The 288,358-nt window shown below is 45.4% G+C and overlaps 3 protein-coding genes across 8 annotated transcripts in view; 2 read left to right on the top strand and 1 right to left on the bottom strand.

Moving 5' to 3' along the window:
• Positions 1–112,745: 112,745 nt before the first annotated feature.
• Positions 112,746–235,758, top strand: scara5 (scavenger receptor class A member 5). Of its 2 annotated transcripts, none has more exons than XM_031901895.1 (9): positions 112,746–113,118; positions 121,153–121,282; positions 142,572–142,700; positions 177,023–177,697; positions 188,877–188,957; positions 190,686–190,784; positions 209,439–209,492; positions 229,876–230,070; positions 235,213–235,758. In XM_031901895.1, the coding sequence occupies exons 2-9, from the start codon at positions 121,171–121,173 to the stop codon at positions 235,347–235,349; spliced, it is 1,482 nt and encodes a 493-aa protein (XP_031757755.1). In that variant the 5' UTR covers positions 112,746–113,118; positions 121,153–121,170; the 3' UTR covers positions 235,350–235,758. The 2 variants fall into 2 exon arrangements, with proteins under 2 accessions (XP_031757755.1, XP_002941495.3); XM_002941449.5 differs by having other exon boundaries at positions 121,138–121,282.
• A 28,932-nt stretch (positions 235,759–264,690) lies between these two features.
• pbk (PDZ binding kinase) lies at positions 264,691–271,493 on the top strand. Of its 2 annotated transcripts, none has more exons than XM_031901676.1 (8): positions 264,691–264,825; positions 266,210–266,288; positions 267,408–267,501; positions 268,152–268,294; positions 268,858–269,027; positions 269,677–269,806; positions 270,148–270,321; positions 270,587–271,493. In XM_031901676.1, the coding sequence occupies exons 1-8, from the start codon at positions 264,706–264,708 to the stop codon at positions 270,790–270,792; spliced, it is 1,116 nt and encodes a 371-aa protein (XP_031757536.1). In that variant the 5' UTR covers positions 264,691–264,705; the 3' UTR covers positions 270,793–271,493. The 2 variants fall into 2 exon arrangements, with proteins under 2 accessions (XP_031757536.1, NP_001011346.1); NM_001011346.1 differs by having other exon boundaries at positions 264,772–264,825.
• A 7,897-nt stretch (positions 271,494–279,390) lies between these two features.
• The window catches only part of esco2 (establishment of sister chromatid cohesion N-acetyltransferase 2), a 10,648-nt gene continuing 1,680 nt past the window's right edge, over positions 279,391–288,358 (bottom strand). The window contains exons 2-11 of one of the 4 annotated variants that reach the window (XM_012964017.3): positions 286,210–286,801; positions 285,427–286,095; positions 284,898–284,970; positions 284,654–284,699; positions 284,093–284,231; positions 283,500–283,631; positions 282,839–282,928; positions 282,136–282,279; positions 281,034–281,215; positions 279,391–280,810 (exon numbers count right to left, since the gene is read on the bottom strand). In XM_012964017.3, the coding sequence (XP_012819471.1) occupies positions 280,678–280,810; positions 281,034–281,215; positions 282,136–282,279; positions 282,839–282,928; positions 283,500–283,631; positions 284,093–284,231; positions 284,654–284,699; positions 284,898–284,970; positions 285,427–286,095; positions 286,210–286,801 (2,200 nt within the window). In that variant the 3' untranslated portion in view covers positions 279,391–280,677. 4 annotated transcript variants of the gene reach the window in all.

The following is a 288,358-nucleotide window of genomic DNA, read 5'->3' as shown; positions in this document are numbered from 1 at the left end:
TGGCTATTAGATCTACCCCACATTCCACAACTGGTGTTAGCCCTTACCCAGCCATGACAGGAAGATTAGTGCAAATGCCTGGACACCTATTAATTCCCTCTGCAACACCACTCGTACAGGGTGCAGTTACCAGTTAAATACTTTGATAAGAAGGTTAGACTTTTTGAATACAATGTTGGGGATTTGGTAATGGTCTGGGACTTCAAAGCCAGTCCAGCAACATATCTACTCAAAACTGTTGGTGGCAAAGGGAAGGTTACCTTAAAGTGGTATCACATTAACCAAATGAAGAACTGTTAATAAGAACCCTATTATTCTTTCAGACATGGAGCGGCACATTTATGAAAAAAAAACATGTTTTATGTCCAAGGACAAGGCGTGTGTCTTGGAAGAAGTATCATGGCTACAGCAATGGTGTTTGTACTATGACAATTAGAGATATGTCAAATGAAGTGGTAGTAAGTGGGACCCTGTTATCGGGATCAGAGGGAGGATGGGTTATTGTTCAATGCCATATAACCGTGTCTCAACTAATATTCCCTGGTAAGCTTATTAGATGGGCTTAAGGTCCCCATACACCTTCAGATCCGCTCACTTGGAGATGTCGCCACCACGTACGGGTGGGGGATATTGGGAGAATCCAGGCTAATTCGATCGTTTGGCCCTGGGGTCAAACAATCGAATTATAACGACGGGTATAGGCAAAGTCGGTCCGACTAGATTTTTTAACCTGCCTGATCGAGATCTGGCTGATTTCAGGCCAGATATCGGTCGGGCAGGCCCATTGGTAGTGCCCATACACGGGCTAATTAACTGTCGAATCAGTCTAAGGGACCCATATCGGCAGCTAGAATCCTGTGTATGGGGACCTTTATCTTGGTGACACAAGTAGCGAACTATATTGGACCAATACAACTAAAAAGTCTACCCAGAGCATGTTTCTGCTTAAAAATATTTCTTTAACAAGTTAATGGTATAGTTACATGTTCTCCTGAGGGTGACTGGGCTGTAGGTATCTGGGGCAGGAAGATTAGAATAAATATTCTTAAAGGTGCCCATACACAGGCCAATTCTAGCAGCCGATATCAGTCCCTTAGAGCGTTTCGGCAGCTTATCGGCCCGTGTATGGGCACTACCGATGGGACTGCCCAACCGATATCTGGCCTGAAATCGGCAAATCGGGGACCGCATCGGCTCGTTGATGCTGTCCCCGAACCGACATTGCTTATACCCTTTATTAGCCTACACGTTCCCCATTATTGCCCACCCATAAGTAGGGATATCGGGTGAAGATCTGCTCGCTTGGCGACCTCGCCAAGCAAGTGAATCTTCACGTGTATGGGGATCTTTAGTCTGAAGTATGTCCAGAGCTGCAACCTATACCACTAAGTGGTTTAATCACGGAACCAATATCTGGGGTGCTCAATACATTCATATTCCAGTCATTCTAAATTTAAAAAACTGGACCCAGCCAAATGTGTGATATGAATATAATTAACATGTATGACATATGTATAAAAGATAAAATAAATTCCTTTTGGAGGCGTAACACAGGACAGGTCAACAATAAATTGAACCCCCTTATGAACACTGATAGAAGGTTCTCCAAAAGAGACATTGGAGGGATAATTGGTACCGTCTCTGGTCTTTTTGGTTCTGGGATGTCTATGTGGAACAGGGCTGATTTATCACCTTTGTGGAAAAACGAGCAGAAACTTAAGATCCTAATGGGAAATAAGATTGCTTCCTCTCAGTTGGGCTTAGAAAACGAAGAATTGGCTACTGTTTATAATATGCATCTAATAGCCAAATTGTTTTTGACAAGTTGAATGAACTCAGTTCTGTCAGTAATGAAGATGCCACTACAATAGCAAAACATTTCTTGAATGTTCTAATAGATCCCTATCTTACCTAACAGTAATAGGAATTGACAAAATGATTCCTAATCCTCCTGGAGGAGACATCACTCATGCCCTAATCAAAAAAAGAGACAAACTGGATATTTAATCTACAAACCAGACAACTAGAAGGTCTTAATTACGAATATGATGTAACCTGTTATGTTTAAACTTTTTCCTATTTGATTACTATAAGTCTTTTGACTATTGTGCCTAATGGTGAATACCACCCCTTTCTCTCCTACATAGGAGATATACATGTATTCCTACATAATCCCTTTTAATTACCCACAATTGTATATTTAGTTTACTTAATTAGATGCATATTGTGATTGGCCAATCGGAGCATTCCCATTGGCTATGATTAAGTACCCCTAAGGTACGAAACGCGCAAGGCTTCCTTTTGTTGTTTTATGTATGGATTAAATCGTAAACCGTAAAACTTTTTATTCACTATAAGCTGCTTATTTGATATTCTGCGGAAAACCATTATATGGCTCCCTAAGCTGAAGGTCTGGGGCATGAGCACCTGGACCCACCTTTTATCTTGAGCAAAATATCGGACATGATATTGGACAACGTATCTTTGATTTTATTCCAGATACAAGAATTAGGGGGTGGTATGGGAAACTGGAGACAGGTGTGACCATAAGTACCATTCGGGACTTGGCTAAAGTTACATTACATGCCATCACTCAGTACTATGATCCCATTGACAATATCTCTCCCTGTTATACCCACCAACGGAATCTACAGACTTGGCAAAAATTCATTCCCTTGGGATTCTCCAGGAAAGTGTTCTACTTGGCAAACATTCATTCCCTTGGGATTCTCCAGGAAAGTTCTACTTGGCAAAAATTCATTCCCTTGGGATTTTCCAAGAAAGTGTTCTACTTGGCAAAAATTCATTCCCTTGGGATTCTCCAGGAAAGTGTTCTAAAGGAATTTAGAAGACCTCCTACTCTTTTGGCTAAACATCCATCTGGTGACTGGCAATCCCCAGACCCCATCCTGAACAAACCATTACCACGTGTGCAGTGAAACTAACCAGATGGCACCTGGATATGGTAAGAACGGCTTATTTGGGTGATGGGAAATACTGCATAATAGCAAAAGGACATCACTTCTTCTATGGGGGAAATGAGTGCACCTTAAGTCCAAACTTCTGCTTCTGGAAACCAATGGTCACACTATCATCCCTGTCCCAGTTTATCATGACACTTCTGAAGTTCAAGTAAAGTTACGTTATCCGGAAAAAATAAATTTGGTTCGGGAATAACATGTACCAATACCATTATTATCACTTCATGTCCATAAACTAATGGAAAGAACCCCAGAACATTTATTACAAATGAAACAAAGTACAAAGTCCGTATTGCAACTAACAACTACTAAGTGATGGGATTCAATGGACAATGTTTCAGAACACCCAATTTTTCGGTTATCATTCAAAATGTTAATCTGTATCCAAGGTTTACTTGTAATATGTGGGTCACTTCTGTTACCATTAAGAACCTTGAACGTTTTACCTATTGAACTTCTATGGGCCCAAAAGTTCATCCCCATGAAATATTCAGTCAATGTTTAGAATTCCTTCAGTGTCTGTTACTTTATCAACTCTTCTGTATCAGTTCTATTGAGATTCATGTTGGATTCCAACTTTTTTTCTTCATCAGTTCTACTGGGCTGCACCCACTCATGCTGGGTGGCAATGGAGGATTTCTTCTATTTTTTTTTATTTCAATAAAGTATTTAATCTGCTCTATAGATTTTTTTATTTAGACAGTGCTCTTTTCTGTCTCCAGGAAGACAATCAGTGTTCTGGGGGACAGTAGAGGAGTGTGTCAACCAATGGCTTAGAGCAGGGGTGGGCAAACTTTTTGGCTCGGGGCCACATTGACTCACAGAAAGGCCGGGACAACATTACGCCAGGGCAGCCATCAGAAATCACGGCTACTCTCAGCTCCCACCCAGCATCCTGAAGCTCCCCACCCCAGCATCCTCCAGCTCCCACCCCCAGCATCCTCCAGCTCCCACCCCCAGCATCCTCCAGCTCCCACCCCCAGCATCCTTCAGCTCCCACCCCCATCATCCCCAGCTCCCACCCCCAGCATCCCCAGCTCCCACCCCCAGCATCCCCAGCTCCCACCCCCAGCATCCTTCAGCTCCATTCCCCAGCATCCTTCAGTTCCTACCCCCAGCATCCTCCAGCTCCCACCCCCAGCATCCTCCAGCTCCCACCCCCAGCATCCTCCAGCTCCCACCCCGAGCATCCTTCAGCTCCCACCCCCCGCATCCCCAGCTCCCACCCCCAGCATCCTTCAGCTCCCACCTCCAGCATCCCCAGCTCCCACCCCCAGCATCCTTTTATATGGCTGCGTACTGATGTCACGCACATACATGGGGTGAAACCAATCAGGGCCCATAATTCTTTAAAGCGGGCTGGAGTCGGCGGCCCGGATTAAAAAGGCCAACGGGCAAGATGTGGGCTGCAGGCCATAGTTTGCCCAACCCTGGCTTAGAGGCACCATTTCTACCTGCAATCCCCCAAAAAATGCACAATTCACTGAACTGTTTTGTCTTTGTTGAACTGATATTGATAATGAATCATATGAGTAGACGTCTAGGCAAGCAAAAATGTTCATTTTTATTTTTTAAAGAATGCTTTAATTCCAGCAGCACAGAATATTTACACATTTACAAGTAGAAGATGAGGCTTTCTGAGATTCAGCATGAATTTTTTTTTATGGAACAAAATTTATTTTTTATTTATAATTTTCTAGCAAAAATACATATAAATATTGTAGGGGAACAGATGGAGGGACAATTCTACATTTTCCTACATTTTCCTACATTTTTCTACATTTTTCCTGTTCTGTTCAGGTTTAAAAAATATAATGTAACATTTAGGAACAAATATACAGGCCAATAACCCAGCACTGGAGGATAAGATGGCAAATAGCTCAACTGCCACCATTCTACTGCCCTTACTGCTCAGGTATGCAGGGACAAATGCCCCCCACACGCTACAGAACCCCAACATACTGAAAGTGATGTTTTTAGCCTCATTAAATCGGTCAGGGAAATCCTTGGCTAGAAATGCAGCAATGAAACTGAACAGAGCCAGAGCAGTCATGTAACCAATTACACTGAAGAAAAACAATACAGATCCTTCATTGCACATTAAAAATACTGTGTTAATATCAGTCAATGTATCAGCATCCAGAAATGGGGGGTTGGAGGCCATCCACACAGCCGAGATCATCATCTCACCCAAACAACATACAATGACTAATATGGTGGCCAGTTGGGTTCCTACATACTTCTTCAGCTTGCTCCCAGGCTTTGTGGCATTGAAGGCAATAATAACTGTGAGAGTTTTAGCCAACACAGAAGAAACAGAAATAGTAAATACAATCCCAAATGTTACTTGTCGGAGGAGACAACATATCTGAGTTGGGCGCCCAATGAATAATAAAGTGCAGAGGAAACACAACATGAGAGAGATGAGGAGGAGGAAGCTGAGATGTTGGTTATTGGCTCTCACAATAGGAGTCTCCCAATATCTCACAAAGATTCCCAAAACTACAGAAGCTGCGATGAAGAGAACCAAAGCAATAGAAGTTAAACTGGCCCCCAGGGTATCTGTATAGGAGAGGTAGTTTATCTCTTTAGGGACACAGCCAGTTCTCTGCTTATTAGACTTCTCATATTCAGAGCATCTGAAGCAGTCGAGAGCATCTGAAATATACAACATCTCTATTAAGAGACAGTCTCTTTCTTGACAAAAGGTTGCACATACAGAAACATTCTTTGATACCAAGACTTTTTGGTTCCCATGACTATAATTAAAAAACAAAAAATAAGACCTTCAGGAATGACTGGAAACATCACCCACAGAGCAGTACAGGGAATGAGAGTTGCCCACAATGCATAATTTTATGTCTGTAGCTCACATGCAAACATATAAAGGGATGACCGACCATCATGAAGGAAATGTGGCTTTAGGGTGGGCCAGTGGACAAAGGAGGATTGGTTTCTGCTTTAATCAACAGCAGGTTCCACCAAATATTTAATCGATGAAGGCTTGTGCAATCACACAGCACTACAGGCTTCTTTCTTCCTTGCTATGACCTCTGTTGGGGGCAGAACAGCCCTATTGGGTTTATTTAATGGTTAAATGATTCCCTTTTCTCTGTAATAATAAAACAGTACCTGTACTTGATCCCAACTAAGATATAATTACCCCTTATTGGGGCAGAACAGCCCTATTGGGTTTATTTAATGGTTAAATGATTCCCTTTTCTCTGTAATAATAAAACAGTACCTGTACTTGATCCCAACTAAGATATAATTACCCCTTATTGGGGCAGAACAGCCCTATTGGGTTTATTTCATGGTTAAATGATTCCCTTTTCTCTGTAATAATAAAACAGTACCTGTACTTGATCCCAACTAAGATATAATTACCCCTTATTGGGGGCAGAACAGCCCTATTGGGTTTATTTCATGGTTAAATGATTCCCTTTTCTCTGTAACAATAAAACAGATTCCCCCTTAAGAGGGGCAAGTCTCACAGTGGGATTAATATGATGAGAAGCAGAGGGACTGGTCCAAGAGAGCCCCCGGGCAGTATGCTGAATCAGCGGGGTTATTGTTCATGGCATCAGTAGTAATGGTAAAAGGAGAGCAAGGTTTGGGCGGAAAGACTTTAAGCTCTGTTTAAACTAAGTTGAGTTTAGGGGGGTATTGGTTTATCCAGTAGATAACTAGGGGGCAGTAAGAGAGTTGGGTCTGAATGTCAGTGGCTATTAAAGGGGTGTCTATATATATCTGGATGTTATCTGCATATGAGTGATATTTAATAACAAATGGACAGATGTTTGCCCACATCTAGTAACCCATAGCAACCAATCAGAATACTATTCACTGATTGGTTGCTATGGGAGGGAAATGTAAAAATATTTATTTACATTGTGTGAAAAGCAGTCGGCCTATCTCTTCCCTTTAGGTGCCTGTGAGTGCCACTTACCTGTTGTATTGGACATTTCCCCATCGGCACACTTGGCACAGTCATAGCAACAAGATGGCTTCCCTTCTATTTTAGCTTTCCTGTATCCTGGGGCACAGGGTTCATTGCACAGAGATTGTGGCATCTGTATTTGTAGGGTAAAAAGATGTATGAAGTATTGAGATGTGCCCAGTATGTTTGGGGTAAATATATAACTTGCCCTTGTCTCACACACACATACACTGAAACCCACACACAGTGCATGCTGGGAAATAGCTTTGGAAGCAAATGGTGCTGTTCCTATTATTACCTCTTTATAGTAAGGGCCCCACAGATCAGCGCTGCTATTTATATGAAGGAGTTTGGTGCCGTCACTCAATACATGGAAACTTCCAATTTTTTGGCTTCCAAAATAACCTCGATACCGTTTATACTTTATAACATCAAACTGCGCCGGGGGGTCCCCTTTGTCATTGAAGAATATGGTGTCCCCGGAAGGAGTTCTGAAAGTCACATTCCTTACAAATGTATTTATCTGCATATAAACAGAGTAACACAACATTTCTCACACATTTTATGAAATGTTGAGAATATGATATAACCAATAAGATTATTACTAACAGAATTTACTCCAATCCCAGCTAAACCCTTTCCCTCCGCCCAATAGTTTCTCACTAGATTGTTTCTTCTCTCTGGATATTCCTTTACATTGTTAGGCTTCTGCCGTTCCTTCAGTCGGGTTCCGTCTCTCTGAAACAAATTCTCTTGTACATAACACCTGCATTGTTTGAGATATTTTATATATTCTACCAACCCTATCTCTCAGGGAGTGAGGAACTCTTCAGTTAGTTCATAGCAATGGGTTCTCCAGGCTGAGAACAAGTCAACAAGGCTTTGGTCCAGCTTTCTCTTTGAGTAGTGTGAAGGGGCTTAGGTTTGTCCCACTAACAGCAATGTGAGCCTAGAACCTCTCCAATAAAGATTTCCAACCGGGCCTGAGTAGGTTGGGTTAGGGTAGTAGGGTAGGTTTGGCCAGAGGAAGAGGCTTCTGAGCCAACACTTTAATATTGAACGTGTCCCACTGAAACTAACTATGGTTCTTTGTGAAACTGTTGCATCAAGTGGCCTCCTTAGTATAAAAACAATCTGGCTCATTAAACAAAAAGGCAAATTGCACAATATTTTTGCCCACAATTCACCTTGCAAGCACAGACTTGTAGTTTCCACCCTTAAGGGGTTATCAAAAACGAGTGCAAAAAAAAAAGCAGTATTATCGGAAACCTCAAGTAGTTAAGATTTATTAAAGAACAGCCATAAAAAACAAACTGGTGAGTTTCTATAGAAGTCAATTGAAATTGTCTCGACAACTTTATTTCCCCAGTTTACCAAAACATTTGAGTTTTTCAGCCTCATTGAATATATATTCAGCTGATGACTCCTTCGCTCATGTCCGACCAAGGCGAATAATATGTATTTCTGATGCAGGGCCAATATTTCCAGCTCCCCCCTTTTTAGCCATGTTTCTTGTATTTGTAACATACAGTCAATACTGGTACCAGTTTGTATCTTCTGTACATACAGCCTCTGGTCCTCCCTGTCATGAAAGATACCACCATCCAACTCTCCACCCCATTTTACTTACTTTGCCCTCTACTGTACCTCATCTAACATTCACAGTTACCCACTGCACCCTAGTGTCTAGTTGCAACCCAACCCAACCTCCCAGCCATCCTCTGACAAACAACAGTGGTGCCACCATTATTTAGGTGCAGTCCTTCCCTGGCAAAGCCTGTAGCCGATAGATGTCATATTTAAAGGCTCTTTTTTGAAAAAAACTGCCATTTTGTTTTCCACCATGCAAAATTCCAGCCTCCTGAGCTTATAATGCAAGGGGTTAGTTGGATGCTGCTGACCTACTGTAGAATGTCCCCCTAGAGCAAATATGAGCAGTAATGCTACCTAAAGCTTGAATACATCTAAACTGATGGTTGGGGATGGATTGGGTGTGTCGGTGAGTAATGGGGTGCAGCAAGCCCAGACTGGGAAAGGGGGGCTTGGCCTGTCTGACTTTTCATTTTCAAATGTTATCTAGTATAAATAAATCTATAGCAACTGGACTTGTTAAGAAATCATTGAAGACGTTTCACTTCTCATCCGAGCAGCTTCTTCAGTTCAACTGACTGGTATGGGAAGTCCTCAGCATATATACTCTTCCCACTTATCTCTGAGTTCCAAGTGTCACCCCTCTGAAGAGTTACAATGTGCCATTGTGATAATCCAAAGTGCCATTGTGATTGGATTAGTGGAAGAGTTACAAAGTGCCATTGGGATTGGATTGGTGGAAGAGTTACAAAGTGCCATTGGGATTGGATTGGTGGAAGAGTTACACAGTGCCATTGGGATTGGATTAGTGGAAGAGTTACACAGTGTCATTGTGATTGGATTGTTGGAAGAGTTACACAGTGCCATTGTGATTGGACGAGTGGAAGAGTTACACAGTGTCATTGTGATTGGATGAGTGGAAGAGTTACAAAGTGCCATTGGGATTGGATTAGTGGAAGAGTTACAAAGTGCCATTGGGATTGGATTAGTGGAAGAGTTACAAAGTGCCATTGGGATTGGATTAGTGGAAGAGTTACACAGTGCCATTGGGATTGGATGAGTGGAAGAGTTACAAAGTGCCATTGTGATTGGATTAGTGGAAGAGTTACAAAGTGCCATTGGGATTGGATGAGTGGAAGAGTTACAAAGTGCCATTGGGATTGGATTAGTGGAAGAGTTACACAGTGCCATTGGGATTGGATGAGTGGAAGAGTTACACAGTGCCATTGGGATTGGATGAGTGGAAGAGTTACACAGTGCCATTGGGATTGGATTAGTGGAAGAGTTACAAAGTGCCATTGGGATTGGATTAGTGGAAGAGTTACACAGTGCATTGGGATTGGATTAGTGGAAGAGTTACACAGTGCCATTGGGATTGGATTGGTGGAAGAGTTACAAAGTGCCATTGGGATTGGATGAGTGGAAGAGTTACAAAGTGCCATTGTGATTGGATTAGAGGAAGAGTTACAAAGTGCCATTGGGATTGGATTAGTGGAAGAGTTACAAAGTGCCATTGGGATTGGATTAGTGGAAGAGTTACATAGTGCCATTGTGATTGGATTAGTGGAAGAGTTACAAAGTGCCATTGGGATTGGATTAGTGGAAGAGTTACACAGTGCCATTGTGATTGGATTAGTGGAAGAGTTACAAAGTGCCATTGTGATTGGATTAGTGGAAGAGTTACACAGTGCCATTGTGATTGGATTAGTGGAAGAGTTACAAAGTGCCATTGGGATTGGATTAGTGGAAGAGTTACATAGTGCCATTGTGATTGGATTAGTGGAAGAGTTACACAGTGCCATTGTGATTGGATTAGTGGAAGAGTTACAAAGTGCCATTGGGATTGGATTAGTGGAAGAGTATATTTGCTGAGGGCTTCCCATACCAGTCAGTTGAACTGAAGAAGCTGCTCGGATGGGTAGTGAAACATCTTCACTATTTACTTAACAAGCCCAGTTGCTTTAGATTTATTTATACTAGATATACCATGGCCTGGGTGAAGTCATTTTCAAATGTTATTTCTATATTGCCAACACAAACTTTATATAAATATAATGAACACACAGTACCTCAGGCACTGACCTACCTGCCAGGGCTTTAGGTTCCCTCTCATATATTCCAGTTTGTCCCAGTGATTAGTTGGCGCCTGGGCAGAGTAGAGATTGTGCAGGGCACGAGCCAGGGCATAGACTGCTGTGTAAACTCTGTAACTGTCTCTGTAACTTTCACGCTGTGATAAACGTTCATCATTCACGGATTCATTTCCTTTACAGAATTTCCATGTATTGGGGTCCATACCTTTGAACCTCGAGTCAGATTTAGAAACACAGTTATAGAAGCTGAGCCATAAATTATTGATTAACTTGCTTTGGGGATATTTGTAAAGAGAAAAACTATTGAAAAAATGGTCAAAATGGGGGATTTCTTCTGCTGGGGCAGTCAAGGCAAGAGCTCCATCTAACAGAGCTGTAGCTCCTTTTCTCAAATATCTTAAAGTCATAAAATTAGTAAATAGGGAAGAAGTGATGATAAATCTCATTGGAATTCTGATTTGATCCAGCATAAATTCAAAGCCATGGACATACTTCATGCTCATAAATAGAACTGTGACATTAACAGCCGTGTTCGCAAACTTCAGATAAACTGGATTCTTTGTGGCGGTCATGTCTGAAGTATATTCAATTACAATGGAAAAAGCCAAACAGCCCCCCATACGGGCCAGTTCTGTACTTATCCTTTCCCGGGCTCTGTACCCAGTATCATCATCTGATACAATGAGTCCGACCCATTTCCAGCCAAAGTGCTTCAGTATCTGCACAATCCCATCCATTTCTGCCTCCTCATTGGGGATAGTTCTGTAGAATGATGGGAACTGGGTTCTGTCGTGGAAAACTGGATCCATGGCGCCGTAACTGATCTTAAATGAATACATAACAAATTATGACCTCATATTTATTTTATTTATAGAATTTATAAACATATAACTCAAACGAGGGAAAAGTTTCTTCTTCAACTCAATTCATGGGTTTTCATTGAAGTAGAATGAGGACTTCCTTAGGACTTTCTAATATAATCCCTAAAAACTCTTTCAGTTGTGAAGATAAACCACCCAGTGTCTTCAGCTCTACGAGGCAGCCTCAGCCAGCCCTACCCAAACTGTTCAAGAAACCTAGGTAGTTGTCAGCCATCTTTCTATCTTAGTGAAGCTAGAGCCAGTGGGAGCTGAGAATGAGCGTACTTACTTCTGATTGGCTCTTGCTGCACCATGTCCAGACACCATTTTTTGAGTGTTACATACTGCCTTTAGATGGCGCTAGAGTGCAAAGATTTGCAAGCAAAACACAATAGAAAACCCCATAGACCACGCACCTGCTGGCGAATTTTGGTATTTTCCCCCCTCCTCCCTTAACTGGAAGAGACATAACTTGGCTCAATCTGTATGAATATACTAACAGATATAAACTATATACAGTATAACAATATTTATACTAACTGTAGTATATATGTATAGTAAGTAGTACACTGTAACAATAGCCTTTGATATTCTGCTTGTTCGAGAAATCATCTGCCAACACATCATCACTCGGAAATGTCTATAATGCCCTTTAATGTACTTCCATGATAACAGTCTACCCTCACAGTGCAGAGATTGCAACTAAACCGGTAAAGGGGATGGAAGATTTCAACTCTCTCCAGCTCATTAATATCCTTCTTAAGGACTGGAGCCCAAAACTGCCCCCCATACCCAAGGTGAGGCCTCACCGGAGACCTACATCCCTCAGTCTGTTGGGATTACCCATTGAATTATGTACTAGGAGTAAGTTGTGAAGACAACGCACACTTTGAATCAAGGTTTACGACCAAAAAACCCCCCACAAAAAATACAAAGACAATAACAAATATTTGGTACAAGGAGTGGGCAGAGGCAAGTCCGTATAGCAGCAAATGGTCTACAGTAGGTAGGCAGCAAAAAAAATGTCCAAAAAACAGGCCAAGGGTCAAACTGAGACGTTGGAATATTGGGAAACAATAACAAAGAAGGATAAGATTTATAGGGATCCAGGATATAGGAACTCAGTCTTTCAGAGTGATGTATGCTATCACAAGGAAAAGTTTGGGTTCATACAAATGAAGTTCTGAAGTGAAGTTTTCCTTCGTTCCACCTATGGTCAGCGCTTGCAACGATCAGTTTAGACCTGTAGGAAAGAATGGGATGCAGGATGAAATGCTCAACTGTATGAGCCCTTGATCCTGAGTAGAGGGAGGGGCAGGATAAATAGTCCAGTGGGGCAGCAGCCAATAAACACCTGGACCCCTGTTCTAGACCAGACCGTTCCGTACACAATTCATCCATATACATAGGGGGGGCACCCTGTCCTACTAACAATCTCTCATCTCCTGTTACATGCACTATTTTGCTCTACATCTCTACTCTTCCTGGTTTCTTTTTCATCCTTCTTATCCCAAATCCCTTTTCTATTTCTCCAGTTTCTCTCTTCTATCAAAACAGACACGGCTTGTTCAGAGCAGAAGAGAAATGTGATGTTTCTCACGTGTTTCATTTGCTCCCCTTTTCTTGTGTTTTCTCTTACCCTCCATCCATTTACCCTTTATTTTTGCGTATTGCTTTTCCCTTCTGCTCTTTCCTTCCAAGATTTTTCTTCTGCTTTCCCTTCTGTTCTCCTTTCTAAACATCGATTCTTCCCTTACACTCTTCCTTTTCCCTCACTCACCTTTTCACTGTTGTTCCCCAAACTAAGTTGCCGACACACTTCTATTTTGATGGACTTGTTCCCCAACTTGACAGTTGACCAGAGGTTCAGCTCTGAACATTTCACTGCCTGCACAATTAATTTGATTGATAAGGAACACTATAAAGCCAGACTCCTGGACAAAATGGGCATTAGGAGACCACAGAAATGATTAAGGAATACTTTTGACAAAAGTGATATTTCTGGAGGTGCAGATGAAGTAAAAACAGAAAACAGTAAAGTGAATACATGCCTGGGGGTATCTAAACATTGCTAGGAACTGGGCCATGGTGTGTGATGTACTACTAGTCAAGTCTCCCAAAAACCCCACCATCTTAATTTTACTCCAACAGTCATAATTTGGGACTGTATTTTTTGTTCCAGATATTATGTCCAATACCCCACTGATGGCCTTTTTGTCACATCCGCAGGAGTCAAATATATTGTAGCCCAGGGTAATATTGGGTAAAATTTGAGAACTGTTATTTATCTCTTCAATTGCATATAGGAAGGCCATATATTGCCGTAGATAGACAATAGATGATCTGTTGGAAACCCCATAAAAACTGAGTTATCAGAGGATAAACTTCAAAATGTACAAAAATGCATTATTCAAAAAACATAAATGGTCATTTAGGTGATGAACAAACATTCTATATGGGAATGAGCAGTAATATTTAAATTCTGAGTTGCGAAGGTTTTAATTGTATTTCATGTACTTTTGTGGAACCTCCACCACCTCAACCTACCCCTCCGTGGTTCTTCAGTTTTGTTCCTCTCAGACATCCTCAAGACTGAAACAAGCTGTCTGAAATTTATAGTGGTCTCTCCGATATCAAACTAGTGGTTCTGGAAGTAGAGTTGACCACAAGAAGTAAATTGCTAATGATAAGTGTTTAACATGTGAAAACCTGTCTTAAGAAGGCCGGCTCTTCTTGTGTAAACTGTATGAACGTACCTTTTGTTTCTCGATGAAAGCTCCTCATTTTCAATTTAAACAAAGCTAGAAGTTTAGCCCTTGTGCCAGTGTACACTGCTAGCCACTGTCTAAAGTTCTAGAGCAGCCGTTCCCAACCCACTGTACGTGACTGGCCCACTTAGAGTGCAAGATTCATAAATGGATTGAGACTTGGAGGCCCATTTATCAACATTCTCATTTTATTAGTTTAAGAGGTTTTTGAAACTATGAAAAAACAAATTTTCACAAAACCACGAATGCCGAGATATTTATTAAAACAGCCTTCTCTAAAAAGCACAAACGAATAAACCCATAAACAGAATCAGAATTTTCGTGCTCCGACAAACAGGGGAAAAAAACCCCAAGAATCTTTAAAACCACAAAGCAAAGAAGAATTGTTACAATTTGCCTAGGACACCGCCCCCATTGACTTCTACATGAGCTCAACAGCTTTTAGATGGCAAAGTTGTGTGTTTTTTTCTTGGATTTTTCTTTAATAAATTGTAAAATTCACAATTTTGAGCACAAAAAGATTACGATTCGTTAAAAAGAAAAAGATTTTGAGAACACACACACATTCTGTGGTCTGCAGAAAGAATCAGCCTCTATTTTCAATTTATTCCTGGTCTTGAAATAGGTTGGAAGTATAAGAGGCCCAAGATGTAAACTCCTTGGCAGGTGTTTCTAGAATATTTGCTAAACTTGGGTTATTTAAAGAGTAGGAAAACTTGTAGATGCACATTTTGCAAGCTCTATAGTCTAAGGAAAAATCTCCTGAAGGTTTTATGTTATTCATTGACAAAAAGAAGGCTTTTATGAGAACTATAGATGATAAGGATTATAAGAAATGAGGGGTTAGGGGCAAAAGTCCATATGGAGATAACTATGATTTAGGAGTCAGACCTGATTATAACCAATTAGAATCTAACGCATATAAAGAAAATCCAACCAATCAAGTCGATATCAAACTAGTGGTTCTGGACGTAGAGTTGACTACAAGCCATAAGAAGTAAATTGCAAATGATGAGTGTTTAACATGTGAAAACCTTCTGTCTTAAGAAGGCCGGCTCTTCTATTTAGCCTTTGTTTAAGTTGAGCCTTCCCGCCAGTGTACACTGCTAGCCACTGTCTAAAGTTCTAGAGCAGCGGTTCCCAACCTACTGTATGTGACTGTCCCACTTATATTTATCAACATTCTTATTTTATTGGTTTTAGAGGTTTTTGAAATTATGAAAAAACTCATTTTCACAAAACCACGAATGCCGAGTTATTTATTAAAACAGCCTTCTCTAAAAAGCACGAACGAATAAACCCGTAAAAAGAATCTGAAAAAAAATCCAAAAACCACGTAATCCTTGTTTTCCTAAGAATTTTTGTGCGCCGACAAACGGAGAAAAAAACCCCAAGAATCTTTTAAACCACAAAGCAAAGAAGAATTGTTACAATTTGCCTAGGACACCGCCCCCATTGACTTCTACATGAGCTCAACAGCTTTTCGATGGCAAAGTTGTGTATGTTTTTTTCTTGGATTTTTCTTTATTAAATTGCAAATTTTCTATGGTTTAGAGAAAATATTAAAATCCACAATTTTGAGCACAAAAAAAATATTACAATCCGTTAAAAAAAACAAAAACAAAACAGATTTGGAGAGCACACATATTCTGTGGTCTACAGAAAGAATCAGCCTCTATTCTCAATTTATTCCTGGTCTAGATGCACATTTTGCAAGCTTTATAGTCAAAGGAAAAATCTCCTAAAGGTTTTATGTTTCTTTAAATAACCAAACTGTAGATCAACAAGGCTTTTATGAGAACTATGGATGATAAGGATTATAAGAAATGAAGGGTTAGGGGCATTGGTTTAGGAGTCAGACCTGATTATAACCAATAAGAATCTAAAGGTGCCCATACACGTGAAGATCGGCTCGCTTGGCGATTCCCCGATCCGACTATATCTTTTAACCTGCCAGATCGATATTTGGCCAATTTCAGGCCAGATATCAGTCGGGCATGCCCCTCGTTCCTGCCCCTACACGGGCCGATAAGCTGCCGAATTGGTCCAAGGGATCCATGTCAGCAGCTGCAATCAGCCCATGTATGGGGACCTTTACTCATAAAAAGAAAATCAAATCAAGTCGAGTCAAAGTAAAGATCTATGATTTAAAAAAACTCAAATATCTCAACATTTAGCTTAAAAACCTCAATCACTTGAAACAAATCTGCTAAATCTTCACTACATCTAGTAAAACTGAATCTTAAACTAGTTTGAATTTTTCAAGATACACCTCCCCTTGACTCCTGCAGAAACTGACCAGGCTTTTAGGTGCAAATTTTATTAGATTTTTAAATTTTTTATTATTTGTTTGATAATAATCATTTGCAATCTCGAATGTTGTTAAATCTTGAAATGTAAATATTATTTAAGATATAGAAGAATGTACTTGCCCGTAGCATGAAACTGTAGGTGGATATTTTGTAATATTAAAAACATAGTTGGAGTAAACGTTATTTAACTGGAGAAAAGAACCAATAACCAGGTCCCCGGCTTTAACGTTAGTCATATAACAAAACTTCCTTATAGAACATGCAGCTCTGGGTTCCAGATTAACATCCGATGTTACCGGAATAATGAGAAGAAATAGAACCAGTATTAACATGCTCCCGTTTGAGAAATGCCGTGCTACAGAGCTGGGGAATCTCTTAGAGAGGCTTCTATTTTGTAACCAGCTCAGAGCAGGGGCTATTTATCCCCCAGCACAGATTATTCACAGAAATCACATCTACGGTATAAGGTATTTTAACATTCTGGGTCAGAAATAAAGCTCCTTGTGGGCTGAGCAGCCGACAGTAACATTTACTTTAGTATTAACTCCCCCCGAGGCCATGAGAATTGCTGTAGGAATAGATACTCCAGATTGTACATCATTCTGTTTAATGCGATATATTAACTCTTGCCAGATCAATATCTTGAAATGAATGACTTTCAGTTGAATACAGAATTATATACATATTGTTATACAGTGTGAGTTAGCGATTAACAATATGTATATAATTCTGGGACTTCCGGTTATGGCGCCTAAGCTGGAGGAGGCGTGCCGAGGTGCTCCGATAATTACCCAATCAAAATCAGCCATAAAGCATCACATAGAAGCAGGAAAGCCCTTGTGAAGAGAGTCGGCAGCCAATAACAGTATGGGAATAGTACTTATCTCTATAGCTGTTCATTGTTTGTGGAGTGGAGAGTGGAGTCGGCCTGGATGAGGAATGCCGAGGGCTTGGAGTCGGCCTGGATGAGGAATGCCGAGGGCTTGGAGCCGGCCTGGATGAGAAACGCCGAGGGCTTGGAGCCGGCCTGGATGAGGAACGCCGTGGGCTTGGAGCCGGCCTGGATGAGGAACGCCGTGGGCTTGGAGCCGGCCTGGATGAGGAACGCCGAGGGCTTGGAGCCGGCCTGGATGAGGAACGCCGAGGGCTTGGAGCCGGCCTGGATGAGGAACGCCGAGGGCTTGGAGCCGGCCTGGATGAGGAACGCCGAGGGCTTGGAGTCGGCCTGGATGAGGAACGCCGAGGGCTTGGAGTCGGCCTGGATGAGGAACGCCGAGGGCTTGGAGTCGGCCTGGATGAGGAATGCCATTGGGTATAGTGCCTAAGAAGGAACCAGGCAAATATCGCCTCATTCATCACCTTTCATACCCTTACTGATCAACGATGGCTGCCATGCTGGTCAGGAAGGCAGCTAGAGGATCCCTGTCAGCAAAATCGGACATAGAGTCAGTGTTTAGACTCCTCCGGGTCCATCAAGATTGCGGCCATCTGCTGGCCTGTCATTTGTGCCTCCCAATGGGATGCTCAATTTCATGCAGATATTTTGAAGAAAAGAGCTCCTTCCCTGAGTGGAAAAAGGCCACTATTCCACAATTCATATGCCAACCTGTTTCTAGGACGGTGGGAAGTATCAGCACATCTTTAATGACGATAACATTTTTTCAAATACTATGGTCGTTTGATAGACTATATTCTAATATGGTCAGGCACATTTGACCAGTTTAATGAATTGATCACAGCTTGAAATATTACCAATTACAATTTGAAATTCACTTTTGAGATTAATGTGAATTTTATTATTTGGACATCGCACTATCCACAGAAAATGGACATATTACCGCTACAGTTATTTCTAAATCGTGTCATCCTCAACACTCCACACATAAGGAGGAAGATTTCTTACAGAAATCTAAAGATTTATTTAATAGACTTCAAAATAGAGGTTATTCTGAAAAAGTTTTAAATGAAGCCTTTTAAAGAGCAGCGGCCACAAAAAAGTCAAATATTTTCAAAAGATAGAGAACTAAAAATGCCAATACAGCCTTCTCTTGTAGAAGAACAGAAACACTGGGCAACAGATTGTCTCCAAGCCTCATCCAATCAAATAAACCAAAACAGTTATCTACAAAAGGAACGTTTGGATGCGGCTCTAGACTGTGTAAAACTAGATATGTAGTTTACCTACTTGAAGCTTTATATACGAGTATTCCACATACCAAAAGGCCTCCAAGCACTTAAACAATTTTTGATTATTAGCTAATTTTGAGACTCTTGTTCTTTACACTCACTCACAATTATGTTCTATTTGATAATAAGATCTATCATCAAATCAAGGACACGGCAATGGGCAGTGCCTGTGCGCCCAGATACGCCAATCTATTTTTGGGGTGGTGGGAACAAAAATTTGCTCTAAACCTCTGATGTAACCCTTTTCTACCTAAAATTATGTTCTGGAAACGATATGGATGATATACTGGAGATATGGAAGGGGGACATGGTAGACTTTCAGAGTATGATCACTCCGTTGAACATTAATGACCTGGGCTTAAAGTTCACAAGTGACCCCGGTGGGGACACCTTGCCATTCTTAGATCTGCTCCTATGGAGAGGTACAGAGAGATCAATGGAGGCAACTGTGTATCAAAAACCAACTGCTACCAATAGTTTACTACATTACATGAGTTTCCAGCCTACATCCCTTAAGAAAGGAATCCATGTGGGCCAATACTTAAGATTAAGAAGGAATTGCTCTGATTTAACTGATTTTAAGACTAAAGCACTGGCGCTACGTGACAGATTTTTACAAAATGGATACCCCAGACGATGCCTTAGACGGGCAAACCAAAGGGCCCTCAATGTGGACCGAGACATACTCCTTAGCGATATTTAAGATAATAACCAGAAACAATCTTCTGAGATATGATGTATTGGCACTTTTAATAACCACAAGCATAAAGTCCATTATGGGTAAGTTCTGGGATATACGTAGAGGGGGACAAGGACTTACAGAAGGTTTAACTGAACCAACCATCTTTATTGACCAGAAGAGCAGTGAGCCTAGCAGATTTGCTTGTCCATAGTCACTTTGCTGATAAACAAAACTCATCAAGTCAGTATATGTTAACAGTGAAAAAGTTCCAAAGTCCATACTCCACGTACACATATGAAATTAGACAATTCATTAATTGCTGCACGTCAGTAGTGATTTATGTGGGTCTTTGTAGTTGCCTTATGATGTACGTAGGTAAAACCTTTAGAGAATTACTCAAGAGTACTGGAACATATTGGAACCATCATACACAAAAAGGACACTCCACTGGCAAGACATGGACGTGATTTTCACAAATCGGATGTGAGAGCAATGTCCTTCTTTGGTATTGAAAGAATCAAATTGGGTGCAAGGAAGGACGACATGGATAAATTGTTACTGAAGAAAGAGTGTCAATAGATTTACAGGCTCAAGTCTAAGTCCCCTTTTGGCCCGAATGAAGGGTTTACATATACCCCTTTTATAATGAAAGGCTAGGGATGAGTATGGTGCCAAAGCACCCTGCACTGGCAAATGCCATGAAGTTATTAATTGGCAATAATACTGTAAAATTGATAATTAAAATTTCTTTACAATCTTAGCCTGAAAAGCTTCTTGAAATGATGAGAGCAGCACAGCTTCGAGACAAGGATAAGGATCCATGTTTTCCTAATGATCCATTGAGACAAACAACATCACAAACTATAAATGCTGAAGATGCTCACCCAAAACTTTGCCAACAGTGTTGCACAACATTTGCTGTCGGGAGATAAAACGTCTTAAAGTTGATGGATCCATCTGATACCTGTATTGTAGAAAACCCCCCATTAATTGAGCGTTAACTCAAAGAGGACTTTGTGTACTTCATTTTACGACTTCTAAAGAACTTGAAAACCCGTCCCAGTGATGATGACTACCATAGGAAAGTATTGCTTTCAGGGAGATTATTTACAAGCAGTACCTGAGATTTATCCGCGGACGACTAAGCTACCTGTGGGCCATCACCCTCTGGGCAGTGGTACATGGGCGGGACTTTTCCAAAATCACCTGAAGTTGCCTTTCAAGGTAACTTCTGTTGACTTTGGAAAAACAAACTGACGCGTATGACATCCCACCGGCTATTTACAATCTTGCCGGTCGGCAGGCATGTCAGGGAGAATAGTTACCCGCAATAGCAAAGATTTCTCTTGGGCGACTATTCCCCGCCGTGCCACTTGCCCTTCAACTACATTTTTGTACTTCATCACATTAGGGGGTTTCATTACATAAAAATGTATATTTTCTGTGACAGGTCATCTTCAAATATTGTTCAAGGATCCCATGTTGTAGTTCATAAGTTGCAGGGTACACATTATAGTAAAATAACACATTAACTAACCAGTGGTGCAGCTGAATTGAGCACATATGCCAATCCCCACTCACCAGCACACCCCGGACTTTCCACTCTGTTCTGCCTGGTGCACAGTATTAGGAGAGACTTCGGCACTCTCCACCACGATCCAAATAGCACAAAAATACCGGCACAACAGGACTTAATTTAAGGCCGGGGGGTGCTGGTGAGTGTGGATTGGCATATGTGTTCGGCTTCTCACGGTTATAGCACCCCATCATTTTGTGCCTTCCTCAGAATGTCCTTCGCGGATATTGCAGCCACTACAGACCAGAAAGCAGAAATTTTTAGTTTCATGGAAGCAGAAAGGAAACGAATACTAAGGGGTTGATTCCCTAAAGGGCAATAAAACGAGTGCTATTTATACCAATGCGGAAAAGATGTTATCGCTTCTTATTTTTTGCAACTTAGCACGTGTCATAATTAAGAAGCAATGCTGTTTGCGTTATTTAACTCGCGATCAGTGTTTTGGTGCGGTATTTTACACAGCGCACAGTAATTTATACGCACAGTAATTTACGCACGCGGTATTAAGAAGCAAAATTCTGCGTGCAAGCGTAACGCATCATATACCACATGACTAACGCCATTTTGTGCAGTTGCACTGTGAGTGTGGAGATGGAGAGCGCGGAAGGTGCAGGTGCGCAATTGGCCAAGCAACGCAAGGCGAGCCAAGCGATGGAGAGTGGGGTGGGAGCCGGCAGTGGGAAAAAGGTAGCAACACACAAAGAACACCAAGGTAGGCTGGGGCCTGAGTAATCTCAGAGGAGACACAGGCACACTGAAGAACACCAACAGAGGCCAAAAAGGAAAAGCCTACAGGAACCAGGCAGGTTCTACATGAGTACCCACACCCACAATGCTGCACAGGGAGGGACACTTGCCAAACCCACAACTGCAAGTAATATAACTAATGGGGATTACAGTTGATTCATTGGCTCCTGAGGAAGCGTGCCGTCAGCACGTGAAACGTGTTGAGCTGTCCAATTACGCCTGGTGAGCATTTATATTAAACATATTGAGTGACTGGAGGTACACTGTGTTTTTTACAAGCACTTTTATGCGCTTCCATCAACTTGATTTTCCACAATGTATGTGACTGCTAGTGACAGTTAATTGGTCATGGTGATACCCACCCGTTACTCCTATAGTATATAATCATGTCGGTTGTTAATAGTAACAACATTTACATCCTAATTATGTGCCAGTTTACTTACCCTTCTTTGAATAAGCATCTTGGGAATGGTCATTTTGAAAGCATTTATTTGAACTTGTCTCTTTCTAATTAATGGACCAATTAACTCCTCACACCTGAGTATGTGTAATAGGTGGGATTTCGGTGAATGGGAGGCGGCCTTGTTGCCTTGGAATCTCTCACGTGCATGTAATATGTGACTTTTGAATCAAGGGCTTCCACTGAATTATTTCCTTTGTTCCAGGAGACGCAGGATATGGGGTTCTGCCTTGGCTGATGACCCCTGTCCGGTTTCCCCACACACCTGCCCAATGTAGGTACAACAGGGCCCGTCGGAAGATGAGAAATGTGATTGGGCGCCTGTTTGGGGTGCTCAAGTCGCACTTCCTATGCCTCTTAATAATTGGGGGAGCTCTTCTTTAAGGTGTCAGAGATCATCATTGTCTGCGCCATGTTGCAATAGAGCATGGCCTACGGGCAGACATCGATGATGTTCTAGAACCTGAGACTGAAGGGTATGTTGGCAGCACCGGGATAACCAACCACAGGGGAGAAGAGTGCGTGATCAGCTCCTCGCCTCACACTTTAGTTGTAAGTTGAGCATCTCATTCACTTGATAATATGCCTCATTAATGTGTTTAACTTCCTCTTGAAATTTCGTTATCTAGAAGAAAATGAATGATGCCAACAAAAATATGAATGAAAACACCCCTCCTGATAAGAAATGACAGAAATCCTCCACTAATCAGATTGCTTTCCACTCAATCCCTCTAGACTAGTGATCCCCAACCAGTGGCTCGGGGGGAAAATGTTGCTCCCCAACCCCTGGGAAGTTCCTCTCAGTGCCCCCAAATGTTCAGATCAATTCGGAAAATATCTGCTTGCTTGATCCCCTAAATGATACAGATTTCTTCTGCTCACATTGGGTGTTTCAAAAGTTGATTAATAATATGTTGGCTGAGCACATAAAAGCTCATAACAATCATGGTCTTTCAACAGAGTCAAACTATACTCCATTCCAGCTGCATGAACTACACATCCATCTAACAGACCTGCACCTACACGGCACTTCAGAGGAAGAAAACAATATAGAAGAAGTGCACCTGACTCATCCTCAAGGTCTTCCAAAAAGTGGCGTAAAACGCGTGGCATCTACACCTGCACCGTATGAACAGGAGTCTTTGGTAACGGCACAGAAATTTGTAGCATGATTACAAAAAATTTGTATTTTTTCCAACTTGTTAAACATTTCGTGATGGCCGCGATAATGTTGGTAAAATAGTACAACTTTTTTCGTGGTTTTCGTTAAATTTTCGCAATAAAATCGTACTTTGCGCAAAAAGTATGAACATTTCGGGATTCATTAACGCTTTGGTTACGCTTTTATCAGGACTTTAATTTCGGCAGGTTTGATCTGTCAAGGGCCATTCAGTCATATGTAAGGGCTCTGGTACACGGGGAGATTAGTCGCCCGCGGCAAAACTCCCTGCTCGCGGGCGACTAATCTCCCCGAGTTGCCTTCCCCCTGCCATCCCACCGGCGAACATGTAAGTCGCCGGCGGGATGGCAGACGCGGCGGGGCGATTTCGGGAAATCGCCGAAAAAGCCTTGCGAGTCTTTTTCGGCGATTTGAACTAACACCTTACACAGTACCAGTGGGAGTTGTAGTACAACAGCATCATCCAGCCTATTCCTTCCACTTAGCGAAGGCCCATTCCTTAGAAAGAGAGTCCCAATGTGCCCCATGCGCTGTCCATAGCCGTGGTTTCCCTAATTATAGCCAAAAAGGGGTTACATTTTGGTGCCCAACGTGATTATTTTTTTTGGAACTGGAAACTACATTGCCGAGTATTGTGCCTTTAAAATTGAATGACACGCACTGCCAGACCCGAGAGGTAAAAGACTAGCCTGCTTTACAAAATACCTAATCTAATTGGCCGTGGGTTTGGTTTTCTGGAGCTCTTTAATGGCTTCCTATTGGTTTCCCTGCGCTGCCAATCACTCTGCACTGTTTGGCGGGCTTTTTTTTCGTGACGCGAGAAGCATTTGGCGCGCATTTGGCAAGTCTCGCGTGAAGGAAGAATCTAGGCGTGAGAACTCTAAAGGCGGCTCCCAAACATACATCACCACCGCCATTTTGCGGGGAACTTTTCGTTGGAGTCAGACGCATCTAAACCCGCTCCTGCGCATTGTGAGCGGCTGCTACAGCAAGGAACTGCATATTTCCCACATCAGCTACGCATTGCCAGTTTAGGGGACCCTTTCCGGATTAAACTGCGAGCAAAAGGTAAAAGTGACACTGCTCCATTAGGACCGCGGCTGTGGCCAAAGGTGCCAGAAGTTTACCACTACTGAGAGAGAGAGACACTACGGCTGCAGACCTCTACAGTAATTACCCTCAGACCCCGCGGCTGCGGGTAGGCGTAAAAAGGGACTGCTAAAAATACCACTGCGCTCAGCCAAGCCACATAGTGGGGCGGCTCTCTAAGAGCAAGTGGAAAACATTATTCAAACTTGCCAGCATATAACCCCAGATTAGCGGCTGCAACCGGAAAAGCTGTGCAGGACTTAAATACTTTCCATCACAAGATTCACTATGGCTGACAAGGGTTGGGATGGTTGGGATGGCTGGGAAGACCCGGAGGGCCCGATGAAATCAAACCCAATCCCCTCAGAAGACCCCACAGTGATAGATACGTCCCTGCGCTACATATGGGCAGGTACCAATGGGGTGAGGGTGAATGTCCATGCAGTCTGACCTCTCCGCTGAGGCAGAGCCATTTTCTCCTTTGTCACCACCAGGGGTGCAACACATCCACTCCCTGAGGAGCCCTGCCTGTTCTACTATGGCAGGGGTGAAAGATAGTCCAAAGTGGGCTAGCACTGATGAGGAGGACTTGACCCTTGAGGATCAAGGCTATTGTCCGGAGGAGGGGCCGTGTACATGATTTGGCCAATAAGGCTTCCCCTCCACCAAAGGAAAGCCCCACAGAGGAGCCAAAAGAATGGGCAACTGATAGGACCACCACAATTTGGGTGAATAGGAAAAATTCTACAACCATACCTACACCTACAGTTCCAGAACCACCTCCTGCAGAGCCTGTGTTATCATTACCCACCGTGCCACTGAATAAATCATATTGGGTCCTACCCGGACAGGGAGACCCTGCAATGATGCGGTCGGTGTCCCGGGTGCAAAGGATGATCAACACCCGTGTGAGGGACCTCTGGGGCTATTGTATGCCGTATGCCCCAGAGTGGGTATTTGATGAAGTTGAAGAAAAGGTGCAGGAATTGCTGTACGGTGAAATCATCCGACGGGCTGATATCGGCACTGAGGGAGTCTTCCACAGTGACCCTGAGAGGAGGAGCCGGGACATCGAGTTCATTGGGAATACAATGCATGAGTGGTGGTACGGGAGGACCATCCTCAAGTACTTTGTGAAAAGCCTACTACTTATTCTACGTTGAAACCCTGAAAAGGTCTACAGAGGTACCGGCTGGGCCTTGTGAGATTGCCATTGGGACTAGGTGAATTACCAGTACCCTTTTCTGCGTTAATTTGGGATCCACTCCCACAAAGATGACTCTGGACTCACGTATCTGAGATTACAGAGACCTTTCAGTCATTTTTCCCCACAGTGGTGGGTTTGTTTTAAGTTTGGAGGCACTGCTGAGTGACTGAACATATTGTACATAGTTGGCTCTAATAAATAACTGCTGAGCCCCCACCTCACTACAACTTCTAACTCAACCTGCCTCTTAAGGTGGGAACCATTGCCTTTTCCATACCCTACGGAGTGCGTGCAGGGTAGTCAAGAACGCTGGGTTAGGGTGGGAAGGAATGGACTAATAAAGTTGGCTTGGGTGGGGCCATGCAATGCTAAGAGTTTACTAATTTTGCACTAACTTTTCCCTTCTATGGGCCTGGGACATGTGAATGAAGGCAGGATTGTTTCCAAGTGTCTCCTTAAATGGGTACCTGAGCACCTGTTTTTGGTTTCGGTGGTGTATTATGGTTCCCACAAAGTATACGTGCCTGAAATACCCGTTACAAGGTCCAGGAGGTATTTCAAGAACTTTTTCTAAGCATAAGTGCCTGAGTGCTCTATTATGACACTCAAGAGGCCTTAGAGACTATCCGAAGCGGGTGTATGGAACGGTTATATATTTTGGCACTAAACAAAGTTTTGATATGTGTATATATTTTGTATCATTGCCGGGACCGAATGGGTTTTCCCCCGGGTGAATGTAGGGTCCCATAGGGTTAAATGCCCTATAGTGTGATATCCTACCTCTTGTTACTGGGCAGAAGCCTTTGTGACACTTATACAGTTATACCTCTTCCTTTATTGGCCCATATGGTTGACCACACCCCTTGCAGCCTCATATAGTGTCTAGCAAGGAGGTGTGGCTTCCTCTTTGGCTGCCTGTCTGCTTCCCAACAACGGCGCCGCTGAGCCTGGGTGCAGCAACAGTGGCGGGATACCTTTTCCTGGGGTCCAGTTGACGTAACCTCTCTATATTCCTGCATTCCTCATGAGAAAGTATTACAAGCGATTTCGTATCATCTCGATAAACATAGTGCTTATGATGAGGTTACAAAAAGTTTTCTTTTTGGATTCAATTAAATATGATCACATCATTTCTTTTTGTTTGATGGGGCTTTTTACCTCCAAAAGGTGTGTGACGTCAATGGGTGCTAAATTTGCACCCACCTACGCCAACCTATACATGGGTTGGTGGGAGGAGTCCCATATCTATGGGGGCACTTCACCCTATTTGCACAATGTTGTTTTTTACAAACGTTATGTGGATGAACTCTTATTTGTCTGGCAAGGGACTAGTAATGATTTTTCGTGTTCCGTAAGTGAACTTAATGTGAATGATTTGAATTTAATAAAACTACGATCTCATTTTTGGACTTGACACTTGATGCCATTGGCTCCTCTATTGAAACGACGACTTTTAGGAAAGCCTGTGCGGGTAATTCCCTGTTGAGGGCTGACTCTTGTCATCCAGGTCATCTATTTAGGGGTATTCCCTTAGGACAGTTTTACCGCTTGCGGAGGAATTGTAGTACGGAGTCGGCCTTCTTGGAACAAGCTATTCTATTGCGTGATAAGATTCTTAAATCGTGGCTACAATATGAGGTCATTATCTATGGCATTTGCTAAGGCTTTACGGAGAGATGAGTTTGCTTCTCAACAAAAACTCTAGTGGGGCTAGGATTAGGGATGATACTTATTTACCTACTTTTACAAAATTAGGGACATATTAAACAATCTTATTCCAGTCCTTTTTAATGATCCGGATTTGGCTATGGTCTTACAAAAAGGTTGTAGATTTGTAGCACGAAAAGCCCCTACATTGGGCAATATTGCTTTCCCCTACTTTATGGACCATTAACCATTAAAGACTACTTGGCTATCTACGAAGGGAACATATCGTGGGGCTTGTGGATGTGTGACTTGTGCCCATATAAAACAGTCTACCGCCTTTCAGAGCACAGTGACCCAAAAGTCTTAAAGTGCGATAAAACGTGCGCTATTTATAGAATGCGTTAAAAATGTTATCGCGTCTAAATTTTCACGTCTTAATGCACGATTCACTATAAGCACACTTGCGTTAATTTACGCACGATATTGCATGCGTTATTTAACTCGCGAAGACTATTTTCGATATTTGACAGTACATGCGCTAAATAAAACCCGCGTATAGTCGCCGCAAATAGATAGTAGCCGCATATGAATTGTCGCCACATATAAATGGTAGCATATAATTAGTAGCTGCTTATAAACAGTAACTGCTAGTGATGAGCGAATCTGTTCCGTTTATCTTTAGCGAAAAATTTGCAATGTCGTGCGGCCAAAAAAAATTGTTGCCCGCGACTATTTATATGCGGCTACAATTGATGAAATGTTTCGCCAGGCATGGATTCGCGGCGAATTTTTGGACGTGCGGCGAATTTTTCCGTGGCAAATTTTTTCATGCGTTTTGCCATTGGCGGATTGTTTTGCAAAACGCATGAAAAAATTTGCTGCGAATCCATGCCTGGCGAAACATTTCATCAATTGAAGCTGCAAATAAATAGTCGTGCGAATAAACGCACGCCATGTTAGCCATACACGCCAATACTTGCGGAAAATTACTGTATTAAAAATGACCATTTCGCTGCAAACTGGCGGCTGCGTCACTCTGGGGGAAACACAGACTTGAATAAATAACACTGCAAAGTCCATATTTTATTGCCAAAAGCTCATTTACTGCACTTTTCTATAATTATCGCCTGCCTGTAGTAGGAGTTATTTTTCGCATAGACTAATGCGATATTTAGCGCGCCTAAAGGTCCCCATACACGGGCCGACTATAGCTGCCGATATGGGTCCCTTGGACCGATTCGGCAGCTAATCGGCCCGTGTATGGGGGGAGCAGAGCGGCCTGGCCGACCGATATCTGGCCTGAAATTGGCCAGATCTCGATCGGCCAGGTTAGAAAATCCGGTCGGATCGGGGACCGCATCGGCTTGTTGATGCGGTCCCCGATCCGACTGCCCCATTGCCGCCCACATAATCCGATCCTTTGGCCCCAGGGCCAAACGATCAGATTATTTTTTTTTTACCTAAATGCTCCCCGATATCGCCCACCCGTAGGTGGGGATATTGGGGGAAGATCCGCTCACTTGGCGACATCGCCAAGTGAGCGGATCTGCTCGTGTATGGCCAGCTTAAGTGTTTGTGAATCATGCGTAAGTATTCCTTTCAGTGCGGAAATTAATGCATGTGTTAAACGAATGCATGCGGTTGCGCGAAAAATAACGCATGCAATATGCAACTTAACGCACGCGATAATACTGTAGTGAATTGTGTGCTAATTTTCGTGTCTATTTTAACGCAATAAAAGTGCAATAAAATTTATCACACTTTAGTGAATCAGCCCCAATATGTTATTTATCTCTTAACTTGTTGGAAATGTGGAGTCCAATATGTTGGCTGTACAACTCACTGCTTGAAAAGTAGGATGCGACATCATTGTTGCTGATAATCGCAGCAGTCCTATGGCTAGGCAGTTTTCACATTGTTGCAGATCGGATGTTTCATTTTTACAGACAGGATCTAGTCTGATCTAGGTAATAGACAGGATCTAGTCTGAAGGAAGTCGCGGACAGGGCCCCGTGAACGAGGCTTAGACAGAATAGCAGTCCTTATCATAGCATCTTCTGGGTGGAGTGAGATTAGTTAGACCTAGATAGTAAGGGCAGCTCAGCCCCAACTAGAAGACAGCTGGGAGTATTTCTTCCACTAGGCAATGTTGCTTTAGCTTAGGGCCACGGACTAGTGACAGGATACAGGTTAGTAGAAACCCTGATCTCTGCCCGGCCGTAGGACCCATAAAGAGTTAAAGGTTATCAACCTGAGGATTGGAATAACTATCCAGACTGCCTTCCAAAGTGGTGCCAAGCTGACAGGTACTTTACCAACATCCTCCAGCACTTCCACGTAGCGAAGGCCCATTCCTTTGAAAGCGAGTCCCAATGTGCCCCATGCTCTGTCCATAGCCGTGGTTAGTCTATTTCAGCCAAAAAGGGGTTACAGTAACATTTACATCCAAATTATGTGCCAGTTTACTTACCCTTGTTTGACTAAGCATCTTGGGAATGGTTGTTTTGGAAAGCATTTTTTCGAACTTGTCTCTTTCTAATTAATGGACCAATTAACTCCTCACACCTGAGTATGTGTAATAGGTGGGATTTCGGTGAATGGGAAGCGGCCTTGTTGCCTTGGAATCTCCCACATGCATGTATATGTGACTTTTGAATCAAGGGCTTCCACTGAATTATTTCCATTGTTCCAGGAGATGCAGGATATGGGGTTCTGCCTTGGCTGATGACCCCTGTCCGGTTTCCCCGCACACCTGCCCAACGTAGGTACAACGGGGCCCGTCGGAAGAGAAGTCTATTCTGCACTGTTTATATTATGTACCTTATTAATCCTTGTTGGGATTTTGATAAGACAAAACAGAGGCGCCAAAAGGATAAAATAAGCTAAAAACACTTAAAAACCCAATGGGTAATTCAGAGGAGGTAGTAGTGAACTTACCTCCTCCAGGCAGACACCAACAAAAGTGGTAATTTTCAGTAATAGTTGATTGCAACGCGTTTCGCAGGCATTTCCTGCTTCATCAGGCAATGTAGATTAGGCGCAAAAAAAACAACAGTGTCTTTGTATAAACACACCAGGAGCCTCTGAAGCAGGAAATGCCTGCGAAACGCGTTGCAATATTGTTGTGAATAAACCATTACTGAAAATTACCACTTTTGTTGGTGTCTGCCTGGAGGAGGTAAGTTCACTACTACCTCCTCTGAATTACCCATTGGGTTTTTAAGTGTTTTTAGCTAATTTAATCCTTTTGGCGCCTCTGCTTTGTCTTATCATTATACCGAGTCCACCCCGAGTGGAGGGGTGTCATCCCCATTTTTCTTCCTTCTACAGAGAGCGACTTCTTATTCCTGAGTGGGGTCAGGATAATCTCCCCACCTGCCTATACAGTGGTTGCCTATTGGTAACCCTGGCTTGTGAGTATTAATTTGTTTATTCTACCATTACTCCTTGTAAAAACATATTACACTATTGGGGCTCTTGGTGTTCCTTTTTGTCTTCTTGTTGGGATTTTGTTTGTTTTCTCAGCGTTTGTTGTAATTATAGAATAATGAATAAAAAACTGAAAAATACCCAAAAAGAAATATGGTCTATAGACTGATGGTTGCAGTTGGGAATTCAAGGCAGAAATTCACCAGCATTAGTGATGCTAGCTTGAAAGAGGAGATAATTGATATTAAAAAGTGTCATATACACACAGGGTAAGTTTGTATAAACGGTCACTCAAGAGCACGTGCAATATATGTACAAAGACATCGGCTGAGATCAATACTTCATGAAGTTGATCCCGAAGGCATCGCAGTGAGTAAAAGACCAGCCAACTCGGTGTAATATTCCCCCTGCCCCAATTACATCGGGCACTGGGATGGATAAACTGATCAGCTGGAAGCTTGTGATCCATGGAGCCATAGACGGCTTTAGTAGGCTTATTCTATATCTTGCACGTTCAGCCAATAACAAATCAGATCCAGTTTATTCTCTGTTTCAAAACTCAGTAGATGTGCATGGATGGCCCATACATGTTAGAACAGATCTTGGAGATGAAAATCATAAAGGGGCCCATTTATCAGTCCGAATCTGAATCACGAAATACGATCATTTCTGATGTTTGGAATGTCGCCAAAATTTTTTTCTTGAACGTACGAAAATTTCGTACTTACGATCCAAAAGTTATGAAGTTTTCGTATCCAAACAATCGTAAACGTAATCGTACACAATCATGCAGGTCTTTCAACAGAGTCAAACACAACACTTCAGAGGAAGAAAACAATATAGAAGAAGTACAACTGACTCAGAAGTTTTCATCCTCGAGGTCTTTTTAAAAGGACTTCCAAAAAGTCAGCCATTATGAGTAAAACGCGTGGCATCTACACCTGCACCGTATGAACAGGAATCTTTGGTAACGGCACAGAAATTTGTAGAAAAGGGATATAGTCTATCCCGGTTAATGGCCCCTAGGGAAGATGTTAAGATAATTCCAAGGGCAGATGCCCCAAAGAGAAAATCAAAATCGGCAGAGAAATCCCAAAGAATTCCTTTCGTTACCTCTTATGACACTAATGCCAGAGCGTGTAGGAACATTATTTTGAAAATTGGGGCCAATATGGAGCATGATGTATTCCCTCTTGCTGCATGGAGTAATTAGAATTTGCCAGGAAAGGGCAGAGGAGGAGCGACAGGAGCCCCCTGTTCGTTTGCCGCTTTGCTAGGATCAGACTCGGCTATTCTGGAGAGCTGTCCCTTCCCCTGACGAGCTGATGACGAGGTGGTGCGGATGTACCGCCATTCTGCAGGTTATTAATCTGGTTAGGCGGGACCTGGATCCTGTGACGGCACGGGCCCTGCCCGGGATATACAAACTGCTATAACTGGTATAAAACCCCTTCCTATAACTCACTTCAGTTTTCCTAAAGATGGAACATGATTTAATAGTTTCCATACTGCTTGCAGTAATAGAAGGCTTGCAGAGGGCAGAAGATGAGCGACAACCGGAAGCCCCCTGTTGCTTTGCCACTTGCTAGGATCAGACAACCTCGTCGATTCTGGAGAGCTGTCCCTTCCCTTAATGAGCTGTCTGATGATGAGATGGTGTGGATGTAACCCCTGAGCCATGCTGCCATTTTGCAGGTATTTAATTTGATTAGGTGGGATCTGGATCCTGTGACGGCACGGGCCCTGCCTGGGATATTCAAACTGCTTGTGGTTTTGCATTTCCTGGGCACTGGCAGTTTCCAACAGGTCTCCACACGCCTCGTCGGTATGAGCCGGCCTACCTTCAGCCGGATACTGACCCAAGTGCTCAGGGCGCTTCTGCCGCACTCTCAAAGCCTCATTTCCTTTCCCTCAACCGAGGCAGAGTGGACAAGGGGAAAGCAGGACTTTTCTTTATGTCCTACAGGCAGCACAGTACATAATGGGTTAACAGGTCCGATCCTCCCTGGTAGGACAGAAAAAAAGGGTAACACCCATAAGATTATAAAACAATGACTTTCCCCCCACTTCCCCAGTGTTTTTTTCTGTCCTTGTAGTCTGAAGAACCAGGTTCTGAGGAATCTGAGGGCCGCAGGTTTAACCACGCTAGTGTGGGTTAAACCGGAGGGGAAATATAGTAGGAAGATTCCCTCTTAGGCAAGGAGAAGTACCTGGTCCTTCTGCAGAGTGTTCTGGCAGATCGGCTGTGCAGGCAGGAGGAGATGTGCCTAGTTCGCCGGTACAGGCGCGCTGTGCGTTGCCCTGGAGGCGCGGGTCCTATGACGTCATCAACAGGGGACGTCGGCAAACCCGGAAGTCTCCTCTGCGCTTGGAACCAGCGTTTCCCTATGCTGCCAATCGATAGGGGTACCGGTAAGAGGGGTTTTAAAAAGGTTATGCGCTCAGGGTGGGAGGTCCCAGACGCTTATATGTATACCGGTTATTAAGTTTTCTGCCCCCGTTCATGCTGCAGTTCCGGACACTGTGCTGCCAGGCTGCGTGTTCATCTGGAGGCTGTGAGAGATACATAACTGGTAGCCTTTCAGCCTTTACACATTAATCCCTGGTTGTATTTTACTTGCTATATTTTGGTTTATTTCTGCTTTCCTTCCAGATGGCTGAAAGCAATAGACCCTCAGGAAAAAGGAAGAGGAAGGCTAGGCATGCCTTATGCTCTGGTTGTGACCAACCTCTGCCTGAAGATTGTGCAGAAACAATGTGTATTAACTGTTCCCAGGATTCAGTGCCTTCCAACAATCCGGAAGATTTCATTGCCTGGTTTAAAGGGATGCTGTCAAAAGCGTTTGATGAAGTAAAGACTTCTGCTTCTTCTACCTCTGTTTTCTACTTCAGCTGGAAAACAAGTGTATTTGGAGTCTGAGTCGGAGTCTGAAGGCTGTGTTTCTTCATCATCATCATCATCATCATCATCTTCACATACAAAGCCTAAGGAGGAGTTTTTTCTCTTTCCTGTGGAGAAGGTTACAAAACTCATCAAAGAGGTTAAGAGAGTGATAGGAGCAAAAAGTTCTACTCCTGCAACAGATAAAAAACAAGATTTATTATGTTTTTCCGTGAAAAAGGCTTTGGAGTTTCCATTACACCCTTCTGTTAGGCGCTTGATGGATCAGGAGTGGCAAAATCCGGGAAAAAAAAACGGATCCCTCTAAGAGGTTCAAACAAATGTTTCCAGTTGATTCTCAGGAATTGAGTCTGTGGGAAGAGCCGCCTAAGGTGGATGTGTCTATTTCTAGACTCTCAAGGCGTACTACTATTCCTGTAGAAGAATCCGCAATTAAGGATCAAATGGATGGTAGGGCAGAGTGTGCTCTTCGCAGATCATACATCACGGGTTCTAATATTTGTAAGCCTTCCTTGGCAGCGATTTCAGTATCCAGATCCTTAAAGTATTGGATCAATACCTTGGAAGAAGATATTGATGCGGGAACCTTCAGAGATGATATTCTGGATTCACTTGTTCCTATTAAGTTAGCTACAGATTTCCTTTGTGATGTAGCAGTGGATATAGTAAAACTAGCAGCTAGAACTATGGCTCTTTCTACAGCAGGGAGAAGAGCTCTCTGGTTAAAAGCCTGGTCGGCAGATCTAGCATCAAAAAACTCTCTTATCTCTATGCCATTTGAACCAGGAAGATTATTTGGTTCATCCTTAGATAAGCTAATTAAGAGTTTAGCGACAGGAAAAGATAAATCTCTTCCACTGGATAAGCCGAAATCGACAAAGAGGTCTTTTTTTCGTGGCTTTGGCAGAAGATCTTCACCTCAGTCCGGTTCATATAGGAGACCTTTTAGAGAGCGTGACAGAGGAAGAGACTTCAGGAACAGAGGCAGACCTTCGGGGCCCAGAGGCAATACTAGAGATCGTGTCCAGAAGAAAGACACATCCTTTCAAAAGCATCAAAGTTTCTGACGCCAGAAGTCAGGAAGAAGTAGGGGGAAGACTTTCCCTTTTTCTTCCAATGTGGGAAAATACCACAACCGATACATGGGTGTTAAGCATCATAAGAAACGGTTACTTCATCTCTTTTCACAGGCCTCCAGTTCCGAAATTTCTAATCAATCGTCCCAGTCGGAATCTTCTGAAGCAGGAAGCTTTGGAATCAGCGGTGCTAGATTTTCTCAACAAAAAAGTTCTAGAGCCGGTTCCCTTGTCGGAACATCAGAGAGGAATATATTCCAGAGTGTTTTTGGTGCCCAAGCCAGATGGCCGATTTCGTCTGATCATAGACTTAAAATTCTTGAATCAGTATATAAGAAAAGAAAAGTTCAGGATGGAAACAATAAAATCAGCAATCAATATCCTGCAGGAAGGAGATCTTATGGTCACGTTGGATCTAAAAGACGCATATTTGCATGTTCCCATCCATCCTCTCAGCAGGAAATTTCTCAGAATAGCCATTTATCTTGGAAATTCCCTTCATCATTTACAGTTCAGAGCCCTTCCATTTGGAATAAACTCCGCCACAAGGGTTTTTACAAAAGTTATTGTCGTTATTGCAGCCGCTTTCAGACAACGAGGAGTTTTTGTAGTTCCATATCTGGACGACTGGCTGATCAAGGTGTCCTCTCTGACTCAACTATCTCGTCATCAGGATTTGGTAATCTCAATGCTCTCTTCTCATGGGTGGATTATAAACGAAGAAAAATCGATTTTGCAGCCTTCCACCTCCGCAAGGTTCTTAGGTCTGTTACTGGACTCAGTACAGATGAAAGTTTTTCTTCCTTACGACAAGAGGATAGCCTTAGCCTCAGCAGTCAAGGAGCTAAAACGTGCTACCAAAGTTCTGATTCAGCAAGCTATGAGAGTTCTGGGTCTAATGGTAGCAGCCATAGAAGCAGTCCCTTGGGCGAAGGCCCATATGTGTCCTCTTCAGAGAGAGATTCTGCTACAATGGGACAGAGATCCACATTCTCTCAATCAAAAATTCAGAGTTCCTTCCAAACTGAAGTGGGATCTGAACTGGTGGTTGAATCCTCAAGTGCTTTCCCAAGGGAAGTCTTTCCGTTCCCCGGAATTTATGATAATAACGATGGATGCCTCTGCATGGGGATGGGGATCACATCTGGGAAACCATGTTGCTCAAGGCAAATGGTCTCCGAATTTCAGAGAACTCAGGGCTGTGCGTTTCGCTCTCCTCAGCTTCAGGCATTTGATAGACTCACAGGAAGTAATGATTCAGTCGGACAATGTAGCGACTGTGACGTATTTGAATCGTCAAGGAGGGACAAGGGAAGTTAAGAGGCATTAGGTATGGTCCCTGCCCCGTAGAGCTTACAATCTAAGTGGTTGGGTAACATACAGGCACAAATGGGAAGGTAAGCTCTACGGGGCAGGGACCATACCTAGTGCCTCTTACCTTACAGTTTGTGCCTGTATGTTACCCAACCACTTAGATTGTAAGCTCTACGGGGCAGGGAACTTCTTCCTACTGTGTCTCATACCACATGGCACTTATATATATATATATATTTATTGTATTTATTTATTATAACACATATCCTCCGCGTGTAATTGTGTATATTGAAACATACATACATAAATACTCTGCCCCTACGAGTCTATAACTATTGGCATTAAAAATGATATTTTCCTTCTTGTAGGTCTGTACGCAAGCTTCCAGCACATATAAAGTATTGTGTGGTTATAATGTACATATCCCTTCCAAATAGGAAGCCCATTCCCTCTTGTGTTGTTAGAGAAATAGGAAGAACATTCCCAGACCCCCAGGGAAATTAAGTTGGATTGTTATACCCCTCAGTCTTTATGGCCATGAGCATGGTATACGGCAGTGATTGAAAACTGACTGTTTCTCTTGTAAATAATAAAGTTACTTAAAAGTATTGTTTATGGTTGAACAATGGACATCAGCTTCGTGTTATTGTTCTTTCTTGTCAACTTTTCTTTTATGAGTAATTTAGTATTTTGTCTTCGTAGAAAGTAAATTCACGAACAAGTCAAACAGGTTGAGGAGACTGCCTCATACGTATGAAATAAGTCAAAAGGGATTCTGGGAACAAATTCCTTAAGGTTCTTAGAAAAATAGGTATAAGGTATAAGGGAGAGAGAAGCCAAAACAAAAGAGAAGGTAAAACAAACAGAGGTGCAGAAAGAGCCTGTGCAGGTGCCAGCCGAGGTGCCAGCCGAGGTGCTATTAGAAGTGCCTGAAACCGCAAGCAAAGATACGGGTGAGCAAGAGAGTGTGGTGATGACTGACTTAACTTTTGGGGATGATTTACGTCTTACAGGACTGAAGGATGAAGAAAGCCAAGAACCAGAAGAAGAAGCTGAAGACGGTTAAGGAAAAACGGTGAGGAAAAAAAGGAAAAAGGATCGGCAAAAGGTACTGTGAGAGAACAGAGTGAAGCAGGAGTGGAGGATGTAAATAGCAAAAGAAGGTTGCTGATGCCCGAGGAAAGACTAAGTTTGACACCAGATCTGGAGAAATATGAGAGCGGGAAAAAAGGTGATAAGACTTGATGGGTTTCCAGGTAATCTCCTTTAATGTAAGGAGCGTGCAAAGTGATACAAGGAGAGCCGTGGTATATGATTTTCTGTCTTCTTTAAATGTTGATTTGATTGCACTACAAGAATGTGGGTTAACTACGGATTATGAGTGTGAAAGGGCAAAAGCAGAATGGGGTAATGGGTTTTCAGTCTGGTCAGCGGAATCGGAATGCAGAAATTCCGGAGCTGGTTTTTTAAGTTGCAATGCTGATTTAAAGCTGATTTCTTTTTTTGAAATTGAACCAGGGAGAGCAATTTGTGTTAAGGTAAAATGTGATTTGTTTAATAAGGTCTGCTTATTTTTGCCAGGTATTGAACCTACTATAGTGTGTGGAGATTTCAATTGTATTCTGGAAAGGAGCGACAGAAAAGGAATTGCCGGTTTAGATAAGTCTTCTGGTATAGTCAAGATGCCATTCTCCTACGATTTTACAGCTGGGGAGACGAGGATAAAGAACACGGTCCGTATTGAAGTGGAGGAGGAACAGCGCCAGCAGAAGGACCTGAAGTTCATCGTCCGGGAGTTTCTGCTTGGAGTACTCCACGTCAAGAACGAGGAGACCCTGTGTCTGCAGGATCAAGAACACCGAGGAGCGTATACGGTCACCTTTACCTCCTTGGCATGCTGCGTAAATAATTACGCAACTCTTTCTGATAAAGAGCTGAAGGATCCCAGGCTTGACGGCCTGAGATTCTGCTTACTATATGGGCAGGAGGATGTACATCTGGTCCTCCATTTGTACAATCCTCACGTGGAGACGGCCGATATCGTGACGTTCCTAGAGCGGTACTGCACAGAAGTCCGTTTCTCACATCTTGTGAAAAACGAATTAGGCTTCTGGAACGGGAAACAAAAGTTTTTCGTTAAATTACGGTCGGATCCAGCGATTTGGGCATACTCAGGACGCGTGTCCTGAGGAAAAGATGACCCGGTGTAACAAGTGCGGGCCATCGGGTCATCTGGCGGCTGCATGCCAGAAGCAGAAGGTGTGCAATATGTGCGGAAAAGAAGGCCATGTTTACAAAGCCTGCCCCAGTAAGGCCAAGCCTGCGGAGAATTGGGCCGATAAAGCGAGAAAGCCTCCAGCCCTTTTGGAATCAGAGCAAAAGCTAGTCAGATCCATGACTAGCTTAGTGAGGACGGTTCCGAAAGAGAGCTCTGGGCAGAAGGTGCCAGCTAAAAAAGACTCTAGCTGAGCCTTTGGAAGCAGGCCTAGGTGTGCGACGTAGGTCGATTTCGGGACCAGAGTCAGGGCCTTCTGTTCAGGTAAGTACCCGTAGTTCCGGTGCAGCGAAGGTCACTGCTGGGTCGGAGCAGGTGTATATTGCACCGAAGGCAGTAAACCCTGTAAAGATGACCAGTAGTAAGGGTGGTAAGGCATTGGTAAAATGACCGGAGCAAGGACTGGAAAATCTGCTTGCGGTAAGTCCTGCAAAGATGGCCCCCTTGATGCCCAAGATGATGATGAAGGAGCTCAAGAACCGTGGCAAACGAAGGAGAAGAAAAAGGCTCGTAAGCGCCAGCCTCCTGGGTCTGCTTCGCAGCGGCCTGGAGTCTCTGGGTTGCCTAGGGCAGATGCTTCTGTCCTGGGTTTTCCTGGAGACCTGAGCGTGGAAGGCATTCAGGCTGGCGTTGAGCCTCTTCTGACGAGTGAGGTGATGGATGGCAAGCGTCCTGCGGAGAAGCGTCTGCGAAGCGATGGTGGTGACGTCCGGAGGAGAATGTCGTGCGGATCCTGTTCCAGTGAGGGAGAACCAAGGGGACGAGCGGAGGTGGCCTACATGTCTGCTTTGGACCCGATTAACATCGGCGAGTTTGGGTCCCCTGAGGAAGGGGATTTAGAGTCGTTGGAGATCTCTGACGGGAGTGGATCGGAGCCTGAGATGGACGTCGCAACGAAGTAAGCACCATTATGGACAGCCTTAAAATCGCCTCACTTAATGTGAGATCCTTAAAGAGTCCTGTTCGCAGGGCTGCTTTATTTGCTTTTCTTGAGACTCTGGACTTTGCCTCCTACAGGAATGCGGAATTGACAGTGCACTGGACTATGTGTACTTAAAAAAGGACTGGAAGCTGGGCCCCTTAGTTTGGTCGGGGTCCAATGATAACAAAGCTGCTCTGCCGTGGCTCGCATTGCTCCATTTCATCAGTGACTGAGATTATGCCCGGCAGAGCGGTCTTAACTAATTTATTTTTTAAAGGTCATTTATTGCGTGTTTTAAATGTCTATGCTCCCGCAGAAAAACAAGAGAGAGCAGACTTATTTGATATTTTACCTTTGTTTTGTGTTGGTTCTACTCCCGTTGGTGGGTGGCGATTTTAACTGCATACGACCGGGGGGAGATCCTAATAGAAAAGATAGAACCTCTTACCTGCTGCAAAATTTTATAGAAGATTTTAAATTGAAGGATGTGCGTCGAGATTTGTTTAAAGCAGATGCTGGTTTTACGTGGTCTAACGGGCGATTTTCCTCTAGGATTGATTTTATGCTTTTATCTGATTGTTTTAGCCCTTTTAAACAACATTTTTTCCGATCACTTGGTTTTATCTGCCCATATTAGTTTTTTAAAGGAAAAAAAGGTTGACAGAGGCCTATGGAGACTAAACGTTCAGCTCCTAGAGGACGAATAGCTCTGCAAAAGGTTTGTATGGACCTATCAGCGGTGGCAGTTTTCTCGTAAACCCCACGAATCTGTGCTCCGCTGGTAGGAGGGTATTATACCTAAAATCAAATCTTTTTTTATTCTAGCAGGTAAGAGGGTTGCAAAAAGCAAAAAGAAATGGTTTTATCATCTGATGTTGGAGTTGATGTTGATGATGATTTGTTGTTTTTAAAAGCGGAAATTACCAAATGTCTAGAGCAGAAGGGCAAAGAAATTATCTTCAATGCCCACGTTAAGTACCTAGAGGAAGGCGAAAAACGTTCTAGGTACTTTTTTAAGAAGGCCCGGGAAAAACGAGAGACTATTTCTGCTCTAGACGGTAAGACTGCAATATCTGAGATTTTAGACTCTGCTTTTAATTTGTACCAACTCCTTTGTTTTAAAAGTTTTTTTTATCTGGGAAGGCCCCTGGGGAAGACGGTCTTCCTATTGAATTTTATTTGAAATTTTGGGATGTTTTGAAAGATGATTTGTTTTTATTATATCAGGAGGTTTTTAAAACAGATGAATTGCCTCCATCATGGAGAAGGGGTATTGTCTCACTGCTTTTTAAAAAGGGTGAGAAAGACAATCTTAAAAATTATCGCCCTACTACCCTTCTCAATGTATGCGTCTTAAACCTTTTACCAAAATTTTAATCCATCCTGATCAGGTATGCGGGGTTCCGGGCAGGAGCATGGCGGAATCCCTTAACGTCATAAGAGACGTCATTTGGTACTCGAATGAGCGGAAGCAAAGTCTCGCTATCATGTCGTTAGACTTCGAAAAAGCTTTGGATAGCGTAGCTCACCAAGAAAAATGGGCATACCTGATCTGATTTTAAGTCGCATTACTCTTTTAACTAAAAAAGTGTTTTTAAAGTCTGGTGTTAAGCAAGGATCCCCTTTATCCCCATTTCTTTTTACCTGTGCTGTAGAACCCCTTTTAATGTCTTTGCGTAAGGACAAAGCGATCAGAGGCGTCCCAATCCCGGGCGGTAGTGGGCAGCAGGTGAAAGTGCTCAGCTACATCAATGATGTGACCATTGTTGCCACTACCTCGCATTCTCTCAAAAGGGCGTTACACCACACATCCTTCTTTTGCGGAGCCTCTGGTCTAAAGCTGAATTTGCACAAGTGCGATTGTTTACACCAGAAATTAATATCCAGCCAGACAAAATTAAGATTTTAGGAATCCTTTTTAATGCAGAAAACAAAGGCGATGAGAACTGGAATTCTGTTTTCATAAGCTGGAAAAGAAGGTACGGTTTTGGGAAGTGTGCAACCTAACTATGGAAGGGAAAATCATTAAAATGATCCTGCTTCCAATAATGTTGCATATTGCATTGATCTTCCCTCCCTCTAATTTGTACATCAAGAGACTAACACGATCGTATATGCTTCCTTTTTCTTTGGGGTTCTAAAATGGAAAAGCTAGAGAGAGATTATATGTACAAAAATAAAGTTTGTGGAGGGAAGGATGTTCCTAACCTTCTTTTATGTGAAATATGTCTGCTTTTGTTTTAAACTTTTTAACTCAAATATGCAGCGGGCATGCTTTTTAGACCCTGGTTCAAAACCTCCTTGAACACACACACCCCTGTGCTTTTATGTCCCCCAAAACACTACGTAGTCCTCGAAAAAGTTGTCAGACTCTTTCGCCTGAAAGAGATAGAGGCTGAAGTGTTGGGGGACCAGAGAAAAGTGACGAAAATCCTGCGGGCCGAGGAAATCGCCATGACAGTTTCCAATTTCTCAGAGGCAAGGTCAAAGACGGTATGGCGGAACATCTTTGGCAAATTCCTGGCGAACGTCCACAAAGACCTTGCCTGGGCCATAGTCCACCAATGCCTCCTTAAACAGGAGTTCCAACACCGAAGAGGCTTGGTGGCCAGAGCAAAGTGCCCGAGAGACTCTTACTGCGTAGATGAGTCTGTCTTACTTTTATTTTGGAACTGTCCCTTTGCACAGGAGGTGTGGAGAACTGCTGGGCCCATTTTTAAAAGAATCTGTGGTCTTAAAGATTTTAACCATATTTATGTTTTATATGGTCTTTTTATCTGCCCTTCTTTTAAGCTGCATATGGTATGTTGGATGATAATAAACGGTTTTAAAAACGCCTTATGGAAAGTGAGAAATATTTATCTGTTTAAACATGATTTTATTGATGTAAAGAACTGTATTAAAATGGCACTGAGTGAAATGTACATGTCATTGTGGGGTTTACAGTATTGGAATGACATATTTTAATCTGCCCTGTACATTTTATTTCTGTATTTTAATCCTCGTGCTTGAATGGTGTTCTTTTATTCTGTATCTTAAATAAATTATTTTTAAACCTTATCTGCAGCTGGGGCAGAGAAACACTTGATCCTCTGGCCAAAGGGCCGGGCTTTTGAAATTGAGCCTGCTATGCGCCCCAGGATTTGCACCCCTGGGGTGCCTGAGAACCACTACGGTGGAGCACTCGGCACTTTAGCGCACATGGCACTTTTTCATTTGCACTTTATGCTCTTAATGCCCCAGACCTTTTGGTAGGGGCAAGAGAATTTTTATAATCCGGCCGGAAGGCTGGGGCTTTTAAGCCACTTTTATATGTTTTTACATGTTGTCTTTGTCACTTGCACTTATTTTTGTGGCACTTATTTTGGATTCTGTGCACTGACCTCCGGGTTTTTAAGCACTTTATCCTGGCCCCTGGAGCGGGCGCAGTCTATGGCGGGACCTCTTCGGAGGTCCACTTGTACCCGGATCCCTTCTTCGTTTCGGCTGGAAGGGAGATAGATAAAGGGGTCTCCCTAGCCTTGCGGCGAAGGAGACCCGAAGACCCTTGCCTCCTGCTGGTCTTTTGGCCGGGGAGGTCGGGGATAAAGGGGTTCCCCTGAGCTTCGGCGAAGGGGTTCCTGAAGAATTCTAGGACCATGTTGTGCCTTTTGGCCGGTGGACCCGGAGTTTTTATGGACTTTGCCTCTTTGGAGGCTTAGTCACTTGCACCCTTTGTGTGGCACTTTTAGTGAGCACTTTTTGAGCACTGGGTGACTTAAGTAAATTCCGAGCCTCATGTTGGCGCAACCTGACGTTTACCTCTTTGTTATTGAAAAATCTCTCTTATTATATGTGATTGGGCTAGAATTATAAATGTTAGTGCTCTGGACTAGCGAAGAGCAAAATTTTTTGCATGAAAATTGATTTTTTTTCCCACCGTTTTACAAATCTTTTCAAAAGTTCCAAATTTTTCGGCGAAGCAAAACGGGACCTCATTTTGCGGTATTTTGCTTTGGAGTATCCTGTGGGCTGAAGGCTTTGAGGCTGGAGAACTTGGACCCAGTATACTAACTAGGGTAAATATTCCCTTTAAACTATTCCGGTTGGAATCCTTTTTCACTTTAGTTTTGCCAATGATAACTATTAAATTATATTTATCATAATATTTTATTTGAGTCCAGTAAAGGCAAATATGGAGAATAACGATGTTGTGTATCCCGAGAAACATTATATATCTCGATGGTTGTGTAACTGCAACGTTATTACAGAATCAATGCAAATGTTCTGAGAAAAAAACTAAAGTATTTTTGAAAGAAAATGTATCATTCGTTTATGTATAAAAATATATGATGTAATAAAAGGGTTTACAATTATAAAGATTTTAAAAATAACAACATAAAAACACTTGTTTTTCCATATAGTTTTTTAGGTTTAAACCTAGGTTGACCTATGAGACAAAAAACTAGCATCAATATTATTATTTGTTCTTTATTATACGGATAAACACCATCAATGTCATTATATAGGAGTCATTTCTGCTTCATTTCACTATACACATATTTAGGAACGTGAGATATAAACATGACGTGACTTTTGGGGGGACGATCTGACGTCGCTATATTTTTGCCCATTCATTTTGACTGTGATTGGCCATCGATGAGTTAGGTTAGAATGTTAATTGAATCAGACAGTATATCAGAAAGAGGATTGTCGACAACAACTTAACACCTGCTGTAGATACACGTGGATTTCTCACAACTGCTTGTCGTCTGTGTCCGTCTCTACTACACAAGAATAGGTAATGATCCTGGGCCCCAGTTCCACTAGTTAGTGAGCATCTACGTAAGGAATCCAACAAAAATAATTCACATTTACTGGTAACATTTTAAAGATTACGTCACTTCCAGACGCACGTGGCTTTAGGCGTGTCTGTCTCGAGGGTCACTGGCTCAGTCTCACACACCCAGCACACAGGTCAGACTAGCGTCACAGCACCCCAAAGACCAACCAACACCCACTAAACTTCTACAAAACTTGCTGCCACCACTCTCCCACTGGCAATCAGATGCCAATAACTTGTATTAAAAGGGTTAATGTGACTGACCCACAAACTCTTCCTAGCAGCAGTCAAATGGTTAATCAGCATACAGCATAAAGAAGACCTGTATCAGAGTCCTTCTAGTCCTGGAGCCAATGGGAAACCAATGGGATGAACCTCCAATCGAAATTGGTCCTCCAAAGTAAATCGAAATCTTAGTCCAAAGAACTGACTATTTATCATAGTTTGCAGGGGCATCAGGCAACTGGACACTCCCCCACCCTTAGGAATACAAGGGGGTGTGGCCTAGCAGGACACAGCTTAAGTTTTTTTTATAACCTCCTGGGAGGAGGGACTGGACCAAGAGTATAATGCCAGTAACTCCTTATTTAAACATATTAGAGATGATATTATATATGGTTCTGATTTCTCATTTCTGATTTTAGAGAGACCAAAACTGGATGAATGAGAATCTTCTTAGACAGATAAAGGGACAATTCTACATTCTCCTTCTGTTCTGTTCAGGTTTAAAAAATATGATGTAACATTTAGGAACAAATATACAGGCCAAAAACCCAGCACTGGAGGATAAGATGGCAAATATCTCAACTGCCACCATTCTACTGCCCTTACTGCTCAGGTATGCAGGGACAAATGCCCCCCACACGCTACAGAACCCCAACATACTGAAAGTGATGTTTTTAGCCTCATTAAATCGGTCAGGGAAATCCTTGGCTAGAAATGCAGCAATGAAACTGAACAGAGCCAGAGCAGTCATGTAACCAATTACACTGAAGAAAAACAATACAGATCCTTCATTGCACATTAAAAATACTGTGTTAATATCAGTCAATGTATCAGCATCCAGAAATGGGGGGTTGGAGGCCATCCACACAGCCGAGATCATCATCTCACCCAAACAACATACAGTGACTAATATGGTGGCCAGTTGGGTTCCTACATACTTCTTCAGCTTGCTCCCAGGCTTTGTGGCATTGAAGGCAATAATAACTGTGAGAGTTTTAGCCAACACAGAAGAAACAGAAATAGTAAATACAATCCCAAATGTTACTTGTCGGAGGAGACAACATATCTGAGTTGGGCGCCCAATGAATAATAAAGTGCAGAGGAAACACAACATGAGAGAGATGAGGAGGAGGAAGCTGAGATGTTGGTTATTGGCTCTCACAATAGGAGTCTCCCAATATCTCACAAAGATTCCCAAAACTACAGAAGCTGCGATGAAGAGAACCAAAGCAATAGAAGTTAAACTGGCCCCCAGGGTATCTGTATAGGAGAGGTAGTTTATCTCTTTAGGGACACAGCCAGTTCTCTGCTTATTAGACTTCTCATATTCAGAGCATCTGAAGCAGTCGAGAGCATCTGAAATATAAAAAATAAATATACAGAGACTTATTCCTTTGGCTAAAGTTTCTTAACCCGGGATCATCCTTTTACCTTCAACCATTTCTCCCAGTCCCCATGACTATGAACATGGCTACTCCCCACACAAAGGATAAGAATTTACTGAAATATGTTATGTTGTTCCTAAAATCACAAGCAAATGGTTATGGGTTTCGGGCAGGAGTGAGAATGGGCTGAAACACAAAAAGTGATTGGCTCATTAATCAAATAGAAATCATTCAATGCTAATTTATACAAGTTCCTTAGATGAAGGGAGATATTTTGTTGGACTTCAATACCAGCCAGTTACCAAAAGGAGGAATTTTCTGTCATATAACAATATCCCTCCCGGCCTCTCACTACATGACTTTCTTCCTACCTTTCCGCAATGACCTTTTCTTATCTACACTTCTCTTTCCCCTTTTCCTTTCCCCATAGAGTCTGCTCATTCTCTTGACTTAATGATCTCTACGACTTTATCTATTCATCTTTCTTTATTCTTTATATATTCATCTTTCTTTTCCCCATTCCCTATCTTTATATATTCCTCTTTATTTTCCCCATTCCCTATCTTTATATATTCATCTTTATTTTCCCCATTTCCTATCTTTATATATTCATCTTTCTTTTCCCCATTCCCCATCTTTATATATTCATCTTTCTTTTCCCCATTCCCTATCTTTATATATTCATCTTTCTTTTCCCCATTCCCTATCTTTATATATTCATCTTTATTTTCCCCATTTCCTATCTTTATATATTCATCTTTCTTTTCCCCATTCCCCATCTTTATATATTCATCTTTCTTTTCCCCATTCCCTATCTTTATATATTCATCTTTCTTTTCCCCATTCCCTATCTTTATATATTCCTCTTTATTTTCCCCATTCCCTATCTTTATATATTCATCTTTATTTTCCCCATTTCCTATCTTTATATATTCATCTTTCTTTTCCCCATTCCCCATCTTTATATATTCATCTTTCTTTTCCCCATTCCCTATCTTTATATATTCATCTTTATTCATTCCCTGTCTTTATCTATTCATCTTTCTTTTCCCCATTCCCTGTCTTTATATATTCCCTTTTTTTCCCTTTTATTTGCTACACAATTTATCTTTCTCTTCTATCTGCTCCAGTTTCCCATTGTCCTGCCTTCCCATCCGTCATTCAGTGTTGTAAGGAGAAAACTATACGGATCTTAGAGTTGCAGATATATTGTTACATCTCAGGTTCATTGACATTATTTAGGCTAATGGCACACAGGGCCTGACCCGCTGCCTTCCACCCTCAGTATTTGTGTTCCCTGAGAGACACAGAATCAGAATACAAAGACCAACTATAGAACAGACAGTGGCACAGAAATGTAGAGTATGGATATCAACATTTGGATTTTTTTCCACAATTTGAGTTGTGTAGCGCTAAAACTTGCACAATTCGAAATATGGTTGAAAAACTCAAATGTCTGATATTTATTAAGCGCATGTAAAACTCTCAATGGGAGCCCTAGGCAAAGTTAAGCCACATTTTCAATTCAGGATTTTTATAATCTTGAAAAGTTGAGTTATTCTTTTTTTTTTATTCAAACAAGTTTTCCATGTTATTAAAGGAGAAAAACAATCTCAAATTCGACTAATAAATAAGCCCATAAAAAAACCCAATGAAGTTGGACTCAACTACCAGGTAGTGTTTAATTATAATAGAGAACTTAGTTATATGATTGGAGATGGCTTTCCTCTAATTCCGGGTTTATTGTATAATAGGTCTTTTGATAATGGATCACTTACGTATATACATTTGTATAATATGTGCAAGAACAAAATATGGTATAGAGAAATAGAATCATCTCTATGACATAACATATACATTACTCTTTTATTTTTATTCAGATATAAAGAAAAAGAATTTCAAATGGAAATAGAATCCTACAAAATGTACAGAAACCGTCTGGAATACTGATGAAGAAGAGTGGTCTGGGGGCACCACTGGAGAAGCAGCTCCGACAAGATTGTGAAGAAGAACCCAGTTCTTATTCAAAGTTCAAATGGGGTTGTCCTGTTTATATGTATTTGGAAAGTAATTACTTTACTATTTCTTTAATTTCTTTTACTATTTCTTGTTGTGAACAATTCCCACCAACCAACACATTTACTACCCAAAAATTGTTGAAAGCAAGCTGAAGAAATAATAAGAATTTTTACCAATAAAATTGTTCTGTTAACAAAAAAATGCTGTTTAGGGTCATAAGAAACTGAAAAATGTTTTCTATAGAAAAAAATAATTCTCTGGCTTCTTCTAAAAAGAGCACAGGTACAGGAATGGGAAGCGGCTGAAATGTAAAGAGCTAGAAAAGAAAACCACAACTAAAGATTTACTGTATGGTGCCTGCCGTTAGGGCCAGTGTTTGTATCTCCAGAACCTTCTGCTGAGTGAGTGATACATAGAGCTAAGTCTCAGGGGAGTGTGGGACTCGTATTGTTATTCCTGTATCTTTAGCTCTGTATTTGCTAACAAACTGCCAACCTGCATCTCCCAAACACTAATCTATATCCCAGGCTTCTATAATGGATTGTTGGGGAATAGGTTCTTTTTGGATAAAGGTATTGATCCCATTTGGAGCTGCCATGATGAAGAGGGGCTTCAGCTACTCAGTGTAATTCAATGAGAGTCAGTGCTGAGGCTTTATGATCACCCAGGCCCAGATACTAATATTTCATTTGGTCTTTAATCTGAGGTGTTTAAACAAGTTACTGGGTTTAACTTCTGGAAGCTGTGATTATTTTTCATAACCCAAAGCTGTTGGTAATTGTTAGGGTTCCTGACCGCAAACTGTAAATGTAGTAATCCGTGGGAACCCTCCTGCCAGGACAAAGATGTATACGGGAACAAGAAGGACACAACAACAATGGAAGTTCTGATCATAGTTTTTATACCTCTTGTGTACGTGCAGATACAAAAGAATCAAAGATGGCCTAGCTCATTAGCTTCAGAGATGGCCTAGCTCATTAGCTTCAAAGATGGCCTAGCTCATTAGCTTCAAAGATGGCCTAGCTCATTAGCTTCAGAGATGGCCTAGCTCATTAGCTTCAGAGATGGCTTAGCTCATTAGCTTCAGAGATGGCCTAGCTCATTAGCTTCAGAGATGGCCTAGCTCATTAGCTTCAAAGATGGCCTAGCTCATTAGCTTCAAAGATGGCCTAGCTCATTAGCGTCAGAGATGGCCTAGCTCATTAGCTTCAGAGATGGCCTTCAAGGACGGCTAATGCGGGCCAGGAATTTTAAGGAGGACACAAGGAGTAGAAGATGCGTCAGTGCACAGATAAAATTAACTTGTTTATCAAGGCATATATTTCGCAAGGTGCAAGGGTACTATTTGGGAAAAACAACTATTATGGGATGTTCAAGCCTTGCTGGTTGCTGTTACAAAATGGAGATACATTTCCAAAATGGAGTATGATATGCTAAGCATCGAAGTTATCAAAATACACACATATATTTAAGATATTATATCAAACCTCACAGTTATTAGTATTAATTACCGGGAAAGATGGGTAATATTGGATGTGATAATAGTTTGTCTTGTTCAATGTCCATAATATTACCTACTGTTTATCATTGGCAAAAATACTTCTTTCATTGTAAACGGCATAAATTGAACGAAAAATGCATTTTTCAAATTTTTCTGACATTTTGCCTCCATGTGGTAAGTGATTTTGCATTGGAAATAAACTTGTCTCATGGGGCATAACCCCTGAGGTTCCGTGTCTGTCAATCCAACTACACATTTGGGCAACATGGAACAATGGTTCTCTGAACAGAAACATCTCTCTGCCAAATCAATTTTGGGAAAAACCCAGGAACAGTAACAGAAACAAATGTTAATAATGACTGATGATATAATGGAAGGTTTATAATATAGATAATCAAGTTATCTGTTGAGGTTTTGTGCCCTTATCAGTGTTCCTGATAGAAACAACACAGTAACACACAGAGAATTTATGATAAAAGTCTTTGGGCCTCAGTGTACTTGAAATGTGTATTTTGATTCTAACTAAAGGCACGTTTCTTACCAAACAGACCCCCAAAAGCCCAATAAAGTGCCCTCTGGCAGTTACCAGAATTTATAGATTTTATGTCTGGGCCGGGTATCAAAATGTGTTTCTCTCCATATCTAAGAATTAATACAGCCCTGTATTTGAGAGTTAATAGAAACTAAAGCCAGAAAGGCATCAGTCTTCCTATCTCTTCCCTTTAGGTGCCTGTGAGTGCCACTTACCTGTTGTATTGGACATTTCCCCATCGGCACACTTGGCACAGTCATAGCAACAAGATGGCTTCCCTTCTATTTTAGCTTTCCTGTATCCTGGGGCACAGGGTTCATTGCACAGAGATTGTGGCATCTGTATTTGTAGGGTAAAAAGATGTATGAAGTATTGAGATGTGCCCAGTATGTTTGGGGTAAATATATAACTTGCCCTTGTCTCACACACACATACACTGAAACCCACACACAGTGCATGCTGGGAAATAGCTTTGGAAGCAAATGGTGCTGTTCCTATTATTACCTCTTTATAGTAAGGGCCCCACAGATCAGCGCTGCTATTTATATGAAGGAGTTTGGTGCCGTCACTCAATACATGAAAACTTCCAACTTTTTGACTTCCAAAATAATCTCGATACCATTTATACCTTATAATATCAAACTGCGCCGGGGGGTCCCCTTTGTCATTGAAGAATATGGTGTCACCGGAAGAAGTTCTGAAAGTCACATTCCGTACAAATGTATTTATCTGCATATAAACAGACACGGCAGAGCATTTCTCACAAATTTTATGAAAAGTTTAGAATATGGTATAACCAATGAGTAGTTACCAACAGAACTTACTCCAATCCCAGCTAAACCCTTTCCCTGTCCCCGATAATTTCTCACTAGATTGTTTCTTCTCTCTGGATTTTCCTTTACATTGTTAGGCTTCTGCCGTTGATGAGTTCCTTCAGTCGGGTTCCGTGTCTCTGTACAAGTGTCCCTGAGTCTGAGCTTTCAGCCAGCGCTACACATTAGAACTGCTTTCAGCTAACCTATTGTTTCTCCTACTCCCATGTAACTGGAGGAGTCCCAAGCCGGACTTGGATTTCTTACTATTGAGTGCTATTCTGATACCTACTGGGAGCTGCTATCTTGCTCCCTTCCCATTGTTCTGCTGATTGGCTGCTGGGGGTGAGGGGGGGAATATCACTCCAACTTGCAGCGCAGCAGTAAAGTGTGCCTGAGTCTGAGCTTTCAGAAGGAGCCAGCGCTACACATTAGAACTGCTTTCAGCTAACCTATTGTTTCTCCTACTCCCATGTAACTGGAGGAGTCCCAAGCCGGACTTGGATTTCTTACTATTGAGTGCTATTCTGATACCTACTGGGAGCTGCTATCTTGCAGCTCATTTTAGGATAAAATAATCTAACTTTATATAAATATAACAACCTAACCTACCTGCCAGGGCTTTAGGTTCCCTCTCATATATTCCAGTTTGTCCCAGTGATTAGTTGGCGCCTGGGCAGAGTAGAGATTGTGCAGGGCACGAGCCAGGGCATAGACTGCTGTGTAAACTCTGTAACTGTCTCTGTAACTTTCACGCTGTGATAAACGTTCATCATTCACAGATTCATTTCCTTTACAGAATGTTTTGGGGTCCATACCTTTATAACTCGAGTCAGATTTAGAAACACAGTTATAGAAGCTGAGCCATAAATTATTGATTAACTTGCTTTGGGGATATTTGTAAAGAGAAAAACTATTTAAAAAATGGTAAAAATGGGGGATTTCTTCTGCTGGGGCAGTCAAGGCAAGAGCTCCATCTAACAGAGCTGTAGCTCCTTTAACCAAATATCTTAAAGTCATAAAATTAATAAATAGGGAAGAAGTGATGATAAATCTCATTGGATTTCTGATTTGATCCAGCATTAATTCAAAGCCACGGACATACTTCATGCTCATAACTAGAACTGTGACATTAACAGCCGTGTCCGCAAACTTCAGATAAACTGGATTCTTTGTGTCGGATATCAATAAAGTATATTCAATTACAATGGAAAAAGCCAAGCAGCCCCCCCTACTGGCCAGTTCTGTACTTATCCTTTCCCGGGCTCTGTACCCAGTATCATCATCTGATACAATGAGTCCGACCCATTTCCAGCCAAAGTGCTTCAGTATCTGCACAATCCCATCCATTTCTGCCTCCTCATTGGGGATAGTTCTGTAGAATGATGGGAACTGGGTTCTGTCGTGGAAAACCGGATCCATGGCGCCGTAACTGATCTTAAATAAATACAAAACTAATTATGACCTCATAGTTATAGAAATTATAAACATATAATTCAACAAGGGAAGAGTTTCTTCTTCAACTTAATTCATGGGTTTTTATTGAAGTAGAATGAGGACTTCTTCAGGACTTAATAGGATGACTTTATATTCCTTTTCAGTTAAGGTATCGTAATATAATCCCTAAAAACAAGCAACTTTCCAATATACAAGCTTTATTTTATTCTTTCAGTTGTGAAGATAAACCACCCAGTGTCTTCAGCTCTACGAGGCAGCCTCAGCCAGCCCTACCCAAACTGTTCAAGACACCTAGGTAGTTGTTGGCCATCCTTCTGTCTTAGTGCAGCCAGACCTGGTGGGATCAGAGAATGCACAGGTAGAAAATGAGCGTACTTGCTTCTGATTGGCTCTTGCTGCACCATGTCCAGACACCATTTTTTGAACATTACATAATAGAAAACCCCATAGACCATGCACCACCTGCTGGCGAATTTTGGTATTTTCCCCCCTCCTCCCTTAACTGGAAGAGACACAACAAAATGGGACTTGGCTCCATCTGTATCTATATACTAACATATATAAACTATATACAGTATAACAATATCTATACTAACTGTAGATATTAGTATCACAATAGCCTTTGATATTGTGCTTGTTCAAGAAATCATTCAGGCCCCTCTTATAGGCATTAATAGTACCTGCCAAAACGTCATCACACAGAAAGAGCTATTCCCCACACTATGGGGCACATTTACTAATCCACGAACGTCTGAAAAGCGTCCGAATGCGTTTTTTTCATAATGATCGGCATTTTGCGACTTTTTTGCAAATTTGCGAAAGTCGTAATGGTTATGCAAAAGTCGCGACAATTCACGAAAGTCATAATGGCTATGCAAAAGTCACGACAATTCACTAAAGTCATAATGGCTATGCAAAAGTCACGACAATTCACTAAAGTCATAATGGCTATGCAAAAGTCACGACAATTCACTTAAGTCATAATGGCTATGAAAATGTCGCGACAATTCGCGCAAGTCGTAATGGCCACGAAAAAGTCGTGCCGGTGACTAAAAAGTCGCAAAATGTTCGTTTCCAATCCGATTTTTTCCCATTCGGGATTTGGATTAGTAAATCAGCCTATAATCAGTCTATAATGCCCTTTAATGTACTTCAATAACAATCTACCCTCACAGTGCAAAGACTGCAACTAAACCGGTAAAGGGGATGGAAGATTTCAACTCTCTCCAGCTCATTAATATCCTTCGTAAGGAATGGAGCCCAAAACTGCCCCCCATACTCAAGGTGAGGCCTTACCGGAGACCTACATCCCTCAGTCTGTTGGGATTACCCATTGAATTAGTTGATAAGAGTCTATGTAATTGGAGTAAGTTGTGAAGACAACGCCCACCTAAATCAAGGTTTCCTACTAAAAAACCCCCCACCAGAAAATACAAAGAAAATAAAAAATATTTGGTACAAGGAGTGGGCAGAAGCAAGTCCATGGTCTAGGCAGGCAGCAAAATAAAGGTCCAAATAACAGGCCAAGGGTCAAATTGAGACGTTGGAATATTGGGAAACAATAACAAAGAAGGATAAGATTTATAGGGACTCAAGAACTCAGTCTTTAAGAGTACGGATATTAGGAATGTAATCACAAGGAAAAGTTTGGGTTCATACAAATGAGCATGTTGTAGAGTTCTCCTCCATTCCACCTATATTCAGTGCTTGCAACTGTCAGTTTAGACCTGTAGGAAAGAATGGGATGCATTTTGGAAAACTCCACAGCAGAGGAACGCAGGATGAAATGCTCAACTGTATGAGCCCCTAATGATCCTGCACTGAGTAGAGGGAGGGGCAGGATAAATAGCCTCTTAATTTGCCCATTGCCCCGAGCTGTAGCTATTACATATGCAGCTGAAAGCAGGCACGGGGGAGAGAAATACACTATATGTTACACAGCACAATGCCTTCTGTGGTTCAGTCAGGTGGGGCAGCAGCCAATAAACACCTAGACCCCTGTTCTAGACCAGACCGTTCCGTACACAATTCATCTAACAATCTCTCATCTCCTGTTACATGCACTATTTTGCACTTTTTTTTATCCTTCTTATCCCAAATCCCTCTTCTATTTCTCCAGTTTCTCTCTTCTATCAAAACAGACTCGGCTTGTTTAGAGCAGAGGAGAAATGTGATGTTTATCATGTGTTTCATTTGCTCCCTCTTTCTTGTGTTTTCTCTTACCCTCCATCCCTTTTTTTGTATTCTTTACACTGCATTCCTTTGCTCCATTTACCCTTTATTTTTGCGTATTGCTTTTCCCTTCTGCTCTTTCTCATCCCCTTTTGCTTTCCCTTCTGTTCTCCTTCCTGACCATCATTTTGATGGACTTGTTCTCCAACTTGACAGTTGACCAGAGGTTCAGCTCTGAACATTTCACTGCCTGCACAATTAATTTGATTGATAAGGAACACTATAAAGCCAGACTCCTGGACAAAATGGGCATTAGGAGACCACAGAAATGATTAAGGAATACTTTTGACAAAAGTGGTATTTCTTGAGGTGCAGATGAAGTAAAAACAGAAAACAGTAAAGTGAATACATGCCTGGGGGTATCTAAACATTGCTAGGAACTGGGCCATGGTGTGTGATGTACTACTAGACAAGTCTCCCAAAAATCCCACCATCTTAATTTTACTCCAACAGTCATAATTTGGGACTGTATGTTCTGTTCCAGATATTATGTCCAATACCCCACTGATGGCCTTTTTGTCACATCCACAGGAGTCAAATATATTGTAGCCCAGGGTAATATTGGGTAAAATCTGAGAACTGTTATTTATCTCTTCAATTGCATATAGGAAGGCCAAATAGTGCCGTAGATAGACAATAGATGATCTGTTGGAAACAATAAATAGATAATAAAAACTGAGTTTAAACGTCAAAATGTACAAAAATGCAATATTCAAAAAATATGAATGTTATTTAAGTGATGAACAAACATTCTATATGGGAATGAGCAGTAATATTTCACTTCTAAGTTGCTTCTTTGTACCTGAATGATCTGCTTTGCCCAACTGCTTGAGCTAAATGGTATTGTTTAGATGGTTTTAACTGCATTTCATGTACTTTGGTGGAACCTCCACCACCTCAACCTACCCCTCCGTGATTCTTCAGTTTTGCTCCTCTCAGACATCCTCAAGACTGAAACAAGCTGTCTGAAATTTATAGTGGTCTCTCCGATATCAAACTAGTGGTTCTGGAAGTAGAGTTGACCGCAAGAAGTAAATTGCTAATGACAAGTGTTTAACATGTGAAAACCTGTCTTAAGAAGGCCGGCTCTTCTTGTGTAAACTGTCTTAAGTTCTAGAGCAGCGGTTCCCAACCCACTGTACATGACTGTCCCACTTAGAGTGCAAGATTCATAAATGGATTGACACGTGGAGGCCCATTTATCAACATTCTCATTTTATTGGTTTTAGACGTTTTTGAAAATATGAAAAAACTAATTTTCCCAAAACCACGAATGCCGAGTCATTTATTAAAACAGCCTTCTCTATAAAGCACAAACGAATAAACCCATAAACAGAATCTGAAAAAACATCCAAAAACCACGTAATCCTTGTTTTCCTAAGAACTTTCGTGCGCCGACAAACGGGGAAAAAAAACAAAAAAACCCCAAGAATCTTTAAAACCACAAAGCAAAGAAAGATTGTTACAATTTGCCTAGGACACCGCTCCCATTGACTTCTACATGAGCTCAACAGCTTTTAGATGGCAAAGTTGTGTATGTCTTTTTCTTGGATTTTTCTTTAATAAATTGCAAATTTTCTATGGTTTAGAGAAAATAGTAAAATCCACAATTTTGAGCACAAAAAGATTACGATGTGTTGAACACACACATATTCTGTGGTCTACAGAAAGACTCAGCCTCTATTCTCAATGTATTCCTGGTCTAGAAACTCAGGTTTGAAGTATAGGAGGCCCAAGATGTAAACTACTCGGTAAATGTTTTTGCTAAACTTTGGTTATTTAAGCTTTATAGTCTAAGTAAAAATCTCCTGATGGTTTTATGTTTATGTCTTTTATTGACAAATAGTAGAGGCTGCCATAATAACCAAACCGTAGGTCAACAAGCCTTTTATGAGAACTATAGATAATAAGGATTATAAGAAATGAAGGGTTAGGGGCAAAAGTCCATATGGAGATAACTATGGTTTAGGAGTCAGACCTGATTATAACCAATTAGAATCTAACGCATATAAAGAAAATCAAACCAATCAAGTCGAGACAAATTAAAGATCTATGATTTTAAAAAAACTCAAATATCTCAACATTCAGCTTAAAAACCTCAATCACTTGAAAAAAATGCAAGTACAGCTATGGGATCCCTTATCTGGAAACCCATTATGGAAAGGTTGTCTCCCACAGACTCCATAATAATAATAATAATTCAGAATTTTAAAACTGATTTCCTTTTTCTCTGTAATAATAAAACAGTACCTTGTAATTGATCCCAACTTAAAAAGAAATAATCCTTACTGGATGCAAATCAATCCTATTGGGTTTTAATAATGTTTTATTGATTTTTTTAGTAGACTTAAGGTATGGAGATCCAAATTATGGATCCTTATCCGGAATACCCTTGGTCCCGAGCATTCTGCAGGTCCTATACCTGTTTATGAAATCTCAAAAAAAATGAATAATGGAAGACTTGAGGTTTTATAAGATATAGAAGAATGTACTTGCCCGTAGCATGAAACTGTAGGTGGATATTTTGTAATATTAAAAACATAGTTGGAGTAAACGTTATTTAACTGGAGAAAAGAACCAATAACCAGGTCCCCGTCTTTAACGTTAGTCATATAACAAAACTTCCTTATAGAACATGCAGCTCTGGGTTCCAGATTAACATCCGATGTTACCGGAATAATGAGAAGAAATATAACCAGTATTAACATGCTCCCGTTAGAGAAATGTCGTGCTACAGAGCTGGGGAATCTGTTAGAGAGGCTTATATTCTGTAACCAGCTCAGAGAAGGGGCTATTTATCCCCCAGCACAGATTATTCACAGAAATCACATCTAGGGTATAAGTTATTTTTACAGCCTGAGACAGACGCAAAGGTCCTTGTGGGCTGAGCAGCCAGTAGTGAAATTTACTTTAGTATAAACTCCCCCCGAGGCCATGGGAATTGCTGTAGGAATAGATACTCCAGATTGTACATCATTTTTGTGATATATTAACTCTTGCCAGATCAATATCTTGAAATGAATGACTTTCAGTTGAATACAGAATTATATACATATTGTTATACAGTGTGAGTTAGCGATAAACAAACATGTATATAATTCTGGGACTTCCGGTTATGGCGCCTAAGCTGGAGGAGGCGTGCCGAGGTGCTCCGATAATTACCCAATCAAAATCAGCCATAGAGCATCACATAGAAGCAGGAAAGCCCTTGTGAAGAGAGTCGGCAGCCAATAACAGTATGGGAATAGTACTTACCTCTATAGCTGTTCATTGTTTGTGGAGTGGGGAGTGGAGTCGGCCTGGATGAGGAATGCCGAGGGCTTAGGAGTCGGCCTGGATGAGGAATGCCGAGGGCTTAGGAGTCGGCCTGGATGAGGAATGCCGAGGGCTTAGGAGTCGGCCTGGATGAGGAATGCCGAGGGCTTAGGAGTCGGCCTGGATGAGGAATGCCGAGGGCTTGGAGTTGGCCTGGATGACGAATGCCGAGGGCTTGGAGTCGGCCTGGATGACGAATGCCGAGGGCTTGGAGTCGGCCTGGATGACGAATGCCGAGGGCTTGGAGTCGGCCTGGATGACGAATGCCGAGGGCTTGGAGTCGGCCTGGATGACGAATGCCGAGGGCTTGGAGTCGGCCTGGATGACGAATGCCGAGGGCTTTGGGTTAATGCTGCAGAGACAGCGAGGGAACAGACAGCTGACATTAACTGTTGGAATGCTGTGCTAGACTATATATTTCTCCCTTTAATGCCCGGCAGTACCAAGGTAGCCTTGTCTTCATCCCACCATTTTGTAATTGATACCTGGTACACAATAAATATGAGAATCAGAGATAAAGATTCTGCAACTGGTGCTGAAAGGCTGATACTTAGTGCCACAGTCTTACTTGTATGGCTGAGATTTATTCACTTTCTAACAAAATTAATGAGTCTTTATTAAAATATGGGGGGTCAGCGTCTCCGATTCCAATTCCTGCCCAAAAAGGATGTCTGAGACAGAATGTCTTTTGTGTTAGCAAAACTTTTTTTATATGTAAATAAAAAAACACAAACCTATGGGAGCAGGAACGCATAGGGAGGTGCTGATGTGTACCCCCTCCCCTCATAACACCCCCGTCCCGCAGCAGCCCATACCTCCAGCGCTGGGGAGAAGCACCTATCCTCCTTCTTCCTCTTGACACACAGGTAGTTGGGCGTGACGTCACTTCCCCTCTCCCCTTACTGCAGCACGGAGCACAAGAACTGCTGCCTCTTGTGCCACCCGCCGCTCCCGCCCTCCAGGTTAAGTCACAGCCCTCCAGGATCTAAGGGAAGAGCCCCTTCTGCTTCTGTGGCAGGGCCATTAACAGCATTACCCACCAGTTCAACCACCGGCGATGCTATATTTAAAATGCCCGTATCGCCCACAAGCCAACCCCCCAGTTGGCAGGGGTTAGAGCCACACATCAGGCTACTGGTGGTACAGGGGTTAGGAGCATATCACCTACGGTCATCCCCCCTTCCCAAAACAGGTCCTCAGCTGGCCCACCTCTAGCCATGGGACGACCCACAATTTCGCCTTGGCCTTCCAATTCTCTAAAGGATGAACTGGGCCGAGTGGGCAAACCTGACTTGCTTGACGCAATGATCGACCTTGTGATCCAAATTGATAGACGTCTGAGAGAGACGACAGGAGAGCCGTGTCTCCACCAACAAACTGGGTGATGCCTAAAGCTTCGTTCCCCAAGTATTCCAGTCAGCACTCCGTCCACCTCCAGAACCCAAGCAGATTGGGGTAATTCATGCTTCGTTGACCCAGGAGAAAAGACAGCGTAGACGTCGCCTCAACCTCTGCTTGTACTGTGGGGTCTCCGGTCATCTTCTACGTACCTGTCCTGTGAGACCTACAAGTACGGGACTTGTACTCAAGTGCAGAATTTTCCAAGGGTATATCTCTTATGTCCATTGATCTTATTTTACAGTGGACCGGAGGGATAATCAAGACCCCAGCTCTAATTGATTCCGGTGCCTGTGGTTGTTTCATGGATCGCGATTTTGCCTCTAAGAATTGCATCCCACTCAAGCCAGACTAATCCTTTAATGGTTAAACTTGCTGATGGATCTCCTCTATCTTCTGGTCCAGTGATGTTATGTTGAACTTTAGGCCTTTGCTATTGGTTCTTCACTGTTGACTGGCTCAATAGTCAATACATTTCAATCCGGAACGCCCCCTTCCTTGTGTCTCTGCGGTTAGCCTCATTACTAGTGACTCTCAACTCAAGCTCATTCCTACACTGTACGACTTCATTGATGATTTTGATGAGAAAGGGGCTGATAGGTTACCTCCGCATCGTATCTATGATTGTCCTATTGATGTTTTACCTGGTTCCACCGTTCCTTTCGGGAGAATTTATCCTCTGTCTGAAACCGAATTAAAGATCCTGAAGAATTATGTTGATGACAATCTGGCAAAGGGGTTCATACGGCCATCCACGTCTCCTGCAGAAACGGGTATTTTTTTCGTAGAGAAGAAAAATGGTTCTCTACGTCCATGCATTGATTACCGGGACTTAAATAAAATCACTTTTAAGAGAACAGGTACCCGCCTCCACTTGTTCCGGAACTATTTTAAAGACTCTCTGCCCAGGTCTTTTCTAAACTAGACCTTCGAGGGGCTTATAATCTAGTTCGTATCCGTGAAGGAGATGAATGGAAGACAGCATTCCGCACTCGCTACAGGCATTTTGAATATACAGTAATGCCTTTTGAACTTTGTAATGCTCCTGCCACGTTTCAACACTTTGTTAATGACATCTTTCGTGATTTTCTCGATCTTTTCGTCAGTTTATCTAGATGATATCCTTGTTTTTTCTTCATCTGTCGAAGAACATCGGGTGCACATGAGAAAGGTCTTTACCAGGCTCCATAAACTATATGCCAAACTCGAGAAGTGTGAAAAGATCCTCCATTGAGCTTCTGAGCTTTGTGATTTCTACGGGGTGTGTGGCTATGGACTCACGTAAGAACGCTGCTGTTCTGGACTGGCCTACCCCTAATAATCGTAAAGCTGTCCAACGATTTATTGGGTTTGCAAACTTTTACCATAAATTTATCAAAGATTTTTACAAGATTATCTCCCCCATCACAGATCTTACCAGTTCCTGTAAAAGGTTCCATTGGTCTTCTGAGGCGCAACTTGCCTTTGATGAGTTAAAGAGAAGATTTACCACCCTCCTACCCTCAGTGACTGTTCTGCCCTGTGGGAGGTGTAGGCGAGGCCAAACAATCTCCAGTTCCCTCTGGAAGAAACACGCCCATCCTTAAAGGTACGGTGAGCCATCAACGAATACCTATTTGAACTGGGTGGTAGAACTGGATCTGCAGAGCTGGGGATTTTTTTCCCCCGTTACTGGGTGCTCATGCGCCCTTTTGACGAGGTCACAAATATGGTTAGTCGCACGGAAGGCACCATCAGCGGCCTAATACCCTTTGCTTTCTTCCTGGAAGAGCATGATTTCTGGGCAGAATCACCAGAACGAGCACAGGCACCTGCTGCAACGCAGGGAGAGGTGTCAGAAGTGGAGTCAGAGGAGGAAGGTGGCTTTGTGGAGGAGGAAGACCAACAGGAGCAGGCTTCCCGGGGGGCTTGTGGTCACCTTTTGGGGACCCCTGGTCTTGTATGTGGCTGGGGGGAGGAGACCGTGGTGGATGACGTAGTCCTTGATAACGAGGAAAGGGAGATGGATACCTCTGCATCCAACCTTGTGAGAATGGGGTCTTTCATGCTGTCATGCCTGTTGAAGGACCCCCGTATCAAGAGGCTTAAGGAGAAGGACCTGTACTGGGTGGCAACGCTACTAGACCCTCGTTACAAGCATAAAGTGGCATGGATGAATGAGACATGGATCTCGGAGGGTTACTGCACGCCGGAAGACTTGTTCTGACTCCCCATGCAGCTGTCCTTCTCTGCACGCCGCATGACTCCACACACAGCTGTCCTTTAGCGTCCTCCTCCGCCACCGTACAAACTAGGGTGCAAATCCTACAAAAAAACCCTAATTTTTCAGGAATGTACACATGCCTGATTTTTCAGGGTTCTGCAACAGCGGCAAAATCGTATCTTTTATGGTCACCGCAGGTGATCAATAAAGTAGGCCACAACTGGGCCCACACTGCAGAATCAGTGTTTTTTGGTTCACTTCACTGTACATTGAATTACCTCTGCCTGACCGTGCACGTGCGCACAAGCACGGTGACTGCTAAACACACCACTACAGAAATATTCCCACCGACAGGACGAACATTCTGGAGGTGACAAGCAACTAGTAAAAACTAGTGATGAGCGAATCTGTTCCGTTTTGCTTCGCCGTAAAAATTTGCGAATCTTTCAAAAGATCCGCGAAACGGCGAAAATGTTGTGCGACAAAAAAAAAACTTGTCGCCCGCGGCTATTATTTTGTCGCGCGGCTCTTGTTTCGTCGCCCACGACAATTCTTGGACGTGCGGCAAATTTTTTTGCGGCAAAATTTTTCATCCGTTTCGCAAAACAATCCGCCAATGGCGGAAATTCGCCGCGAATCCATGCCTGGCGAAACTTTTGCCCATCACTAGTAAAAACTATTATTCGCTCACTTGACGGTATCATTAAAGCTTTTTGCGTTTTTTCGTTGCAGTAAACGCAGCGTTTTGTCTTTGCGTGGGAACCGGCTGTAACCTTTACACGACTTGATTGGCATGTAGACGCCGGACACTTTAAAGCAGTTTATTACACAAGTTTAGAAATGTAGTGTGATTTGTGCCCTTTACAGCACAAAACGCAACGCTGTGTCAACAACGTATTTTTCAGAGAAATTTTTGCCCTTGATCCCCCTCCGGCATGTCACTGTCCAGGGCGTGGCACCCTTTAAACAACTTTAAAATCCGTTTTCTGGCCAGAAATGGCTTTTCTAGGTTTTAAAGTTCACCTTCCCATTGAAGTCTATGGGGTTCGCAAAGTTCACAAAAGTTCGCACTTTTTGGCATAAGTTCGCGAACAGGTTCGCAAACTTTTTTTGTGAGGTTCACTACATCACTATCCAAGTGACACAGGTTATGGGGTTCTGCCTTGGCTGATGACCCCTGTCCGGTTTCCCCGCACACCTGCCCAATGTAGGTACAACAGGGCCTGTCGGAAGAGAAGTCTTTACTGCACTGTTTATATTATGTACCTTATTAATCCTTGTTGGGATTTTGCTTGTTTTCTCATTGTTTGTTGTAATAATCAAATTAATAATGGAAAATTAAAAAACAAAACAAAAAGAAATATGGTCTATAGACTGATGGATGCAAATGGAATTTCATGGCATGTGATGCTAGCTTGAAAGAGGAGATAATTGATATTAAAAAGTGTCATATACACACAGGGTAAGTTTGTATAAATGGTCACTCAAGAGCACGTGCAATATATGTACAAAGACATCGGCTGAGATCAATACTTCATGAAGTTGATCCCGAAGGCCAGCCAACTCGGTGTAATATTCCCCCTGCCCCAATTACATCTGGCACTGGGATGGATAAACTAATCAGCTGGAAGCTTGTGATCCATGGAGCCATAGACGGCTTTAGTAGGCTTATTCTATATCTTGCATGTTCAGCCAATAACAAATCAGATACAGTTTATTCTTTGTTTCAAAACTCAGTAGATGTGCATGGATGGCCCATACATGTTAGAACAGATCTTGGAGGTGAAAATCACAAAGGGGCCCATTTATCATCCGAATCATGAAATACAATAATTTCTGATGTTCATAATGTCCGGAAATTCTTTTCTTGGACGTACAAAAATTTCGTACTTACAATCCAAAAGTTACAAAATTTTCTTATCCAAACGATTGTAAAGGTGCAAGACAGTTTCTGACTTTGAACCTTCAGTGTATGTTTTTGGAAGCCTCCCATTTATGGGCCTATTCATTTATAGTGTTGATGCTGTCTATAGCACCCAATCAGATCTTTGCTCTTTTTCTCTTGACCGTTTAAATCTAATTGCTGATTTTTTGCCAGGGGCCCTGGCAAATATTTTAGTTCCTCAAGTTACAGCACTTTTATTTTATTTGGGTTTTCTATAGAATATTGTGGAAAATAATCACCATGACTTCTAATAATGATGGTCGTTCAACATCAAGAACTGCTGCAGAAAGGGTGTAAGGGTCTGCTGGGGTTTGAATCCAGGACCTTCTGGCTGTTGGCTGCTCTCCCTAACCATTGAGCCAGGAGAGCAGCCATCATGAGGTGATTTCCTTATGTTGCCTTTAACCTGTGTCCTGGGCTTGGTAACATCACCCAAGTAGCCTTATTGGTTAGGTGGGGTCAGCCAATCAGGGCTGACTCTGCCCTATTTAAACCCAGCCCTCCTCACACACGTTGCCTGAACGTTTGGTTTACATTAAGCACTGGGGCCTGCCCCTAGCTTGTTATTTCTGTTTTGGCTCCTGGTCTTGTTTTCTGTCCTGTCCTGTCTTCCTTTGCTCCTTAGACTTGTTCCTGCTCTTGTTCCTGGCTCCTTGTTTGTCAACAAATCCCAAAAAAGTAGCAATAAGAGGCTGGAAAAAGTTAATTTGAGCATAACGAAGAGCTGGAAGACCAAATAACACTAATTAGGTCAATTGGCAACATGATTGGGTATAAAAAGAGCTTCTCAGAGTGGCAGTGTCTCTCAGAAGCCAAGATGGGTAGAGGATCACCAATTCCCACAATGTTGCGCAGAAAGATAGTGGAGCAATATCAGAAAGGTGTTACCCAGCGAAAAATTGCAAAGATTTTGCATCTATCATCATCAACTGTGAATAACATCATCCGAAGATTCAGAGAATCTGGAACAATCTCTGTGCGTAAGGGTCAAGGCCGTAAAACCATACTGGATGCCCGTGATCTCCGGGCCCTTAAACGACACTGCACCACAAACAGGAATGCTACTGTAAAGGGAATCCCAGAATGGGCTCAGGAATACTTCCAGAAACCATTGTCAGTGAATCCACCGTGCCATCCGCCCTTGCCAGCTGAAACTCTACAGTGCAAAGAAGAAGCCATTTCTAAGCAAGATCCACAAGCTCAGGCATTTTCACTGGGCCAGGCATCATTTAAAATGGAGTATGGTAAAATGGAAGACTGTTCTGTGGTCAGACGAGTCACGATTCGAAGTTCTTTTTGGAAATCTGGGACGCCATGTCATCCGGACCAAGAGGACAACCCAAGTTGTTATCAACGCTCAGTTCAGAAGCCTGCATCTCTGATGGTATGGGGTTGCATGAATGCGTGTGGCATGGGCAGCTTGCATGTCTGGAAAAGCAGCATCAATGCAGAAAAATATATTCAGGTTCTAGAACAACATATGCTCCCATCCAGACGCCATCTCTTTCAGGGAAGAGCCTGCATTTTTCAACAAGATAATCCCAGACCACATTCTGCATCAATCACAACATCATGGCTGCGTAGGAGAAGGATCCGGGTACTGAAATGGCCAGTCTGCAGTCCAGATCTTTCACCTATAGAGAACATTTGGCGCATCATAAAGAGGAAGGTGCAACAAAGAAGGCCCAAGACGATGGAACAGTTAGAGGCCTGTATTAGACAAGAATGGGAGAGCATTCCTATTCCTAAACTTGAGAAACTGCTCTCCTCGGTCCCCAGACGTCTGTTGAGTGTTGTAAGAAGAAGGGGAGATGCCACACAGGGGTGAAAATGGCCTTGTCCCAACTTTTTTGGGATTTGTTGACACCATGAAATTCTGAATCAACATATTTTTCCCTTAAAATGGTACATTTTCTCAGTTTAAACTTTTGTTCCGTGATTTATGTTCTATTCTGAATAAAATATTAGAAGTTTGCACCTCCACATCATTGCGTTGTTTTTATTCACAATTTGTTTAGTGGCCCAACTTTTTTGGAATCCAGGTTGTATTATATTTAATAATATGACAATTTATATAATCAATAGTATAACATTACTATATTTACAATATGAAGAACTCTTCTTCAGAATGAGGATGAGGCCTGTGGTGCAAAATGCAGGGGAGTTTCCCTTACAATCCGCCACTTAAATCCTGACATGGTTTTGCAGTCCATAAGTTGGTCTACTTTCAACTGAAACCCAAACAGCGAATGAGAGTTGCTCTGTCATTATACACAGAAGAGCAGCTTGGAAACACTAAATGATATTTCTGTGGGAACTGTGTTCCAATACCTACCCCAACTGGGTCTATTTGTTGCAAGGAGGAGCCTGCAGTAGCATAAAAATACCTGAGGGAGGGCATTGTGTTACTGAATGCCAACGTTTTTGACATTTTGAAACCCATTTCACCAAACAGAGATCAGGCTGATTTAAATCTAAATCTTTTCCAATCTGAAAAACGCCCCCAAAGAATCTGAATACTTGAGGAATATTCTTTATAAATTCTTGTATAAATATATCTACAATATCGAATTTAATTTTTAAGGGTCTCAGAAAGCCAAGCTGCCGTTGCTTCCCTGCATGGGTTTACGGCTACCTTGGGAGCGGAGTACGGAAGCCTATTCCATCATGTGCCGTGAGAGCCATAAGTTCAGCTTTTCCTGACCCAAAGGGAAACTATGTTGGATTTAAGTGTGTGATTATACAGCGGAACATATTGTTGTGAAGTTTCTGTTTCTACCTAACTGTATATATGTCTATTAGAACTTGGGTACCCACCATTTACAAAAATCTTACTTTTAAATTCTGGTTACGTGCATCTCCCTACTGTGCCACCGGAGGCGCTTTGGGTGGCCCTGACCAATTCTCCTGTCACACTCCTGGGATTCTGTCTGCTCCACCCACCTCATTATCCTCATGTGTGAAAGAATATTAATACACATTGGGCCTATGTTCTTTGTAAATAGTTCTCTCTCTTTTTGCTATTTGTGTTGGGGGAATCCCCTGCTCAAATCCACATGAGCCTTAGTTGCCACTCACTGCTGCTGTGAGAAATAAAAGGAGCATTTCTTTTGGAAGTGGGCAACTAATTTCCCTGTAAATAAAAACATTTCTTTAGGAGAAGTTGTTTGGTGTTTCTTGTTTATGGGATTAAAGATTGTAGGTATTTACAGGAAAAGTAACGATTTGTCCCCCTCTGTCATCTGCACTTTGGGCAGGAGGTATGGGATGAATTGGGGCATCTGGGTGCTCAGCCACAAACCCAGTCAATCCCTGCCGGTCGGCTACATTGTGCTGTAGTACAGCGCCGGCTACTACTATCTGGGCAACTTTACTGGGGCTGTACGAGACTTCCTCCCAACTTATCCAGGCATCGAAAGTGGCTTTTAAGAACTCCAAAATGTTCTCTCAATCACAGACCGCGATCTGACATGCGCTTCGCTAAGCACACTCAGCCCATGTAAACGGCCTTTGAATGGGGGTGATCCATTATTGACCAGGATTGGAGTAAGGATCCAAAAGGAGATCACTATAGAAGGACTATTTAGAGGTTGGTAAAACCCTCCTACAGTTGATGCTCCAGTGGCACGTCTATCCAAAAAGACTGCCTTGCCAATTCCGGATATCTCTGCGCTCAAACATCCAATGGATAGACGGATGGAGACAGAACTAAAAAAGGCCTATATGTCAGCTGGTGCCATCAGCAAGCCTGCGGTCACAGCAGTCTCAGTTTCCAAGGCCATGGCCATTTTGGACGGAAAATAAACAGTAGACTATTTTGGAAGATTCTCCAAAGGAGATTGTCAGGAACTGCGGGGAATCGAACCCTGGACTTTGTGCTAAACTTCAGTTGCACTTGCTTGTTGAGAAACAGGAGGCTCTTTGAGCTATGTATGGTCAGTTGCCCTGAAATGTGTCCAGCAACGCTACCTGCTTCCCTCTTTGCTCCACCCATCTTGTTAAATGCATGTGTTGCTAGCCTTACAATTAGCAGCCTTTACAAACCTGCTTCTGGCAACTCCCGTTGCTCGATCATCGTTCCTGCTGAGCCTGACCTTGTGATTCCTGATTCTTTGTGTGTGGTTCTCCTGTCCCCACCTGGTACCATGTCTTCTGTGGATCTCCCTTGGTTTGACCTTCGGCCTGTTTACTTGACCTCGTTTACCTGCTGCCTGCCACTGACCTCAGCCTGCCTTTGGACCTTGCCAGTACCTCTACCAGCCCTGACCAATTTGCCTGTTGCCGGACTCTGTTAATCTCGTTTGGTATTCATTAAATAATATCTTTGCTTCACGACACTTGGCTGTCCCGCCCTTAAAGGGAGTTCTGGGGGTTACTTTGCACATAGGCTCCTACCTGCTGGTCCCTCACCAGAGGCCAGTCCTGACAGTGATGGTGTGTGAAGCCATAAATAACCTAAAGATCACAGCATTGAGTTCCATCTTGGAGCTGCAGTAGACTAGGCTAAGAAACATGTTTTATACCGTTGCAGCTCGAAGAGCTCTATGGCTCCTTTCCTTGTATGGAGATATTTACTATGTACATATCCCCGAACACCTATTTATATTTTACGAAAAATCCACAAAAATATAGAACATTCCCCTGGAAGGCCAATAGTTTCTAGTGTGGATTCAATTGTGTCCCCTATTCCTTGTAGACAAAATAATTAGACCATATGTTTTATCTAATCAGTCTTACATAAGGGATAACAGCGACTTTTTATTAAAATTGTCAGACTATTCGGGGAACATTGAGGACCTCTTGCTGGTTACACTTGATATGGAGAACCTCTACACCTCCATCCCACATGGTGGAGGCTGTCTCAGTGGAACTGGCTGAGGATGATACAATGGAGGGATCACAAAAGAAATGTATATTCTAATGCTTGACTTTCCTCCAATACAACAATTATTTTCAATTCCAGGATGAGCTTTTGTGCAGGTTTGTGGTACAACCATGGGTTCCAATGTGGCCCCTGCCTACGCAAACATTTTTATGAATCAATTTGAAAAGAGGTTTGCAATACCAATATATTGTTTTGTACATACTGTTAAAAATGGATGCGCCATATAGATGATGTGTTTGCATTGTGGGCCGGGCCACGTTGGACCCTTGAAGCATTTGTTCAGAAAATAAATGATACACTCTATGGCTCCGTTCCTGGTATGGAGATACAGCATCTAATTGTTGAAGCCGCAGATAAGGGAGGAGTCCTAGTTGTTATGAATTGAGAAGATTACATTACGGAGGTAAAGCAGTTAATGGATATAACAACTTATTGTAAAGTAGATAGAAATCCAATATAGGAGATACTTAGGGGAATAAAAATGCTGGTAGAAGAGGCAATAAAGATAAAGGTAATTGATGAAAAACTAGCAATGTACATATTCCCCGGGCCCCGTTGGACCCTTGAAGCATTTGTTCAGGAAATAAATGATGTACTTCCGTATATTAGATTTTCACTAAATGTCAACTCAACTGAAACCCCTTTTTTGGACACAAAAATATATAAAAATGATAATGGGCTTCTGACAGACCTTCATGTAAAACCAACAGATCGGAATTTGTTGCTACATTTAAACTCCTTCCATCCGCCACAATTAAAGAAAGTTCTTCCGAAATCTCAGTTGAGCAGAGCAAAGAGAATAGTAACCTCAGAGGGAAATGTGGATGTGAGGTTAACAGAAATGTGCAACAAGTTCCGATCTAAGGGGGTATCCAGAGGACTTCCTACAGACAAAGCTGAGGGATATCTAGCTACAGGATAGGAATGAGATGCTTCAAAAACAGACAAAAAAAGTGGAGAATCATGTTACTTTTGTGTCCCAATATAATACATTAAGTAAACATATTACTAAAATCTTGAGGAGACATTGGTCCCTAGTTAAGGATAATCTTCCATCTAAAGGAGTTTGAGAGACCTCCGGTGATTGCCTATAAAAAGGGTAAGAGTGTGGGCAGTCATTTGGGGAAATCTGAAATAGGATCAAAGAGAATATAGCAAAGAAAAAAGGAACGTTTCCATGCTAGAACTGTAATTGCAATTGGGGGAGGTTCTTTACCATCCCAGGAGGTTTTTCCCCTCCATTTCTCTTTCCCACTTTCAAATTTCCTTTTGTTTTATGTCATATAACTTATATAAGAGGAAGGCATGGTTTATGGGATTGTATGGGTGGAATACTGTCCCCAAGGTGCCTGTACTTTTTGGAATCGTACTTGCTTGTCACTTAGAATGCTGGTTAATTTTTCATTAACGTATATCCAGTCGATTTCACCACAATGAGTTGGCGCTCACAAAAAATTAATAAATGACCCGTGATTTTTATAAAATAGAATACTTTATTTCTATTCCACACAATAGAGATATAATCGAAAAGATAAACCTTTAGTCACTCAAACAATTCATACATTAAGGGTATACTAATACATATAATGTATATACAGTAACAATGAAAAACAGGTATCTTTTGCTGCTAGTCTCCCAATTACTTGACCAAATGGGATCTGCCAAAATCTTTTCTAAAATTGATTGAAGGGGTGCTTTATAACGTAATACACATCAAAGAGGGAGATGACGGCATTCTGAACGTGTTATGGGCAATAGGAGTATGTTTTTCACGATCTTCTAGATGTTGTTCAGAAACTCTAGAATATCACCAACATGTTATAGAGTTCCTGTCTAGGCTATGTAAGCACAAGTTATATGCCAAAAAATGTGAGTTTGTTCTATTAAGTTTCTAGGATTTGAAATTTCACCGGAAGGTCAGCAAATGGATATTTACAAAATCCAAGCAATTTTGCAACGGCCCATTCCATCCAATGTGAAAGAGACTCAACTAGGGTTTGTAAGGTACCAAGAAAAGCTCCAATGGGGTGGTTACAGCCTTTGCCTGTTCCAACTAGACCCTGGAACTCTATTTCTCTCAATTTTATTGTTGACCTCCCTCTGTCTCCTGGATTTAATACCATATTATAGATGTGGTGGATCGCTTAACCAAAGTGTCCCATTTTATCCAAAATTATGGTCTTCTTACAGCGAATACAGCAGCCACTTATTAGACATGAAGTCTTTCAACTTCATGGTTCTCCTGATAATAGTGTCTGACAGAGGCACACAATTTACATCAAAATGTTGGCGTCAGTTTTGCTTAGCCCTTGGTATTCAGACTTATTTTTCATCTGCACTCCACCCTCAGACAAACGCCCAGATAGAACAGACAAACCAAACTCTAGAACAATATCTACATTGTTTTGTAACACTCCTACAAGATGACTGGTTCAAGTTTCTCCCTATAGCAGAATTTAACATAATTATAGCAGCTGGTCAGCTCTATAGTGAGTTAGACCGAGCGCTGGCAACCTGTTTGGGTTCTGTGTACAAATTTTCACTAGGTATTGCCTCTAGCTGCTCTGTAGCCTTTAAAATAAGGAACCATTTTCAGGAGTATGTTAAAAGCACCCTGCTTTCTCACTAGAGGCTTTGTGTTAGGTAGGTGCAATGGGGTCTTACTACTCGGTCACATTGTTCTCTGGGGGACTTGAATTTAATTGTATCACCCCCTGAGGTAAGGGTAGGTTGCAATGGGGTCTTACTACTCAGTCACATTGGTCACTGGGGGACTTGAATTGAATCACCCCCTGAGGTAAGGGTAGGTGCAATGGGGTCTTACTATCAGTCACATTGGTCACTGGGGGACTTGAATTGCATCACCCCCTGAGGTAAGGGTAGGTGCAATGGGGTCTTACTATCAGTCACATTGGTCACTGGGGGACTTGAATTGCATCACCCCCTGAGGTAAGGGTAGTTGCAATGGGGTCTTAAATTTAATTGTATCACCCCGAGGTAAGGGTAGTTGCAATGGGGTCTTAAATTTAATTGTATCACCCCCTGAGGTAAGGGTAGGTGCAATGGGGTCTTACTACTCCACATTGTCTACTGGGGGACTTGATTTAATTGCACTACAGATTTATAATGCTAACAGGCAGTGTAGGATTCACGTACAATGAGGGGCCTTGACGTGGCTTATATATTTTGCCCAAAGTGTGGTACTAACGCCTCATCTTTTGTAAAATTCCCTTTTAAAGGCAAACTAAGCGCTGGCAATTTTTTTCCTATATAATAATGCTGTCCATGTGTCCACTCAATTTGCAAATTGTTATGACAGACTGCTCTTATTTCCACTAGAGAAGCTAAATGCTCGTTCTAAATCTTATGCTGGTAAGCGTGGGAAAAGTACAGACGGATGACTCTGCATGGAGGCAGGAGTCACATGACCAGTGCAGGACTTGTAGAACGCGCTAAATAAAGGATTGGGGGGTTAATCGGGCCACAGCTATAATAGTCGGTTAGAGGGGTGCTATACATACTGTTGAGCCTAACACAAGCAATTATATTTATATTATAGTTTTTCTTGTTTGTTGTCACAGCATAATTTATTTTGGCGTTCCCTGGTACTGGAATTCATTATGGAATGTGTGAAGCAGTCTTATGTCTGCATGTTGCATGTATTCATAGAGATTCATTCTAAATTGTTCTTTCAAGAGCTGGGTCTCTGGGAGGAATTTCTGGTGTTTGGTTAAACCCAGCTAATGTACTATCTTCACCGAGCTGGATTTATTAGCGGCTGGTGGAATTGGCAGTGGTTTCCTCTTGCCTTTATTCAAAGACTGACAGTATCCATTACCAGGGGACCATTATACATTTACTTATATACATTGTAACATAGCTAACTTGTGTCTATGAAGATTCTCATTCATCCAGGTCATGATATACAGTATCTAGTAGAATTAAGTCTAAAACAACTGGACTTTTCTGAGTTTTTCTTGAAAACGTTTCACCACTCATCCGAGTGGCTTCTTCAGTTCAAATGACTGGTAGGGAATTCCCCAGTTTTTAAACTCTTGATGGTAGTAGAGTCACAGACATCCAATCACAATGGTTCCATTGAACTTGTTCAGTTAGGTGTTAGCTGAAACTGACAGGTGTAAGAAGGTATGATCCAATCACAATGGTACCAAGATTCTCATGGATGAAGGTGTTAATCCTTCAAAGTACATGAATGGAAGTGTGAACTGTTGTGAAACTGCCGGGGTAAGGATGTCAACGCGCCATTGTATGTTGGTGACAAGCAGTGTCTCAGGCCCCCTCCTCTGTTCAGGGATGGTTTTTCCAGGTTGGCATAAATGGCCTCTTTCACACCTCTTTCAAACCATCTGTCCTCTCGGTCCAAAATATGCACGTTACTGTCCTCAAAAGAGTGACCTTTTTCTTTGAGGTGTAGATAGACTGCTGAGTCTTGTCCTGAGGAGTTTGCCCGCCTATGTTGGGCCATTCTCTTACAGAGAGGTTGTTTTGTCTCCCCAATGTATAAGTCTGAGCACTCTTCACTACACTGGACAGCATAGACCACATTACTTTTCATGTGCTTGGGTGTTGGGTCTTTCGGGTGCACCAGCTTTTGTCTCAGGGTGTTGCTGGGTTTGAAAAACACAGGAATGCGATGTTTGTTTAAAATTCGCCTAAGTTTTTCCGATGTTCCAGCAACATATGGGATGACTATGTTGTTTCGCCTGCTGTGTTCCTCCCTTCTGTTTGTAGGTCATTTGAACTGAAGAAGCCACTCGGATGAGTGGTGAAACGTTTTCAAGAAAAACTCAGAAAAGTCCAGTTGTTTTAGACTTAATTCTACTAGATACTGTATAGCTAACTTGTATTTATGTGATGTTTTTTGTACCTATTCCAAAGAATGTACGTTAATAAAGTTGTGGCCTATTCCATTCTGTCCTTTTCTGAAAAAAAATAAATTATATAAAATAATATAATAAACCTTGTGTTTGGGTCTGTTCATTTGGATTGGGGGGGGGTCCTACATAGTCCTTGCTACAGTAGGTCATGGGAACTCTTATTTGAGAAAGGGGACAAAGTATGGTTATCCTCTGAGAATCTCAAATTACTCATTCCCTCCGCTAATCTTGGTCCTAAATATTTGGGACCATTTGTAGTTAAGGAAAAACTCAATCCTATGACAAACCGTCTTGACTTATCTTGTTCAATCTAGATCCATCCAGTCTTCCATGTCAAGTTTATTGAAACCTTAAGTGAACGGGAGGTTTTATCATCTAGATTCAGGCCCCCCTGCTCCCCTTTTCATTGATGGAGCAGAAGAATATTTGGTCTCAGATAATCTTGATTCGCTCTTCTTTAAAGGAAAACTGCAATATCTGGTGGGAAGGTTATGGTCCAGAGGAAAGTTCATGGGAACCATTGAAAATATTCATGCTGAACTGTTTGATCAAACAATTTCATCAGTGGTATCCTGATAAGCTTAGACCTCAGGCGTCCAGTGGCTTCCCTTGGGGGGGGGTAGGGTCAGGACGGCTGTTGAATTGGGACTGCAGGAGTTAACTGTGTGTGTTTGAAGAGCTTGGGACTGCAGGGGTTAATTGTCTGTGCATGTTTGAAAAGCCTATGAGAGCCTTTTATGATTTCTATATTTGTATGTTCTGTACTATTGAACCCTTATCAGTATTATCCTTTTAGACCTCCATAAATGGAGAGAATCAAAATGATCTCTTGGAATGTAAATGGCCTAAATTCACCAATTAAAAGATCCAGAATTTTAGATGAGCTGAAGAAAAATTAAGCAGATATTGCTTTATTACAAGACACTCATTTAAACATAGAATATGAAAAACTGAAAACATCCTGGATAGAAGACTTTTATTCAGGATCAAACAAAAAGAAAGATGGTGCAGCTATCTTACTAAAAATAAATACAGAATAACACTTGGAATATATGTTCTGTTTATGCACCCAATGATTATAAATTTGAATTTTAACACAAAGAATTAGTTCACCAAGGCTTTAACGAGTCCCATTCTTGGATACTTGATGAATGTGGTCCCAATAAAACCCTGAATAACAAACATTCTCAACTCTTACAGACCTATTAAATCAGACTCATTGAAAGATCCATGGAGAATTTTTAATCCTACAAAAAGTTTTTACTGTCTTCTCCCACGCTCATGGTTCGGGTACAATGATTTATTCCATCTTTGCCTCAACGAATGTTATTAAGTTAATAGAAAACACTGAAATTGGTCAGTTTATATATTCTGATCATACCCCTATCACTAAGAATGAGGTTTATTACCAAATCATATATTCCATGGAGATCTCCTGCCTTCTTGTCCAGTAGACCTGACTTTCAAGAGTTGATACTAGAAAAGTGGAAACAATTTTTATTGGACATTGACAAAATAGGCCTGTAATGATACCTGGTGGTCTAGGGGGGCAGCGGGGATGCCCACCGCTTCCTGTGCTGGGACTCCCGCCATCTTCTTACTCTGTGCAACGCATCGGTCGCCATTTTGTCACGCGCATGCGTACTTTCTTCTTTCATTCAGTGCTCTGTGTGGCGTCATTTTGGTGCGAAATTTAAATATTTTAAGATCTCTCTGCCCTGCATTAATTGCCCATTGTAGGTCAATATTAGATTGTTCCTGGGTGCGTTCCTGTTCTCATTCTGTTTTTTGACTCCTGCCTGTTCCTGACCATTGCCTTATTGCTGCCTGAACTGACCTTTGTCTGTTTCTTGACCATTCTTCGCCTTCCGATTTTGTACTGCACGAACTGATTGTTGCTAACCATGGCCTGTCCTTCGACCACACTAACCCGTTCCCCGTTCCTCCTGTCACACAATTGGTTCCCTTGCCTGCTCAGAACTCTCACCTTGGGTCTCTCAATAAAAGTCCTGGCTGCATCAAAGTAGCGAACGGCTCCTCCCGACGTGAAAGGCGGCTGTTATAGGCAGAAGTGTTAGCCGTGACCGGACCCTTGGCGTCTTCTGGGTTTTGGGATACTGACCATGACAAGGCCAATATTAGAGGTGAAATTACTTCCTTCCAAAGCAACTTTAATAAAAAGATTAATTCCCAAATTGTTAAGTTGGGCGAAGCACAAAAAGGCACATATTTCCTTTACATCTAATCCTAAGTCAAGTCAAACAATATATGAAAATTCCATAAAAGATATAAATCTTTGGCTTGATACAAGTGATAAAATAAACATCTCATATTTCAAATCCAAATACTTCAATTAAAGCAAAGAAGTTACTGTCTAACATTACTAAAACCATCCCTAGATCTGATCCCATTTCTTTCATAGCATCCAATGAAAATAAAATAATAAGGGACCCTATTCAAATAGTGGAAACATTCAGAATTTGATGAAGAATTATGTTCCCCCACAGAACCCAATAACACAGAAATCTTTTTGTGCTCAATTAAATTTCCGTTATTACTCATGATGATTTTGATTTTCTTAAATTCACCAACCTCAGAAGAAGAAATGATTACTACAATCTCATCATTAAAAAATGAAAAAGTAGGTGGTCCTGATGGATAACTAGTCCACTTTATAAAATAATGGCTAAAGAATGTTCACCAATTCTTACCAAACATTTTAATGGTATACTATTTCATGAACAAACTCATATAAGGATTATCCACAAACAAGGAAGAGACCCTATTGCTAATGAACTCATATAGGCCAATATCATTAATGAACCAGGACATCAACATTTTAACCAAGATCCTTGCTAATAGACTTTCAAACATCATTCCAAAATGAAAATCTCCAGAACAAAGAGGTTTTATAAAGAGAAGATCAGGAGTTAAAAACATCAGAGCATTATTAAAAGTAATATTTATGGCTTCACCTAAAAAAATCCATCATTAATGGGCATCGATGCAGAAAAAGAAAACAGGGTGTAGCCAAAAAGAAGGCGTGGCCCAATTTTTTGGCTGCTTGATGTGTCCCCAGATTTCACTTTATAAATACCGTTGCCTTGTTTTAGAGAAATAAGTGATTTATTTGATACTTTTTAAAAATTAATGTATATTAAATGTTTATTAAAATCATTGATTATCACACTTTTTTGAAATTATAATTTATTATAATCTTCTTGTGTATCGAGCACTAGGGGGGTTCTGACTGCAGTGGAGATTATATACGTTGTATCTACTCCCTTTGAACAGAGAGGAATGGATGAGCGTTCTACCCAATTTAGGATTGATGTGGATAACATCAAAGAATTTGGATCTGCTTCAAGTGATGCAGATCGTATTCAATTCACTAAGTCGCCCCTCGAAGTGACTGCCAACAGACCTACAATCAATCAGTACCATTAACTGATTTGTTTGTGAAACCACATGGTGACTCTCCCTAAGCTGATCAGGAAACCCTGCGCTACACTGATGAGCCTCAAGAAGGGCGAAACCGGTCTGTAGTTGGGAATCTGATCAGCTATTTTCCCGGCTTCTGCTTTAAATACCCAATGAGCTTTAGCCTATAGGATAAACCCATGTAAATGGGATTTTCTTGGAGCCTGTTTGGAATTAACTCCCAGAATTCCTTGTGTTTACCATAAACTGTTACATTTTAAGAAGAGGGAAGTAGATCTTCAGCTTCATGGGGGGTCTACCTTTTCAAAAATTCATTCCCAAAGGTTTTGGATCATCGACATCCCCACGATTGGTAGGAACAATCCGGAATTCTGTGGCAAGTGGTGCAGCATTTTGAATCGCTGTTCCTTTGATTTGATTCTTCTGGTGGTTGAGTAGGTTGGTAAGGAATTGGTGGAACTTACGGAAGAAATAAAGAAACACAATTTAAAAGCAGACAAAACTACTGACTGGTTAGATAGACCTTCTGTAATTTTAGATAAGCATAAAAGTGACTTGACTAACTTTAAACACACAAAGTATCAAGATGACTATAAACAGAAGAGGGTGTATGGGTGGCTTTTGGGTCTAAAATGAGACAATACTCATCTGACTAATATTAGACATAAACACCAACCAAGATCCCTACAGACAGTTGACAGTTCTGACCAATCCACAGATTCTGACTCCAACCCTGACCCAAAACCACAGAGTAAAACCACAGCACCTACAAAGGTTTAATCCTTCTCATACTCTTTCCTAGATTCTTATCTTTTCTAATGTAGGGACCCATAGGGTTAAGTGCCCTATGGTTTCATATCCCTATCTTTTGCTATCTTTACTTATCTGTACTGTTATAGGACAGAGCCCTCTACACTCAGGTTACAGGTTGACCACTCCCCTTGAAGACTATATAGTGTCTTGTAAGGAGGAGTGTCTTCCTCTTTGGCTGCCGTTGTCTCAGGCATCAGTCCACTGAGCCTGGAGGCATAAGGCCCCAGTAAAGAGAATCATCCATTATCTGAAGTCGGGGACAGGGCCCCGTGAATGAGAACAAGCCAGCACAGTCAGTACTATTTCATAGCACCCTCTAGGAGTGGTGAGCATAGTTAGTTTATCTAGAAAGGGCAGTCATTAGCCCCATCAAAGGAGTTGTTAAAGGGTTTAGCCTACCCCGGCTCTGTTTGCCTTTCTTGAGGGACCAGTAGACGCAGGATTCAGGTTAGCACTTTGCCTCTGAACCACAGTCGCTGGAAGAATCCGTTACAGTGAAGGTATTCACCTCGGGTATTCAGTTATTACTCTACACCTCTCTAAGTTGGGCTATACTGATCCTAAGGGTCACAGATGCTATTCTCCACTGTGACCACGTCTATATCTGCTGTGTCTGTGAGTATAATACCCTGCTTGCACTGTTCTATCAGTGTTTGGAACAATAAAGAAGTTACTAGTTCATCAGCAAGAACCTTTCTGGCGTCCATTATTATATCTGCACTACACAGCTTATATAGTTGTAGTTCAACAACACCCTCAGCTCCATTTATCTATCTCCCACTTAGGCCCACTTTTAAGTATTAAGGTCGCATGTAACACATGCTCTACAGCACACTACTAGCCTGGGTTTGCAATATCTAAGCCAAACAAGTGTTACATTTGGCGCCCAACGTGGGGCTCGGAAACAGTGTGCACTGTGCCTTTAAAAATCCCTGAAAGGCACTGCCGGACCTGAGAGGCTGAAGGCTAGCCTGCATCGCAAAATTCTAACTGTAATTGGCCGTGGGTTTGGTTTTCTGGAGCTCTTTGACCGCTTCCCATTGGTTCCCTGCGCTGTCAATCAATCATTGCGGTCTTGGCGCCCTTTTCTAAGTGATGCGAGAGGTAATTGGCGTGAAGGGGGAGTTCTCACGGGAAGAACATTCCAGACGCGAGATCTCCAAGGGCGGCTCCGGGACCTTACGTCACCGCCGCCATTTTGTGGAGTGATTCACTAGAACAGTGCTGTCCAACTTCTACGGTGCCGAGGGCCGGAATTTCTCTAGCATACATGGTGGAGGGCCGCTAATGGAAGCCAGTTTTGACCACTCCCCTTTTTGAAACAACACCCACTTCAAACCACACCTATTTTATCACAATGGTGGTAGCACAGCAAAATCCCAAATGGTTGGTCCTTACTGTGGGGATATCAACCATCATTCATATGTTAAAGAATTATGTCATATTAAGATATACCCATAAATTCCATATGCCTCCTCCTCCCCTGTGGATAGCAGAGCAACCCCCAGTACATAATTACACACCTTTGGGACCATTTAATGGCTATTTCCAACTGCTAACAAATTCCCACAACAAACCCCTGCCAGGTTCACCTCCCACAAGCAGCATAGGGCAAGCAGAGTATGGCACACACAGGCAGCACTCTGCCTGTCCTATGCTGTCTGTGTGTGCCATACTCTGCCTGTCCTACCCTGCCTGTGTGTGCCATACTCTGCCTTCCCTATGCTGCCTGTGTGTGCCATACTTTGCCTGCCCTACCCTGCCTGTGTGTACCATACTCTGCCTAGCCTACCCTGACTGTGTGTGCCATACTCTGCTTGCCCTACCATTCCTGTGTGTGCCATACCCTCCCTGACCTATGCTGCCTGTGTGTGCCATACTCTACCTGCCCTATGCTGGCTGTATGTGCCATACTCTGCCTACAGTACCTATGTCTGAGGTGTGAAGAAGTGAACAATGGGAATGATTACAGTCTGAGCCATTGAACAATGCAGGTATTAAAAGGTGTGAAAAACACAGGGGATTACATTTTTAAACAATATAGAGGGATTACAGCCTGAATCTGAGGTGAGAACCATGCAGGGGGCCAGTTAATCTCAGTACTGATACCATTTAATGCTTACTCAAGGGTAAGCCAGTTGGACAGCACTGCACTAGAAGACAGAAGTGCTTAATACTGCTCTGATCCGGTACGCACAGAGACCTTAGCGGCTGCTATCAGGAACTTCTGGCACACTTCCACAACCTACAGGTGACTACGCGGCTGCGAGTCACCGCTCTACTGTGCTTACATACCCGGCCTACTACGCGGACGCGGGTAGGATAAACTGGTAAAGGGGACTTTTCTTATTAACCACTGCACTGCCAAGCCGCATAGCCGGGGAGGACAAAACAAAGTGGGAGGTTACCCCTGGAGCACAGTCCTGTGTTGCCCCTGGCCCAGACGCGGCTGCGTTGGGATAAACAGGGCATACCACACTAATAGCTTTGCTGCTATACTGCTCCCTACCTGATTGCCCAAACAAGGTATAGGGATACTACGGAGTAGGGGAGGCAAAGGACTTTTCAATATTTGGTGTCCATTACCTACACGTAGGGTAACACACCAGGCACCCCAGCCACACTTTCCAAGCCGCATAGCGGGGCGGAGCATACAGTGTGTGCACATTACACCAACTAGCAACACCAACCGCACCTAAGATGGCGGATGAGGGGTGGGACGGCTGGCCAGACCCTAAGGTTCCGGAAGGGGCCCAGAGATTACAGATGGATGATCTTGTGCCTGAAATCAGTGATGATAGGTACATATGAACTGGGACATTCGCCAGGAAATCCCTATCTGCACGCCGCCATGTTATGATACCTTGTTGTGGCGGGTGTGGTAAAGCTTTAGAGTGGGTTTTCCAGGAGGCCACCATTTGGCCCGGGGTGTTTGTTCCCATGCTGGGCGGGGCCCCTCACAGCGAAAGAGGAGGTTCAAGCTACGATTTCAGTCCAAGTAGGGGAGCCTGTACCTGATGATCTCCCCCGGGTGTCATCACCCATACTATTATGCCAGCACAAACCCTCTTCAGGGATCACCTCACCTGTCACCTCGGTTTCTCCTAAAGGGGTTGGGGAGGAAATGCAGGCAATGGCTAATCTACAATTATCCACAACCCCAAGCGAGGAGGAGTACAAATTTCAATCCCCAATGCCAGTTGCAAACCCCACGCCTGAAGTGAAGGGACAGAGTCTTCCGCCAGAGTGGCCATGCACACCGCCACCACCATATGCATTTAGTAAAGATACTTCCTGCTGGGTGGCTCCGGGGAGAGCTGGGTGGCTCCGGGGAGAGCTGACTCAGAAAAGTTCCGAGCAGTCTCCAGGGTGCAACGCTTCATTAATACTCAAGTATACGAGAAGTGGGGCTATTATATGCCGTACGCTCCCGAGTGGGTGTACGACGAAGTAACAAAGCATGTTGAGGAATGGCTCAACGGAGAACTCATCCGCAGAGAGAAGATTGGAGAAGGAGGGATCTTCAAGAAAGACCCTAACCGACGCAGACAGCATGCCGATTATCTTTATGATGTCTCCCAAGAGTGGTGGTTTGGACGTACCATACTCAAACACGGGGTGAAGTCTTGAGGGAAATACCAGGAGGAGTGAATGTTTGCTCTGAGCTCCGATCTCCCAGGTGGAGGCCACATTGATAAACCCCATCCAGCATAATATGTGTCCTATGAAGTGACCAAGGCTAAGTATGACCGGAATCTGCACTAATTGAGAAAACCCCATGCCGGTTCGGGTTACCCCTCACAGATGGGATTTTCCCCCGGGTGGGAGGTGGGCTGGTTTCCCTAAAAAAAAAAAAAAAAATTAAGGGTAAACAGCCACCATTTTGGGCACATCCCTGAGTGACTCCCCCTAGTTGCAGAGACATAGGGTGTGACCCCTGCTCATCTTCCATTTTTCCCACAGAGTTGGGTTGGTTTAAGTTTTACATGTTTGGACACTTTCACTATCAAAGAGAGACTGTAAAAGACTTGTATATAGTTGGGTGTTGGGTGTGAAACAAAGACTGCTGCGCCCCACCTCACTACAACTTCTACTTCAACCTGCCCGAGGGTAGGACCCATTACCTTATTCACACCTACGGAGTGCATGAAGGGTAGTCACGAACACTGGGTTAGGGTGGGAAGGCTTGAACTTAATAAAGTTGATGGGTGGGAATGTGTCACAGTTGAATGTTAACCCAATGAAACTTCTTTTACAGCCAAGTATGTGCCTGGGAACCTAAGAGCAGCAGGAGTACTTCCCATGTGTAGCCGGGGTGATCCATAGGACACTCACGGTGTAAGTAAAAGTCAGTAACAGTTGCTGTATCTGCCTTGATTTTTTCCACAGGAATCCATTGTACCGGGTATTCCTCAGGAGAGGATACCAGAAAAGGATGTCTGGTTTATTGAAACCTTATGTGAACAGGAGGTTTTATCATCTAAATTCAGGCCCCCCGGCTCCACTTTTGGTTGATGGAGCAGAAGAATATTTGGTCTCAGAGATTCTTGATTCGCACTTCTTTAAAGGAAAACTGCAATATCTGGTTCAGTGGGAAGGTTATGGTCCAGAGGAAAGATCAGGGGAACCATTGAAAATATTCATGCTGAACTGTTGATCAAACAATTTCATCAGTGGTATCCTGATAAGCTTAGACCTCAGGCATCCAGTGGCTTCCCTTGGGGGGGGGGGTGGTAGGGGGGGGTGGTAGGGTCAGGACGGCTTTTGAATTGGGACTGCAGGAGTTAACTGTGTGTGTTTGAAGAGCTTGGGACTGCAGGGGTTCACTGTCTGTGCATGTTTGAAGAGCTTGCTGTTCAGCCTATGAGAGGCTATTAGGATTTCTATATTTGTATGTTCTTTACTATGCTATCAAACCCTTATCAGTATTATCTCCTTTTAGACCTCCATTAATGGAGAGAATTAAAATTATCTCCTGGAATGTAAACGGCCTAAATTCACCAACTAAAAGACCCAGAATTTTAGATGAGCTATAGAAAAATTAAGCAGATATTGCTTTATTACAAGACACTCATTTAAACAAAGAAAATGAAAAACTGAAAACATCCTGGATAGAAGTCTTTTATTCAGGATCAAACAAAAAGAAAGGTGGTGCAGCTATCTTACTAAACAGAAATTATTTTATCCAACAGATGAAAAAGGAAGATTTATATTCAAATATTAATACAGAATAACACTTGGAATATATGTTCCGTTTATGCACCCAAAGATTATAAATTTGAATTTTAACACAAAGAATTAGTTCACCAAGGCTTTAACGAGTCCCATTCTTGGATACTTGATAAATGTGATCCCAATAAAACCCTGAATAACAAACGTTCTCAACTCTTACAGACCTATTAAATCAGACTCATTGAAAGATCCATGGAGAATTTTTAATCGTACAAGAAAAGATTTTACTTTGTTCTCCCACGCTCATGGTTCGGGTACAATGATTTATTCCATCTTTGCCTCAACGAATGTTATTCATTTAATAGAAAACACTGAAATTGGTCGGTTCACATATTCTGATCATACCCCTATCACTAAGAATGAGGTTTAAACCAAATCATATATTCCATGGAGATTTCCTGCCTTCTTGTCCAGTAGACCTGACTTTCAAGAGTTGATAAAGGAAGAGTGGGAACAATTTTTATTGAACATTGACACAATAGGCCTGTAACGATACCTGGTGGTCTAGGGGGGCGGCGGGTACACCCACTGCTTCCTGTTCTGGGACGCACGCCATCTTCCAACGTCATTTTGGCACGAAATTGGAATATGTAAAGTTCTCTCTGCCCTGCATTCATTGCCCAATGTAGGTCAATTCTACATTGTTCCTGGGTGCATGCCTGTTCTGATTCCGGTTCTGTATTTTGACTCCTGCCTGTTCCTGACCATTGCCTTACAGCTGCCTGAACCGACCTTTGTCTGTTTCTTGACCATTCTTCGCCTTCCGATTTTGTACTGCACTGATTGTTGCTAACCATGGCCTGTCCTTCGACCACACTAACCCGTTCCCCGTTACTCCTGCCAGAGGATTGGTTCCCTTGCCTGCTCAGAACTCTCTCGCCTTGAGTTTCTCATTAAAAGTCCTGGCAGCATCCAAGTAGCAAAGGGCTCCTCCCGACATGAAAGGAGGCTGTTATAGGCAGAACCGTTAGCCATGACCGTTCTGGGTTTTCGGATACCGATCGTGACAATGCCAATATTAGAGGTGAAATTACTTCCGTCCAAAGCAACTTTAATAAAAAGAATATTTCCCAAATTGTTGAGTTGAACGAAGCACAAAAAGACGCTTCTATTTCCTTTACATCTGATCCTAAGTCAAATCAAACAAAATATGAAAATTACATAAAAGATTTAAAACTCTGGCTTGATACAAGAGATAAAAAGAACATTGCATATTTCAAATCCAAATTCTTCAATTTTGGAAATAAAGCAAAGAAGTTATTGTCTAACATTACAAAAACCATGACTAGATCTGATCCCATTTCTTCCATTACATCCAATTAAAATAAACTAATAAGGGACCCTATTCAAATAGTGGAAACATTCAGAGAATTTGATGAAGAATTATATTCCCCCACAGAACCCAATAACACAGAAATCTTTTTGTGTTCAATTAAATTTCTGTTATTACTCATGATGATTTTAATTTTCTTAAATTCCCCAATCTCAGAAGAAGAAATGATTACTACAATCTCATCATTAAAAAATGAAAAAGTAGGTGGTCCTGATGGATAACTAGTCCATTTTATAAAATAATGGCTAAAGAATGTTCACCAATTCTTACCAAACATTTTTAATGGTATACTATTTCATGAACAAATACTTTCTCAAGTCTACATACTCATATAAGGATTATCCACAAACAAGGAAGAGACCCTATTGCTAATGAACCAATATCATTAATGAACCAGGACATCAACATTTTAACCAAGATCCTTGGCTAATAGACATTCAAACATCATTCCAAAATGAATCTCCAGAACAAAGAGGTTTTATAAAGGGAAGATCAAGAGTTAAAAACATCAGAGCATTATTTAAAAAAATCCCTATGTCATTAATGGGCATCGATGCAGAAAAAGAAAACAGGGTGTAGCCAAAAAGCAGGCGTGGCCCAATTTTTTGGCTGCTTGATGTGTCCCCAGATTTCACTTTATAAATACGGTTGTTTTAGAGAAATAAGTCATTTGACACTTTTTAAAAATTAATGTATATGGAACTTTTATAATGGGACGTTATTAAAATCATTGATTATATTATAACACTGAATTTTCTCACTTTTTTGAAATGATAATTTATTATAATCTTCTTGTGTATCGAGCACTAGGGGGGTTCTGACTGCAGTGGAGATTATATACGTTGTATCTACTCCCTTTCAACAGAAAGGAATGGGTGAGCGTTCTACCCAATTTACGATTGATGCGGATACCGCCAAAGAATTTGGATCTGCTTCAAGTGATGCAGATCGTATTCAATTCACTAAGTCGCCCTTCGAAGTGACTGCCAACAGACCTACAATCAATCAGTACCATTAACTGATTTGTTTGTGAAACCACATGGTGACTCTCCCTAAGCTGATCAGGAAACCCTGCGCTACACTGATGAGCCTCAAGAAGGGCGAAACCGGTCTGTAGTTGGGAATTTGATCAGCTATTATCTTGGCTTTTGCTTTAAATACCCAGTGGGTGAGCTTTAGCCTATAGGATAAACCTATGTAAATGGGATTTTTTTGGAGCCTGTCTGGAATTCACTCCCAGATCTCCTTGTGTTTACCATAAACTGTTACATTTTAAGAAGAGGGAAGTAGATCTTCAGCTTCATGGGGGTCTACCTTTTCAAAAATTAATTCCCAAAGGTTTTGGATCATCGATATCCCCACGATTGGTAGGAACAATCCGGAATTCTGTGGCAAGTGGTGCAGCATTTTGAATCGCTGTTCCTTTGATTTGATTCTTCTGGTGGTTGAGCAGGTTGGTAAGGAATTGGTGGAACTTACGGAAACAAACAGAATTTAAAAGCAGACAAAACTACTGGCTGGTTAGATAGACCTTCTGTAATTTTAGATAAGCATAAAAGTGACTTGACTAACTTTAAACACACAAAGTATCAAGATGACTATAAACAGAAGAGGGTGTATGGGTGGCTTTTGGGTCTAAAAGGAGACAATACTCATGTGACTAATATTAGACATACTACAGACAGTTGACAGCTCTGATCAATCCACAGATCAATCCTGACCCAAAACCACAGAGTAAAACCACAGCTCCTACAAAGGTTTAATCCTTCTCATACTCTTTCCTAGTTTATCTTTTCTAATATAATTTATTTTTTCATTGTGCACCACTGTGCTTGTTATTTCTATGAAAAAAATAGTTAACAGTTTCTCTGATAAATGTTTGAGAAATGTTTATAACCCCAAAACGAGGAAAAAGGTTAAAAAAAAAACCAAGTACAAGAAAACCGAGACATTTATTTCTAGATATTTTTATTAAAAAAAAATTGTAGATCATATACGAACATCCTGGAGACAGTTGAAAGTATGGATATTAAAACCGCAATGTTTAGATGGGAAAATTATTGGATGTGGGTATTTGACTCTCTTCATAAGCAAAGTATGGAACTTTAGTCTTTTATTTGCAACATGTTTTATAACTTTTGCAGGTACTGACTTGATGGTTAAAGATAAACAGATTATAAAAAATTCCAAAAAAATAATGGAAATAGTATGTGCTATCTCACAAAGGAAATGAAGTAAAATGTGATTGAGTATCAGACAAAGTTGGAGCAAACGGGGACATGAAAATAGGTTCCCCTAAAGGGTTTAATATGAACAGGAGGTTCTTGATGCTTTAGGGCATAATGTCATCTGAGATGTTCCTGAAGCTCAAAATGACACGGATGATGTTGATGATGTTGTCAAGTGCTTATTCTCTGAGGGCAGCACCGAACAATTAAGAAGATTTTTATGTGCATTTTAAACAAATGCTACAAAACTGAGCTCAGACCGGAATCTTGGTGTTTGTTCTGGGTCTTGGGAGACCATGGTGACAATGTTTATACTGAAGATCGGCAAGTGAATCCTGATGATGCGCATCATTATCTGATAAATGATTTTACACAGTCAACTCACAAGCAAATCATTAAAAAAATGCTATATCAATTTATACCAATTTATTCATGTGATGATCCAACACTTGATGACAATGACGAATTAGTATCCATTGATCCCATATTTTCTGGTGGCTTTTTTCATGTCCAGAAGAGTTAAACACAGCAAGTTCAACGACCATTACACCTGAAAACATGCATTATCTAAAACTACACACAAACCCACAGATTTATTTTTTGTCACTTCTCCAAGAGGACACCACCAAGCAGTCATAATAACAGATAGTAGACGAAAGAAAAATCTATCTTGATTGACCCTTCAATATGATTTGCTGTCAACTGTCCTTCAAGTTGTACTTCTCAAACATATCACGTTATTAAGAATGTAGAAGGAACTTTACTAAAAGTTCGAGGAGTTCGTTTTGAAGGCAACAATTTTTCACTGTGGCAAAGTCAATCGATAATCAAAACTATATCTTTTGAAAACCTGCTATTGGCTTCCACTACTGTTCCACGTTAATACACGTTTCTGAGAGCGTTTTTTAATTTCGACGACTACTTTTGCCCGTGGTCAACTTACATTAGTTAACAGAGAAGTTCAGCTTCAGTTTAGGACAGCTGCTGTCAGGCTCTGTTTGGGGAAGAGAAGTCATACTGGACCTGAACACCAGGCCGCCCTTCCAAGCTTGGGTCCAGGGGTGGTTCCCCACCAGCTCTGAACAGAATGTGGTGTATGACAATGGGAACAACCTGCTTGCTGTAATCCACCAAGGTGCCTTGCGTAGCACATGTTCTCAACCTTGTGGTGCAGCGGGGCCCGGGGTCGGATTATGTTCTGAAGAAGGCATGTAGGATATAAGGCCACTTTCACAGGTCCCCACCACCAGCGTGTCCTTGGCATGGATCCAGCATCATCATCTGCAACCCACCAACTAATCAGTAACCTTCCCACGTGTTGAAATTTGACCTTGTAGAGCAGAGCTAGGCAGCCAGCAACTATCAGCTGAAAGTGCCAGGGGTATTTTTAGTTATTTATTATGTTTTTAATTTTTTTTGCCCCAGTGGCTACCAACAAATGCATGGGAAAAAATGATGCAAAATAGGCTCCTTCTCTCCTTTACTGTTTATGAGAAGGTATTAATTACCGTATATACTCGAGTATAAGCCGAGTTTTTCAGCACACAAAATGTGCTGAAAAAAGCAACCTCGGCTTATACTCAAGTACTCGACTAATACAGACCCCCTCCAAGTGATTGTCGCTGCCCCCGCCAACAGCACAGGCTACCTGCACCACCTCAAAGCCCCCACACACACGCAGCAGGAAAGTTAAAAACAGAGCCGCATGTTCTACAGTACCAGCACTCGCGTTTGTCAGTGTTCAGTTAAATACCGGCACTTGCGTTCTCTCTGCCTTACAGTATGCCAGCTTCCACAGCAGCTCGGTGCTGTGATTGGGACCGCTGACTATCCTTCTATAACGTGCGCTCTTCTGCTATTCTGTGCTCCAGCGGTGCGTGGGGCGGAAGTGACGTCACGCGCCCCTTCACTTCAGCCCCACAGTTATACCAGCAAGGGGCTCTTAACAGTTCCTGTACTATAAGCGCTGGACGCGTCGGTTCAGTATCTTTTCCTAGTGTCTCGGTTACCATAGCAACCAGCACCTACGGCTCACAGAACTCTACATGAGGTACCTGACCCGGCACTGATATTATCCAGTACTGTGTAAACTAACAGATATTAGCCATGTCCCTGTATCTGCCTACATTGTTCTCCCTAAAAAAATTTTGATAGACTCGACGTAGTGTGTGAGTTGCATTTCAGCTATACGGGTTGGTTTCCTGCATCTTGTTTAATTTTTCTCTCTCCTTTTTTCTGTGTTCTCTTTTCCTTTTTTACATTAGTATTTAGGCTTAATTACAGTGATTTTGATTGATTTGATTTCTCTGAATTTAATATAGGTGTTTATGTATGCACGGTTGTTAGGTGATTGGCGGCTGCATATCCCTAGGCTTATACTGGAGTCAATAAGATTTTCCAGTTTTCTTAGGTAAAATTAGGTACCTCGGCTTATATTCGGATCGGCTTATACTCGCGTATATACGGTATTGCGAATTGTATATTATGAATTAGCTGACAATGGGTAACATTGAATGCTGTTAAAAGGGAATTGTTGGGGTAAGATTCTTTGTTAGCTTGAGAAAGGACCAGGAGGTCCGAAACATTGGTGTGTCTGTGCCATATGTGAAATAAAGGTGGTTTTATCAATATGAAATGGGAGCGCTGCAATTTCGATATATTGACGTGCCAGGGGTACCCACAGGGCACAAGCTCTGCTACTTTCTGAGGTTCCTCCATGCCCAGGCTGTGATAACATTCCTTTAGGGAACCGCGTATTTTAGGAACTGAAGCGGAGCACTATGGAACATCTGGGAAGGTGGCTGAGCTGAAGATTTAGCATTAACATGGAGATTTGCATCATTTAGTGTGGAGTGACTTTAAAGGAGGCACCGTGACCTGGTGCAGAAGATCCAGAAATATACTGTAAGTCAAAATGCCTTCATCACCACAAATCCAGGAACAAGTGACATATTACTGCAGTAAACAAGGAAATCAGCTACCGAAAATTATCTGCTGAAACCAACACTCTTCAGTATGTCCCCACCCCATACTTCCCATCCACAGATGTCCCCACCCCATACTTCCCATCCACAGATGTCCCCACCCCATACTTCCCATCCACAGATGTCCCCACCCCATACTTCCCATCCACAGATGTCCCCACCCCATACTTCCCATCCTCATAGATGTCCCCACCCATACTTCCCATTCTCAGATGTCCCCACCCCATACTTCCCATCCTCATAGATGATGGTTTTTGTGTAATTACATTACTCAGTCTGTATAATTTGTACCCTTCAAACGTTAACTTCTGTATTACTGATATATTATTGCGAGCTGAATGGGCCCAGGCTGATGATGAGGAAGAAGCAGCACCCCTGGCACCTCCCAGCAGGAGGATAAAGTAACTCTAATGACTCTGAAGGGAAACTTTTCCTCCTACTCAGTAAAATCTGTTTAAAATATTCAATCATTATGCACTGTTGCACTATTTATATTATTTTTTATAGTAAAGCAATGTTTTTCTTCTACGTTTGGATAATTTTCATTAACCACTCAGTCAGTACTTGAAGTTGTTTGGATTATTAACACAATAGTGAGTATTCTCAACCTGTTATGTAACATTACATTATGTAGTATTTCAGATTCAATATACTTATAGTCTGCTGTTTCCTCCAAGGCTACAGTTGAGGAAATAAGAACTTTGATGATCTGCCTGCAAAATAACTGTAACGGGTCTGGGACTGTCTGACTGTAATGGGAAGGAGAGAGGGCAGTAGGCTGCAGAACCGAGGCTACAGCTGAGCTGAACAAAACTGTAACTACTACTCTCTAGTGATATACAGGTGTATAAAAAGACAACAGAAGACATGTTGGAATATCTGAATAAGCATGCCTCTGGGGCTGTTAAAAAGGAAAGGGGAAAAATGGACTTTTATGAAGCATTTTTAGTGGCAAGGCATCAACATCTTCAGTCTGATTGTGATGGACAAGTTCCACCATAACTGTAGCTAGGAATACTGAAGGGCATCCAGATGCTGCCAATACATGATGTCTCCAATATGGACAAGGACTAATTCCTGCTGCTTGTGCTAAAACCTGTAGATTCTAATAAACCTCCGCCTGATAAACAAGAAACGAGTTCCACCATTAGTTGAATTACATAAATAGTCTTAAATCCTACATCCAAATGATGACGATGAAGTCTCCAGTATGCAGCTTGTTACGATTTCTATAATAACAAAAAGCACTGGAGATACAGAAGTACAGTATGTTGGGCAGACATCTAGGCCAGTAAGGACCATACTTATAATGATATAAGACTTGCCGAAGACACGTCGATTGCCAGACATTTCATTAAACAGGGACACAATGCGCCAGTTACGTTAGCAGATCCTACAAAAGGTGAGCATGAAAGGGATGGAGAACATCACTAAAAAACCTGCTCAAAAGAGAAATCTAATGGATTTGGAGGTTAAGGTCTTTGAAACTGAAAGGCAATCAGACGTCGGGGTTCACCCCAAAACGTTACTGTGTTTGCACTAAATAAACATGCAGGTTTTACCTGCTTATCATTGCCTTCCTGTGCCAGTAACTACGCTGTTGGAGATTGGATTGGGGGGCGCCGTAGTTTTTTGTTTTGGAGGAGCCAGGGGGTGCCAGTGAGTTTCTCTTTATTCACCTTTGAAACCGGAAGACATGAACATGAATATAACTTAGCGTGTTATCCGTTAGACTAATACTGTTACCGGAATAAGAAAGATTTGCAGCCGACTAGAGAGGAATTACCCATGATTCATCATGAGCTGCTGCAGAATAGGATGATAAGAGACTAAATTTAAATCTAGATTTCTACTGCTGGTTATTAAGAATCATTTATAGATGTGTTGGGTGAATGTAACACCTAAAAGTCTTTGGGAATTGTTGTTCAATGTAGGGACTTGTTCTTTTCACAAATGGATTCTGATACGGACAATTCTTGGGTCAATGCATTATGCAAAATGTGGGACAATTTTTGACATACGCGACACTTTGATGCGCGACAAACAGAACCGTCATTTTAGCCTTCCCCTTTCCTGCCACATCAGCCAATAGGATCTGAGCCCTCCCACTTTCTATAGAAGGAGGTGCAGAGGCGGCCATTACTCAGTCCGTTTTTGGTAGTGGTTAGACTAGGAGCTTAGGAATATTTTTCTTGTTTCATTGATATAGAATAGGAGTAGTTGTAGCTGCAAGTGGAAATAGTGGATTTCAGTTTACTGCTTTCCCTCTTCCGCTTCCTGTTCCCCCTTGAGACCCAAGAGCCCTTAGATAGTTAGTTACATAGGGTTGAAAAAAGACCAGAGTCCATCAAGTTCAATCCATCCCTTGTTATCTTGTCTGTTTGTGTTTCCCTTGTGGGTGCAACTATTGCTGAGGGATTTAGTCATTTATTTATCCTTACCTTCCCCCAAATATCCAAAACCCCCCTATTATATTTTCTTTTCTATTTTAGGTCCAATATAAAAGGCTGTGGGAAAGGGAGGAAGGGGAGGTGTGGGTAGGAGAGTCCATGGTGCTGGCCGTGGGCAAGAGACTAGCACACATGCTATGCCCAGTCTGAGCAATGTAGGGCAGCAGCAGCAGCTGCAACAGCAGGTGGCACTGGGGCAACTGGCAGTCGCAGGACTTTGCCAGATTTTTTTGCCACCACTTTGTGACCTGTCTAGGCGCAGCAGGCAGAGGCAGTTGTGAACTGGCTCACCCAGGTTACCTTGTCTGCTGCAGGCACTAGTAAGTGGCAGGAGGTGGCATCACCTGCAAGCTCAGTACTTGGGGACATTCCATCTCCCTTATTATTTGATCCTGAGGTGGACTTGAGCCCAGACACCCAGGGTCTTTTTGATGAGCAGACAGTTATGGGGGGGGGGCATTTCTGTCTGATGAGGAGGAGTAAGTGGCACAGCCCACCACATCAGCAGTAGGGGATGTTGGGCAGGGTCTGGGCTGGTGACGAGTCAAGACACCAGCAATATGAATATGGATGTGGGTGTGGATGCATATGATGGTCTGGTCTGGGGGAGGATGTTGAAGACGATGGGGGACAGACCCTGGGTGCCGGGAGGATAACAGCAGCAATTCAGAGGGGGAACTGTGTGTTGTTGATGATGATGAAGAGCCGGCCCCACAGAGGCAAAAGACCCACCAACCACTGCTAGGGGGGTAGGCAAGGGGACAACACTGCACATGAGTCCAAAAGCTCTGGGCATACAGTCAGGGACCATCAGCCTTCAGGTCCCCTGCCCTCCACAGCAGGCAAGGTGGTGGCCCACAATTCAGCAGTGTGGACATTTTTCACGTGCCAGGTTCAGGACCAGTCGGTAGCAGTGTGTCAGCTCTGCCGGCAGAAAAGTACGTAGGGGGCAGACAGGGTCACATATGGGAGCATCAGCGTTAAGTTTCCATATGAAATGTCATTACAGGATGGGGTGGGAGCAGCACCAAAGTGGCAGGGCACCAGGGGACAGTGGTGCTTGCTGTCCACCTCCTCCAATTCCCCAAGGAACAGGTGCTAGCTCCCCAATCCCTCTAGCAAGGGAAGAGGATTGTGAGGCTCACAGTTGGAGGCGGCCACTGTGCAGCTCTGCCTCTTCTGCAGCCCCGTCTCCTCCTCTTCATTGTAATCTCCTGCACAGCCCCTGTCCTGGCAGGTTTCCCTCCCCCAGTTACTTGGCCGCAAGGCACCTCTTTCCCCCAGTTCCTTGGCCACAAGGCACCTCTTTCCCCCAGCCACCCCCAAGTGCAGAGGCTCAATGCCTGCCTGGCAAAACTTCTGGCAGTGCAGCTGCTGCCCTATCAGCTGGTTGACGCAACCCCCTTCCGACAGCTGATGGCTTGCGCTCTGCACTAACTGGCAGATCCCCAGCCGCCATTATTTTGCCAGGAAGGCCGTCCCTGCCCTCCACCAGCAGGTGGTGGATAATGTGTCCGTGTCCCTGTCCCTTGACAATGCTGTCGGTGGCAGGGTGCACCACAGACATGCGACCAGCAGGCATGGGCAGGGGCGATATATATCATATACTGCACACTGGGTCACCCTGATGAGTGCTGGGGAGGGTGCAGGCAGGAGCACTCCACTCAAGCTAGAGGTGCCTCCCCGTGGGGTAAAGGGCAAACCCCACACAGCCACTTCCTCCTCTTTCACTATGGATGAGCCACCCCTGAAGCGTCCCTGCAGTTACACTTCAGTGCAGTACAAGCGCTGCCAGGCTGTGCTGCAATTCCTCTGCCTTGGAGAGAGGAGTCATACTGCAACTGAGCTCCATGCCGCCTTCCAGACTCAGGTGCAGCGGTGGTTCACTACCCGCCAGCTCCAAGCAGGGAATGTGGTATTTGACAATGGTCGCAACCTGCTGGCCGCCCTCCACCTAGGCCGTCTGACCCACGTGCCTTGCTTGGCACATGTCCTCAACCTTGTGGTTCAGCACTTCCTGAAGAGCTACTCAGGGTTGGGAGTTGTGCTGGAGAAGGCACGTAGGGTATGCGGCCACTTTCGCAGGTCCCCCACCGCCAGCGCGTCTTTGGCACGGATACGGATGCAGCGGCAGCAGCAGCATAGCCTGCCACCCCACCAGCTGCTCTGTGACCTGCCGACGCACTGGAATTCTACCCTCCACATGGTGGAGCGCCTTGTAGAGCAGCACTGGGCGGTCAGCAATTACCTGCTGGAGCACAGTGCCAGGGGTACTCAGGGGGCAAATTTGGGGTATTTTAGTACAGAGCAGTGGCAGCAGATGAGGCAGGTCTGCCGAGTACTTGCCCCTTTTGAGCAAGCCACGCGCTTTGTTAGCAGGGACAATGCGTGTGTCAGTGACATTATACCCCTGGTTTTCCTCCTCAAGCGCACATTGGATGGCCTGCTAGAGGAGGGTGACGTGCCTGAGGAGGAGAAGGAGGAGTACGTGCCTGAGGAGGAGAAGGAGGAGTACGTGCCTGAGGAGGAGAAGGAGGAGTGCAGGCCCCGTAGGCAGGTGGAAGGGGCTGCGAGGCATGATGAGGAGGACATGCCTAATGAGGAGGATGAAGGAGAGGAGGACTGGGTGCCTGCAGAGCAGGGGGAGCAGGGCCCATGACACCCTACCACCCCAGCTATTGTCCGCGGCTGGGAAAAGGCAGAGCAGGGGGAGGAGGCAGGAGATGACCTGCTGCATCTCCAGGGCAGTCAAGAAGAGGTTGGTCGGGACACCTCTTCTACATGGCTGCCCATATGCAGACATGCCTCCGGAGCGATTCCCGGATCTGATCCATTAAAGACCGGGAGGATTACTGGGTGGCTACAATGCTTGACCCACGGTACAAGGAAAAGATGGCGCAGTTCCTTGTATGCAGCCAGAGAGAGAGGAGGGTGGGTCATTTGAAAAGGGCTCTGTGCGCCAAACTGATGGAGGCCTTCCCCCAGCCTGACACTCAGGCCTCCACTACTCCACACATCCAGCAGAGACAGGAGTCTAGCAGCAGCAGCAGCGCAGGTAGAGGTGGTGGGAATCTAATGGATGTGTGGAGAAGCTTCTTTGAGCCTCAACAGGCAGCAGCAGGCCAGGTTAGCACCCAAAGTCACCACCAACAACGGCTGGAGAATATGGTGGCTGACTACATGGGGTCTGTGAGTGTGCAGGACGCCATGCACACTGATGATGACCCCATGAATTAACTGGCACAATACACTCTGGAGGTGCTGGCTTGCCCCCCTGCCAGTGTCCTGTCAGAGCGTGTCTTCAGTGCCGCAGGTGGGGTGGTCACTGAGAAGCGGACATGCCTATCCACTGGCACAGCGTGGATAGGCTATCATTTATAAAAATGAATGAGGCATGGATAAGTGGGGATATCCATGTGCCCATTGCCAACATCAGGGACTAGCCTCTTCTCCTCTTAATTGCTGCCTTCAAAGCTGTAAGTGTGGCAGCAGTTTGAAATTCCTCCCTGTCAAAGTCAATGGAAAAATTGGGGGGTTCAGAGCGGCGCCACAAAAAGACATGGGGCGGGATCACTTAGAAAAGCACAAACAACCTGCTCCGCTATAGGGTGAGGAAATGTGTGGAGTTTGGGTGTTGTACCCCTAAAACTGTAGGAGGAGTGGCATTTAGAAAATGGGGGTCGCTAAGAATAAGAAGAAAATGCGAAAGAATCAGCTGAAGTCGAAGAACAACCCAACATAATAATAAAGTTCCTGCTGCTGCCGCTGCAAAATCATCAAATTTCTTCTGGTTTTGGGTCTGTTAAGGCTCCTTATAATGTACTTGTATTGAAGGCTTGCATTTCATTATAATTAATTGAATTATTTAATGGAGGTGCAAGCCAAAAAAGCATAATGGTTCTGAGGCCTATTCAATACAATAGCAGAACAGTCAAAATTGTCACGTGTCAAACTAGAAGCCTGTGCGTAAAAATTCACACTTGCACGTCAAAATATACGCTTGCGCGACCAAATGTACATCTTCGTGACCAAATATACGCTCACGGGACCAAATATAAGCGCGTGGCAAAACCGGAGCGTGACGAATTTGACGTTAGCACCAAAATGCGGCACACGCGTCAAATGGGTGTGTCCCTAATATAAATACCTGGTGCCCTGCCCTGTGACCATTAGGACTGGAAAACTTTTAAAGACGTGGACATGGCAGGACCTGGGAATATGGATGAGGAGCAGCTGCGGTACTTTGTGTCCTTCCTGTACAAAAGCAAGTGCTGTATTTCTCAAACTGAAATTCTATCATTGCCAGACGAATGGCTCCAGGTGGATCCAGGTGCAGATGGGGCGGGGGCACCGGATGCAGCTGGTCCACCACAGGCACCACCGTCACCTGCACAGGCTCCCCAGCTGCCGGAAGATGAGGAGGCAGTGGCAGCACCCCTAGCAGCACATGATGCTGCCTCCCAAACCGGGGGTGCAAATATTTTTCTGGACCTGCAAGAGGTCTAGGAGGAGGTCGCACAGACCAGGCAGGAGATGGCCCAACTGAGGCAGGACATGGCCCTAATGAGGCAGGAGATTAGGGACATTAAGGAGGCTGTTCTCTCTGCTTCTCCTCTTCCTTTTATGTAGTTTATTATGATGAGCAGTGCACCGTTGTGCTGTTTTGTTATTTTTATATAAAATTGTTTATTTTCAATCTTCAACATTTGGATTTTATTTCATTCAACTACTGATCAGATGGTACTTGAAGTCGTGTAACATTACATAGTATTTTAGATTCATTACATTTACACAAAAATATACGATATATTCATGTTAACGTGGGATACAAAGCACCCACGGAAAATGCCGCCGCGCAACGGAAAACTATGGCACGCAACTTATTTCGCCGCGAGCACAGAAATTACTCCACGCGACAGATTAGTTTTGCGAATAATTCGGCGAAGCGAAACGGGACAAATTCGCTCATCACTATTTGATACTATTACTGATGTAAATAGATTTGTGCGGAAACTTTTACTAAGAAAACATTTCTTTGATGACAATCCTGACCCGCTCGACAGGGAGAAAGATGGGGACAACCATCCTTCTGCAGTCTAGCGTGTCCAATTTTCATGAAATGAAGATGCTCTTACAACTTGAATTACAGAGAGAGATTAACCCTAAATTAGGTAAAGTTGGAGCTAACCTCATTGAATCTAAAACCAAATTTAAATCAAAATCCAACTTTTACCCTGTACATTAAAGAGATAACATTATGAACATGTTCCAAAAAAGAAGTTGAATTAACTCTTATACATGAAAATCTGAATAAGAATCAAAAATCTCACTCTGTAAAAAAAAAGACAACCTTACATTAAACGAAAAAAGAGCATTAAGAAACTTTACTTTACGGAAGCACAGACAGCTTTCAGACACAGAATCATATAGAGTATTAGATAAAAATTCAGCAATACCCATTGCCTTAGAATTAGATACTTTATTACAAGAAGCTCTAAAATTCATTATTATCAATGAAAGACTCATTTCCTTCCTGAAAACTGATACTCCAAAAACAGCTATCTTCCATTATTTACCTAAAGTCCACAAAAAAGAAAGATCACCCTTAGGACGACCAATTATTGCCGGTATCGGTTCTCTAGGAGAGAACTTTTGCGAATACATTATTTTCTACAACCCTTAGTCTTGAGACTTTCAAGTTACCTAAGGGATAGTGGTCATTTACTTCTTGTACTCAATGATTTTCAATGGGATACAAATAATATTAAATGGGCTTCTATTGATGTCACCTCGCTATATTCTTGTATCCCTTAAGGCCACAGAGTATCACCTATCTCACTATAGAATGTATCAATCCAACTTCATCAAATTTCTTTTACAATCCATCCAGTGCCTTTTAACTCACAACTTCTTTTATTTTGATAAAAAATACAACCTACAACGCAGTGGAACAGCTATGGGTGCGAAATTCGCTCCATCATATGCAAATTTGTTCCTAGGCTGGTGGGAAGAATTGCACATTTATAACGATGATAACATGTACTCCTAACTACATTCAATTACAGCCGTTTTATGTGCTAATCTGGTCAGGCACTAAAGAACATTTCACTAATTTCATCACTTCATCAACCCATGGGTAGTCGACACAATTACAGTCGGATACCAACTAGAGTTCCATCACCTTTGTCCACCAAGATTCTTCATGTCCAGGGTTGCAAGAAATCCTCAAAAGAATACGGCATTTCTTTCCATTGTGGAAGATCTGATTCAGGCAGAGGTAATAATTCCAGTACCTTCGGATCAGCGCTTCACCAGGTTCTACTCAAACCTGTTTGTGGTACCCAAGAAGAATGGAACGTTCCGCCCGGTACTAGATCTCAAGTACCTGAACAAATGGATAATTTACCATTGTTGTTTCAAGATGGAATCAGTGCGGTTGGTAATTCGTCCCATGGAATAAGGGGAATTTCTAACATCCCTGGATATGAAGGACGCTTACCTTCATGTCCCATTTTTTCCACCTCATCAGGTCTACCTTTGTTTTGCATTTCAGAACTGCTATTTTCACAGTTCATTGCGTTGCCATTTGGACTTTCGTCAGCTCCAGGCATCTTTACAAAGATAATGTCAGTGATGCAGCTCACCCCCGAGTCCAAGGAGTCTCTATAACTCCATACTTGGACGATCTCCTGTTCAAGGCAAGATCGACTCACCAAGCAGTGACCGAGTTAGAACAATCCCTACAGACACTACAACACTTCGGGTGGACGATCAACAGACACAAGTCCTCACTAGTAGCAACCAAGAGGATGCCCTTTCTGGGCTTCATATTCAATACACAGCATGGAAAGGTTTTTCTGCCAGAGGACAAGGTGCAGAGAGACAACGTTCAGTCAGACAACACCACGGCAGTGGCATATATCAACCGGCAAGGGGGGACAAGAAGTCTGACAGCCTCAAGCGAAGTAAGCAGGATCTTTCGTTGGGCCGAGGCACATGTGTATCAAATCTCAGCGGTACACATATCAGGAATAGCAAACTGGGAAGCGGACTACTTAAGTCATCACCCAGTTGGATCCGACCATACAGGAATTTAATTCAGAGGTCTTTGAGTACATAGTGGCCAGGTGGGGGCCAACCAGACTTGGATCTCATGGCATCAAGACACAATCGAAAAACAGATTCATTGCAAGGGCAAGAGATCCACTAGCAACAGCAGTAGACCCCCTCACGGCGAAATGGGTGTCAACATTAGCGTATGTTTCCTTTAATAGCAATGCGGCCTCGCATACTCGAGAATAAAACAAGAAAGGGGTACCCTTCATTGTAATAGCACCCTGTTGGCCGAGGAGGTCATGGTTCTCGGACCTAAAGGAAATGTTGGTCAAACAACCACTGAATCTGCCAAGTCAGGAGGACCTTCTACATCAGGGTTTCGATAGTACATCCCAATCCAGGGATGTTCTGCTTGACGGCATGGCTATTGAGAAGTCCATTTTAACCCGAAAAGGGTTCTCGCCTGAGGTGGCTCAAACTATGATCCGGGCTAGAAAGAATATTTCTTCTAAAGCATACAACGGAATTTGGAAATTGTTCATTAGCTGGTGTGAGGCACAAGGGGTTGTTCTATGAAAAAGACATCCCCTTAGTCCTACAATTCCTTCAAGACGGATTGGATAAAGGATTGAGTCTGAGTTCCCTGAAAGTGCAGGTTTCTCTTTCTATTCTTCTACAGTCAAGATTGGCATTACAGGAAGATGTATGTGTATTTCTACAAGGAGTAGCTCACGTGGCGCCTCCTGTAAGATCACCAGTTCCTCCTTGTTGTTTTGTCAGCAATGACCAATCCACCCTTTGAACCCACCTCGATCATTGAGATGCAGTGGCTTACTTGGAAAGCAATTTTTCTAGTGGCCATATCTTCAGCTCGGGTTTCAGAGAGTTTCAGAGCTAGGAGCTTTATTTTGTAATTCTCCTTATCTAATCTTTCACAGGGAAAAAGGAGTCTTGAGGACGCATCTTTCTTTTCTGTCCAATGTAGTATCTCTATTTCACTTAAACGAGGAGATTGTTATTCCTTCTTTTTGCACCTCGCCCAAGAACATCAAGGAAGAAAAGTTGCACAATCTGGATGTAGCGCGTGTTTTGCACACAGCTTCATTTCGAAAATCTTATGCATTATCTGTGATTCAGTCTGGCAGTCAAAATGGATCCCCGGCTTCCAAAGGCACGATTGCCAGGTGGATCAAGGAGGCAGTCCACAGGGCATATATTTCCCTTCAGAAGCCTCCCCCATTTCGGATAAAGGCACACTCTACTCAAGTACTTGGTGCCTCTTGGGCTTGCAGAACCATGGCTTCTGCGGAGCAGTTATGCAGAGCAGCAACGTGGGCTTCTGTAGTATTGTAATAATTCTCATTTTGTGACAAAGTGTTCATCTGTTTTCTTCCCCACCCTATGCGGGGACGGCTTTGGTATGTCCCCATGGTTCCTGTGTCTCCCAGGACGTATGAGAAAAAGGGATTTCTTTACTTCCCGTAAAATCCTTTTCTTTTTAGTCCTATGGGGGACACAGGATCTCCCTCCCAGAAAACAGGGGAGGGGTTCTCCTTCTACTCAGCCAGTTATGTTAATAGTTACCAGTTGGAATAGTTTACTTGGTTCTTTGGAACAACTGGAGTGCCTGTTGGTGGAAGGATCTTAGTTTAAGAAGTGTTCCTGTGCCCCCCATAGGACTAGAGAAAAAAGGATTTTATGGTAAGTAAAGAAATCCCTTTTTAGGTAAGGGGATCATTTCTACCATCCCATGGGACCAGTAAGGGAGCTAATATGGCTCCTTCTTATGCAAATATTTATGCATTGACCTTAAAATGCTCATATACTGGCCGACTCTCATCATGGCAATAAAATCAAGCTATAGAAGAGGTTTTTTTTCATTATTTATTTATTTTTATGGTCTGGGAAGAAGGTGACTTGCAAATCTCTTGACATTTGACAAAATTTACGTATGGATGGAGTAAAAAAAAAATAAAAATGTATAAATGTCTGTCATTGAAAAAACTTTAAACTAATATCCCATTGATGGGAACAATTTATACTCTCATTTTTATCCACCAGATGTCACTGAAGCCCTTCCCAGAAGCCAATTTGTAAGACTGAAATGCATTATTAAAACTGATAACATTGTACAATCAGAAAAGCGAAGAACTATTAAAAAAATGTTTGCAAAACAGATACAGGTATGGGACCCGTTATCCGGAAACCCGTTATCCAGAAAGCTCCGAATTACGGAAAGCCTGTCTCCCATAGACTCCATTATAAGCAAATAATTCAGATTTTTAAAATGGATTTCCTTTTTCTCTGTAAAAATAAAACCGTACCTTGTAATTGATCCCAACTAAATTATAATTACCCCTTATTGGAGGCAAAACAATAATATTGGGTTTAAATAATGTTTTATTGTTTTTTTAGTAGACTTAAGGTATGAAGATCCAAATTACGGAAAGACCCCTTATCCGGAATACCCTTGGTCCCGAGCATTCTGGATAATGGGTCCTATACCTGTATCCTATGAATTCTTTAACTGAGATTAGGAAATCGATGAAGAATCTACAGCATAAAAAACACACAAAAATACCCTCAAAAACACTTCTTAGTACTTATGGTCCCACATTCTCATTTTCCAAAAACTTCAAAAAAACATTGGGGAATCCTAAATAAAAACAAGCAAGTTGGAAAGCGGTTTACAGACTTCCCTTTACTTTCCTACATGAGAGGAAAAAGTATTGGAGATTGTATTTCGAGCTGCGAAACATGTTGGTGCTTTATAAATACATGTTAATAATAATGTTCCGACACTTTCATAAATATTTTTAATTCTTTTATGTTTGAATTAAAAAGATTTATTTTAAGACAAAGCTGAATTCAGCTTGGATTGGGATTAATTATTTTTAAAGATTAAATGACTGATATTTTATTATGGCTCAACATAATAGGAATAATCTATAGTCTATTAAACTGCCATATAGAAAAAATGCTTTTAAAGATTAATATTCAGAACTATCTGTCCCTGCCAGAAGCACAGGAGGGGGAGAGCCAATCACAGCCCTGCAGTCACACAAAGACAGGATTCAGTTCCTTATCAGGTCAGCCTAGTTGCTGATTGGTTCCTATCCTACAGTGCCGCCGGCCCCCCTGCACAGCCTGAGAAATGAGGCAGCAGGAAGTGGAACAGAGGGGCGGGGCTAGTGGGGTTTTTGAAGAAAATTTCGATAAATCGGCCTGAAACACTACTTTTTTATAGCACATTCCTTCTATATGTAGATAAGTACAATTCATTTGCACAATATTGTTTTTCACACAATATGTCCCCTTTATAGCAATATATATATATATATATATATATATATATATATATATATATATATATATATAGTAATTTCTTCTTCTGTGGTCTCAAAAATATCTAGATCACCCAGATCACCCAAAATCTCACCCTGAATTGCCCTTAAGGCTGGGCTTTCATGATCTTATTCCATGCTTTTTAACTCCCAGTTTAATTGGCCCTCAGACTTCATCTAATCCCTTAACCTTTTTTAGTTCTGAGCAAAATTTAAATATAAAAACAGTTGAGGAGCAACACAAGCATTAAAAAAGTTCCTAGGGGGTACCCAGTAAGGGCTGTGATTGGTTATTTGGCAGACCAATGTGGACCAGCAGACTCACAGGAGGCTCTGTTTGGCAGGACATGGCCTTTATGCCTCCACAACTTGTCTCCAAGCCAGAAATGTAAAAATGGCCACCAACTTTGAGGCCACTGGGGCAACATCCAAGAGGTTGGTGAGCAACATGTTGCTAATGAGCCACTGGGTTGGGGACCACTGCTCTAATCTAATATGCAGCTAATGCTTGGTTAGCCTTCCAAAGGAAACTCTTTGTCCGGGGGAACCTTAGTTACCCGAGTGTGGTGAATAGGTTCTGCCCATGGGATTGTGGGAAGAGACCACTTTCTTATAGAGTGCCCAGATGCCCTTTATAGTCAGGTTCTGTCTGTCCCCGGAAGAAACAGATTCTGCATTGACACCTATGGGGGAAAGGGCTTATGGGCTGCTCAGGAGGAATTACCCGTTGGAAAGAGCTATTTTTACGGTTATAAGGTTTTTTCTGTGGTTGATGCGATGTGATAAATCTATTGGAAGGGAGGAGGGAACCATTGAACGAACTGTTGGGAAAATACTGACTATTATTATTCATTAAAGTTAAAGGTTTCTTTAAATAAAGACAATGCCAAACTGTGTAGGGGGATTGGTTTTGCTGGGTTTGGAAATGTTACCACACTTTTTGATTTCTAACATGTAATTTTTGATAATATAAGTTGTGAACTGATGTATTTTGGAATGATGAAAGTTTTATTTTATTAATGTTTTTATTCTTTAATAAAAATTATTATCCTGAAGAGCCGACCCTTGCACAGCCTGGGAAAGGAGGCAGCAGAAATTTTCTATAAATCAGCCTAAAACTACTTTTTAGAGCACATTCCTTCTATATTAAGGAGTACAATTCACTGGCACAATACTGATTTTCACACAATGTCTCCTTTCAACTATTTTGCTGCTATAGAAGCCTATAAGTGTTTTTTTTAAGGTAAAACCTAGAGAAAAATGTGCTCATCATTACACAGGAATAAAGGTCCTGACCACCAACAATAAAACAGAAAAAAATTCTATTTACCCATAAAAATAAATATCTGCGAAGTGCTCCATATAAAGCCTGAATAAGAATCTGAATCAAGGCGAAGTTACAGTTCAATGAATCCACTACACGAAGCTTAGTTTTACATGTTTTTTGGAGCAACAAACAGAAATTTAGAGACGTTACTGACAATCTCCCAAGTAGCTACAATTGGTGTTATCCTACGTACAACCAAATGCCACCAAGTGCAAATAAACCTCCTACAAGCTTTGCAGAAAGAGTGTCACTAATTAAAACGTGCATTCCTATTAGCGACCCTAGTGTTGATGCCAATGTACTTTCAATATAATATTATATTTTTATTTCAGCTCGTAAATTCCTTGACATTAGCATGGCTTAGAATATACCAATACAGTGCCATCGGGGGCTACGTACTGATTGCTATTTTAAATAACCTCTTCTAGATCTTTTGAGCAGAGCCCTCTGTACTCTATCAGTTATATTTTGAATGGTATCATCGGGGCAGATCTCTGAATTCAAGTTTGAAGAAAAAAAAAAAGGAAACAAAACTTGTGCGACTTTTCTTCTCGAATGCTAGCTTATTTATGAAAAACCATAATATTCCCACACGAGTTTTGTTTCGCACACTGGCGAGACATTGTTTCATTGATTTTCACTGAAGTTAAAAAAACTTGAATGTTTTAATAACTTGGAAGAATAAAGGTCTCAGAGACAATTCTCAGTAAGTTCTATTGAACCTCTCCAACTTGCAGTTTTTGCTGACGTTCATCAATAGATTTATCTACACATTTCTAAAACCAATAGGTTTAAGCTGTATATTTCCTTAGAACGGAGGATTTTCATTATGAACCCAGCTTACTGAGCATACAGCATATTAGCGCAAACAAGGGATATATTCTACATACTCGTGGGATGTACGTGGCTAGAATTCTGGAAATATCTAAAAATACCGACTACTTATGGTTCTTAAGAATATTCTCGAGTATAGTCACATTTACATAGTAACATAGTAAGTTGGGTTGAAAAAAGACGTACGTCCATCACGTTCAACCATAATGCCTATATATAACCTGCCTAACTACAAGTTGATCCAGAGGAAGGCAAAAAACCCCATCTGAAGCCTCTCTAATTTGCTGCAGAGGGGAAAAAATTCCTTCCTGACTCCAAGATGGCAATCGGACCAGTCCCTGGATCAACTTGTACTAAGAACTATCTCCCATAACCCTGTATTCCCTCACTTGCTAAGAAGCCATCCAGCCCCTTCTTAAAGCTATATAATGTATCAGCCAGCACGACTGATTCGGGGAGGGAATTCCAGAACTTCACAGCTCTCACTGTAAAAAATCCTTTCCGAATATTTAAATGGAACCTCCCTTCTTCTAAACGGAGTGGGTGCCCTCGTGTCCGTTGGAAGGACCTACTGGTAAATAAAACATTAGAAAGGTTATTATATGATCCCCTTATATATTTATACATAGTTATCATGTCACCTCTTAAGCGCCTCTTCTCCAGTGTAAACAGACCCAACTTGGCCAGTCTTTCTTCATAACTGAGACTTTCCATACCCTTTACCAGCTTAGTTGCCCTTCTCTGGACCCTCTCTAACTCAGTAATGTCCCGTTTGAGCACTGGAGACCAAAACTGAACAGCATATTCTAGATGGGGCCTTACCAGCGCTCTGTAAAGGGGAAGAATAACCCCCTCCTCCCGTGAATCTACACCCCTTTTAATACAGCTCAAAACCTTGTTTGCCCTTGCAGCTGCTGCCTGGCATTGCTTGCTACAGCCAAGTTTATTATCTACAAGGACTCCAAGGTCCTTCTCCATTATGGATTTGCCTAGTGCAGTCCCATTAAGGGTATACGGGGCTTGCATATTTTTACATCCCAGGTGCATGACCTTACATTTATCCACATTAAATCTCATCTGCCACTTAGCTGCCCAGATTGCCAGTTGGTCAAGATCCTGCTGCAGGGATGTCACATCCTGGATAGAATTGACTGGTCTGCAGAGTTTTGTGTCATCTGCAAACACTGATACATTACTCATAATACCCTCCCCTAAGTCATTTATGAACAAATTAAACAAAAGTGGACCCAGTACAGAACCCTGAGGGACCCCACTGAGGACCTTATTCCAAGTAGAGAATGTACCATTAACAACCCCCCTCTGTACCCGATCCTGTAGCCAGTTTTCTATCCATGTGCAAACGGCTTCACTAAGACCAATAGACCTTAGCTTAGAAAGCAGTCGTTTGTGAGGAACGGTATCAAATGCTTTGGCAAAATCCAAATAGATGATATCAACTGCATCCCCACTGTCCAGCTTCTTACTTACCTCATCATAAAAAGCAATTAAATTGGTCTGACATGACCTGTCCTTCATAAAGCCATGCTGATTCCTACCCATAATGCCATTCTCCACTACATAATTTTGAATGTGATCCCTTAACAAGCTTTCAAATAACTTGCCCACCACGGATGTCAAACTTACAGGCCTATAATTGCCAGGCTGAGACCTTACTCCCTGTATAAATATGGGAATGACATTCGCCTTCTTCCAATCCCTAGGTACCATACCTGATGAAAGAGAGTCTGAGAATATCAGAAACAAGGGCCACTGCAATTCTGCCCCTAGCTCTCTCAGTACCCGAGGGTACTGAAAAGAAATTCAAATTTTGATAAATCTGCCCCTTTCTTTTCAAAGCAAATGCCTTTCTACTGTAGAGCACCACAAAAGGTGTGTTTAAAAAAACGTGTTAATAATTAATTTAAATGTATTTGGTTTAAAGGTCTGAAAATACAGTCGAAAATAGCTAATATAAAAGAAAGCAGTATTTTAATAAGATAAATTTGTCGATGAATGGATCCCGTCCCCCCTAACACTACACTGGAGGTAACTGGCTTTATCACTGGGAGCCCTGTGGCTTCTGACTCTTCAACTTTGGACCAGCAGTGGGGGAACAAACACCTTCCCCGGGACCTGAGGGTTTCATGAGTCAGGGTTTATTTTTAATGATCCATTTTATCAATACTTATAAGGTTATAAATTTAAATGTTAGATATTGTCATCTTGTGAATTAACCTGGGTGGCTATTAGATGAAGTCAGACGTCAGTCTTACGGGTTTTCTGAACTACATTACATTAACATTTATTTATAAAGCGCCAACATATCCCGCAGCGCTGTACAATAAGTGGGTTTCATACATTGGACATACAGAGTAACATATAAAGCAATCAGTAACCGATACAGGAGGGGAAGAGAGCCCTGCCCAAAAGAGCTTACACTCTACAAGGAGTAACATATAAAGCAATCAGTAACCGATACAGGAGGGGAAGAGAGCCCTGCCCAAAAGAGCTTACACTCTACAAGGAGTAACATATAAAGCAATCAATAACCGATACAAGAGGTGAAGAGGGCCCTGCCCAAAAGAGCTTACAATCTACAAACTAGACTGAGTTACAGTATTGCTCCCCGATACATTTATTATATCACTTGTCCTCCCTGTGTGTAATTTTGTATTCTGTAAGATTGTACAGCGCTGCGTCCCCTTGTGGCACTTTATAAATAAAAAGTTATACATACAAAGAACCCCAATGAATACCCCATATCTCCCCCGAAGGCCAAATTCCGACTGACCGGTCTCGTCCTAGTTCCCTATTCACTGTATATTAACGTGCCATTACAATAGGAGCAGTTAGTATCCCAGCGCTGCTTTATGTTAGGATTTAGAAATATGTAATTGTAATGAGATATATATACACACACACACGTGTAGTTATTACGCAATAACAGGGTTCAATCATAACAATGATCATTTAAGCCTTGTATAATGCGCTAATCATTCCTTCCCATCCCATCCCCCTCACGGCCCTGTATAACAGGCAGAGTAATTACTGTGCCAATTAAACTAATCCCTAATCCCTTCCTTGGGGTTCTGTTCGACATTTCACCCCCCCCCCCAAGGCCTTCCTTGGGGTTCTGAACCCTTGTATGAAGATCTGTTCGACATTTCACCCCCCCCCAAGGCCTTCCTTGGGGTTCTGAACTCTTTTATAGAGATCTGTTGGACATTTCAGCCCCCCCCCCAAGGCCTTCCTTGGGGTTCTGAACCCTTTTATAGAGATCTGTTGGACATTTCACCCCCCCCCCCCCCCCAAGGCCTTCCTTGGGGTTCTGAACCCTTGTATGAAGATCTGTTCGACATTTCACCCCCCCCAAGGCCTTCCTTGGGGTTCTGAACCCTTGTATAGAGATCTGTTGGACATTTCAGCCCCCCCCCCCCCCGGCCTTCCTTGGGGTTCTGAACCCTTTTATAGAGATCTGTTGGACATTTCAGCCCCCCCCCCCCGGCCTTCCTTGGGGTTCTGAACCCTTTTATAGAGATCTGTTGGACATTTCACCCCCCCCCCCCAAGGCCTTCCTTGGGGTTCTGAACCCTTTTATAGAGATCTGTTGGACATTTCAGCCCCCCCCCCCCCCCCGGCCTTCCTTGGGGTTCTGAACCCTTTTATAGAGATCTGTTGGACATTTCAGCCCCCCCCCCCAAGGCCTTCCTTGGGGTTCTGAACCCTTTTATAGAGATCTGTTGGACATTTCACCCCCCCCCCCAAGGCCTTCCTTGGGGTTCTGAACCCTTTTATAGAGATCTGTTGGACATTTCACCCCCCCCCCCCCCGGCCTTCCTTGGGGTTCTGAACCCTTTTATAGAGATCTGTTGGACATTTCACCCCCCCCCCCCCCCGGCCTTCCTTGGGGTTCTGAACCCTTTTATAGAGATCTGTTGGACATTTCACCCCCCCCCCCCCAAGGCCTTCCTTGGGGTTCTGAACCCTTTTATAGAGATCTGTTGGACATTTCACCCCCCCCCCCCCAAGGCCTTCCTTGGGGTTCTGAACCCTTTTATAGAGATCTGTTGGACATTCCAGCCCCCCCCCCCATGGGGCAAATAAGCCATTAAATCCCGATTAGGAGACACCACTCCCCTCCAGTTACACTAAACACCCAAAATTAAATTCCAAACGCCTCTGTGCGGTTATTGGTACGTCTCCCCATACTCTCAGCACAGGGCCCGCCATTACTACAGGGCCCGCCATTAGTACAGGGCCCGCCATTACTACAGGGCCCGCCATTAGTACAGGGCCCGCCATTAGTACAGGGCCCGCCATTAGTACAGGGCCCGCCATTAGTACAGGGCCCGCCATTAGTACAGGGCCCGCCATTAGTACAGGGCCCGCCATTAGTACAGGGCCCGCCATTACTACAGGGCCCGCCATTAGTACAGGGCCCGCCATTACTACAGGGCCCGCCATTGCTACAAGTAACACGCTCCTGTGAGACACCCAACCCGCCTCCCCTCCGATCATTCGTCTCCCAAACTAATCTCCTTTATCTTTCCTCTCCCTATATTGTTAGTAAACTACACGAATAATCATCTCTTCCCTTCCACAAATTCATTAAACTCGCAACCCCCAAATCCACCACTTCCCTCTCCCGCGTCCCACACAAAATGAAGACTGTTCCCTGCGCGTCCCACCCCTTAAGATCAGGTGGTACATCTCCACCAATCACGCGAAGCCCTGATTACACAACCACGAAAAAGCGCATTGGCTGCTCCGGGCACATGTTCACTCAGGACCAATCACAAATAAGTCAATCACGAGGTTTGCGACTGGTCAATCGGGAGGCTTGTAACATTAAAAGCCGTTTTCTCGATCGCTTTGGAGTTTATCAACTCTGGATTGGCGTGTACTGGTCATGTGATCCCTGGGAAAGGATAAGGGATAGAGAAAATAAACATGGCTAAACATTTATTGTGTATGTTATGTTATACATCTATAATAAAGTGCTCCCCACATTATGAGTATAGGAGATACACAGCTACAGGGATTGCACTACATGAGTTTGATTGTCAGCTCTTCAGCCCCTCAGTCTTGTGAAATAGATTATCAGCCCTTCCCCATACACCATGGACACGGTCACATACCCCATAGCTCCCGCCTGTACAGTTATACCGTTTATTTAATATTATAAAGGATTAATGAGCCGCCCCAATACTTTCCATCCCGTGGCGCCTCAGCCCGAGTGTGTGGGAAAGCTAATAATGCACCATTAATGTGTATTCTGTGTAACTAGCACAGTGCTATCTGTATCTTTTATTATTGTATCATTGTAACCCTCATTTGGCTGTAAAACAGTCCCAACCACAGCTGGAATAGGTTAGAGCATGGGGAACATGCGATTCATTCCTTCAGGATGGGCCTTCGCTATATGGAAGTAACCAGGGGTGTAGTGTAACTACAACTCACTGTAGCTGTGTGCAGTGCAAATTAGCGATAATGGATGCCAGATGGTTCTTGCAGTTGAACTAATAGAACTGGCTTTATTGTCAGAGATAAATAGCAGTGCAGGGTTAGCTCAAATATACTCACATACAGATGTTATATGACAGGACAACAAGAGAGGATGCACATTGGTTTATCCCACGTGTTTGGGAGACTGGGCAGGGTAAATGCACCTGGGCAGCTTGGCACCCCTATGGAAGCAGTCTGGATTGTTACCTCAGTCCTCAGGTTGAATGCCTTTAGCCTTAAGAGTCCTACAGCTGACTGTGGATCAGGGTTTAGGTACTGCCTGTATCCTGTGTCTTAACCGTGGCCCTATGCTGAGGCAACAGTGCCTGTATGGAAGGTACTTCCAGCTACTTTCCTTGGTGGAGCCAAAACTGCTCTTGCTTCCTTCCCCCTTTATCTCACTTTCCTAGAAAGTGCTCCACAAGAGTAACTAACTGGTCTTCGTTCACGGGGTCCCTGTCCCCAATATCACTCGAGTAGATGGTGATGACTCTAGGGTAAATTATGGCTTTACTGGGGCCCTGTTGATCCCAAGGCTCGGTGGACCTTCCATCTGAGACACAGAGGCAGCCATGGAGGAAGACCCACCCCTTCGCTAAACACTATATTGGAGTACAAGGGGTGTGGTTAACCAAATAACCCAATAAGGTATAAGTGCATAACTGTAAACTGACACAAGGGTCTTTGCCCAGTAACAGTGGAAATCGGGAAGTGGTAGGGCTTAAAAACATAGGGCAGCTTAACCCTATGGGTCCCTACATAATGATATAATGCAGTGCTAAATATTTCTTGTCATCCCCTTCTCCTATACAGCTTACACTCTAAATTTCTCTAAATTTCTAAATCACCCTCAAACATGGTCAGTCACTATCTCTCCCTACTATAAATGCTATCCCACAGCCCCAGTCCCTTCCCAGAGGCTATTATCCCACTGCTACTATAGGCACCATCTCTCCCTACTATACCTGCTATCGCACAGCCCCAGTCCCTTCCCAGAGGCTATTATCCCCCCACTGCTACTATAGGCACCATCTCTCCCTACTATACCTGCTATCCCACAGCCCCAGTCCCTTCCCAGAGGCTATTATCCCCCCACTGCTACTATAGGCACCATCTCTCCCTACTATACCTGCTATCCCACAGCCCCAGTCCCTTCCCAGAGGCTATTATCCCACTGCTACTATAGGCACCATCTCTCCCTACTATACCTGCTATCCCACAGCCCCAGTCCCTTCCCAGAGGCTATTATCCCACTGCTACTATAGGCACCATCTCTCCCTACTATACCTGCTATCCCACAGCCCCAGTCCCTTCCCAGAGGCTATTATCCCACTGCTACTATAGGCACCATCTCTCCCTACTATACCTGCTATCCCACAGCCCCAGTCCCTTCCCAGAGGCTATTATCCCACTGCTACTATAGGCACCATCTCTCCCTACTATACCTGCTATCGCACAGCCCCAGTCCCTTCCCAGAGGCTATTATCCCCCCACTGCTACTATAGGCACCATCTCTCCCTACTATACCTGCTATCCCACAGCCCCAGTCCCTTCCCAGAGGCTATTATCCCACTGCTACTATAGGCACCATCTCTCCCTACTATACCTGCTATCGCACAGCCCCAGTCCCTTCCCAGAGGCTATTATCCCCCCACTGCTACTATAGGCACCATCTCTCCCTACTATACCTGCTATCCCACAGCTCCAGTCCCTTCCCAGAGGCTATTATCCCCCCACTGCTACTATAGGCACCATCTCTCCCTACTATACCTGCTATCCCACAGCCCCAGTCCCTTCCCAGAGGCTATTATCCCCCACTGCTACTATAGGCACCATCTCTCCCTACTATACCTGCTATCCCACAGCCCCAGTCCCTTCCCAGAGGCTATTATCCCCCCACTGCTACTATAGGCACCATCTCTCCCTACTATACCTGCTATCCCACAGCCCCAGTCCCTTCCCAGAGGCTATTATCCCCCCCACTGCTACTATAGGCACCATCTCTCCCTACTATACCTGCTATCCCACAGCCCCAGTCCCTTCCCAGAGGCTATTATCCCCCCACTGCTACTATAGGCACCATCTCTCCCTACTATACCTGCTATCCCACAGCCCCAGTCCCTTCCCAGAGGCTATTATCCCCCCACTGCTACTATAGGCACCATCTCTCCCTACTATACCTGCTATCCCACAGCCCCAGTCCCTTCCCAGAGGCTATTATCCCCCCCACTGCTACTATAGGCACCATCTCTCCCTACTATACCTGCTATCCCACAGCCCCAGTCCCTTCCCAGAGGCTATTATCCCCCCACTGCTACTATAGGCACCATCTCTCCCTACTATACCTGCTATCCCACAGCCCCAGTCCCTTCCCAGAGGCTATTATCCCCCCACTACTACTATAGGCATCATCTCTCCCTACTATACCTGCTATCCCACAGCCCCAGTCCCTTCCCAGAGGCTATTATCCCCCCCACTGCTACTATAGGCACCATCTCTCCCTACTATACCTGCTATCCCACAGCCCCAGTCCCTTCACAGAGGCTATTATCCCCCCACTGCTACTATAGGCACCATCTCTCCCTACTATACCTGCTATCCCACAGCCCCAGTCCCTTCCCAGAGGCTATTATCCCCCCACTGCTACTATAGACACCATCTCTCCCTACTATACCTGCTATCCCACAGCCCCAGTCCCTTCCCAGAGGCTATTATCCCCCCACTGCTAATATAGGCATCATCTCTCCCTACTATACCTGCTATCCCACAGCCCCAGTCCCTTCCCAGAGGCTATTATCCCCCACTGCTACTATAGGCACCATCTCTCCCTACTATACCTGCTATCCCACAGCCCCAGTCCCTTCCCAGAGGCTATTATCCCCCCACTGCTACTATAGGCACCATCTCTCCCTACTATACCTGCTATCCCACAGCCCCAGTCCCTTCCCAGAGGCTATTATCCCCCCACTGCTACTATAGGCACCATCTCTCCCTACTATACCTGCTATCCCACAGCCCCAGTCCCTTCCCAGGGGCTATTATCCCCCCACTGCTACTATAGGCACCATCTCTCCCTACTATACCTGCTATCCCACAGCCCCAGTCCCTTCCCAGAGGCTATTATGCCACTTTGCAATGACCACCACTTCTACCCCGTTAAAGGCAGAACAACGCTTTAGTGCAACACACACGATACAGTAAATAACCTTTGCAGCTGCAGTTACAGTTCTTAGCACTAGAGGGCCCCCATTCCCTAGCTGAGCTATAACCCCAACTTGTATCTGGAAGCAGGAGAACCCACCACTTACTAAGGACATGTGCGTGTGTGTGATGGGGCAGCACATTTTAAAGATTCATCAATACAAATTTTTTTGTAAGCAGAAGGGGTGGGTGCATGGTGTAGACTGTCAAATAAGAAATAAAGCTTTTTTTTTTTTCCAAAACAAAGTGGCTCCAAAACTCTGTTCCAAACAAGTTCCCAATAAGTACCGAGGCGCAAGCAGTGAGGGCAAGGAGCAGTCAGGGATAACGTCCTCTCCCAGGTATCCCAGGGACATCACTCATTACTGGATGGGAATGTGGAGTAGGAACCTGCAGTGCAAGGGACACAACTCCAGGCAAATCTCTACCTTATCCTCAGCCCTGTGCTGCAAAGAACCGGGAGAGAACCCCCCCAGGGGGCACGGAGCTGCCTTCAACTACAGGTGAGTTACCCCCCCCCCCCACAGGTGCCTTATATTGGATTATGTAACATAATAACTTTTATTCTTCCCATAGAAGTGCATGTTTATACATAGTCAGCTGCATTAAAGGGCAAGTTAATCTACACATTTTGTTCTGAATTAGTGACGGGCAAATTGAGGCTCACTGGGCATTCCTGAGAGACCTAGGGCAGAACACAAATACATTGTAGAACATGTGTATCTTTGGGGAGGGTTTAACCTGTCCTTTATATCTTAAATATTAAATATTGAATTATTTAATGACTTGTTAGAAATTGCACCTTGCCCCTTATTGTGACAAACATATTCCCCGGGGGAGGTGGCACCTGTTTCATTGACCTTTTGGGGCAGATTTATCCAAATGTTTTAGAGCTTAATACATTTCATTCCTATTCATTCCTGTAGAATTAGAGTTAGAATTGATTTGATAAAAACGCTTCTAAAAATCCCATAGGAATGAATAGAATGTTGAGTTTTTATGTATTAAGCTCTAAACCTTGATACATTTTGCTAAATCTGCCCCTTAGTCTATGGGAGATATAATCTCAGCTACTTTGCAGCAGGTGTTTCTGTTTTACTTTTCATGCATTTTGAGTCTTTTGTACATTTCTTTTTTTGTCTGTGTTCAGAGAGTGAAACCTACAGTGCAACCTGGTTGCTAGGGCCAGAGACCCTGGCAACCAGAAATAAATGAACAATTATACAATAAGGTGTCTCATACGCTTCAGCAGCAAAGGTTTCACTTGGGGCAGAGGCTGTAGGGCTGGCAACTCTTGCCTTTATCTTGCCCAACCTGATGGCCATGTAGGTTGCACAAATCTGATTGATATGTATATATTGATATTGGTAGGGCTATAACTGAGTTGCCACACATGGATCATGGAATGATCGGCTACTGACCAAATGTTGGACCATCAAGGGGCAGAAATGGGAATTCTCATGACATTCACTGACAGTAAGCCTTATGGGAAGCATTTTTGGTATGAGTCTGTAGGGAGTAGCATCACTATTGTAGCACCTAGGGCACCACGGATGCTCCTATTAAACTGAACATTTTCCTTTTGTTGCCTTTAAAATGTTTTGCCCCCTTCGTTATCAACCACAAACAATTTCCCACCATTATTGTACTGTACAAGCCCTTGTGACTAAGGGACCACTGGCCAGAATGCCATGCCACTGGCTGGTATGTTGGGGCCACTGGCTGGTATGTTGGGGCCACTGGCTGGTATGCTGGGGCCACTGGCTGGTATACTGTGGCCACTGGCTGGTATGCTGGGGCCACTGGCTGGTATACTGTGGCCACTGGCTGGTATGCTGGGGCCACTGGCTGGTATACTGTGGCCACTGGCTGGTATGCTGGGGCCACTATCTGGTATACTGTGGCCATTGGCTGGTATACTGGGGCCACTGGCTGGTATACTGGGGCCACTATGCTGGGGCCACTGGCTGGTATGCTGGGGCCACTGGCCAGTATACTGGGGCCACTGGCCGGTATGCTGGGGCCACTGGCCGGTATACTGGGGCCACTGGCCGGTATGCTGGGGCCACTGGCCGGTATGCTGGGACCACTGGCTGGTATACTGGGGCCACTGGCTGCTATGCTGGGGCCACTGGCTGCTATGCTGGGGCCACTGGCTGGTATGCTGGGGCCACTGGCTGGTATACTGTGGCCATTGGCTTGTATACTGGGGCCACTGACTGGTATACTGCGGCCACTATGCTGGGGCCACTGGCTGGTATGCTGGGGCCACTGGCCGGTATACTGGGGCCACTGGCCGGTATGCTGGGGCCACTGGCCGGTATGCTGGGGCCACTGGCCGGTATGCTGGGACCACTGGCTGGTATACTGGGGCCACTGGCTGGTATGCTGGGGCCACTGGCTGGTATACTGTGGCCATTGGCTGGTATACTGGGGCCACTGGCTGGTATACTGGGGCCGCTATGCTGGGGCCACTGGCTGGTATGTTGGGGCCACTGGCCAGTATACTGGGGCCACTGGCTGGTATGCTGGGGCCACTGGCCGGTATACTGGGGCCACTGGCCGGTATACTGGGGCCACTGGCCGGTATGCTGGGACCACTGGCTGGTTTACTGGGGCCACTGGCTGCTATGCTGGGGCCACTGGCTGGTATGCTGGGGGCACTGGCTGCTATGCTGGGGCCACTGGCTGGTATACTGGGGCCACTGACTGGTATACTGGGGCCACTGGCTGCTATGCTGAGGCCAATGGAGATCTAATCTGCAGTCTAGCCTCCCTTGATGCTTAACAGCCCTACATTGGGGGGCAATAACTATTTCCAAAATGTTTATTTAGAGAACATACAGTTTATATTTTAAGATGAAGCTCCAGTTTAAGGATGTATTGGGAGTTGTGCTGAAATCATGTATGTCTGCATTTTATTGGCAATTAGTGATGTCAAAGAGAAGGTACAAGAGCGACCCAACCAAATCTGAGACCACCATTCAAAGTGTGACGCCAGTGTAGCAGTGTGAGAGTGCGATTAGACTGCTCTACTACAGCAAAGGGGGCCATCTAGTGTGAGATTCAGTTGTGTAGGAATATAGTAATGGATGGACCTACTCAATCCCTTCTTGGTAATGACCCAATAAATCTAATGAGTAAATCATCCCGCAAATTGGATGACTGCATGGGGTAGGGGTAGTGGGAGCGCTTAGAGCAGTGCCAGTGGGAATATAGATCCCATATGGGAGACCACAGAGTAGCCCCTATGACACATACTGGTTCAGGCAAGTCCTTCAGAATTATAAAGGTCTAGGGTGGTCTAGAGTAAGTCTACTAAAGGGAAAGTCAGGGATGTAATACAGTAAATTCAACAAGTAAGGAGTAGGGATAGTTGTCCTGTGTCCCTAAGTTGATAAAGATAGGGGTAAAGTGGGTAAGTTTTTGAAGAGTTGGGATGAGGGTCCCTAAGTGAGAGACGTGACACCTGACTGCCTCTATGTACTAAGATATTGGTTACTAAACATAACTAATGTATCTACTCCAAATGCTCAGCCTGGTGTAAGGGGGTATAGGATGAAACCTGTATCCACCAAGTGAGAGGCCACACTTTGCCCCAATACTGTGCAACAGGATTGCAGCTGTGCAGGAGAATAATGACCCCCCCCCCCCTGCTATTTATTACTGAGGCACATCCATGAGATCCACTAATACTTCTCACATGTGTTGATAGCCGTGTGTACATAGGGCTGAGCTAATGATTCTATCACCTAGTAATGCTGAAATCCACACCGTGGGGAGGTTCCCATCACCCTCTCTCTCACACAGCCATTTATTTCTCCGGCCATTAGTAAGGCTGTCCTTACATGACGCTACAATAATAAGCCCAGGGGGGATGATGTCAAAGAGAAGGTACAAGAGCGACCCAACCAAATCTGAGACCACCATTCAAAGTGTGACGCCAGTGTAGCAGTGTGAGAGTGCGATTAGACTGCTCTACTACAGCAAAGGGGGCCATCTAGTGTGAGATTCAGTTGTGTAGGAATATAGTAATGGATGGACCTACTCAATCCCTTCTTGGTAATGACCCAATAAATCTAATGAGTAAATCATCCCGCAAATTGGATGACTGCATGGGGTAGGGGTAGTGGGAGCGCTTAGAGCAGTGCCAGTGGGAATATAGATCCCATATGGGAGACCACAGAGTAGCCCCTATGACACATACTGGTTCAGGCAAGTCCTTCAGAATTATAAAGGTCTAGGGTGGTCTAGAGTAAGTCTACTAAAGGGAAAGTCAGGGATGTAATACAGTAAATTCAACAAGTAAGGAGTAGGGATAGTTGTCCTGTGTCCCTAAGTTGATAAAGATAGGGGTAAAGTGGGTAAGTTTTTGAAGAGTTGGGATGAGGGTCCCTAAGTGAGAGACGTGACACCTGACTGCCTCTATGTACTAAGATATTGGTTACTAAACATAACTAATGTATCTACTCCAAATGCTCAGCCTGGTGTAAGGGGGTATAGGATGAAACCTGTATCCACCAAGTGAGAGGCCACACTTTGCCCCAATACTGTGCAACAGGATTGCAGCTGTGCAGGAGAATAATGACCCCCCCCCCCTGCTATTTATTACTGAGGCACATCCATGAGATCCACTAATACTTCTCACATGTGTTGATAGCCGTGTGTACATAGGGCTGAGCTAATGATTCTATCACCTAGTAATGCTGAAATCCACACCGTGGGGAGGTTCCCATCACCCTCTCTCTCACACAGCCATTTATTTCTCCGGCCATTAGTAAGGCTGTCCTTACATGACGCTACAATAATAAGCCCAGGGGGGATGACTGATCTGATGCTGCCATAAGGAATTCCTTAACAACATGCAGCAGAAGGTCACACGTGTCTTTTATCTGTAAATTCCACCCCAGATGCCCCAGTGTGTTGTCCTGACCTGAAATATGTTCTTATAGATACAAAACCATTCAGACTCATTGTTGCTTCATCATAAAAAGCTGTTGTTACTGATGGGCGCGGGTCCAGGCTGGTTATCTTCCTGATTGAGATGATTGAGCAGAAGGTGTTGAGCAGCACCGTGGACAGCAGAAACATCTATTGTCTCTTGTCCTGGTCTCTGTCCGTCACTTCAACCGTCGGCAAATGAACTAACCAACCACTAAATTATATGGGAAAATTCCTTCACCAAGGATTGGGGAATACACCATAAGCAGTTATGAGTTGAGTGAAGTTGGTAAGTCCTGCTGTTGGGGGCTAATTGCTGTGGGTACATTAGAAGAATTTTCGCCCCATATCTCCTATAAGCACGTACAATATATCCCTTGTTTGCACTGATATTCTGTATTCTCTGGGCTAATAATGAAAATGTATAGATATATCTACTGATTTCTTACTAAATAAATGCAGCCCATTATTTCTTAACCTAAGAATATACCATGAAGCCAGTGCAAATGTAAGAGAAGCTTGACCAGGTTAGCCCAGGTAGTACGAGCATTTTGGCACCTAGTCTAAATCTGGCCGCACAGACGATTATTAGCTACTGGCTTGGCCCCACCAGATCTGTAGGTATAAGAACAACGTGATGGCCTTTCCAACCAGATACGCATTGGGCATGTTTGAAAGTCCATGTGGTCTTCTGCCGACAGGTCTTCATAAGTTCATACTATGAGCAAATCATTGTCCCAACTTGCCAAACTGGGACCTTACCAAACAAGTGAGTCTTCTGATGTAAGGCCAGCTTGTGTCCAGAAGATGTAGGTCTATGGTTCCCAAACTGTAGAGCCAGACAAGTTTGAGAGGCCGGGAGCAATAGCTAACAATGAATATATAACTAATGGGTAAGGGCATGAGATCTTAGCCCTCAAACAAGGTCTTCAACTTGCCCAAGAGAATTAAGCTTCTAAGCTAGTGTGGGTTCTCAGTATTTTTTTCTGCATGGGGATCAGGTTTCCCTCAATATTTGCTCTTGTTTGTATAATTAAGGATAGTTTGTGTTTTTCCCAAGAAGAAGAGTGTTATGTTCTACCAGATCTGGAATGTAACCAAGGCCAGATAGCCTCGTGAAGTTAGTGGCCCAATAACTAGAAGATAACTAGAAGTCACTGAGCTCAGATTTGATACCTGAAGGCTCCTATAGGTTGGTGAGCAGTTCCATTGCTTATGTAGTTGATTGTGACTGATTGGTTGCCTGGTATTGAGACAACAGGGAGGCTGTCGGAGGAAATGAGCCCCATACATGGCCTATATTGGAAGGATTTACTAAAATAATTGTATGAAATATACGTTTGTGAGCGTGTCTGCTTCCATCATTGTCTGTGCCCCTTCCTCTCGGGGCAGAACTACCTTTCCACTAAGGTATTTATTGATGTTATGACTGGTGAAGCTGTCTGGCACGAGCAAAGAGGCAAGTTGGAAATATAGAGATTCATAAAGCTGCCTCCCCCACCCCCAAAAAAGTCTTTAAAGTATATTAAACCATAAATTCGTTTTTCCACTTCTAGACGAAATAATGAGTTTGAAGGTAAAAAACTATGAGTGTATTAATAAAATATATATTTAGCCTATGTCTCCTCCCTCTTGGGGGCTCCAAAATGTGCCGAGATGTAAATGGGGTGTAGATAAAGGGATATTTTCATTGTTTGTTAAGGTTTATTTTTTAAATTTTTGCTCTATTATATGGGTCAGTCTACACCATGCCATAGAGATGGTCATACCCCCCATCACTGAAGATGTTCTGAGAGGTCAGCTGCAATTTATGTTGGCCATACATGCCCAGTTTGGGTTGGGCAGCTTGATCATACTGACCTTAGGGAGGTGGGGGAGGTAGGGAGGAAATCCTGGTGTTGGTCTTTCCACGCTGAAAATATAATCTGCCCACATACCTTCTGCAGTGGTGCATTAAAGGAGAAGTAAAGGCATTTTACTGTCAACGGATTAGCCATAATAGTGCAAGCTAGAACGCTAAATGTATTCTGCAGAAAGCTTTACCATACCTGAGTAAACAGCCATGAAAGCTCCCGTTGTTTGTTTGTTTAAGATAGTTGCTGCCATTTTAGCTTGGTCTCAGTAGCTTCCGTGCTGCAGTTCTAGCTGCTGCTAGCTCAGATTACAGCACAGTTGGGAGGGGGAGAGAGGAGAGCTAGAAGGAGGAGAATGAGAAGGGAGGGGGAGAGAGGAGAGCTAGAAGGAGGAGGATGAGGAGGGAGTGGGAGAGAGGAGAGATAGTAGGAGGAGGATGAGAAGGGAGGGGGAGAGAGGTGAGATGGGAGGGTGAGTATGAGTTGGGAGGGGGAGAGAGGAGCAAACTGAGCAGACTCATGCTTGTGCCCTGAAGGAAGTGAGAAGAATCACAACTTCTTTCCACTTCCTTTTAGATCAAATGATTTTAGCTATCTGCTTGAATGGAGGTCTCCTCAAGCCGTTTGATTTATCTGTGGATCCACACCTCAACAACTCCTTGAATATCGCCCCAAGTGGCCTTAACGCAGGCGCATAAAGACCATGTGTGCTGCCAAACAGAGTGTCCTGTAGGCTGCCAGTCAATCTTGGGCTCCAAATAACCAATCAAAACCCTTATTGGTCACCCAGTAAGAACTTTTTACATGCTTGTGTTGCTCTCCAACTGTTTTTTAGATTGAAAAGTTGCTCACAGATAAAAAAAAGCTCCTGCTCTACATGATTCTAAAAGTTCATTCAAAGAAGAACTTTATATTTTTATACACAAAAACAAACGGATCTGGTCATCAGGTGATCTGCCTGTGTGGGACCAGCTCTAGAATAAGGCAACATTGACTGCTCTGCATTACTGGGCAAGGGCCATGTTCCTCATGTTTTTACATAACCCTGCTGTTTATTATTAGAGTTATTATTATTGGCTGCCAGAGGATACTGGGGGATGTGGTTCAGCAAGAGCCAGGCAGCTGCGGGGTCGTCATCCTTGGCACGCCCTGCGTGAGAGTTCAGCTCGTGTAATCTGAGATAGAGAAGAAACATCCATGATATGATATAAAGACTTCATGTACATTAACTATTTAACTAGTGTCAGAACCTGTGGGTCCACCAGAGGAACATGATCTGACATCTGTAGAACTCTGGCCCAAATCTGGTTCCATGGAAACAAAAACATGTGCAAAATGTCAAAAACATGTCTCCAGTTTCATACAGCTGCTAAGGTCCAGGCATTTAGAGATGAGATGAGGCTGGAGCAGAAGGCCTGGAGACATATCTAGATGAACATTGGCTAAAATAAGGGATTGCTGATATCACCAGAACCATGGACAGGCTAACTGTTAAATGAGACCAGATAGAAACCCAATGGGACCTGGGACATAGTTGGCTAAAGAGGGAAAGAGATCAGTGGGCAGCCAAAGGTTAGGAGAAGGGTCCAGAAGACTCAGTCAGGCAAGAGATGGACAAGGAGAAGCTCACATGATCCCATTGTAGTGGATACAGTAATTGTTCTAAGGGGGGTTCTAGCTCTACAACAAGACTACAATATTCTAATGACACTCTTTTACTTTCCATAGACAAAGCGGATAAAGACAAAGCGGATAAAGAGAATGGACAATAAAGCCATGTACCTGCATTCCTTCGATGAGAAAGAAAATGGCTCAGCCTTTGAGGAACCCTTTGATGGGAGGAATCTCTCCAAGATGAACCTGTGTGATGGCTGTAAGTCCATGTGATATCCCTACTCATTGCCTAAAGATACACGCCCGGAGCGGAGTGACTAACATAAGCAGCTATGAACTAAATAGCAGCTATGAAGTTCCCAGATGCAATTGATTTTGTTTAGAAGTTACCCCAGGGGGGTCAGTAGATACACGCTTACCTGGGCAGAATTCTATCTTCCTACAAATAGTAGAAAGTTGACTAGTGTTGATGGCAGCAGGGGTGTCAGGTTGGGTCACAGATGACTAGCTAACCCCATCAGCCCCCAGTGGCTCAGAAGGTTACTGCAGGTACAGTCCAGTAAGCAACCCAAGGTTCGATTCCCAGAGTTTCCTGACAAGGGGACGTTAGGGAGTGTAGATGACAGATATTAGGGCTCATTTACCAATGGTACAGGCATGTGTAATAGAATGCAAAGGGGTGAAAGATTTCAGGTGGAATTTGTCATCTACACCATAATTGGGGTGCAAAGGCTTGCAACAGGGCTTGCGCTTAGATGGCAGTCAGGTGCAATTTACTTTGACGCAGCCTGCAGTGGACACCCTGGCGCTACCATCATTTTCTGTGACAGTAGCTCCTGGGTTCCCCTATGTCAATAGGAGGCGCTGCACACAATTCCAAACTGGGGGTTGAATGCACCGCCTTTGGGCACAGCTAATGCAGAAGAGCAAGAAGCATGTTAGGGTGCAAGTACCTTTCTCCCCACACCATATGTACATAGATTTATTAGAATGTACATGTATTCCTATCCAGTGTACAAACTCCTCGATCCAATAATAGTAACATTACTCCTTCCCGTTAATAGTAACATTACTGCTTCCCCTTGATAGTAACATTATATCTTCCAAGTCATAGTAACATTGCTCCTTCCTAGTAACATTACTTCTTGCTCTTAATAGTAACATTAAACCTTCTCAGTAATAGTAACATTGCTCCTCCCCCTTAATAGTAACATTACACCTTCCTAGTCATAGTAACATTACACCTTCCCAGTAATAGTAACATTGCTCCTTCCTAGTAACATTACTCCTTCCCCTTAATAGTAACATTAATCCTTCTCACTTATAGTAACATTGCTCCTACCCACTTATTGTAACATTACTCTTTCCCACTTATCGTAACATTACTCCTTCCCCTTAATAGTAACATTACTCCTTCCCCTTAATTGTAACATTACTCCTTCGCCTTAATGGTAACGTTACGCCTTCCCCTTAATAGTAACATTACTCCTTCCCCTTAATAGTAACATTACTCCTTCCCCTTAATAGTAACATTACTCCTTCCCCTTAATTGTAACATTACTCCTTCCCCTTAATAGTAACATTACTCCTTCCCCTTAATTGTAACATTACTCCTTCCCCTTAATAGTAACATTACTCCTTCCCCTTAATTGTAACATTACTCCTTCCCCTTAATAGTAACATTACTCCTTCCCCTTAATTGTAACATTACTCCTTCCCCTTAATAGTAACATTACTCCTTCCCCTTAATTGTAACATTACTCCTTCCCCTTAATTGTAACATTACTCCTTCCCCTTAATTGTAACATTACTCCTTCCCCTTAATAGTAACATTACTCCTTCCCCTTAATTGTAACATTACTCCTTCCCCTTAATAGTAACATTACTCCTTCCCCTTAATTGTAACATTACTCCTTCCCCTTAATAGTAACATTAATCCTTCTCACTTATAGTAACATTGCTCCTTCCCACTTATTGTAACATTACTCTTTCCCACTTATCGTAACATTACTCCTTCCCCTTAATAGTAACATTACTCCTTCCCCTTAATAGTAACATTACTCCTTCCCCTTAATAGTAACATTACTCCTTCCCCTTAATAGTAACATTAATCCTTCTCACTTATAGTAACATTACTCTTTCCCACTGATAGTAACATTGCTCCTTCCCACTTATCGTAACATTACTCCTTCCCCTTAATAGTAACATTACTCCTTCCCCTTCCCCGTGGGGCGAGTAAGCCGCGCTACACATCCAGCTACATCTTGTACTCGTCGGACTATAATTGGACACAGCAGACTTGTTCTTACAAACTTGACATCAACAAAAGGAAATGAAAACTTTTAACCAAACGTTGAGCTATTGGCACAGAGGGAAAAGCAGCGACAGAACTGGAGGAAGGAGCGAGCGGTTATTTTGTGCAGATGCACCGGGAGTAAAGTTACACAGGGCGGCGACACTTTCCTATCAGACCACCCAGGGCCCTAATCCCACATTGCTCCGCAGGAAATTCTGCTTACGGATCATATTTTACCGCAACACTAAGATTTATTATTCAATACAAAACAGAAACGGATTGGCTCGTCCTGCAGAGTTCTGTGTTTGCCAACAGCCAATCGCTTCCCACTTTGTCTTCCTCACACCTCCCCTGCACTCACATGAGAATAATGGCGTTTGCTGGGACACGGAACCAAGAACCCAAGTAGGAAGTCACGTTTCCTTCCTGGACATTATCTTCTATATATTTATAAACCATAAACTCAATATTTTTTCTGTTATTTTTATTTTCTATTCTTTGTCGATTGCATTTATTTTTTTTAACCAAAAACAAAATTGTGGGGAAAAAACCCAAGGCAAGAAAAAAAAGCAAACAAGACTGGATATAAAATAGCTGGAAAGTTGAAAATACTCTTATTGAGTTCTTTAAAAGCTTTAGCTGCTGAATTTGGATTTTTTTCCCCTGTGATTTTCTCAAATCTCAGCAAAGTCGCAGCAAAAACTTGAGTCTGAATGTTAGTAAATCAGGCCCTTGGACATAGTAAAGTCTGGGGCTTTCGAGCCTTCCCCCAAGGAAGGTTTCTCTTCTGTTAGAAAAGAAAAATTTAATTTAAAATTTGAATTTTTCCAATGATTTTCTTAAATCTTAGCAAATTCGCAGCAAATTTTTGAAACTGAATGTAAGTAAATCAGGCCCTTGGACTCACTGAAGTCTGGGGTTTTCAAGCAGTGGTCCCTGCCCCTAGGAAGGTTTCTCTTTTGGTAGATGAAAGAATTTAAGTTAAAATTTGGGTTTTTCCCATAATTTTTGTAAAATCTCAGCAAAGTCACAGCAAAAATTTGAATTCGAATTTTTCCCATGATTTTTTTAAATCTCAGCAAAAACTTGAATGTGAATGTAAGTAAATCGGACTGCTGGACTCATTTCTAAACCGTTCCCCCCCCCCAGGAAGGTTTCTCTTCTGTTAGAAGAGAAATTTTAAATTATTCAAAAAAATTGGAATTTTTCCCATGATCTTCTAAAATCTCAGCGAAAGTTACAGCAAAAACTTGAATCTGAATGTTAGTAAATCAGGCCCTTGGACTTAGTGAAGTCTGAGGCTTTCGAGCAGTGGACCCTCCCCCTAGGAAGGTTTCTCTTCTGTTAGATGAGAAAATTTAAGTTAAAATTTGAATTTTTCCGATGATTTTCTTAAATCTTAACAAAGTCACAGCAAAAATTTGAATCTGAATGTTAGTAAATCAGGCCTTTGGATTCATTTCTAAGCGAGTCTGGGGCTTTTGAGCAGCAGACCCTCCCCCTGGGAAGGTTTCTCTTCTGTTAGATGAGAAAATTTTAGTTAAAATTTGGGGTTTTCCCTTGATTTTTTTAAAATCTCAGCAAAGTCACAGCAAAAACTTGAATCCAGATTTTTCCCATGATTTTCTTAAATCTCAGCAAAAACTTGAATCTGAATGTTAGTAAATCAGGCTATTGAACTCATTTCCAAGTTAGTCTGAGGCTTTTCCCCCCAGGAAGGTTTCTCTTCTGTTAGAGAAGTTCAAATTTGGGTTTTTCCCCATAATTTTTGTAAAATCTCAGCAAAGTCACAGCAAAAACTTGAATCCAGATTTTCCCCATGATTTTCTTCAATCTCAGCAAAAACTTGAGTCTGAATGTTACTAAATCAGGCCCTTAGAAGGTTTCTCTCCTGTAGTTAATGACATTCCCTTTTAATGCTTAGTGATCCCCATAGTATTCCCCTCCCGCTGAAACTGGATTAAGTAGTAAAAATAAATATTTGACTATTTTTGTTGAAAGCCATTTCCTTTATTTCTCCCGTAGGTTTTATTTCTCCCGTAGGTTTTCAGTATTTTTCGAGACCTTGAGAAAACAGTGACTTGTAGAGACGTGAGATGCTTTGCAGCCAGTTTAGTGTTGCACAATAATTCATCTGAAGGGCCTCTGCTCGCTCAATTAGATACTCGGGGTTACCAAAAGTGTGAGGATCGCGGCGCTTGCCAAAATATTCTTGTGCGCGTCGGAGACAGGCGAGAAACATTCCCAGGGAAGAGCAAATGTTCTCTGGAAGCAGCAGACGTTGGCCGAGGCTGCGCTCAAAAGCCTGTGATGGTATGAAACATCGGATCAGGCGGAGCGCCCACGTACGCCCCTTGGGGAACAGAATGAACTTGTCTGATGTAAACATGGGATGAGCCAAATAGTCCCAAAATATGGCTAGTGTTGCCTGAGTGTTGGCCATGACCTTCAAATTGTCCCAAAATATGGCTAGTGTTGCCTGAGTGTTGGCCATGACCTCTTGAGCATGGGATAATGGCCACATGTGTTGAGATTTCTAGTTTATAGCAGAAGGCCAAGGCCTCTATGGTGCCAGTTTATCTAGGGCAATGATCTTCAACATGTTGTTCCTCAGATCTTGCTCCTAGTGGCCTCAAAGAAGGTGCTTATCTTTTAATTCGTGGTTTGGAGGCAAGTATTGGTTGCATAAAAACCAGATGTACTGCCAAACAGAGCCTCCATAGACAGCTGGTCCAAAAAGGGGCTACCTAATATCCAATAACAGCCCCCCAGGAACTTTTTGAATGTTTTGTTGCTCCCCAACTCTTTTTACATTTGAATGTGGCTCACTGGTAAAAAAAAAAAAAAAGGTGGGGATCTCTGATCTAGGGCCTTCATGGTGGATCTAGTCACCCAAGAAGGGTTTTATTTGCCTTCTTCTGAACTGATTAATAGTTGGGCAGGTTTCACTTTGGCAAACAGATTGAACTTGATGGACAAGTCTTTTTTGTTCCTATGGTTACTTATGCCAATTAATTGTGGGTTTTGTACTAATGATTACTGTAAGAATGCTGAGAAACACCAAATGAAATGGAGCTTGGCCATGTTGGGTTATTTCAGGAGGTGGAGACCTCATCGGGGATGGGGTTCCACCATGAGTGTATGGGAACTGAGAAGGCAGGGAGTGGTACAGTATATGGTGAGACAATTGGCACCGGGTCAATGAATGCAGATAGTGATTCAAGGACAAAGGACTTCAAGAAGGGGACTGAGAAGTGGAGAAAGTCTGGTCTTAACTTTAATTCGAGAGGAAGGCACGAGGCAAGGATGGGGTTGGGCCAAGAGTTGAGGTGGATTGAGACAGGGAAGAAGGTAAAACTTAAGGGGGCAGTGGTGAGTGAGGCATAAGGGATGTAGGGTCTTGGCAGTTGCCTTCTTCTAGGACATAACTGTTGACATCTTAGTATTGGGGTTAAGGCAGAGCTCTGTGTAAAACATGAGGCATGTGAATACCTTCTGTTTTCAGAAGACTTCATTACATTACATTGCATTATGGGGGCTCTTTGACTGCTAGTAGTCGTTCTCACCATAAACCGGTTGGTCCTTTTCTTTGCTGCTCTCCAAATCCTTCCCCCCCTCAGTAGCCGCATTCCAATATCTTGCACTGATGAGATCTAACGAGGAAAAAAACAGACCGTGGGCAAGTTTGGGTGTATGTCTGGATCCATGGTTGGCCATAGGGACATTAAGGAGTCATGTCTCTACCCATAATTCCCTCTGTGAGAGTTATTCTTATTTTTGGTTTTCAGACAGTGCTGTATATATAACATGAGTCACGTAGAAGACTTATGTTCTTGGTCTTCATATTTTATTATTGGTAGTGTTTTATTTATTTCATATTCAGTTCAGCAGCTCTCCACTTTGGAGATTTAGCAGCTATTTGGTTGCTAGTTCCAAGCTACCTTAGTAACCAGGGAGTGGTTTGGATGAGAGACTGTCTGGTATATGAATAGGGGAGGGACTGAATAGAAAAAATAGCTACAAAAGTAACAATAACAATGAAACTGGAGCAATAGGGTTTGGCTGCCGGGGTCAGTGACCCCCATTTGAAAGCTGCAAAGAGTTGGAAGAAGAAGGGAAATAATTGAAAAACTGTAACAAATCCATAATGAAGACCAATGGAAAAGCTGTTTAGAATTGGCTACTCTATAACATACTAAAAGTTAACAGCCAACCGCCCCTTTAATTGCTCACTTACTAAATGGAAAGGTTGTTCGAGCCCGTGGGCTGACGATTATATTGAGCTAAGTTGCAGTTGATTGGCTGAATTACTAAAACTCACTTCTCTTTGCGTTTCCATGGGGCTTTCTATGGAGTGGGGACCCCCCGCCATTGGTGTGGCCCTTGCCCTCAAGGAATTGTACTGAAGCTCACAATGAAACCTTTCTATAAAAGCGAGTGTGTGAGTCTGTTTGTGTAGGTTGCGTTTCACAGGATGAGTTATGGCCCTGATACAACATAGAGAAAAACAAAATGCATTTCATCATTCTGTACCGGCTCCAACATAACTAGGAACAGATATGGGGCACGTTACACTTTCCAGCACATCGTTTGTTACTCGTCCGTTCCCCCGAGTTACTCATAGCAACAAACACACAGTATAGGAACTAAACATATTAAACACCCTCTGTGATTGATTCTGGCACCTCCCTTCCTTGGCGCTTTACCATAGGGTTTGGGTGCCACGTGCAATGGCATCGGCGGCCACGTGCCGTAGGGTCTCCCTTGTGCTCAAACATGGGGGGGAATCAGCAGGGGGCTTTTAATCAAAGGGTGGGGCTTTCTCTGGAACAAAGAGTCATTTGCTTTATTAACAAGGTGCAAACTGGGGAGACATTTGTAAATAAGCCCCGCGTGGCTAAACAGGCAACGTGGCAGGTTTCACCCTATAGGTTTACATTTACGAATGTGGCCCAGACATATAAGAAATCAAGCAGAAGACCACCACCCATGATGTCACAATGATTAGAATCTCCCACAGCTATACGAATAGTAGATGAGGTTGAAAAAAGACTCATTGATATTTAACTTTATGTCAAATTACTCATTACCCCACTGGCTCCTCCCCCAAACAGCTCATAGAGCAAAGTGCAAATCACCATGTTTTCCCCCAGAATTCCAGCATCATTGCGCACTGCTCTTCAACTGGCAAACTAGTTACTGCCAGGTAACCCCCAAGTTTGTCATCATTTCAGGGGGGTTACCTGGCAGTTGCATCAATAGCTAATCAGTGTGCCAGTTGGAGAGTAGTGAGCAATGATTGCTGGAATTCTGGGGGAAAACATGGCGATTTTACAAAGCATGTAACTACAGGGGGGCCCAGAAGTGTAAAGGGACCAGTAATAGGTAGAATAGGTCAACTTACCAACGTTTTGGGCCCTAAATTGAATTTGCCTTGGGGCCCAGTAGCCTCTAGTTACACCGCTGTGTGTACCTTTTGGGAAGAGCTTTGAGTTATTTGTAGCTGAATGTGTAAATGAGCTCTAGTGTGTCCCTAAATGACCACCGTCACTACTCTCCATATGACTTGAAATAATATGGCCAAGATGGTAGCCATGGAGGAGGCCGCTCATCTCTGCATTCTCTAACTGAGATTTGGGGCCGACAAACTGTTCTTAATCTGAAAATGTTCACGTTGGGGAGATTAGTTAGTGGGAAGGGTGTTATGGACCAAGTATAGGTTTTGTTTGCCCTTTCTTTTTCTTATCAGTACAAGAACATGAGAAACCAACACAAACTATTCTCTAATGAACTGGGGGGATTTCCCCTTCCTGCCCATCATGGTAATGTACAGCTTCGAGGTTGTTATTGGTTACATTTGCCTATTGCTGTGGCCATAGTAACCTCCTCCAATATCATCCCCACCCAGGGGCAATTCACTGCCACAGTCAGGAAGTGGAGCTTCTAGTGGAAGGGGCAGAACCAATCGTAAGCTAAAGAGTCACTTTAATAATAGAGCTCCCCCCACAGTGTGGGCAAATGTGAGGATGCTCCATGACAACATCTTGAATTCCCTCATCCTATAATGATGATGAGTATCTGTATAATAGGAAACAATGGTATATATATAATAAAAGTGTCTCTCTTGTATATCGATCATTACAGGGCAACTATGGTTCAAAAAGAAAGCATTGGGCTAGAAATATTTCTGCCCCCTATGTTACCCAGTATCTATAGTAACCCAAAAACTGAAGGTCTTTGACTTTGAAGATGCTCCAATCTTTCCGAACCTTTTGTTTTGGAGAAGCCTCCTCCTGCGGTCTTCAACAATTCTCTCTTGGCAAAATTAGGAAAGTACTTACTCTGGGGCAAATCAATAGCCATATATCACTTATTTAACTCATTGAACTTTTGGATGGGGAATACATGTGTGGGGGATGTAATGGGTTTAATACACCATGCAATCCTTCATGGATGTAGCACATTAATATAATGGAGACATACGTGGTGGAATGGCCACTCAACCCCAGGAGTACATAGTAGATTTAATTTACTCAACCCTGTTACAGGGGTTACAATGTGGGGTAGTTAGAAAGAAGCCCTTCAAAGAGAGGAGGTGGTTGGAGGAACATCTGATCTGAGAAATGTGGACCCTATTTTGATTGCGTCTATATATAATATTTAGTGCTTCCATAAGCTGCCTATCGATAGCTCCATCAAGACTTCCTGGTGAAGCCAAAGCAGCGTGTAAGTATTCAGATCTCTCACTATTTGTAATGGGAGTATCATCAAGGGTATAATTGTTCCACAGGCGCCGGAATAACGATTGGCAAAGGCACATGTAGGGTTTGTCCCATATAACCAGAGGGGAGCTCTGTATTGTACCATAGGAGGCAGTAGGACTCAGCAGGTGTGAGCTGGGAAAGTCATTCCATGGATATTTTGGATGGAGAAGATGTCAGGGCTCTTTATAAATAGCAAAATGTGAGAAAACCCAGTTGAAGTTGCATCACAGTTATTCAGCAGTCAAGCAACTCAATGGAAGTTTTATTAATAGGGAGACATACAAACTCAGGTATTGTCATTGGTCAACTGTATTCCCAGCTTTGGGTTTTATATATTGGCCCCTTGGTTACTTAATGGGCAGTTCTGGGATATTCTTCTCTAGATGTTCTAATGTGACTGGTTGGAACTTACATTTATCGAGGTTATGTAGACTTGGAATTGCTTGTACTAGTTTTGGGTTGAAGTGAACGTAGTGTAGGACTTCCCTTTCATTTATGACATTAAGAGAAGCTGTAGGAACTCTCTATGCTCTAAATAAATGTAATATATTATGTAACATACCTTCTCCTTGCCTGTAAATCTTGTGCATTTTATTCATACAGAGGTTTAGTCCTTCCCTGCCTATAAATATTATATAGGATTTGCAGATTTGTTGCTGGTTTCCCTGTGCCAAGGATATTACACGATTGTTGGCAATGTCTTCTTCTGCAAATCAGCCATAAATTCTCCCAGCAGATGTGGCCGACTGCGCAGGAACAGGGCATTTATGTTAAGCCCTGCCTGAACCAGGATAAAAGTTACAGACTGTTTGTTCCAGGCGTGATTTTCTATTAAGCTACTTTTTTAGTTTGGTTCTAGATAAAGAATACTGGTTCTTCTCAAATTGGTATCAGGAAGATCATGACGTGTGATTCTGCCTGAGGAACCTCATAGCAGCTAAGAGCATTTACAGTCCGGAGAAGATAAATACATTTCGGGTGGAGAGTATGAGTGTAGAGCAGAAGATGAGTCTCGGTGGAGAGTATGAGTGTAGAGCAGAAGATGAGTCTCGGGTGGAGAGTATGAGTGTAGAGCAGAAAATGAGTCTCGGGTGGAGAGTATGAGTGTAGAGCAGAAGATGAGTCTCGGGTGGAGAGTACGAGAGTAGAGCAGAAGATGAGTCTCGAGTGGAGAGTATGAGTGTAGAGCAGAAGATGAGTCTCGGGTGGAGAGTATGAGTGTAGAGCAGAAGATGAGTCTTGGGTGGAGAGTATGAGTGTAGAGCAGAAGATGAGTCTCGGGTGGAGAGTATGAGTGTAGAACAGAAGATGAGTCTCAGGTGGAGAGTATGAGTGTAGAGCAGAAGATGAGTCTCCGGTGGAGAGTATGAGTGTAGAGCAGAAGATGAGTCTCCGGTGGAGAGTATGAGTGTAGAGCAGAAGATGAGTCTCGGGTGGAGAGTATGAGTGTAGGGCATGGAACACAACTACCATTGGCCCCCAAACTTAGAAGGGCCCCTATATTGTGAGACATTTCAGTATAAACATAATATTGTGATCAGAATAGAGATGCGGCCAACGAGATCCATTCTATTGATATTATCCTATTTCCTTGCCCTTATGTGTTCCTTTGTTTCATTCTGTAATGAATGGTGAAATGGGAGGAACTGATTGGGTCTTTCAAGGACAGATGTGGACCAATTAGATATTAGGATTGACGGAGCAGGGAGGTCTTTCTACAGTGCTCAGTGGATAGAACATTAATGAGATGGGGCCTACAAAGAGAAGGAAGGTTAGCAGCTGTGAGAACACAGGGACACGAGCCCCTGTATTTAAAGGACAAGTAATCCTGTTTGAAATCTGCAGCACCCCCTTAATCACTTGGGATTCCTTCTCCTTCTTTAACCCACTCGGCCCTTCCCTTGGGAATTGACTTTGTCTCTTGACTACTGAGCATGCTCAGTTCATCTCAACTCAGGTTACTAAACACACCCTCTAGTCTAGCAGCCAATGAACAGATGGTGTCGCTGGTTACCATAGAAACTCTGCTCTAGCTGTGCTGGAGAAACATGCCCTTTCTCCTAACCTCCACTCTTGAGCTCAGCTTCACTGTTACAGGGCACAATCGAAGCACACGTTTTTATGAAAGCAAGTTCTGTCTGTGTAAGCCTGCCTGTGTAAGCCTGCCTGTGTAAGCCTGCATCCTTCACTGCATGATCTTTCCAGCACACACAGTAAATGTCACTGATGATGTGTGAGAGGAAAATGTGATGGTGCGGGCGAACGAAGGGGATGTATGCAATACAAATAGTGGAGTTTCGGTGGGAGGGAGATGTACCCAACTTATATACATCGTGGTATAGGTAATTTTACCTATAGGGTAGGTCCTACCCAGTAGGACATCCACCCTACGCATATCAGCAGGTCAATGGCAGATAGAGGGTTCCCCAGCTCCTTATCCCAGTGAGGGGAGTCCTGGGCGCCCCGACAACAGAAATATGGAGTTATTGTGTGTGCGAGTTTGTTTATGGCTTTGGGCCCATAGTCACCAAGGCCTGGAGCTCACCTTCCTCATACATAGGGTGTTGTCCTGTTGTGGTTGTTTTCTTCTCCCTGTGATTTGCTCAAATCCAACCATTAAAAAAAGGTCAAATGTAATGTTCATAAATCTCTATATATGACCCATGTTCCCTGTGTTCTGCAGCCCTGGCCCATGTCCTGCCCCGGGATGGGCAATAAAGATTATTTGTATCCACGCTCTGTAGTCTGTGTCCCTAAATAAACTCTTTCTTAATGGAGGGAAGTTCCTCAGGTAATTCTGATGGGCCAGAACAGCTGAAATCATTTCTTCATAAACACTGATAGCTGCAACTTCTCCTCCCTCCCCATCAGCAACTATATCCCTTCCTCCCAGAGCAGAACCTTGGCTCCACTTACCCCACCCCACCCGCCCTGCATGGAGCTGCAGCTGGACTCGCGCAGGGGCCCCAAGCAGCACATTGTATGGATCCTTCCCTCTGTGTCCGAGCGGGGCCCCAATGGCCCCCACAGTCCAACACCCCTGGGACTATAGCGGGGTGACTGTTACCCCAATGTTTCTATATATCTGTAACCTTGTTATGGGCTAAGGGGGCCCAGCCTGAAGGCCAGTTAGGGGGGGATTTGGGGTGAGTGCTTATTTGTGCCCTGGGTACCCCTGGAACTATAGCGGGGTGACTGTTACCCCAATGTTTCTATATATCTGTAACCTTGTTATGGGCTAAGGGGGCCCAGCCTGAAGGCCAGTTAGGGGGGGATTTGGGGTGAGTGCTTATTTGTGCCCTGGGTACCCCTGGAACTATAGCGGGGTGACTGTTACCCCAATGTTTCTATATATCTGTAACCTTGTTATGGGCTAAGGGGGCCCAGCCTGAAGGCCAGTTAGGGGGGGATTTGGGGTGAGTGCTTATTTGTGCCCTGGGTACCCCTGGAACTATAGCGGGGTGACTGTTACCCCAATGTTTCTATATATCTGTAACCTTGTTATGGGCTAAGGGGGCCCAGCCTGAAGGCCAGTTAGGGGGGGATTTGGGGTGAGTGCTTATTTGTGCCCTGGGTACCCCTGGAACTATAGCGGGGTGACTGTTACCCCAATGTTTCTATATATCTGTAACCTTGTTATGGGCTAAGGGGGCCCAGCCTGAAGGCCAGTTAGGGGGGAATTAGGGAGAAGGGCTATAAGAGGCTTAGGGAGGTAAGTGCCATATTCACTGTATATAAGATTCTTTATCTGGATCAGAGACAACTCTATATGAGGCAGAAACTTGTCTCTAATCTCTAAATTGTTTAAATAAACACAACAAATCTGGATACAATTGGAAAAGGGCTGGATGTAATTTGTAGTATTTTATATCAAGCTACATTTGCCTTCCATTAACGTTGACTAAATAAAATAATCTGAAATATGGATTTAACTGGCAGAAACTGTAGCAAACGTTACCTCTCCCCCAGCCAAGATTCAACTTCCCACAATGCCTTGCATTTGCTTCTTCACAGGTCTGGCTTCTTCTACCATGTTTCAATAGTCAGAATCAGCAGTGCAGAGAATAACAAGGGGTAATTATATCTTAGTTGGGATCAAGTACAGGTACTGTTTTATTATTACAGAGAAAAGGGAATCATTTAACCATTAAATAAACCCAATAGGGCTGTTCTGCCCCCAATAAGGGGTAATTATATCTTAGTTGGGATCAAGTACAGGTACTGTTTTATTATTACAGAGAAAAGGGAATCATTTAACCATTAAATAAACCCAATAGGGCTGTTCTGCCCCAATAAGGGGTAATAATATCTTAGTTGGGATCAAGTACAGGTACTGTTTTATTATTACAGAGAAAAGGGAATAATTTAACCATGAAATAAACCCAATAGGGCTGTTCTGCCCCAATAAGGGGTAATTATATCTTAGTTGGGATCAAGTACAGGTACTGTTTTATTATTACAGAGAAAAGGGAATCATTTAACCATGAAATAAACCCAATAGGGCTGTTCTGCCCCCAATAAGGGGTAATTATATCTTAGTTGGGATCAAGTACAGGTACTGTTTTATTATTACAGAGAAAAGGGAATCATTTTAACCATGAAATAAACCCAATAGGGCTGTTCTGCCCCAATAAGGGGTAATTATATCTTAGTTGGGATCAAGTACAGGTACTGTTTTATTATTACAGAGAAAAGGGAATCATTTTAACCATTAAATAAACCCAATAGGGCTGTTCTGCCCCAATAAGGGGTAATTATATCTTAGTTGGGATCAAGTACAGGTACTGTTTTATTATTACAGAGAAAAGGGAATCATTTAACCATTAAATAAACCCAATAGGGCTGTTCTGCCCCAACAAGGGGTAATTATAGTTTAGTTGGGATCAAGTACAGGTACTGTTTTATTATTACAGAGAAAAGGGAATCATTTAACCATTAAATAAACCCAATAGGGCTGTTCTGCCCCAATAAGGGGTAATTATATCTTAGTTGGGATCAAGTACAGGTACTGTTTTATTATTACAGAGAAAAGGGAATCATTTAACCATGAAATAAACCCAATAGGGCTGTTCTGCCCCAATAAGGGGTAATTATATCTTAGTTGGGATCAAGTACAGGTACTGTTTTATTATTACAGAGAAAAGGGAATCATTTTAACCATTAAATAAACCCAATAGGGCTGTTCTGCCCCCAATAAGGGGTAATTATATCTTAGTTGGGATCAAGTACAGGTACTGTTTTATTATTACAGAGAAAAGGGAATCATTTAACCATGAAATAAACCCAATAGGGCTGTTCTGCCCCAACAAGGGGTAATTATATCTTAGTTGGGATCAAGTACAGGTACTGTTTTATTATTACAGAGAAAAGGGAATCATTTAACCATTAAATAAACCCAATAGGGCTGTTCTGCCCCAATAAGGGGTAATTATATCTTAGTTGGGATCAAGTACAGGTACTGTTTTATTATTACAGAGAAAAGGGAATCATTTAACCATTAAATAAACCCAATAGGGCTGTTCTGCCCCAATAAGGGGTAATTATATCTTAGTTGGGATCAAGTACAGGTACTGTTTTATTATTACAGAGAAAAGGGAATCATTTAACCATGAAATAAACCCAATAGGGCTGTTCTGCCCCAATAAGGGGTAATTATATCTTAGTTGGGATCAAGTACAGGTACTGTTTTATTATTACAGAGAAAAGGGAATCATTTAACCATTAAATAAACCCAATAGGGCTGTTCTGCCCCAATAAGGGGTAATTATATCTTAGTTGGGATCAAGTACAGGTACTGTTTTATTATTACAGAGAAAAGGGAATCATTTAACCATTAAATAAACCCAATAGGGCTGTTCTGCCCCCAATAAGGGGTAATTATATCTTAGTTGGGATCAAGTACAGGTACTGTTTTATTATTACAGAGAAAAGGGAATCATTTAACCATTAAATAAACCCAATAGGGCTGTTCTGCCCCCAATAAGGGGTAATTATATCTTAGTTGGGATCAAGTACAGGTATTGCCTTCTCTAGGGTGACCAAATGGGACAGAGGAAGACTCTCCACTAATGGTTTAAACATAATGTAACATCAGTTCATGTCAATGGATACAAACCCCACAATGTTTATAGACTTTCTGTTACAAAGACTGACATTGTGGGGGAGGTATTAGTCATACAGAACAAACCATGGAGGATTGTGGTTATGGGCAGCGGGGATGTCGCTCGGGGCCAAACACAATTGGCAAATAGAGTCGGCACCTGCACGCAAGTCACTTGGATCGGCGCTGGGCAAGTTACAGTTTCAGAACATGAGATTCACTCATTGTTAAAGGAATAACATCATCATTTTATCAACCTACTTCTTTTATATACACTATAACTAGTGCAGCAGTTTAACTGACCAATCAGGGGCTTGCCCAGCCATATTAGTGATATAAACTTGCTGAACCAGTCTCTGTGATAGTTTGAACCCACAGTAGGTGAGTTTTTCCTTTTATTCCCCCCCTCCCCTAGACTATCAGCCTTTTTGGTCAGGGACCCTTTTATCTGAAATATTGGTTCTGTCAGCCTTTCAGCTGATATCTAGGACAGCAAATAAGTGTTGGTCCTAAATGTCACCCTAACTGCCTTTAAAGCTGGTCTTTCGGGTATCTGTAAGAGCAAATAAGCATTCTCCACCCACAACCAAGCTTCAAACTAGGCCCCTTGCCAATGCCCAAGCCCCTGCCAAAGGCATCAGCCCTACAGTTTGGAGTTCACCTCAATTGGCCTTGAGACTGCGTCCCCCTAGGGCTTGCCTCGGAATTTGGTTACAATGGTCTAAGTGATCTACTGTCATGTAGGGCACCGGGCCTGCAGTTTGGGATCCAATACCCCGATATCACCCTAACTGGCCATTCCAATGGTCTAAGTGATCTGCTGACTTTCCTGTTTCATGGTTCAATAACTGCCTAGGGTCATGGCTGAAGTCTCAAGGGTCATGTAGAGCATCAGCCCTACAGTTTGGGAACCAATGCCCAGATTTCACCCCAACTGGCCATTCTAATGGTTTAAGTGACCTGCTGACTTTCCTGTTTCATGGTTCAATAACTGCCTAGGGTCATGGTTGAAGTCTCCAGGGTCATGTAGGGCATCAGACCTACAGTTTGGAAACCAATGCCCAGATTTCACCCCAAATGGCCATTCCAATGGTCTAAGTGACCTGCTGATTTGTTTCATGGTTCAATAACTGCCTAGGGTCATGTAGGGCATCAGCCTTACAATTTGGGAACCAGTGCCCAGAAATCACCCCAAATGGCCATTCCAATGGTCTAAGTGACCTGCTGACTTTCCAGTTTCATGGTTGAATAACTGCCTAGGGTCATGGATGAAGTCTCCAGGGTCACGTAGGGCAGTTGGGAGAGCGCTATTCATTCTCTGCACAGGAGTGGGAGCATTAATCTTGATAACTCCAGGAATATCATGGGCTGAAAGTACTAAAAAAAACTAATGAATGTGTCTCTTTAATATGTCAGCTCATTTAAGGAATAAAAATATCCGCATCCAGTGCCAATTTTTTGTTGTTTTTTGGCCAGCTGGGATAAAAGCTGTAGCTTGTTACATGTTATTTGAGTTTGCTGGTTGACAAGGCAAATGTTACTACCAAGGCATTACTATAGCAATATACACAGAAACAGCTTATCTCTAGGGGGGGCCACTCCTATTCTAAACTGCCCCACTGGTCATGCCTTCCTGGAGCCCGTCCATCCCGACCACGAGAGAAGCCAAACTGCCAGCTGTACAAATGATTCTGTCCCAATAATGAAAGCCGTTTGCAATGTTTCATGTTGTTGTCATATCTTTGGATCCAGTTGAGGCTTCGGTGGTGGAGATGAATGGAGTGTTTCATGGACGGCCGGAGTGAGGAAATCGCGGAACGCGTGTCCTTTTATTATCCGTTTCACACCAGCTGCACTTTGCAAAGTGGTCGATCGGGGACCTCGAGAGACGAATCCGACGTTGAATTACAGTACGACCCTTCCAGGGTGGGGGGATCCTGGCGAGGGGACAATCCTGCTTCTACGGCCCATCCCGAGTCGGGTTACACGTTTCTTTATAGGATACTGAACGTTCTGTTGGCCCTTCCCAATGTCCTGGTCTGGAATGTGTTTATGAGACAATTGCACGTCTGTAAGCAAGCGATGGGGCGGGGTTTGTGTGTTTCATATCGGTTTATTGTACATCTAAAGAGCTACCAGACCCTACGTCTTTATTTGCCCCTTCTGTTTGTCTAGTGGAAATATAATGAAGGCATTTCCACCTAGGTCCCACCCACGGGTTCTTTGAAGGTGCTAAGCTCAACTGGAAGATCTCCGTGCTTGGTGAGGAGACCCAACTAGCTGATATTTGCTGGATTTGGCCACCCAAGTGGAGGAACAGGTTGGGCTTGTGTGAGCGACAACTCCCCTTTCTTCTCCGGAGCCACATCCACCATCGCGATGGTGTCCAAACCCATCTGAATTGTAGTTCTTTATGATTTAGACACTTGCCCCTATATGTAATAAAAGGCACTACGTTTGCCCAGGAGTAGTGATGAACGAATCTGTCCTGTTTAGCTTCACAATAAAATTTGCAAAATGGCGAAAAATCCCCGAAGCGCAATTGTTGCGTGATTTTTTTGGCGCCCGCATCTTTTTTGTCGCCTGTGTCTTTTTTGTCGCCTGTGTCTTTTTTGTCGCCTGTGTCTTTTTTGATGCCCGTGTCTTTTTTGTCGCTTGTGTCTTTTTTGTCGCTCACATCTGTTTTCTGTTGGCCGCATCTATTTTTTATTTTGTCGCCCGCACTTTTTTGACACAACCGGGCCTTTTTTATGTGGCCGCGCCCAATTTCGGACGTGTTCGCACCTTTTTTGCGACCGCGCCCCGATTTGACACGTCCGCGCCCAATTTGACACGCGACAAAAAATTTCCAAATTTTTCTACAGCGAATTTTCACAGAAGTTTTGTGAAACAATTCGCCAATGGCGAAATGCAGAAATTCTCAGCGAATCCATGCCTGGCGAAAAAATTCACTTATCACTACCCAGGAGCAGTAACCCACAGCAACCAATACCATATTTGTATTTAAACAGGTGACCACTTCTGATTGGTTGCTATAGGTAACTGCTCCTGGGTAAACTATGGTTCTCATTTACTAACCACTGATTTTTAATATTAAACTCGATTAGAATTTTTTAAAAAAATGTTGCAGAGAAAAAACACCGCAACTTTTCCAGGATTTACTATGGGGCCCATTTACTAAACAATTTTGAGATCATTTTGTATTTTTTCTAACTTTTTTTTTTACCATATCAGGATTTTAGCCCAGAAAAACATCAGACCTTAGTAAATGTGCCCCTAGGTGTCTCTAAAAATCCAAATTCAACAACTCGCCGGATTAAATTTGCCCAGTTCATGATGAAGTCAATGGCAGAGGTCCCTTTCCTTGAGGTTCTTTCTTTGGTCTCGACAATTCGATAAAGTTGTGACTTTCACATCGACAATTTGGAAAAGTCGAGTTTTTTACGACTTTTCCTTGTGACTCTTTTTTAGTAAATATCAGACGTTCAAGAAAACTAATTTAGTCGAATTTGAAAGTTAAAAAATTTGTATTTTTTCGTATTTTTTCGAAATGTTTTCTAACTTATAGAACATCTCGGAATGTATGCAAAAATTTTGTGAGTTTTTCATTGTTTTTGGTAAATTTCCATCGTATTTTGCGCAAAGAATACGAACATTTTGGAATTTAACGCTTTAGTAACACTTTCCTCGGGAATATCTTTTCGCCAGGTTTGATCTGTCGAGACCCATTGAGCCCTACGGAGGCTTCCAAAGCCGGAAAGGTTTTCGCGGCCTTTACGAACTTTTTGCCCCGCAAATTTCGTGTCTTACGGAACGCAATTGCGATATTTTCGTACAACTGATAAAAGCATTTTCGAGACATTTTAGAACATCAGAAATTATCGTGGTTACTCCGAATTTATACCATATCGTGTTTTAAGCCCCCCAAAAAAGTAAATGTGCCCCTTATTGTCTTATATTACATAACCCCATAATGTATATTGATATTCGTTTGGTTATTGATGGGATCAGCCCCATTATATTTTGACCCCCTCAACTATATCCGACTTATAGGTTTGGGTATGAGGTTTGGTTAAACAGGGAACTCTGAGTATCACTCATGTATTATAAGGGATACTGTACCCCCTACTGTAAATGATAAGGATATTAGCAGTCACTGAGGGGTTCTGTGCCCCCCATATAAAGGCACAAGGCTGCAGGCTGAGTTATACAGGGAACTCTGAGTATCACTCATGTATTATAAGGGATAATGTACCCCCTACTGTAAATGATAAGGATATTAGCAGTCACTGAGGGGTTCTGTGCCCCCCATATAAAGGCACAAGGCTGCAGGCTGAGTTATACAGGGAACTCTGAGTATCACTCATGTATTATAAGGGATAATGTACCCCCTACTGTAAATGATAAGGATATTAGCAGTCACTGAGGGGTTCTGTGCCCCCCATATAAAGGCACAAGGCTGCAGGCTGAGTTATACAGGGAACTCTGAGTATCACTCATGTATTATAAGGGATAATGTACCCCCTACTGTAAATGATAAGGATATTAGCAGTCACTGAGGGGTTCTGTGCCCCCCATATAAAGGCACAAGGCTGCAGGCTGAGTTATACAGGGAACTCTGAGTATCACTCATGTATTATAAGGGGTAATGTACCCCCTACTGTAAATGATAAGGATATTAGCAGTCACTGAGGGGTTCTGTGCCCCCCATATAAAGGCACAAGGCTGCAGGCTGAGTTATACAGGGAACTCTGAGTATCACTCATGTATTATAAGGGATAATGTACCCCCTACTGTAAATGATAAGGATATTAGCAGTCACTGAGGGGTTCTGTGCCCCCCATATAAAGGCACAAGGCTGCAGGCTGAGTTATACAGGGAACTCTGAGTATCACTCATGTATTATAAGGGATAATGTACCCCCTACTGTAAATGATAAGGATATTAGCAGTCACTGAGGGGTTCTGTGCCCCCCATATAAAGGCACAAGGCTGCAGGCTGAGTTATACAGGGAACTCTGAGTATCACTCATGTATTATAAGGGATAATGTACCCCCTACTGTAAATGATAAGGATATTAGCAGTCACTGAGGGGTTCTGTGCCCCCCATATAAAGGCACAAGGCTGCAGGCTGAGTTATACAGGGAACTCTGAGTATCACTCATGTATTATAAGGGATAATGTACCCCCTACTGTAAATGATAAGGATATTAGCAGTCACTGAGGGGTTCTGTGCCCCCCATATAAAGGCACAAGGCTGCAGGCTGAGTTATACAGGGAACTCTGAGTATCACTCATGTATTATAAGGGATAATGTACCCCCTACTGTAAATGATAAGGATATTAGCAGTCACTGAGGGGTTCTGCACCCCCCATATAAAGGCACAAGGCTGCAGGCTGAGTTATACAGGGAACTCTGAGTATCACTCATGTATTATAAGGGGTAATGTACCCCCTACTGTAAATGATAAGGATATTAGCAGTCACTGAGGGGTTCTGTGCCCCCATATAAAGGCACAAGGCTGCAGGCGGAGTTATACAGGGAACTCTGAGTATCACTCATGTATTATAAGGGATAATGTACCCCCTACTGTAAATGATAAGGATATTAGCAGTCACTGAGGGGTTCTGTGCCCCCCATATAAAGGCACAAGGCTGCAGGCTGAGTTATACAGGGAACTCTGAGTATCACTCATGTATTATAAGGGATAATGTACCCCCTACTGTAAATGATAAGGATATTAGCAGTCACTGGGGGGTTCTGTGCCCCCCATATAAAGGCACAAGGCTGCAGGCTGAGTTATACAGGGAACTCTGAGTATCACTCATGTATTATAAGGGATACTGTACCCCCTACTGTAAATGATAAGGATATTATCCTTATCATTAAGTTTAATGATAAGGATAATAAGTTATTATATATATTATATTATTTTTATTATATATATTTTGTATATATTTCAATTAAATACATTTTGAAAAAAGGCAATTTTTGGGGGATTTTGATCTCATAATTATGCTTGAAAATTGGAATATAGTGTTACTGCGGCATCAGACAGGGAACCCTATAAACCCTATTCACCCCCCTGTTGTAGAATAGAATGATTATTATTTAACATTACCCAATAGGCAGGCCGATGTATTATCCGTATGTATAAAACGCATTCGTTTCAAACATTTTTGCTGCCAAAACGTGTAAAAAAAAACAAATCCGTCCAAGATTTTCTCTAAATACAGTTTTTATATTCTGTGTTGGAAATGACCTGAAAAGGCTGCGTTTTAGATTTTATATCTGAACCATTTAAAGGACAAGTAAACCACTTTGAAATATTTTATTAAGTAACTAGAGCTGAGGATGTTTTGTAATATATATATTTTTCATATTTAGGTCCATCAGGAAAGAGAAGATCCTCAAGAAGATGCGGCCAGTTGGGTTCTATTGCGGCTCTGAAATATGCGGTGGTGGGACTGTACCTACTGGTCTTTCTTATACTGGTCGGGGTCTTCATCCTCGCAGGTACGGCTCAATATATGTGCCCTGGGTACCCCTGGAACTATAGCGGGGTGACTGTTACCCCAATGTTTCTATATATCTGTAACCTTGTTATGGGCTAAGGGGGCCCAGCCTGAAGGCCAGTTAGGGGGGGATTTGGGGTGAGTGCTTATTTGTGCCCTGGGTACCCCTGGAACTATAGCGGGGTGACTGTTACCCCAATGTTTCTATATATCTGTAACCTTGTTATGGGCTAAGGGGGCCCAGCCTGAAGGCCAGTTAGGGGGGGATTTGGGGTGAGTGCTTATTTGTGCCCTGGGTACCCCTGGAACTATAGCAGGGTGACTGTTACCCCAATGTTTCTATATATCTGTAACCTTGTTATGGGCTAAGGGGGCCCAGCCTGAAGGCCAGTTAGGGGGGGATTTGGGGTGAGTGCTTATTTGTGCCCTGGGTACCCCTGGAACTATAGCGGGGTGACTGTTACCCCAATGTTTCTATATATCTGTAACCTTGTTATGGGCTAAGGGGGCCCAGCCTGAAGGCCAGTTAGGGGGGGATTTGGGGTGAGTGCTTATTTGTGCCCTGGGTACCCCTGGAACTATAGCGGGGTGACTGTTACCCCAATGTTTCTATATATCTGTAACCTTGTTATGGGCTAAGGGGGCCCAGCCTGAAGGCCAGTTAGGGGGGGATTTGGGGTGAGTGCTTATTTGCGCCTTTGGTTCATTCTTGTATTTTCATTCATGATCAAATGCCACAAAGACTTTCATAGTAGAGCAACTCTTGAGAATTCTCGGGGTATTGGGGGGCCCTTACAGAAGGGCAAGTTGACAAAAGCAGGGCCAGGGCAGGAATGGTGACAGCAGGACCAAATGCTGAGATAAGATTAATATATCAGACAGTAGGGTAAGATAGGAACATGAGGAAGATGGACCTGCTCGTAGAGTTCTGTAGTAAAACAAAGGGCCTAGTTAGACATCCCTACTTTTATAAATTATTGGCCCCCAAATTCTGTTTTGCCCTAAGCTCCACTGCAATCACCTCTGTCCCCCCAACTACCAACACATCAGTGAGATAATAACATCAATGCCAACCTACAGGGAGAACTGCCCTTCCACCATGGGAAGATAGCATTGGATAAGCCTAGTGAATACATTAGTTGAGTGTGATTGGGTGATTGTCAGTAAATGCAGTTTAATTGATGAGTTTGTGTCCCCTTTTTTATTTATTACTCCTTTTTCCACTAATTGGACCCCCCTTGTATACCCCCATTGACTTCTCTCTTCATAGAGATTTCCCCACCAATCATCATCTCTTTGTTTGTCTCCAGGTAATTGTTTCCAGCGAGAGACAAAGCAACAATGTTCTTGGGGCGATGCCTCGATTCTGTCTGAACATCACACAGTAAATCTCTCCCTATCAGTAGTATCTGGTAGAATTAAGTCTAACCCAACTGGACCTGAAAACGTTCCAACACTCACTCAAATGGCCTCTTCAAGCAACACGAATGAGGGGTGAAATGTTTTCAAGAAAACTCAGAAAAGTCCAGTTGACTTATTTCTACCAGATACTGTACATCATGGCCTGGATGAATCTTCATAGACATATCTCCCTATCAGTCTTAGTTTATCTTCTGATGTAACTATTACATAATGTTATTGTATGAGTCCCAATGGTGACTCCATGGATCAGCCTCAATCATTCATTGGTACAGAATATTCCCCATACGCTCATTATTCTGTTGACTAATCAGTGTCAGGGAGGGAGATCAATAGGATGATTTTTGCATTGATTCCTATGAGCAGCATGCTCTGGCTCTCACAGTAGGAGGAGCCTATTGCTGTTTAATACCAATCAGGAGTCTATAGGGCAATACTTGCTCAATGCGCAATGGCAGGGCCAGAACTAGGGGTAGGCAATGCTGTGGGGACACCCGGTAACTCTCCTGCCTACCCCTAGTCTGTGCTCCCATTCACCCTAGGGTGCCCAGTTGGCTTGGCCTACCCCTGGCATTGGGCAAAACCATTTCTGCCTACTCCTAGTTCCAGCCCTAGTTCAGGTGGAAATAAGTGATGATCCACCCAACTTTCCTTGGGACTTTACCAGTAATTGAATGTTGCCATGGCATTTACACATTTTTATTAAATAGACCGGTGCAGAAAGACAAGTGAGTCTAATATGGCAAGAAGGCCACATACGCCCCAAGCCAACCACCTGTCCCTTCAGCCGAAGGACTTTACAGAAGGACCGAGAGAGGAACCGATGTTCTTGTTATGTTATTGCAGAAGTCATTTATTTGGGGTGCGCCCAATACAAACAGAGAATGAGTGATTGGGGGAATAATTCCGACTCCTGTGTGTTTGTCCCTCGCAATAAAAGCCGGAGACGGATGACTTGTTTCTACTGAACTTTCAGCTGCTCCAAGAACAAAAACTCAATGTTTATCTGTTACATAACAGTCCCATTAACAGCGGACGTGTTGCCCAAATTGTGCAAATTTGCTGGGCAGCAGTTTCTAAACGTTCTCGTTCCTTTGCTCGCTCAGTAGATATATCCAAGGAGCCACAGAGACTCACATTATATGGTGCTAAACCCTCAAATACTGAACATAATTGTATTTATATGTGTGGGTAAGAGCTACTGTATATATTGCTTTATATAGTGCTTCCCTTACACAGTACAGTATGGGAAGTACAGAACGAGTATTGGAGACTTAGTCCAGTTGCTCCGGATTTACTTATACTGGATATACCATGACCTGGATGAATGAAAACCTTCATAGTCTTATTGTAGAACTTTATTAAATAAGACATAAGCTTCACCAGTACTCTTACCTGGTAACCCAAAACATTTGGGCTGCAGAAGGGCACCAGTGAGGTATTTAGGCTGGAAGGTCTTTCAGGAATCGGCTGACTTGACCTTTGTAGATACCAAGCCTGGTGGGTTAAGAGCTTGGGGTTTAGACCTTATTGGTTATTTTTATTGTTGTTGGTATCCTTACAGTACCTACCTAAATACTGTGTGAGACAATGCTCTATATAAGAAGGGAAATATCCCTGGTCACCAACCTTCCAGTAGAGCAGGGATCCCCAACCTTACTTACTTGTGAGCCATGTGCAAATATAAAAAGTGTTCTTTGGTTCTTTTGGTGAGGCCAAATAAGGGCTGTGATTGGCTATTTCGTAGACTCATGTGGACTGCTGGAGGCTCTGCTTGGAGTAAAACTGTATCTCTGGGCTTCCAAAACTTGCCTCCAAGCCAGAAGTTTAAAAATGGCACCTATGGGAGCAGCATCAATGGTGGTAGTGGGCAACATGTTGCCCCTGAGCCACTGGTTGGGGATCACTGTAGCAGAGGATCAATATTGCTTGACAGCTCATGATGAGCCATCCCCCAACCAATCAGATTGCTCCTCAGACTTTGATGCGTAAGGTAGCGCTAAGGAGGAACATGGTGACTGCACAATAATCAAAAAGTACCTGTACTCTATGCTAAGTATTCTCCTCTAAAGAAGTGCACCCTATATGTTTTGGGGGCATCATATAACGGCACACCCCAACTGGTGAGAGTCCAACTGTTCTATCAAAAATGGGGCAGGACTTTGAGTAAAGTAGGGCAAATTGAGGGCGTGCCTATTCATAACTATGTTGGGTCAGTGGTGGAGCCTAACTTTTCCTACTTGGGAAGTATTTCTGCAGTTTGAACTTCATTCTGCTTTAGAATACTTTTGCAATAAGACAAAAACCACACAGGATTATGATTCTTAACGACTCCCTGGATAGAATGACCTGCTGACTGAGGGGCGAAATGAAGGCTTTGAAGATATGAGTCAGTCTGCTCTGAAACATGCAGGGCCTTTGATTAACCACCAGGCTGTATATGCAGAAGAATCCAACGTATTTCTCATTATTGCCCAATGTTCTATGGAAGGCCTACTCAGAGAAGGTCAAGAGCATGGGTGGAGATATTGTATAAACACTGGTAAATATTGCAATATTCTCAATAACTTTAATGATCCGTGTCTCAATTTAGAAGGAAAATGTTCCATCTGTGCAGGAAATCTCTTGCTCTCTCTCCAGCTGTTCCTTCTCTTCTGAGATTGCACAGTCGGGCCGCTCTTCTGCTGAAACGATGGATCCCAGAAGCCAAAATCTGCTCCCAGGGTAGCGCAAGAATGTTTTCTGCAAACAGCTCCGTCTCTGTTTTCCCCCTGTAGCCCCCTCACATTCCTGCTAATGGGGTCAGAATTTAACTCAGAGGGTGTCGGGGCCTACTCGGCTCTTGCCGGGGTTGTAGTCAGGACCAAGGAGGAAGCTTGGGTACAGACAGAACAAATAGTCCAAAATACGGTATCAGAAGAGTTAACGAGCATCTCTTAGTCGATTTCCAGTCACAGGGTTGGTTCAGGCAGCAAATAGCAAAGTCAGGATCGAAACCAGAACAACAGTCCAAGAAAGTAATTTAGAAGGCGCCCAGGAAATTGCAAGCAAAGTCCTATATTGAGGCATTCAGCCCGGGAACTAAGCACCGAGTTATGTTGAATTTTTGCGCCAAGCACGATGATCTCACATGGCGGCAACGCATCACTACACAGTGGGCCGGCACAGTGACTTTGCGGCCATGGGCATCGCCATGTTTAATCCTTACTGGGGCCCCGTGCTTCCAAATCCTGCAAGTTTAGGCCAATAGTGAATGAGGCTTATTTATGTATTTTTTGTTTTTTTGTGTTTATCAAAGATATTCACCCAAAACAATGATAGAATATTGCCATCTATAAGATATGTTCTTATACTGCGAAAATGACACTGATTGGGTCATGTAACGTTGGATGAAGGACTCATAGGGTACAAGAAAAGTCCCAGCTGACAATCTGCCTTTCCAGCAAAAAGCTTTTCCCTTCTACAAGTGCAGATAAAGGCTAGTAGATTTAGCAACCAACCATTTGTCAGAATTACCCACGGAATTCGCCAACAGTAACCAATGTGCCAAGTAACTACTCGCTCCTACTGAGACCCAAATATAAGATTTCAATATAAAAGGAGCGAAGGCAATGGTCTGGGCAGGCAGCAGGCAAACAAAGTCTGAGAATGGGCACAAAGTCAGGGGACAAGCAAAAACCCAAATAAGAGGCCAAACTAGGTAAAAAAAACAGGAAAGCAGGGCAGGAACACCCTTACAGGATTCCAGGAACAAGGACTTCAGGATACAGGGACTTGGGAACTCGGAACAAGAGGCTTGGTTACGTCAACAGAGTTTAATGATCCACCACAGGGTATGGGAACAGAAACTCCTAAATATCCCCTTAGTTGGGCTGTTGCCTTCAGCGGGATCATTACAGGAGTTAGCAGGGAACACAGACGGAGGAAAAAGTCATTAGCTCCAAAAGCATGTGACCTCCAGAGACTCAAAAAGATTTGACCATGGGCAGTAATCTGCAGGTCCCTGGTTCTACACCAGGCAGTTCCTAGCAGCAATTGTAATGTTCAAGATCATCCCCATCAGGCCTACCATCCCACCCACCTCATCTCCTGTGCAGTTTACTCCCCACCAAAGCTAGCCAGATACATTGCATTGCACAGGATGACTTTTCCCCTAATTCCTGCTCGAGGAACTGGAACTTGCTCAAGTTGTGAATTGCCAAGAGTGGCATTCCTGTTGTTCCAAGGTTCATTGGCAGAAACAAGAGCAGTAGTGAGGTCTTTACTCTTACATTACAACACTCAAATAGGGGGAGAGCAGTCCTTCAGGTTGGGGCTGCGAAGGACAAATAAGAATTAGAGAAGACGGAGAGGACATTGATCTGGAACAGGACTAGAGTGGATGGAGACAAACTGAAGTGGGCAAAAACTACCAAGGCAGGACAAGGATCAGGAGAAAAGAGAACCAGGGGCAGGCACAGTCCTCAAGTAACACTTAGGGTAAGAAATGATGCAGGAGGATGCAGTAAACTTTAGTTGTCTGTCCCTAATTAGCCAATAAGGCTGCTGGGATGTAGAAGATACAAAGGGGAAGGAATATGAAATGACCAGATTCTCCCAACACCTTTTGACGGCCTTCCTGGCCCAGTGGAAGACACTGGTGAGATTCCCAGTAGAAATTTATAGCAGGGACAACCAATGCCAGAGGATCTTTATTGCTTGACTATGAAGGTTTTCATTCGCTCAGGTCATGGTTTATCCAGTATAAGTATATGTAGAGCAACTGGACTTGCCGAGTAATCAAGGAAGACGTTTCTCTACTCATCCAAGCAGCTTCTTCAGTTCAACTGACTGGTATGGGAAGTCCTTGGCATTTGAACTCCTCCCACTAATCCAATCCCAATGGAACATTGTAACTCTTCAGAGAGGTGACACCTGGAACTCATAGATTAGTGGAAGAGTACATATGCTGAGGACTTCCCATACTAGTCAGTTGAACTGAAGAAGCTCTAATTCCCTGAAGGCAAAACTATCCTATTGGGTTTATTTTAGTATATGTAGTATGATTTTTAGTATATTTAAGGTATTGAGATCCAAATTATGGAAAGATCACTTATACGGAAAGCCCCCAAGTCCCGAGCATTCTGGATAATAGGTCCCATACCTGTTCTAGATACCTCTATTGCTTGTTTCTTAAGTGGCATAAATGGGAAATAACAGGAAAATGTCAGTATCACTTTAATCTCCCGTTCATGGAGTTGTCCTACCTAAAGACAACTCGGCATGGGTCAAACGTTTTTCTGGAGTTTTCTGGAGGCTTCAGGAACATTATCCTTTGTTTTCCCATGGGAGCATAACCTCTAGCTCCCAAAGGCTGTCAGGGGTTGTTGTAGTTCTACAGAACCATTGATGAGTTGGTGTGTTTCTCCTAATCAAAGACAGCCCGGCACAGGTCAAAGTTTTTCTGCAGTTTTCTGGAGGCTTCAGGAACATTATCCTTTGTTTTCCCTTTCCCGGGCTCCTTATGGAACATTGACTGAAACCATGAATAACAGAAAGAAGATAAGCGCTGGGAATATATAACATTTCCCTCCCTGGGAATCTGCTGCACAATTTCTGTGATTTCTTCTCCCGGTATTACGGCAAAGCTCGGCGATGTTTAAAATATTTATATAAGATGTTTCAACAAGCTGTCAGAGCCGGACGATGGGTTTTGTGGTCTTTGTTACAGATGAAACAAGATCTATTGAGGTTTGGAAGTGATGCAGATTTGCTTGCTGTTCCCATACTGGGTTATTTCAGCAGATAGTTAACTCTTTATTTAACCACAAAATGGTTAGTCTTTGTGTTTCTATTAAACCACACTGTGAAGAGAATGCCAAGGTTCCAAAAGGTATTAGGCCCCATAGGCATTAACAGAATCTGCCCTTCCAACATCCCCCGGCAGAGCATTCCCCAACCTCCTCACTGCCCTCACCGTGAGGAACCCCCTACCAACATCCCCCGGCAGGGCATTCCCCAACCTCCTCACTGCCCTCGCCGTGAGGAACCCCCTACCAACATCCCCCGGCAGGGCATTCCCCAACCCCCTCACTGCCCTCACCGTGAGGAACCCCCTACCCAACATCCCCCGGCAGGGCATTCCCCAACCCCCTCACTGCCCTCACCGTGAGATCCCCCTACCCAACATCCCCCGGCAGGGCATTCCCCAACCTCCTCACTGCCCTCACCGTGAGGAACCCCCTACCCAACATCCCCCGGCAGGGCATTCCCCAACCTCACTGCCCTCACCATGAAGAACCCCCTACCCAACATCCCCCGGCAGGGCATTCCCCAACCTCACTGCCCTCACCGTGAGATCCCCCTACCCAACATCCCCCGGCAGGGCATTCCCCAACCTCACTGCCCTCACCATGAAGAACCCCCTACCCAACATCCCCCGGCAGGGCATTCCCCAACCTCACTGCCCTCACCGTGAGGAACCCCCTACCCAACATCCCCCGGCAGGGCATTCCCCAACCTCACTGCCCTCACCATGAAGAACCCCCTACCCAACATCCCCCAGCAGGGCATTCCCCAACCTCACTGCCCTCACCGTGAGATCCCCCTACCCAACATCCCCCGGCAGGGCATTCCCCAACCCCCTCACTGCCCTCACCGTGAGGAACCCCCTACCCAACATCCCCCGGCAAGGCATTCCCCAACCCCCTCACTGCCCTCACCGTGAGGAACCCCCTACCCAACATCCCCCGGCAGGGCATTCCCCAACCCCCTCACAGCCCTCCCCGTGAGGAACCCCCTACCCAACACCCCCCAGCAGGGAATTCCCCAACCTTATTGCCCTCACCCTGAGGAACCCCCAAGCCAACACCCCCCCGCTGGGCATTCCCCAACCTCACTGCCCTCAGTGTGAAAAACCCCCTACCCAACACCCCCCAGCAGGGCATTCCCCAACCTCCTCACTGCCCTCACCGTGAAGAACCCCCTACCCAACATCCACCAGCAGGGCATTCCCCAACCCCCTCACTGCCCTCACCGTGAGGAACCCCATACCCAACATCCCCCGGCAGGGCATTCCCCAACCCCCTCACTGCCCTCACCGTGAGGAACCCCCTACCCAACATCCCCCGGCAGGGCATTCCCCAACCTCCTCACTGCCCTCACCGTGAGGAACCCCCTACCCAACATCCCCCGGCAGGGCATTCCCCAACCCCCTCACTGCCCTCACCATGAGGAACCCCTACCCAACATCCCCCGGCAGGGCATTCCCCAACCCCCTCACTGCCCTCGTCGTGAGGAACCCCCTACCCAACATCCCCCGGCAGGGCATTCCCCAACCCACTCACTGCCCTCGTCGTGAGGAACCCCCTACCCAACCCCCCGGCAGGGCATTCCCCAACCTCCTCACTGCCCTCACCGCGAGGAACCCCCTACCCAACATCCCCCGGCAGGGCATTCCCCAACCCCCTCACTGCCCTTACCGTGAGGAACCCCTACCCAACATCCCCCAGCAGGGCATTCCCCAACCCCCTCACTGCCCTCACCGTGAGGAACCCCCTACCCAACATCCCCCGGCAGGGCATTCCCCAACCCCCTCACTGCCCTCACCGTGAGGAACCCCCTACCCAACACCCCCCGGCAGGGCATTCCCCAACCCCCTCACTGCCCTCACCGTGAGGAACCCCCTACCCAACATCCCCCGGCAGGGCATTCCCCAACCTCCTCACTGCCCTCACCGTGAGGAACCCCCTACCCAACATCCCCCGGCAGGGCATTCCCCAACCCCCTCACTGCCCTCACCATGAGGAACCCCTACCCAACATCCCCCGGCAGGGCATTCCCCAACCCCCTCACTGCCCTCGTCGTGAGGAACCCCCTACCCAACATCCCCCGGCAGGGCATTCCCCAACCCACTCACTGCCCTCGTCGTGAGGAACCCCCTACCCAACATCCCCCGGCAGGGCATTCCCCAACCTCCTCACTGCCCTCACCGCGAGGAACCCCCTACCCAACATCCCCCGGCAGGGCATTCCCCAACCCCCTCACTGCCCTTACCGTGAGGAACCCCTACCCAACATCCCCCAGCAGGGCATTCCCCAACCCCCTCACTGCCCTCACCGTGAGGAACCCCCTACCCAACATCCCCCGGCAGGGCATTCCCCAACCCCCTCACTGCCCTCACCGTGAGGAACCCCCTACCCAACATCCCCCGGCAGGGCATTCCCCAACCCCCTCACTGCCCTTACCGTGAGGAACCCCTACCCAACATCCCCCAGCAGGGCATTCCCCAACCCCCTCACTGCCCTCACCGTGAGGAACCCCCTACCCAACATCCCCCGGCAGGGCATTCCCCAACCCCCTCACTGCCCTCACCGTGAGGAACCCCCTACCCAACATCCCCCGGCAGGGCATTCCCCAACCCCCTCACTGCCCTCACCGTGAGGAACCCCCTACTCAACATCCCCCGGCAGGGCATTCCCTAACCCCCTCACTGCCCTCACCGTGAGGAACCCCCTACTCAACATCCCCCGGCAGGGCATTTCCCAACACTGCTTCAAATGGAAGCTTCTTTCCTCTAATCTAAAGGGGGGACCTCTGGTGCATTGATTGTTTTTATGGGAAAAAAGAACATCCCCCAACTGCCTATAATCCCCTCTAATGTACTTGTACAGAGTAATCATGTCCCCTCGCAAGCGCAACACAAGCTCAACCTCGACAGTTTAACCTCATAGTTTAAATCTTCCATCCCCTTTACCAGTTTAGTTGCAGTCTCTGCACTCTCTCCAGCTCATTAATATCCTTCTTAAGGACTGGAGCCCAAAACTGCCCCCCATACTCAAGGTGAGGCCTTACCAGGGACCTATAAAGGGGCAAAATTATGTTCTCATCCCTTGAGTCAATGCCCTTTTTATACAAGACAGCACTTTATTTGCTTTAGTAGCCACAGAATGACACTGCCTGGAATTAGACAACTTGTGATCTACAAAAACCCCTAGATCCTTCTCCATTAAGGATCCCCCCAACACACTACCATTCAGTAGATAGTTCACGTTTATATTATTCCTACCAAAGGGCAGAACTTTGCACTTATCAACATTGAACCTCATTTCCCAGTTTGCTGCCCAGTTTCCCAGTCAAATCTCTCTGCAAAGCGGCAGCATCCTGCATGGAACTTATAGTTTTGCCCAATTTCGTTTTTTACTTGTAAATAGGGATAGTGGGTTGGGGGCTAGATTCCAATGGAAGTCAGGTCAATCTATTTATCTGTGACTGTGTCTGTCTGTATCTGTGACTTAGATTGAATCTCATCAGGTTTTAGTTGATGAATTTATTTCTTTCAGTTTTCGAGATAATTTCAGTTGATCTATGCAGTTCGGAAAAGGCCAAAATATTAGAATTTGCAATTTTATTTCCAGATTTTTCTCGAATTGTGACAAAAAATAGATTTGCCTCTTAGAGAGTAAAGTAGATTTGGGAATTCCCTTTTGTGTCTCTCTCCAGCTGTCATAACCTTAAGGCATCATTATTATGGGTTAAACATAACTTTGGAAGCTTTAGAATTAAGAGCTTGGGTTGGCCAAACTCATAACCTTAAGGCTGTCATCATTATTGGTTAAACATAACTTCGGAAGCTTTAGAATTAGGAGCTTGGGTTGGCCAAACTCATAACCTTAAGGCTGTCATCATTATTGGTTAAACATAACTTTGGAAGCTTTAGAATTAGGAGCTTGGGTTGGCCAAACTCATTACCTTAAGGCTGTCATCATTATTGGTTAAACATAACTTTGGAAGCTTTAGAATTAAGAGCTTGGGTTGGCCAAACTCATAACCTTAAGGCTGTCATCATTATTGGTTAAACATAACTTTGGAAGCTTTAGAATTAAGAGCTTGGGTTGGCCAAACTCATAACCTTAAGGCTGTCATCATTATTGGTTAAACATAACTTTGGAAGCTTTAGAATTAGGAGCTTGGGTTGGCCAAACTCATAACCTTAAGGCTATCATCAGTATTGGTTAAACATAACTTCGGAAGCTTTAGAATTAGGAGCTTGGGTTGGCCAAACTCATAACCTTAAGGCTATCATCAGTATTGGTTAAACATAACTTCGGAAGCTTTAGAATTAGGAGCTTGGGTTGGCCAAACTCATAACCTTAAGGCTGTCATCATTATTGGTTAAACATAACTTTGGAAGCTTTAGAATTAGGAGCTTGGGTTGGCCAAACTCATAACCTTAAGGCTATCATCAGTATTGGTTAAACATAACTTCGGAAGCTTTAGAATTAGGAGCTTGGGTTGGCCAAACTCATAACCTTAAGGCTATCATCAGTATTGGTTAAACATAACTTTGGAAGCTTTAGAACTTGGATTGGTCAAGCTCATAACCTTGCAGACCCACCCAGACCTCCACTCTCCAGGGGATGGATGTTATACCCAATTATCCATTGCTCTGTCTCGTGATGAGTATAATCCCAGACCCTGTGCACGGAACTGGAACATATACCCAATGTAGTAGGTTTGTGACTTCTACACAAAGTTACCATATAATTATCAAGAACCCACTGGAGAGCCAACCAGGGTAATGTAGTGCAAAGCATCTCAAATAAAAGTTCAAACTACATTACACTGTTTGCCTCTCCACTGGATTCTTGATGATTATATGGTTTCTTTAATCCTCCATGTTCTATTCTGCTACTCATCATTCTACATTCCCTCTAAAGCTTCTCTTTCCAACCCGGCCATTGTAGCGCCTCGGGGAGCCAAGTGCAAGACAGCTCTCTGGATCACAAGCCATAAATTATTTCATTTTCACAGCAATCTAAGATGATCTATTACTCAATGGGCCGGAGCAATTGTTATCTGTCACTACCGCTTAATGAAAGATCCATGTTGCCTGCGCTGAAGTGTTGGGAAGTCTTGGCGCCTGTCCCCAGCATTCCGCTCGCTCTCAAACCGGCAATAAATGATTTTACGTTTACTAAAACACCGGATTAAATAGGGATCTGCAGTCTCCTGTCCCCAGAGGAGTTGACCCTACTCACTTGGCTACAGAGCTGTCAATCCATAGAGGCAATAACGAGGAAGGAGGAGACGTGTGTAGATTATTCGTTATACGTAGGACTTAACGAGGGAAAGTCATGTGATTGTAGCTCAGTCTCACTCACAGTCTATGATTAGTGATGAGCAAATCTGTCCCGTTTTGCTTTGGCGAAAAATTCACGAAAGGGCGAAAATGCGCGTCAAAACAAAATTGTAGCCCACGGCTATTCTTTTGCCGCCCGCGGCTATTCTTTTGCCGCCCGCGGCTATTCTTTTGCCGCCCGCGGCTATTCTTTTGTCGCCCGCAGCTATTCTTTTGTCGCCCGCAGCTATTTTTTTGTCACAAGGCTATTCATTTGTCGCCCGCAGCTATTCTTTTGTCGCCCGCGGCTATTCTTTTGTCGCCCGCGGCTATTCTTTTGTCGCCCGGGGCTATTCTTTTGTTGCCGCAGCTATTCTTTTGTTGCCGCAGCTATTCTTTTGTCGCCCGCAGCTATTCTTTTGTCACAAGGCTATTCTTTTGTCGCCCGCAGCTATACTTTTTTTGCCGCAGCTATTCTTTTGTCGCCCGCAGCTATTCTTTTGTCGCCCACGGCTATTCTTTTGTTGCCCGCGGCTATTCTTTTGTTGCCCGCGGCTATTCTTTTGTCGCCGCAGCTATTATTTTGTCGCCTGCGGCTATTCTTTTGTCGTCCGCAGCTATTCTTTTGTCGCCCACGGTTATTCTTTTGACAATTTTTGGACGGGCGGCAAATGTTTTCATCCGTTCCACGAAACAATCCACCAATGGCGAAACGCGGAAATTCACCGCAAATCCATGCCTGGTGAAACATTTCGCCCATCACTATCTATGATCTGAAATGTCTTAGTTCTATTATATCACCATTTAACTGGGCAAATACATTAAAAGGGTTGTTCACCTTTAGATTAACTTTTAGTATGACATAGACATTTATATTCTGAGACAATCTACAATTGATCTTTCTTCTTTTATTTTTTTATTTTTTTCAGTTATTTAGCATTTTGTTTCACAGCTCTTCAATATGGAATGTCCATTGCTATTTGGTTGCTAGGGTCTTGTTTCCCGTAGCAACCATTCAGTAGGCTGAAAGAGAGACTGGAATATGCATAGGAGAGGGGCTCAATAGGAAGATAAAGAATTATAAGTAACAATAATAACAAAATTGTTAGCTCACAGAGCAATCGTTTTTTTTGGCTGCTGGGGTCAGTGACCCCCATTTGAAAGTTGAAAAAATGTATAAGAGGAAGGCAAATAATTCAAAAGCTATAAAAAAAAAATAAATGATAAAGACCAGTTGCTGTTTTGGACCTTTAAAAAGGGCTGACGTGGTGGAAATACCAACGTACCTGATCCCACAGATTGGGAGGCAGCCATGATAGTCTGTCTGTGCTCACTGGGACCAGTTCCCGCCTCCTTAGGCTAACAGAGTGATCCAACCCCCCCTCACTTGGTTCCATTGTAAAGTTATGGATTTGGGGACTTGATGTCCCTTTGCTTTACAGAAAATCTTATTACCACCCACTATGGAGAGCAGAGGGCCTTCACGTCTCAAAATCTATCACTTGACAAGCAGATCTTCTCCAGATATGCCCACCTTAGGTGGGACATATTGGGCTTATTTGGGCCAAACGATCGAATTGCAATGGCAGGCATAGGTGCCATTGGACAGAGGACCACATCAAAGAACCAATGCAGTTCCCAATCCAATGGAAAATCAAGGTAGGGTCACATAGGCCCATTGGGGTGCCCATACATGGGCAGATAAGCGGTCGAATTGGTCTGAAGAACCCAAATCAGCAACTGAAATCTGCCCCTGTATTGCCACCTTAAGAATGGTGTGTATTGCACTGTAAGCATAAATGAGGTTGGGAAATGGTCTACGTGTCATCATGGTTTATGTTTAGTTTATGGAATCAGGTTGGTCATTGTAAAAAATATATGGTGGAAATAACAATGTACCTGATCCCACAGATTGAGAGGCAGCCATGATAGTCTGTCTGTGCTCACTTGGACCAGTTCCCCGCCTCCTTAGGCTAACAGAGTGATCCAACCCCCTCCTCACTTGGTTCCATTGTAAAGTTATGGATTTGGGGACTTGAAGTCATTTTGCTTAACAGAAAATCTTATTACCACCCACTATGGAAAGCATAGTCTCAAAATCTATCACTTCATGGTAAAGGTGGCCATAGACGGTAAGATTCGCTCATTTGGCCAGGTTGCCAAACAAGCATATCTTCTCCTGATATGCCCACCTAAGGTGGGAGATATGGGGCTAATTTGATCATTTGGGCCAAACGATCAAATTACAATGGCGGGCATAGGTGCCATTGGACAGAGGACCACATCAAAGAGCCGATGCGGTTCTCAATCCAATGGAAAATCAAGGTAGGGTCAAGTAGGCCCATTGGGGGTGCCCATACACGGGCAGATAAGCAGTGGAATTGGTCTGATGAGCCCGAATCAGCAACTGAAATCTGCCCCTGTATTGCCCCCTTAAGAATGGTGCGTAATGCGCTGTGAGACTAAAAGAGGTTGGGAAATAGTCCACGTGTCATCATGCTTTACATTTAGTTTATGGAATGAGGTTGGTCATTGTAAAAAATATATATATATATATAGAAAGAGCTTTGCGTTTCATGCACCAAACAACTCACTCATTCTGTGACTCTCAGACTGACCTCCGGGGCAATGGGTTCTACCAGGACCCAAACGTGGACAAAACATGGAAGGAAGATCCACTCGTTTGGCGAGGTTTCGCTGATTGGGCCACTCACGTGCCTGGCATATCTGGCTGATCTGAATATTTCAACAACAACTGAATCATACAACTGAATCATACAGATCACTTTGGGTCAGTACCCCATCAACAAACAGTCCTCATCCAATGAGAGTTTCTAAGCTACACTTTAGATATCAACCAGAGATCACTTGGGCAGACTGTTGGAAATTCCCCATACACCTGCCCATCAGTCTGGAGGGGATGAATCTTTGGTTTTGCCCATGTATGACCCTTGGGAATGAGGGTGCGTGTGTTGGTTAAGGGTTTCAATGGTCTAACGAACTGGTTCCATTGCATGGCACTTAGTTGTTCAACTGCCAAACAACATGACTGAATTGATATCTTAATATCTTCAAGAAAAACCAGCCAAGCTGTGTGGGATTCCAGTTAGACCAAAGGGATTCTGGGAACAAATTCCTTAAGGCTCCTAAAAAACCTAAAAACCCTGCACTACACTAATGAGCCCCATGAAGGGCAAAACCAGTCTGTAGTTGGGAATCAGCTATTATTCTGGCTTTTGCTTCAGAAACCCAATGGGTGAGCTTTAGCCTATAGGATAAACCCATGCAAATGGGATTTTTTTTAGAAGCCTTGAGGAATTTGTTCCCAGAATCCCTTTGGTCTATTTGCATATGTATGAGGTGGTCTCCTCAACCCTTTTGACTTGTTCTTGGATTCCAGTTACTAACTGGCACTGGTGTGGTATCAGTGTCCCTGTAATGGGGCAATACAATATACTTCCATGCCACCAGGAGACCCCTATATTGGTAATGTCCATCCCCAAGGGCAATACTACACATCCCTGTGTCCCGAGGCCACAAGTAATATACGGTAATTTACCTAATCATGTGCTGAATTGGAACGGGTCCCAATCAACATAAGACATTGAGCAACTCTGTTTATAGCTGGAAGTGCCCTGGAACATATTTGCTAAAGGTGAACCATAGAGACCCAACTTGGCCCCAGATCGTGATTTCTTCTTCTTCTTCTGAAGCGACGTTAGCAGATATAATCACCGTTTATCATTTTCGAGCAATAAATTGTGGTTTGTTCAACAGACCTGACTTGAAAAGCTCATCCATCACCCCGGGCCGGCAGGCTGACGCTGTAGGTCGGAGGGAGGAACCCCTTGTTCTTCTGGCAGAGGGAATCTACACAAAGCAGATGTTCCACTTACCATAACATACAGCTGCATGGAACAACCTCGCGCTGCTGACAGCTTTAGGAGAAGTTAAAAAACTCTGTCCATATTGCTGGAAATAGATTAAATAAAAGTGATTTGGGTTATTAATAATTCCGAGATGAATGGGTGCGAATGTAAACACCACATGTGAGTCAGAGCAGCCTGTTTCTCTCTGACCGGGGGCATTTATCATATATTTCCTGATAGCCATGTGGAAGGGATTATGGATATACACTCAGGATCTGAGCGAAGGACAATAATAATAATAATTGGTCTTTTTACACCTACTTCACCATTTCAACCTGATGCCCTTTTGTCCTAATATTGCTGTTTCGTAATTGTGTCCTTGCCCAAGCTAACTAGAACATTCTTTTATTAATGAGCCCTAAGTGGATAGCTGGAGCAGCCGTACTCTTCTATGAAGCAGGGGAACCCCTGCCAGTAGTGATGTTCGGGCCGGCCTAGGGATCGGGCCGGGATCCATGGCTTTACCGGTGGGTCCAACCCAACCTCAGCACATCACTTATGGGTTCTAGTTGAGTTTTTCCTCCTGTTCTCCCTGGCCATGACCTAACACTGCCGGCTTGCATCTTCCAGCTTCAGAATTTATAGACTTGCGTCTGACACGCCCCACCCCTTTTGTGACATCAGTGTGGGGCAGGGCGGGTGCAGGTCTATAAATACAGGGAAGAAGCTGGTTTGGGTTGGGAGCGGGTGGTTTAGGGTTGGGTGTGGGTCAAGTTTTTCTTGATCTGCCAGGTCTTCAATGATGCCCTTTTGGGGCAGGATTGAGATGACTTCAGAGGTCAGAGTTGATAAGCAATAAAGGTACAGGCAAGGATAAAGCAGAACCACCAATGAAGAACAAGCCAGAAGGTCAGGGCAGGCAGCAAGGATTGTGGTCATTAAAACAGGAAAGGGTCAAAACCAGAAAACTCACAGAAACAGGCTTATGTAAGAGCTGAGAAACCGGTAGACATCATGGGCAAAGATTCAATGAAGAAATACTAATTTAAGGACAAAAGGGTGCTGTACAAGAATGGGTGCTGAGAAACGATGCAAAAGAAGGCAGAAGTGACACATGTGATGACCCCCAAGGCATGGGGATCCACCCAGCATGGAGCCACTGGGGACCGTTGTGTTGAGAGGTTGGTGAGCAACAGACACTTATGGTCTACTGGTGTGTGGGACACAACCCTCGGGATTTCATGTGTTTTTGCTGAGGTAAAAAAGCTCCAGAATATAAAGTGCCCATAATACTGGATGGTAGAAAAAAGGCTTAGGGGTTCTTTGATTCCAAAGCTGGATTTGGCCAAAACTCAACCACAGAGTTAGTAATGGGCAGGGACCCATTGTGCCTACAGACTGTGTACAGCATTGGTTATAGTTAGGGGTGCAATGTCAGTATTATGATAATAATTGTCCTCTACACTGGTAGTAGATCTACCCATGTAAAGCTTTGAAAGTTATGATGGATCTCCCTGAGATCACCATGAGAGCAAAATGCTTTGACCTACAATGGGACTTGTATGAGGTAAAAGTCAAATTCTTCACTCTTTCTATAAGGCAAGGACTAAAATCCTTATTCAAATCTTCAGGGTTGGACCAGCCTCACAGGTTACCAAGAAATATCCTTGTGGGCTCCAGACTTGGACAGTTACAGGTTGTAGCATATGGTTCTCAGAGTTTGCCCTGAATGTCAGGTTCTCTTGGAAGGACCTATATAGGAGGCCAAACCCAACAATAAAGATCTTCAAAGACCTGAAAATCAGCAAACATTTGTTTTACTAACTGTCATTTCTCAAAGAACCCTTTTTACCCCCAGTGGACATCCAGACAGTAAGGAGTAAAGTCTTCCTCTCTAATGTAGGAGATCGTAACAGTCTCAATCTGTCACCACTAATGATCCCTCTTTGCTATTTCATCTTCCTTGGGAAGTTGTTGAGGGACAATTGATGGACTCAGCACGTCTGTCAGTAAAACTGATATTTGGGATTGTATAGTATATTGTACAAGATATAAGTGTATTAATTCCAGATACATGAGTATCGGCTGCCTTACATCCTCCCAAAGACCATGACGCATTTCTTTATACAATTACAAAAGTTTTAATTACAAAGGGACCGCCGAATCTGTTACGTGTCCATTGGGGCTCACAAGCAAAATGATTTCATAGAAGACTTGAGAAATATTCAGTTTGGAATGAGGTTCAGCTGAAATCATGGGTGTGAGAGTGAGTTGGAGCCCAGCTGATGGCTCCCCATTGACTGGAATATGAGAGGGATGAGAGACGGTGCGAGCGCTTTAGACATACATAAATAAACTGAGCCAGCCCTACTCCCCATTCCTACAGCCTTCACTGGCCGGGTACATCCTCTGTGCATTCCTCATGTGCACTTTTCTTCTTGAATGACCTCAGAGTCACCTCATTATTGTCTTTTATACAATAATAATTATAATTATATCATGTTATGACATCATTCCTCCATTACAGGGAAATTATCTGCCTATAACAATTACACAGTATCCAACATCCAGGGGGAAAACTCAGTTCAAACTCATTGTACATAGAGCCCTGTTCCGAATGAACCCCAAGATCCAATCTAGAGTCCAGCCCAGATTTTCCCAGGAAGACCTGCAGTCTTGTGCTTTTTTACCATCACTTCTGGTGGGCAAGGAGATAATAGCCTCTGGGAAGGGACTGGGGCTGTGGGATAGCAGGTATAGTAGGGAGAGATGGTGCCTATAGTAGCAGTGGGGGGATAATAGCCTCTGGGTAGGGACTGGGGCTGTGGGATAGCAGGTATAGTAGGGAGAGATGGCGCCTATAGTAGCAGTGGGGGGATAATAGCCTCTGGGAAGGGACTGGGGCTGTGGGATAGCAGGTATAGTAGGGAGAGATGGTGCCTATAGTAGCAGTGGGGGGATAATAGCCTCTGGGAAGGGACTGGGGCTGTGGGATAGCAGGTATAGTAGGGAGAGATGGTGCCTATAGTAGCAGTGGGGGGATAATAGCCTCTGGGTAGGGACTGGGGCTGTGGGATAGCAGGTATAGTAGGGAGAGATGGCGCCTATAGTAGCAGTGGGGGGATAATAGCCTCTGGGAAGGGACTGGGGCTGTGGGATAGCAGGTATAGTAGGGAGAGATGGTGCCTATAGTAGCAGTGGGGGGATAATAGCCTCTGGGAAGGGACTGGGGCTGTGGGATAGCAGGTATAGTAGGGAGAGAAGGTGCCTATAGTAGCAGTGGGATAATAGCCTCTGGGAAGGGACTGGGGCTGTGGGATAGCAGGTATAGTAGGGAGAGATGGTGCCTATAGTAGCAGTGGGGGGATAATAGCCTCTGGGAAGGGACTGGGGCTGTGGGATAGCAGGTATAGTAGGGAGAGATGGTGCCTATAGTAGCAGTGGGGGGATAATAGCCTCTGGGAAGGGACTGGGGCTGTGGGATAGCAGGTATAGTAGGGAGAGATGGTGCCTATAGTAGCAGTGGGGGGATAATAGCCTCTGGGAAGGGACTGGGGCTGTGGATAGCAGGTATAGTAGGGAGAGATGGTGCCTATAGTAGCAGTGGGGGGATAATAGCCTCTGGGAAGGGACTGGGGCTGTGGGATAGCAGGTATAGTAGGGAGAGATGGTGCCTATAGTAGCAGTGGGGGGATAATAGCCTCTGGGAAGGGACTGGGGCTGTGGGATAGCAGGTATAGTAGGGAGAGATGGTGCCTATAGTAGCAGTAGGGGGATAATAGCCTCTGGGAAGGGGCTGGGGCTGTGGGATAGCAGGTATAGTAGGGAGAGATGGTGCCTATAGTAGCAGTGGGGGGATAATAGCCTCTGGGAAGGGACTGGGGCTGTGGGATAGCAGGTATAGTAGGGAGAGATGGTGCCTATAGTAGCAGTGGGGGGATAATAGCCTCTGGGAAGGGACTGGGGCTGTGGGATAGCAGGTATAGTAGGGAGAGATGGTGCCTATAGTAGCAGTAGGGGGATAATAGCCTCTGGGAAGGGGCTGGGGCTGTGGGATAGCAGGTATAGTAGGGAGAGATGGTGCCTATAGTAGCAGTGGGGGGATAATAGCCTCTGGGAAGGGACTGGGGCTGTGGGATAGCAGGTATAGTAGGGAGAGATGGTGCCTATAGTAGCAGTGGGGGGATAATAGCCTCTGGGAAGGGACTGGGGCTGTGGGATAGCAGGTATAGTAGGGAGAGATGGTGCCTATAGTAGCAGTGGGGGGGATAATAGCCTCTGGGAAGGGACTGGGGCTGTGGGATAGCAGGTATAGTAGGGAGAGATGGTGCCTATAGTAGCAGTGGGGGGATAATAGCCTCTGGGAAGGGACTGGGGCTGTGGGATAGCAGGTATAGTAGGGAGAGATGGTGCCTATAGTAGCAGTGGGGGGATAATAGCCTCTGGGAAGGGACTGGGGCTGTGGGATAGCAGGTATAGTAGGGAGAGATGGTGCCTATAGTAGCAGTGGGGGGATAATAGCCTCTGGGAAGGGACTGGGGCTGTGGGATAGCAGGTATAGTAGGGAGAGATGGTGCCTATAGTAGCAGTGGGGGGATAATAGCCTCTGGGAAGGGACTGGGGCTGTGGGATAGCAGGTATAGTAGGGAGAGATGGTGCCTATAGTAGCAGTGGGGGGATAATAGCCTCTGGGAAGGGACTGGGGCTGTGGGATAGCAGGTATAGTAGGGAGAGATGGTGCCTATAGTAGCAGTGGGGGGATAATAGCCTCTGGGAAGGGGGTGTGGCTGTGGGATAGCAGGTATAGTAGGGAGAGATGGTGCCTATAGTAGCAGTGGGGGGATAATAGCCTCTGGGAAGGGACACTTCAATGCTATACATTGGCTGAGAAGCCAGAGGTGGCGGAATACACAATAAATACATATAAATGCGCGTGTTAGTACCGTATGTATCAGGTTAAACAGACGTTAAACAAACAGGGCTAATGTGACGGATGTATCCTGCTCGTATCATTTATTCCAGTACACGCTGTGCCGTCTCTGGGTTCCATATGTGGTTGGGAAGAGAGAGATGGGATAGGAAACCCTTTCGCTGGTGATGATTTCCATCTGGTTGGGTTTGTGCTGCTTTGGGAGAACATAAAACGCCCAGATGAGCTGATAAGGATCCAGTTTTACTGCCTGGGTATTAGGAGCGGCCCGGCCCAGTCTCAGGGTTCGCTGCCAATGATTCTCCTATTTGCCCATTTCAGAGACTTTCGTTTCCAATTGACTTTGTGACGTGCCATTTATTGGCCGGTAATCTTGCGCTTTCTTTCAATTACAAATGATTTCTGCCGGTTCCAGGTCACGTGGGGCTTGTCTGTGCGTTTGGGAATGCGGAGAGTTCCTCTCAAATACATGGATAGTGTTTGAAGCTGCTCTTTAAATTCCCATTATCTCTTGCGGGTATTGGCCAGTCTTATCCGGTCCCTTCTTTTTCCTCTTTCTCACTCTTCTCTTTTGCCTTTTTGTGATACATTTTTGGATTCCTGCAGATGTTAGGGAACACCAATGGGCACAGGTTGGAACAAAGCCCTCTGCTTACTTCTTGCCCTATGGCAAGGGCAGGGCTGCTGTATTTGCCTGCTGGCAAAATTACACATTTTGCCATCGGCAAATTTTTTCACAAAAACAAGACAACCGTCTGATAATTCTACTCCATCTCTATCATCACCAAGACCAAAAAAGCAAGTGGCTCATAAAGACTTCCTCAGTCTCATTAACTCCATGTTAATACCTTTCCCCCGTGCCGTGCCCACCAATAACACAAGAGGTTTTATTAGGACTCAGTTAAGGACTAACCTGTAGGACAGCGTCCACTCAGCGCCCACTCATGACAATATAGACGTGCCAGGTAATGAGCCTAGCTATGCAGAACAATGTATATTGGTATTTATTCCCAATATCTCTTCTAATGAAGGTTTAGTAACACTGGTTATAGAGTTCATGGAGTTATGGAGCCTCACCATGATGAAGATGGGCAAGTCTAGAAGGACATCAAGATCTCAAGATCTTCAGCTTCCTAGGGAGGGAGTCCTTCTAGACTTGCCCACCTTCATCAAGGCGAGACTCCATAACTCCATGAACTCTATTTGAGCTTCATTCCCAACATTTCAGTCCATGTAGGAAGGTGGTTGCTACGTGACTAACATCATGGCGGCACATTTACTATAACTCTAACATTTCTCATTGAGTGTTAGTAAATGGCCCCCTATGTGTGTTTGTTGTGCTTTTATCATTCTCAGTCTGTACAGGGGGAATGTTCTGGGCCCCTCTATGCTGTGCGGCTCCGGGGCCTGGCGTTACCTCGTCTGCGAGTTCTGATTAATGTTCCTTTAGGGGAGCCAAGAACTAAATCCCCGGCACACGTTCCGGGCTGACATCACTTTATACCCCATTATGGCCGTTTGTGCCCCAGCCAACCGCATTATCTCTAATTTCATGCTGTAATGAGGAGTTAAGCAAATTACCAGTTGAATTTTAATTACAATATTCCTCCCAACCGCCGGCTCCTGAAGGCTAAATTACAGCCTGGCGATGGGGGAACAGGCAGCTGGCGCTGGCACTTGGGCTCATTGTACATTTAGGGGAATCAGCGTCTTTTCCTGCTTCACTTTAACTCATTTTGTCTCTGTTTTCTGTCGTACCCAATTGTCTCCATTGTTTCAATTCTCTTAAAGGGAAACTATACCCCCAAACAATGTAGGTCTCTATAGAAATATATTGCACAAACAGCTCATGTGTAAAACCCTGCTCCATCTAAATAAACCATTCAGCCCATCAGCCAATGAATGGGCAGAGTTCTGCCTTTTGCTCCCACACTACTTCCTGTTACAGTTAGAGCTGCATCACTTCCTGTCAGCTGATCTCTGAGGGAGCACACAGCCCATCACTAAATGGCGGCTCAAGGGAAAGGATGTAAAAGGGCAATATTTACTGATATATATATTCCAGTTTGGGGGATTCTTTAATAGGCCACTTAACATAATATAAACTGTCTGTTGGTTACGTATTCATTCTGGGGGTTTAGTTTCCCTTTAAACAAGCTGTGTGTAAATATGGTGTATATTATATAACCTGAACCCAACCCTAACATGGCTGCTCCCAACCCGAACCCAACCCGACCTGGCTTCTCCCCTCTATTTATAGACCCGCGGGGGCTCTGCCGATGATGTAATATAAGAGGCAGGACTGGGGGTGTGTACCTTTAAAGCCGGAAGCCACAAGGTGGCAGAAGAGCTCAACCCAAACCCACCCAGCCCGTGCACCCCTAGTGTATATCTATGGTGCGGGGGCATTATATTTTTTGCTCTTTAGAAGTTCACCACCATTTATACTTCTGGTTCCAAGACCAGATCTATAGGAGCAGAGGAGGAGCGTAAATCCCCAGTCTGACCTGAACCCAACCAGAACCCAACCAGAACCAGCAGTTTAGGGTCAACCTGAACCTGACTAATTTATATATGTGAGTGTATAGATATGTGTATATATGCACCCTGGGGTTCACTTGTGTCAGGGGCCTGATGGCCCTTACTAGGTTGAAGTCCAGACCAAGGTGGAGGCTTGTATACAGAAAGTCCAATTGGCGGTGTCCAAGTGGTTAAGAAGAATTTTAGTCATATTCAGGCCAAAGGTTGAGGCAGGCAGCAAACAATCATAGGCAGAACCAAATCAGAGAGTCCGGGACCAGAGGAACAGGTCCAAATAGCAATTTAGATGCACCAAAAACTCACAGGGGAAGACCTATATCCGGGCATTGAACCTTGGTCTTTGGCATCTATTTAGTTTGATTTTCACCCAAGGTGCGTCTTGATGACATCACGTGTCTGTGCGCTTATGTCACTACACTGGGACTGCATCCTACGTGGGGGCCATGGGCGCCACCATTTTGGACATGCCACCGGAGGAGAAAGGGGTGCCATCGGGTGCTCCTCACAGTTTGGAAGGGTTGAACTTGGTGGACTTTTTTGATGGTCTTTTTTTAAACCAAGGGTGCCTCCATTTTGGACATGCCACCTGAGGAGAAAGGGGCTCCTCACAGTTTGGAAGGGTTCAACTTGGTGGACTTTTTTGATGGTCTTTTTTTAAACCAAGGGTGCCTCCATTTTGGACATGCCACCTGAGGAGAAAGGGGCTCCTCACAGTTTGGAAGGGTTGAACTTGGTGGACTTTTTTGATGGCCTTTTTTTAAACTAAGGGTGCCTCCATTTTGGACATGCCACCTGAGGAGAAAGGGGCTCCTCACAGTTTGGAAGGGTTGAACTTGGTGAACTTTTTTGATGGCCTTTTTTTAAACTAAGGGTGCCTCCATTTTGGACATGCCACCTGAGGAGAAAGGGGTGCCATGGGGTGCTCCTCACAGTTTGAAAGGGTTGAACTTGATGGACTTTTTTCAAACCAAATTAACTATGTAAGTGTGATATGAATTTCCCACCTCGCGCCACTTTTATTCCCCTGCTCTGCGAAACATCATTAATTTATTTCCATCCCTAGGCAGCGTTGGGGTCGGTTCCAAGGCAACATCCGCATTCCCCCCTCCCTTTTCTCGTTCTAAAAACTCACAATATATTTCAGCGTATTATTTCCATTTCTGGCGACGTACGGTATATATTGAATTTCATACAAATCTATTCGTCCTAAATGCTCTGAAAATGAAAACAAACAGGATTAAAAGGGCAGCCCATAGATCACAGCCGGCAGTGATTGGCCGCTCTGTGCAAATAAACAGCTCTGCATGTAATAAGGGGGTCGGAGATATTACAGACCACCCTCGGGCTCCGTGGAACCTCCGCAGGCTCCGAGCATCGACCAAACGTCACTTTTACCTTCATTCCATGAACCCGACGCCCATAATCATCTCTGAGAGAGAAGGGACAACACTGGGGGGGCCCCAGAGACACATAGATTAGTCATGTGACTTTCACTAAACACCCAATGGCCAAAGACTAAAGAGCAGGGCGACCAATGCCCTTGCTCCAGTCTATGGGGCACATATGGCACCAAGAGCCTTCGTGTAGGGTAACAACTCAATAATTCTGCCTCTATCGGTTTATTTTGATTTAATCACTGGAGGCTTCCCTCTCTGGGCCGGCCGGGGATCTCTGCGAAGCCAACGCCAGCTATTTATATATATAAAATGACAAATATAACCAGACACCATTCCGAATGGGTTGGAAAATAAACTGACTTGCGTGGGAAGCGGATTGGGTAAGGAAAGCGCAGCTGGGACTATGGAGTGGGTTTATTTGTCTTGAATTATCCGTTAAATAAAGAGAGGAATTATGAGCGCATGCAGTATCCAGACCTGGTTTTGTATGTGAGTGGGAGCTGCCATGGTGCTTTTTAGTAGAAGGTTCTAAACAGAGAGAGAGGGAATAGCCTGTGAGTGACTGCAGTCAGTGAGTGATTCCTTGATGGCAGCCAAGAATGTTTCTCAATGTGACAAGATTCAGGGCCAAACAGATTTTATGGGTTTAAATAACGCAGTAAGGATTTCCATAAGCTTCAGCTAATGTAGTCAATCAGAAATTGGGTTTCAGGATGCGCAACACTGTTATAGTTACACTTACCATCTTGTTCCTCTCTCATCATCTTGCCCTACTGTCTCCATCTTGCCCTACTGTCTCCATCTTGTTCCTCTCTCATCATCTTGCCCTACTGTCTCCATCTTGCCCTACTGTCTCCATCTTGTTCCTCTCTCATCATCTTACCCTACTGTCTCCATCTTGCCCTACTGTCTCCATCTTGTTCCTCTCTCATCATCTTGCCCTACTGTCTCCATCTTGCCCTACTGTCTCCATCTTGTTCCTCTCTCATCATCTTACCCTACTGTCTCCATCTTGCCCTACTGTCTCCATCTTGTTCCTCTCTCATCATCTTACCCTACTGTCTCCATCTTACCCTACTGTCTCTATCTTACCTACTGTCTCCATCTTGCCCTACTGTCTCCATCTTACCCTACTGTCTCCATCTTACCCTACTGTCTCCATCTTGCCCTACTGTCTCCATCTTGTTCCTCTCTCATCATCTTACCCTACTGTCTCCATCATGCCCTACTGTCTCCATCTTACCCTACTGTCTCCATCTTACCCTACTGTCTCCATCTTGCCCTACTGTCTCCATCTTACCCTACTGTCTCCATCTTGCCTTACTGTCTCCATCTTGCCCTACTGTCTCCATCTTGCCCTACTGTCTCCATCTTGTCCTACTGTCTCAATCTTGCCCTACTGTCTCCATCTTGCCCTACTGTCTCCATCTTGCCCTACTGTCTCCATCTTGCCCTACTGTCTCCATCTTGTCCTACTGTCTCAATCTTACCCTACTGTCTCCCTGTCCAACCACCTCCCCCGAGCATGCATACTTTATTCTTACCTTGGTGTGTCAGGAGAGGGGGATTTGCAGGGCAATGACGGGGATAGGGTCTGGGCCGGCAGGGCTCACAAGGGCCAGGCCAGTCCGACCCTGTGACGTACTGTCTTCACCTTGTCCTACTGTCTCAATCTTGTCCTACTGTCTCCATGTTGTCCTACTGTCTCCATCTTGCCCTACTGTCTCCATCTTGCCCTACTGTCTCAATCTTGTCCTACTGTCTCCATGTTGTCCTACTGTCTCCATCTTGCCCTGCTGTCTTCATCCTGTCCTACTGTCCCCATCTTGCCCTACTGTCTCCATCTTGCCCGACTGTCTCCATCTTGTCCTACTGTTTCCATCTTGCCCTACTGTTTCCATCTTGTCCTACTGTTTCCATCTTGCCCTACTGTCTCCATCTTGTCCTACTGTCTCCATCTTGCCCTACTGTCTCCATCTTGCCCTACAGTCTCCATCTTGCCCTACTGTCTCCATCTTGTCTTACTGTCTCCAACTTGTCCTACTGTCTCCATCCTGCCCTACTGCCCCCTCATCTTGCCCTACTGTCTCCATCTTGCCCGACTGTCTCAATCTTGTCCTACTGTTTCCATCTTGCCCTACTGTCTCCATCTTGTCCTACTGTCTCCATCTTGCCCTACTGTCCCCATCTTGCCCTACTGTCTCCCTCTTGTCCTACTGTCTCCATCTTGTCCTACTGTTTCCATCTTGCCCTACTGTCTCCATCTTGCCCTACTGTCCCCATCTTGCCCTACTGTCTCCCTCTTGTCCTACTGTCTCCATCTTGCCCTACTGTCCCCATCTTGCCCTACTGTCTCCCTCTTGTCCTACTGTCTCCATCTTGCCCTACTGTCTCCATCTTGTCCTACTGTCTCCATCTTGCCCTACTGTCCCCATCTTGCCCTACTGTCTCCCTCTTGTCCTACTGTCTCCATCTTGTCCTACTGTCTCCATCTTGCCCTACTGTCTCCATCTTGTCCTACTGTCTCCATCTTGCCCTACTGTCTCCATCTTGCCCTACTGTCTCCATCTTGTCCTACTGTTTCCATCTTGCCCTACAGTCTCCATCTTGCCCTACTGTCTCCATCTTGTCCTACTGTCTCCATCTTGCCCTACTGTCTCCATCTTGCCCGACTGTCTCCATCTTGTCCTACTGTTTCCATCTTGTCCTACTGTCTCCATCTTGCCCGACTGTCTCCATCTTGTCCTACTGTTTCCATCTTGCCCTACTGTCCCCATCTTGCCCTACTGTCCCCATCTTGCCCTACTGTCCCCATCTTGCCCTACTGTCTCCATCTTGCCCTACTGTCTCCATCTTGCCCGACTGTCTCCATCTTGTCCTACTGTTTCCATCTTGCCCTACTTCAGAGATAAAGGTACAGTACCACAGAGCTTTTACTTCAAGGCTTGATGAGGCTCCTGTGTCATATATTGTTGGGACAATTGCAACTTTATTGACATATATTACTGGGAGCACTATGTTATATATTGCTGGGGCCACTTTGATACATAATGCTGGGGCGACTGCGCCATATAACGCTGAGATTACTGTAACCGGAACTCCCAGTCTCTATTAAAATGCTGCCCAGTGATATTCTGAGCAATTCCAGGTGAGACGGCTGTTTCATGGCTCCTATTATTATATTTAGGGAATGCAGAGAGATTCCAGGGATATGGTGCTGCCGCCACATGATCACATGATCCAACGCATTCCCATGAATGAATATCAAATAATTTGTTCTAAATCCCAAGGGCCCTTTGGTCTGTGGCACAAACTGTATTTATTCCTCTCTGTGCAAATGAGAAGCTGTCGGGGTAACTGCCTTCATGGACTCGCTTGGCAAAACATCTGCATTTTTGTTTTTTTATTGGGATTTTTAAGAGTCAAATGCATTTATCTTACTGCGGGCTGGAGAGGGATTAGGGTGCATTGAGGTGGGTTCCCTCTATAGGGATTAGGGTGCATTGAGGTGGGTTCCCTCTATAGGGATTAGGGTGCATTGAGGTGGGTTCCCTCTATAGGGATTAGGGTGCATTGAGGTGGGATCTCTCTATAGGGATTAGGGTGCATTGAGGTGGGTTCCCTCTATAGGGATTAGGGTGCATTGAGGTGTGTTCCCTCTATAGGGATTAGGGTGCATTGAGGTGGGTTCCCTCTATAGGGATTAGGGTGCTTTGAGGTGGGTTCCCTCTATAGGGATTAGGGTGCATTGAGGTGGGTTCCCTCTATAGGGATTAGGGTGCATTGAGGTGGGTTCCCTCTATAGGGATTAGGGTGCATTGAGGTGGGTTCCCTCTATAGGGATTAGGGTGCATTGAGGTAGGTTCCCTCTATAGGGATTAGGGTGCATTGAGGTGGGTTCCCTCTATAGGGAGTAGGGTGCATTGAGGTGGGATCTCTCTATAGGGATTAGGGTGCATTGAGGTGGGTTCCCTCTATAGGGATTAGGGTGCATTGAGGTGGGTTCCCTCTATAGGGATTAGGGTGCATTGAGGTGGGTTCTCTCTATAGGGATTAGGGTGCATTGAGGTGGGTTCCCTCTATAGGGATTAGGGTGCATTGAGGTGGGTTCCCTCTATATCTGAGATGGCAGTGAGCACTGGGGATCTGTTCTCTGTGCCTCGTTCCTTCAGTTTTCCCACCGTTCCATTTCCCTGTGATTGGATTTAACCAACTAAAGCTTCACTTTATTTCCTTTTTTCCAATTAGAAACAAATACCCACGGATAAGGTCTCGTTCCTGAGAGAGAGTGTATACGAGGTGCGAACGACTGCCAGTAACGCTTGTCTAATGGGCACGTGGCTCAACCCCCGGTTACTTGCTTTGGCAAAGTCCCATTGATTCCTCCGCAATAAAACCCACTTTACATTAAAGCGATGGAGTTACATTGAGAACGGCATTTTACGTCCATATGAATAAACGGGGCCCAAATCTCCCCAATTCCAAATCCAAACCAACGGGACAATTCTAATTGTGTTGACGGTTCCAAAAATAATTGCCGTGGGTCAGTCAGGTCTGAACTAAAACAACTTCAGTAATGAGCAAAGGCTCCGCAGGGAAAACATTGTAGGAATTGTGTGTAATTCCGAGCATGTGGAACGGATCCCGTGCCGCGTATGGCTTATTCTCTTGGCAAGCGACCCGTAAATCTGCTTTGTGTTGTGCGTATGGGGGATTGTGTAATACAAATACGCGCCTATAGGAGGAGAGGGTATGGGCAGGGCAATAACATTGCGTGTCTCCGGTCAGCGTTAGAAGGAGAAATTATAAGCAGAATGGAAGAGATATTGTGGCAGGATATATTCTACGGTAAATAATTAGAGGGGAAGGAGAAGATTTGCCAAAATAAACATGAGCTTCGGGGCTGTTAGTGCACCTGATTCCTCTGTGCCAGATGTTCCGCTCCCGGCTAAAGCTACACGGATGGATGGACAGAACCTGTAGTCACAAAAGCTCATTAATGGACCCCTCCTGCCTATCTCAGGCTCAACTAGTAGGACACAATGGGAACAGAACCCACCCTTGTCCTTATATATCAGAAACACCTAGTAGGACCCAATGGTAACAGGACCCACCCATGTCCTTATATATCAGAAACACCTAGTAGGACACAATGGTAACAGAACCCACCCTTGTCCTTATATATCAGAAACACCTAGTAGGACACAATGGGAACAGAACCCACCCTTGTCCTTATATATCAGAAACACCTAGTAGGACCCAATGGTAACAGGACCCACCCATGTCCTTATATATCAGAAACACCTAGTAGGACACAATGGTAACAGAACCCACCCTTGTCCTTATATATCAGAAACACCTAGTAGGACCCAATGGTAACAGGACCCACCTTTGTCCTTATATATCAGAAACACCTAGTAGGACCCAATGGTAACAGAACCCACCCTTGTCCTTATATATCAGAAACACCTAGTAGGACCCAATGGTAACAGGACCCACCCATGTCCTTATATATCAGAAACACCTAGTAGGACACAATGGTAACAGAACCCACCTTTGTCCTTATATATCAGAAACACCTAGTAGGACCCAATGGGAACAGAACCCACCCTTGTCCTTATATATCAGAAACACCTAGTAGGACTCAATGGTAACAGAACCCACCCTTGTCCTTATATATCAGAAACACCTAGTAGGACTCAATGGTAACAGAACCCACCCTTGTCCTTATATATCAGAAACACCTAGTAGGACCCAATGGGAACAGAACCCACCCTTGTCCTTATATATCAGAAACACCTAGTAGGACTCAATGGTAACAGAACCCACCCTTGTCCTTATATATCAGAAACACCTAGTAGGACCCAATGGGAACAGAACCCACCCTTGTCCTTATATATCAGAAACACCTAGTAGGACTCAATGGTAACAGAACCCACCTTTGTCCTTATATATCAGAAACACCTAGTAGGACCCAATGGGAACAGAACCCACCCTTGTCCTTATATATCAGAAACACCTAGTAGGACTCAATGGTAACAGGACCCACCTTTGTCCTTATATATCAGAAACACCTAGTAGGACCCAATGGGAACAGAACCCACCCTTGTCTTTATATATCAGAAACACCTAGTAGGACCCAATGGTAACAGAACCCACCCTTGTCCTTATATATCAGAAACACCTAGTAGGACCCAATGGTAACAGAACCCACCCTTGTCCTTATATATCAGAAACACCTAGTAGGACCCAATGGTAACAGGACCCACCTTTGTCCTTATATATCAGAAACACCTAGTAGGACACAATGGTAACAGAACCCACCCTTGTCCTTAGATATCAGAAACACCTAGTAGGACCCAATGGTAACGGAACCCACCCTTGTCCTTATATATCAGAAACACCTAGTAGGACCCAATGGTAACAGGACCCACCCTTGTCCTTAGATATCAGAAACACCTAGTAGGACCCAATGGTAACGGAACCCACCCTTGTCCTTATATATCAGAAACACCTAGTAGGACCCAATGGTAACGGAACCCACCCTTGTCCTTATATATCAGAAACACCTAGTAGGACACAATGGTAACGGAACCCACCCTTGTCCTTATATATCAGAAACACCTAGTAGGACACAATGGTAACGGAACCCACCCTTGTCCTTATATATCAGAAACACCTAGTAGGACCCAATGGGAACAGGAACCACCTTTGTCCTTATATATCAGAAACACCTAGTAGGACCCAATGGTAACGGAACCCACCCTTGTCCTTAGATATCAGAAACATCTAGTAGGACACAATGGTAACAATGGTCGGGGAGGTCTGTTGAGGGCCCCATACACAGGCACATCTGCCAACTGAAATCTGCCCACGTATGGCCACCTTAACTATATGGCAGGTATTTTAGCTAAATCTATAGTTGGTTTGGACAATTGATATGTAGCACAATGAGATACTCCCGGGGGTTGGACCCATTGCTATAGCTTTATAGTAGGCTCAGCTTCTATCTATCTGCCCCGCTCTCCACAATTCTAGCAGGGGTTAATAGAATCCCAGCCAGACACACAACACTTTATGGCATGGCTGGCGTGGTGCCCGGTTACATTATAGAATACGCCGCCCCCTCGTGTCAACAAACTCTGTTTCTTATAAGAAAATAATATTTAGAAGTGATTTCCTTTTAACTTTTCACTGGGTTTTTCTCTCTTTCTCTTGGAACCAAACACACGTTGGCCTCTCAGAGACCACTCAGAGATCAGTCAGAGATCACTCAGAGATCACCCAGAGATCAGTCAGAGATCACTCAGAGATCACCCAGAGATCACTCAGAGATCACCCAGAGATCAGTCAGAGATCACTCAGAGATCACCCAGAGATCAGTCAGAGATCACTCAGAGATCACCCAGAGATCACTCAGAGATCACTCAGAGATCGGCCAGAGATCGCTCAGAGATCAGCCAGAGATCAGTCAGAGATCACTCAGAGATCACCCAGAGATCACTCAGAGATCACTCAGAGATCGGCCAGAGATCGCTCAGAGATCAGCCAGAGATCACCCAGAGATCACCCATAGATCACTCAGAGATTCAGATTCCCTGAAGCAGCTTCTATGAACTGGTGTAATAAGTGGAGGCAGAGGAACTGTATGGCTCCCTCTGCTGGCCAGAAGTCATAATGAGTTAAAGATTACAGTAACGTATGTCCATCAGAATAACTGACACATATCAGCTCTGAAAGCCCCCAGTAGCTATGAAGGGTAGTGCCGGTAAAGTTCAGCAAGCAGACCAGGGTTTGATTCCCGACAGTTGCTGACAATACGGGGTCCATGGAGACTGGCAGGACTAAATAGGACTAATTACAAGGCCTTGTCATTATTATATATTTAAAACTGTACTGGAAGAACCCTGTAACACGTGGGCCTTTTCCTGAATAGAAGTTGGGTTTTTACATCTGCATCGGTGCTGTTTGCTTGACTTTTAACTTGAAATGTAACCTGCTCGTTGCTGTGCGTTTCCAATTGATTTTAAACCTTTATTTTCATTTACCATCACATCTGCCCAGGAAATCACTGGAAGAATCCCATGTAAATAAAACACAGGACTCTAATTGTGTCCGGTTTGGGATTGAACAATAGCGAGAGATGAGTGGACATCTGTTCTAAAATAAATAGTATTTTCTGGCTCCTTCCGAAACAACAAAAAACAGCTATTGTAACAGCCTTTTCCAATATCCCCCTGATCTTTTGTTACCAAGGAGTCAAACACATCGGTCAGCACTTAGCAATGAGAATACATATTTATATCAGTGTTTGACAAGTTATTTTAGCAGTCTCGTGTTTGAGGCTCACTTGGGGTTTGGGTGAGGTTGAGTGAAGTTATTGTTCTTCCTTCAGTTGAGTGAAGTTCTTGTTCTTCCTTCAGTTGAGTGAAGTTCTTGTTCTTCCTTCAGTTGAGTGAAGTTCTTGTTCTTCCTTCAGTTGAGTGAACTTCTTGTTCTTCCTTCAGTTGAGTGAACTTTTTGTTCTTCCTTCAGTTGAGTGAACTTCTTGTTCTTCCTTCAGTTGAGTGAACTTCTTGTTCTTCCTTCAGTTGAGTGAACTTCTTGTTCTTCCTTCAGTTGAGTGAACTTCTTGTTCTTCCATCAGTTGAGTGAACTTTTTCTTCTTCCTTCAGTTGAGTGAACTTCTTGTTCTTCCTTCAGTTGAGTGAACTTCTTGTTCTTCCATCAGTTGAGTGAAGTTCTTGTTCTTCCTTCAGTTGAGTGAACTTCTTGTTCTTCCTTCAGTTGAGTGAAATTTTTGTTCTTCCTTCAGTTGAGTGAACTTCTTGTTCTTCTATCAGTTGAATTAGCAACTTCCCTACGTAGAGACTTTCTAAGTTGCCCAACCCTAGTGTCCCAATTGCTCTGTGGCCCCTTTCAGTAGAGGCTTTGCAAAAACCAATGTATACATTTAATTTATTCTTACATTCTTGTGTTGTAAAGCACCACTTTTTGGCCACAGGTTGTTGTCTATGGAAGACCAGTGTAGAAAACGTACAATTCATTCTCTGCTTCTATTTCTTTCAGTTTCAAGACCCCAGAGTTCTCCCGAGGATTTAAAAGTTCTAACGGGCAACATGAATCGTTTAAACGAGAGCTACCGAGACCTCCAGTTTAAGCTGATGCAGCTCTCCTTCAAGGGAGACTTCATGGAACATGTTTGGAAGCTGCAGGATCTCTTCCAGAACCATTCTGACTCACTTCTCCAACTCACCGAATCCCTCCATAAGCTGGAGGAGAATCTGCAGCTCCTTCAGGACATGGCCACCAAAACTGACACAATTACCACCAACCTCGGTGCCAATCTGAACCAGTTAAGCGATTCACACCAGTCAGAGATCTATCGTCTCTCTACAGAGTTTAACAGCAGTAGGTACATGTGGAACCATCATGACACTCTATTGAAGGAGATGTCTTCAAAAGTTGAAGGATTTAATTACCAAATAAGTGAGATATTGGGGACGCTTAATGCAGTCAACGCAACTTTTACCTACGATATAGGAATTCATCACACAAGGATCCAAGATCTTCAGGGTCTCGTAACCAATGTGTCAGAGGAAACAAGGCACATGAGGCTTCTACATATTGTTATGGAGCAACAGTTAAAGCACGAGATGGCGCTACTGAACAATGTGACAGAAGATTTAAGGCTGAAAGACTGGGAACACTCCATCGCCTTAAAAAATATTACTCTTATAAGAGGTAGGTTCTTCACCAGGAGAAATTCCATATTATAGACTGAAATGGGTAGTTGACCTTACCACCACTACCAACCAAGCAGCAGTTGTGAAGTCAACATGGAATATGAATAGTCCCTAGCAATGAGGCAGCAGCCATAGGGCAAGCTGGCATAGGGTCAAGTTAGGTGGATAGGGGTGGGTGGGTTGGAAAGGGGGCAGAAGGGAGGGCACCTACATAGTTTCTGGTGAGAGATGCTCAAGAACCATACAGGACAGGTCTTTTCTTTTACTATGAAAATGAAACTGGTGGCCATTTCTAACACTTGTACTGAAGAGCAGTGGGCTTTGTAGACTTTACAGGGTGCCCAGTTGGTAATATTTTCATTTAGTTTTAAGGTTGATGGTGAAATTTTCCCCAGTAAAAATCCTATATTTGTCCCAACAAGAGATACATTGGTGGGATGTCTCTTCTCTCTTTCTTCTTGTGGACAGTGGACCCATTCTCCCCTTGTCTGACCTCGCCAAAGCCAGTTCTTCACTGAGTGAAATATCCTTATACCCAATACTGCTCCATCTCTGGCTGATATGTGCATTAGCTTGAAATCCAGTGGCATTGTATCCATTTGTGTCTTGTTGCAGCGTAACATTTCCAAAACCCCAGTGGGTGGCACCATAAATACCCCAACTTTACATTTTTGGTTTCATATTTGTATATGGAAGACTATATAGAAGACTAATCAATATCCCTGGGTGGTTGCCTCTTTTCCGATGCCTGACGTGATGTATAAATGTATAATATACACTGGTCCAATAGGCATACATATATCTTTGGGGATTAGGCGCATATTCAAATATATATATTGTCAGGAAACCCTCTAGGTCCTCTATACTACCAGAAAAGACCATTATAGGACCATTAGAGGTTGGACACTGATGGTGGGGATCAGGCTTACAGTTGGGGTTCAGTTGGGCTCTGTGCAGTCAGGTTCTCCCACTCCCATACCAGCAAACCCTTTCTGTACAGACCCGTCTTTTTACACGGGAACATTATTATGCTTGGGAGTCCCCCCCAAACTGGTCCACAAAGTAGGAATGTCCTTGTACCCTGTAGCCTTAATGTTTTACTGGAACCAGGAGGCCCACCCAAACCATGGAAACAGCCCTAGACCATTATTCCTCCTCCACCACCAAATGATACAGCTGGAGTTATGCATTTAGGCAGGTAGTGTTCTCCTGGAATTCGCCCCAGGTGGTCAAATGTAATTTATCAATCCAGAGGACACATCTCTACTGCTCCAGCGTCCATGATGGTGACCTTCATACCACTCCAGTCAACACTTTGAATCACACATGTGGATGTAAGGCCATAAACACGCCTTACGTATATTTTTTGGGTTGACACTGCCAGTTTGGGGCAGTTTGGAACTCAGCAGCGAGGGTTCCACCTGAGAACATGGCAATTGAGACGTAGTGTCCAGATACCTTTAGTTGCGTAGTGTTTCTCTGTGTTCAGGCAATGAATAATGAACTTCTTCTGACCGGAGAAGACCCTGCGGCCCAGATTACACCACATTTTCTGGAGTCTTATTTTTAGGAATTCTATGATACGGTGGGAGGGTTACGAGAAGCAATAATAAAGAGGAGACAATAACTGGGCTTGGGGAATCTACAAAAGGAGATTTAGTGTCTGAGACACATTGACAGACATGGGCAGTCTCTTCCGCAGCGGAACCAGTCATTAGAGATTTGGCATGATGAGAAGAGATAGGAAATCAGACAGACTGGGGATGTTGGAGCTTTTTATAAAGCCGAAACAATCTTTTAATTACAGGTTCTGGAATCATTGACATAAATGAGTCCAATAAACTCAGCAAGGCCTCAAAGTGTTTATTCACGTGGGTCTGAAGGCTTCTCGCTCCCACGGCCGCTTCTGGGAAACCTTGTTTAGAAGGAAATACCTGGCACTTTGTTTAGGTTGCAGTCCCACAATAAGAAAGGAATGATATCGGGCGTTAGTGATTGGTTCGGGTGTTAGTGATTGGTTCAGGTATTAGTGATTGGTTCGGGCGTTAGTGATTGGTTCGGGCGTTAGTGATTGGTTCGGGCGTTAGTGATTGGTTCGGGTGTTAGTGACGTGTTTAGACATGTATTTAGAATCCATTGCTTACAGCTATTAAATAGACACCATTCCCAAATAGACCCGGGGCCTCAGTAACTACAGTTTGATATGATTAGAAGGCAACTACACTCTGAGCTCACCAGAACCTTGGCCTCTCCCTTCCCTCGTTGCACTCACTCCTTTTAGCTTTCCAATCAGACGTTGCAAGGTTCTTTTCTCTCAGCAATGACAAATACCACCCATCATTAACACTTTCAGGGTAGTGTAATTGGCATGTTTTAGTTAGTATACGCTCAATGACCCTCCACTTCCCACTATGACCCTCCATTTTCTACAATGACCCTCCACCGCTCAAAATAGCCCTCAACTTCCGACAATGGCCCTCCATCACCCAAAATAGCCCTCTTCTTCCCACAATGGCCCTCCACTTCCTACAATGACCCTCCACCACCCAAAATAGCCCTTTACTTCCCACAATGGCCCTCCACTTCCCACTATGACCCTCCATTTTCTACAATGACCCTCCACTGCCCAAAATAGCCCTCAACTTCCAACAGTGGCCCTCCAATCACCCAAATAGCCATCTACTTCCAACAATGGCCCTCCACTTCCTACAATGACCCTCCACTTCCTACAATAACCCTCCACCACCCAAAATAGCCCTCTACTTCCCACAATGGCCCTCCACTTCCTACAATAACCCTCCACCAACCAAAATAGCCCTCTACTTCCCACAATGGCCCTCCACTTCCTACAATAACCCTCCACCAACCAAAATAGCCCTCTACTTCCCACAATGGTCCTCCACTTCCTACAATAACCCTCCACCAACCAAAATAGCCCTCTACTTCCCACAATGGCCCTCTACTTCCTACAATAACCCTCCACCACCCAAAATGGGTCGATCCAGGTTCCTACTTGACCTTTCCCCCAGGAACCTGCAGAGCAATGAAAATTGTGTTTTAAGTTGCAAGAACCAATGGGACATGGGAAAGAGCCAGTACTGGGTTGAAGGTTGGGAATGCAACAGTTTTAATGGGTCGTCATGAATTAAGCACTCACCCTATGAGTAATGCCTACAGGTGATGATTGCATAGTTACCTTTAAACAACAGGGGTCTCCAATATGGCAGCTCCTACCCAAAAAAAAACAAAAAAACACAAATATACAGAGATGGAATGTTCTGGGCACGCAATACACTATCGCTATTACTTGTCACTCAGCCCAATGGGACTTCTATTCCCATTCCAGACACTCTGCCAAGATCTATATTGATCTCCATGAAGAAAATCTGTCAGCAGATTCACTGAATAGAAATAAATAACACGAAGCCTGAGACACGTTCTGTGCCTGGCGGCCTATCAAGCGCAGCAGTGCGCGTAATGTATAGAGATTGGCAACTGGTTGGTTGTCATGTGTTGCACTGGGTCACGTAAGGTAAACGCCTGATAGAGTCTGTAGCAGTGATAACATGAAGGGGATGAGCCCTCCGCACTACTAGCGCTACCGGCACAGGCTGCTGCACACATGCTTACCCCCCCGCACCCTCGCTTCCCAGTGCCGATTAGAGATGATTGTGAAACAGTTCCCCTTACATGTGAACATAGTAACATAGTAAGTTAGGTTGAAAAAAGACGTACGTCCATCACGTTCAACCATAATGCCTATATATAACCTGCCTAACTGCCAGCTGATCCAGAGGAATGTGAAAAACCCCATAGACAACCAAGTGGCTGCATGGTGGGAAACACCAATCTAAAGTTTTACAGTCTCCATCTTGTCCTTTTGTCTCCATCTTGCCCTACTGTCTCCATCTTGTCCTACTGTCTCCATCTTGCCCTACTGTCTCCATCTTGCCCTACTGTCTCCATCTTGTTCTACTGTCTCCATCTTGCCCTACTGTCTCCATCTTGTCCTACTGTCTCCATTTTGTCCTTTTGTATCCAACTTGCCCTACTGTCTCCATCTTGCCCTACTGTCTCCATCTTGTCCTACTGTCTCCATTTTGTCCTATTGTCTCCATCTTGCCCTACTCTCTCCATCTTGCCCTACTCTCTGTATCTTGCCCTACTGTCTCCATCTTGTCCTACTGTCCCCGTTTTGCCCTACTGTCTCCATCTTGCCCTACTGTCTCCATCTTGCCCTACTGTCTCCATCTTGTCCTACTGTCTTCATCTTGTCCTACTGTCCCCATCTTGCCCTACTGTCTCATCTTGCCCTACTGTCTCCATCTTGTCCTACTGTCTCCATCTTGTCCTACTGTCTCCATCTTGCCCTACTGTCTCCATCTTGCCCTACTGTCTCCATCCTGCCCTATTGTCTCCATCTTGCCCTACTGTCTCCATCTTGCCCTACTGTCTCCATCTTGTCTTACTGTCTCCATCTTGCCCTACTGTCTCCATCTTGCCCTACTGTCTCCATCTTGCCCTACTGTCTCCATCTTGTCCTACTGTCTCCATCTTGCCCTACTGTCTCCATCTTGCCCTATTGTCTCCATCTTGTCCTACTGTCTCCATCTTGCCCTACTGTCTCCATCTTGTCCTACTGTCTCCATCTTGCCCTACTGTCTCCATCTTGCCCTATTGTCTCCATCTTGTCCTACTGTCTCCATCTTGTCCTACTGTCTTCATTCTGCATTACAGGCAGCATCTTGCCCTAATGTCTATGTCTTCTGGTGTCTGCAGCTTACATTATATTCCCTTGACTATGAAGATACTCAAAACTCCTTTCTCAGTGGTGTGTTTCCTCCCTAGAATCAAACTGAGCAACAGAACGACAGGAGTGGCACACACATACAAGGGTAGTTAACCCACTGATTTCAGCCACAGAAAGTAACAAAGCTTTGGGGGGACAATACTCCCCTTGTCAGATCACTGGTGACACCTGGTGGGACAAATTTCGCCCAATTACAACCTGAGAACAGACAAGCTGATAACAACTTGGTTTGCGTTCAGCCAACGGTGATCTCTTGCGCAACCTGATGTCTCCAATCAGCTATTTCCATTTGTCATTTTTGCAAGTTTTGCCCAAGTATTTCCATTACTGTATATGCCAGGGGTGACACAACTGTGGGCGTAATGACTGTGGCTGAGCCCTGGACCATGAAAGCTCCCCATGGGCGCAGAGAATGATCTCCTTGAGAGACTATTACACAACCCTGTATGCAGAGACTGTATAACATGGGAGGATAACATAGTCCTGATGATGAACCCAAATCATATGATGCAGCAGGTCCTATGGGCTTCCAGTTACACGGCCGCCATTTCTATCCCTCTCCCATTATCTCATGGTGAATAAAAGCGACGTTGCTGTTGGACTTTATTAAAACCATCGATTTCCTAATTGTTTATTGCATGGGATAAAACAAACAGAACCGTAAAGCTGCTCTGGATCTGAACTCTGTCTCTCCCCACGGCTCCTTCCCTCCCCGGCTCCTGCGGCGCAGATGGACAAACCTCCCCATGTGGGGAAATTAAACGCCAATTACTTTACTCTGTAAATCCACCAAATTCCTATTAATCTGCGGCTCTTCCTCTGTGGTTGAGGGAAGAACGAGGACCCGACGGGAGGGACATTGCCCTCTGCCGAGAGGAATGGAGAGCATGGAGCCCATATGTTGTGGGGTTACGAGGAGTCTGGGAAGTAACATGAGCCGCTCTTGGCTCGCTCTACTGACTTTAATTAACCAGAGCTCTTTATATTATTTCCCCCGCACTATAGAAGTGGAGAAGTTTTTTTTTCAATCATTACGGATTCCCATCTTTCACTTTCAGCCCGTTGGATATTCATTAGGTGGGTCAGAATGCCAGAATGTGGGGAGCAGTCGTCTCAAAGTAAACACAAAGCTGGCAGCGGGACTGACCCACATTCATATTATGTTATGGTAGCAAGGCCACTTATTAACCATTCGTACATCTGCTTCCTGCCGCCGGATTAAATTGCAAAATATTCCTTTATATTTACCTTAGCTGAGCAACTGCTCCAGACGTTGGGCATGGCCCAGCCTCAGCGCCGGTACATCCATCACAATGACAGACTCATTAACTGTGTGCCCAGAACATGTGCCTACAGTAAGGCATTGGTGATGCTGAATATATCTAGAAAGAACCCAATAATGTATTTTAGTCAACTGTTCATGGGTTATTTTGAGGTTGAATTTCCCATATCTAGCAGAAGGTGTAGGGCTGGGGAACCTCCAACAAGTCTACTGTTCTTCACAAGCTGAGCAGATCCTAATCTGTAATTTGTACCTCATTTGTTTGTATATGGGGTTCTTGTAGAAGGAATGCAGAGGGAATAGCTTCTTGGGTAAAGTCCTCGTTGACCCAGCTTGGAACCTTAAACGGTGTGTAGATCCAATTAGCAACTGGGTTGTTTTGATTGGCCAGATTCTAATCCTACCGTGTATCCTCCTGTAGAGCACTATACAGAGCAGATATGCCCCTGACATGAAGGAATGGGTGTCTCAGAGGACTTTCTGGCAGACACTCATCGGTGGTCAGGAACCATCATTTGAAAGGGGGACTTCTACTCCCTACAGGGTAGGACCATGACCTTTATTGGTTGGCAACTTCATATTGCTATGTTGGCCAACAGATATTTCCTTGGGTAGAGTTTTACTTATACTATTTTGTTGGTTACAGTATCTCTTGTGTAGACCATTCGGCAGGGTGAAGACAGGGGGAAGCTTCTCCCTGGTATCAATCAAACATAGGGAGTGACTGTAATTGTGACAATATTGATATTTATTGATATTTACCTAAAGATGGTCCCTAGGCTCCCCCCTTGCTAAACTAGAGCTGACGTGCAAATGACACAAATTACTTACTAAGGCTTTCTGTTTCTTTAACTCCCAGAATCCTCCTTCCCGAGGGCAAACGAATGACCCTATTGCTGACTCACGTTACACTCATTTCCCTTGCTGTTCCGCTGCCAGGCCGCAATACATATATTTTTGTTCACCCGAACAGTTATTTCATTTATAGAGATAAAACTGGGATTTGTGGCTAATTATTTCCCGGATGGAATGTTTGCCCTTTAGTGCTTTCCTGTATACGTTATATACAGACTTTGGCTGTTCTTGCTCCCCTATCTATCCCTTATTATCTGTTTATGTTATATACATTTCCTCCTGGAATATTATGGAGCTACTAAATATTTCACGTATCGCCAGTGTTTACTCAAGGACCCCATTGTGCTGTGTCAGCGTGAGGTTGAACATTCGCCTCTGCCCCCCGGGGTTCAACTGAATATATTTCTGACTCAGACCTGAAGGATTTCTGCCAAACAATTACATCCCCCCCCCCGAGATCTGTAATGATCCAGTCTGCTTTCTGGTCCGTGGCAGCTTTACTGGCCGGTTAATTTTGATCGCAGAATTCAGTTGGTTGTACCAGAGTTTGCTTGATGCCCCCAATCCAATGCCAACCTGCACCTGGAAAAACAGGGCACTCAAACATGTTAATATAGAAAAACATGTACAGGTATGGGACTGGTCTTTGGGAAAGAAAAGACCAGAAACATTGCCTGGTCTTTGGGCAAGAGAAGGCCTGAAACATTGCCTGGTCTTTGGGCAAGAGAAGGCCTGAAACATTGCCTGGTCTTTGGGCAAGAGAAGGCCTGAAACACTGCCTGGTCTTTGGGCAAGAGAAGGCCTGAAACATTGCCTGGTCTTTGGGCAAGAGAAGGCTTGAAACATTGCCTGGTCTTTGGGCAAGAGAAGGCCTAAAACATTGCCTGGTCTTTGGGCAAGAAAAGGCCTGAAACATTGCCTGGTCTTTGGGCAAGAGAAGGCCTGAAACATTACGTGGTCTTTGGGCAAGAGAAGGCCTGAAACATTGCCTGGTCCATGGGCAAGAGAGGGCCTAAAACGTTGCGTGGTCTTTGGGCAAGAGAAGGCCTGAAACATTGCCTGATCTTTGGGCAAGAGAAGGCCTGAAACATTGCCTGGTCTTTGGGCAAGAGAAGGCCTGAAACATTGCCTGGTCTTTGGGCAAGAGAAGGCCTGAAACATTGCCTGGTCTTTGGGCAAGAGAAGGCCTGAAACATTGCCTGGTCTTTGGGCAAGAGAAGGCCTGAAACATTGCCTGGTCTTTGGGCAAGAGAAGGCCTGAAACGTTGCGTGGTCTTTGGGAAAGAGAATGCCTGAAACATTGCCTGGTCTTTGGGCAAGAGAAGGCCTGAAGCATTGCCTGGTCCATGGGCAAGAGAAGGCCTGAAACGTTGCCTTGACTTTGGGCAAGAGAAGGCCTGAAACATTGCCTGGTCTTTGGGCAAGAGAAGGCCTGAAACATTGCCTGGTCCATGGGCAAGAGAAGGCCTGAAACATTGCCTGGACTTTGGGCAAGAGAAGGCCTGAAACGTTGCGTGGTCTTTGGGCAAGAGAAGGCCTGAAACATTGCCTGGTCTTTGGGCAAGAGAAGGCCTGAAACATTGCCTGGTCTTTGGGCAAGAGAAGGCCTGAAACATTGCCTGGTCTTTGACCTAAATAAAAAAAACACTTTTTCACCATTGCAATCGGAAGCTTTTACAGTAGACCCCTGCAGTGAGCACCATAATCTTTATATTATTTGGGGGGGAGTGCACCCCAGTTCTTCTTTATCTCACCCTTTATCTGCAGCACATTGACATCTTCTATTCCCAGTCCTTTCTGCTCCCACAGGGAACAAGTGTTTGTGCCAATAGGAACTTTACTAATAAAAGATTCAGATTGGGAAGCTCAATGCACACTCATACTCCGGAATAACAGACACATCTAGGAGCAAAGTCATGAAAATATTGAACTTTCTATAAACCAGATCATCGAAACTGGTGATGGAATTAAAGGGCTGGATCTCTGCCTGCCGAGCCGTCCCCAGTGGCCCGGATATCATGAGCAATAAGGATAATGAATTCGATGTGTTCCTTACATCCCATGCATGAGAAGTTCTACTCTTGACCTATAGAAACCAAACACTGTGGTTAGAATGTTCTGCCAGGGATCCATGTAATGTTGACATGTTCCTAAATGTTGACAGGGTTTGTCTCCCACCCCCCAAAACACACGGATTCATTCCCAAAATATATCACAGCCTGGAGGAAAAACAAAGTTATTCTTATAAATAAACCGCAGTGTGGTTTCCATTGCACGGTCGCAAGGTACGTCTGTGCCTGGGGGTTGTTCATGGATTGAAACAACAACAGAATTAGCAGTGGAATTACACGTCGGTCCAACAGGTTCAATTCCCCTCTTGGCCAATGCCAAAACCCCATATATATATATGTATAAACAAGCAATAGAGTGGGGGCTGGGAAAATTGGGGGTCAACAAAGTAAAATATGTGCCATTGAGGCAGGACCCAAGGCAGGAGTGCTTGGCAAGACTGAAGGCCACCAATTGGGCCATTGCAAACCCTAGATAGTGATACTGATTGATACCCTGCCAGTGACCTGGGGGCTCTGTAGGTCCATATACCCAGACTTTGGGCTCAGAACTTGGCTAATATATATATATACAGCATGTCCTTGCCATAACCCGTTCTTCCCCTGTTGGGACTATTTATATACAAAGGAAAGTTGATTTATACTGTGTGTTCTAATTGGGGGGCCCAGTCAGACCCACGTTTTTCTCATATGATTTTCCTGGGCAGTAATAAAAACAGATAAATTCTCGATCCTTCTTGGGTCAGAGCGGCGGGGCAATTACCGACTGCCTTCGTACATGTGTCATGCGCATCCAATTAGCACATGAAAAACAGACTTTACCAGCAGAATATTATAAATCCCAGAGTTCGGGGCCGAGCCAAGAATATGAATTTCTTTATTTTGTTCACATTAAAGCAGCAACGTGCAAAGATTTCTGTTATTAAAACCCACAGAGGTTTCACGAGGCCGGCGTTCCACCAATCAGGGCTGAAGTACAAAGCAATTAGAATGTGGCTACACGTGCCTCTTGGTTTCTAGTGAGGAACAGCACCGAAATGGAAAGTTTGAGTTTCTAAAATAACAGTAATAAGTGCCAGGACATGGGCAGATATTGGGCACCTTCCTTGATTGAACTGGCAACCAATCATTGCATGTACGTAGCCTAATTGACTTTTCAAAGCAATATATATGGTTTCTTCAGCATTGTGTAGACCGGGCAGAAGGTGGCATTGGTAGAGCAACACATTGGCCTGTAAGGTAGGGGTATTAATGACTGGTTAAGTGTCATTTACCTTTTGTACTTTGTACCGTTGCCATTTTATTGGCATCTCTTTCATGTGTTCTATGTGATTTACACACAAATGCAGAGGGTGCAATGGACTAAGTCTTATAAAAGACTAAGCCCCCATAGAAACCCCAGGAAACCGGCCAAAAGGCGCAAGGGAAAAAGAGTTTCTTCCAAACCCACCTTCGCCCTAGAGCAAGGCTTGGTCTCCTTGTACTCGACCTCCCTGGCCAAAAGGCACAAAGGAGGCAAGGGTCTTCAGACTCCCTTCGCCTCAAGGCTAGGAGTGACCCTTTATTGTTCCCCCTCCTGTTCGAAGACTTAAAAGGGGTCCAGAGACAATGGACCTCCAAAGAGATCCCAAAGCCATACGCTATGCCCACACACTGTTACCATGAGGAAACATGCGGTAAGGCACCACAGGTATGAAAGGCTTCATAAGCTATCCAGCCCATTGGCCAGAGGATCAAGCTGTGCTCTATATGATATAACAGTATGTTTGGTTTTTGTATAGCACTGTTTAGCTAACATGTCCAACTGGGAGATTGGCTGCTACTCCATATGAGGTTCTTTCAAGTTGTGGAGACCCAATAAAAAAATGGAGGATGAAGTGGAGCAGGTGGAGCTCTTTCTTGGGAAGTCACAAAGAGCAAATCAAAGAGAGTTTAGTGTCCGAGGAGGACTGCCGGAACTCTATACTGCTCAGTTGAAAAGGGGGTATGGAAGCCTCAATGGAAATTTGATAGTAGTCCGTCTTCCCCGTCTTCTGACTGATTGAGATCCATTGGGGGGCATCAGGCACATATTCTTTATCAATATATTGTACTGATGATGATCCTCACCAAGCTTCTTCTGGTCAACTCTCTAAATTCAATGTATTTTTACCCTTTTCAGGTCCACCTGGGCCCAAGGGAGAACAAGGCCATGAAGGAATGGAAGGTGAACCTGGAGCACCCGGCCTACCTGGATTTGAAGGTACATTTTACAATCATCATTTAAATGGCAGTGAAGGTTAACCCCCCCAATTTCCAGTTAATGTTGAATTTTACCAGTTAGTTACCAGCCAATAGTTGCAGATCATACTCCTCACATTCCGATACTCCTACTTTCCCATTTTTGGATAAACCAAAATAAAAGCAACCAATCAGATCTATAGTTTAAAAAAACAGATCAGTAAATGGTGCCTGCTGATTGGCCCCTGTAATTACATAAACCTCTCTAAACCACAACGTTACATCCATTAGCCAAGAATTAAGAACAAAATCACCATCCACCAAGTGAGTAGTTGAAAGGGCAGCTCAAATGTAGAGTCTCATGGGTCAGTTTTATTCCCACTATTAATTTATTGTTTTAATGTAGAATGCTGTATGTTACTGTCTCCATCTTGCCCTACTGCCTCCATCTTGCCCCACTGTCTCCATCCTGTCCTACTGTCTCTATCTTGCCCTACTGTCACCATCCTGTCCTACTGTTTCTATCTTGCCCTACTGTCACCATCCTTCCCTACTGTCTCCATCTTGTCCTACTGTCTCCATCTTGCCCTACTGTCCTGTCCTACTGTCCCCATCTTGCCCTACTGTCTCTATCTTTCCCTACTGTCTCCATCTTGCCCTACTGTCCTGTCCTACTGTCTCCACCTTGCCCTACTGTCCCCATCTTGCCCTACTGTCTCCATCTTGCCCTACTGTCTCCATCTTGCCCTACTGTCTCCATCTTGCCCTACTGTCTCCATCTTGTCCTACTGTCTCCATCTTGCCCTACTGTCTCCATCTTGTCCCACTGTCCCCATCTTGCCCTACTGTCTTGTCATACTGTCTTCATTCTGCATTACTTGCAGCATCTACTGTCTCTATTTTGCCCTTTCTTTTTCTTGCCCTGCTGTTTTTGTTTTTTGTTTTTACCCCACTCTCTCTCTCCCTGTACTATTCTTATCTTGTTTAGCTATGGCTGCTATCACATTTTTCCTACCTGTTTGGGGCCCAGTGGTGCATGAAGGAGAGCCCCCCCAGTAAGACAGCTTTTCAGTATTCATTTGTTTCAGGGCCGACGTTGAGCCCTTTTTTGAGCTAAAGTGAATAATCGCCAGTCAGTTGTAACGTTGTGTTAGTAACCTTGTTACTATTCTGAACTGAGCAATTCCCCTCCATCTGTCCAACCTGCTCCATTACAGACTGGCCGGTGTATTACCCACCCCTCTATTTTCATATTTTGCACATTAGAACAATGACTGTAATCCCCAAAGTGCTTCCACATGTCAGTGATTGGTGGATAATAATCTGGATCAGATTCTCTGCACAGACATAAACCATTTATCCGCCCGGTGCAGAACCTTATCCTGCCCAGAGACTGTGCGTACGAGAATCTAATGGGGTTGATAGTATCAATGACCCAGCAAAGTATGCCACTTATTGCAGGGGGTTAATGTGATTCATGCCAGAATATAGGGCACCAGTCAGTAGGGGCAAGTAGGGGCACTTGTTGGTGCACATGCAAAGGGAACATTGCTGGCAGCTCAAAGTGCATGAAGGTCATAACCGGGACTCAAGTGGTTCCCACAAACTGCACCAGACATGGAGCAAAGGGTCCCCTGTCAGCAACCAGTCTACTACAGTTTGAATAACAAGACTGGAGATTTTTCTGTTGCTATTGGTTACTAGACCTGGCCAGATGTCCAGCTCACCTTGCCTTATTTGTTTCTCCCAGGCATTCCAGGAGCACCTGGTCCAGTGGGTTTGCCGGGGCTCAAAGGGGATCAAGGAGACATTGGAGGACGTGGTATCATGGGATTACGTGGCTTTAATGGTAATAAAATGTATTCAAGTCTTGTATATTGTTTCCTGTGCTTGGTCTAATAATGATTGGCCTCTGGCAGTGAAAGGAAAATGAGTTCATCATCCCTAAAGAAATGGGTTGGTCAAGGTTTGGGCATAATTTGGAATAAAAGGACATTATAAAGGTTCTGTATGATTCAGGAGCAATTTACTACTTAACTAAGGGCTAATAGAATTTGTTACCCAAATGGAAGTGAAAAAGATGCCCCCACTGGACTCATTGGGTGCTTCAGCCAGGCTACAGCACCGACACCGAGTCACTGTTGGAAGTCCATCTCAGTAACTGCTGGCCTCCACAGAATAATAGTGCCCCTTTCTGGATCCAGCCGGTTATCAGCCGAATGACATCTGGAATTCATTCTCATCATTTTTTGATTACAGCAAAATTATTTCTAATTGTTTTTCCAGTCCGTGGATCAGTAATGGGCTCATAGGAAATTGTATTAGATGTGATTGTTTCTCTACAAAAACTGTGGGACAGTGGACTTCTGAGGTGGCCCAGCAATAGTATATTGTAGCCATCAAATGATCCCCACACTGGCAGATAATAGGGCTCACTTACTATGGCCATAGGCCACCTGTATGCTGCCTCTTTGTAAATAGCCTTAAGAAGAATATCTAGTGTAGTAAATAAGAGTTCACTCCAAATTTCATCATAAATGGCTTTCAAGCTGGGCTTTCAGATGTATCTCATGAGCAAAACAGGCATTCTCCAGAAATTTACCACCAACGAGCCTTCAGGCTGCCAGTCAAGGCACAAATTCAACTTCCAAGGGCCTTTAGGATGGAGATCCAATAATATTTAGGAAAGCAGATAACCATTTTCCACAAATCTAACTTGAAATGTCCTTCAGCTTGGGGTTCCAGGCATATCAATGAAAGCAAATAGATGTTCTCCAGGGATCTAACACAAAATGGCCGTCTGGCTGTGGGTCCAAGTATATTTGGGAAAGCAAATGGGAATTCTCTACAAATCTATTTTTAACCTCCGTTTAGGATTAGGATCAAGGAATATCTGGGAAGACAAACAGGCATTCTCAACTCTTACCTGAAATGGCCTTCAGCTTGTGGTTCCAGGCATATCAATGAAAGCAAATAGATGTTCTCCAGGGATCTATTTTCAACCTCCCTTTAGGATTAGGATCAACGAATATCTAAGAAGGCAAACAGGCATTCTCAACTCTAACCTGAAATGGCCTTCAGCTTGGGGTTCCAGACATATCAATGAAAGCAAATAGATGTTCTCCAGGGATCTATTTTCAACCTCCCTTTAGGATTAGGATCAAGGAATATCTAGGAAGACAAACAGACATTCTCAACTCTTACCTGAAATGGCCTTCAGCTTGGGGTTCCAGGCATATCAATGAAAGCAAATAGATGTTCTCAAGGGATCTATTTTCAAACTCCCTTTAGGATTAGGATCAAGGAATATCTAGGAAGGCAAACAGGCATTCTCAACTCTAACCTGAAATGGCCTTTAGCTTGGGGACCCCAAAATATCTATGGAAGCAAGAAGACCAAACATTTAACAGGAAATGGCCTTCAGACTGGGGGTTCAGGAATATCTAGGAGATCAAATAGGCATTTTCCACAACTCTAACCCAAGATGGCCTTCAGGATGGACTCTCAGGAGAATGTAGGAGAGCAACTGAGCCTTCTTCTAGAAAGAATACTGATGAGCCTGCAGGGAATGATAGCCCAAATGCAAGACAATAATTAATCAGGCTTATTAAGCGATATTGACATTTTTACTTTTATAACTGTGACTCTTTTCTTTCTGTTTTCATATCCTCCCTAATCCCCATTTGCACTTCCCGCTTGGGGAACAGACTACACTGTTTCTTAAAATAAGTCTGTTTTTATGGAAATAAGCAAATAAAAAAAAAAGGACCTGAAAACACATTGCCCGGCCAAGATTTCTTAGTAGCCAGGAATTTGACTTCATAGTGGCTGGAATCTGGTTCAGACGTCTGAGCCAACACATTTATATTTTTATGACTATGACCTAAGTGAGGTCTCCCATTATTTGTGCTTTAAATATCTTGTCATGGTGACATGTTGTTTCTTGCTCGCTGTTTACCCTTTAATATCTGATCCAAAAATCTCCAGAACGGATTAGTTGGATGTTCTGTCCAACATACCACCACCATCTTGATCAACTGTTTTATTTTACAAATAGTTTGAAACTCGGCTTGGCTGAATGTGTGTGGGCTCCAAATTATGGTCTGGATCATTTTCGTACCATGGCGATGGGTCGTTTAGTTGATCGGATAGAAAATTTTGGTTGGATGACGATAAAATCTGCTCATGTATTGTGTATCTGAGAAAGAATTGGGGAATGGTGAAATAAATAAACCTGTTTCCACTGCATATATGGTGGCACATTGGGGGATACCAGGGACTATTGTCTCCTTTCCACCCTGGACCTCTAACGAGTTTAAGAGTAAATAGCCCAGGACTGTCAGGCTCTGCCTGTGCTCAAACTCTGGACTGTATGTTAGGCGTTTTCTGCATTACCTTGTTGAGCCACTCGATACCTTGGGGAGCCAGTCCTACACTTATTTGTTCATGCTCACCTCCTCCTCCTCTCAGTAAGCCCAGGTGGTTGCAATCTGACAATTAATGGGCTTTATAAGCCTGTCACAAGCAACTCCTGGTTCCTTGATCATTAAGCCTTTTACCTTTGATCCAGTGCTGTACCTGCCTGGTTCCTGCCCCTGTTCCTGCCTGGTTCCTGCCCCTGTTCCTGCCTGGTTCCTGCCTGTGTTCTTTCCTGATTCCTGCCTGGTTCCTGCCTGTGTTCTTTCCTGATTCCTGCTCATGTTCCTGCCCCTGTTCCTGCCTGGTTCCTGCCCATGCTCCTGCCCATGCTCCTGCCCATGCTCCTGCCCCTGTTCCTGCCCCTGTTCCTGCCCCTGTTCCTGCCCATGTTCTTGCTTAATTCCTTCCCCTGTTCCTGCCTGGTTCCTGCCCGTGTTCTCGCCTGATTCCTGCCTGTGTTCTTGCCTGATTCCTGCCCCTGTTCCTGCCTGGTTCCTGCCCATGTTCCTGCCTGGTTCCTGCCCATGTTCTTGCCTGATTCCTGCCCGTATTCCTGCCTTGTTCCTGCCTGGTTCCTGCCCGTGTTCTTGCCTGATTCCTGCCCGTATTCCTGCCTTGTTCCTGCCTGATTCCTGCCCATATACCTGCCTTGTTCCTGCCTGGTTCCTGCCCATGTTCCTGCCCATGTTCCTGCCCATGTTCCTGCCCATGTTCTCGCCTGATTCCTGCCCGTGTTCTTGCCTGATTCCTGCCCCTGTTCCTGCCTTGTTCCTGCCCGTGTTCCTGCCTGGTTCCTGCCCATGTTCTTGCCTGATTCCTGCCCCTGTTCCTGCCTGGTTCCTGCCCGTGTTCCTGCCTGATTCCTGCCCATGTTCCTGCCTGATTTCTGCCCGTATTCCTGCCTTGTTCCTGCCTGGTTCCTGCCCATGTTCCTGCCTGATTCCTGCCTGTGTTCCTGCCTGATTCCTGCCCATGTTCCTGCCTGATTCCATGTACTATACCCCATTCCTCTGCTCCTGTTCCTGACCTCGGCCTGATTATTGACTTCTCTTTGGGCTTCAGCCTGCCCCTGGCCACTGCCTGTTATTCGGACCCCCTTTTCAGGGGGCAAGGGGAGAGAGATACCATTTATTTTTCCACAGCATATAGTGAAGAATAAGATAAGATTAGAAATATTGGGGTTAAGCATGGGTCAGGTCCGACCCTGGGTCAGTCCTTCCCACCTTCTGAATAGAGCTTGGCTGCCACCCATTGACCCCTGCTGGCCTTTTATAAATACAGGTTAATAATAATATCAAAATGGTCACCTTGGCACAAATACTCTTTATTTCAAGGCAGATTTCCCACTGAGAACTTCACAAAAACAATCCGATGTCACCTAAGGAATCCAGCCTGGCCAAAGCGGCTGCCAAGCCACTGAATTCAACATTGATGCAGAAAAAGACTAACTGCTTGGCAAGTAACCAATCACAATAAACACGTCTAGACATCTCCAGTGACTTCACAGTGGTCTCATGTCCTTTCAGCCCAGTTGATTTGAAAGGCGAATTATGGAAAGATGAGCACCACTTTAGATAACTGAAGGACTGGACAGAGCAGTGTGTGTGTGATGGTAACCTACCCCCAGGAATTAGGACCCAAATTACAAGACTTAACATAGTTTTCTGCTATGTTTTGGACTTTGGAGACCAGGTGATGTCTCTATAAAAGGATGAATCAGGGTAAAATGTCATCAAATGTTGGCAGAAGTCATCTGCTCAGAGTCTAAGATGCCCGTTCCTGCCTCTAGTGAATGAGAAACAGCCAGAGGAAGATGTTGTGATGAGGTCCTGCCAAGCTGGTAAAGGTGGCATAGGTAGGGTAGGTAGCACAACAACTCAAGGCTCCCCCCCTCCGATAGTGGGGTTGTCTCCTTGGGTCAGTTTCTAGAAGAGTAAAGGTACCCATACACGTTAAGATCCACTCCCTTGGCGAGGTCACCAAGCGAGCGGATCTTTTCCCAATATCCCCACCTACGGGTGTGCGATATCGGGAAAATGTAGGCTAATTAGGTCGTTTGGTCCTGGGGCCAAACGATCGAATTCTAAAGGTGGCAATGGCACAGTCGGTTCGGGAACCGCATCAACAAGCTGTTGCGGTCCCTAATCCGACTAAATCTTTTATCCTGCCCGATGGATATCTGCCCAATTTCAGGCCAGATATTGGTCGGTTTTGGGCGTCGTTTCTGCCCCTACACGGGCCGATAAGCTGCCGAATCGGTCCAAGGGACCAATATTGGCAGCTACCATCAGCCTGTATATGGCCACCTTAACTCTCCAAAGTGTTTACAGTTCTTCTAATGCTTGGCTGGCGTCAATCTCTGTAAAATTTCTGATGTTTTGATTGGCTACGGGTTGGTCTAGACCTTTCAATGTTGTATTGTATAATATATATCTATAATATAAACATTATGTATAGAGAATGAGAATTTTTCAGTGTAGCTTTATTCCCCTTTAGGCTTTAGTCTGTTTCCCTAACGCTAACCTTAGCTTAGGAACATGACACCAGTATGCCCAGTGAATCAGTGAGTTTCTGTTATGGTGTTTGGTTTGGATCCCAGTTGCTCTAAGCAAGACCAGTCCATTCTCTGTTGTCCAGACCCTTCTGTCTCCGCATTAACGGAGCTGATTTCAAAACCATCCCCAGTAAACTGGTGTCGGGGAATGAATAATGCAAATTCCAGGAGAATCCAACACCCTGGGCATTGCCCAAGGAACATTGAGAACATTGTCTGAGAGGATACCTGAGAAGGGAACAAACACATAGCAATGGCTATTGGCCTTCACAGGGAGCCTCGCAGACAAAAACAAGAACCCGGCGTTGCCCGTGCCAAAGTCTCACAACAAAAGTGCTTTTCAAGGACACCGGCAGCATCATTTATTATGGGATCAACTAGAAAATATATTTATTTCTTCTCAACTTCATTTAAACACATAGGGTTACCTGACCCATCTCTCATGGTCAGCAACATCAGTCTGAAATCGATCTACAGCCCATTGTTGTTATTGACTTTAGTATTCTTACACACTCTAGGCACGAGCAGGTTCTTCAGCCAAAATATCTGAGGCCTATTCCACTGTCATCTATGGACATTGACCATCTGAGAATTCCCAGGAGCATTAAGGGGTGTCCTACACACCTACGGGACTATGTAGTCAAAGGGACAATCATTGAGTACTCTAGTGACCCACACCTGTCCAGCATGTCCAGACTGACCTTGGTATAGACCAGTGGTTCTCAACCTTCCTAATGCCGCGACCCTTTAATACAGTTCCTCATGTTGTGGTGACCCCCAACCATAACATCATTCCTAAGGCCATCGGAAATATGTGTTTTCCGATGGTCTTAGGCAGTGTTTCCCAACCAGTGGCTCAGGGGCAACGTGTTGCTCCCCAAACCCTTGGATGTTGCTCCCAGTGGCCTCAAAGCAGGGGCTTATTATTGAATTTCTGGTAAGGAGGCAAGTTTTGGTTGCATACAAACCCAGTATAATGCCAAACAGAGCCTTCTGAAGGCTGCCAGTCCACATAGGGGCTATTAAGTAGCCAATTATAGCTCTTATTGGCACCCCCAGGAACCTTTTTCTTGCTTGTGTTGCTCCCCAACACTTTTTCCATTTAAATGTGGCTCACGGGTATAAAAGGTTGGGGATCCATGGTCTTAGGCAACCCCTTTGAAAGGGTAGTTCAATCCCCAAAGGGGTCCTGACCCACAGGTTGAGAACCGCTGGTATAGACCCATCCATTCTGCTATAACCCAGTACAACCCAGCTCCGAGACTTGTGATCCAAAAATATCCAACTGCTGAACGGTGGGTTATTGGCCAACGTGCCGTACAAGTCAAGTTTCATGGCTCAATGATATCGATACGGTTCTACTGCAGCACCAGTAGGTTTGTTCTTAGTTCAGGCAGGTGATTCTCATTACCAGGATGCTCTCAGCCTGACTGCAGTAGAAGTAGAACTACACGTTTATAGCATTATGGAATTTATTCCACTGGTGGGGGGCGCAGGTAATTGCTTGTTAGTGTGGGATTCAAGGAAACCAGCGCCATTACGAGACCCCTTTTCTGGGACAATATTAATCGGAGTTTTCTTTCCGCATGACTGGAGGTTGCCGAGCACCTCATTAACAGGCGCAGGCACGCAGGCTGGGCCCCAAACGGTCACCGGGGGACGAGGCATAGGTTTTCCAGATTCCCGACGTGAAAACACAAAAATGCTTGTGTTACTGGGATGGGATCCATGTACACCTGAATGGGGGAATCTGCACAAAATCTATATTAATAACATTTCTGTAAATCAAGAAATAATTGCTACTATACTATATACTGCCCCTTCCCAGAGGCTATTATCCCCCCACTGCTACTATAGGCACCATCTCTCCCTACTATACCTGCTATCCCACAGCCCCAGTCCCTTCCCAGAGGCTATTATCCCCCCACTGCTACTATAGGCACCATCTCTCCCTACTATACCTGCTATCCCACAGCCCCAGTCCCTTCCCAGAGGCTATTATCCCCCACTGCTACTATAGGCACCATCTCTCCCTACTATACCTGCTATCCCACAGCCCCAGTCCCTTCCCAGAGGCTATTATCCCCCCACTGTTACTATAGGCACCATCTCTCCCTACTATACCTGCTATCCCACAGCCCCAGTCCCTTCCCAGAGGCTATTATCCCCCACTGTTACTATAGGCACCATCTCTCCCTACTATACCTGCTATCCCACAGCCCCAGTCCCTTCCCAGAGGCTATTATCCCCCCACTGCTACTATAGGCACCATCTCTCCCTACTATACCTGCTATCCCATAGCCCCAGTCCCTTCCCAGAGGCTATTATCCCCCCACTGCTACTATAGGCACCATCTCTCCCTACTATACCTGCTATCCCACAGCCCCAGTCCCTTCCCAGAGGCTATTATCCCCCCACTGTTACTATAGGCACCATCTCTCCCTACTATACCTGCTATCCCACAGCCCCAGTCCCTTCCCAGAGGCTATTATCCCCCCACTGTTACTATAGGCACCATCTCTCCCTACTATACCTGCTATCCCACAGCCCCAGTCCCTTCCCAGAGGCTATTATCCCCCACTGCTACTATATCCGCCATCTCTCCCTACTATACCTGCTATCCCACAGCCCCAGTCCCTTCCCAGAGGCTATTATCCCCCCACTGCTACTATAGGCACCATCTCTCCCTACTATACCTGCTATCCCACAGCCCCAGTCCCTTCCCAGAGGCTATTATCCCACTGCTACTATAGGCACCATCTCTCCCTACTATACCTGCTATCCCACAGCCCCAGTCCCTTCCCAGAGGCTATTATCCCCCCACTGCTACTATAGGCACCATCTCTCCCTACTATACCTGCTATCCCACAGCCCCAGTCCCTTCCCAGAGGCTATTATCCCCCCACTGCTACTATAGGCACCATCTCTCCCTACTATACCTGCTATCCCATAGCCCCAGTCCCTTCCCAGAGGCTATTATCTCCCCACTGCTACTATAGGCACCATCTCTCCCTACTATACCTGCTATCCCACAGCCCCAGTCCCTTCCCAGAGGCTATTATCCCCCCACTGCTACTATAGGCACCATCTCTCCCTACTATACCTGCTATCCCACAGCCCCAGTCCCTTCCCAGAGGCTATTATCCCCCCACTGCTACTATAGGCACCACCTCTCCCTACTATACCTGCTATCCCACAGCCCCAGTCCCTTCCCAGAGGCTATTATCCCCCCACTGCTACTATAGGCACCATCTCTCCCTACTATACCTGCTATCCCACAGCCCCAGTCCCTTCCCAGAGGCTATTATCCCCCCACTGCTACTATAGGCACCACCTCTCCCTACTATACCTACTATCCCACAGCCCCAGTCCCTTCCCAGAGGCTATTATCCCCCCACTGCTACTATAGGCACCATCTCTCCCTACTATACCTGCTATCCCACAGCCCCAGTCCCTTCCCAGAGGCTATTATCCCCCCCACTGCTACTATAGACACCATCTCTCCCTACTATACCTGCTATCCCACAGCCCCAGTCCCTTCCCAGAGGCTATTATCCCCCCCACTGCTACTATAGGCACCATCTCTCCCTACTATACCTGCTATCCCACAGCCCCAGTCCCTTCCCAGAGTCTATTATCCCCCCACTGCTACTATAGGCACCATCTCTCCCTACTATACCTGCTATCCCACAGCCCCAGTCCCTTCCCAGAGGCTATTATCCCCCCACTGCTACTATAGGCACCATCTCTCCCTACTATACCTGCTATCCCACAGCCCCAGTCCCTTCCCAGAGGCTATTATCCCCCCACTGCTACTATAGGCACCATCTCTCCCTACTATACCTGCTATCCCACAGCCCCAGTCCCTTCCCAGAGGCTATTATCCCCCCACTGCTACTATAGGCACCATCTCTCCCTACTATACCTGCTATCCCACAGCCCCAGTCCCTTCCCAGAGGCTATTATCCCCCCACTGCTACTATAGGCACCACCTCTCCCTACTATACCTACTATCCCACAGCCCCAGTCCCTTCCCAGAGGCTATTATCCCCCCACTGCTACTATAGGCACCATCTCTCCCTACTATACCTGCTATCCCACAGCCCCAGTCCCTTCCCAGAGGCTATTATCCCCCCCACTGCTACTATAGACACCATCTCTCCCTACTATACCTGCTATCCCACAGCCCCAGTCCCTTCCCAGAGGCTATTATCCCCCCCACTGCTACTATAGGCACCATCTCTCCCTACTATACCTGCTATCCCACAGCCCCAGTCCCTTCCCAGAGTCTATTATCCCCCCACTGCTACTATAGGCACCATCTCTCCCTACTATACCTGCTATCCCACAGCCCCAGTCCCTTCCCAGAGGCTATTATCCCCCCACTGCTACTATAGGCACCATCTCTCCCTACTATACCTGCTATCCCACAGCCCCAGTCCCTTCCCAGAGGCTATTATCCTGCTGGTACCATGTCCTCAGATTACCTCTAATTGCAGCTTTTACGAATGACATCCCCTATAAAAGGCTGATGATATATGTTATTATTGATGAGTTTGCTATTTACCAAGATCCCCTGGACAGACGTACATTTATGGCCATTAATATCACAGTTCTGTCAGTGCAAATTACTGCCTTGATTCCAGTGTGACCTCATTTATATCAGGGCAAGATCTTGAGCAATGGCCAAGGAGCATCTCACATTTAAACCATTTCCTCAGCATGAAATTCTTCACTTTGAAAGGAAAAATGATGAAAGAAACTGGCAAACAATTGGAACAGCTTGCCTTGTTGGGCTCACCTAGTCATCCAATATCCTGGCCAAGATGGCTAATAGAGATGTCTTGGACTGAAAGAGAGGAGCGTTGGTGGGGGAGGCTGCTAGTGTATCATGAGGAACAATGGCTTAGAATATGTTGGTATAATTAGGTCCCAACCCTTCTTCCCCCCTTTTTCCTTTCTCAGCTCTGAATCTTCTCCCACCAATTCTCCAAAGTCCAGTTTATTTCATTGTGAGTCTCTGGGTTCCTTCTGGTTCAATGTTTCATTGTGAGTCTCTGGGTTCCTTCTGGTTCAGTGTTTCATTGTGAGTCTCTGGGTTCCTTCTGGTTCAATGTTTCATTGTGAGTCTCTGGGTTCCTTCTGGTTCAGTGTTTCATTGTGAGTCTCTGGGTTCCTTCTGGTTCAATGTTTCATTGTGAGTCTCTGGGTTCCTTCTGGTTCAATGTTTCATTGTGAGTCTCTGGGTTCCTTCTGGTTCAATGTTTCATTGTGAGTCTCTGGGTTCCTTCTGGTTCAATGTTTCATTGTGAGTCTCTGGGTTCCTTCTGGTTCAGTGTTTCATTGTGAGTCTCTGGGTTCTTTCTGGTTCAATGTTTCATTGTGTTTCTCTGGGTTCTTTCTGGTTCAATGTTTCATTGTGAGTCTCTGGGTTCTTTCTGGTTCAATGTTTCATTGTGAGTCTCTGGGTTCTTTCTGGTTCAGTGTTTCGTTGTGTGTCTCTGGGTTCAGTGTTTCATTGTGTGTCTCTGGGTTTCTTTTTGGTTCAGTGTTTCATTGTGAGTCTCTGGGTTCTTTCCGGTTCAATGTTTCATTGTGTGTCTCTGGGTTCTTTCTGGTTCAATGTTTCATTGTGAGTCTCTGGGTTCTTTCTGGTTCAATGTTTCATTGTGAGTCTCTGGGTTCTTTCTAGTTCAGTGTTTCATTGTGTTTCTCTGGGTTCTTTCCGGTTCAATGTTTCGTTGTGTGTCTCTGGGTTCTTTCCGGTTCAATGTTTCATTGTGAGTCTCTGGGTTCTTTCTGGTTCAGTGTTTCATTGTGTTTCTCTGGGTTCTTTCCGGTTCAATGTTTCGTTGTGTGTCTCTGGGTTCTTTCCGGTTCAATGTTTCATTGTGAGTCTCTGGGTTCTTTCTGGTTCAGTGTTTCATTGTGTTTCTCTGGGTTCTTTCCGGTTCAATGTTTCATTGTGAGTCTCTGGGTTCTTTCTGGTTCAGTGTTTCGTTGTGTGTCTCTGGGTTCAGTGTTTCATTGTGTGTCTCTGGGTTTCTTTTTGGTTCAGTGTTTCATTGTGTTTCTCTGGGTTCTTTCCGGTTCAATGTTTCATTGTGTGTCTCTGGGTTCTTTCTGGTTCAGTGTTTCATTGTGTTTCTCTGGGTTCTTTCCGGTTCAATGTTTCATTGTGTGTCTCTGGGTTCTTTCTGGTTCAATGTTTCATTGTGTGTCTCTGGGTTCTTTCTGGTTCAGTGTTTCATTGTGTGTCTCTGGGTTTCTTTTTGGTTCAGTGTTTCATTGTGCGTCTCTGGGTTCAATGTGCTTCTCTTGGTGCCAAGGATCATAAAGTTTACAATCAGTTCTCAGCCTGACTTTGCCAAAGACAATGAATAGATGAATCGGTGGGGGTTCTGGTGGAACAGATCTGTAATGGCCAACTACAGTCATAGCCTCTGGCCACTCACTCCGAAGGGGACCAATCATTATTTATTATGAGTGTTTTCATTCATATTTGTACATTTTATCCCTGGAATTACAGTCTGAGCTGGCAGAACGTTCCCTTGTATCATCCTGGTTGGTCTTTTCCACATTCCTCCTGGTTCTTCCAACAAAAGGCGCCTGATTTTATTTTCATATTGCATATTGCAACATTTTGGCACAGCCGACTATTTCTACCGGGTAACACCTCCTACATATAACTAATGCTATACAGTCATATCAACCAATGCTACTTGTTCTTTATTACCTAACCCCCCACAACAGGAGTATTTCCAAGTTTTCCTTGTAAGAGGAAATGGCTCTTCGGCATGGTGGAGCCTCTCTACTGATGCCCCATTTCCAGTAAATGGGTCTTGGATCTCGCACAGAGCTGTGTATGGGTACCAAGGGCCCAGAGCAAGGTCCTTGAACCTACAATCTAAGGCTCAGGCTCATCCATTAGTGTTTGGTAGACATGGCATCCAACCAAAGCTGCTTCATACATACATGTAGACCTGGGTTCGGTTCCTGGTGATGAACCTTCTTCCTCAACCCAGTTGCCTTATAGAAGTTATTTAAGTTTACTTGTATCAGATACTCGATGCGGTGGAACAGCAGTAAAGCCATTTCCTTGGAACCCTAAATAACGCTTGGCCTTAACTATGGGAGCTGAGTGGGGCCCGAGCTTGTGGCGGGTAAGAAATAGACTGAAACAATCAACGGAGAATCAGTAATGTGCTTTTGGGACGATGAGGGCAGAACCTTTCATGGGTTGTGGTACACGTGGACCAACGTGCAAGTACAGGCAAGAACCTCCCAAACTGTGGGGCTCATTCTGAAGCAACAACCACTGAATTAGAGTGATTACGTTAAATTAGACTGGATTTAGTTGCCCTTCATGGACTTTTTAGATCCTTATGTATCCAATGAGATGTATCCAATGAGACTACAGCTCTGACCCCTAGGGTTTATCTAGAATCCCTGCCATAAAGCAAGACAGAACTGGAGTTGGCTGGCAAGCCAGTAGAGACAGGCAAAGTGCCCAAGGTTGCCCAAGCAATTGCAACAGTAATACCCCTTTAAATAAGACACTCAGCGTTGGTGACTGTCTCTGTGAATATAATACAAGTAACGGAAGGCTGAGAAATTCCTTGTGCCTGAGATAATGTGGATGTGTATCCTGGCCGGTCAGTAGGACGGGGAGACGGCACAGTGTTTAGGCAGGAGAACTCTACATATGACAACTGTCTCACCCAGAATAAAACAAACAAGTGTCGGAGAGAGAGGAAGGTGAAGGAGCTCTGGAGATGGAGGGGCGCCAGGATAAACAAACCCCTTCCAATATAAATGTAACCTACACATGCCCAATCTAAACTCATGTTCCACGGATCTGAGAGAAGCCCTACAGTCAGGTCATGGTGTGAGCGCGTATATCAGTGTGGGGCTGAATGGCACAGAGATAGTGACTGTCAGCAGGATTTAACTGGAGAAACATGTTGTTCAGCGATGGTCGGGGGGGGGGGGGGGCGAATGCTGAGAGAAGTGCGGGGGGGCAGAGCCTCTTGGAACAAGTTGTGTGGTTGTGAGAAGCTGAATGAGATGTTTGGTTGCTGGAGAGGAACGATCTGCCCGACACATCTCGGTTTCGGTCCAGATGCAGGTGCCGGTCTCACAGAGACACATCTCGGCCCAAGAGCGCTCTCTCTATAGAACTGCATTATATTATATATTGGCTGGGAGTTGTGTGCCGGGGGTCCACAGAGAGGCAACTGAGCAGGTTCCCACTGGGAAATAATAATTATAATACTGTAAATAATAATAATAACCCCCCCCCCCCCGGGACTGTATCAGAGTCACTAAAATGGAGCCAGAGGGATGTTTTGTAGCTGTGACATTGATTGGGGTCATTAATGGGGGCCCAGAACCTTCCGAGGGTCTTTGTACCTCCTGAGCCAACTGCCCCTACTCCCCCTTTCCTATAGTTATGGAACTCTCTAGTGGGGTTTGTAAGTGGGTGGAAAAGGGTGTTGGTTTCATTTTGGGGTCATTTCTAGGTTTGGCCAAAAGATGACGCTAGCGAGTCAAGTAAAAAGTCTGTAGTTGTAGTTACAACATAGGGGCCTCTAGAGGGAGCTACAGGGAGTTAGTGAGCTTGGGGAAAGTCCCAGTGGGTGGAGTTTAGAGAGGGTATAAAAGGAGGGGAGTGTCCGAGGAAAAGGAGAATGCATCATGGGAAGGAGGGTCATACAGGAAGTCATATAAATGGCAGAGGCAACTGAAACAGGAAGAGGTGGGAAACTAAGCTAGTGAGGGCCTAGCGGGTGTTATAGCACAATATAGTAGTAGCTAAAAGGCAGCTTAAAGCCCCACCAAGGGGTGAGTGGGAGTAACTTTCCTGCACGTACCCCATCAGTCAGGGTTGGAGTGGATAGTGAGGGGGTAGGAAGGCCCTCTGGGATTGGGCGAGTAGTGGGGAACAGTGTTGGGGTCTCACTGCAGAGCGACCGGCGGGGCTGGAGTTTGGGGCTCAGCCCTGTATGGGGGTGCTGGCTGGGCCCCTAGGGAGACACTGGGATGGTGGGAGGGGGACGGAACCCCTGAGGGACCAGAACGTCAAACTGCCTGTGGGAGAGATTGTCCAACCGGATTGTTACACTAGTCTGGCAGGTATGAACTGTAAGCTGTATCCTGATTGGCTGTGATGTGTGAGCCTGTATTTAAACAACAATTAGGGAAGAAACAAAGCACTGGATGTTACAACTCCCCGCACCCTTCCTGTATCATAGTGTGGGTCACTCGGAGGGAATTCCTTCCTACGGGTTATGTAATAAAGGCACTAAGTTTGCCCAGGAGCAGTAACCCATAGCAACCAATCAGGGTGGGTGTGAAGCATTCTGGGAAAAATAGTAGCCACAGTGGCAGTTGTATGGGCAGACGGTCCCTGTTGTGTTTATGGAGGGTGCTGGGAGTTTCAGCCCATAAGCTGCAATGTAACAGGTTACACGGATCTGTATTACTTGCCCTTTAATGTTGCATTTTCCATATAAAGTGTGAGCGGTGAAGGGGGCACTTACTGCCGGCGCTGGGGTTACACAGATAAACTCCCCCCAGCCGCAAGCATTCCCTCTAGGTGGGAGCACGAGGCTGAGGGGCTGCCGGCCCCGCTCTGCGGCTGAATGGAAAAACCCAAACCCCCCCCAGAACCGCATTGTGGCTCTTACTCTTCCACATCTCAAACCCTCAGGCTCCCTGGGAAATTGGGGGTTGTGTTCCCTGCCCCCCACTATACGCATCTGCTATAGCTCCGCCCCCTGGGGATCAAACTGACACTTGCAGCCCAGAAAGTCATATAAATGCCATGAAATAGTGATGTGTCTCATTCTGCTCATGAGTCGGAACCTGAGGTGCAACATCAACCAGCATTTAACCATTACATATACAGTATATATATATATATGTGTGTGTGTGTCTATATACAGAGAGAGAGACAGAGAGAGAGGAAAGAGAGTGAGACCGACAGTGAGACAGTGAGAGTGGGAGAGACAGAGAGGAAAGAGAGTGAGACCGACAGTGAGACAGTGAGAGTGGGAGAGACAGAGAGGAAAGAGAGTGAGACCGACAGTGAGACAGTGAGAGTGGGAGAGACAGAGAGGAAAGAGAGTGAGACCGACAGTGAGAGTGGAAGAGACAGAGAGGAAAGAGAGTGAGACCGACAGTGAGAGTGGAAGAGACAGAGAGGAAAGAGAGTGAGACCGACAGTGAGACAGTGAGAGTGGGAGAGACAGAGAGGAAAGAGAGTGAGACCGACAGTGAGACAGTGAGAGTGGGAGAGACAGAGAGGAAAGAGAGTGAGACCGACAGTGAGACAGTGAGAGTGGGAGAGACAGAGAGGAAAGAGAATGAGACAGACAGACAGTGAGAGTGGAAGAGACAGAGAGGAAAGAGAGTGAGACAGAGAGAGACAGTGAGAGTGGGAGAGACAGACAGAGTGAGACAGTGAGAGTGGGAGAGACAGAAAGGAAAGAGAAACAGACAGAGTGAGACAGTGAGAGTGGGAGAGACAGAGAGGAAAGAGAGTGAGACAGAGTGAGACAGTGAGAGTGGGAGAGACAGACAGAGTGAGACAGTGAGAGTGGGAGAGACAGACAGAGTGAGACAGTGAGAGTGGGAGAGACAGTCAGTGAGAGTGGGAGAGACAGTGAGAGTGGGAGAGACAGTGAGAGTGGGAGAGACAGTGAGAGTGGGAGAGACAGTGAGAGTGGGAGAGACAGTCAGTGAGAGTGGGAGAGACAGTGAGAGTGGGAGAGAGTATAGATCAGGGAGTGTAGGAAGTGCCACTAGGATCCTGCCCCCCCGGGGGGCTATTAGGGTAAGAGGGAAGGGGCCGTATGTTACTGTTACCCACAGGGCAATGGCACCATGTTTGGTTGCAGCTCCCACTCACAGACACAGGGAGGCGCCGTCCTGTTGCCTCTGGCCTTATCCACATCCCCTAATTCCCCATATACTGTACATACCCATCAAACTGGCAGGTAGGCTGCCACCCCTAACCTTATTGCCCCTAACCATGCCACCCCTAACCTTATTGCCCCTAACCATGCCACCCCTAACCTTATTGCCCCTAACCATGCGACCCCTAACCTTATTGCCCCTAACCATGCCACCCCTAACCTTATTGCCCCTAACCATGCCACCCCTAACCTTATTGCCCCTAACCATGCCACCCCTAACCTTATTGCCCCTAACCATGCCACCCCTAACCTTATTGCCCCTAACCATGCCACCCCTAACCTTATTGCCCCTAACCATGCCACCCCTAACCTTATTGCCCCTAACCATGCCACCCCTAACCTTATTGCCCCTAACCATGCCACCCCTAACCTTATTGCCCCTAACCATGCCACCCCTAACCATATTGCCCCTAACCATGCCACCCCTAACCTTATTGCCCCTAACCATGCCACCCCTAACCATATTGCCCCTAACCATGCCACCCCTAACCTTATTGCCCCTAACCATGCCACCCCTAACCTTATTGCCCCTAACCATGCCACCCCTAACCTTATTGCCCCTAACCATGCCACCCCTAACCATATTGCCCCTAACCATGCCACCCCTAACCTTATTGCCCCTAACCATGTCACCCCTAACCTTATTGCCCCTAACCATGTCACCCCTAACCTTATTGCCCCTAACCATGTCACCCTAATGTCACCCCTAACCATATTGCCCCAACCATGTCACCCCTAACCATATTGCCCCTAACTATGTCACCCTAATGTTGCCCCTAACCATGTCGCCCATAATTGCCCCTAACTATGTCACCCATAATTGCCCCTAACCATGTCGCCCATAATTGCCCCTAACCATGTCACCCCTAACCATATTGCCCCTAACCATGTCACCCCTAACCATATTGCCCCTAACCATGTCACCCCTAACCATATTGCCCCTAACCATGTCACCCCTAACCATATTGCCCCTAACCATGTCACCCCTAACCATATTGCCCCTAACCATGTCACCCCTAACCATATTGCCCCTAACCATGTCACCCCTAACCATATTGCCCCTAACCATGTCACCCCTAACCATATTGCCCCTAACCATGTCACCCCTAACCATATTGCCCCTAACCATGTCACCCCTAACCATATTGCCCCTAACCATGTCACCCCTAACCATATTGCCCCTAACCATGTCACCCCTAACCATATTGCCCCTAACCATGTCACCCCTAAACATATTGCCCCTAACCATGTCACCCCTAATTGCCCTATTAGCCAGTAATACAGTAATAGCCCCACTAGGGGTTGGATATGGGCCACTAATTAGTAAATGGGTCAGTGGCACCGGATTGGGCCGGGGAGACGGGATCATATCGATACCTACCATTAACCCTTATCTGCCCTCTGGTTACCAACCAATCGGGTTCCGGCTGGTACCAGCGCCTGGTGAGCCCATAGATACTGGGAGATTACTGAGGAGATTACAATGTGAGTGGTGCTGGCAGTCAGGACCAGCAGTGCAATTCCATTTCGAATGTTGAATGAATATAAGTCCCTTCCCTTTCACTGTGCAGAATGAATTTTCTTTACTGTTTGGGTTTAGTTCCCCTTTAAGCCTGGGTTACAGATGGCGCTGGGGTTGGGCGCCCGGCCTTTCAGCCCACAAAGCCGCTGCGGTTCTTGGCACCACAGTCTCTTACTGCAGTTTAGTAGACACGGGCCGCGTGCCCCCATCTGCTTCTCATCAGGCCGAGCTCCGAGCAGCTGACTGAGCCCCCGGGGCCCATATTTCCCAGTTCAAGGGGAAGAATTTCCTGGGCTTTTCTCCGTCACTTTTATACTTTGTAATAAACTGTTTGTGCAAACGAGCCGGAGAGGTTAATGGAGAGAGAGCTAACGAGCTCGTTATTATTTGCTTTATATACAGAATGTTTCCCCCCCCCCCACCACCGACTCCCAGCGGCTCATATGGTGCCCTAGTGCAGCCATTCCTCTGCCCATAATCTGCCCACTGCCAGCCAAACTGCCCACCATGGATGCTGGGAGTAAATGGGCTGTTCCTGCTGAATTGGGCTTAGTACAGGGGAATCCCTATGTGCCATAGTTTTATGGTATCTCTCTGTACAGGCTATGAGCAAACTTAGGGGGCTGTTCCTGCTGAATTGTGCTTAGTACAGGGGAATCCCTATGTGCCATAGTTTTATGGTATCTCTCTGTACAGGCTATGGGCAAACTTAGGGGGCTGTTCCTGCTGAATTGTGCTTAGTACAGGGGAATCCCTATGTGCCATAGTTTTATGGTATCTCTCTGTACAGGCTATGAGCAAACTTAGGGGGCTGTTCCTGCTGAATTGTGCTTAGTACAGGGGAATCCCTATGTGCCATAGTTTTATGGTATCTCTCTGTACAGGCTATGGGCAAACTTAGGGGACTGTTCCTGCTGAATTGTGCTTAGTACAGGGGCCCTAGTTGTATCTCTGTACTAATGGAACTGTCAGTGTAACAGGCAGAACAAAGGGAGTCATTTCATGATCTTTTTGTGTTTTTCTTTCTAGGGGACCGAGGGCCAAAAGGTGAAAAAGGCGACAGAGGAGACAGAGGGGAAACAGGTAAGAAGCATCTTATTGTGAGTTTATTTGCTCGTTATATGGGGAGAATTATCCGAGATGGAGCAGATAGGATGAAGGGGTTGCTATGGAGCTCACCGGGGCCCAGAGGTTCCTAGTGATGGATCAGGTGGAACCACCGGAAACTCAGTGTTTGCACAGATACTTGTGTGGAGTAAAGGAGGAGCCAGGAAGTAATTGCAATACTGTATCTATGGTTATTGTATTATTTGTTATGTGACCGCCCCAGTTACGCCCCTGGTCCATTCTATTAGGGGAAATGTTTCAAAATGGTTTTCCCCCATCCTTTCCATTTACCCACTGGGAATCTGTTGCACGAAACGCAACATGGGGTCTAAAGTTGGAAGAAACGTAAAGAAGACAGACCAATTGGGAGAATCGGTTCTTGAAAAATTGCACCCAACTAGGACAAGAGGCCAAGGTGCTTGGCAGGTTCAGAAGCTCAGCGGAGATCAATGGAGATCAAGGAAGATCAGTGGAGATCAATGGAGATAGTGGAGATCAGTGGAGATAGGGGAGATCAGTGGAGATCAGTGGAGATCAAGGAAGAGCAGTGGAGATCAATGGAAATCAGTGGAGATAGGAGAGATCAGTGGAGATCAAGGAAGATCAGTGGAGATAGGGGAGATCAGTGGAGATCAATGGAGATAGGGGAGATCAGTGGAGATCAGTGGAGATAGGGGAGATCAGTGGAGATAGGGGAGATCAGTGGAGATCAGTGGAGATCTGTGGAAATCAGTGGAGAATAATGGAGATCAATGGAGATCAGCGGAGATCAGTGGAGATCAATGGAGATCAGTGGAGATCAATGGAGATCAGTGAAGATCAGTGGAGATTAATGGAGATCAGTGCAGATAGTGGAGATCAGTTGAGATCAGTGGAGATGAATGGAGATCAGTGGATATAGTGGAGATGAATGAAGATCAGTGCAGTTAGTGGAGATCAATGGAGATCAGTGGAGATTAGTGGAGAAGGGGAATGTTCATGACATTAAACAGATGCACAAAGGGGATGATAAAAAGGCAAGAGCCATCACTGAGAGCCGTAGCTCCATCCCTCAAATGTTGGCCGCTGCCTTTGGCCACATGGGGATTGGGCCTCAGCCGTGTGGGAGACTGAGGAGTTACATGTGAATGTTGGTTACGGTCAATAACCCAGATGGTTTCTGAGCACATTTAAGAGAAACCTGACAGTTTCACCCCATGTGGAATGTCAGTTCCAAACTCAGCAGAGGCTAAAAATGCAAAGAATGAATGTTGTCGCTCAGCAGTGCATACATAATCTTGTAATACGAGCCCGGAACATTCCGCGAGGCTTCCATTCCAGTTCTGTTCTACTAAGTCCATTACTGGTTCCGTTTCACTGAAAATAGAAAGTGTGAATGTTCCAGAGAAGGAACTTGGGCAGAAAACTCCATCTCTGCTTTATGTATCATTATTACTCCTTTCTTTCCTGATGCTCCAATCCTGGGGGGTGTTCAGTTTTGGGGGGTGTTCAGTTTTGGGGGGTCATTCGTCCCATTTAGGAACAGATTAGGGTGGAGCCTCTGCACCACAGGGTTTTCTTTTTTCTATTAAGCAGTTAAGCTATAAGTGAAATAGCCCATAGTCCATAAGAATATTCATCCATGTAGCCCTTCTGGCCCTGGGTCATTGGCTAAACCTTTAGTTAGGCCCCTCTTTGCTTATGAGGCCACCATAATTCCTAGTCCTCTCTGGTGACATAAAAAACTTGAGAGACTGCCCTTGTCTCGCCTCTTCATAGTGACTGGTTGAGGAGGCCGATGCCTCACTACCAGTGAGAGAAGAGTAAGTGGTAGCAGAAATGAAGACCAGTGTTCTTAATATTTAGTTGTCCATCTTGGAAGAACCCAGTGTTGTAGTTGCTTCCTCTGGTCTCATCCATTACCTGGGTGTCAGTGCCTGACAATTTTGGAAGAACCCAGTCTTGTAGTTGCTTCCTCTGGTCTCATCCATTACCTGGGTGTCAGTGCCTGACAATTTTGGAAGAACCCAGTCTTGTAGTTGCTTCCTCTGGTCTCATCCATTACCTGGGTGTCAGTGGCTGGAGATTGGGCAAGTAGCTGGAGTTCCACAATAAACAGAAAAAAGCAAAAGCCTTGAACCTTAGGCAAGAACCTCGATTCTTCCAGGAGAGGAATAAGGGATTATCAGCTTGTTCAATTATAGGTTTAATGTCCTAGCAGATAAAAAAAGCCACTGCAGAAGATTGAGATATAGATTCAGACATATTAGACTCCGTAAGAAGTGTAGAAGTATCTAGTCAAGGCTTTAGGACAAGTTACCAACAATGGAAGGTTCTAGCAATCAATTCAAGTAGAGGAATATGGTTTTCCTAGGAGCCCATACATATGGTTCCAGTGGAAGGCTGAGGTCCCAACAATGGACACCTTCTTGTTGAACTCAAGGTTCCTCATGGTTTCTCTACAATGATATCACCACTGATATTTATCTGTTCGTGTGTGAATTTATCTTCTTGAGCCTTTGTTCCTCTCCTAGAATATACAGCAAAGACTGTCATTAAGCAAACATGTTAAGTCTCTGATGTGTATAATCAGCAGTCAGAGCAGAGACAGCAGTCTCGCCTTGAGACAAACCCAATCAGATTCTTATGAAAAGCTTCCTTGTTCTTATGGACCAGCAGAGATAACTGGCTATGGCCTCATAGGCTTCCTAGGGCCTCGGAAAGATAAAGCAGAGATGCTCACGAGAATGTTCCCTGTGTGTCTTGGAAAGGAATGAACTTCCCTTAACTCCTAAAGAACTGGCCGCGGACGAGACCCAAACTCTGGACTTACGGCAAATAGTCTCAACAAATGTGATTGGTCGCTTACCTTTGGCTCCAGTTTTTAATGGGAAAATGTGAATGCATAAATTTCGATCGGGTCAAATGCACTCAGGGACGGAATAAAACACGGAGTGGATTGAGATTGGAGTCCTTTCAGAGGTAGAAAGTTCTAAGTCTGTTCTTAAGAGAATGACTGGAATTGTGGTGGAAGTCCCAATGTGGCTCATCGATTGGCTGCCATGGGTGGTGCAATTCCTGTCGGTCGGTTCTGTAAATTCTCAGCCAAATCTTTTGTTTTTGCAGTAAATGTGGGAGTAGGAGACTGGGAGTGTTAGGTGGGAATTTGGCATCTTCTTGACTTGTTGGATACACCAAGGGCCGTCTCCGCAGTACGACTGCCAGCTCCTATGCACAGCTAGAGGCGACCTTCAGTAATTTAGATCTATCATGTGACAAAGAGAATGACAAGAGGGTGGAGCTGTAAGAAGCCATTTATACAAGGTGTTCTAGGTGTACTAGATGTGCTTTGCCTTCAGTCCTTCACATCCTGCTAACGAGGAACCTAGTAGCTCTGTATGGAACAATGGTGGTTTTTATCTTTAGTAAATCGCACATAAACAAACCTGCTTTGGGGCCTTTCCCCTCGGCTAATGATGTATTAGCTCCGAATCCCAGCGCTCTCCTTCCAGCCAAGCCGCGCACATTACTGCTCATTGCGTTTCCAAGTGCTGACAAGGAAATTGTTGATGGATGGAGCCTCGTTGCGCGGCCTGTTATGTATCATTAGCTGATAAATGCTGAGGGCTTTGGGCACCGTCTCTTATCGTACATCCCGGGTGGCTTTCTGCATTCTTACTTATTGTAATCATCCGACGTTGGAGCCGGCAAAGCAATAATCTAATTATCCTTATCTGTCAAAACAATGAATGAGCGTCATGTAGAATTAAACATCTCTGTAACATTCTCTGGCAGATCCAGTGGGTCTCCTTCAGTAGAATGGAAGGAAATGTGACTCTTGAATAATGAAAATACATTGGGTCATGGTATTGGATCTCTATCCCTGTGTCCTTTACGTGCACCGTATGTTCGTTCTCCAGGGTGGAACCTACCTTTCAGCATGGCAGTTCCATAGGGTTGAACGTTGGTTGCACTAGAGAATGAGTTTCCATCTTTAATCACTTAGTGAAAGAGGGAGAAGAAACTCCAACGCCTGATGGGAAGCCTCAGTGAATGGTGGTTTCTGAAGTGATCAATGACTTGCTAGCAGATGGTTCGATGGTATGAGGCCACCATAATTACTAGTCCTCTCTGGTGATATAAAAACTTGAGAGACTGCCCTTGTCTCGCCTCTTCATAGTGACTGGTTGAGGAAACCGATGCCACACTACCAGCGAGAGAAGAGTAAGTGGTAACAGAAATGAAGACCTGTGTGTGCTCTTAATGTTTAGTTGTTCATCTTGGAAGAACCCAGTCTTGTAGTTGCTTCCTCTGGTCTCATCCATTACCTGGGTGTCAGTGAAGACTACGGGGTGGAACCTAACTTCCAGCATGGCAGTTCCATAAGGTTGAACGCTGGTTGTGCAAGAGGATGAGTTTCCATTTCTTTTTGCAGTCCCTTAGTGAAAGAGGGAGAAGAAACTCCAACACCTGATGGAGAAGCCTCAGTGAATGGTGGGTCCTGAAGTGATCAATGACTTTCTAGCAGATGGTTAGAAGTTTATTTGCTCTAGAAACACCATGGTGCTGCCTAGATACTCTAAGAACAGATAATAGACACTAAGAACATAAGGTGAGGAGCTGCCTAGATGCCATTTGGTCTAAAAACTCAAGGTAGGGCATTATTTTAGATACTATTTTCTGTAGTAACCCAAGGTAGGGGACTAGACACTCCTAGACTCTATTTGTTCTAGGATGACAAGGTAGGGGACTATCCTAGACACTATTTGCTCTAGGACAGTGGTTCTCAACCTTCTTAATGCCACAACCCTTTAATACAGTTCCTCATGTTGTGGTGACCCCCAACCATAGAGGAGCGGTATCTCGGTTCCTAAGACCATCGGAAGTATGTGTTTCCTGAAGGTCTTAGGCAACCCCTGTGAAAGGGTCATTTGACCCCCAAAGGGGTCCCGACCCACAGGTTGAGAACAACTGCTCTAGGATGATAAGGTAGGGGACTATCTTAGACACTATTTTCTTCAGGAACACATGGTAGGGGACCTTGACTAGAACCTACCCTAGACTCTATCCTACCTCAACTAAAAACCAGGAGTGGAGTCAATAGCCCAGCTCAATGCTACTGAAATTCTGATTTTGATTTTCTGAATTTGCCCTATTCCTTTTGTTATCCACTTTCTAAAACCCTGTAGTACCCATCTAATTTTGGTACGCTTGGATAGTCCACTCACCCTTGGTGAGGAGTGTAACCCATGAAGTAAGTCATAAATGGGTCATGTGGACCCATAGGGTTTAGATTTAGAAGTTATTGGCCCATAGATGTAGTGATCACTTCCTGTCGCACTTTATTATATAAGGGGTGAAGGGGTGGCACTTCCTCTTTGGCCTTCATCTTCTGACCCAGGTGGAAGTGTCTGGGGGAACCTGATGTCAACAAAGCCCACTAATGAGTCCCGGCGAGGAGGCCAGATGTGAGCGCGGCTGGAATATGAGGGATGAGAGAAGCTGCAAGTGATTAGGGGAAGATTCTTTCTTGTCAATGCTAATTTACTTGCTCACAGTGTATATCCCAATGTGTCCCTACTTGCCCTGTGCAGAAACAGGACCAGTACAAGGAACATAAAGATGTTCCCCTGTGGTTTATATTCAACAATTGAGCCGTTCCCCAGGAGCCACCTCTACAGGGCTCATCTGCACTCCTGGAAATCTCCCTCCAGCCTAAGCAACCGGGCTGCCATCCCAATGGATTACTAGCCCCGGTTACTAACCAACCTGCTACTAATTGAATGGGTGCTCCAGGCAACTCAACTTGTTTGCTCTTACCAGCTCTTACTGCTCTCACTAGCTCACACTGTCTATCAAACACCCCAACAGGAACTACCTGCCACCATCTTGTCCTAATTCTTGGGCTCCCTGGTGTCACTAAGGCCTTGGTTACCTTAGGGCCTAATCTCCTTACTGAGGTCTCACCAACAGCATCTGCCCCTCCTGGAGTGGTGTTCATGTGGCTCCTCCCCTTATAGATTAGGGAGCGGAAACTACAATCACTACCCCTCCCCTGGTTAAATCCTTACAACCTTTACACTGTTAATAGTTGGGGCCATTTAAGACTTCTTCTATTGTCCCCTTCTTCTATCTCCATTTGTTGCTTGTTGTCTCCTCCGTTCTTCTAGTAGCCACCATCATTTCACACCTTCCTTTCCTGCTGCAACTTCTCTCTGAAATTCCCCCCTGCATTCCTTCCTAAGGAACTTGCCCCCAGCTACTTTAGAACTTAACTGAGACCTTAAAGTTGTAAGCTCTACGGAACAAGGACCTCCAGGACAGGAATTAATAGGACTCACTTAGATTGTAAGCTCTACGGAACCAGGACCTACAGGACGGGAATAAATATGACCCACTTAGATTGTAAGCTCTACAGAACCAGGACCTCCAGGACAGGAATTAATAGGACCCACTTAGGTTGTAAGCTCTACAGAACCAAGACCTCGAGGACAGGAATTAATAGGATTTACTTAGATTGCAAGCTCTACAGAAACAGGACCTCCAGGATGGGAATAAATATGACCCACTTAGATTGTAAGCTCTATGGAACCAGGACCTCCAGGACAGGAATTAATATGACCCACTTAGATTGTAAGCTCTACAGAACCAGGACCTCCAGGACAGGAATTAATAGGACCCACTTAGATTGTAAGCTCTATGGAACCAGGATCTCCAACACAGGAATAAATATGACCAACTTAGATTGTAAGTTCTACAGAACCAGGACCTCCAGGACAGGATTAAATAGGCCCTAAATGGCTAGTTTATAGTAATGTTTGGCACAGCCAGACCGTGTCAGCGCCAGGTTGCCGTGTAGCCTCGTTGCCTCCGCCAGACAGTAAAACAGAATTCCCCCTGATCCCCCGGAATAGAAACCATCTGGGGGCCTATAAATCACTTGCTGTTGTTCTTTCCCATTAGCCGTGTATAAATGATATGGAATGGGATAAACATATTCCCTGCCGGCTCTTCGTGGTTCTATCGCTTTCTATTTTTATTTGTTTCATCCGCTGAGCGAGTGTTTATATGGCAGGAATGCGCAGTCCCGCACCTTCCCCGCCGCTCATACATCGCCATTAACCTTTCTGGGAGGCGCCGGGAGTAACTAATAACATCTGCGGGTTCTGTTTGTGCAATCAGTCCGTTCCATCAATGGGCGCAATTATTGGGCAGAGGTGCAGCGCTCACGTGGAGTCCTCGGGGTATGGGTTTGATACAATATAAGGAGATGTAGGGGCTTCTTTATTAACTGAGACACAGAGGTCAGAGATGCACAACTGCCAGTGGCGTGACGAGATGTTACTGGGCCCCACAGCTAATTCAATTCTAGAATATTAGTAAATTGACCTGTTCTACCAAGATATATGAAATAGCTCATGTATTTAGGAACCTTCTGGGCCCCCTACCCTCCAGGGCCACCACAGGGTCTGCTTCCTCTATAGTTACGCCCCTGGCAACTGTGTCTTCTTGAAATGGACCAGGTCAAAAAAGAAGAAAAGTGTATTTATTAGCGTTTGTCAATATGTGCCTCTCAGATCCCAAATCAAACCGTGATATTGACAACCACGCCGGCTGCCATCTTGCTTATGGAGTGGTCGGTTCCAAAGCACGGTGCTCCTGTGTGACCTGTGTCATTGCTGATATAACGATGTACGTTGGCCAACTACATGGGCAGATGGGCTGCTAATATCTGTTAATGGGCACCTTAAGGTTTGTGATAATGAACATTGACACATCGGGTAGAGTGCAGTTGCAGTTGGGGTCACTAGGTGGGGTCAGTGGTGGGGTCACTAGAGAAGTGGTGGGGTCAGTGGTGGGGTCACTAGAGAAGTGGTGGGGTCAGTGGTGGGGTCACTAGAGAAGTGGTGGGGTCAGTGGTGGGGTCACTAGAGAAGTGGTGGGGTCAGTGGTGGGGTCACTAGAGAAGTGGTGGGGTCAGTGGTGGGGTCACTAGGTGGGGGTCAGAGGTGGGGTCACTAGAGAAGTGGTGGGGTCAGATGATGGTTTTTGGAGCCTCCCACAATGCACCAGCACCTGAGGGCGTAACGGGACTGGCCATGTTGAGTGGCAGAAAAGTTGTGCCAATATGGCGGATACTTTCAACCAGGTAGCAAAGATATGAGACAGGGACAGGTGGAAGTTCAGCAGCAAGGGGTATAACCACTGGAGCCAATAGGCAGTCGGCAACAGCGAATCCGGCAAACAGGGCTCGGCAAATAAGCTCAATAGATGAGAAAAGGGCTCGGCATGACTCTGGTAGGCAAGGAATTGGCACGTTGGCCCACTTGGCCCAAACTTGTTGCGTCCCTCATAACACGAACACCAGAGACGACGCAGCCTGCCCCCCATTTGCAAACACTTGCGCTCGATTGGATGCATAACTGCGCTGCTTCCATGAATGGCCCTTGTAGTGAGGTGCCGAGGAGTAGTGAGGGGCTTGAAAAGTGATGCCAGTGAGTTACTATTTGCCAATGGGAAACCAGGAAAATGATTTTAACGTGGGAGGAGCAGGTTCTCTCTCAGATCCGAGACCTAATTATATGATACCTATTTTCCCTATTTTTTTAACATAAAGCACTAATTTACAAAGCTGGACTATTTTACTGAAATTCACAAATTACAAGCCCCTCCTTTCTCTAAGCAGCAGCCTTTGAGTAGCTCAGTATCAGGGGCTTGTCAGTGTACTGGTATTTAGTTTTATCACTTCTCTTTGAAGTTCATTGGTATCAGAATATTCCAGAAAAGTACAAAAGAGAAACTGGCTTCATATTCTCGTTTAGTGCCCCAAGTAACAGAAACCGTAGATATTTCTTTATTAAAAAGAATGTTCGGCACAAGCCCTATTCATTCAATTCAGGTGGAAGCACGGTGTATACTGTTCCTTTAATGACATTTGAACCAGTTTCCACATCAACCAATATATTTCCATCTTTTATGAGAGCCCGAATTTCAACCCACATCTTTGTACTATTGATGCACTTACAGCCTTTTGGGGTCACTAGAGAAGTGGTGGGGTCAGTGGTGGGGTCACTAGAGAAGTGGTGGGGTCAGTGGTGGGGTCACTAGGTGGGGGTCAGAGGTGGGGTCACTAGAGAAGTGGTGGGGTCAGATGATGGTTTTTGGAGCCTCCCACAATGGGGATGCAGTAGATATAATCTATTTGGATTTTGCCAAAGCATTTGATACCGTTCCCCACAAACGACTGCTTTCTAAGCTAAGGTCTATTGGTCTTAGTGAAGTCGTTTGCACATGGATAGAAAACTGGCTACAGGATCGGGTACAGAGGGTGGTTGTTAATGGCACATTCTCTACTTGGAATAAGGTTCTCAGTGGGGTCCCTCAGGGTTCTGTACTGGGTCCACTTTTGTTTAATTTGTTCATAAATGACTTAGGGGAGGGTATTATGGGTAATGTATCAGTGTTTGCAGATGACACAAAACTCTGCAGACCAGTCAATTCTATCCAGGATGTGACATCCCTGCAGCAGGATCTTGACCAACTGGCAATCTGGGCAGCTAAGTGGCAGATGAGATTTAATGTGGATAAATGTAAGGTCATGCACCTGGGATGTAAAAATATGCAAGCCCCGTATAACCTTAATGGGACTGCACTAGGCAAATCCATAATGGAGAAGGAGCTTGGAGTCCTTGTAGATAATAAACTTGGCTGTAGCAAGCAATGCCAGGCAGCAGCTGCAAGGGCAAACAAGGTTCTGAGCTGTATTAAAAGGGGTATAGATTCACGGGAGGAGGGGGTTATTCTTCCCCTTTACAGAGCACTGGTAAGGCCCCATCTAGAATATGCTGTTCAGTTTTGGTCTCCAGTGCTCAAACGGGACATTATTGAGCTAGAGAGGGTCCAGAGAAGGGCAACTAAGCTGGTAAAGGGTATGGAAAGTCTCGGTTATGAAGAAAGACTGGCCAAGTTGGGTCTGTTTACACTGGAGAAGAGGCGCTTAAGAGGTGACATGATAACTATGTATAAATATATAAGGGGATCATATAATAACCTCTCTAATGTTTTATTTACCAGTAGGTCCTTCCAACGGACACGAGGGCACCCACTCCGTTTAGAAGAAGGGAGGTTCCATTTAAATATTCGGAAAGGATTTTTTACAGTGAGAGCTGTGAAGTTGTGGAATTCCCTCCCCGAATCAGTCGTACTGGCTGATACATTATATAGCTTTAAGAAGGGGCTGGATGGATTCTTAGCAAGTGAGGGAATACAGGGGTATGGGAGATAGCTCTCAGTACAAGTGAGGGAATACAGGGGTAGGGGGGATAGCTCTCAGTACAAGTGAGGGAATACAGGGGTAGGGGAGATAGCTCTCAGTACAAGTGAGGGAATACAGGGGTAGGGGAGATAGCTCTCAGTACAAGTGAGGGAATACAGGGGTAGGGGAGATAGCTCTTAGTACAAGTTGATACAGGGACTGGTCCGATTGCCATCTTGGAGTCAGGAAGGAATTTTTTCCCCTCTGAGGCAAATTAGAGAGGCTTCAGATGGGGTTTTTTGCCTTCCTCTGGATCAACTTGTAGTTAGGCAGGTTAGGTATAGGCATTATGGTTGAACTTGATGGACGTATGTCTTTTTTCAACCCAACTTACTATGTTACTATGTTACTATGTTACCAGCACCTGAGGGCGTAACGGGACTGGCCATGTTGAGTGGCAGAAAAGTTGTGCCAATATGGCGGATACTTTCAACCAGGTAGCAAAGATATGAGACAGGGACAGGTGGAAGTTCAGCAGCAAGGGGTATAACCACTGGAGCCAATAGGCAGTTCTTTATTAAAAAGAATGTTCGGCACAAGTCCTATTCATTCAATTCAGGTGGAAGCACGGTGTATACTGTCCCTTTAATCACATTTGAACCGGTTTCCACATCTTTGTACTATTGATGCACTTACAGCCTTTTGGGATCACTCTTTGCAAGTAAAGCAATCAGTTCCTTACTTTCTACCTTGGCCTTTCTGGTTTCTGCTTTTTAACAAATATTGTCGTATCCCTTCTTCTGCCTTCTTCCTTCCTATTATCTCCCTTATATCTGAGTTCCGGCACATAGGGGGCCTTTAATGCTTTTACATTTTGTGGGAATAAATCGAGGACAGTGATGGTTTAATATCATCAAGGCAACAACATGACATGAAAGTGCCAGAGACTAAAAATCTAATTGCCGATGAACAGGTGGGATTTAAAAGCCCCTCCAGGGTACAAAGGCCAAGTAGAAAGCAATACTCGGCCCAACGGCGCGGAGCTTCACGCTGAGTTCTCTGAAGCTGAGACAAGACAGTTTTATTGGTCCCAGCGAGACCCCAAATATAATCCGTTTTTATTAGCTGTTAGCGAATGTAAAGGAGTAAAAATATAGGCAGAACAATTTGTTGATCCGACAGGACACTGTTTAACGGATCTGTGACTGGGGCAGAATGGAAAGGGCGGCCGGCGCTCAGCGCTATGTCATTCCCGGGATAAGCTGTTATTCTAGCAAGCGGATAATCGCTCTTGGGATTGGTCCGTTACTTACAATCTGCAGAACTCATTAATCAGCTCTTGGGCCTGGCACAGAGACTGCAGCACAAACTGCTCGTTAATCAGCTGCGCGAGTGGTGCGTCCTGAGCCGGGGGGGGGGGCAGTTTAACCCCCAGGGGGTTGTGGGTTGGTGAAACAGGTGAATGTGTTCCTATAGCCGTGTCTGCTGAACCTACCGGTCATAATAAGTTACTTATTATTTGGAGGGGCTGAATTTGTTCGAGACTTAAGGTGCCCATACACGGGCCGATTCTAGCTGGCGGTATTGGTCAACCTGCCCGACCGACATCTGGCCTGAAATCGGGCAGATCTCCATCAGGCAGGTATGAAATTTAGTTGGCTCATTAATACGGTCCCTGAACCGACCGACGCCTATACCCATCGTTCTAATTCAATCGTTTGGCTCAAGGGCCAATTGGTTCCTTAGACCGATTCAGCAGCTTTTCGGCCCATGTATGGGCACTAACAACGGGACTGCCCGACCAACATCTGACTGACCAAAACACCTGAAATCGGCCAGATATCGATCTGGTTGGTTTAAAACTTTGGTTGGATCGGGGACCGCAACGGCTCGTTAATGTGGTCCCTGAACCGACGGACATCTAAACCCGTCATTCTAATTCGATAGTTTGGCCTCAGGGCCAACTGGTCCCTTAGACAGATCCAGCAGCTAATCGGCCCGTGTATGGGCACTACCGACGGGCCTGTCCAACTGATATCTGGCCTGAAATTGGGCAGATCTCGATCGGGCAGGTTTGAAATTTAGTTGGATTGGGAACCGCATTGGCTCGTGGGTCCTGAACGCCTATACCTGTCGCTTCAATTCGATCATTTGGTCCCAGGACCAAATGAACAAATTAGCCCGATATCACCCACCCGTAGGTGGGAATATCTATCCCCTCGCTTGGCGTGTACTTAGGGGTATATTTATCAAGCTTTGTGAAAAGTGGAGTGAAGCATTACTGGTGATGTTGCCCAGGGCAACCAATCAGCAATCAGATTTCAACAGTTAGAAAACCAAAGCAAAGCATCTGATTGGCTGCTATGAGCAACATCACCGGTAATGTTTTAGTCCACTTTTTACACAGCATGATAAATATACCCCTTAGCGTGTATGGCCACCTTTACTATCTCTGAGGATAACAAGTGGACATTGCGTGTCCGTGTCCATTTTTGCACTTTGGTATCGCTGTATTAGATTACCCATTGGCTGATTCTTTTCCTTGTATATAGGTAATCGCTATACTTGTGTGTTGGAATTGATATTAGTGGTGACCCCCATGGTGTATCACTTGGAACCCTTTAGGTGGTAACCGGGCAATTAAGTACCAGGCTTCCCAGTCTCACCCACCAATGCCAAGGGGGGGTTTCCCAGGTTTGTCTGATCCCCATCAGGTAGGTGCCAGGTGTATTTTGGAGTATGCTGTATCTTACCTTAGAGTTACTAAGGCATCGGTAGTAAACCAGCCACCTATGTTTTTACAACCAACACTATTGCCCTCACTGCCCTTCCCTCAGCTAGAGGGCGTTGTCTAGATGCCCCGACTTCCCTTTCCTGAGGCCTGACCCACCCCTGGCACAGCCTGGCTGAAACCAAGGAGAAGTACGTAAGGAAAGATCACCAAAAACATAAAAGTAGTGTCCCCAAACCCCTGCCCTTTAGCTGCCATTGACTCCCTTTCTAATAAAGTTCTGCTACGGGCAGTTACCTCTGCCAGGATGCCCCCTACAAACCTAATTTTACCCATCTCTTCTCTATACCATGTGGCTTTCCTTCTGGGACCATCGTTGCCCTGTATAAAAAAACCCTGACCTCTAGTTTTGCAAGAAGATCTGGGTGGGAGTTTTCTGTTGTCATGGGACCCTCAGACTAGTAGGGTAGCCTCATCATTTCTGATAGACGTATTCAAGAAGTTTTCTTCTGGGTTTTAACTGAATTTTGAAGGGAAGGTGGTTGTGGAGAAGAGTATTTGCTCTTAATTGTGGCCCTGGGCCAGTAAATATTTGTATTATTTATATATATTTAGAAATAGAGAGAGATTTAATGGGATGTAGGACCTGCTGGCCTCTGCTTGTTTCAGAACTCCCTGCAGATATCCCCTATGGCCTTTGTAATGTTGGGCAATATGTGTTGGTAAATCAATGTCCTACTAACCTCAACTGCTCCCTATCTGGAGGGTGGGGGGTTAACTAGCCACAAGGTCTGTTTCGGTGCCAATATTTGTGCCTGACACACAAGAGCCTATGTACAGACTGGCACGTGGGATACCCATAGACACCCTCATGACTGTCCCTTACTAAGGTGACACTCCACCTGCCCTAGAAGGAATCGTAATAGCCAATAGCCGGCTGCCATAGTCCAATAGTGGCAAAATGGTCTTGAAGTTCAGCCAATGCTGCTTGGCCGTAGCGTTGGATCACTGTGGCAGAAAATGTATTCCGATGTGTTCCTGGGGCATAGGCCAACCCAGAAAGGGCCACCCACCGCCATTCGCCAGCATCTTGATCTGCTGCCATGTAGAACTTATTGAGCTACTGGGGCCTCCTGAAACTGCCTCCTTATCAATACAGATACCCCAAACATACCCACCCTTACAATAAAGGGAGAGGCTAGGGCCCAATCCTGTCTGCCTGGCACTGATCGCTTCCTCCTTGTATCTGGACCTTGGCCATGGATCACGATAACATTCTGTCCGACGTCTCAGTGCAGCCAAGAACATTAGAGAACTTGTTCTGTTGCTTTTTATTCCTGTCATAACATAAACATTCCATCTAAATCCAATCAAATGGTTTGTTCTGAAGGGGCCAACCCGTCCAATTGCACTGATTGGCCCAAACATTGTTCTAGAAAACCGCAAGGGTCTGGCACGGGCACTTGATTAAATAACCACGTTACCTTATTGATTTAGGATTCCGCTGAGGACATTATTATTATCATTGTATCAGAACCACCCGCGCTTATATACACGCCCCGAGACCTTCAATGAGCCAATGGGCCAAACTGGAAGGTGTAGGAGGAACGACTTGGGCCTCGTAAAATAAAGTCAAATCTTCTTTTCTGGCCGTAGATCCTTTTCTCATTAAGGCAGAACTAAACCGGCTCTAACCCCCATTTTCATGTGTTTGAGGGGAACAAACAGCTCAGAAGTCTTTGCCCAATTAAAATGAAAGTCACAAAGGGATCTGCGCTGATTAATCTTCTGATAAAGCCGGTTAATTAATTAACGTCCCTTTGGATTTCAAAAACGATTTCATTTGGCCGGCAGCCTCTGCCAAGCGCCTTAATTGCTCCGATTCCACACGCCTGACTTGGCAACGATGGACATAGTTAGGAAACAATGGGACGGAGAATGAGGCAAATTGCCCCAGGTCTTTTGTGTTTTGCACATTCCGAGCAGCTCCGCTCTGTTCAGGTTCAGTGGGTCGTCTACGGGCCGAGGGGAATAAGGACACACACAATGGAGCATTGGGCTGACTCTGCACATTTTGGGTCCCTATGGCACCCAAACACCACAGTTGGGAGATCATATGACCAACCCAGCAGGGAGAAATTGCCCCCGGGTGCCTTTGGATCTCATAGTAACAGCTGATATAATATATATTGTATTTATTTAGAATCTGCAGGCACTAATAATAACTTCTAAAGGTCTATTTAGGCCTATTAGTGACCCACTGATGAGTCCGTTACTTGGTAGAACATGGGTTTCATTGTAGCTCTTGCTTAGTGAGCCTGGAAGTCAGATAAACTGTGAATATGAGGGATTCAGGCTAGGACTTTAGTGAACCTTTCCAATCCAATTATGTGCAAGCCAAGGAAGCCATAGCAGGTAGAAGAGCCAACACCCCTCAAGTACCAGGGCTCGTTTTCTATCTGTCCTGCCTGTGCTGCCAATTCCCACCCAAAACTGTGAGGTTTCTCAGGAATGTTGGATGGAGGCAAATACCCAGACATATTGAGAAAAAGTCGACAAATGAGCAAATCTTTCCCCCAATATGCCCACCTTTACCTGTGGAAACCAGGAAACCATTTCCTGCTGTAGGCCTTTCCCCCCCAATATGCCCACCTTGGGTCAGTGATATGGGTGAAAGAGATAAGAAAAGTCGAATTGAGGACCTCAACAACGATCTGATGCAGTCCCCAATCATGCCTGTCTGATCAACATCTAGCCAGTTGGCCACCTTTACCTGTAGAAACAGGGAAACCAAGGTACAGCTATGTGCAAGGCCTACAGCAATTCCTGCACCTTCTAGGGACATTGAGGCAATACCGTGGGGCCACCCAAAGATAAAAGCCCCCTGTGTGTTAGGGCAGAGTGCTTAGGGCATAGAGGTTCTTCACCACAACATTCACCAAAATCAAACCCAGCAATTCAATGCACCATTGTTTCCATTTTTGAGGGAAATGAGGTGGGAGGTTCCATCAGGATTGTGGTGAGAAGAAGAACCACTCTTTATCTTGGAGTGTTGGGCAAATGTATTCGGAACCATGTCCAGTTCTCTCTTCCTGTAAAGGAAAGGCAGAAAACACTGAAGCTGAGGATCAAGTCTTTCATTGGGTGGGTGAATGTCCTACAAAGGCCCATCACAGCCCTGATCTCAATCCAGTTCCGAGGGACTCGTCCAGAACCGGGGTTCAACTGTACCAGATGTGCCTGGAAGGGGCAAGATCCCTGCCATACGACGCCGGTACCCACCAAAGATTCAGACCCATTATTGAAGCAAAAGGTGCTGAAGCCCAGAATTGATATAAAAATATCAAAAAGAGAAGGGAATTTAGCAAAGGATTCGTTAGTCAGTAATTAATTAGAGAACTGGGCAGGGGCGTCAGTATTATTCTAGGCACCGTTTGTATAGCTGAAACCGAACGTCCAACTCCCAGCGGCGCAGGAGGGGCGCCACTATTAGGTAAGAATGTAACGAGCCAGGAATTTCAATTATAATTAAGCCCACATAACCACAGCCAATCAGAGCCGTTTATATCCTCCTGTAATTGCTACCAGAGCCAATGGTCCCAGGGCCACTTGTCTCTCAGTTGCTCGGCAGCCGCGGCCTACGGGGCACCCACATATGTTTTGGGGCGTTCCTGATTCCTCATGATACTTTCACCTTCAGGCCTTTGTGGGTTGTTATTTCTCTTTCTTCTATAAAGGGTTTAATCAAGATCTGGCCGGAGACTTCTCCTCTCAACTGGAGTTGGGTTTTTCTGGAAGGTCCAAGCATCTACTCAGGTGGTTATTTCAGATGTTCCATGAAGGAACCGGCCCAGACTTAATTATAACCCCACTCCTGTTACCCTTATGTGGGACATCTGGGCTGTTAAACCTGTATTATCTCCTCTACTGTTGCAACTTTGTATCTATGATCCCATCTGTAACCGGGCAGAACCTTGGAACTGTCACCTTCTCATAATCACCATTTCCAGGAAAATAGTTCAAGTCGGCCCCGAGACAGAGGAATAATTAATAACTGATGGTTAAGGGTTGGGGGAGGAGGAAGAACAAGCTCAGAAGATCTCAGTAGTCACGGGGCCGAGAGGGTTCTGGTTGTTCAGTTGCCGGGGCCCATGGGAAAGGCGGCAGTTGTCAGGACAGAGCGAGGAGGAGGGGCAACTAATTATCCTATATTTCTCTAGAAAATCTGCCGGCAATAATATGTGAATGAAGCTTCTCCCCGGAATGTCAACACCAGCGCTCGGCCACCTGTTCCTGTTTATTTCTGTTTGTTTTGGGATCATTTGTATCATTTCAGTTTATTCACTTATTTTAGCAACAAGTGTGGGAGCCAATTCCCCATTGTGAGAAATGGAAGATCTCCAGATAATGACTTGGTTCTGAACCCCTCTGTCTGGGCAGGGTCCCTCTGTGTCTCCCCATTCTGTATGTGCCCCCCTCTGTCTGGGCAGGGTCCCTCTGTGTCTCCCCATTCTGTATGTGCCCCCCCCTCTGTCTGGGCAGGGTCCCTCTGTGTCTCCCCATTCTGTATGTGCCCCTCACCTTCCCCTCTGTCTGGGCAGGGTCCCTCTGTGTCTCCCCATTCTGTATGTGCCCCCCCCTCTGTCTGGGCAGGGTCCCTCTGTGTCTCCCCATTCTGTATGTGCCCCTCACCTTCCCCTCTGTCTGGGCAGGGTCCCTCTGTGTCTCCCCATTCTGTATGTGCCCCTCACCTTCCCCTCTGTCTGGGCAGGGTCCCTCTGTGTCTCCCCATTCTGTATGTGCCCCCCCCTCTGTCTGGGCAGGGTCCCTCTGTGTCTCCCCATTCTGTATGTGCCCCTCACCTTCCCCTCTGTCTGGGCAGGGTCCCTCTGTGTCTCCCCATTCTGTATGTGCCCCTCACCTTCCCCTCTGTCTGGGCAGGGTCCCTCTGTGTCTCCCCATTCTGTATGTGCCCCTCACCTTCCCCTCTGTCTGGGCAGGATCCCTCTGTGTCTCCCCATTCTGTATGTGCCCCTCACCTTCCCCTCTGTCTGGGCAGGGTCCCTCTGTGTCTCCCCATTCATTATGTGCCCCCCTCTGTCTGGGCAGGGTCCCTCTGTGTCTCCCCATTCTGTATGTGCCCCTCACCTTCCCCTCTGTCTGGGCAGGGTCCCTCTGTGTCTCCCCATTCTGTATGTGCCCCCCTCTGTCTGGGCAGGGTCCCTCTGTGTCTCCCCATTCTGTATGTGCCCCTCACCTTCCCCTCTGTCTGGGCAGGGTCCCTCTGTGTCTCCCCATTCTGTATGTGCCCCTCACCTTCCCCTCTGTCTGGGCAGGATCCCTCTGTGTCTCCCCATTCTGTATGTGCCCCCCTCTGTCTGGGCAGGGTCCCTCTGTGTCTCCCCATTCTGTATGTGCCCCTCACCTTCCCCTCTGTCTGGGCAGGATCCCTCTGTGTCTCCCCATTCTGTATGTGCCCCTCACCTTCCCCTCTGTCTGGGCAGGATCCCTCTGTGTCTCCCAATTCTGTATGTGCCCCTCACCTTCCCCTCTGTCTGGGCAGGGTCCCTCTGTGTCTCCCCATTCTGTATGTGCCCCTCACCTTCCCCTCTGTCTGGGCAGGATCCCTCTGTGTCTCCCCATTCTGTATGTGCCCCCCTCTGTCTGGGCAGGGTCCCTCTGTGTCTCCCCATTCTGTATGTGCCCCTCACCTTCCCCTCTGTCTGGGCAGGATCCCTCTGTGTCTCCCCATTCTGTATGTGCCCCTCACCTTCCCCTCTGTCTGGGCAGGGTCCCTCTGTGTCTCCCCATTCATTATGTGCCCCCCTCTGTCTGGGCAGGGTCCCTCTGTGTCTCCCCATTCTGTATGTGCCCCTCACCTTCCCCTCTGTCTGGGCAGGGTCCCTCTGTGTCTCCCCATTCTGTATGTGCCCCCCTCTGTCTGGGCAGGGTCCCTCTGTGTCTCCCCATTCTGTATGTGCCCCTCACCTTCCCCTCTGTCTGGGCAGGATCCCTCTGTGTCTCCCCATTCTGTATGTGCCCCTCACCTTCCCCTCTGTCTGGGCAGGGTCCCTCTGTGTCTCCCCATTCTGTATGTGCCCCTCACCTTCCCCTCTGTCTGGGCAGGATCCCTCTGTGTCTCCCCATTCTGTATGTGCCCCCCTCTGTCTGGGCAGGATCCCTCTGTGTCTCCCCATTCTGTATGTGCCCCTCACCTTCCCCTCTGTCTGGGCAGGATCCCTCTGTGTCTCCCAATTCTGTATGTGCCCCTCACCTTCCCCTCTGTCTGGGCAGGGTCCCTCTGTGTCTCCCCATTCTGTATGTGCCCCTCACCTTCCCCTCTGTCTGGGCAGGGTCCCTCTGTGTCTCCCCATTCTGTATGTGCCCCTCACCTTCCCCTCTGTCTGGGCAGGATCCCTCTGTGTCTCCCCATTCTGTATGTGCCCCCCTCTGTCTGGGCAGGGTCCCTCTGTGTCTCCCCATTCTGTATGTGCCCCTCACCTTCCCCTCTGTCTGGGCAGGGTCCCTCTGTGTCTCCCCATTCTGTATGTGCCCCTCACCTTCCCTTCTGTCTGGGCAGGGTCCCACTGGGGTTCTGTATTTGCCCCACTGGGCAGGGCCCCCCCTGGGGTTCTGTATTTGCCCCACTGAGCAGGGTCCCCCCTGGGGTTCTGTATTTGCCCCACTGAGCAGGGTGGCTCTATGTTCCTTACCTGACCCAAAGGGCACAACTAAACCTTAATAACAAGTCAGAACTCTGCACTGTAAATATTTTATTATCTTCATTTTATAACAATCATTTCTGTTGCGTTTATAGCTGCGCAGCCCCCCCCGCCCAATCAGCAAAAGCCCCTCACATCTGCTCTGAGTTATGGGGAGTAAATGGTCCCGGGGGGGGGGTCCAGCTGTTCGGCACCGCCCTGCTCCGTTAACTCTTTATAGTTATTCCTTCATAGAGCCTGGGCTGTTATGGGTTAAAGAAGCCCATAGGGAATCACTGGGATTAGAGGCACCGGCTCTGCCCCCCCCCCCCCCACAGTAATGGAACAGTCCCAGAAACCTAGCGACGTCCAGCTCTCCTCTCCCCATTGGCTGTGGTAGTGAACATGGGGGTTTCTTAAACTAATGGACTGGGGGGCACTGAGCAACCCCCATAATGCACCATTTCTGTCCATATAAAGAATAATAACACTATATGGGGGCGGGTTTGGAGATAAATATCACTGGTGATGTTGCCCATAGCAACCAATTAGCAATTAGATTTGAACAGTTAGAAATCAAAAGCAAAGATCTGATTGGTTGCTATAGGTAAACGCCCCACAGAGAGCTCTCTTTATTGTGGGGGTCGTTCCCGGACACCCCGAGATTAACAGCTTTGCTTGGCGGTTTCCCAGGTGCGGTGGAGGAGAGCGCGGTGCGGTTAGTGAATGGCTCGGGGCCCCACGAGGGCCGCGTGGAGGTGTTTTACGACAAGCGTTGGGGGACGGTGTGTGACGACGGGTGGGACAAGAAGGATGGAGACGTCGTCTGCCGAATGTTGGGGTTCAAGGGGGCGGAGGAAGTGTACAGGACGGCCAGGTTTGGCCAAGGTAAGAGACTGGGGGTGGGGCCAGCTGGGGAACATCTGGGTACTGAATATGGGGTGTCTGGGGCCCACCGGGGCTGTACCCTCAGAGCCCCCCAATAGGGGCATATTTGGGGCTGTCGCTGCCCTATGGAAATCAGTGGCGGAGGCGGGGTTTTTTAAATAATAAAAAAAATAAAAATTAGGCTCCGTCCCCAAAACAAGTGCCTTATTATAAATACACCTTTGCCCCCCCAGTCACAGACCTTGCTCCTCCCATTCATGAACCTCCACCCCGCCCCCTGCGTGCTCCATCAACCTAATTATGCTGCCATTTGAGGGGGGTTTTTCTAGGGGTCCCCCCAGCTTAATCCGACCCTGATCCAATGTTGACTATTTGGGTGGAATAGAAGACATATCAATGCCTGGGTTGCTAGGGTCCAAGTTACCATAGCAACCAAGAAGTGGTTTGAATGAGAGACCCTGCCCCATGTAACTCCTCCCCTCTCTCATTATGCAGCGCCACGCGTTTCGCCCCTGATCGCTATATCCCTATAGTATTTATGTCCCCAGACTGGGGCCCCAGGGGCCCTACCAGAAAACCTTCACTCTTCAAGCTATTTTTCATCCACTTCTCACTCAAACTTTATATTTTCCTACTTTCTTCTTTATATTTAGTTGATTTGTTCCTATAGAGAAACAGGGAATGAGCATGAATTGGGCCAAACGGTTAGAGGCAGGGGGGCTCCCTGACCCCGGGGCCCACGGGGCATTTCCCCCCAAGTCACAGGGGTGTTTGCTCCCTATTATCCCTGTTCCTCCCAGGAGCCCACGTTATTGTATCTGGCTGTAGCCCAAGGACTGAGAGGGAATTGCCCCCAGCAATTAGCAACTGCTAATATCCTTATCATTTACAGTAGGGGGTACATTATCCCTTATAATACATGAGTGATACTCAGAGTTCCCTGTATAACTCAGCCTGCAGCCTTATGCCTTTATATGGGGGGCACAGAACCCCTCAGTGACTGCTAATATCCTTATCATTTACAGTAGGGGGTACATTATCCCTTATAATACATGAGTGATACTCAGAGTTCCCTGTATAACTCAGCCTGCAGCCTTGTGCCTTTATATGGGGGGCACAGAACCCCTCAGTGACTGCTAATATCCTTATCATTTACAGTAGGGGGTACAGTATCCCTTATAATACATGAGTGATAATCAGAGTTCCCTGTATAACTCAGCCTGCAGCCTTGTGCCTTTATATGGGGGGCACAGAACTCCTCAGTGACTGCTAATATCCTTATCATTTACAGTAGGGGGTACATTATCCCTTATAATACATGAGTGATACTCAGAGTTCCCTGTATAACTCAGCCTGCAGCCTTGTGCCTTTATATGGGGGGCACAGAATCCCTCAGTGACTGCTAATATCCTTATCATTTACAGTAGGGGGTACATTATCCCTTATAATACATGAGTGATACTCAGAGTTCCCTGTATAACTCAGCCTGCAGCCTTGTGCCTTTATATGGGGGGCACAGAACTCCTCAGTGACTGCTAATATCCTTATCATTTACAGTAGGGGGTACATTATCCCTTATAATACATGAGTGATACTCAGAGTTCCCTGTATAACTCAGCCTGCAGCCTTGTGCCTTTATATGGGGGGCACAGAATCCCTCAGTGACTGCTAATATCCTTATCATTTACAGTAGGGGGTACATTATCCCTTATAATACATGAGTGATACTCAGAGTTCCCTGTATAACTCAGCCTGCAGCCTTGTGCCTTTATATGGGGGGCACAGAACCCCTCAGTGACTGCTAATATCCTTATCATTTACAGTAGGGGGTACATTATCCCTTATAATACATGAGTGATACTCAGAGTTCCCTGTATAACTCAGCCTGCAGCCTTGTGCCTTTATATGGGGGGCACAGAACCCCTCAGTGACTGCTAATATCCTTATCATTTACAGTAGGGGGTAGATTATCCCTTATAATACATGAGTGATACTCAGAGTTCCCTGTATAACTCAGCCTGCAGCCTTGTGCCTTTATATGGGGGGCACAGAACCCCTCAGTGACTGCTAATATCCTTATCATTTACAGTAGGGGGTACATTATCCCTTATAATACATGAGTGATACTCAGAGTTCCCTGTATAACTCAGCCTGCAGCCTTGTGCCTTTATATGGGGGGCACAGAACCCCTCAGTGACTGCTAATATCCTTATCATTTACAGTAGGGGGTAGATTATCCCTTATAATACATGAGTGATACTCAGAGTTCCCTGTATAACTCAGCCTGCAGCCTTGTGCCTTTATATGGGGGGCACAGAACCCCTCAGTGACTGCTAATATCCTTATCATTTACAGTAGGGGGTACATTATCCCTTATAATACATGAGTGATACTCAGAGTTCCCTGTATAACTCAGCCTGCAGCCTTGTGCCTTTATATGGGGGGCACAGAACCCCTCAGTGACTGCTAATATCCTTATCATTTACAGTAGGGGGTACATTATCCCTTATAATACATGAGTGATACTCAGAGTTCCCTGTATAACTCAGCCTGCAGCCTTGTGCCTTTATATGGGCACAGAACCCCTCAGTGACTGCTAATATCCTTATCATTTACAGTAGGGGGTACATTATCCCTTATAATACATGAGTGATACTCAGAGTTCCCTGTATAACTCAGCCTGCAGCCTTGTGCCTTTATATGGGGGGCACAGAACCCCTCAGTGACTGCTAATATCCGTAACTGCCGGAGAGAAGTGGAACAGGGGCCCCAGGGTCTCACACCCCAAGTAAATCTCTTTCCCAGCAGCACAGACTGTAGGGGCGGAGCCTATTCTCTGAGCCCATAAGTTCAGTTCAGTTCGGCTCAGATTCACCATCAGGATTTCTCCCGACAGACAATGAAGCTGATTATTCGCAGCCAGCGCTGAGTGAAGCCCCCCGATAGATTTCTGCTGGAAGATGGAGCTGCCATTACTCAATATAAATAACAAAGCTCCGCCCATAAGGGGCCCTGGCGCAAAGCAATATATTATATAAATATTATAGAAATGCCTCTATATGTGGGGTGTGGGTTTAGGTAATTGAAGAGATGTAACAGGGAATGCTGGGAGACACCCCAGAACCCTTAGGAAGCCTGGGGGCAGAAAGGGTGGCTGGGGCAGGAAGGGTGGCTGGGGGCAGAAAGGGCCAATGAGCCCTGACATTGGTGGGATGGGACAGACTGGGCGGTGCCAAGGCCAATCAGCCCCGACGTGAGTGGGATGGGACAGACTGGGCGGTGCCAAGGCCAATCAGCCCCAACATGGGTGGGATGGGACAGACTGGGGAGTGCCAAGGCCAATCAGCCCTGATGTGGGTGGGATGGGACAGACTGGGCGGTGCCAAGGCCAATCAGCCCCAACATGGGTGGGATGGGACAGACTGGGGAGTGCCAAGGCCAATCAGCCCTGATGTGGGTGGGATGGGACAGACTGGGCGGTGCCAAGGCCAATCAGCCCCAACATGGGTGGGATGGGACAGACTGGGTGGTGCCAAGGCCAATCAGCCCGACATGGGTGGGATGGGACCGACTGGGCGGTGCCAAGGCCAATCAGCCCCGACGTGGGTGGGATGGGACAGACTGGGCGGTGCCAAGGCCAATCAGCCCTGATGTGGGTGGGATGGGACAGACTGGGCGGTGCCAAGGCCAATCAGCCCTGATGTGGGTGGGATGGGACAGACTGGGCGGTGCCAAGGCCAATCAGCCCCAACATGGGTGGGATGGGACAGACTGGGGAGTGCCAAGGCCAATCAGCCCTGATGTGGGTGGGATGGGACAGACTGGGCGGTGCCAAGGCCAATCAGCCCCAACATGGGTGGGATGGGACAGACTGGGTGGTGCCAAGGCCAATCAGCCCCAACATGGGTGGGATGGAACAGACTGGGCGGTGCCAAGGCCAATCAGCCCCGACGTGGGTGGGATGGGACAGACTGGGCGGTGCCAAGGCCAATCAGCCCCAACATGGGTGGGATGGGACAGACTGGGCGGTGCCAAGGCCAGTCAGCCCCAACATGGGTGGGATGGGACAGACTAGGCGGTGCCAAGTGGCACGGGGAGACCAGATTGAGCGCATTCCCATAGTAGCCTGTGGGCAAAGGCAACTTGGATCAGCACCGGCCTGGGTTTCCCATCAGATAAGCCTGGAGACCAATGTGGCCCCCGGTGGGTTTGGCCAAATCCTCGGCATAAAGAGCAGCCAGAAAATGTGAGATTGGTCTGTAGGGCAACTTGTTTGTTTGGGGTTTAGGCTTTTACTTTCAGAGCCCAAACGTTATTAGAATCACATGTTCCGTATAGCGCCGAGCCCCCCCCCTCTCCGAGCCCCCCCCTCTACCCCCCCTCCCCTCTCTGAGACCCCCCCTCCCCTCCCATTGGCCCAACTGCCTTGGTCTAGTGGAACAGAGAAACATTTCCCAGACTGTAGGGGCCGTGTAATCAGTTTATATAGTATTTACTGTGTGAAATGGTTTCTTCCTGCGCTGCCTCAGCCTAATACTGAAGGGCAGTTAGGGGGGGATTTGGGGTGAGTGCTTATTTGTGCCCTGGGTACCCCTGGAACTATAGCGGGGTGACTGTTACCCCAATGTTTCTATATATCTGTAACCTTATTATGGGCTAAGGGGGCCCAGCCTGAAGGCCAGTTAGGGGGGGATTTGGGGTGAGTGCTTGTGCCCTGGGTACCCCTGGAACTATAGCGGGGTGACTGTTACCCCAATGTTTCTATATATCTGTAACCTTGTTATGGGCTAAGGGGGCCCAGCCTGAAGGCCAGTTAGGGGGGGATTTGGGGTGAGTGCTTATTTGTGCCCTGGGTACCCCTGGAACTATAGCGGGGTGACTGTTACCCCAATGTTTCTATATATCTGTAACCTTGTTATGGGCTAAGGGGGCCCAGCCTGAAGGCCAGTTAGGGGGGGATTTGGGGTGAGTGCTTATTTGTGCCCTGGGTACCCCTGGAACTATAGCGGGGTGACTGTTACCCCAATGTTTCTATATATCTGTAACCTTGTTATGGGCTAAGGGGGCCCAGCCTGAAGGCCAGTTAGGGGGGGATTTGGGGCGAGTGATTGCTATTTAATGGGTGCCATTTTGTTCCGACAGGCGTTGGGCGCATCTGGATGGACGACGTGGCTTGCAAAGGGACAGAGGAGAGTATCCTACAGTGCAGCTTCTCCAACTGGGGAAAGACCAACTGTGGGCACGCAGAGGATGCAGGAGTCACGTGTATTAAACAATAATAAGGACACACACTACAAACGGACAGTGGTTCTGGAGCCATTAAATCCAAACTTGGTCCAAACCTGGGACAAGTATAAAGACAAAATGGAGAAAATAACTCTCTCTGACCAAAGACATAAGTATATGATACATACAGTAGGGCCAGTAGGACCTTGGCTCGTTGTCTCCATGACCATAAAGAGGATGAATTGGACTTTACTCGGCTCCCAGAATCCATCGAGAGACCAATGAAATGCTCAAAGCAATTGTTTTTTTTCTATTTACAGGAAATGTATTTACAATCCATGGCAAATACCACAAAGGAACAGTAGCCGGACTACACCGAGGGGGTCCCCGGGATCCAAACAAGCCTTGTTCTGGGCTCTTCTCACATTTTACTACAATAAAGTACTTCAAATGACAGTTCAACAAGGTTCACTATTATTTATATTTGATACAATTGTGCTGTAGGCCATTAGGGTATGTTAAACTGCCTCTGAATATAGTGGTACAGAGTATGGTACAATGGGCTTAATCCTACTGGGAATGCCCCATACATAAGGGGTGGTATTGGAGGCCTAATGCATGTCCAATGGTGTCTCCGGGGTTATTCATGTCCAATAGTGTCTCCGGGGTTATTCATGTCCAACGGTGTCTCCGGGGTTATTCATGTCCTACGGTGTCTCCGGGGTTATTCATGTCCAACGGTGTCTCCGGGGTTATTCATGCCCAACGGTGTCTCCGGGGTTATTCATGCCCTACGGTGTCTCCGGGGTTATTCATGTCCTACGGTGTCTCCGGGGTTATTCATGTCCTACGGTGTCTCCGGGGTTATTCATGTCCAACGGTGTCTCCGGGGTTATTCATGTCCAACGGTGTCTCCGGGGTTATTCATGTCCAACGGTGTCTCCGGGGTTATTCATGCCCAACGGTGTCTCCGGGGTTATTCATGCCCTACGGTGTCTCCGGGGTTATTCATGCCCAACGGTGTCTCCGGGGTTATTCATGTCCAACGGTGTCTCCGGGGTTATTCATGTCCAACGGTGTCTCCGGGGTTATTCATGTCCAACGGTGTCTCCGGGGTTATTCATGTCCAACGGTGTCTCCGGGGTTATTCATGTCCAACGGTGTCTCCGGGGTTATTCATGTCCAACGGTGTCTCCGGGGTTATTCATGTCCAACGGTGTCTCTGATGTATGTATGATGCTTTAGTCTCTCTCATGTTTTGACCCTCAGCATCTCCAAACTGTTTCCAACAAAGGCACCTACAGTATATATATAGGCACGGGCACAAACCTGCTCATCTATCTTTTCCACCATCCCATGGCACCCTATAACCATGGAGAATATTCCGTTTAGGGCTTTGAATGCTCCCTTGGGGCTAATGTAGGACCCAGGCCAACGTCCCACCACCTACTCAAAACATTTAATAGAAAGGTGGTTATTGTGTAAATAAGCAACTGGAAGAACCACGGATACATCATCGTTCACAGGATCTAACTTCTCTAATTCAAAATATTGGGGCTCTTTTGGGACTCACTTGGGTGCCCCCAAGTGCTCAGTGATAGCTTTAGCCTAGTAGCTCATACCAAACGTAGTTGAGCTTCTGGAAGTCACTGTCACCCATTTTACCAAGAGGAACCCTCCGCTGTGTCTCCAAGGACCATTTTATCAAGATGGGTCCAGCTAGTGAACTGTGATGGCTTCTGTTTGATGGTTTCCAGGAAAAGGGCATCTTCTCACCTATTCCATCCAATGTTCTCTCAGCTTCTCCTGGGTACAAGGGGAAAACTGAATGTCCTGAATAACCATTCCATGAATGTAATTCAGTCACTAAGGATTTTTTGTAGGCTTTTTATGTTAATATAGAACAGCGGTTTTCAACCTGTGGGTCGGGACCCCTTTGGGGGAAGAACGACCCTTACTGAGGGGTCGCCTAAGACCATTGGAAAACACATATTTCCGATGGTCTTAGGAATAATTTTATGGTTGGGGGTCACCACAACATGAGGAACTGTATTAAAGGGTCGCGGCATTAGGAAGGTTGAGGACCACTGATATAGAAGAATAGTGGCCATTGTCACCACAATGTCCATATGTACGCATGATAATTACAATGATGGCCACCAAAGGAAGTCGTAATCTTTAATGGGTGGGTTATACCTTATTAATATGTGTGTAAATATTCATTGTTCCATTAGTAAGTCTTTTTGCCTTTATTCTCCATTGGCTATCCCATTCCCCCCGGAACATACGCAACATTTTTGCAGTAGATTTTTCTAGTCCTATTATAAAAAGACTGGAATGAAACCCCGAGCGACACGTTGATTTGTACAAAGTTGCACTTATTTCTTTGGCTTCGTATAAAACCCGTCTGGTGTCGATTTTACGCAAAATCCAATTGTTCGTTTTGATGGGACGGCGACCAAATTAGATTTTACTTTGTGTTTCGGAAAAATAAAATTATGGAAATAAAAAGCAGCGACTGCGGTTGGGTCTGAGCCCGGACACATGGGATGTATTTGGGGACGAACATGGAAACCTTGTTTAGCATCTCACAAAGAGCCGTAGGGTGAGGGCCGCCTTCCCCACGTGTGTTATGGAGCCGGCAGCCAGCGGGCCGCGAGTTCTGAGTTCTATGCGAGGAATAAGCCCGAGACATGCCAGATCCACTGCCTGGTTACTAGGGTGAAAAGACCCTAGTAACCAGATACCTGCTAAAATACCAAACGGAGAGCTGCTGAACAAAAACCTAAATAACTGAAAAACCATAAAAAATGAAGACCAATTGCAAATTGTCTCAGAATATCAACGTCAACAACATATTAAAACTTAATTAACAGTTGGACTACCCCTTTAAATCAACACTACAGAACTATGGTGAAACATGGAGAATTAGTGTACAGCACTGGGGGGGCAACAAATGTAGCATTATGGGTAAACATGCAGAACTATGGGAAAAACATGGTGAGTGAAAATTCAGAGGACAAGGTGCAGGTGAGTAGTTACACCCCCTCGCTGGGTACCACATGTCCAATGGGCCGGCCCAGCCTAATGCCCCCTATAGGGGTGCTGCTTGTTGCTAAGGTGCCTGGATAGTGAGTAGTTACACCCCCTCGCTGGGTACCACATGTCCAATGGGCCGGCCCAGCCCAATGCCCCCTATAGGGGTGCTGCTTGTTGCTAAGGTGCCCGCATAGTGAGTAGTTACACCCCCTCGCTGGGTACCACATGTCCAATGGGCCGGCCCAGCCCAATGCCCCCTATAGGGGTGCTGCTTGATGCTAAGGTGCCCGCATAGTGAGTAGTTACACCCCCTCGCTGGGTACCACATGTCCAATGGGCCGGCCCAGCCTAATGCCCCCTATAGGGGTGCTGCTTGATGCTAAGGTGCCCGGATAGTGAGTAGTTACACCGCCTCGCTGGGTACCACATGTCCAATGAGCCGGCCCAGCCTAATGCCCCCTATAGGGGTGCTGCTTGTTGCTAAGGTGCCCGGATAGTGAGTAGTTACACCCCCTTGCTGGGTACCACATGTCCATAGGGCCGGCCCAGCCTAATGCCCCCTATAGGGGTGCTGCTTGATGCTAAGGTGCCTGGATAGTGAGTAGTTACACCCCCTCGCTGGGTACCACATGTCCAATGGGCCGGCCCAGCCTAATGCCCCCTATAGGGGTGCTGCTTGTTGCTAAGGTGCCTGGATAGTGAGTAGTTACACCCCCTCGCTGGGTACCACATGTCCAATGGGCCGGCCCAGCCTAATGCCCCCTATAGGGGTGCTGCTTGATGCTAAGGTGCCTGGATAGTGAGTAGTTACACCCCCTCGCTGGGTACCACATGTCCAATGGGCTGGCCCAGCCTAATGCCCCCTATAGGGGTGCTGCTTGATGCTAAGGTGCCCGGATAGTGAGTAGTTACACCCCCTTGCTGGGTACCCCATGTCCAATGGGCCGGCCCAGCCTAATGCCCCCTATAGGGGTGCTGCTTGATGCTAAGGTGTCTGGATAGTGAGTAGTTACACCCCCTCCATGGGTACCACATGTCCAATGGGCCGGCCCAGCCTAATGCCCCCTATAGGGGTGCTGCTTGATGCTAAGGTGTCTGGATAGTGAGTAGTTACACCCCCTTGCTGGGTACCACATGTCCAATGGGCCGGCCCAGCCTAATGCCGCCTATAGGGGTGCTGCTTGATGCTAAGTTGCCAGCATAGTGAGTAGTTACACCCCCTCGCTGGGTACCACATGTCCAATGGGCCGGCCCAGCCTAATGCCCCCTATAGGGGTGCTGCTTGATGCTAAGGTGCCCGGATAGTGAGTAGTTACACCGCCTCGCTGGGTACCACATGTCCAATGAGCCGGCCCAGCCTAATGCCCCCTATAGGGGTGCTGCTTGTTGCTAAGGTGCCCGGATAGTGAGTAGTTACACCCCCTTGCTGGGTACCACATGTCCATAGGGCCGGCCCAGCCTAATGCCCCCTATAGGGGTGCTGCTTGATGCTAAGGTGCCTGGATAGTGAGTAGTTACACCCCCTCGCTGGGTACCACATGTCCATAGGGCCGGCCCAGCCTAATGCCCCCTATAGGGGTGCTGCTTGATGCTAAGGTGCCTGGATAGTGAGTAGTTACACCCCCTCGCTGGGTACCACATGTCCAATGGGCTGGCCCAGCCTAATGCCCCCTATAGGGGTGCTGCTTGTTGCTAAGGTGCCCGGATAGTGAGTAGTTACACCCCCTTGCTGGGTACCCCATGTCCAATGGGCCGGCCCAGCCTAATGCCCCCTATAGGGGTGCTGCTTGATGCTAAGGTGTCTGGATAGTGAGTAGTTACACCCCCTCGCTGGGTACCACATGTCCAATGGGCTGGCCCAGCCTAATGCCCCCTATAGGGGTGCTGCTTGTTGCTAAGGTGCCCGGATAGTGAGTAGTTACACCCCCTTGCTGGGTACCACATGTCCAATGGGCCGGCCCAGCCTAATGCCCACTATAGGGGTGCTGCTTGATGCTAAGGTGTCTGGATAGTGAGTAGTTACACCCCCTCCATGGGTACCACATGTCCAATGGGCCGGCCCAGCCCAATGCTTTTTGGCTTTCCCAGAGCTGAGGCCTCCAGTTTACATGTCAAATCCTATTGGAAATGATCAGTTTGTGTGTTGCTGTGAGTAGGATTATTGGCCTGGGGGGGGGGCTGCATAAATATCACCCTGACAGGAGATATGACATGATAATAGAGTTATAATGTACTTGTGTGCTGCCTTCTCTCCTCTCCGAATAAATGAAATATTAAGCCCCTAAGCTGCAGCCCAGACTGTAGTGCCCTTAGCCAATACGGTGCCTGCCCAGCATTACCTGTAACCAATCACATTATAGCACAGAAGAAGGGATCAAGCACGCTACAAATGTACAAGGGAATGTACTGAGTGTAATTATATATAATGCCTAACGTATGGGCTGGGAGTGGCACTGAGACCCAGGCATGTAACACACACACTTTCCAGCATTTATTCACTATTTCAATCCCAATTACCAATCATTGGCTCCACTCTCTGAGCTCAGTCTGCTTCCTTTCTTACAGAGCCTCACTACTCAGAGACATTTTGTTTATATATATATATATATAGATGGTACATGTACATGATGGTATATACAGTAAGCCAGTTTGGGTCATAGAGGACTCAATATATGTTATGGGTCATAAGCCACTTTGAGCCATAGAGGACTCAATATATGTTATGGGTCATAAGTCAGTTTGGGCCATAGAGGACTCAATATATGTGATGGTCATAAGCCAGTTTGGGCCATAGAGGACTCAATATATGTGATGGGTCATAAGCCACTTTGGGCCATAAAGGAATCAATATATTTGATGGGTCATAAGCCACTTTGGGCCATAGAGGAATCAATATATGTGATGGGTCATAAGCCACTTTGGACCATAAAGGAATCAATATATTTGATGGGTCATAAGCCACTTTGGGCCATAGAGGACTCAATATATTTGATGGGTCATAAGCCACTTTGGGCCATAGAGGACTCAATATATTTGATGGGTCATAAGCCACTTTGGGCCATAGAGGACTCAATATATTTGATGGGTCATAAGCCACTTTGGGCCATAGAGGACTCAATATATGTGGTGGGGTCATAAACCAGTTTGGGCCATAGAGGACTCAATATTTGTGGTGGGGTCATAAACCAGTTTTGGCCATAGAGGACTGAATATTTGTGGTGGGGTCATAAACCAGTTTGGGCCATAGAGGACTTAGTATATGTGATGGGTCATAAGCCAGTTTCTTTAGCTAAATAATTAGGAATAACGGACCTTATGTCTACAGTGATGCTCAGGGAGCACAGTATTCTGGAGTCCTCTTCACTAAGTCCATCAGGTAATCACGTGTCCCAGTTCTGATTCTGCCACCAACAACTATGTTGCTGTTAGACATTCATGTCCCATTACTGGTTGTCTGGATGAATGACCAATGGCAGTACAGAGTCAAGGAATCTGTGTGGCCCCAAAGGCTCCCCCATACAGCAGTTCATAGGCTTGTTCTTCTCACTGCTGCTTCCTAGAAAGCAAAGGGTTTGGCACCGTTTCTATGGGACACTGAGCTTAAGGCTTTATCACCAAGCACTCACTTAGAGAGGGTTATAAACAAACAAGAGATATAAACGTGTTTGTATTGAGTTTAATTTAACAGGGGGAAATGGGTCTCCGGCTCCCGAGGAACGCTGATGCCCCCCATTATCCTATTAGTAACGCCATTAGGGCAAGAGAGGTTCCATTTGGTGCTCAGTTACCAGCCCGCCTTGTCCGACTCTAATCAAACCCAGAAAATAAAATTTGTGCTTGAAAACAGGAAATGTGTGTTTTGCTCCGAGCGTCTGGCCTGGAATCCTCACGTTGTAGGTTTAGATTACGTTATATCAAAATATATCTGAGCTGTATTCTGTTTCCTGACATGGTCAATGGCAAAATAAGCGCTGACATCTCATCGCTCCGACAGTTACGGAATGCAGTGCTTGCTCGTGTAATCTCCCCCAGTCACGAGAGGCGGGAGTGTGTTCCTTTCCCTAAGCTTCATTGTATTCTATGATCATGGGAGCAGCGATGCCCCCATTGTAATCATGCACAACCCCCTCTGCCCCGGCAGAGCTTACAATCTAACTTGCCCTTTAGGCAGCCCCGCTCATCCATACCTTCATTTTAGTACGAGTAATTGCCTTATATGGGGTTAAAGAAACGGAAAAAATCTGCTTCTGTTGGGTCCATCTACATCGTAATGAAAGTAAAATACTAATAATAAACTCTTATGGTTCTAGATCAACATGTCTGACCCCCCATGTGGATCCAAAATAAAGAAAGATAATAAACTCAAAGCTGCGGGTAAGTAAATAATATTATGGGTCACAGATCCAGAGTTTTTTTGGTTTATTCCTTATGTTCGGAGAAATGGTTTTGGAATCCTTTAGGAAGATACATTTCTGCTATGAGTTTGGCCCAAATGTCTGGGGGACCTTTACTCAAAGACCAAGAACTTCTCAACAAATACTCCCGTGGGCTGATTCTGCCCAAGTTTCAAGCTGAAGAGGTAGGGCCAAGTGTCGGTCATTGGTGTTTCCCAATGAAGATACAGATTCTGACCCAGAAATGTTCCAAAGAAGGGCGGAAGGGTGCGCCCATTTAGGCAGCCATTCTCATCCATACCTTCATTTTAGTATGAGTAATCGCCTTATATGGGGTTAAAGAAATGGAAACAATCTGCTTCTGTTGGGTCCATCTACGTCGTAATAAAAGTGGAACTGTTACCAGTAATAAACTCTTATGGTTCTGGATCAATGTGTCTGATCCCACATGTGGATTTGTGGATCCAAGATAAAGAAAGATAATAAACTCGAAGCTGCGGGTAAGTAAATATTAGTATGGGTCACAGATTCCGAGTTTTTTTTAGTTCATTTGTTATTTTCGGAGAAATGTTTTTGGAAAACTTTATGAAGGTACATTTCTGCTATGAGTTTGGCCCAAACGTATGTGGGACCTTCACTCAAAGACCAAGAACTTGTCCACACTCAACAAATACACCCATGGGCTGATTCTGCCCAAGTTTCAAGTTGAAGAGGTAGGGCCAAGTGTCGGTCATTGGTGTTTCCCAATGAAGATACAGATTCTGACACAGAAATGTTCCAAAGAAGGGCAGAAGGGTGCGCCCATTTAGGCAGCCAGGCTCATCCATAACTTCATTTTAGTAATTGCCTTATACGGGGTTAAAGAAACGGAAACAATCTGCTTCTGTTGGGTCCATCTACGTCGTAATGAAAGTAGAATACTAGTAATAAACTCTTACGGTTCTGGATCAACATGTCTGACTTCACATGTGGATTTGTGGATCCAAGATAAAGAAAGATAATAAACTCAAAGCTGCGGGTAAGTAAATATTATTATGGATCACAGATCCCGAGTTTTTTCGGTTTATTCGTTATGTTCGGAAATTTTTTTTGGAATCCTTTTGGAAGGTACATTTCTGCAATGAGTTTGGCCCAAGCATATGTGGGACCTTCACTCAAAGACCGAGAACTTGTCCACACTCAACGAATACACTCGTGGGCTGATCCTGCCCAAGTTTCAAGTTGAAGAGATAGGGCCAAGTGTTTCCTTATGAAGATACAGATTCTGTTCCAAAGATACAAAATTCTGTTTCAAAAATATGAAGCATGTCCACCATGCCCAACCTATGTTCTCGTAATTTTCTTCATCCAAGGCCTCTAAATGGGGGGGCGTCTGTGTATGAATTATGTCATTTTCCCATCATGCCCAACCGATGTTCTCGTAATTTTCTTCATCCAAGGCCTCTAAATGGAGGGCGTCTGTGTATGAATTATGTCATTTTCCCATCATGCCCAAGACGTTGGCTTACTTTGAAGGCCTCTGGGATGTACAAGATTTTCTTCCAAAGAAGCAGCTCCTTTAGATCCTTAAAAGTGATTTTGATTTTGGGTCCACTATATAACAGTATTGAATTTAAAAAAAATGGCAGCAGGAAGGACTTGTGGGAAAAGAAATTAGAGCAATACTGGACTAACCAGCAATAATGTCATTATAGTCACAGAAATATCACTGGAATAATCAGATTTTAATGATATTTTAGCATTTTAAAGACTTTCCCACAACTTTATCATCACCTTTACAAACACTTATAAATAAAGGTGGCCTTACACGGGCAGATTTAAGTTACAGAGTCGGGTCCTTCAGTCTGATTCAACAGCTTATCTAACCTCCAACAGGCCTTCGGGACCAGTATCTGGGCAAAAATTGGGGTAGGCCTGATTTTTCTGTCGGATCAAGGACCGCATCAGCTCATCGATGAAGTTCTCACTCAAATTTTTTGTATTACCTTTATTGTAATGAGATCATTACAATCGCATTAGCACAATATCTCCCACCCAAGGTGGGCACATTGGGGCAAAAGATTTGCTTGTTTGGCGACTTGAGACAAATGAGCGAATCTTACAGTGTACGACCACTTTAAGTGGGGACCTCATTGATGAGTCTACTGATGCCTGACATTGTGGTAACATATTTTGGCTACTCTGTCTTTAGAACTAAAGAATTTAAGTGATTAACATGCTTTTTAGATAAATAGCAATGTCATAGCCAAACCACTAGTCTCAGTTGACCCGTCGTTTCAGTAATTTTTTTATTGCTGCCACGAGGGCCATCAGGGAAGTTTTTCCAAGATCTCCAAGGGCATATGAACATTTGCCAAACGAGTCTCCCTACTCAGGGATCGTTGTGTGTATGAGAGAGATACGTTGTACCCATACAAAGGAAGACTTATACAGGGTAGGGTAGAGTTGGCATTGCCCCTGGGTCCCATCACTTGAGGGAAACTGCTGACAGATGCACAACCGTATCATTAGGCAAAGTCCAACCTCTGTCGCAACTAAATTGGCAGCCATTATGGGACACTTTTCTTTGATTAAAAACAAGAACTACAAATGTTCCCAGGCCTGCTCATCACAGAACAATAAATAAGTATCCGTTCGGCTAATGATTACCTCCCGTGGCTTTGTTTTTCATCTAGTTTGGTTCCAGAGAATTCAGCAATTCCAGCAGAAACCCTGACCTTGTGTAGCATCCATGATCTACTGTATTTCATTATTTTTTTATTGCTATAATTAATACAATCTGCAAAGACTTGAATGGGGATGTTAGAATATTCTATTTATTTTATTTCTCTTCCTCCTCCGTGTTTATGTGGCCTTGTTTGAAGGAAGCGTCACAATAAGATCCATGTGTTTGGGATCCAGGAACAAGAGAGAATAATGGGAGAAAAACTGTGATCTAATGATCAGTTTTACTATACAGTGATAACCATGATCAGGCCTGGCCTTTCCAACTCCAACTCTTGGGTTCTTCAGAAGACCTTTGGCTGAGATCTTCGGCTGAGACCATTGGCTGAGACCATTGGCTGAGACCTTCGACTGAGACCTTCAGCTGAGATCATTGGCTGAGACCTTTGACTGAGACCTTCAGCTGAGACCTTCGGCTGAGACCTTCAGCTGAGACCTTTGGATGAGGTGCCTTTTTAGAAAAATGTGCAAATATATTTAAATGACATCAGTCACACACACCAATCCCCTAGCATTTCAATTCCTTGCTCCAGTCTCCAAGGATTACTAACCCCTGCTGCTCCAGTCTCCCCAGTATTCCAGTTCCTTGCTCCAGTCCCCCAGCACTCCCAACCACTGCTCCAGTCCCCAAGGATTTTTAACCTTTGGTTCAGGTCAGATATTATAAACCCTTTTCCAGTTATCTGGCACTTTTAATCCTTGCTCCAGACCCCAAGGATTCCTTACCCCTGCTCCAGTCCTCCACCCATTCTTACCCCTCCAAGGATTCCTTACCCCTGCTCCAGTCCTCCACCCATTCTTACCCCTCCAAGGATTCCTTACCCCTGCTCCAGTCCTCCACCCATTCTTACCCCTCCAAGGATTCCTTACCCCTGCTCCAGTCCTCCACCCATTCTTACCTCTCCAAGGATTCCTTACCCCTGCTCCAGTCCTCCACCCATTCTTACCTCTCCACGGATTTATAACCCCTGCTCTAGTCCTCCAGCACTCCTAACCCCTGCTCCAGACCCCAAGGATTTCTAACCCCTGCTCTAGTCCTTCAGCGCTCCTTACCCTTGTTCCAGTCCTCTATACAAGAAGGCAATTCAGGCATTTTTTCCACATGAATCAGAGAGTGAACTCCCCGTGGGTGATAGTACAGGGGGCAATATGTATCCTCTTCCACCCTATCCCCAGGGCTAAACACCAAAACACGAATGCCTTGTTACGATAGGGAATGTTATACTTAAATTTTTTAGTCTTCAAGGACCGTACTTGTTATAATAAAGAGAGAATCAAAAATAATGGTGACGTTATGTGGATTCTAAGAGAAAGATGCCGTTGTTTACTGAAACTCTATCATTCCTATGAACATGCAGGTAATTATGGATACATTCCAAGCAGAACTACTCATCCCCTGCTAACAGTGGGCTGTATGAATATGTAGGGTTTGGTGTTCGTCCTTGAACCTACGGAGGGAGATCTGAGGAAACCCCTCTATGCCATGAGTAACAGCTGACAGACAAGCCCGTACAATCAGTACCAGAATAAGGTCCAGAAGAACAGACCATTATGTAATGGGACCTAAAACAAAGCATATGTTACTTGATAGTCACTGTATTTAAACAGTCACTGGAAATCAGGACCTTGTTAATAAAATGTAATCAGAGCAGCGAGGGATGAGGCACTCACGGCCGATGTGTAACACATGGAAAAGAAATCTATTAGGAGCCCCTTGTGGTTCTTTCTACAGTGATGCATTGTGGGTCCTCGGACTTCTTTTAGAATAGGCTCAGCTTAAGGGATATATAGAGTATTACCTTTCTGTCTGTGTAGTATGGATCTCTTTCTTCCAAAAAGTCAGTGTGTGGAACGTGGCCCCCAGAAGGCTGGACTGGGCTTCATGCAATCCATATCTAGGGCAGAAGTCTACAGGGGCCCAGATCCCTCCATGCAGTGTCCCACAGCACCTTGGCATCAGAACTGGTAACTATTCAGCTTGGAAAGGAAAATGGAGACTTTTAGATTCCTCCATTCCATTGGCTGACTTCACCAGAGTTCTTGGTTGACACTCATTTATTTCAGATGAGACTGATGTACCATGTTCTTCTATAGAAGTAAATGTGAGTTGGTCTGTTCCCAGTAAGACCGTACCTATGCACTTCCCCCCCATCCAACAGGAACACAGCCTTTTCCACCGCCTTTCACCTCCGTCCCAGTCGCCCTACACAGTTGTGTCAGACTCACTAAAGACAACACATATTTAGATGACTTCCAATAGATTCCTAATGGAAATGGCCCTTAAGGCATTCCACAGAGAAGTTGATCCCTAACCAGTGGCTCTGAGGCAACATGTTGCTCACCAACCCCTTGGATGTTGCTCCCAGTGGCCTTTATGGAGGTGCTTGTTTTTGAATTCTAGACTTGGTGTCGAGTTTTTGTTGTAAACAGAGCCTTCTATAGGCTGCCAGTGAACATAGGGGCTACCAAATAGCCAATCACAGCCCTTATTTGGCATCCCAGAAAGGTTGGGGATCCCTGCCATAGAGCTTTATACTCCCCACGTCAACACACTTGGAGTACAACAAAATATAAACATAATTGCCCCATATGTGGAACCCAAGAAACCTATTTATGACACGGCTAGCCAGTTACAGTCCCGGGTTCTAGGCAGGACACTTTATATCTATAGCTCTGTTACTTATTTTGCCTTTTTAGAAATAATTCTAAGCAAAATTCTATAAACTTGATCTAATTTATTTTTACTGTTGTATTTGTGCCATTACTGAGCTATGGGCTCCATTGGGGTTTTCTGAATATTTTCATTGCAAGGGCCTTCATTTGTTTGTTTGTTTGTTTGTTTATTGTTTAGGATAACCAAGTTTAAATGTTATCTGTTGCAGAAAAAGCCCTGGATAAAAGGAGCTCCAGTTCTATGATGGCTTGGCCTCCTTGGTCTCCAGGGAGAGAACAGTTTGTTGCTGCCCTTGTGGAGCCATTTCTGCCCCATTCTTATTGCTTATATCTAACAGTCCAATTGCTCTTGTCAGAACTTGGTATTTTCCAACTTCCCGACCCATATCGGGTTGGCATTGTTGCAGTGTAGAACCGTAATTACATTCTAGGTGCAAGGCAACTGCCACAACTACTGGATCTCAACAACATTCTGGTTCATAGGATAAGGGATGGGGAGAACATCTGAAGACTGACCGCTCTTTATCTGCAGCAATAAAGCCTCCAACCTGTCTATACAGAGATACGGTGTAGTTTAGCTTCAAATAACAAGGAGAGAGGGTTGTTCTGTCTGGGGGGGTTGAGTTTTGCTCCTCCAAGTCATTCCTGTTCCATAGGGTTGGAGAATATTCAAAACATGTCATTTTGGAACCAAAGAAATATGAAGTTGTTGCTCTTTTACATACAGTTTTTGTGTTACCCAGAAGGATATCTTATATGTGGGTGCCTAGGAGCAGGGCAATAACGCTTCCTTGTATATATGTTGCTTCTTTTTCTCTGCCTCCTTTGTTTCCACCTGCAGGCCATATAGGCTAGATGCATGAACTTCTCTAATGGTGGTCAAACAAGGTAAGATTTGATTGGGCCAAACAACAGCAACTATAGGCACCGTCGGACTGAGACCGTATTAACGAGTCAATGTGGTCCCCGATCCGATGGAAAAACAAAACTTTTCCAATTGAGATCTGGCAATTTTAGGCCAGATACTGGTTGGGTAGGCCCATGCACAGGCAGATAAGCTGCCCAATCAGTCTGAAGGACCTGAATCAGAAGCTGAAATCTGCCCGTGTATGGCCACCTTAAGTCAGGGTCTGTATAAGTTCAGGTACAGGTATGGGACCTGTTATCCAGAATGCTCGGGACCTGAGGTTTTCCGAATAAGGAATCTTTCCGTAATTTGGATCTCCATACCTTAAGTCTACTAAAAATCATTAAAATATTGAATAAACCCAATAGGGCTGTTCTGCCCCCAATAAGGGGTAATTATATCTTAGTTGGGATCAAGTACAGGTAATGTTTTATTATTACAGAGAAAAGGGAATCATTTAACCATTAAATAAACCCAATAGGGCTGTTCTGCCCCCAATAAGGGGTAATTATATCTTAGTTGGGATCAAGTACAGGTACTGTTTTATTATTACAGAGAAAAGGGAATCATTTAACCATTAAATAAACCCAATAGGGCTGTTCTGCCCCAATAAGGGGTAATTATATCTTAGTTGGGATCAAGTACAGGTACTGTTTTATTATTACAGAGAAAAGGGAATCATTTAACCATTAAATAAACCCAATAGGGCTGTTCTGCCCCCAATAAGGGGTAATTATATCTTAGTTGGGATCAAGTACAGGTACTGTTTTATTATTACAGAGAAAAGGGAATCATTTAACCATGAAATAAACCCAATAGGGCTGTTCTGCCCCAATAAGGGGTAATTATATCTTAGTTGGGATCAAGTACAGGTACTGTTTTATTATTACAGAGAAAAGGGAATCATTTAACCATGAAATAAACCCAATAGGGCTGTTCTGCCCCAATAAGGGGTAATTATATCTTAGTTGGGATCAAGTACAGGTACTGTTTTATTATTACAAAGAAAAGGGAATCATTTAACCATTAAATAAACCCAATAGGGCTGTTCTGCCCCAATAAGGGGTAATTATATCTTAGTTGGGATCAAGTACAGGTACTGTTTTATTATTACAGAGAAAAGGGAATCATTTAACCATGAAATAAACCCAATAGGGCTGTTCTGCCCCAATAAGGGGTAATTATATCTTAGTTGGGATCAAGTACAGGTACTGTTTTATTATTACAGAGAAAAGGGAATCATTTAACCATGAAATAAACCCAATAGGGCTGTTCTGCCCCAATAAGGGGTAATTATATCTTAGTTGGGATCAAGTACAGGTACTGTTTTATTATTACAAAGAAAAGGGAATCATTTAACCCAATCATTAGTTGGGTACAAAGCTTTGTCGTTGTTGTTAGAGTGTTACCGGTCTGACCTTTTTGCTATTAAGTGATACTTTATAGGAACTTTATGTGAATGGCTTTCCAATATAATTCCCTGGCTCAATGGATCCAGAGCACTGAACCAATAGAATCTTTTCTGCTGTATGATGTGTTTATCTATTAGAAGTCATCGTGGGTCTTGTTAGTGTGGTTACCCATGATTCACTATATTAGGGCATGAAGGTAGCGCTTTAGTTGGTGCCCCAACGTGGGGTTGAAAGCATCAGATGTTCTCTCGGTTCTGTACAGTCTCCACTATCAGAGCTGTCAGCCCCCTACACTCTCTCACTGCCCTACAGGTGAATAAGGTTCCGCTGAGAAGTTGCCTAAGAACATGTTGGACCTTCAGAGACTTCAGTTCCTTTGCCAGGACAATCAAACCTAATAGCAACTCTGAATTTCCCATTTGCGTTCTCTTTGTGATGTCGATAGCAAGTGAAGGGAATAAAAGCCACAACGATAGTTTTACGATTGCAGTGAGGTCACTTTCACGAGAGGCAACAACTAGACTCCAACTTGGGTCCAAGCACAACATGTGGAACATTCCTGCGGCGGAACATTATGTTGTCAAGTTTGTACTTGCTGATTGACTCATTATGGCATTGCATGGCAACACTCTGTTTATTATGGCAAGTGATGGGGGGAAAGGCATGAGCGCAGCGGCTCTATATGGGTTTGTTGCACTTCATTGCATGGAGACAAATATATTTTTGTCCCAAGTCATAAATAGAAAATGTTACTTCACTACACTGGGTAGTGCCCAGGGAATAACCTCGCTGTGCCTCTGTTTGCCAGTTGGTAGTTTCCTACTTGGGAGTTCTAGTTGGCTTAGTGTAGGGAGGTGGGTAGGTATGTGCCAGTCCATAGCGCAGAGCTGCCGCACGTACCATTCCCCATTGTTGAGCTGAATAAGTGTAGGAAGGTGGAGTAGCCCCTGACGGAAAGATGTTGTAGCGGTAGAATTACTCAGGGTTAGAGATGTAGCGAACTGTTCGCCGGCGAACTAATTCGCGCGAACATCGGGTGTTCGCAAGTCCGCAAATTCGCAAACTTTTCGTGATGTTCGCAATTTGGGTTCGTCGGCACCGAAAAAATCGCAAAACTTACGATAACGGTACGAATGCTCCGAAAAAGTCGCAAAACTTACGATAACGGTACGAATGCTCCGAAAAAGTCGCAAAACTTACGATAACGTTACGAAAGCTCCGAAAAAGTCGCAAAACTTACGATAACGTTACGAAAGCTCCGAAAAAGTCGCAAAACTTACGATAACGGTACGAATGCTCCGAAAAAGTCGCAAAACTTACGATAACGGTACGAATGCTCCGAAAAAGTCGCAAAACTTACGATAACGTTACGAAAGATCCAAAACAGTCGCAAAACTTACGATAACGGTACGAATGCTCCGAAAAAGTCGCAAAACTTCCGATAACGGTACGAATGCTCCGAAAAAGTCGCAAAACTTACGATAACGTTACGAAAGATCCGAAACAGTCGCAAAACTTACGATAACGGTACGAATGCTCCGAAAAAGTCGCAAAACTTACGATAACGGTACGAATGCTCCGAAAAAGTCGCAAAACTTACGATAACGTTACGAAAGCTCCGAAAAAGTCGCAAAACTTACGATAACGTTACGAAAGCTCCGAAAAAGTCGCAAAACTTACGATAACGGTACGAATGCTCCGAAAAAGTCGCAAAACTTACGATAAGGGTACGAATGCTCCGAAAAAGTCGCAAAACTTACGATAACTTTACGAAAGCGCCGGAAAATACGAAAAAGTCGCAAAATTACCGATCATTTCGAAAAACGGCGTGTGTCAATTTTTCAGAGGTTTTTGCCCTTGATCCCCCTCCTGCATGCCACTGTCCAGGTCGTGGCACCCTTTAAACAACTTTAAAATCACTTTTCTGGGCAGAAATGGGTTTTCTAGGTTTTAAAGTTCGCCTTCCCATTGAAGTCTATGGGGTTCGCAAAGTTCGCGAATATTCGCAATTTTCGGCGGAAGTTCGCGAACAGGTTCGCGAACTTTTTTTTTGAGGTTCGCTACATCCCTACTCAGGGTACAGAGCCAACTTAGTGTAGGAAGGTGGAGTAGCCCCTGACGGAAAGATGTTGTAGCGGTAGAATTACTCAGGGTACAGAGCCAACTTAGTGTAGGAAGGTGGAGTAGCCCCTGACGGAAAGATGTTGTAGCGGTAGAATTACTCAGGGTACAGAGCCAACTTAGTGTAGGAAGGTGGAGTAGCCCCTGATGGAAAGATGTTGTAGCGGTAGAATTACTCAGGGTACAGAGCCAACTTAGTGTAGGAAGGTGGAGTAGCCCCTGACGGAAAGATGTTGTAGCGGTAGAATTACTCAGGGTACAGAGCCAACTTAGTGTAGGAAGGTGGAGTAGCCCCTGATGGAAAGATGTTGTAGCGGTAGAATTACTCAGGGTACAGAGCCAACTTAGTGTAGGAAGGTGGAGTAGCCCCTGACGGAAAGATGTTGTAGCGGTAGAATTACTCAGGGTACAGAGCCAACTTAGTGTAGGAAGGTGGAGTAGCCCCTGATGGAAAGATGTTGTAGCGGTAGAATTACTCAGGGTACAGAGCCAACTTAGTGTAGGAAGGTGGAGTAGCCCCTGATGGAAAGATGTTGTAGCGGTAGAATTACTCAGGGTACAGAGCCAACTTAGTGTAGGAAGGTGGAGTAGCCCCTGACGGTAAGATGTTGTAGCGGTAGAATTACTCAGGGTACAGAGCCAACTTAGTGTAGGAAGGTGGAGTAGTTCCCAATGGAAATCTTTAGTTGAGGTTGCCCCACAAATGCTGAACCCTCCTCCCTAAGGCTGTTTGTATATTCTCACAAGGTTTCTTTATGAGGACAGAACCAAATTCTAAAGTTTCCATACACGACTGAAAGGTAGTACCCCCCCCCCCACCCTGGTTATCTTGTGCGTTAATCCTACACTTGGTATAACCCATCAGCAATGGGTGGGGGGCCCTCAGAGCGGTGACGATGGGGCTCACACTCACAGTCGGGGTTCTCATTTATCCCACAGGGGTTTGGGGAGTCCAATCATCTACACAGTGACTCTGTGCTGTCCAAATACTGGGCCGACATGTCCTGTTGGATAATAAGTTCAGGGCAGGGCACAGTGAATACTGTGTGTTTGGGCCCGGATTTGGTGCTGTTCTGCTGGGCCAATGGGAGAATAAAGGGGAAACTGTAAGAACCAAGCAACCCAGCACTTTGTTAAACATATGGCAAACCCCACTGACCCCCAATAAACTGAATGACTTATTAGCACATTAATCAGTGGAACTGCTTATTATAGGGTAACACCAGCTGTTTATATTGCACACACAAGGGGCGGAGCCAAACTGTTCATGGGGGGCCCATATCAATAACTTGTGTGGGACCCCAATGTTTCTGATGCGGCTAAGGGCCCCCCATCCTGCCTGGAGTTTAAGCAGCTCCGGTTCTGTTCCTGGAAGGGGCGTCGGGGCTGCGACCAATGGGAACGGGATTCATCCCTCAGTGCAGCTGCAGCCTAAACTGCATCCAAGTTCCGCGCAGCGAGGGGAGAACCTTGAGAGCGATGAGGGGTTTGTGACTCCGCAGACAGCCTGGGAATCTGTGCCGAGACTTCCCCCTAATTGGAAGTGACTGGTCTGGGAAAGCAGCAAAGTGAGCCTGACGGGGGCGGAGCAACAGGCCAATGGGTTATTGTGTGGGGCCCAATCATTGTCCCTCAGATCCACGGCAGGCGCCTGTCCCATAATGCACAGGGCTCGCACTATTGCTCCTCCCATTTCCACTGACTCATCTGAGCTCTAACCTATCAACATTTTTGGCTAATTGGCTACTTGCTCCAGCCCTGTAATCATTCCTCTGATTGGCTACATGCTCCAGCCCTGGATTAATTCTAATGCTTAGATTGGTTACTTGCTACAGTCCTGTTATCATCCCAGTGTTCTGATTGGCTATTTGCTCCAGCGTAGGGTTGCCACCTGTCCAGTTTTGACCCAGACAACCCGGTTTTTCAAAGGGCCGGACATGTAAACATTTGTACACAGATATTTGCAGCCAGTAAATACCCGTCATAAAATTATGGCACATAGGGATTCCCCTGTACTAAGCACAATTCAGCAGGAACAGCCCCCTAAGTTTGTTCATAGCCTGTACAGAGAGATACCATAAAACTATGGCAGATAGGGATTCCCCTGTACTAAGCACAATTCAGCAGGAACAGCCCCCTAAGTTTGCCCATAGCCTGTACAGAGAGATACCATAAAACTATGGCACATAGGGATTCCTCTGTACTAAGCACAATTCAGCAGGAACAGCCCCCTAAGTTTGCTCATAGCCTGTACAGAGAGATACCATAAAACTATGGCACATAGGGATTCCCCTGTACTAAGCACAATTCAGCAGGAACAGCCCCCTAAGTTTGCCCATAGCCTGTACAGAGAGATACCATAAAACTATGGCACATAGGGATTCCCCTGTACTAAGCACAATTCAGCAGGAACAGCCCCCTAAGTTTGCCCATAGCCTGTACAGAGAGATACCATAAAACTATGGCACATAGGGATTCCCCTGTACTAAGCACAATTCAGCAGGAACAGCCCCCTAAGTTTGTTCATAGCCTGTACAGAGAGATACCATAAAACTATGGCACATAGGGATTCCCCTGTACTAAGCACAATTCAGCAGGAACAGCCCCCTAAGTTTGTTCATAGCCTGTACAGAGAGATACCATAAAATTATGGCAGATAAGCATATTTAAACCAAATTTCTAGTCCCAAACACATTTAGACCAGGGCTGTGAGTGGGGGGGAGACATAAGGTTCTGTACCCCCCCCAGCACATTTACATGACATCGGAGCATAAATAACGTTCAGTGTCTGTATAAACAACATGAATGAGATACAGGGCTGAGTTCTATAAATGTGCCCCAATCAGCAGCACTGTGACATTAACGTGACAGGACACGGAACAGTCTGCAGAGCCAGCCCCTCCCATACTAACAGCCCCTCCCATACTGATGGCCCCTCCCATACTGACAGCCCCTCACATACTAACAGCCCCTCCCATACTATCAGCCCCTCCTATACTGACAGCCCCTCCCATACTGATAGCCCCTCCCATACTGACAGTCCCTCCCATACTAAAGGCCCCTCCCATACTGACGGCCCCTCCCATACTGGGAGTAACAGTCTCTGTGCGGTTTCATACTATAGTAAAATTTCTGCTACTCAGTGGGGGGTCATTTATGAACACTGGGCAAATTTGCCCATGGGCAGTAACCTATGGCAACCAATCAAATTCTTGCATTCGTTGTTCTACATGCAGCTGGCTGAAAAAAAGGCAAACCCTGATTGGTTGCTATGGGTTACTGCCCATGGGCAAATTTTCCCAGTGTTAATAAATGAGTCCCTGGTGTCTTCTACAGCATTTAGTTATTCAGTAATAACCGAGCCTCTTCTGCGCCGACCCAACAAATACAAAAGGAGCCCACGTTATTCCGGGCCCCCGAGGGCCCCACATGGAACATAATGTGCTGGGGCAGATATGGGAGGGTCAGGAAAGGGACAGGCTCAGGGATAGTAAATATGTGCCGGGGCCGGCTGCCAGCAGAGCAGGTTTGGATTTAGGTCACTTCATTAATTGCGAGCTCTAAGGCCGAGTAAGAACTCTATTGCTCCTCGGAGACACGGGGAACGGACGAAGGATTAGGTGCTCTGGATCGCAGGCCGGGAGCAAACGGCCCCTCGGATTCCTGACTGCCATTCATATTCTGTAATTTGCTCAGAGGGGAAAATATGTTCTTGTTAGGAGTTCCCCTGATTGTATGGGCTGGAGCGGCGCCGGCCCATTGTGCTGGGCCCAAATAGCAGTGCCATTACTGGTACTGTAGCTTCACTGCTAAAGGCACAGCTAGGGAACGGCGGAACCAAAGAGCTTAGCTTCCCCTTTAAATCAGCTATGGAGGGTACCTGCGCCACAGGCTGGGCATGGAGCTCCCGAGTGTACCTGCGCCACAGGCTGGGCATGGAGCTCCCGAGGGTACCTGCGCCACAGGCTGGGCATGGAGCTCCCGAGTGTACCTGCGAAACAGGCTGGGCATGGAGCTCCCGAGGGTACCTGCGCCACAGGCTGGGCATGGAGCTCCCGAGGGTACCTGCGCCACAGGCTGGGCATGGAGCTCCCGAGGGTACCTGCGCCACAGGCTGGGCATGGAGCTCCCGAGGGTACCTGCGCCACAGGCTGGGCATGGAGCTCCCGAGGGTACCTGCGCCACAGGCTGGGCATGGAGCTCCCGAGGGTACCTGCGCCACAGGCTGGGCATGGAGCTCCCGAGGGTACCTGCGCCACAGGCTGGGCATGGAGCTCCCGAGGGTACCTGCGCCACAGGCTGGGCATGGAGCTCCCGAGGGTACCTGTGCCACAGGCTGGGCATGGAGCTCCCGAGGGGGGGGGCATGATGTTCCGTGCAGAGTTACACACTCTATGCAGTACATGGAATAAAGAACCTAGGGGCCCTGATGCCAAGGAACATAATAGATATTGGCACCACTAGAGTAAGGCTGTGCCACCAATTACCCGCCCGTACTCGTGCCCAGTTTGCCTTTGGCGTTTGGGTGCACACTTTGCGCTTGTGCCATGTTGGGAAGGGCTGGAGCAGTCATTGTGCTGCTATTGTCTGGAACATAAATATCATTACAGGCTGAATGGTTCCCTACACCAGGCTCTGTAGGTGCTTAGCCATAAACCCATAGCCCATACTGCCCTGGGGTGTTGCCCCTTGGTACAGGTGGGACCCCTCTGTGACCTGGAGAAAAGCAAAGCCTCCACCCCAAGTCCAACTCCACAGATTACCCATAGGGATACCTCTGGCACCCCATCTGTTAAGCTGCACCCCCAATAACAATTGGCTGCCTTGTTATGCCCTGAACACTAGGGGCAATGCAGGCAGTGTAGGTACAGTATAAAGGTTTTAATAATGAACTTACCCAATAGGAACCTGGTCTTCCAGCAGAGCTTCCTCTCTTCCTATTGGTTTGGATGGAATTTGTATGTAATCCCTAATTAGCCTCATTTCCCAGGAGGAAATAACGGGACTGGCTATATAAGGAATACGTTCTAGGAAGGTAAGATATTGAGGCAAAGTTGACAGAGCAGCTTGGGCTCCACCTAAGGATTGATAGCTGGAGGGAGCTCTCCACTGGCCCAAAGTAAAGGGCCTGCAGTACTAAATAGGGATTTAGGCTCATTGCTTCCTCAGCTATTTCTGCTGTAGAGATCCAGGCCACTAGCTCATAACCTTAGTGCTCTTCTGGGTTCCCCTGAAGACCCAGGTCCAGGTCAACATTTACCTACCAAGCGTCTTCACAGTGGTGCCACAGAACCCTGTGGAACGTGATGGACATATGTCTTTTTTCAACCCAACTTACTATGTTACTATGCTCTACCTATGGCTGTGCCTGACAACCATAATACTACTACTATTGTGAGTATAAACCCTGCGTTGTGATATCAGTAAAACCCCCTTTGTTTTGTTTGTAAGGATCTCCAAATTCCAATTTTGTTTTTGGCCAAAGCAGTGGACCATCTCCCTTCTTCCTCCACTCAGCAAGGGGCCATCTGGGTAAGAGAGTCCCAGTGGGACCCATGTTCTACTATACTGTAGCTAGAGATCCGGGCAGATGGTCCCTGGTTGGGCTGTATCCTATCCTAGGAAGGTGGGGGGCTCAGTTATGTGGGGTGTACGCCTTTATGGAAGAGGCAAATCCTGAGACAGAACAGAATGTGGGGTCACAAACTCCTAGAATGGACGCTTTCTACCGGCACTGTTGAAGGCACCTACCTGGGGTACTTGCACCCACCTTTCATGCATCCATGTATCTGCAATCTGTAGCCATTCAGGGCACTGGAATCTTTCCCATTTATCTGTCAACTGCCAACTGCCAGCCCCAACAGCTAAAACATTAAGGGGAAAGAAGATTTTTTAGGCAATAGCAAAATACAACAGTACTCGAAAATACTCAATGGAGACTCTTGGAAGTCTCAGGGGAATAATGACTCGCCGTGACCCCCTTAGAGTAGCCATGGGGGGGGGGGGGTACTCATTGGGCCACTTTGGATTCTGCTGGTAAAGCTCTATCCCTGCTCTGTGTGTGGTAATGGTGCCAACCTTCCCCTACTGGGCTATTTCTGTGTAACTGGGGGTAACTGGGTAAAGGTCCCTGGCACTGCATTCAGCTACTCCTAACATCAATATAGTGGGGCCACCCTAATGTCACCCACTATCTGCCTCACCATAGAAACACTGTAGGTCAGGAAGTATCAATCACCTATCTAAGGGCACCCAGTACTGAGCCCCCCAGTTCTTGGCGTCACATCCCCACACGAATATATCAAGAGAAGGACATTTTCCTTACACAGTTATTGTATTATATATATATATATGGGTTAAAACCCCAGAAAAGGCAGACTTGGCTTTATCTGTACGTATCGGCGGAACAGAATGGGGGTCCCAGTTGAGCGCAGAGGTGGGTGTGGGAATGGGGGTCCCAGTTGAGCGCAGAGGTGGGTGTGGGAATGGCGGGTCCCAGTTGAGTGCAGGGGTGGGTGTGGGAATGGGGGTCCCAGCACAGAGGTGGGTGTGGGAATGGCGGGTCCCAGTTGAGCGCAGAGGTGGGTGTGGGAATGGGGGTCCCAGCACAGAGGTGGGTGTGGGAATGGCGGGTCCCAGTTGAGTGCAGGGGTGGGTGTAGGAATGGCGGGTCCCAGTTGAGCGCAGAGGTGGGTGTGGGAATGGGGGACCCAGTTGAGCGCAGAGGTGGGTGTGGGAATGGCGGGTCCCAGTTGAGTGCAGAGGTGGGTGTGGGAATGGTGGGTCCCAGCGCAGAGGTGGGTGTGGAAATGGGGGTTCCAGCGCAGAGGTGGGTGTGGGAATGGGGGTCCCAGCGCGGAGGTAGGTGTGGGAATGGGGGTCCCAGCGCGGAGGTAGGTGTGGGAATGGCAGGTCCCAGTGCAGAGGTGGGTGTGGGAATGGGGTCCCAGCGCAAAGCTGGGTGTGGGAATGGCGGGTCCCAGCGCAGAGCTAGGTGTGGGAATGGGAGTCCCAGCGCAGAGGTGGGTGTGGGAATGGGGGTCCCAGTTGAGCGCAGAGGTGGGTGTGGGAATGGCGGGTCCCAGTGCAGAGGTGGGTGTGGGAATGTCGGGTCCCAGCGCAGAGCTAGGTGTGGGAATGGCGGGTCCCAGTGCAGAGGTGGGTGTGGGAATGGGGATCCCAGTTGAGCGCAGAGGTGGGTGTGGGAATGGCGGGTCCCAGTGCAGAGGTGGGTGTGGGAATGGCAGGTCCCAGTGCAGAGGTGGGTGTGGGAATGGCGGGTCCCAGCGCAGAGGTGGGTGTGGGAATGGGGGGTCCCAGCGCAGAGGTGGGTGTGGGAATGGCGGGTCCCAGTGCAGAGGTGGGTGTGGGAATGGCAGGTCCCAGTGCAGAGGTGGGTGTGGGAATGGCGGGTCCCAGCGCAGAGGTGGGTGTGGGAATGGCGGGTCCCAGCGCAGAGGTGGGTGTGGGAATGGGGGTCCCAGTGCAGAGGTGGGAATGGGGGTCCCAGTGCAGAGGTGGGTGTGGGAATGGCGGGTCCCAGCGCAGAGGTGGGTGTGGGAATGGGGGTCCCAGCGCAGAGGTGGGTGTGGGAATGGGGTCCCAGCGCAGAGGTGGGTGTGGGAATGGGGTCCAGCGCAGAGGTGGGTGTGGGAATGGGGGTCCCAGCGCAGAGGTGGGTGTGGGAATGGGGGTCCCAGTGCAGAGGTGGGAATGGGGGTCCCAGTGCAGAGGTGGGTGTGGGAATGGCGGGTCCCAGCGCAGAGGTGGGTGTGGGAATGGGGGTCCCAGCGCAGAGGTGGGTGTGGGAATGGGGTCCCAGTGCAGAGGTGGGAATGGGGGTCCCAGTGCAGAGGTGGGTGTGGGAATGGCGGGTCCCAGCGCAGAGGTGGGTGTGGGAATGGGGTCCCAGCGCAGAGGTGGGTGTGGGAATGGGGTCCCAGCGCAGAGGTGGGTGTGGGAATGGGGGTCCCAGCGCAGAGGTGGGTGTGGGAATGGGGTCCCAGCGCAGAGGTGGGTGTGGGAATGGGGTCCCAGCGCAGAGCGTTGCTCTATACAAGAGCTGGGTGCCAAGCTATCAGTCTGGCAGGGATACGGCTTTAGCCGCTGGCTCACAGATTTGGAAGCCGTACTTACAATCTCCAGGAGAGCTGGAAAATGGATCTGCCCCAGTGAAATAAACCTCAGACTTTCCCACCCAAACTGCCACCCAATAAGCTCAGTAAGAACAGCGATTGGGAAGGCTCTTAAAGTTACACTGATACTGAAACAGCCGTATGGGAACTTAGGGTTATAATAGGCAGCTCTATTGAACTACTTGCCCTACTGAGCTACTTGCCCTACGGAGCTACTTGCCCTACTGAGCTACTTGCACTACTGAGCTACTTGCCCTACTGAGCTACTTGCCCTACTGAGCTACTTGCCCTACTGAGCTACTTGCCCTACTGAGCTACTTGCCCTACTGAACTACTTGCCCTACGGAGCTACTTGCCCTTTTTTAATTATTTTCCTTCTTCTTTTGACTCTTTCTGGCTCTCAAATGGGGGTCACTGACCCCGGCAGCCAAACCCTATTGCTCTGTGAGGCTCCAGTTTTATTGTTATTGTTACTTTTTATTCCTTATCTTTCTATTCAGCCCCTCCTCATTTAGTATTCCCATCTCTCTTTCAAACCACTGCTGGGTTGCTAGGTTAAATTGGACCCTAGCAACCAGATAGCTGTTGAAATGCCAAACTAGAAAGATGGTATACAAAAAGCGAAATAATTCAAAAAGGACAAATAATATAAAATGAAGACCAACTGCATATTGTCTCAGAATAGCACAAATGTAAACATAAACATGAATGCAATGAGCGGATAATCACAGAGAGCTACATTATGTTGGGAGTCGGAATAATACAATCCTGGGTTAGTGACACATATACTCACAGCCTCACACTGCCCCCTACAGGTACAAGGAATTATCCACGCACAATATCCGCATTCACTTTCCCAATGAGTGTAATGGAAATGCACCCATGTAGGTGCCCCCCCCCCACACAGGGTGCCCCCCCGACACACACACAGGGTGCCCCGCACACACACACAGGGTGCCCCCCCACACACAGGGTGCCCTGCACACACACACAGGGTGCCCCCCCGACACACACACAGGGTGCCCCCCCCACACACACACAGGGTGCCCCCCCCACACACACAGGGTGCCCTGCACACACACACAGGGTGCCCCCCCCACACACACAGGGTGCCCCCCCACACACAGGGTGCCCCGCACACACACACAGGGTGCCCCCCCCACACACACACAGGGTGCCCCCCCACACACACAGGGTGCCCCCCCCACACACACAGGGTGCCCCCCCCACACACAGGGTGCCCCGCACACACACACAGGGTGCCCCCCCCACACACACGGGGTGCCCCCCCCCACGCATACACACAAGGTGCCCCCACGCCGGCACCCTGCTGCTTCTGTACGGGGGAAGGTGTGAGAGAGCAGGGAAGTCCTGCCCTGAGATGCCAGTAAGTACAGGGGGGCATTTATCTGCCCTTCTCTTCTGCCCTCTCACAGCATAGGGGTCTGTCACGCACACAGAAACCAACTGGGGCACCTATCTTACCCACCAGGGCACCTATTTTACCCACCGGGGCACCTATCCTACCCACCGGGGCACCTATCCTACCCACCGGGGCACCTATCCTACTCACCGGGACACCTATCCTACCCACTGGGGCACCTATCCTACCCACTGGGACACCTATCCTACCTACTGGGACACCTATCCTACCCACTGGGACACCTATCCTACCCACTGGGGCACCTATCCTACCCACTGGGACACCTATCCTACCTACTGGGACACCTATCCTACCTACTGGGGCACCTATCCTACCTACTGGGGCACCTATCCTACCCACTGGGGCACCTATCCTACCCACTGGGACACCTATCCTACCTACTGGGACACCTATCCTACCTACTGGGGCACCTATCCTACCCACTGGGGCACCTATCCTACCCACTGGGGCACCTATCCTACCTACTGGGGCACCTATCCTACCCACTGGGGCACCTATCCTACCCACTGGGGCACCTATCCTACCCACTGGGGCACCTATCCTACCTACTGGGGCACCTATCCTACCTACTGGGGCACCTATCCTACCTACTGGGGCACCTATCCTACCTACTGGGGCACCTATCCTACCCACTGGGGCACCTATCCTACCTACTGGGGCACCTATCCTACCTACTGGGGCACCTATCCTACCTAGCGCTGCTGAGGGTTCCAATGCAGTGTACCGTAGGGTTAAATCCAATCCCTTCCGAATGGAAAAACAAAATACATTGATTTCAGGACTAAAGGAAAATGAGAGCAGCTTAGGGAAGCGCTGATGAAAAGACTGTTAGAAGCTCTGCCCGCGCTCGTTACCTTCCAGTGACATCATTTGCCGCTAATTAGCGCTATTTAGGAACGGCAGACTAATTGCTGGCAGAGGTAGTACATACCAAGGCGCACACACAGCAATGCTGGGCCCAACATCAGGCTGATTCAGCAGCTTATTGGCTCATGTATGGGGCCCCCTGATAGGCCCGAGCCGGCCCAGTGTGTGGGGGCCAAACCGGCTCCCCATGTACAGCCAGTCCCACACTCACTCACCCCCGGTCTGGCCTGTCCTACACTCACTCACCCCCGGTCTGGCCTGTCCTACACTCACTCACCCCCGGTCTGGCCAGTCCTACACTCACTCACCCCCGGTCTGGCCTGTCCTACACTCACTCACCCCCGGTCTGGCCTGTCCTACACTCACTCACCCCCGGTCTGGCCTGTCCTACACTCACCCCCGGTCTGGCTTGTCCTACACTCACTCACCCCCGGTCTGGCCAGTCCTACACTCACTCACCCCTGGTCTGGCCTGTCCTACACTCACTCACCCCCGGTCTGGCCTGTCCTACACTCACTCACCCCCGGTCTGGCCTGTCCTACACTCACTCACCCCCGGTGTGGCCAGTCCTACACTCACTCACCCCCGGTCTGGCCTGTCCTACACTCACCCCCGGTCTGGCCTGTCCTACACTCACTCACCCCCGGTCTGGCCAGTCCTACACTCACTCACCCCCGGTCTGGCCTGTCCTACACTCACTCACCCCCGGTCTGGCCTGTCCTACACTCACTCACCCCCGGTCTGGCCTGTCCTACACTCACTCACCCCCGGTCTGGCCTGTCCTACACTCACTCACCCCCGGTCTGGCCTGTCCTACACTCACTCACCCCCGGTCTGGCCTGTCCTACACTCACTCACCCCCGGTCTGGCCTGTCCTACACTCACTCACCCCCGGTCTGGCCTGTCCTACACTCACTCACCCCCGGTCTGGCCTGTCCTACACTCACTCACCCCCGGTCTGGCCTGTCCTACACTCACTCACCCCCGGTCTGGCCTGTCCTACACTCACTCACCCCCGGTCTGGCCTGTCCTACACTCACTCACCCCCGGTCTCCTCACAACCACAGACATAGGGGTATATTTATTATAGGCAGGTGATGTTGCTCATAGCAACCAATCAGATCTTTGCCTTTGTTTTCTAACTTATTGGTGACCATTGAATTCTAAGTGCTAATTGGTTGCTATGGGCAACATCCCCAGTCGTGTTGGCTCGTGTTGTGTATAAGTAATGGCTTTTTATTGTTTCTAGCAGCTGCTCAACTCCAGATTGTGGGTTAGACCGAGGAGCGCTGGCGATTTCTTTCTGTAATAGTTAATAAGCCCCTACACAGTAGCACTAGTGCTATAAAGAGAAGTATTTCCAGTCAGGCAATGGAATCAGGAATTAAATGGGGTGAGTGCAGTGTGGCCCCCCCATGGGGTATCTGCCCTGTGGGGCTCTATAGTAATGTCACTGTGTGAAGGGGAAACGGGAGTAAAACTCGCACAGCTCTCTGTTATTGTTACTTTCCCACAGGGCTACACACTTTCCCGCGCAGACTGAGGGGGAGGAGCTTCTCGGGCTGCCTGTTTCCCGCACAGACTGAGGGGGAGGAGCTTCTCCGGCTGCCTGTTTCCCGCGCAGACTGCGGTGGGCGGGGCCTGTTTCCCGCTGGAGCTGCTTTTGTAGGGAGCGCGCCTGTTGGGAGCGCGCATGCGGGTTACGCGGTCTGTGAGTGTCGGGAGCGCGCTCAGTCAGTTTGAAAATTCCTGGCGGGAAGAGGCGGCGCTGCTGCTCAGTGTTGTACCGGGACCGTCTGCTCTCCTCCCCGGGGTACGTACAGCCGACTGGCCGCCCCACCGACCCCTCTCTCTGCAGGGCTGCTGGGAGTTGCTCTCTCCTGGGCTGCTGGGGCGGTACCTTTGCTGTGACTGAGGTGGGGGAGCGCCTGGGGGGCAGGGAGTCTGGGGGTAACAGCTGTCGGGCAGTTTAATGGCGGGGAGTTGCACTGACCAATGGGGATTGCTTTATGAGTTAGTAATAATGTTACTGAGAGATGATTGGTGCAGCCGTTGCTCCGCCCATCTATTAGGCTGTGCTCATTCTGCCCACTAGGAGGCGCCCCTGCATGGAAATCCTCTCAGTTTACCTCCCATTGGTGTGGATAGCGGGTCCCCTATGTGTATAGTGAATAATGTACCCCCTACTGTAGTTTATAAGGATATTATAAGTCACCAAGGAGTTCCATATAAAGGGATTAGGCCGCAGGCAGAGTGCTCATATACAGGTCATGTAACTCTGAGGTAGGGGGGTACATTATCCATTATAATACACAGCTGGTATGGTGGGGGGGCCTGTTGGGGTCACTTGTTTCTGCCTTTGCACCTTGCATGGTGCTGGGATGGGGGGCAAGCCAGAACTGCAGCTGCCCTATAGGTGTGGGTGAGGGGCAGTGCCATGGCTAGGGGAAGGGCCAGGGGGGATGGCAACTGTTGGAAGATCCAAGTGAGGCCAGGGGTAGGGCTAGTATGGGGGTACAGAGGAGGGCGGGGCTAGTTTGGGGGTACAGAGGAGGGCGGGGCTAGTTTGGGGTACAGAGGAGGGCGGGGCTAGTTTGGGGGTACAGAGGAGGGCGGGGCTAGTTTGGGGGTACAGAGGAGGGCGGGGCTAGTTTGGGGGTACAGAGGAGGGCGGGGCTAGTTTGGGGGTACAGAGGGCGGGGCTAGTTTGGGGGTACAGAGGAGGGTGGGGCTAGTTGGGGGTACAGAGGAGGGTGGGGCTAGTTTGGGGGTACAGAGGAGGGTGGGGCTAGTTTGGGGGTACAGAGGAGGGCGGGGCTTAGTTTGGGGGTACAGAGGAGGGCGGGGCTAGTTTGGGGGTACAGAGGAGGGCGGGGCTAGTTTGGGGGTACAGAGGAGGGCGGGGCTAGTTTGGGGGTACAGAGGAGGGCGGGGCTAGTTTGGGGGTACAGAGGAGGGCGGGGCTAGTTTGGAGGTACAGAGGAGGGCAGCAGCAGGAAGAGAGAAATAGGCGCAGGGAGTGGGGGGGGGGGCAATGTAATGAGAGACCTGCAGATTAATATACATGTATTTTTAAGTTATAAACAACTCGTTCTGACATAGGGACGTGCCGTTTATAAGGATATAATTTACAGTTTGGTCCCATAGGGAAATATATATTATTACTTACCTTTCATCTTCTGCCCGTGTATCTGCAGAACCCCCAGGAGCCCACCATGCAGGAGCCGAATAGTTTCAGGACCCCCTGCAAGGTGCAGAAGCTGAAGTCCCCTCCAGGTAAGTTACTGGTACCGCTGGGAGACCCACTCCAGTAGCGGGTTGGTTGGTCCTTGCAGGTCGGTTACTGGTACCGCTGGGAGACCCACTCCAGTAGCGGGTTGGTTGGTCCTTGCAGGTCGGTTACTGGTACCGCTGGGAGACCCACTCCAGTAGCAGGTTGGTTGGTCCCTGCAGGTTAGTTACTGGTACCGCTGGGAGACCCACTCCAGTAGCAGGTTGGTTGGTCCCTGCAGGTTAGTTACTGGTACCGCTGGGTGACCCACTCCAGTAGCAGGTTGGTTGGTCCCTGCAGGTTAGTTACTGGTACCGCTGGGAGACCCACTCCAGTAGCAGGTTGGTTGGTCCCTGCAGGTTAGTTACTGGTACCGCTGGGAGACCCACTCCAGTAGCAGGTTGGTTGGTCCCTGCAGGTAAGTTACTGGTACCGCTGGGAGACCCACTCCAGTAGCAGGTTTGTTGGTCCCTGCAGGTTAGTTACTGGTACCGCTGGGAGACCCACTCCAGTAGCAGGTTTGTTGGTCCCTGCAGGTTAGTTACTGGTACCGCTGGGAGACCCACTCCAGTAGCAGGTTGGTTGGTCCCTGCAGGTAAGTTACTGGTACCGCTGGGAGACCCACTCCAGTAACAGGTTGGTTGGTCCCTGCAGGTAAGTTACTGGTACCGCTGGGAGACCCACTCCAGTAACAGGTTGGTTGGTCCCTGCAGGTAAGTTACTGGTACCGCTGGGAGACCCACTCCAGTAACAGGTTGGTTGGTCCCTGCAGGTTAGTTACTGGTACCGCTGGGAGACCCACTCCAGTAGCAGGTTGGTTGGTCCCTGCAGGTAAGTTACTGGTACCGCTGGGAGACCCAATCCAGTAGCAGGTTGGTTGGTCCCTGCAGGTAAGTTACTGGTACCGCTGGGAGACCCAATCGAGTAACAGGTTGGTTGGTCCCCGCACAGACGGATAGATTTAACCTCAGCGCTGGGAGTTGCAGTTCTGTGACCCCAACGTGGTGCCAAGGCCGGGCTGTTCCTTTACTAACAGGGAGGGGCCATGCGTTGATAAATATGAGGGGGGGGCTGCAATTAGTATCAGAGTTTCTTATGTTAAACTTACACCCCTTTCTTTTTAGGAGTTTTTACTCCGCCCCCTTTTGTGATTCCGGCCTCACCGTTTATGCAGAAATTTGGGTACGGCACCGGCGTCAGCGTCTATCTAATGAAACGGTGAGTTTGGCCCTTCTACCCTTTATATGGGGGGCACAGAACCCCTCAGTGACTGCTAATATCCTTATCATTTACAGTAGGGGGTACATTATCCCTTATAATACATGAGTGATACTCAGAGATCCCTGTATAACTCAGCCTGCAGCCTTGTGCCTTTATATGGGGGGCACAGAACCCCTCAGTGACTGCTAATATCCTTATCATTTACAGTAGGGGGTACAGTATCCCTTATAATACATGAGTGATACTCAGAGTTCCCTGTATAACTCAGCCTGCAGCCTTGTGCCTTTATATGGGCACAGAACCCCTCAGTGACTGCTAATATCCTTATCATTTACAGTAGGGGGTACATTATCCCTTATAATACATGAGTGATACTCAGAGTTCCCTGTATAACTCAGCCTGCAGCCTTGTGCCTTTATATGGGGGGCACAGAACCCCTCAGTGACTGCTAATATCCTTATCATTTACAGTAGGGGGTACATTATCCCTTATAATACATGAGTGATACTCAGAGTTCCCTGTATAACTCAGCCTGCAGCCTTGTGCCTTTATATGGGGGGCACAGAACCCCTCAGTGACTGCTAATATCCTTATCATTTACAGTAGGGGGTACATTATCCCTTATAATATATTGTTCCATTGGGCAGATCCCCTCGGGGTGCCTCTCGCTCCCCCTGGGCTATAAAGAAGATAAGCAAGCAGTGTGACGCTTCCAGCCGTAACCTCTATGAACAAAGACTCAATGAAGAAGCCAAAGTGCTAAGGAACCTGCAGCACCCCAATATTGTAGGTAAGTGGGAGGAGCTGCTCTGTCAGTCAGTAGCTTTATGGGATTCAGGCCTATGAATTTGTACAGGTACAAGTACAGAATGCTCGGGAGCTGGGGGTTTCCAGATAAGGGATCTCTCTGTAACTTGGATCTCTATACCTTCAGGCTACTAAAAATCATTTAAATAAACCCAATAGGATTATTTTGCCTCCAATAGGGGTTAATTATATCTTAGTGGTGCGGCGTGTAGGGGCAGAGCATGTTGGTGCGGTGTGTAGGGGCAGAGCGCGTTGGTGCGGCGTGTAGGGGCAGAGCATGTTGGTGCGGCGTGTAGGGGCAGAGCGTGTTGGGGCGGCGTGTAGGGGCAGAGCGTGTTGGGGCGGCGTGTAGGGGCAGAGCCTGTTGGGGCGGCGTGTAGGGGCAGAGCGTGTTGGGGCGGCGTGTAGGGGCAGAGCCTGTTGGGGCGGCGTGTAGGGGCAGAGCCTGTTGGGGCGGCGTGTAGGGGCAGAGCCTGTTGGGGCGGCGTGTAGGGGCAGAGCCTGTTGGCACGGCAGGGATCTCACCAATACACTCTGTGCTCTAAGGTTACCGGGCCTTCACCAAATCCAAGGATGGCAGCCTGTGTCTGGCTATGGAGTATGGGGGAGAGAAGTCTCTGAATGATCTGATAGAGGAGCGGAACGATAACGAGTTGGGGCCCTTCCCTGCGACTGACATTCTAAAGGTGGCAGAGAACATGGCAAGAGGCTTGAAGGTAGGAGCCCCCCCTCTCTCCCACACGGAGGTAGGAGCCCCTCCCTCTCCATCACACATGGGGGTAGGAGCCCCTCCCTCTCCATCACACATGGGGGTAGGAGCCCCTCCCTCTCCATCACACATGGGGGTAGGAGCCCCTCCCTCTCCATCACACATGGGGGTAGGAGCCCCTCCCTCTCCATCACACATGGGGGTAGGAGCCCCCCTCTCCATCACACATAGGGGTAGGAGCCCCCCTCTCCATCACACATGGGGGTAGGAGCCCCCCTCTCCATCACACATAGGGGTAGGAGCCCCCCTCTCCATCACACATGGGGGTAGGAGCCCCCCTCTCCATCACACATGGGGGTAGGAGCCCCCCTCTCGATCACACAGGGGGGTAGGAGCCCCTCTCCCACACACACACAGGGGGGTAGGAGCCCCTCACACATAGGCAAGAGTTAAATACCCTTCTCTGTGTGTGACCTGTAGCATAAGGATCAGCACATTTATCTTTCATCTGTTAGTGGAACAGCCTCTGCTTCCCTCATACATGTTCCTACAAAGACCCCCAACTCGCATGACGGGTCTGATTGCAAAGAACGTGCAATATTCCCCTCGCTGTATCGGGACAGAGCATAACGTTCTTCCTTTTACTTACCCTTTAGTATCTGCACAACGAAAAAAGGATTCTGCACGGGGACATCAAGTCATCTAATGTCGTCGTAAAGGGCGACTTCGAATCCGTCAAGATCTGCGATGTTGGGGTGTCGCTGCCTCTGGATGAGAACATGATTGGTAGGTAATGGCTGATTGTAGTCCGTGTATCTGTGTAGGTTACTCAGGCTGGATGTTACTTTGCCGTTTAATTAAGGTGGGTGTGGTAACATAGGCGTGGCTTAAAGTGGGTGTGGTTTAAAACTGGGCATGGTCAACACCGACTTCCATTTTCAGCCCTTTACCACACAGGTTAGAACAGTTCCAGCCCTCTGTACCAAAGTTGGGCAGCACTGGTCTAGACCATAATTCTCTCTCTTGATTGGTTCCAGTTGGTGTTGGGTGATTCCTTTCGGAAGGCAGACATTGTTACTTTTCATTTGTAAGCAGGGTGCAGCTAACTACCTCTCCCTCCCTTCCAGTGAGCGACCCAAAGGCCTATTATATTGGCACAGAGTCGTGGAAGCCAAAGGAGGCCTTGGACGAAGGCGGAGTCATAACGGACAAATCTGACATCTATGCATTCGGCCTGACCCTGTGGGAGATGATGAGCCTGTCCATACCCCATTTAAACCTGCCTCCTGAAGATGACGAAGGTTTGCAGCAAATCCAAAATATTATATTGTGAACCCAGAATTATTATGCGTTAGGGTTAGGCATCAGCCAATGGAAAGTACCGTTCTTATAACTGAGTCTTGCCAAACCAGGTAAGTAACCAGGTAGGTAATAGTGGGTCAAGGACTTCAGTCGAACGAGGAGACCGTAGTTCAGGCTACACTGGAGCACCTTGTGTTGGGTTAATGTTGGGTCCTCTCCCTGTGGGCTCGGTTCTCGGTTATAGTTCTCGTTTCCTTTGCACAGAAGACACATTCGACGAAGATGACTTTGACGAAGATGCTTACTACGAGGCTTTGGGGACCCGGCCTCCCCTCAACATGGAGGAACTTGACGATTCCTACCAGAAGGTTATTGAGCTCTTCTACATGTGCGCCCACGAAGACCCAAAGCTGCGCCCCTCTGCTGCCAAAATCATCGAGGTTCTAGAGGCGGAAGATAAGAAGAGCTAAACATTTTTGTTTCTTAAAATTGTTCCGTTATACGTTCCGTCTGTCATTTCATTGAAACCCAAAAGTCTTCATGAAGTAAAAACTAGTCACCCTCAGGTTTTTATTAAAAATGCAGAAATTCAGCTTTTTTTTTTTTTACCATTCTGCAAATGGTACTGTCCGAGCTCGGAGAAAAAGCCAAGTGGAGACCGACCTGCGCCCGTGGCAGTTACTGCAGGTTCCAGTCCATGACTAAAGCTTTGCCCACACACGTTAAGACCTTTTCATTATCGTAGGACCAAGTTTATCCTGAAACGATCGTTTAAAAGTACGATTTGTCCATCGTCGAAAACAGCCATTTCAAACGATATCGTCTAGTTGAAGTGAGGACAACGAAAATGTTCAAACCTGCCTGATCGATTTTTTTTTTTTGGCCGGATGATAAATCGTTAGATCTGCGATTGTTGGATGCTCACTAACCTTACTATATTTTGACGGATGTCGGGTTGCACTGAAATTGTTCGTTGGGGAGAGAAAAATCTTAACGATTATGGGTGGGACACGAGGGGCTCGTACTGTATGGAAATGTGTCTACAAAAATTCTTATGTTCCTTCTTCATTTCTCCTTACCTTGTGTTCCTGTTATATTTATGTTTGTTTCCATCTTTTCTTCTTTATTTAATGGATTCTATATGAAAATAAACCTGGGAGTTTTATGCAGAGCCAATGGTGTTCTTTATTAATGGCGGGAAAGGCATATTCTGAATAGAGGAACAGCGGTACTGGGCAGACGGCCTCTGGCTAAAGCTCTGCAAATTGATTGGGTAGAACAGCTCTGCTCCTCTGCTTCCAGGTCCATGCTATGTGTCTTAAGTCAAATAGGCAATTGTATCTGACCAATAGGAGCGCAAGACCAGGTTTGGAGGTGATGCTAGATCTTATTCCCTTTATACCCTGATCACCAATTAGTTGTATCGTTAGTTCAGTCTGACCCAGGTTGGTGCTTCCCAAGTAGTGATGTGCAGGTATAATCTGCCACCCTGGGGTTGGGTTACAAAGTGGAGATGCCGTAGGTTCCACTTTTGGTGTTGTCGGACCTGCTTGTAACCGTTTAGTATAAATATAGTTAGTTAGGCAAAAATGTCATCTGTAAAGGCTGAAGTGGGCAGCTGTCTAACATAATAGCCAGAACACTACTTCCTGCTTTATAGCTGTTAGCAGTCAGTAACCAGAGAATTGAAGGGGGGGGGGGGGCAATAACGGTTAATTTGCTTTCAAATCTGACCTGTGTGTTCACAAACTAAGTGAACATTTGTCCCAAAGCAGGAAGTAGTGTTCTGGCTATTATGTCAGACCTCTGCCCACTCCAGCCTTTATAGATGACATTTTTGCCTAACTAACTCTTAGAAATATTTTTTTATTTTGTGCCAGTTTAATTTTGCCTCTCCGTGTTCTTCTGGCGAGTCCTCCCTGTTGGTGACGTCAGCGCCGGCCCCTCCATATGTCACTGGCAGGTTCAGTTTCAAGGTAAGGGTCTACAGCAGGGGTCGGGAACCTTTTTGGCTGAGAGAGCCATAAACACCACATATTTTAAAATGTAATTCCGTGAGAGCCATACAATATGTTTGGCCGCGGATGCTGCGGGGCAAGGTTGGGTGGGTCCCAAGGATGTTGAATGCGATGCAGAGGAGAGTGTGGCCTGCACTCGGCGGATAGAAGACGTGTTCTAAGGCTTAGAACATGTCTTCTATCTGCCGAGCGCAGGCCATGCCCCCAGATTTTTTTTTTTAATTAAATATTTGGCAGCGAGTCAGATGCAGCCATCAAAAGAGCCACATCTGGCTCCCGAGCCATAGGTTCCCTACCCCTGGTCTACAGGTTGGGCTCATAGTGATGGGCAGGCCAAAAACTACTTCCAAAGCTTCTCTCCATGGGGGTCTGTAATGGTACGGAGGTCGGACCTCCTGCTGGGGATGAGGCTTCTATAACCAGATATACTTAGCTATACGGACTGTGTATAGACGAGAGGTACTCGCCTGGGCCCATTCCTGCTTCAGTCACTAAGGGAAATGACCAGAGTCGGGATTGAGACCCATCTGTTCAGCAGCACAGAAGGGAAATCCTGTCCTTAGCAGGAGATGCATCCTGGTAATTATGAGTGTGAGTACAGGTTTAACCGTAGGTATATATTTAGGCCTACTAGTATATTTAAGGCCTAGAACTAGCAAGCAAATGTTTAGACATTTAACCTTTTTAGTGCCACAGGACGTAGAATCTACGTCCTGTGTATCAAAGGACCAAAGTGCCACAGAACGTAGATTCTACGTCCTGCTGCACTTCCGGTTTTGGGAGCGGAGGAAGGGCTTTTCAAGCCATTCCTTCGCTCCCCACTCGTTCCCCAGCCTCCAGACAATAGTCAGAGGTGGGGAACGAGTGGCCCCTGGGTAGCGATCACCCAGGGACCCCATGGGACTTACCTGCCATCCACGTGGCTTCCTGTGCAGCTCCTCTCCCTTCCGCAGCTTCCCCCTCTGGCCCCCCTGCTTCCTGACACGCCCCCTCACATGATCTACTGCTGCTGTGCCAGATCGAGTTTCTCCTGCAGATCCTGATCTTCTAGACCCCAAGTAAGTGGCAAATACACACACAAACACACAATCGCACATTAATTACACTAATACACACTTATACTCACACTTACACACACACACATGCATTTTTGGGAGGTTTTCAAACATTCATCACTTACAGCACTTAGAGAAAACTCACACTTGGTCGCACACATGCACACAAAACACATTTTACACACACACTTACACACTTATGTAATTTTGTAATTATTTTTTTTTTTTCTAATCGCATCGTTTTTATTCTTTGCGGATAGTGTATTCGCTAACCGCACTGCGCAATACCTTTTGTGTATTATTTTGGTGTTTCTACTACATTTTCTGTGATTTTGGTGGATTTTTGGGTATTTTACTGCATGTTTAGCCATTTTATAGCATTTTCAGTTATGCATAGTTGTTGTTCGCTTGACTTTGTCTGTAAAACTTATTTGCCCAAGCCAAAATACTCAAACTGTTATTCTGCCCGCAGATATTATTAGGCAAAAAAAAAAAAAATGATTTTAGTGATTTTTTTTTATCTTTATCAATTTTATTGCTTTTTACATTGTTCTTTGTTACTTGTCTTTGCACATGGACATTTTGTCTGCTGTATTTCAATTTGGCATCCTCTGTACCCCACATAGTTTGGTAAATCTATTCATATTGGGCATCAAACTGTTCAGTAGACCCCTGGCGTTCATACTTAGAGTGTTTTATGTTGGTACGTTACTAAATGTGGGGGTACATAATGGGGCAACATGCAAGCTTTGTGACGATTTTCAGAAATGTCACAAAAACCGTTCTGTTTAGCATAGCTTTGTAGTTTGGTAGTTTGCAGTAGAAAGATGTATTTACCCATTTTTGTTTTGTCAGAATGTGTACTTTCGGAAAATATATGGTTTTCTTGGGTCTCCGTACTGTTAGGGGGTCTTATGCCGCATAATACACATACCGGGTGCAAAAACTGCATGAGCCGAAGCATCTTATGTGAAAATTCATATGCACTATTTTTACTTGGGTGCCCCTGTACCCCACATAGTTTGGTAAATCTATGCATATAGGGCATCAAACTGTTCAGTAGACCCCTGGTGTTCATATTTAGAATGTTTCATGTTGATACGGTACAAAATGTGGGGGTACATAATGGGGTAACATGCAAGCTTTGTGACAATTTTCAGAAATGTCAAAAAAACCGTTCTGTTTAGCATAGCTTTGTAATTTGGTAGTTTGCAGTAGAAAGATGTATTTACCCATTTTTGTTTTGTCAGATTGTGTACTTTCGGAAAATGTATAGTTTTCTAGGGTTTCCTTACTGTTAGGGGGTCTTATGCTGCATAATGCACATGCCGGTAGCTTATATTGCAGTGTATACACTTTGTATGCACTAACTTCCTTTTGGGGTCTCTAAATGCCAGATACATCGGTGTTCCTATGCACAATGGGCATCAAACTGTTCAGCGGACCCTTGGCTTTCATATTTAGGGTGTGTTTTCTTGGTACCTAATGTTATGTGGGAGATAAGGTGCTTGAAAGTGGAAGATTTGATGTGATTTTCAGGTATTTCACCAAAACTAGCAATTTTGGGAAAGCATTGCAACTCTGTAGTTTGGAGTAGAAAGACATGGGTACCAATTTTGAATTCGCCCGAATGTGTACTTTCCAAAAATATATGGTTTTGGGGGGTCAATGTATTTTTGTGTGTTTTTACCCCACAGAAAATGCAGTAAACATGTTGAATTTTCAGTAGCTAAAGAGACCTCTGGGGCAATCTCTATGCACTGACGTCCTTATGGGGTCTCTAAATGCCAGATACAGTGCTGATCCTATGCACAATGGGCATCAAACTGTTCAGCGGATCCTTGGCTTTCATATTTAGGGTGTGTTTTCTTGGTACCTAATGTTATGTGGGAGATAAGGTGCTTGAAAGTGGAAGATTTGATGTGATTTTTAGGTATTTCATCAAAGCTGGCAATCTTGGGAAAGAATTGCGACTCAGTAGTTTGCAGTAGAAAGATGTATTTACCCATTTTTGTTTTGTCAGAATGTGTACTTTCGGAAAATATATGGTTTTCTTGGGTCTCCGTACTGTTAGGGGGTCTTATGCCGCATAATACACATACCGGGTGCAAAAACTGCATGAGCCGAAGCATCTTATGTGAAAATTCATATGCACTATTTTTACTTGGGTGCCCCTGTACCCCACATAGTTTGGTAAATCTATGCATATAGGGCATCAAACTGTTCAGTAGACCCCTGGTGTTCATATTTAGAATGTTTCATGTTGATACGGTACAAAATGTGGGGGTACATAATGGGGTAACATGCAAGCTTTGTGACAATTTTCAGAAATGTCAAAAAAACCGTTCTGTTTAGCATAGCTTTGTAATTTGGTAGTTTGCAGTAGAAAGATGTATTTACCCATTTTTGTTTTGTCAGATTGTGTACTTTCGGAAAATGTATAGTTTTCTAGGGTTTCCTTACTGTTAGGGGGTCTTATGCTGCATAATGCACATGCCGGTAGCTTATATTGCAGTGTATACACTTTGTATGCACTAACTTCCTTTTGGGGTCTCTAAATGCCAGATACATCGGTGTTCCTATGCACAATGGGCATCAAACTGTTCAGCGGACCCTTGGCTTTCATATTTAGGGTGTGTTTTCTTGGTACCTAATGTTATGTGGGAGATAAGGTGCTTGAAAGTGGAAGATTTGATGTGATTTTCAGGTATTTCACCAAAACTAGCAATTTTGGGAAAGCATTGCAACTCTGTAGTTTGGAGTAGAAAGACATGGGTACCAATTTTGAATTCGCCCGAATGTGTACTTTCCAAAAATATATGGTTTTGGGGGGTCAATGTATTTTTGTGTGTTTTTACCCCACAGAAAATGCAGTAAACATGTTGAATTTTCAGTAGCTAAAGAGACCTCTGGGGCAATCTCTATGCACTGACGTCCTTATGGGGTCTCTAAATGCCAGATACAGTGCTGATCCTATGCACAATGGGCATCAAACTGTTCAGCGGATCCTTGGCTTTCATATTTAGGGTGTGTTTTCTTGGTACCTAATGTTATGTGGGAGATAAGGTGCTTGAAAGTGGAAGATTTGATGTGATTTTTAGGTATTTCATCAAAGCTGGCAATCTTGGGAAAGAATTGCGACTCAGTAGTTTGGAGTAGAAAGACATGGGTACCAATTTTGAATTCGTCCGAATGTGTACTTTCCAAAAATATATGATTTTGGGGGGTCAATGTATTTTTTTGTGTTTTTACCCCATAGAAAATGCAGTAAATGTGTTGAATTTTCAGTAGCTAAAGAGACCTCCTGGGCAATTTGTATGTACTAACTTCCTTTTGGGGTCTCTAAATTCCAGATACATCGGGGATCCTATGCACAATGGGCATCAAACTGTTCAGTGGACCCTTGGCTTTCATATTTAGGGTGTGTTTTCTTGGTACCTAATGTTAGGTGGGAGATAAGGTGCTTGAAAGTGGAAGATTTGAGGTGATTTTTTTAGAATTTTCATAATTTTTTTTAGAAAATGCTAAATTCAGTAAAGCATTGCCGTTTGGTACTTAGGAGTTGGAAGACATAGTTACCCATTTCGGATTCGTCAGAATGTGTAGTTTTGAAAAATGTATGGTTTCCTGGGGTAAACCTAATGTTCCAGGATTTTTGGCTTTGGAATCTAAAGTGTGCCGTATTCTGCAGTAAGGGCTCTGGTACACGGGGAGATTAGTCGCCCGCGGCAAAACTCCCTGCTCGCGGGCGACTAATCTCCCCGAGTTGCCTTCCCTCTGCCATCCCACCGGCGAACATGTAAGTCGCCGGCGGGATGGCAGACGCGGCGGCGCGATTTCGCGCAAATCGCCGAAAAAGACTCGCGAGGCTTTTTCGGCGATTTCCCGAAATCGCCTCGCTGCGTCTGCCATCCCGCCGGCGACTTACATGTTCGCCGGTGGGATGGCAGAGGGAAGGCAACTCGGGGAGATTAGTCGCCCGCGAGCAGGGAGTTTTGCCGCGGGCGACTAATCTCCCCGTGTACCAGAGCCCTTATGCTTTGAAAATTTAGTAATTTACTGCTGGGAGTTTTTGATCTATAGAAGTCAGAAATCTCAATAAAACTATACATATCAGGTATTGGCACGTTCGGGAGACATGAGGCTTTCCAAATCAGTTGAATTTTTGTCCATAAAATAAAATGTGTTTCTGGTAGAAATCCTTATATCATGAAAAATAGCATTTTTTCTTTTTTTGTTCCAGAAGTGGAAATACACAAAAACTCAGGTAGATTTGGAAAGCTCAGGTTCTCCTGAAAAAAACAATATATAGTTTGCCTACCTAAACTTAACCCTGTCCCCAGTAAAAGCCCCTACATTGAGAGAGCACAGAATGTTCAAAAAACGTCTGGCACTGGGGGGAACTGAAATGACGAATTCGGCTGGCACTTAAAGGGTTAATATAAGTTGTTTTGAGATAAGGAATAATATGCTGAATCATACATCGTCACCCCACGCTATCGAAGGACCCCAGATGTCACATGATGTTTTGGAAAGTCCAGAAATTCTGTTATCGCAAGTGGTCAAGGGTCAGGAGAAGCTTCAGGAATGATGGACAGATAACAGAGGAATACTGGACTCTGATTGGACAAGATATGGGGGCAGTGGGGGCTTTTGGAAATCCCCACTGAAGGGTATAAAAAGGCACGATAGAATGTAAACAACTTGGAAGTTTTATGTACAATATTTCATTTGTACATTGTTTCCTCATCGATGAAAAATGAAATCTTATCTGAAGAACAGAATCTAGGTGGTGTTCTTGCGTTATTACCCTATATTTGGGCCTAACATGAGTGAGTCAGCGCATTCAAACCCCCATATGGGAAAGCATCGCAGAATGTGAGTTTGGATAGAGTTTGGCTAAAATCTCCAAAAAAAAGTATGGTATCAGACTGGGTTTGTCTCCAGTATTCCCTCCTGATCTCTCTTATCATGGTCTTCCATGAGATGAAGCACATAGAGTGGCCCCTTTAAGTAACCAATCAAGCTGGAGGTTTGTATCTATCTTCTATTAACATCTCCAAGGGCAACCCCAGGGTGGGAACCACTTGCCTTAGACCAGTGATCCCCAACCAGTGGCTCAACCCTTTGGATGTTGCTCCCTGTGGCCTCAAAATAGGTGCCCATTTTTACATTTCTGGCTTTGAGGCAAGTTTCAGAAGCCCAGAGCCAATCACAGCCCTTATTGGGCATCCCTAAAGAACTTTTCATGCTTGTGTGGCTCCCCAACACTTTTTACATCTGAAAATGGCTTATGGGTAAACAAAAAGGTTGGGGTTCCCTGCCTTAGACCCACCAAAAGGCTAAACCATGGAAAGATACTTTAAAGGAGAAGGAAAGGTACAAACTCAGTAGCTTTATCAGAAAGGTCTATGTAAATACAGCCATAAGCTCTCACAGAAATACTGCACCAAGTCATCTATCAAAAGATTTGTTGTGTCTGTAATTCCTCTGCCAGAGACACGCAGCTCTCTCCTCTCCCGCCCCCCTTAGGAATGTGGATCTGAGCCAATCAGCAGGAAGCTGACTCATAGTCTTACTAACTGAGCATGTACACTGGTCTTGGTGCAGGAGTGAGGCCTTATGGGAACTTTCTTTACACAGCTCAGCATGTTTTCTTCCTGTTTTGGCTTCATCTGAACGGGAGAAATATGGGGAGACTTAAGGGCACTATTGAGAGAAGGTATGCCTGCAGCTTGGGATTAACTCTTTATTAGCCTTTCCTTCTCCTTTAAGGGTAATGGTACAAGGAGGGAAGATTTGTCACCCATTGTTAAATCCCACCTACCCCAGGCAACAAATCTCCCTGAATTGTTTCCCAACTGGCAATAAAGAGAATCGCCAGTGGGAAGGCATACGCACAAGTTTGTATTCCTGCGCATATCGGCCACAGTAGCCAAGATTTAACCGCAGGTGACAAATCTCCCAGTGTGCCATCACCATAGAAGAACATCACTGTAGCGCCTCCCGAAGCAGGACGTACATCAGCCCAGCGCCCCCCAGACTAAAGCGGGAAGCCACACAATCATTTCTGAAGAATCACACAAGCAGCTTTCAAACATTTATTGCTTAGAATGTTTAACTATAACCAGCGCTTCTCAGATACCATAGAACAGTACGGGGGGGGGGGGGGGGGTGTTCATATAACAGCGCTTCTTCCATGAAATGGAAGAACCTCGAATCTTCCCCGGACCCCAAGGTGCACATATACGCCCTCTCATCTTACTGAAAAGCCTTTGGCTACAAGCTGCTGAAACGCCCAGGCCTCGGCCATTTTACCTACACAAGTCATGTGACAGGCGTGTTTGTGAAGGCCACACCCAGAGCTTACAACAACTTTGGAGATGGAACAGCCCCTTTGTGACATGAAAAGCAGCCTAGTGTTACATATGTGTGGGTCTATAGCCAGCCAGTGGGTCTATAGCCAGCCAGTGGGTCTATAGCCAGCCAGTGGGTCTATAGCCAGCCAGTGGGTCTATAGCCAGCCAGTGGGTCTATAGCCAGCCAGTGGGTCTATAGCCAGCCAGTGGGTCTATAGCCAGCCAGTGGGTCTATAGCCAGCCAGTGGGTCTATAGCCAGCCAGTGGGTCTATAGCCAGCCAGTGGGTCTATAGCCAGCCAGTGGGTCTATAGCCAATGCGTAGGTTGTTGGAAGTAACTTGTACATGTTACAAGATGGCGGCTAAAACTGGATTCGCAGATTGTTCTCACAAATGAAATAACTCCGGGATATATAACACAACTGGCCTAATATGAAACCTGAGAGAATGATGGAAGACACCGCTATGTTGTTACACATTAAAAGCAGATTTAGGGACTTCCTGGGCTGGAACATTACGGCTCAAAGTGAATAATGAGCCTCATTCTGGAAATGAAAACAGAGATACAACAAATACAACTTGAACGAACGAATCACAATGAAGTATTTACAACGGAACATACAGATTTGCACAAATATAAATAGAACCCCTGCCATTGGGCAGCTGCAACATGGAACCCTAAACATTTCCATCCTTATTGGTTATGGTTTGTTACCATGGCAACACCGGGGCTTTTATATTAAGGAATACTTTGTTGCTAACTAAAACCAAAAACTTGCATTTATTGCAGTTAACATTAAAACTCAAACTGAGCGGCTCCCGTGCCGCATTAAAGGCAGGGTTACGGCCCATAGCTATGGCGCAGGGGCTGGTTAAAGAGGGGAAAGTGCAACGGAACGACACACATGGCAGCTCCCTCCTTTCTAACTGACAAAATTATAGACCAGGAAATCCGGCACCTTGCAGTAGGTGCTAGCAAACAGCTTGCCGTCGGGGGTTGGGTCGGAGAAGGCGATTTCTTCCGTGGTAAGGACCGAGCCGTACATAAAGGAACTTCTGCAAAAGCGAAAAGGAGGGAAGAGTTTTACTACGTGTCCCAAAGCAAGAAACGTCTGGCAAATCCGCTTTCATAGCTCGGTCCGAGCCCCTCGGCTCCACCGAACCTTCACTTTAACCGTAATGCGCAATGCAATATCACTAATGCACCGATTTATCTTTGCTTTGATTTACTGACAAATCAGAGCCTTCTATATTGAACCACAAAGAGGAAATGACTCACCTGACTGAATCCACCAATCGGCTGGCGATGGCCTTTCTGCGCATCAGGGCAAACACCCAAATCCTGCTGATACCACATATAGCAGGTTCCGGTTCGGTTGAGCACCTCCAAGCTCGATGGCGTTCTAGAGGTTCCCGATGTACCGAGTGAGGAGATGGGGGTTCTGCGAGGACTCTGTATGCCTAAGAGAGATGCAGCACAGACATGGGATTAGGTTGCATATTAAAGGAACAGTAACACCAACAATTGTAATACTTAAAGGGGTGGGTCCAACTTTAGTATGTTATAGAAAAGCCTTTTCTTAGGAACTTTTCAATTGGTCTTATTTTCTATTGTTTTTCAATGATTTGCCTTTCTCTTCAAATGGGGGTCACTGACCCCGGCAGTCAAAAAAATGTTGTTACTTTTTTTGTTTATTACTTATCCTTCTATCTAAGCTGTACTTTAGCGATGTGCGGGCCGGCCCGATACCTGTGGGTCGGGTTGGTTCCGGCCGGGTTCGGGTCGAGTTCCTCCGCTTGCCCTCCCCGCCTGCGACCTTACACTGCCGGCTTCCAAGTTCCGTCTCTCTAATTTATATGCACGCCCCGCCCCTTTTGTGACAGCAGTGGGCGGAGAAAAGCTCAACCCGCACATCACTAACCTCCTCTATTCAAAGACCTGTCTCTCTTTCAACTGCCTGGTTGCTATGTTAAACTGGTCACTAGCAACCAGATAGCTGCTAAAATTCCACACTGGAGAGCAGCTGAACAAAAAGCTAAAATAATCTGCAAATGAGAAAAAATAAAGACCAACTGCAAATTGTCTCAGAATAGCACTCTCTACATCAGTGGATCTCAACCTTCCTAATGCCGTGACCCTTTAATACAGTTCCTCATGTTTTGGTGACCCCCAACCATAAAATTATTCCGAAGACCATCAGAAATGTGTTTTCCCATGGTCTTAGGTGACCCCTGTGAAAGGGTCGTTGAACCCCCAAAGGGGTCGTGACCCACAGGTTGACAACCACTGCTCTACATCATTGTTTGTGTAAACAACCCCTTTAATTTGCCCCAAAACAGCTATGATGATAGGTCAGGCCCCGTAGTACCGAGAGACGCACCTCTCTGATTGGCTCTGCAATCAAACAGCCAACAATCTTCTTCTCATTGGACACAAACATGTAGGTTCTGGTCTGGCTTGGGCACCGTAGGGAGACCTGCTGAAATCCCAGCTCCGAATCCACCAGCTCCCGAACTTCCTCTGCCTTTAAAAGAAACCGCAGGGGAACATATAGCGAGGCGCGCAGACATGAGTATTTACGTAAAGGGGATACGGACCCTAACAGGATGTTACAGTCACATAATGTATATAATATACAGAGCACTAAACCCACCCAAGTCTCGGGGGCATTTCATGGAACTGAAGCTTTGGGCACTCAAGACTAATTACTAGGAGCTACAATTAAAGGGATACACCTTTCATATGATGGGGTGTTAGTGCTCAGTGCTGCCAATCACATACCCATCTTCTAACCCCTGATTACCTTCAGTACTCTCCTGGCGTATGGTCATAAAACCCCTGATGTGACTGGCACTTAAAGTGGCGGTGATATCACGGACAGAGAGAAAGTGAGCTCAGTACCCAGGGTGGGGGCTATTACACAAAAATAAAACTTGCCCCACCCCCCCAGTCAGATTCTACAGACTTTAAATCGTACGGTTGGCCAAAGGGAATGGCGTTTCTGTGGGCAACAGCGACGGGGTCTGCCCCTGAGCCGCACACTTGCCCTACAGGGTGCCCCAGAAACCACTAGGAGGTCCCACCTTTTTCAGGGCGTATTTAGGGTCGTCCGGTGAAACCATGATGATTTTTCCATCCCAGAATTCGGTAATAACTCGCTCTTTCTTCCAGCCCTGGAACAGAACAAACTCATATCAGTCTCTAGTGACCGGTCTCCATTGAACCCCCTCACTGATCAGCCCCGAGGGCTCTGGCTGCCCCAGATGACTATTTACCGACCCCCTTGCACTCATGGCTGTGCTGCTCGGGTACCAGGGTTCCATTATATTTCTTACCCTGTATAAACCAACACTGAGACCCTTCCAGGTTTTATCCTTCAGTTACTGGAATGAATACAGTTAAAGGCACGGGTACCCTCTTAAAGGGCAGGATTTGTCTTGTTTGGGGGATGGGTGCCCTGGCTGTAACCTGCTGTAAATAAGGGAGACCAGGATCTGCCAGATCAGGTTACATTGTGGCTTTATTTAAATTTTAAAGGGGAACTAAACCCCTTTTAAACACCAAGGCCCTCTTGCCCCCTCCCCAATCACATCATCCCGACTCCCACAAGGGTCAGACATATTTGGGAGTTACAGCAGTGAATACATAGATCGCTGACCCCACATACTGCTCAGGCTCCCATCTTACCCCCCCGGCAGACAGAGGGGCAGTAGCGCTGGTACCACGGAAGGCAGACACACTTACCACATATCGGATTCCCTCTAGAAGCCTCTGGTGATACTGGACGTGCTGAGCTTCATCCTCCAGATTGGCCGCAGCGTAGACCATCCCACACGTGTTGCACGCTATTGGCCCAAAGTGCTTCTGTCCTGCATCCTGGGGGGGGGGGGGGGGCAATAATGCTAATTAGTGGGGATGTAGTCAGTATAATCAAGAATAGTTGCAGCTGTTTCCAGATTGAGGCTCATTTATAAACAAAGGGCAAATTTGAATCTGGGCAGTAACCCATAGCAACCAGTGATTATCTTTTTCCAACCAGCTGTAGGTTTAACACTGAAAGCAATCATCTGATTGGTTGCTATGGGTTATTACCCATATTGCCCTGAGTTTATAAATGAGCCCCATGTATGGCATATGTCCCAGGCCACTAGGGGGCACCACTCCCATCTGATATAGAAATGATGCACGACACGCTAATATTTCATTACCCATAATGGATTCAGTGGGTTATATGTAGCTGGTTCTGTTTGGCCCAGCCCAGTAACCCATAGGAACCAGACTGCTGAAGAGTTAACAGAACGTCCCACAAGACCCAGAATACAGGGGGAGGAACTTACAATGACGAGCTGGTCCTCTGCCACCTTCCTTCCTTCTCTCTTCTTCTTGCCCTGTTTGGGGAACCTGAGGGCAGCGGGGGCATTAGTCGGGGTGCTGGAGAACACAGGGGAGGCCAGGTCTCCTCTCAGGTCCAAAGGTCTGGATAGAGAACAGCAAGAAACAAAGCTTTGTATTTCCCCAGGTCCATAAGGACATTCATCCCACAATAAAGGGTATTTCTGTCCTATCAGATAAGTTCTATTTAGTATATAGGGGGGGCTGTAAGGCATCCTGGGTGTCCCTAGTCAGGTACCCCCATTAGATTAAAGTTTCCTGTCCAATTAGGAGCAATCCAACAGGATATCTCATTAACCTATCAGCACCTTCCCATTAGCCCATGGCCCAATCAGAGGCTTCAGTCACTTTCTAGCCCTCCCACTGCATATTGTGGGAGCAGTAGTTCCGCAACAGCTGGAGGCCGGGTATTCCCGATACAGAGTGGGGGCTGGCAGTCAGTTGGGGCAGTTGTGTACCCCAGCAGGAAGGCAGTGAGTACATAGGGCAGATACATGGATACTGACCTCTTATTGCCCGCAGGGGTACTGAAGATTGGAAAGACAGTTGGACCTAAAAATAAAAAGAAGAAAACATTTACAGCAAGTCCATATGAGCCAACTTGATTGGCCGGATCGTACTGGTCACATGGTTGATTCACTGGGGGGGAGTGACTAAAGCATTCCTGCCCATATAAATGAACATTAAGATTTTACCCCCACCCTATATTTACATAGATCAGTTGGAGGCACAAACAACGCAATATGTTACCTTTCTTATTGGACGGTTTTGGTACAGAGCTGTCCTCACCCTCGTCTATCACAGGAGAGTCCGGCGCCGCTCGCTGCCCATACAAAGAAACTGCAATTAGACACACCATGTACCCCCCCAGCCTTGTACAGTTCTGACCCAAATGCACTGTATCCATTCGCCATGATGTACCATGGTTATAAATGGAACAGCAAGGCGATGCCATCCCTTTAAATAAAAAGGCCCATGTGTTGTGCTACTAGTGTACTCTAAGGGGTACCCTAACCCACCCGCTCCAGCCCGAACCCTAACTAGCCCCCTCTATTTTTAGACCCACCCACCGCTGACATCACAAAAGGGATAGGGTGCATCTATAAATGAGAGGCGGAGCTGGGAAGCCGGCAGTGTAAAGTGGCGGGTGGGGAGGGCAAGCAGAAGAGCTCGACCCAAACCCGCCCATGACCTGAAAATGTTGTGCAGAGGTCGTGGGTATTGGGCCGGCCCACACATCACTACAGAGCGTGGGTGGTACTACTGGGGTATAACCTACCTGCATGCCAGTCCCTGCTTGTGCTGGAGAGGTAGGTAGGCTCTCTTGGCCAGCATGGTCCTTCGTCAGTTTGACTTCCTTGTTGCTTTCAGGCTTTTTGGCCACAGATTCAGAGGGTACGTTGCACGCCTTCCTCCCTTCTTGCCCCTGCTTCTGCCCTTCAGCCACACAAACAACCCCTTTAAGAGCACTGTGCGGCGGTAATGCTTTGGTGATGGGTACAGTGCTCTGCTTCGGCGGCTTTGCCAATGGGGGAAACTTGATATTGGGGGACGGTCTCTTGGGAGCAGAGTGGGGTCTCTTGCCCGTTGCAAAAAATGCTGCTCCGACCGTGAGTTTTGGTCTCGGCTTCATCTTGAGCCCCAGAAAGGTGGTCTTCATGCTGGGGACACCGGCGCTTTCCTCTACTTCTGGGGTGGGCTTAGAAGGAAGGGTATTTACCCCTGCCCCCTTGTCACTGCGGGGAGATGGGGTGGGCTTAGAAGGAAGGGTATTTACCCCTGCCCCCTTGTCACTGCGGGGAGATGGGGTGGGCTTAGAAGGAAGGGTATTTACCCCTGCCCCCTTGTCACTGCGGGGAGATGGGGTGGGCTTAGAAGGAAGAGTATTTACCCCTGCCCCCTTGTCACTGCAGGGAGATGGGGTGGACTTAGAAGGAAGGGTATTTACCCCTGCCCCCTTGTCACTGCGGGGAGATGGGGTGGGCTTAGAAGGAAGAGTATTTACCCCTGCCCCCTTGTCACTGCAGGGAGATGGGGTGGACTTAGAAGGAAGGGTATTTACCCCTGCCCCCTTGTCACTGCGGGGAGATGGGGTGGGCTTACGGGCTGGCACATTAATTGCCTTCTTCCCACTGCCCGGTGGGGTCTTCTTGCCTTTAGGGCCCGACTTGCGCTTGCCAGGCTGCTTCTTGTTCCGTTTAGCCCTGGGGGCAATTGTGGCCACTGGGCTGGTAGGTGACGATACGGAGCTTTCGTTGCCGCTTGATAAGGAGGATTTACTCTCATTGATCAGCTTCCTGTCCAGAGGGGTGACGTACATCTTGTCGCGCTTGTAGAAGGAGCGCGTAGAAACGGAAGACTTGAATGGGGACGCAGCCCGCGGTGAAGCGGTAAGGGGAGAGTTTCCGTATGCAGCTTTTGGCGCTGGCGCAGTTTGTATGGGCGAGACCACCAGCTTCCGGGCGGCGTTGGACTTTAATGGAGAAGCCCCCACGTTCTCCTTCTCTGTAGGGTCGGCCATGTTTGTGTATGTGGTCACAGGGGGGCTCTTCCTTATATTACGCCGACTGGAGTTCCGTGTTGTCAGGGGCGACGGGCAGTCGTCGTACTCAACAATCAGCTTCTTCACTGGCGTCCCATAGAAAGCCTGGCGCCTGGAGAGATAGGAAATAGTCACTTAGTAACCAGCAAACATTGTGTGTGATAATCTGCCCACTGGGGGGCACCATGGGGGTATTTACTGTCCCCCAGAAACTGGAGTTGGGGTTCTAGAGCTCCTTCTGCTGGTGCAAATTTGTATGAAAAAAACCCAAATAAAAAAAAATGGGGCTGCTGTACACACGGACTATGCATAAGGAGTTCAGTCCAGTTTATCTTTTGGGTCCTGTATAAACAATCTGCCCCCATACTTTGGTAAAGGAGGATAGCAGTTCAGAACACAAAGTGTGACAGCCTAAAGCACCAGCAGGGGGCACAACAGGCACAATATTAGCAGGTGCGTGTCCCATCATTAGAGCGCTACCAAGCCCAGAGCAGGAAATGAGAGAAACACACTATATTGGGGCAATTACACCAAAAAGATTTTTTTTCTGCCTCTATGCTACACTGGGAGAAGTAACAGTCCCAGCGTGGTGTCACTTGGGCACCCCAGGCCCCTCCCACCCCGTCACTGAATGCTTGGGGCAGTGCGGCCCGTGCAATCTGGATCAGTACATTGCACCTAACGGCACAGGGGTTCCCAAGGTGTGGGCACAGGGCCCCTCTGGGAGGGTGGGTTGGGGCAGTTAGGCTGAGAGTTAGGGAGGCCATTTGCTCCCCCATATACATGTGAGGGGCACATGTATTTATTGCCCTAGATATTCTTGGAGCTAAAGGTAAATGGACTGACCAATGATTTCTATATGAGCTGGGGGGGGGGGGCAATGGTAAGGGGCTCAGCCCGGGTGGGGCAGTTAGGCTGAGAGTCTATTCGCTCCGCTACATAAATCTAAAAGCCTGAGGGGAACGTATATACAGGTATGTTGCCCTAAATAAACAGATCGACCATTGATTTCCTATGAGCTGGGGGGGGGGGGAGATACACAAGGGGAACTTGAACTGATTAAGTGCCCCCCAGCACTGGTCACAGGGCTAAAGAATGGGATCCCACAGGCAGTGCTGGTACGGGGGCCATTCCTGGCAGGATTCAGCCCAGAGAAGCCCATAGTACTAAGGAATGAGTGGCCAGTGACCCCCCCCCCCCAGCTGTGCCCCAGCCTATCCCCCCAGCACTGGTCACAGGGCTAAAGAATGGGATCCCACAGGCAGTGCTGGTACGGGGGCCATTCCTGGCAGGATTCAGCCCAGAGAAGCCCATAGTACTAAGGAATGAGTGACCAGTGACCCCCCCCCCAGCTGTGCCCCAGCCTATCCCCCCTCATAGGTTATATGCAACCAATATTTGGGCAAAATTCACATTTATAAACAAAAAAAAATGTCTGCCAACCCAGTTCTAGAAGTTTCTGTGGCCATGTGTCACCCCCCCCCCTCATGTTTCTGGGCCAGATCCTAGAGGGCTACCCCCGCCCCCCACATACATACTGCCCCTTCCTTCCCTGCTCACCTGTCACCAACTGCAGTCTGAGCATCACAGCCCCCTTATATCCCACAATGCCCTGCTGCAGGAGAGACAGGAAGTCTGGGCCCATACAGTTGGTCAGTGGGCGGGGCCC

Source organism: Xenopus tropicalis, chromosome 5, assembly GCF_000004195.4.
Source record: "Xenopus tropicalis strain Nigerian chromosome 5, UCB_Xtro_10.0, whole genome shotgun sequence".
Classification (NCBI taxonomy): Eukaryota; Metazoa; Chordata; class Amphibia; order Anura; family Pipidae; genus Xenopus; species Xenopus tropicalis.
This window is presented reverse-complemented; position numbering and strand designations above follow the sequence as displayed.

Bases quoted from the DNA above. Each gene is read 5' to 3' on its own strand.
- scara5 (XM_031901895.1), top strand. From the start codon at position 121,171: ATGGACAATAAAGCCATGTACCTGCATTCCTTCGATGAGAAAGAAAAT. The intron at 121,283-142,571 runs GTAAGTCCATGT...TTTCATATTTAG, and splicing joins GATGAACCTGTGTGATGGCT to GTCCATCAGGAAAGAGAAGA. The intron at 190,785-209,438 runs GTAATAAAATGT...TTTTCTTTCTAG, and splicing joins GGGATTACGTGGCTTTAATG to GGGACCGAGGGCCAAAAGGT.
- pbk (XM_031901676.1), top strand. From the start codon at position 264,706: ATGCGGGTTACGCGGTCTGTGAGTGTCGGGAGCGCGCTCAGTCAGTTT. The intron at 267,502-268,151 runs GTGAGTTTGGCC...TCCATTGGGCAG, and splicing joins AGCGTCTATCTAATGAAACG to ATCCCCTCGGGGTGCCTCTC. The intron at 270,322-270,586 runs GTTTGCAGCAAA...TCCTTTGCACAG, and splicing joins GCCTCCTGAAGATGACGAAG to AAGACACATTCGACGAAGAT.